The sequence below is a fragment of the Argopecten irradians genome, chromosome 3, assembly GCF_041381155.1.
Source record: "Argopecten irradians isolate NY chromosome 3, Ai_NY, whole genome shotgun sequence".
Taxonomy (NCBI): Eukaryota; Metazoa; Mollusca; class Bivalvia; order Pectinida; family Pectinidae; genus Argopecten; species Argopecten irradians.
The window spans coordinates 56,633,047-56,885,426 of NC_091136.1; the positions used below are offsets into that span (position 1 = coordinate 56,633,047).

At 36.7% G+C, this 252,380-nt stretch overlaps 6 protein-coding genes across 29 annotated transcripts; 4 read left to right on the plus strand and 2 right to left on the minus strand.

The window, feature by feature from the left end:
- Positions 1-334: 334 nt before the first annotated feature.
- LOC138319751 (polysialoglycoprotein-like) lies at positions 335-1,581 on the plus strand. Its single transcript, XM_069262883.1, has 2 exons — positions 335-513; positions 633-1,581. The coding sequence occupies exons 1-2, from the start codon at positions 335-337 to the stop codon at positions 1,579-1,581; spliced, it is 1,128 nt and encodes a 375-aa protein (XP_069118984.1).
- A 21,605-nt stretch (positions 1,582-23,186) lies between these two features.
- LOC138319173 (transcriptional-regulating factor 1-like) lies at positions 23,187-84,501 on the minus strand. Of its 2 annotated transcripts, XM_069262119.1 has the most exons (21): positions 84,378-84,501; positions 81,791-82,670; positions 81,056-81,266; positions 80,341-80,803; positions 79,811-80,175; positions 77,676-77,781; positions 77,220-77,388; positions 73,739-73,851; positions 73,477-73,506; positions 56,747-56,914; positions 49,860-50,093; positions 46,722-48,381; positions 46,297-46,396; positions 45,964-46,013; positions 45,115-45,201; positions 35,730-35,833; positions 34,743-34,818; positions 34,476-34,564; positions 30,719-31,048; positions 28,939-29,135; positions 23,187-28,602 (listed from the first exon to the last, which is right to left on the minus strand). In XM_069262119.1, the coding sequence occupies exons 2-21, from the start codon at positions 82,572-82,574 to the stop codon at positions 28,464-28,466; spliced, it is 5,475 nt and encodes a 1,824-aa protein (XP_069118220.1). In that variant the 5' UTR covers positions 82,575-82,670; positions 84,378-84,501; the 3' UTR covers positions 23,187-28,463. The 2 variants fall into 2 exon arrangements, with proteins under 2 accessions (XP_069118220.1, XP_069118221.1); XM_069262120.1 differs by lacking the exon at positions 73,477-73,506.
- Positions 84,502-84,755: 254 nt separating this feature from the next.
- On the plus strand, positions 84,756-119,091 carry LOC138319174 (atlastin-2-like). The gene is made up of 12 exons (XM_069262121.1): positions 84,756-84,905; positions 101,920-102,134; positions 103,498-103,632; positions 104,497-104,601; positions 105,647-105,697; positions 106,167-106,229; positions 110,634-110,865; positions 111,118-111,245; positions 111,539-111,595; positions 113,879-113,950; positions 114,134-114,565; positions 115,069-119,091. The coding sequence occupies exons 1-12, from the start codon at positions 84,806-84,808 to the stop codon at positions 115,150-115,152; spliced, it is 1,674 nt and encodes a 557-aa protein (XP_069118222.1). The 5' UTR covers positions 84,756-84,805; the 3' UTR covers positions 115,153-119,091.
- A 31,222-nt stretch (positions 119,092-150,313) lies between these two features.
- Positions 150,314-191,246, plus strand: LOC138319177 (serine/threonine-protein phosphatase 2A 56 kDa regulatory subunit delta isoform-like). Of its 14 annotated transcripts, none has more exons than XM_069262129.1 (17): positions 150,314-150,426; positions 150,614-150,682; positions 150,877-151,045; positions 164,210-164,409; positions 164,682-164,792; positions 167,163-167,255; positions 167,771-167,901; positions 168,547-168,606; positions 168,945-169,107; positions 170,924-170,974; positions 171,111-171,230; positions 172,008-172,132; positions 173,983-174,084; positions 174,395-174,467; positions 177,083-177,214; positions 177,848-177,889; positions 187,485-191,246. In XM_069262129.1, the coding sequence occupies exons 1-17, from the start codon at positions 150,400-150,402 to the stop codon at positions 187,623-187,625; spliced, it is 1,809 nt and encodes a 602-aa protein (XP_069118230.1). In that variant the 5' UTR covers positions 150,314-150,399; the 3' UTR covers positions 187,626-191,246. The 14 variants fall into 14 exon arrangements, with proteins under 14 accessions (XP_069118230.1, XP_069118229.1, XP_069118232.1 ...); XM_069262128.1 differs by lacking the exon at positions 172,008-172,132 and adding an exon at positions 172,656-172,780; XM_069262131.1 differs by lacking the exons at positions 172,008-172,132; positions 187,485-191,246 and adding exons at positions 172,656-172,780; positions 182,881-185,247.
- A 277-nt stretch (positions 191,247-191,523) lies between these two features.
- LOC138319175 (uncharacterized) lies at positions 191,524-233,225 on the minus strand. 6 transcript variants are annotated; one of them, XM_069262123.1, is made up of 14 exons: positions 232,812-233,225; positions 232,298-232,421; positions 231,609-231,650; positions 231,131-231,354; positions 230,598-230,681; positions 230,234-230,289; positions 224,593-224,658; positions 221,882-222,071; positions 203,544-203,676; positions 201,831-201,965; positions 201,436-201,560; positions 196,008-196,115; positions 195,063-195,812; positions 191,524-194,017 (listed from the first exon to the last, which is right to left on the minus strand). In XM_069262123.1, exons 1-14 carry the CDS (start codon positions 232,854-232,856, stop codon positions 193,979-193,981), a joined length of 2,121 nt encoding a protein of 706 aa, XP_069118224.1. In that variant the 5' UTR covers positions 232,857-233,225; the 3' UTR covers positions 191,524-193,978. The 6 variants fall into 6 exon arrangements, with proteins under 6 accessions (XP_069118224.1, XP_069118228.1, XP_069118226.1 ...); XM_069262127.1 differs by having other exon boundaries at positions 191,716-192,094; positions 195,566-195,812; XM_069262125.1 differs by having other exon boundaries at positions 191,725-192,094; positions 231,609-231,645; positions 232,300-232,421.
- Positions 233,226-233,280: 55 nt separating this feature from the next.
- Positions 233,281-251,051, plus strand: LOC138319179 (MAP3K12-binding inhibitory protein 1-like). 5 transcript variants are annotated; one of them, XM_069262144.1, is made up of 11 exons: positions 233,295-233,432; positions 234,953-235,053; positions 235,556-235,678; positions 239,698-239,995; positions 240,673-240,746; positions 241,148-241,244; positions 241,486-241,557; positions 246,236-246,391; positions 248,238-248,335; positions 250,593-250,661; positions 250,949-251,051. In XM_069262144.1, the coding sequence occupies exons 2-11, from the start codon at positions 234,979-234,981 to the stop codon at positions 251,033-251,035; spliced, it is 1,149 nt and encodes a 382-aa protein (XP_069118245.1). In that variant the 5' UTR covers positions 233,295-233,432; positions 234,953-234,978; the 3' UTR covers positions 251,036-251,051. The 5 variants fall into 5 exon arrangements, with proteins under 5 accessions (XP_069118246.1, XP_069118248.1, XP_069118245.1 ...); XM_069262146.1 differs by having other exon boundaries at positions 234,953-234,987; XM_069262145.1 differs by lacking the exon at positions 234,953-235,053 and having other exon boundaries at positions 233,281-233,432.
- Positions 251,052-252,380: the final 1,329 nt, after the last annotated feature.

The following is a 252,380-nucleotide window of genomic DNA, read 5'->3' on the forward strand; positions in this document are numbered from 1 at the left end:
TCAAACTGATAAAAACATTATTGTCAGTAGTCAGACTGACTGCTGAAGTCATGAACACAATGTCAATAGTTATACCGATAAGGAACACATTATTGTCAGTAACTGGACTGACTGCTGAAGTCATGAACACAATGTCAATAGTTATACCGATAAGGAACACATTATTGTCAGTAACTGGACTGACTGCTGAAGTCATGAACACAATGTCAAACGTTTTACTGATATGGAACACATTATTGTCAGTAGGTTTTGTCGATGAGTAGAACAGTAATCTCAGTTTTCAAGAAGTTATTGTCAGTGGAAATCCCAGACTGGTGAAGTCAGGAACACTATCATGATCAGTGGTCCGACTGGTGAAGTCAGGAACACTATCATGATCAGTGGTCAGACTGGTGAAGTCAGGAACACTATCATGATCAGTGGTCAGACTGGTGAAGTCAGGAACACTATCATGATCAGTGGTCAGACTGGTGAAGTCAGGAACACTATCATGATCAGTGGTCGACTGGTGAAGTCAGGAACACTATCATGATCAGTGGTGACTGGTGAAGTCAGGAACACTATCATGATCAGTGGTCAGACTGGTGAAGTCAGGAACACTATCATGATCAGTGGTCAGACTGGTGAATCAGGAACACTATCATGATCAGTGGTCAGACTGGTGAAGTCAGGAACACTATCATGATCAGTGGTCCGACTGGTGAAGTCAGGAACACTATCATGATCAGTGGTCAGACTGGTGAAGTCAGGAACACTATCATGATCAGTGGTCAGACTGGTGAAGTCAGGAACACTATCATGATCAGTGGTCAGACTGGTGAAGTCAGGAACACTATCATGATCAGTGGTCAGACTGGTGAAGTCAGGAACACTATCATGATCAGTGGTCAGACTGGTGAAGTCAGGAACACTATCATGATCAGTGGTCAGACTGGTGAAGTCAGGAACACTATCATGATCAGTGGTCAGACTGGTGAAGTCAGGAACACTATCATGATCAGTGGTCAGACTGGTGAAGTCAGGAACACTATCATGATCAGTGGTCAGACTGGTGAAGTCAGGAACACTATCATGATCAGTGGTCAGACTGGTGAAGTCAGGAACACTATCATGATCAGTGGTCAGACTGGTGAAGTCAGGAACACTATCATGATCAGTGGTCAGACTGGTGAAGTCAGGAACACTATCATGATCAGTGGTCAGACTGGTGAAGTCAGGAACACTATCATGATCAGTGGTCAGACTGGTGAAGTCAGGAACACTATCATGATCAGTGGTCAGACTGGTGAAGTCAGGAACACTATCATGATCAGTGGTCAGACTGGTGAAGTCAGGAACACTATCATGATCAGTGGTCAGACTGGTGAAGTCAGGAACACTATCATGATCAGTGGTCAGACTGGTGAAGTCAGGAACACTATCATGATCAGTGGTCAGACTGGTGAAGTCAGGAACACTATCATGATCAGTGGTCAGACTGGTGAAGTCAGGAACACTATCATGATCAGTGGTCAGACTGGTGAAGTCAGGAACACTATCATGATCAGTGGTCAGACTGGTGAAGTCAGGAACGTCTATTAAGAATGTATCCATTTTAGTGAAACAAACTTATGTACTGGCCCATTTAGAGTATTGACTGGTATATGCTGATCACTATGCGCGTTTTAAGACACAGTTCACTATTGTTTGATTGTTGTCCCCGTGTATGTTCAGCCAATGATTATGCTCTATTTGTTTCATTAGAAAAAATCAATTTCCTTGAACGCATAATTTGTATTTAAATATCAATCGTTTAACTAAACAAGTAGAATGAATGGTATCAATGGTGACATAAGCTATCCACAAGTCTGAAGACACTTACATGGTAAGTCAGTTCACTCCTTAATTTTCCTCATTTATCTTCTGTTATCCAGAGTTGACAAATCATTCCAGCGCATATATAAATGTACTTATTAAGATGGGGGCTTAAGCCCTAGGCTTCTATAACTTAAATTACCATATCATCTGTACCTATTTGTCACTGTCTTGTAAATTATTTTGTTTCATCAAAACCTCAAACTTAAGAAACGTCTGCATGGAGAGTATAGAGCAAAATACCATATCTAAATTCTATTTGATTCTTCGGCTTCGTAAATGCTAAACACAATAGCTAGTTCAGTCTAGTATGAAGGTCAAAATTCCAATTTTATCGATCATCTATAGAAATAAGGAGGTAGATCATTTCGTAGTATCCATTCGTATCATACATTTCGTTGTTCTTGATCCCCAATACAACTTTTCCCCGCTACTTGCATTCTCAGCTCTTAAAATTCCATTAAGGTGGTATGGTGTGGGGAGTACTAAAACTAGGTCAGGTTAAAGTGAAGCCCAGATTTATTGAATAATTAGATAAAAGAACAGAAAACTTTCTCATATCTATTTAGTTCTCAAATGGAATATATATGCTCTATATGGTAGCTTTATCATCAAGAGAATTAGAAGTTTGAAGTAAGATTGCCCTCGCGAATTAAAGTTTCTAAATTATCTTGTAGTAATCTAATCAAGAATTAAGTATGATTTACAGCCTGTAAATGTATATTTTTAATTCACATTTTTGGTCTTACCTCCCAGTCTCCAGTCAGCATCGTTTATATAAAATTATGACTGTCCTGTTAAATGAATGTTTCACACTAAACTTGATTGCAATCCATTGAAGAACAAAGAGAGAGAATTATTTCATAACAAATATTCACATGTCCTATACTGACTTATCCATAGTGATATTTTAGATATGGCTTTTTTGTCCCAATGATGTTTCATTTCAAAGGATTCTGGTTGAAAATAACGAAGAAGTAAGATTTTTGATCAACATTCTTAAATGTTTCAGTTTTGGAACCCAGATATCCAACCATTCAAATTGTCCTTTTCCACACGAAATTATGTTGTTATTCTGTAATTGTATGGACTCTAGAACTCCCGCACACTTTTAGTTGTAATCCATGATGAAGCGTTAAGGAGAAGTAGGATATAAGTAAAGCCACATGCTAAGAAACATGTTCAGATGGGAAGGAGGGTGGGTTCATGCAGGTATAGGTATGGTGACCTCGTAAATAGGGGTTTTATCTAAAATCAAAGTACTGAAAGTACTGCTGCGGTAAAACTTCTGGATGATAGGAGTTGATTCGAGTGTTACTAGTAAGACCACCTCGCTATTAAGACCACTTTTACTCAGACCACTGGGAGGTTTTAATGTAAATACTGTAATACATATTCTCAAAACATGTTATATAATGTTTCTGGCGTCCCTTGCTCATACACATTTTTATTTACAGCGGTTCGGAGCGACAGGGAGCTGGGTTTTCGAGAAAAATATTTCAAAGATTATAGGATAGATAACCACGTGAACCCCCATATATACATCTCTTCGTATCTGTAGCAGTGTGCAGCTAAGCATGAAGGTGTGATACATTGATCATGACCACATCAAAACAATAAGCAGATATCTAGAGTTGGCTGTTCTATTGTTTAGAGGATTACGTGTCATTTTATAACGAAATCTCATCGTTTGGTTGTTTATGCAAATTAAATGAAAAAATTCGGAGGTGTTTAAAATATGAATGATATTGTAATACATGTACGTAATATTCTGTACTAGGTAAATGTACATATATAATCTGTAACACATTGTTTTTTTCAAAGTAAATTATCATGTCAAAGTAAAATTGCTGAGTGAATCTGCTATAATATATATTGAAACCACTGAAGCTTACAATTTTCGTTACTGTAAAGGAAATTTTAGAAATATCAACCCATTTCAAATGATTCGACTGAACTAAGTCTTCCCATCTTCTCCTCCCGGTAGGAGTTATGTTATTTTTTCATTACATTGTACAGATCAATATGAAATACTTAATGTTAGTAGGAATAAAATTTGACATATATCAGTGTCAGCTTAATTCAGGTGTTCTCTGATAGCAGATAATAAAACCGTGATGTTTCACAAAATTAGTACTGATCTGAAAGATTTGTATCAATTCTTCAAAACAGTAAAAAGTAAACGTGTCACTATCCTTCATTAAATAATATACTACAATTATGTTTTTCTTGAACCAAGCCTTATAAGAACAGTTTTGCTACAATAGTCATATTTCAAAGTAAATTATCATGTCCAAGTCTTATAAAAACAGTTTTGGCACCAATAGTCAAATTTCAAAGTAAATTATCATGTCAAAGTACAATTTCTGAGTGAATTTGCGATCCGAATTTTGGACCTATCCTTGCTCCAAATTTTGCTGAACAACTTTCCATAATGTTTAACAAGAAGATATTTACAAATTGTAGTTAGAAAAGGACACTGATGACAATACCTGTCATTTAGTTAACTTGTGCCATTACCGTTTGTTAGGATATATGTTGTGATGTACTACAAACTTGATAGACATAGAGAAAAAATATTAACATTTTTTGACAAAAATCATCCTTCGTGCCATTTACATGTCGTTTAGTTAATTAACTCAGATTATTTAGTTTTATAGTTAGAAGATATACATTCATGTACTTGAAACTTGATAAAGCATATACCGGTAATCAGCTGAAAGCTGACACAGATTTTTTTCTCTCTTTCCCCTCTCTCCCCCTTCTCTCTCCCTGAGATGTTGCCAAAGTAGTATTAGTGAAGTTTTAAAGCATGAAGGTCATCCTTTATGACAATATACGTTAGTAATATATGTTACACGGTCTGACAACCATTAATTTGTTTAGTTATAGATAGTATGATGTTCTTAAACTTGCTAGACACATAAGAAACATTAACAAACCTATTTTTGTTAAAAAGGAAATCCTTGATGTCATTCATATTAGTCATTAGAGGTCAAATACGTGTATGGTATTACTTAAACATTATATGAGATTTTATATAATATAACCAGTAAGATTTTTTCTTGATAGATGAAGAATCTCTTATCCTACACTTAACATATATGCTTGTTTAGTTTTTAACAAACAAAAAAAATCAATTTAATTTGACATTACAAGTCACCATAATGCTGAAACTTTTCTTTATATAAACTTGACAACATAAATACTTCCTCTTTGATTGAAGGTTCTGCACTGAAATGCATTATGTGTATATAGAATAACTGGACCAATGTGATAAATTAATACGATCAAATAAAAAACAATTAGTTGTATTAGTTTTTCAGCCTTTGTATAAGTCCTGTCTTCTTTGGAACGTTTTCCAATTTGCAGTTATACTGATGATATAACCATTGACTTATCAATCTTTACTAGTAATTCTGAGGTGGACCAGGTTTCATCTATGATCATGACGATCAAGAACAGTAACTCTGTATCCTAGCTGACCGGTATATAATACATGTACTGTATTTTGGTTTCAAAATTGAAATTTTATGAAAAATGTAATATACATGTATATTTCCATTCTACTTTCAGTTTCCCGTTTAATCTATGTTAAACCAGATGGGCAATATCTGGCTATGAACTCCAATCTGGTCATATGAATATTTGACGTTTCCGCTGCGTCACTGAGAATGTATACACTGTATACTTACGCCTATACATAACGGTCAAATGTTTTTAAAAGCGGTTTTAAAGTTGTGTGGTCTATGAAATCTAATGGTATTATCGTATTGACAAAATAGCATGTATTCAAAAATATTATCGCATAATTTTCATTTGTTAGCTTGTTTCAAACCGTTTTGTGTTGAACTTTATTCAGAATCTGATGCTATGGCTGTTCCGTTTATTGAACTTGGTGACGTCAACACTAGCTCAAGCGGGAAATTCAAAAGATATACATGTATAGTTTTGAATTTGAATGATCGTAATGGAAATATAAGTAATAAACTGTTACCAGATTGGACATACAGTTGATATGAAGCCAATCCGTCCGAAAGATAAATATCCATGGCGCCCGCGCCTAACGGGCGCCATTCTATTTATCTTCCTTCCGGATGGGCTTCATATCAACTGTATGTCCAATCTGGTAACAGTTTATTGCTTAAATATATAAATGTATTTTGTTCCATTTTTTGCATATAACACATTTACAAATACATGGGACATCAACATAAACTTGACATGACATATACATTACATTTCTATAAAAAAAAACATAAGAAATATAACATAGCATGCTGAGTATGTACATGTACGTGTGGGAAAAAACAGTTTGATATATTTTGGTTAAGATAAATTTGCAAATTACTATATTTGATCAAATAGTTTTGTCGGCCATTAGAATCTTAATCATATCATATTTTAATGCATGCTTTCGTGGAAATTCACGTGGAGTAGCTATTCTTTTTAAAAATAATTTTGAGTTTAAAGTTCTTAGGGAAAAGACAGACAATACAGGAAATTTCATAGCTTTAGAATTAGAAATTGAAGGTTCACATATTACACTTGTAAATATTAATGGACCTAACCACGATAGTCCTGACTTTTATGATAATATTTCAGATACGATTGAAGAATTTAATTGTACTCATGTAATTATATGTGGGGATTTTAATCTTGTTTTAAACCCTGATCTTGATTATGACAAATCATATAAGAATGTAAATAATCCTAAGGCTAGAGATAAAGTTCTGGAGATAATTGAAAATTTTGGTCTTGTTGATGTTTTCAGGGAGCAACATGAAAACATTAGGAGATTTACATGGAGAAAAGAGAATCCAATTAAACAGGCACGTTTAGATTATTTTATTATTTCGGAAAGTTTACTACCCAGCATTAATTATTCAGGTATAGAACCCAGTTATAGATCGGATCACTCATTTCCAAAAATACTTATTAAGTTGAATGAATTCAAAAGAGGTAAAGGAACATGGAAATTTAATAATTCACTTCTTAATGATTTTGACAACTTAAAAACAGTAAATGATTGTATTGATGAAGTTAAGAAACAGTATTCTTTATCTGTTTATAATCTGAATAGCATTGAAACTATTTCAAATTCAGAAATTCAATTTACAATATCTGAGCAGCTATTTTTGGAAACACTACTTATGGAAATCAGAGGAAAAACAATATCATTCTCATCTTATAAGAAAAAACAAAAGAACTCTCAAGAAGATTCTCTTAAAAAAGAAATAAAAGAACTCGAGGAACAAGATAGTGTTAACTTGGATGAACTACATGAGAAAAAAAATGAGTTAGAGAAAATAAGATCGCATAAAATCAAGGGAAGTATTATAAGATCAAGGGCAAAATGGGCAGAGGAAGGAGAAAAACCAGGTTAACCTACAAGTTATTTTTTTAATTTAGAAAACCGAAATTACACATTGATAATGGCGACATTATATCTAAACAGGAAGTAATTTTACAAGAAGTGCATTCTTTCTATGAAAAATTATATGAAGTTTCAAACACAATTGATACTCAGAATGTCAACTTAAAACATTATCTCAATAATTATAATATACCAAAACTATCTGAAAATGAGTCTGATAATTTAGAAGGGGAAATTTCACTTAAAGAGGCAGGAAATACTTTGAAATCGATGAAGAATAATAAAAGTCCTGGATCAGATGGGTTCACAACAGAATTTTTTTAATGTTTTTGGGGAAAATTAGGGGAATTTGTAATAAGATCAATCAATTTTGGTTATCAAACAGGACAATTATCTATAACACAGAGACAAGGAATAATAACATGTATTCCTAAAGCAGATAAACCAAGACATTTTATGAAAAACTGGAGACCAATTTCACTTTTGAATATTGTATACAAAATTGCATCTGGATCTATAGCTAATAGGATAAAAACTGTTCTCAATAAATTAATAAGTGGTGATCAAACTGGTTTTATTTCAGGTCGTTATATTGGTGTGAACACACGATTAATATATGATATTATGCAATTTACTGAAGAAAATGAGATACCTGGCATGTTATTAATGATCGATTTCGAAAAAGCGTTTGATTCTGTTTCGTGGATATTTATTGAAAAAGTTCTTCTTCTCTTTGGCTTTGGTAAAAGTATAATAAACTTTTCGATCTCGCCACCAGGGCTTTCGAAAGAACGTTGCAATTCAATTCAATTCTTTTATTACTTTGAGCCTTTCGGCTCATCGGTTTGAAACAAAACATATATACAAACACAATACACAGAATACACACTTGCATCCATGCAACACACACTCACTCTCACCATACATACATGTACACTGACACACAACAACCCTCTTAAGTATACATGAGACTAGTGTAGAGGGATTATGCTAATTGTAGCTTATAACATGTTATTTCTTATTTTATTACATAATTTAATGTATTTTGCTAAATTTGATAACTCTTTTTTGTTCTCTGTTTCTAAAAGTTGAATATTTTTATACATACTCGGTCTAATGAAATAATATTTCTTAATAAAACGCTTTCTTAAAGTTAAATAGCATTCACATTTTAAAATAAAATGAAATTCATCTTCAATGTCCTCACTATTACAATACCTGCATGTTCTTTCATTTCTTTCTAAATTGTTATACCTTCCAGTTTCAATATTTAATTTGTGAGATGACAATCGTATTTTTGTTATTTCTTTTAAATTCATGACACCAATTGGTTTTGTTAAATAAGGTTGTAAGCAGAAATTTTGACCAACAAACTTGTACAATGAACACTTCGAAGATGAATCAATTTTTTCTTTACATTCCTGCTTAAAAACATCACACTATTTATATTTTATAACATTTATTATATAGTCAGTTGTATATAGATCCCCAAACTGCCACAAATACCCTACCCCTATCCTAAATAATTCATTTCTCACTCCATCCAACCATTCACTCCCATTTTCTAACATTTCCTGATAGCAGGCATTCAAAACACAATTGTCAGTCTGTTTTAATTTTATCCAATATTTGAAAATTTTTAATTTTCTCCCTATTTCTAAAGGCATTCTCCCTAATTCTTGATATATCATAAAATTTGCTGTAGATTTTTTAACACCCAATAATCGTTTACAAAACCCTAAATGATTTTTTTCAATGTCAGGAGCCTTATGAAACCCCCAAACTTCAGCTCCATAATTAAAAATACTACTTACATATGTATCAAAAATATTAAGTTGGGTTTCAACATTAAAATAGTTTTTCTTAGACACTCCTGTTATAGAAAACAAAGCTTTTCTTCCCTGTTCAGCAATTTTTTGTTGGGCTTTTCTAAATTTCCCATTGAAGTTAAGTAAAACCCCCAGATAATTAAATTCCTCTACCGTTTCTAAAATATTTCCATCATACAACCATACATCTTCATTTTTTAATTTACCTCCGTTTCGGAAAACCATCACCTTCGTTTTAGAAGTATTAACCGTGAGATTCCATGTATTTGTATATAATAGAAGAGAATCTAGCATTTTTTGTAATCCCTCGGGAGTTTCAGACAATAACACCATGTCATCAGCATACATCATTAAAAATAGGTTAATATTTTGTAACTCTATAGAAGGACATCCTTCTGTTAAAAAATTAATTTCACAATCATTAACATATAAAGAAAAAAGGAGGGGTGACATTATTTCCCCTTGGAATAAACCGTTCTGACACTGGAAGAATTCAGACATATTTTTATCAAATTTCTCACAACATTTTACATCTTTATATAAAGCTCTAATAATATTTAACAATTTTCCTTCGATACCTTCTTTAATAAGTTTGTACCACAAATTTTGTCTATCTACAAAGTCGAAAGTTTTTTTGTAATCAATGAAACAACAATATAATTTTTTCCTTTTTTTTTTAAACATTTTACTTATCAGTGCCTGTAAAACAAAAATTGCGTCAATGGTTGATAAGTTTTTTTTGAAACCAAACTGGGCGTCACTTAATTTAGAATAATCACTATCAAATTTCATTAGACGCTCATTAAGAATTGATGTAAAAATTTTGCCTAAGCAACTTACTAGAGTAATTCCTCTGTAATAATTTATATCATTTTTATCTCCTTTCTTAAAAATAGGAATAATATTACCTAAGGACCAGCTTTTAGGATAAAAACCAGAGTTAAAAATATTATTAAACAAAACAATGAGACATGGCATAAGTACCTCTTTACCCTTTATAAAATACTCATTTATCAGTAAGTCTGGTCCGCATGCCTTAGAGTTGTTTAATTTATTTATGGCTTTTAGAACTTCATTATCAGATATCTGTTCATCTAATTCATGAAACATATTATTAGGTAGTTAACGTCATAGTTATTAAAAAAATCCCTCACCGTGTCATTTTCATTAGCTGCCGTTGAGGACAGATTACTAAAATAATTGAAAAAATCTTCATTAGTAAGGATGCTATTTTCTTTATTCTTTCTTTTTCTAAATCTTCTGTAAAAAACTTTTGGATTACTTTTTCTTAAGAATTCCACCATATCACCTTGTTGATATATATATACAATGTATTCGCGCTTTAACTTAGCTTCTATTTTTTTTATAAATACGTTTTTTGGCAATAAAACTATTATTATTTTCTTCAGATTTAAATGAATTAAATCTAAACAAAGCATTTTTGTAGTCAATATATTTGTTCTTACAAACTTCGTTGAACCATGGTTTATCTTCCACTCGAGATTTTTTTAACCTTCCTTGGTTTATTTGAAATAGAATTTAAAGGCAATAACAGTTCATTCAACATATTAGTAAATCTATTGACACTTTCGTCTATACATTCTTGATTTTCTGTATTTATATCACATGCTTGTAATAACTGCCTGCTGTTTTCCTCTAACCTAGATAAAGAACTCTCTGCATTTTCATCCTTCCATTTAATATTTATACATGTACATACCTTATTTTTATCAGTGTAATCTGTACCCATAACATTTCTCTCCCATGAATCCACTGTGATACAATTAGGGGAATGATCAGAAAAAACATTAAAAATTCCACTTTCAAAAAATGTACACTCATTCTGTTTAGTGAATGCATCTTTTCTTGATCATCAAAGAAGCGTTTCGCTTTGAGCGAAATCGTGTAAAAAACAGGCAATTTGCTTTCGTTTTGAATACCATCTTCTGTATGCATAATGAAAAGTTGCTGGATAAACAGAATACACGGTCACTATCTTCCAATACAAGTTTTATTTGGGTGTCGACAAGGAAAACCGAGATACCGAGATGACTCGGCAAAACCTCCTCATCTCATCTCATCGCACGTCCTTGGCCTATCGCTACCCACGATGCTCTCGATCATGGTCTTATATTATGTAAATTTTCATGGGATATTAAATCTAGATATATTTGTTTTCGACAGTTAAATTTCTATGAACATGTGTAAAACAAGCAGTCTCAACTGCTATTCCGAGACCGTAAAATGCAATCTTGGTCACCTCAGCCAAAACACAGGGGCACGCAAATTATGACAGAAACGTTTACTAGTAATTTGATACATATGTCATTTAAAAGTATAGGAGACCTTTTGACATGCACGTGTATATCATGACGTTTCAAGTGGCTGCTCGTATTATTTTTTGTGAAAATGATTATACATATATGTTATAAAATTTCTGTTAGCTTTTTTTACTGTCATTATTGTTATATACACTGTATGTGGTATTTAAACGAAAACACATATTTCACCTAAGAAGCCAATTATATATATAATGGAAGTATCAGTTAGCTTGTAATAATAATAATAATAAGAAACGGAGCAAAAACAATATGCCCCCCCCCCCCAACTTCGTTTTGGGGGACATAATAAAATATTAAAAACTCTTCTTGATTCTTTTACGTCATTATTTTTATTGCACAACAGGTTGGAATTAAAAACTTACAGATCCTTTACTTTACAGGTTAGTAACCGTCCAAATTCCCAGTCCGTAACTGTAGGTGTTACTATACATATATCCATATCCTTTACTTTACAGGTAAGTAACCACCCAAATTCCCAGTCCGTAACTGCAGGTGTTACTATACATATATACAGATCCTTTACTTTACAGGTAAGTAACCACCCAAATTCCCAGTCCGTAACTGCAGGTGTTACTATACATATATACAGATCCTTTACTTTACAGGTAAGTAACCACCCAAATTCCCAGTCCGTAACTGCAGGTGTTACTATACATATATACAGATCCTTTACTTTACAGGTAAGTAACCACCCAAATTCCAAGTCCGTAACTGCAGGTGTTACTATACATATATACAGATCCTTTACTTTACAGGTAAGTAACCACCCAAATTCCCAGTCCGTAACTGCAGGTGTTACTATACATATATACAGATCCTTTACTTTACAGGTAAGTAACCACCCAAATTCCCAGTCCGTAACTGCAGGTGTTACTATACATATATAAAGATCCTTTACTTTGCAGGTAAGTAACCACCCAAATTCCCAGTCCGTAACTGCAGGTGTTACTATACATATATACAGATCCTTAACTTTACAGGTAAGTAACCACCCAAATTCCCAGTCCGTAACTGCAAGTGTTACTATACATATATACAGATCCTTAACTTTACAGGTAAGTAACCACCCAAATTCCCAGTCCGTAACTGCAGGTGTTACTATACATATATAAAGATCCTTTACTTTACAGGTAAGTAACCACCCAAATTCCCAGACCGTAACTGCAGGTGTTACTATACATATATACAACTTTCAAGTGTATATTATAAGACTCTTTCATATGTGGATATGAATATTCTACACGAGGTTCAAAATCAGAATATCTCTATCCTTCATATCCACATATGAAAGAGTATTAATTACGTTTAATTGCAATTTTACTACTACGACTTTGCGCCATTTTGAAATGAATTCGAAAAAATCATTACTCTATACATGTTAATTGAGTGATATTTTCAACGCAAATTCTGTTGTTTTATTTTTTAAAGTAAATACAGCATAACTTCTGAAAAAATGTTAAAATTGTAGCGAGAATGTAGTAATTTTGTTGAAGCTGTGACGTCAAGGGGCTTTATTGCATGGGTAGCCATGCAAAACAGCTTCAAGCGACATGAGTGTAATGCCCTAGACCAGCCAGTATTACACGTGTAGGTATGACAGAAAAAATACTCTTTCATACGTGAATATGAAGGATAAGGATATTCTACCCCCGGGATCAGAAAATGTCGTAAAACTTTAACAAAATGTCGTAAAACCCGAGGTAAGCACGATACATTATTTCCATCAGTCTTTAGGTGTACAATATTACTTTCACAATGTCCAACCCACTGTCGAATAAGTGTACAATATTAGACTGATACATTGTCCTTCCCATTGCCGAGTAAGTGTACAATATTAGACTATGCATCGTCGATTTCATTATCCAGCCCATTGCCGATTTGTATTTGGTATACAACATCAGATCTATACATTGTCCAACTCATTGACGAGAAGGTGTACAATATTAGACTATGCATTGTCCACAGGCGTTTGTCTTTAGACATTTTTCTCTATATATAAATGTAATACAATTACATATATACATGTATATAGAGAATATGTCTATAGCTCCAAACGCCTGTGCATTGTCCAACACATTGCCTATCACGTGTACTACATTAGACGTATACATTGTCCAACCCATTGCCGAATGTAACATTGTCTAACCCAGTGCCGAAGTGTACAATATTAAGACTTAACATTGTCCATGCTATTGTCAAGTAGGTCTACTATATTACTTATACCTTTTCAAATCCATTGCCGATTAGGTGTACAATATCAGACTTATACATTATCCATCCAATTGTTGTATACGTGTATCATGTTAGACCTAAAAAATGTGACTCTAAATCATCTTTCAAAACTTCCAAATGCAAGTTGTTGATAAGATGGTATTCTGTTTGTATTGAAGGGAATCCCATACAGAAACAACAGTCTGCTATAGGGAGGTGGAGGACGGAGACAGTCAACAGAATCAAATCCCTAGAACGTTTGGATGGTAATTAGACAATTTTATCTTTCAATAATGTGTAGATTCACTATTTCAACAATAACTTACAGATATTAATCATTTAAGAGCAATTCGATTAGTTTAATAATGTTAGCATCAGTAATCTGGTCCAACAATTCTTAATGTTATGACACTGATTTTCAGGTATGCCGGTGTATTTGTCAACTCTAGAGGGTGATGTATCAAACAACCTGGAGATGAACAGTATATGATATTAATTGGGAAATTTATACTACCTGTAAGCCAGCTTTCAATATACATTGTGAACAATAGTTTAACCTTGGAAGATGTTCACGTAGATGTACACCAAAATCAATGTAACACCTCTGTGCATGGGTCTATAATTACAACTAAAACACACAATAAAACGTACTGCTCTTTTGAGCCATTTATTTGGTAAAAATATGTTTGTTAAAGAATTTGGTTCCAATACTGAGATATAATATTAAATGACATCACATTGCAAATGAATAACAGATGAAATGATGAGAGGCAGAGATGAGAAAGCAGGTATGTTTTATGCAGAAATGCCAAGTTGACGCCTTTTTCAGGGCATGTCCTCTAATAAATCTCTAACAATAAAAATGTGTTCAATGATAGAAATGGATGTTGGATTTGGTTTGAAGCATACACAAGAAAATTTATATAATAAATAGTACAACCCATTTCCTACCAGTGGTTCAACAACCAATATATTTTCTGAACTGATCCCTTTAAAATATCACTTTCTGTTATGAACTAGGAATAGGTAAGGTGTGTGTTTTACACATTAATGGCAAAGGAATGTGACCATGAAAAAGACTAACTGATCAATATCTGTATGGCTCAACATTAGTGACGTAAATTTTACCTAGTCTGTCAATGCATCATCAGTCAGTGACCAGAAAAGAGCAAGTCTAATGTCCTAGTGACATCGGTCAGTGACCAGAGCAAGTCTAATATCCTAATGACATCGGTAAGTGACCAGACAAGAGCATAACGTCCTTGTGGCATTGGTCAGTGACCAGACAAGAGCATAACGTCCTTGTGGCATCGGTCAGTGACCAGACAAGAGCATAACATCCTTGTGGCATCGGTCAGTGACCAGACAAGAGCATAACATCCTTGTGACATCGGTCAGTGACCAGACAAGAGCATAACATCCTTGTGACATCGGTCAGTGACCAGACAAGAGCATAACTTCCTTGTGACATCGGTCAATGACCAGACAAGAGCATAACGCCCTTGTGACATCGGTCAGTGACCAGACAAGAGCATAACGTCCTTGTGACATCGGTCAGTGACCAGACAAGAGCATAACTTCCTTGTGACATCGGTCAATGACCAGACAAGAGCATAACGCCCTTGTGACATCGGTCAGTGACCAGACAAGAGCATAACGTCCTTGTGACATCGGTCAGTGACCAGACAAGACGCTCCTTGTGACATCTGACCAGACAACAAAAGCATGCAGCAAGATAACTCCTTGTGACATCGGTCAGTGACAACAAGAGACCAGACACCAGAGTGCATGACAACGCCCTTGTGACACATCGTCATTGACCAGACATAAGCCTGTGACATCGCACGCCCTTGTGACATTCAGTGCAGAGACTAGCCTTGACATCATCATGACAGACAAAAGCATAACGTCCGTGTGACATCAGTCATTGACCAGACAAAAGCATAACGTCCGTGTGACATCAGTCATTGACCAGACAAGAGCATAACGTCCTTGTGACATCGGTCAGTGACCAGACAAGAGTATAACATCCTTCTGACATCGGTCAGTGACCAGACAAGAGCATAACATCCTTGTGACATCGGTCAGTGACCAGACAAGAGCATAACATCCTTTTGACATCGGTCATTGACTAGACGAGAGCATTATATCATTGTGCCATCGGTCAGTGGCCAGACAAAATATAACGTCCTTGTGCCATCGGTCAGTGGCCAGACAAAAGCATAACGTCCTTGTGACATCGGTCAGTGACCAGACAAGAACATAACGCCCTTATGACATCGGTCAGTGACCGGACAAGAGCAAGTCTAACGTTCTTGTGACATCGGTCAGTGACCAGACAAGACCATAACGCCCTTGTGACATCGGTCATCGCATTGACCAGACAAGACTATAACGTCCTTGTGCCATCGGTCAGTGACCAGACAAGAGCATAACGTCCTTGTGACATCGGTCAATGACCAGACAAGAGCAAGTCTAATGTTCTTGTGATATCGGTCAAAGACCAGACAAGACTATAACGTCCTTGTGCCATCGGTCAGTGATCAGACAAGAGCATAACGTCCTTGTGACATCGGTCAGTGACCAGACAAGAGCATAACGCCCTTGTGACATCGGTCAGTGACCAGACAAGAGCATAACATCCTTTTGACATCGGTCAGTGACCAGACAAGAGCATAACGCCCTTGTGACATCGGTCAGTGACCAGACAAGAGCATAACGCCCTTGTGACATCGGTCAGTGACCAGACAAGAGCATTACGCCCTTGTGACATCAGTCATTGACCAGACAAAAGCATAACGTCCGTGTGACATCAGTCATTGACCAGACAAAAGCATAACGTCCGTGTGACATCGGTCAGTGACAAGACAAGAGCATAACGCCCTTGTGACATAGGTCAGTGACCAGACAAGAGCATAACATCCTTTTGACATCGGTCAGTGACCAGACAAGAGCAAGTCTATCATAAAGACTTAACACACTCCAATGTTTCTGTATGCTGCCATTCATTAATTCACCCTATTTTATCTATGAGGATAAAAAGATGTCATGGGTTGACTGGTGATGAAGGGTATGATTGGTGTTAATGGCCATTTTGTAAACTCCGTATACCATCATGAGGAACCTTCAGACATTTTAACTATTCAAATTGTCCCTACAACACATCTGCAAATCTCCAGACAAATCATATACAGACAAGCCAAAAGACAAGCACATGCTCTTCTAAGGAGAGAAAAGAAAATGAAGGACAAGAATATGTACGACAGCACTGGTAACAGGTACCAAAAATAAGTAGGACAAATAATGGCATGATTAAAATTTACATATCAAATGACCATGGTATTTGTTTTAAACAAAAAGCACTTTTTAAAAATCTTTAAATCTATACAAGAATGATCAATATATTTATGATAACACTTTACAACAAACAGTTCTGTAATAAACTATTATAATCGTGATGATGATAAACACAAGTAAATTGATGGTTAATGACACAACCAGATGTTCAATTACCCATCACATTCTCATACCTGCTGTATAATGATGAACAGTTTTATAAGTACACTATTTACAATATAGAGCATAACTTTCGCGCAGCATTTATAAACATTTAACCTATCATACAAAACATGTATCCATATTTTTTAGAAATATTAAAAAAAATGAATAAAATATATAGTAATCCTGTCATAAATTTGACTAATCAAAATACAAATGCTGAAAGATTTCCTTTCTGGAAAATACCCCCTTTGTTTCCCCCCAGATCACACACAGCCTTTCAGTGATAGTTTAAATAAGATATATGGCCAAGTTATAATTTTGAATAAAAGAACTGAGAGGGAAAAAAAAACCCTGCCATTGATTTGTACTTCAGGAGAGAACCGGTTTGCCTTTATTTCCAGAGTACGTGGAGAGTTAGTAATGAGAAATTTCAAAGTAACAATTTAAGAGACATCATTTGGACAATTTAATGCAATATCAGCATTTTGAATTATGGAATAACACCTACATAGATTTAAGAGATATAACAATAAGACATTAAAAATGTTAGTATAGAAACAATTTTGAAAAAGAAATAATTTTTTTTTTTTTATTGATATTAATTGATATAACTACCTGTTGAAGAGGCTACACCGCCGACAAAGCAATACACATAAGTTATTATTTGGACAAAAGTCAGCACCGATTCAGAATATACAGGTCAAATCAACACCTACAAACCAAGAATTGGGTTATACATGATTTGTATTTGGTGCATTTACAATCAGTATCTTATTCAATATAGGTTCTAAGTGTAACAAAATTTTTTCAGGTGAAAGTATGTAACATATTTAAACGGTGAAAAATACAAAATAGCAATTGTATTTAATTGATATAAGTTAGTATAATATGTCGCCGGAGTCTCACCTTCAATGGAGATAATAGTCTTCCATGTTTTTGTATCTAGGTTCACCACTATTTAATGGTTTCTATATTTTTAATGGTTCAGAAATCTTACTGATTTATTTTGTTTCCTTGAGCACAAATTATTTTATGAATCATCATCAAAAGGCGTGTTGAAATTTTCAATTGTTCAGATTTTTAGAAACAATACATTCTGATGTGTTAGAAACTGAATCTGTTCTCAGCACTGATATTGTGTTATAAGTTTCATAAATAGAAGGAAATATGCTTAAGAAAAATAAGACCCTATTAAGATTAAAGAAAATAAGTCTTGATAGCTTAATAAAGAAAAAAAATGCTATTATGCATGCACTAGCTGATGACGATACGAATATTGAGCATAGTAATTGAAAGGCTAAAGAAACCAAGGTATTTATATCAATACCTATGATATTACAATCACAAGGTTAGCACCAACAAGTAATTATCTCATACATTAGGTTACGGCCATACAGAAGAAAGAATCAAGATTGTACAATACATGTACACCAAAGTCCATCTGAAGATGAAACTTACAGTACCAGTAATTACCAGCAGATACTTACAGTAAAAATCTTTGAGGAGTTTTAAAGCAAAACTAATAACTCTGTTGTTGCTGTTTTGAACACTGATCATTTTTAAATTTTCAAAATGTCTTAAATTAAATGTCTTAATCCATTTATTGAGGCACATAGTCGGGTATCATATAAACATCTAATAATTAAAAAGGATAGACCCTTCTCCATCAGAGGTGGCTGCAGTAAGATTAAGTGAAAGTCCACCAATATTGGAATATTTATTTAGAATGTAGATTTGTTCAAATTAACTTATATCAGCAAATATTTTAGAAAACGTTTTACTGGTACTTGAGTATTGGTACAGCAGCAGTTGATATTCACTATTTGTATACATGTACATTGCTATGGATTTTTTTCTTTTTTAATTTCTTCGAAAAACAACTTTACGAGGGATGTCTAGAGAATAACGCACCAAAGTAGTGTGCATTCCTTTGCAATTTTCTTTCTATTGAATGCAATTTTCTTTCTATTGATTCTATATGATTATAAAAGGCCCAAGGGCATTAATGGTCATCTGACAACCTTGGCAACAGTTGTATAATAATTTTAGTAAATTAATTAGATATGGTGTCGTGGTGGCCATCTTTGATTTAGGATCAACTAGAAATGTAACAACAATTTGTTGAGATAATTTCAGGCGAGTTTTAATGAAATTGTACTGGTAGAGCTTGAGAAGAAGTTCAAAATGGCTGCTGTGGTAGCCACCTTGGATTTCGAATCAACCTGAAAAATAACAACACTTGGTAAGACCATGTCAGCATCATTTCAAGCAAATTTCAGCTTAATTGCACTGATAGAACGTGAGAAATTCAAAATAAGACAAGAGGCCCAAGAGGCCTTGACCGTCACCTGAGTGCTGATACAGAAAGAGCATTGCAAAGTTGGTTCAAATCTGTAAAAACTATTTACGAATTAGAATAAACTTTAACAAGAGGCCAATGGCCTCGTAGCACGATGGTCCAGTTAATTAATGTTCAATGATTGGTTTTGACTAATATTCTTGATTATCACTCATATGCACTGTTTAAACTAATAATTAATTAGGACAATTCAAATGACCACTGACATTTAATTGTTATCAATGTTGGTATTAAAACAATCATAAAATTCTTTCAAGACAGATGTCATTCATCAAATGTTAAGTTATATATAGATCAACAGTTTTATAAAAAAAAATTGATTTGTGCAGAATTTTTTTTTTCTGAGCAGGGTTTTAGTGTCAGCATATGCAGAAGCAGCATCTTCTTAGTAAGAATATTGTTGGGACCAATTCAAATAGCATCAACTTAACTTTAATATTAGAAAATTTAATAAAATTCAAAATTTAACAATGCTGTTTATTCAAATTAATCAGAATATTGTTATATGATAACAAGAGATCCCAGAGGGATCTTGGCGCCCACCAAAGAATTATTTATATCCGACAAAGGAAAGATGGATCTTTTCTCTACTTTTTAAACTTTTTCAAACATACTACATATAAAATTTGAGACAGATCGCTTCAGTACCTTTTGAGAAATAGCGGTAACAAACTTCAACTATCAAATCCAAGATGACTCCTTGGCGGCCATCTTGTTGATCAATCGGTCCAAAATCACAATATGCACAACAACTAGGGGCCAAGGGGAACCTACATGTGAAATTTGAGAAAGATCCATTCAATACTTTGTGAGAAATAGCGATAACAAACTTTGAATATAGAAATCCAAGATGGCTGCCTGGCAGCAATTTGTTGACCGATCGGTCCCAAATCACAATATGCACAACTAGGGCCCTAGGGGATCCTACATATGAATTTTGAGACAGATCCCTTCAGTACTTTCTGAGAAATAGCGATAACAAACTTTGAATAACAAAATCCAAGATGGCTGACTGGCGGCCATCTTGTTAACCGATCGGTCTCAAAATGCAATATGCACAACTAGGTCCCTAGGAGAACCTACATATGAAATTTGAGACAGATCCCTTCAGTACTATCTGAGAAATAGCCATAACAAACTTTAACTATCGAAATCCAAGATGGCGGCCTGGCAGCCATCTTGTTCACCGATTGGTCCAAAAATGCAATATGCACAACAAGGGCCCTAGGGGAACCTACATATTAAATTTGAGAAAGATCCCTTCAGCACTTTTTGAGAAATGGGGATATCAAACCTTAACTATCAAAATCCAAGATGGCCGCCTGGCGGCCATCTTGTTTTTCCTATCAGACTCAAAATCTGTATGGCACAAATAGGGACCAAGGGTAACCTCCATGTGAAGTTTGAACAAAATTCCTTCAGTAGTTCTCAAGAAATATCGATAACAAACTTCAACTGCCAAAATCAAAGATGGCTGCCTGGCGGCCATCTTGTTTTTCCGATCAGCCTCAAAATCTGTATGGCACAACTAGGGACCAAGGGTAACCTCCATGTGAAGTTTGAACAAAATCCCTTCAGTAGTTCTCAAGAAATATCGATAACAAACTTCAACTGCCAAAATCAAAGATGGCTGCCTGGCAGCCATCTTGTTTTTCGATCAGCCTCAAAATCTGTATGACACAAATATGAACCAAGGGGACCCTCCATGTGAAGTTTGAACAAAATCCCTGCAGCAGTTTTCAAGAAATATCGATAACAAACTTCATTGCCAAATCAAAGGGCTGCCTGACGGCCATCTTGTTTTTCTGATCAGCCTCAAAATCTGTATGACACAATATGAACCAAGGGGACCCTCCATGTGAAGTTTGAAAAATCCCTGCAGCAGTTTTTAAGAAATAGTGATTTGAATAGCCCACCATCTGATGATGGTGGGCTAAAAAATAATTGGGGAAACTTTTTCCTGTATGATTGCTTAGCGGTATCACACATGTACAACTATGTATAATCAAAGTGTTAAGTTGACTAGACTTTTAAATGATACCTGCTGGATGAGGGCTTAATTCATTATAGGTGACAAAAAGAATCAAAGATGTTTGGCTGTCCTGGTTATAAGAGGTAAACTGAATTTGCTTCAATACGTTGAAATTTATTACATTTGTACTTATCTTTTATCTCATTTTCTTCAACACAATATAAGTTTCACAATTAAGATAACAATGCACAAGTTGTATTGGCTGGGTCTCGGCACAATGGAATGTGTACTACGGGTCAACAAATTGACATTGGCAGCTACAGTCGAACCTTTCCCAGGGCCTTGATAACAAAATACATTAATTAACTCTCAACCATTGTTTTTCCCTTTAACAGTAAATGGTATATGTAACACATTTACACACACATATAGGCCTATAAACAGCATCTAGATGAAACTAGGGCACCCGACTTGTGACACTGTCCAGGGAATATAGATTATCCAACACAGGTAATTATGATGTTATGACACTTTGAATAACATATTTAAGAATAGAAAAATAATGAATATTTCTTAATTGCCTTAATCTTTTCTTAAACTATATTTCTTTTGTATGAAGTGGTACTGTCGGCCATATAATTTCCCATAATGCATTGTTTCTCATTTAAGGTAGGTCCATACTTTTGAAAATCGCGCCAATTCATATGACGCTATACCGAAAGTTGCGGAGGTTATTTTGAATTCCAGAATGGTTTCCGATACGCCACGGCATCACACTTGGATATTTTTTCAATAGGTGAAAATTGTCTACATATAATATTGAATGTTTAAAATCATTAAATAAATCAAATAAAAGCAGTGAAGTGAAAATTATATGCTATCTCTGAGGTTTTTGCGGTCCCTGTCGTAAATGGGAATGGATTTTTAAACACCGGAAGTGACGTTCGTCGCTATAAATCATAAGAAGGGACCCGGCCCGACCGAAATTCCGGAATTCTAAAAAAATCGCATACGGATTTCCTTTAAACACACAATTTGGAGAAAATCATAAAAACAAACAGACATTAACCAGATATAATATCACAAAAACGTATGAACTAATGTGGAATGTTTTTTGGCGGCATGATTTTCAAAAAATAATAAATTATAACCCATCTTAGCACTGGATGAAATGGGGGTAGGGTTGCGAGTTACAAACTTCAAGCTTACAAAATTGTGAAATTTTGATCGAGGACCTCGTGTTTTTATATGATATTTGAAAAACATATTACTTTGGGCATAGCATATACAAATATTGTGAAATTGACATGGATTTTCATTTCCTTTTTGGCCTATTCATTGATTTTTTACTGGCGAAAATATGGCAAAACATGATAATTACGTATAGAAACGGTCCTGGGAAATAACAAAAATTAGTTAGCATTTGTAAAAATAAAATAGTTTTGTATATTGTTCTATCGTAAGAAAATTAGGACAAAAAATCAACAGGATCGAGACTACATTCACCCTAATATTACAGAAAACATAATTTTATGAATTTTTCTATTTTCGGTCAGCAAATTTGCAGGGATGGTATATTTCAAGCTCAAATATCTCAAAAAGTAGTTCGAGAACACCCATTTATCTTTATAGATTTGAAATCTACATGAAAAATGCAAGAAAATAAGACCTGTTAGAAAAAAATGACATGGGTTTTCCCAAAAGTATGGAGCTACCTTAAATATTACTATAGACAAAGAAGGAATGAAATATATTTTAATTCCTCAAAAATACAGTTTATGTCTGTTTGTCGCCAAGTTTTATCAGTTCCGTCCTTATCTATAACTACATGTCTGTGCCAAATTTCATTGCTGTTAATGGTGTATAACTTGAGATATCCTGTTCACAAGGTGATTTTCAAAACTAGGGGGTATGCTATAAGCAACGATGGAGCTAGCTACGCACCATCGTGCTAAAAATGATCCTTCGTATGTGAATGTTTATTTTTTGTAGTTCATTTTGATGGTTAGTGTATTATGTTACCAAACCTTTTGCTTAAAATTCCAATTTGCTTTGCAACGTTAAACAACAAAACCAAACTAAAGTCAGTCAGTGTCAGTGATTTTATAAATTTCACTTTTTAATCTATGAAGATTATTTGGTTCCATGAAACCTGTGAATTCAGAAGAAGATTTTTGACCCATTTTGGCCCTGCCCTTCTGGCCCCTGAGGGTCGACCAGGACCAATATGGATATGATGTTAAAATGCTTTGTTAGGCTAATAATTCTAACCCAGTTTGACTAATTTTCTATGAAAACAAAGCAAATAATGTTCATAAATTTGTTTTTTGCTCCATAAACTATAGTAAATTCGACCCCCTCCCCAGAGGAAAATCTGAGATCCCAGGGCCATGAAATTCACAATTTTTGTAAAGGGCCTTAATTAAGACCTTCAAATCTATGAAGAGTATCTGGTTCCATCAAATCTGTGAATTCAGAAGAAGATTTTTGAAGTTTTAGCCTATTTGACCCCTTTTGGCCCCGCCTCTAAGGCCCCTGGGGGTCGGCCAGGACCAATATGGATATGACGATAAAATGCTATCTCAGGCTAAAAATTCTAACTCAGTTTGACTAATTTCCTTTGAAAAATAAGCAAATAACGTTCATAAATGTGTTTTCCTACATAAACTATAGTAAACTTGACCCCCTTCCCAGGGGGAAACATGAGACCCTAGGGTCTTATAATTCACATTTTTGTAAAGGACCTTAAGACCTTTCCATCTATGAAGAGTATTTGACTCTACCAGTTCCAGAATTTCAGAAGAAGATTTTTGAAGTTTTAGCCTATTTGACCCCTTTTGGCCCCGCCCCTAAGGCCCCTGGGGGTCAGTCATGGAAAATTTGTTAATAGGATTACCGGTAAATGCCCATCTCATAGGGATAATTCTGACAACAATTGACTAATTTTCTATTATAAATGACCAAATAATGCTCCAAAATGTGTTTTCTCTATATCAACTATAGTAAACTTAACCCCCTCCCCAGGGGGAAACCTGAAACCCCAGAGTCATATAATTCACAAGTTTTGTAGAGGGCCTTGAGACCTTTCTATCTATGAAGAGTATTTGATTCTACAACATCTGTGAGTTGGGAAGAAGATTTTCGAAAATTTAGTCAATTTTACCCCTTTTGGCCCCTCCCAAAACCCCCTGGGGGGTCGGGGTCATATAATTCACATTTTGATTGGCCTTATGCCTTAGAAGGTTTGTGCAAAACGCAATTGAAATTGCTTCAGCGGTTTTTGAGAAGAAGTCGAAAATGTAAATTGTTTACGAACACACGATGGACGACGGACGACAAAGGCGATTAGAATAGGTCACTTGAGACTTGGTCTCAGGTGACCTAAAAAGTTTACGAACGGCGGACTGCAGACATTAGATTATCTAACACGTTAGAAATATTTAAAGTTCTGTTTCATTATTAACTTGAAAGATTTGTTTTGAATCATAAAACGTCATTATGATATGTTCATGGACACAAGAGTTTGAAAATTATTTTTGACATTTAAATATTTTTTTTTAAGTCATTTAGGAGCAATGTACACATAAACTGCCATCCCACACAAATAGGTTTAAGTGATTCCTTTTCAATTGAATTAATAAGGTGCCTGGGCCACTTGATTCTTGAGACGATGTAATCTATAGACTTATTTTTGACACATAGCAGTGGTTGAGTGGTTTTACCAGTAAAGGATACCAGGGGATGGCCAGAGATAACACACAGTAAATGGGACTGTCTCTAGCTGTCTTACATCTAGAGACAGTCGTCCCATTTACTGTCTCTAGCTGTTTGGTGCAACAATCGGTTTATCCACCTAAAGTTGGAATCATCTCCGATGTTAATTAAGTACAGAATGTCATAATATTCAATATCATTACCAGTTACAGAAAATATCTTGTTAGACAAGAAATAGCATTATCAGTCTAATTCATGAACTATAAAATCTGCATGTCTAATACTGTACCTATGTTGTAATTCACTGTCAGCTTCTTCTAACAAGTAAGTATTTAACTGATATGATTTTTTCGTAGTATTTTGTTGCCTCAAGCATATTTCATCAACAATATATGAGTACTATTATCACAGAAATCGTGATTGGCCCTATACAACACACAGTTTATCATAATAATCTCTCTCCATTATCAAATTAAGTACAGATTTAACACATAATTTTCTTAAAATTTAACACACAAGTTTGACACTAATATCATTGTCAGTTTAAACAATATGAGGGAAAAATAACAAATGATTTAAAGGAATATAGTATTCTCTAGAGAAATGACATGACATATGAAATGGCAGATGAGTAAAATTTGAGATTAAAAAGTGAGCAAGATATAACCTTGGTATTTATATATAATATATATCAAATATACATTTGAACAATGATTGATACCTATACAAAATCTACTTAATAAAAATGTACATGACATTACTTATGAACATAACTGTTCAAATACATACACACAAATGAATACTAGTGGACAGTGTGGATGGCACCCAGCAGAAAGATAAGGTACAAACATATATTTACCAGGGTCCCGCTGCTTAAAGCCTCACATTCTCAACATTTAAGTGTTCAAAAATTGTAAAGAGTGCATGAGAAAGAGTGACATTTTTTGATGTAGATAATGAGATGAGAATGATGGGCCTATCCCTTTTCCAGTGAGGTTTTCTGCAGCAAGACCCTTGGAATACCACTGTCAATTAGTACAAGACGGATAATGAGATTGCACATGCCTCAAACAGTAAATTGGGACCACAGCATATGCTGATCATGTCCAGAGAATAAAACTAACATACATAATTTTCATTATATATAACATATCTCACAGAAAGGAAACAACAACAATACATTTGTTACATGTCTGATGAACTAATCAAAACAGAAATAGTAGGTCTCCATCGTTACTGTTATATACCATATAAGGAAGTGCACCATATCATTTATTACACCTTATAAGGAAATGTACAATGAAGAGTGACATACCTAATTAGGCTAGATACTATTACACAGCAGTGCTTAATCAGACAATAACCAGAAGCATGAAATTTCAGTTGGAATATTTCTGTACTAACATGATTAACTGCAATCATAAAAATGTCCTAAAGTCTAAAATTGAGCCTTTTATGTTACTGACAGACATACATACATGAGACCATTTTTCCCCAAACAATACATAATTGTTGACAGTTGAATCTCACTTTACACTTCCCTTATGTTCTTTTACTGATAGAACTGATAAGATAGAAATAGCACTATAATGTGACACTCTTAACAATCATAGAAAGAAAGCCTACAATGTAATTTGTTGTAGCATCAACAACATCAACTGTAATATACCTTGACCTTCACTCACCGGATACCAAGGATATAAGTATGACAGTGTTGTGTTACCTCGTCTCTTTAGGTGAGAAAGCTTTCTCTACCACATGCTATTTGTTTAGCTTAGTACCAAAGAAATTTATCAATAACAATAACACTACATATAATTCAAGTTCTCATGTTCTATTTCCATGTCCGAACATAATCTATTTCCAGAAAAACGAGACAGAGATCATTATTGCACTGGTATAACGGCATCTACTTCACAAAATGAACATCTACAAACCACACAAATAGCTGCCACAGGATTTACAAGAAACAGTGATTAAAATTACACTTCAGGAGTAAGATGATTTTAACAGATTTAGGTAAAAGCTTAAAACAAAAGATCATTTGATAAAAGACTGCTTCATATGGTAAAAACAGTCCACTGAGTCCTGCAGACAATGTCTGACCAGTCTCACCATGTCAATCATTAAGCTATACACAATAGACAATCACCCTGTAAGTTATAATAAACATCAGCGGCCACAGGTAATCATTTTCAATCCATCCTCAACATTGGACCTACTTAACCTTACCATCCCAGATCCAGTACAGAACTAGCCGCACTAAAACAGTTCACGAGGGAAGAATAGCCCATAGAAAGTTTTTCATATAGAAACAGTATTGCACTTTGTCATAAGTCACAAAATTATGAGGAAAAATACCAAACAGTGTAACAATATGTATCTGGTAATGCTTAAAGTCTGTCACCAGATCTTCCTGTCTCTGAAAAGTAAACAAAGTGACAACACAAAATGCACTCCATTGTAACCGAAATGGCCATATTTCATAAGATGAAAGAGCATTGAAACCAGAATGCCAGAGCACCTTGAAATACAACCACATGATCGTCAAATGCATAACAAACAGCATCCTAACAATCCTAACAATTTGTTATCCTCCTCCCATAAACTATCCTCTGTCTTTCTAAGCAATTAAACACAGTATTATTGGTCTACAGACATGTGTTGATGATTTCCTACACTTCATGCCTACACCAGTGCAGTAACGAACATTGCCTTTCCAGACATATTTTGGTTTTATACATGGTATTGTTTTCAACTACTTAATGATTTTCTTACTTTATTGTTTAACAAATACAATATCAGATTCTATATATTCATTTCATATACCTGTAAATCTGAAATAAAAATGGCATGCCTTGTAAGCCATTCCAAAATCTTAAATTCCATATTTTTTCCCTTTCTCTGTAACAATCATAAACCTTTCAATTATCTTTTAAAAGTATTATTTTCAACATTTGGTAAAAATCTTACTTTTTAAAAATGAAACAATATACCATACCGTACTATCAACAGACAAAACAACATTTTTGATCAACAGTAAAATACAAATGAGTTAGAGTCAACCCAATCACATAGCCACAGATTATCATCACAGACTTGGATAGCCCCCGAACCAGAATCCTCTTTAGTATCTGGTCGATGGCACATAACGAGTGTGTATTTCCTACATGGGACCTACAGCTTGTGTTGTAGTACGGGTCTCCTAGTGTGTATGAGCTGCCATTATGTGAGTTATGATCCATGGAAAGCCCTACAGCAGAATTGGGTTTATCTGAAGCACCATAAAGGAAGGGCCACACTATCAGCCGTTTGGGGAACCAGTGGGCAGTATTGTTTTGATAGTCAGCTCCACATTGTTTGGCTTTGGTTGTTTTCTATCACCTTCTGCTAGTCTATGGATCTTCATATGAGCACTTCGACTTTTCACCTTTGCGAACACTCTGAAATAGACAAAATACTTTCAAAGCTTTACAATACTAAAGTGAAAATCTATTACTTATTGAAATCCCTATTGATAAAGTTTCTTTACAACCCAAATTGAACATAACATTTTTTTTACAATCCCATTATATAATGATATATGATTCAAAAGGATCTCAAAAAAAGTTACTGATAATGTGAATGGAACCTTTTCAGCTTCATTTCAGCTTCTTTGTTGGCTTTTTGTCTAACATCCTATAAACAGCTGGGGTCCTTTAAGAACATGCAAGGGTTAAAAACACATGTAAGGTAACAAAGTTAATGGTGGAGAGAGGAACGTGTTATTGATGACTGACCTTCCACACAGTTTACATGGGAAAACCTCGGAGCCATCAGCAGGTGTAGGCGCTGACACAGTTTTGTTGGCTGGTGGATTAGACCTTGGTCGGCCTGGAACTCGGTTCTCTACATTGCGACTTGAGGCAGGGGAAGAGTTTTTAGAGCTACCATGTATTCTACCATGAGCATTCAGAGCCTGCTTTGAACCAAATGCCTGAAATATAATAAGTTTATATAATTATACAAGAAACAAAAACTACTGTAAATATACTTATTATTTAGTTTGTTGCAACAACAATATTGAACAGGTAATGATGACTTCGCACAACCATCATAATTGCTATACAGTAAAACCCTGTTATATCCCCACCTTTTGTTTTCATAGATTTTGGCAATATATCGAGTTTGGTGGTATATCAGATTTGTCATTGAAATCTTAATCAGGCCTAAATATAGGTAGTCCTTCGGTGCCGTACTGAAACAGACTTTCTAGTCAGTGTGTGTACTGTACGGCCACTTCGTATTTTGTAATATGAATAGTTCCAAAATCAAAGTAAATTTCGATAGTAGACTTTCAATAAATATGTCAGCTTTATGTGTGTAAAATACGAAAACCGAACTCGTTTGTGTTACCAAGTATCGTGCCGTAAATGCCTGCTAGCTGGAATTTTCTCGATTACAAGATATTTTTATCCAAGGAAATCCCGCCCGGAAACAAAGAATAGTGGGGTCGTGACCTCACTTCTGCGCACATGTCTGCAAATATCAAAACATGTACTCCGGAAATAAACGGCACTCAGACAACGATTTTATCTTACTAGTAAATAGCGGATTCTTCTGCACTTCGTAATATTTATATCGCACTTGAAATTGCTAGTTGCATTTTATGGTCCAATATAAACGGACGGTGATATCGAGAAACAGACTTGTGGGTTTTTTGTCGATAAACAAATAACGTTAATAGTAAGTAGAAAACACATGTACAGAAGCGAGTTTTATTCACCACAACTTGCGACACCTACCTGTAAAACAATAACAAAGGTGTACCAATATTGTTAATTGATTTCATTGTGTACACACGGATGTACACACGGCCATAGTGTGTGTAGCTGATTATCTGTCAGTCGGTAGTTGAGCACCTTACGAAAACATGTGTCCCTATTACATGTAACAGTATTTGGCGATATTAACGAGGTCATTATAGTGTAATATATTTTAATCATTTGTTCCGCGAATGTGATGGCGGATGGCGGTAGACGGGTTTGGCGGTATAACGGGTGTATTTGTATGGAGGGAAATCTGTTCTGAAAAAATTCATGGCGATAAGCGGGTTTGGCGGTAAAACGGGTGGCGATATAACGGGGTTTTACTGTATACAGAACATAAACGTAGCGCAACCACAAGATTATCACTAAAATATGCATGCTAACAGTACTTATACTTAGTTAAGGAAGTTATCAATTTTAGTTTTTTGGTTGAGTTTTTATAGAAATGTTTTGGAGGAGTTTTTATAACAGTGATTAATAAAAATGCATCAGAGAATAAGTTCTGCTCTATTGTTCTGTCCATGAACAATATAAATTTGTACATGTGTACTAACAATATAAACTTGTACACGTGTACTAACAATATAAATTTGTACACGTGTACTAACAATATAAACTTGTACACGTGTACTAACAATATAAATTTGTACACGTGTACTAACAATATAAATTTTACACGTGTACTAACAATATAAATTTGTACACTCTGTTATTTAGACAAATGTCTATCAGATTACAGAAGATGACTTACAGCGGTACAGTCTGGGTATTCACAAGGAAACATAGGGACAGGGGAAGAGCGTACAGATGAGCTGGACAGCTGTTCATCGTCCTTATCCATCGGATCACCAGTGTCCAGTGAAGAACTAGAGTCTGAATCACTTTCGTCCTCGTCTGTCACTTGTGTCAGTCCACTTTGTTGCTGTGGCTGCTCCTGCTGTTGTTGACGAGTCCGCAAGTTGTACAACTGATCCTGTTCACGTTTGCGCCGCACCACCCTCAGACGTTTGTGCTCATCTGGACACACCTTCTTCCATAGATAGTAGAACTGAACACAATCACCAGTGGATTTGGTCTCTACCTGTAAACATATATGATATTTAAAACTCAGTGAACTCAACTGTTTTTTTTGGAGAACAAAATAAGCCAACAAGTATAACTACCAAAGGATATCATACAATAATAACAAGAAATCCCTGAGGGATCTTGGCACCCATCAAAGAATGATCTATGTCTGACAAACGAAAGAGGGATCTTTTCTCTGCTTTTCAAACTTTTACTACATATTACTACATATGAAATTTGAGAAAAATTCTTTGAATACTTTCTGAGATATATAACAGTAACAAACTTCAATTATCAAAATCCAAGATGGCTACCTGTCGACAATCTTGTTCACTGATCGGTCCCAAAATGCAATATGCACAACTAGACCCCTAGGGCAACCTGCACATGCAATTTGAGACAGATCCCTGCAGTACTTTCTTAGACACAGCGGAAACAAACTTCAATTGCCAAAATCCAAAATGCTTGTTCACCAATCGGTCCCAAAATGCAATATGCATACCGTAAAAACTGGTATAATTTGCGCACGAGTGTAATTTGCGCAGGTACTTTTTAGGGCTGAAAATGCTGAAAAAAATCTACTATCAGTATATTTTGCGCATCAAAAAACTTGGAAAAAAACGATGTCCAAGGAGTCCCAAAATAGATGTATGAATGTGACAATTTCAATGTAAAATATTACCCATAAATGCTTGACAACTTGCACAAAGAAGTCTTGTATTTAGAAGAAATAACATATTAAAACCACATTGTGTTTGTTTCTTTTATTAATTGGCCACCGTAACCTGAAACTGAAGTATTTTGCAGATGTCCAAAACATCGGCGGTCTGGTCCGCCGCTTTCCATGCACATGTCAATGTTTTGAGATATTACACATGAATACTAATCAGGAATATTTGAAAAGATTAGAATCTATTTATTTAAAATTGTCACAATAAGTAATTAGTGTGTTTGAGATCATTAACAATCAACAGCAATCAGCTAGCAGATACGTAGTTTAGCTTGCAAAAATCACAATGTGAGGTAACTCGCTACCTGTACGGTACCAGATCCAAGCTGATGGCTAATTATATATAACAATACGGTTGAAAATGTCACTAGCCTTGTAGCTTGTTAATTCTGCAGTTATAAAATTGCAAACCACTTATTGAAAGTCCTAAATATAGGTCAGTTTAGGCATCTTATAAATCCCACGTGTGTTTTGACTTTTTGCACACGGCCTGCAGTCGGGCAGTTCCCTTAACAGGGACCTGGCATAATTTTTTTGAAACTAAAAGTATACATATATATATATTATAGTATCAAGGGTATGAACTCGGCGGTCTAGAAAAACTGACCTATTTTTTTTAAAACCGTGATTATTTTAATAAATGGGTTCTATACAACATTGACGGATATCTTACCTTAAAAAGAAATAATTTATATTTCCATTGAGTGCTTGATGAATAAAATTGGCCAAGTATTGACAAAGTTATGGCTTGATGAATCGGGAAATTTCAAAAAAAATTGCTAGGTAGACATTTCCCTGTCCAGTCGAAATGTCGTCTCGGCTCTAATGGGTACCTCAAAAACCAAGCCAAAATCACAAAATCTACGCTTGTGGTGGTAAACAGTACCCATAACTGTATTCATCCACAATCTCCTTTGGAGGTGTCATGACCCGTACTTTGTAAAATCTCCATTTAAACATCGTGTAGCTCTGTTACTTTAACCGTCACCGCCATGTTCATTTGTTTTTCGGAACGCTTCTCGAGTTTACCCACAAGCACAACACTACATAATTTGCATAATGTAGTCACGATATGTAAAGTCGAGGAGCGTTCCAAGAGAAAAATGAACATGGCGGTGACGGTTAAAGTAAGTGAGCTACACGATGTTTAAATGGAGTTTCTACAAAGTACGGGTCATGACACCTCCAAAGGAGATTGTGGATGAACACAGTTATGGGCATTGTTTACCACCACAAGTGTAGATTTTGGCTTGGTTTTTGAGGTACCCATTAGAGCCGAGACGACATTTCGACCCGACAGGGAAATGTCTACCTAGCATATTTGACGTAAATTTCCTGATTCATTAAGCCATAACTTCGTCAATACTTGGCCAATTTTGTTCATCAAGCACTCAATGGAAAGGGTCCGTTTTTTTCGACCGCCGAGTTCATACCCTTGATACTATAATATATATATATGTATACTATTGGTTAAAAAAATTCGTGCCAGGTCCCTGTGGTTCCCTTACGTAAGGAGCATTGCTAGATTTGCTTTTGGATTTTTATGTGCAAGTTGACTAGAAATGTGAAGATTTAATTATAATATTTAAAATAAAGACGTAATAGGACTTTAATCAAGTGAATGCTTGTGCACTTTGAAGAATAATTTCTTTGATTTTAAGTAGATACAGATGCATTGTTGACGATATATAGATCACTTAAGCTAACTAGCCATTCATTCACAGCTCAGCAAACCCAGTCACTTATGATCATGCACAGGTGGCTGGCTGGCACTAATGTTTGTGTATACACACACACTCTCTCTCTACAGACTTTCTCCCCTAAAAAAATACAGGTAAACTAGATTGACCCGGCCCAAGTCACTGATTGTGGCTGTCCCATTATACTACGAGGTGTGCAGGGTATACATCTATTGCTGTAAGTAGAAGCCATGCTCTCGGTCAGTGGCCATTGAATTCTCGGGGCAAATGGAAACAAGACATCGTTTTCTAACGTAACACTTTAATTAGCCTTAGATAATCCACTTTAATAGGTGAAGCATTGTTTTTACAAACTTTAATAACTTTTATCACATAAATAGGTTACCATAAACAGAGCAGTACCTCGACATTCATGGATCGTCAGCCCCTCAGAATGGACAGATTTTTTTCCCCGTAAAATTTTTAAATCGCCTCTATCAATGTATTTTGCGCACCCCCAACTTCATATTTTATTTTTGCACAGATAAACTGCGCAAATTACACAAGTTTTTACGGTAACCAGGGACCTAGGGGAACCTGCACATGAAATTTGAGACAGATCCCTAGAGTACTTTCTGAGAAATAGCGGCAACAAACTTCAATTGTCAAAATCCAACATGGCGGCCTGTCGGCCATCTTGTTCACCGATTGGTCCCAAAATGCAATATACACAACTAGGGCCCTAGGGGAACCTACATATAAAATTTGAGAAAGATCCCTTCAATACTTTCAGAGAAATAGCGATAACAAGAATTGTTCACGGACGGAAGGATGGACCACGGACGAAAAGCAATTTTAATAGCCCACCATCATCATAAAAATATTCAAATGAAATGTAGTAATACTGAAAACAGTAAGATTACCATAAGCCAGATGAAAAATATTCAATTGAGGAAAGTTTTGTATTTGAAAAGTTTATGACAGTATATATGGCACAAGAGTTTCTGAGTGATATGCTTTGTTATATCTCTTACCTCTTTGGAGATACTCAGGAAGTCTTTGTCACATTTCATCAGTGCCTGTTGATAGCGCTCAACTTCCTCTGTAGACCAAACTGTAGATTCTGAAAAACAAGAGAGTAATATTCTATTCATTTGTTAATTATACTGAGGACTGATTATCTTTAAAATGATATTCTGCAGAAGAAATGAAAGCCTTTATAGCGGCATGAATACAAGTAAGATTCTACACGACTGCTCTGTGGAATTACCGATTCCTAAGAACAAGGAAGTCTAAGCTACCTTGATATGTGTAAGATTGTAGACTGTGACAGCGTGGTACCCTGACAGCGGAACTCATCAACATCAACATAGCCGTCTGGAATTAAAAACAAGAAAGTTATTAGTTCAACATCAATATTATTAGAATTATTTAACTACTTTATCTACATGCTGCTTCTGAATATATAATACAGTCTGACCCGGATATAATGAAATACAGGGGACCCTATGAGTTACTTCCCTTGTTAGACGTAGATCCGACCATCAACAACGACAACAAGAAAATAAAAATAAGATTTTATTTTAGAAAGAAAATTCTGTAATCATTTGTTTTATTTTACATATATATTTTTTTTAAATTGATTTCATTAAACATTAAAGATTTACATTATATCATACTCTCGATACTGCAGTGTGTTCACCGGTAGGCCTTATTGTCATTTATGAAAGAAAACGCTTATGCAAGACTGTCTCTTTACTTTTCAACACATTTGTTATTGACAAATAAAACTATTGTAAGTAAGACTGACAAAATATTATCACTGACGTTTTGTTTTTGCTGAATGTACCTTAAAACTGTTAGTTTAGCGATGCAGTTTCGTGCCTCAGCATTAGTCATGTTTTTCATCATTGTCGTCATCCTCATCAATGGATTCTATAATGTCATGATCTGATATTCCATAGAAATGTAATCCTCTACTGAAATACCTGGGTTCTGTACCAATATTTTCTTAAGTTTTGATAATGAAATCGCGTAATTTTGGTCATCAGACTCGACCTCGATGCTGTCACAGCTTCCATTTCTTTTTTCAGAGTATAATTTCCACTTTCACATGTCTCAAGTATTTTATCTTTTTGTGTTTAAGTTTATAATAAGACGGACAGACGGACGACATGCCATGACATAAGCTCACCGCCCCTTCGGGCCAGGTGAGCTAAAAATCAGCCTGACATTCCTGCCACAAATTATTACACATAATTTAAGAGAGGACCTATTCACAAGCTTACCTGAATATTACCATTTGCCATTCTTAATAAGTGTAAAGCATATTCTACATTGGCACCATTTCCTTTCACAGCTGACGAGCAAGCAAATTCCTGATAATATTGCACTGTCAAAGAAAAAGATAGTATGTATGTTTTAGTAAAACTATAAATCATAAGCTGATATCTTATCTAGGTAATTATATATATATATAAATTTCCACCTGATGTGGCTTTTAGATTAATATATCTTTTGTTGAGAGAATCCATACATAGATCTTTCTGCATTTATATAATATATAAACTGTATTTATTTTTTACATTGATTGTGAAACAAGTAATACGACTTATGCAAATTACTCTCGATGGCCTGGATGTAAACATGCGTGGGGTCTTAGTGTGGAAGAATACTGGAGCGTCCAGATCAAAATCCACATGATCGGGCAGGTGACCCCACACCTTTTCACGTCTGTGCCATGGATCAACCTCAGCCGGCTAAGTGAAAGGTGAGTGGCTTAACCACTACACCATCCGATCACCCTAGTGATAAATTCCATTAATTACCATCGTGGTCACTGTTCTCTATATACTTACCATCATGGTCACTGTTCTCCCCCATGAAGGAAGGATCCCACATTCTATATACTTACCATCATGGTCACTGTTCTCCCCTATGAAGGAAGGTTTCCACATTCTATATACTTACCATCATGGTCACTGTTCTTTATATACTTACCATGTCCTCACTGTTCTCCCCCATGAAGGAAGGATTTCCACATTCTATATACTTATCATCATGGTCACTGTTCTTTATATACTTACCATCATGGTCACTGTTCTCCCCCATAAAGGAAGGATCCCACATTCTATATACTTACCATCATGGTCACTGTTCATTTATATACTTACCATCATGGTCACTGTTCTCCCCCATGAAGGAAGGATCCACATTCTATATACTTACCATCATGGTCACTGTTCTCCCCCATGAAGGAAGGATCCCACATTCTATATACTTACCATCATGGTCACTGTTCTCCCCCATGAAGGAAGGATCCCACATTCTATATACTTACCATCATGGTCACTGTTTCTTTATATACTTACCATCATGGTCACTGTTCTCCCCCATGAAGGAAGGATCCCACATTCTATATACTTACCATCATGGTCACTGTTCTCCCCCATGAAGGAAGGATCCCACATTCTATATACTTACCATCATGGTCACTGTTCTCTATATACTTACCATCATGGTCACTTTCTATATACTTACCATCATGGTCACTGTTCTCCCCCATGAAGGAAGGATCCCACATTCTATATACTTACCATCATGGTCACTGTTCTCTATATACTTACCATCATGGTCACTGTTCTCCCCCATGAAGGAAGGATCCCACATTCTATATACTTACCATCATGGTCACTGTTCTCCCCCATGAAGGAAGGTTTCCACATTCTATATACTTACCATCATGGTCACTGTTCTCCCCCATGAAGGAAGGTTTCCACATTCTATATACTTACCATCATGGTCACTGTTCTTTATATACTTACCATCATGGTCACTGTTCTCCCCCATGAAGGAAGGATCCCACATTCTATATACTTACCATCATGGTCACTGTTCTCCCCCATGAAGGAAGGATCCCACATTCTATATACTTACCATCATGGTCACTGTTCTTTATATATACTTACCATCATCATGGTCACTTATTACTCCCCCACTGTCTCCCCATGAAGGAAGGTTTCCACATTCTATATACTTACCATCATGGTCACTTTCTCACTGTTCTCCCCCATGAAGGAAGGTTCCCACATTCTATATACTTACCATCATGGTCACTGTTCTCCCCCATGAAGGAAGGATCCCACATTCTATATACTTACCATCATGGTCACTGTTCTTTATATACTTACCATCATGGTCACTGTTCTCCCCCATAAAGGAAGGATCCCACATTCTATATACTTACCATCATGGTCACTGTTCTCCCCCATGAAGGAAGGATCCCACATTCTATATACTTACCATCATGGTCACTGTTCTCCCCCATGAAGGAAGGATCCCACATTCTATATACTTACCATCATGGTCACTGTTCTCCCCCATGAAGGAAGGATCCCACATTCTATACACTTACCATCATGGTCACTGTTCTCCCCCATAAAGGAAGGATCCCACATTCTATATACTTACCATCATGGTCACTGTTCTCCCCCATGAAGGAAGGATCCCACATTCTATATACTTACCATCATGGTCACTGTTTCTCCCCATGAAGGAAGGATCCCACATTCTATATACTTACCATCATGGTCACTGTTCTCACCCCATGAAGGAAGGATCCCACATTCTATATACTTACCATCATGGTCACTGCTCTCCCCCATAAAGGAAGGTTTCCACATTCTATATACTTACCATCATGGTCACTGTTCTCCCCCATGAAGGAAGGATCCCACATTCTATATACTTACCATCATGGTCACTGTTCTCCCCCATGAAGGAAGGATCCCACATTCTATACACTTACCATCATGGTCACTGTTCTTTATATACTTACCATCATGGTCACTGTTCTCCCCCATAAAGGAAGGATCCCACATTCTATATACTTACCATCATGGTCACTGTTCTCCCCCATAAAGGAAGGATCCTACATTCTATATATTTACCATCATGGTCACTGTTCTCTATATACTTACCATCATGGTCACTGTTCTCCCCCATAAAGGAAGGATCCCACATTCTATATACTTACCATCATGGTCACTGTTCTCTATATACTTACCATCATGGTCACTGTTCTCCCCCATGAAGGAAGGATCCCACATTCTATATACTTACCATCATGGTCACTGTTCTCCCCCATAAAGGAAGGATCCCACATTCTATATACTTACCATCATGGTCACTGTTCTCCCCCCATGAAAGAAGGATCCCACATTCTATATACTTACCATCATGGTCACTGTTCTTTATATACTTACCATCATGGTCACTGTTCTCCCCCATAAAGGAAGGTTTCCACATTCTATATACTTACCATCATGGTCACTGTTTCTCCCCCATGAAGGAAGGATCCCACATTCTATATACTTACCATCATGGTCACTGTTCTCCCCCATGAAGGAAGGATCCCACATTCTATATACTTACCATCATGGTCACTGTTCTTTATAATACTTACCATCATGGTCACTGTTCTCCCCCATGAAGGAAGGATCCCACATTCTATATACTTACCATCATGGTCACTGTTCTCGCCCCATGAAGGAAGGATCCCACATTCTATATACTTACCATCATGGTCACTGTTCTCTATATACTTACCATCATGGTCACTTTTCTTTATATACTTACCATCATGGTCACTGTTCTCCCCCATGAAGGAAGGATCCCACATTCTATATACTTACCATCATGGTCACTGTTCTCTATATACTTACCATCATGGTCACTGTTCTCCCCCATGAAGGAAGGTTTCCACATTCTATATACTTACCATCATGGTCACTGTTCTCCCCCATGAAGGAAGGTTTCCACATTCTATATACTTACCATCATGGTCACTGTTCTCGGCCCCATGAAGGAAGGTTTCCACATTCTATATACTTACCATCATGGTCACTGTTCTTTATATACTTACCATCATGGTCACTGTTCTCCCCCATGAAGGAAGGATCCCACATTCTATATACTTACCATCATGGTCACTGTTCTCCCCCATGAAGGAAGGATCCCACATTCTATATACTTACCATCATGGTCACTGTTCTTTATATACTTACCATCATGGTCACTGTTTCTCCCCCATAAAGGAAGGTTTCCACATTCTATATACTTACCATCATGGTCACTGTTCTCCCCCATGAAGGAAGGTTTCCACATTCTATATACTTACCATCATGGTCACTGTTCTCCCCCATAAAGGAAGGATCCCACATTCTATATACTTACCATCATGGTCACTGTTCTCTATATACTTACCATCATGGTCACTGTTTCTCCCCCATAAAGGAAGGATCCCACATTCTATATACTTACCATCATGGGTCACTGTTCTCCCCCATAAAGGAAGGATCCCACATTCTATATACTTACCATCATGGTCACTGTTCTCCCCCATGAAGGAAGGATCCCACATTCTATCTATACTTACCATCATGGTCACTGTTCTCCCCCATGAAGGAAGGATCCCACATTCTATATACTTACCATCATGGTCACTGTTCTCCCCCATGAAGGAAGGATCCCACATTCTATATACTTACCATCATGGTCACTGTTCTCCCCCATGAAGGAAGGATCCCACATTCTATATACTTACCATCATGGTCACTGTTCTCCCCCATGAAGGAAGGATCCCACATTTCTATATACTTACCATCATGGTCACTGTTCTCCCCCCATGAAGGAAGGATCCCACATTCTATATACTTACCATCATGGTCACTGTCTCTCCCCATCATGAAGGAAGGATCCCACATTCTATATACTTACCATCATGGTCACTGTTCTCCCCCATGAAGGAAGGTTTCCACATTCTATATACTTACCATCATGGTCACTGTTCTCCCCCATGAAGGAAGGTTTCCACATTCTATATACTTACCATCATGGTCACTGTTCTCTATATACTTACCATGAAGGTCAAGGTTCCCACATTCTATATACTTACCATCATGGTCACTGTTCTCACCCCATGAAGGAAGGATCCCACATTCTATATACTTACCATCATGGTCACTGTTCTCCCCCATGAAGGAAGGATCCCACATTCTATATACTTACCATCATGGTCACTGTTCTCCCCCATGAAGGAAGGATCCCACATTCTTTATATACTTACCATCATGGGTTCTTCCCATCACTCCACATTCTATATACTTACCATCATGGTCACTGTTCTCCCCCATGAAGGAAGGATCCACCCACATTCTTACTTCCATCATGGTCACTTGTTCTCTATATACTTACCATCATGGTCACTGTTCTCCCCCATAAAGGAAGGATCCCACCATTCTATATATCTTACCATCATGGTCACTGTTCTCCCCCATGAAGGAAGGATCCCACATTCTATATACTTACCATCATGGTCACTGTTCTCCCCCCATGAAGGAAGGTATTCCACATTCTATATACTTACCATCATGGTCACTGTACCATCATGGTCACTGATTCTTTATATACTTACCATCATGGTCACTGTTCTGCCCACCATAAAGGAAGGTTTCCACATTCTATATACTTACCATCATGGTCACTGTTCTCTCCCCAATAAAGGAAGGATCCCACATTCTATATACTTACCATCATGGTCACTGTTCTCCCCCATGAAGGAAGGATCCCACATTCTATTATACTTACCATCATGGTCACTGTTCTTTATATACTTACCATCAATGGTCACTGTTAACTCCCCCATGAAGGAAGGATCCCAACATTCTATATACTATTACCATCATGGTCACTGTTCTCCCCATGAAGGAAGGATCCCATTCATTCTATACTTACCATCATGGTCACTGTTCTCCCCATAAAGGAAGGTTTCACATTCTATATTACTTACCATCATGGTCACTGTTCTCCCCATGAAGGAAGGTTCCACATTCTATATACTTTACCATCATTGGTCACTGTTCTTTATATACTTACCCACATGGTCACTGTTCTCTATATACTTACCATCATGGTCACTGTTCTCCCCCATGAAGGAAGGTTTCCACATTCTATATATACTTACCATCATGGTCACTGTTCTCCCCCATTACCAGGATGGTCACTGTTCTATCTATACTTACCATCATGGATCCACTGTTTTCTTATATACTTACCATCAATGGTCACTGTCCCATCTCTCCCCATGAAGGAAGGGATCCCCACATTCTATATACTTACCATCATGGTCACTGTTCTCCCCCATGAAGGAAGGATCCCACATTCTATATACTTACCATCATGGTCACTGTTCTCCCCATAGGAAGGGTTCCACATTTCTATTACTTACCATCATGGTCACTGTTCTCCCCCATGAAGGAAGGATCCCACATTCTATATTACTTACCATCATGGTCACATGTGTTCTTCTATATACTTACCATCATGGTCACTGTTCTCCCCCATGAAGGAAGGATCCCACATTCTATATACTTACCATCATGGGTCACTGTTTCCACATTCTATATACTTACCATCATGGTCACTGTTCTCCCCCATGAAGGAAGGATCCCACATTCTATATACTTACCATCATGGTCACTGTTCTCCCCCATGAAGGAAGGATACCACATTCTATATACTTACCATCATGGTCCACATTCTATATACTTACCCCATCAAGGAAGGTCCACTTGTATCTTACCCATGGTCCATCGAAGGAAGGATCCCACATTCTATATACTTACCATCATGGTCACTGTTCTCCCCCATGAAGGAAGGTTTCCACATTCTATATACTTACCATCATGGTCACTGTTCTCCCCCATGAAGGAAGGTTTCCACATTCTATATACTTACCATCATGGTCACTGTTCTCTATATACTTACCATCATGGTCACTGTTCTCCCCCATGAAGGAAGGATCCCACATTCTATATACTTACCATCATGGTCACTGTTCTCCCCCATGAAGGAAGGATCCCACATTCTATATACTTACCATCATGGTCACTGTTCTCTATATACTTACCATCATGGTCACTGTTCTCTATATACTTACCATCATGGTCACTGTTCTCCCCCATGAAGGAAGGATCCCACATTCTATATACTTACCATCATGGTCACTGTTCTCCCCCATGAAGGAAGGATCCCACATTCTATATACTTACCATCATGGTCACTGTTCTCTATATACTTACCATCATGGTCACTGTTCTCCCCCATGAAGGAAGGATCCCACATTCTATATACTTACCATCATGGTCACTGTTCTCTATATACTTACCATCATGGTCACTGTTCTCCCCCATAAAGGAAGGATCCCACATTCTATATACTTACCATCATGGTCACTGTTTCTTTATATCCACTTCTATATATTACCATCATGGTCACTGTTCTCCCCCATGAAGGAAGGATCCCACATTCTATATACTTACCATCATGGTCACTGTTCTCTATATACTTACCATCATGGTCACTGTTCTTTATATACTTACCATCATGGTCACTGTTCTCCCCCATGAAGGAAGGTTTCCACATTCTATATACTTACCATCATGGTCACTGTTCTCTATATACTTACCATCATGGTCACTGTTCTCCCCCATGAAGGAAGGATCCCACATTCTATATACTTACCAGGTCATGGTCACTGATTCTTTATATACTTACCATCATGGTCACTGTTCTCCCCCATAAGGAAGGATCCCACATTCTATATACTTACCATCATGGTCACTGTTTCTTATATACTTACCATCATGGTCACTGTTCTCCCCCATGAAGGAAGGATCCCACATTCTATATACTTACCATCATGGTCACTGTTCTCCCCCATGAAGGAAGGATCCCACATTCTATATACTTACCATCATGGTCACTGTTCTCTATATACTTACCATCATGGTCACCATTCTATATACTTACCATCATGGTCACTGTTCTCTATATACTTACCATCATGGTCACTGTTCTCCCCCATGAAGGAAGGATCCCACATTCTATATACTTACCATCATGGTCACTGTTCTCCCCCATGAAGGAAGGATCCCACATTCTATATACTTACCATCATGGTCACTGTTCTCCCCCATGAAGGAAGGATCCCACATTCTATATACTTACCATCATGGTCACTGTTCTCCCCCATGAAGGAAGGTTTCCACATTCTATATACTTACCATCATGGTCACTGTTCTCTATATACTTACCATCATGGTCACTGTTCTTCCCCATGAAGGAAGGATCCCACATTCTATATACTTACCTTCATGGTCACTGTTCTTCTATATACTTACCATCATGGTCACTGTTCTCCCCCATGAAGGAAGGATCCCACATTCTATATACTTACCATCATGGTCACTGTTCTCCCCCATGAAGGAAGGATCCCACATTCTATATACTTACCATCATGGTCACTGTTCTCCCCCATGAAGGAAGGTTCCCACATTCTATATACTTACCATCATGGTCACTGTTCTCTATATACTTACCATCATGGTCACTGTTCTCCCCCATGAAGGAAGGATCCCACATTCTATATACTTACCATCATGGTCACTGTTCTCTATATACTTACCATCATGGTCACTGTTCTCCCCCATGAAGGAAGGTTTCCACATTCTATATACTTACCATCATGGTCACTGTTCTCCCCCATGAAGGAAGGTTTCCACATTCTATATACTTACCATCATGGTCACTGTTCTCTATATACTTACCATCATGGTCACTGTTCTCCCCCATGAAGGAAGGTTTCCACATTCTATATACTTACCATCATGGTCACTGTTCTCCCCCATGAAGGAAGGTTTCCACATTCTATATACTTACCATCATGGTCACTGTTCTCTATATACTTACCATCATGGTCACTGTTCTCCCCCATGAAGGAAGGATCCCACATTCTATATACTTACCATCATGGTCACTGTTCTCCCCCATGAAGGAAGGATCCCACATTCTATATACTTACCATCATGGTCACCATCATGGTCACTGTTCTCCCCCATGAAGGAAGGTTTCCACATTCTATATACTTACCATCATGGTCACTGTTCTCCCCCATGAAGGAAGGATCCCACATTCTATATACTTACCATCATGGTCACTGTTCTCTATATACTTACCATCATGGTCACTGTTCTCCCCCATGAAGGAAGGATCCCACATTCTATATACTTACCATCATGGTCACTGTTCTCCCCCATGAAGGAAGGATCCCACATTCTATATACTTACCATCATGGTCACTGTTCTCTATATACTTACCATCATGGTCACTGTTCTCCCCCATGAAGGAAGGATCCCACATTCTATATACTTACCATCATGGTCACTGTTCTCTATATACTTACCATCATGGTCACTGTTCTCCCCCATGAAGGAAGGATCCCACATTCTATATACTTACCATCATGGTCACTGTTCTCTATATACTTACCATCATGGTCACTGTTCTCTATATACTTACCATCATGGTCACTGTTCTCCCCCATGAAGGAAGGATCCCACATTCTATATACTTACCATCATGGTCACTGTTCTCCCCCATGAAGGAAGGTTTCCACATTCTATATACTTACCATCATGGTCACTGTTCTTTATATACTTACCATCATGGTCACTGTTCTCCCCCATGAAGGAAGGATCCCACATTCTATATACTTACCATCATGGTCACTGTTCTCCCCCATGAAGGAAGGATCCCACATTCTATATACTTACCATCATGGTCACTGTTCTCCCCCATGAAGGAAGGATCCCACATTAAATCCTCTTTACATTCTAACGAGTCCAGATCAGCTCTGCTGCCTGTAAACCAAAGCCATTGATATGAGACAACAAACACAACAAGACAGAAATTGATGTAGTTTAAAACTAGAAATTAGTCTGTTAGACATTTAGTGCTTGCCAACTATTACCTCAAACCCTAATTTTCAGTACAATGTGCATCTTTAAGACCCCTGCTCCGAGATATTTTGCACATACAAAAATGTAACAAATAATTAATGAATAAACAAATATATACCCACAAACCTATATGAAATCATCCAACAGGTGTGCGAATCGCTAATTAACCCTTGGGACTATTGCAAGCAGATGGTTTACATCCTTGATGAATTGTAATAAATAATTTCCCTTGCTAAATCAGAACTTTAAATGTGGAATTATTTTGAACTTTGTTGATGGTGTTCTTTGTTACATGTTTAAAAAAAAAAAAAAAGAAAAAATTTCATTGATATTAATACAACAGATTTGTTTTGCTGTTCAAAATAGTTGTCTGCTACAGCTTGAATGCCTTTCTGGGGTACATCAGATCCAAGAGCTCAGGCACCCAGACTGATATTGTATAATGCTTTTTATTTTGTTTCTCTTACACAAGGCTGGATAATTTTATAAATATTTATTTGAACCGCAGCAAATGAGTGATAGTGCAAAGTACACCTAGGATTCCAGACTCCACACCTGACAAGTGACAACGAAAACAAGAGTGCAAGATTACTCTAGCACTAAAAATTGTTGATATTTGTGTTTGCTAAGTTGTAAAAAGGAATAAAGAAAAAATCTACTTACTGTTAAAAGGGGGTATTTCTGCCTGGTACTGAGATCCTATATTTACATGACTGAAAAATAAAACACAGATTACTTAAACAGCATGCTGAATTACCACTTTATTTGGCAGAACATTTCCAAATATTATCTCCTAATGCTATTTTTCCATCCTCATTTGCAGTGTTCATAGAGAAGCTAACAAAATAATAAGAAAGCATACACCATCAAAAAGGATTTCTTTCAAGCCATCTGAAGACAATTTTTTTTATTATTTTTCCTTCACATTTTAGTGTAATGCTTCCATTCTAAAAGGAAAGTTACAATACAGAATTTGAATGTGTAGAGAATACTTACGGTTGTACATCTGTCTCGGGTGCTGGCTCCTCAGGCTCCTGTGGAAGGGGAGCTTCCTCTTCTTCTTCCTCATCCATTTTTAACACTTGATCAAAATTACCTTCACAGTAAATGAAAATATATATATATATACTAAACCAACCGAAGTAGTCAAAATCAAATATAGGATGTTTGGACATTCTGAAATATGTAAAGACTATCCCAGAGAGATTTTAGATTTCATGATCTATCTTGTTGTCAAATAAATCTTTTCTTTACTCCTTTTAATAGTTTGATAACACAAGAATTAATATTTAGTTTGAAAACATGTGAAACGAAGATATGAAGTCAACAATATTTTCCCCCCTAAGTTACAAAACAAACATCCAAAACGAAAATCTAATCTGCGTTTTGAAATACAGTGAACAAATGGTAAACTGACTCACCTATGCTTCCTCTACTGCTGACACTTTGTAGAGACCTGGGTGCGATGGGAGCAGACATGGGTGTAACAGGCTTATACATACTGCAGAACAAACCCGATCCACTGCGAATAGGACTCAGCATGGGAGGAGGTGTGTAGGGTGGAGGGGTATTACCTCTCCCCTCTATATGAGGGTTGATGCGAGGAGACCTAAGCCTGCTCTGAAAACCACAGTTATTCATATGAGGAGGTATAAACAGTGGAGCAGGTCGATGCTTCCTTTTCAATTTAATGGGACTAGATAAAGTATTTGGATTTCTAAACAGTCCTGCACCATCGGATTTTGAAAACGGACTACCCCAGTATTCTTCTGATTTTGATTTCATTCTCCACAGGGAGTCCTCTGTACGGCTTCGTGGCCTCATGAAAGTGTGGTCCTCACTACTGGCTCGCATCAGGTTATAGTCGTCACCAGACTTACTCCGCATGCGAGGCCGTACATGACTGTCTGTTTTCACATGAGTGCCACTGGACGGGTTATGTTTGACATACGTGATTGGTGTGGATGACTTATTATGCTGATTACCTGAAGAAAAAGATTTTTTCAAAAGGTCTACTTCACTACCTACTGAAAGTCTTCGTTTAAGCTCCTGGTGTCGATTTTGAATTGATTTGGTGTCTGATTTTGTATTTAAACTATTTTCTATGCTAAAACTATGTTGCACTGCATCCCCATGAAGGCTTAAAATTCCTTCAAAATGTCCTCCTGGGTTGTGATGATCCTCCATGCTGCCTGGCAAATCTCCTCCTGGGTTATTACCACTAAATGAGTCTATGGTTGGGAATGAAAACGGGTTGTCAGCTGCCTTTGATTCTGAATGCAACGATCCCATAATCTCTTGATTTAGTCGTTCTGTAGCACTATCTAGATCAATGGTGGCACCCTCTTCAATATTGTTCAGATTCCCAGAGGCATTTGACATTACAAATCTGTTGTCCAGTGTGGGTGTCAGACTGTTCTCCTCCTTAAGAGTGGAGGGCAAAGTTGGCATGTTGCCTGTCAGGGGAGATAGACCTGCTATGCCCCCCACCAAACCTGATGTGGTTGTTGCTTGGCTACAGAACACAGAACCCACAGGATCTGGTATGCCATTTATGCCATTGAGTAACTGAGCAACAGATAGTTCTGGATTGTCTGCGCTGGTCGTGACAAGTGTAACCTGACCAGCAGAGAGATGGCTTGGTGACACAAAAGATGTCTGTGAGTTAGACATCACCTCCTGCTGCGGATTGGGAGTCTGAAGGGTGAATTGTGGGATTTGAGCAATAGCGGATTGAAGATTTGACTGGATGGACATGGAGTTGAGACTAATTGGGGGTGGAGAATTTAGCTGCTGCAAGACATGTTGAGGAACTGATTGTTGCTGCGGTTGTTGTGTCGGCTGTTGTTGTTGAGTAGTCATACTAAGCTGCTCTGCAAGCTGTCCAATGTCCATTTGCTGGATTATGTCACGAGGACTGTGTTGTTGTTGCTGCTGTTGCTGCTGACGGGCAAGCTGCTGCAGGTGTAACTGTGCAGACATTCGGGATGGAATGTCCTGGATCTGCTGTGGTGGGGACTGGAACTGATAGTCTAGAGACTCCACTGACACCTGTCTTTGTAGAAGGGGAGACTGTGGCACCTGTAAGGAATAGAAACAAGCTTACAGTAAGTGTTGCAAGCAACACACATCCCCTGATGTCAATTACAGTTTCTAATCAATGGCAGGTACATATGCTTAGTTATGCTATCATTGTATGAAGTTTTAATAAATTCTGTTGATGTGTTCTATGTGTTCTAAAGTTATTTAACCCAGAATTCAATCCCAAGCAGTATTCTCACATGCAACCATTGTGATCAAAATCCATCAATTTGTTCTCAAGTTATCATCTGTAAACTAAATCTCTAGCAATCTAAATTCTGACCTATTTCGCGATCATTTGAGAGATTCTCCAATTGGTTCTTGTGGCCTTGGTAATGAAAAAGCCGAACACTATCTTTTCATATGTCCTTTATTTAATGAACAAAGATCATCACTCAGAACCAAAATACATAACTCTAATATCCCCCACTCGCATTTTAACGCAAAAAACTCTACTGCATGGCTGTGACAATTGTGATGAAGAAAAAAATACATATTTATTGCAATGCATATCAGAATATATATCTGAAACTAAAAGATTTTTTTAGATTTTTCTACTATGATAGGTTGGGGAGATACACTAATAATAATATTCATTCATAATGTAATGTTAAATGTTCAAATATTTTGTTGATAATTGTACTATACCGGATTTGTTTGGAGATGGCTAATATAGGCTTTGCCTGTTGCCAAATCCATTTGCATATTATTTGCAATAAAATTTGTTGAAATGAAACTAAATCTGGACAGACAGACAGACAGACAGACAGACAGACAGACAGACAGACAGACAGACAGACAGACAGACAGACAGGAACAAACACTACAAGGGACCAATAAAAAAGTCATAAGAAAAGTAGAAATGTTTGCAAGACTAATAGAATCTTATTTGGGTCTGTCAAGTGAACAGGGATATCTCAACCCAAGTAAAGACAGGTCAAACTGAGGCTTGCTGGCTGAAATCGTTCATGAGGGTTGAGAAATCCTTGTTAATTTGTCAGACCTATGTTTGATTATTTTTCTCTGATACTTAGACCAAAAATGATAAAATTTCAGTTGCTTTCCAGTTTTTTTATCGCACCATTATCACAGGGTTGTTGATATATGTCAAAATTTATGACATCATTGTCAATACATGCCACAGCTATGCCTCATGTATTGATGACGTCACTTAATAGTCTAGTGCATGTGAGCTGTCTTACACCCTGTAGCAACCACAGGATATCCCTTTGAAGTTGTTTTGGCAGACAAATTAAAACAGAAAACAAGCAACCAAAAAGATGACTGATAAAGAATGTAACCAAAATATTAACTGATAACAAATGTCATGAATGTTTAAACTTAAACTAGAAAGGAAACCATATGTGACAACAAGAAATTCACACCTTGCTTAATGAGTGCTCCACAGAATAACTGTCAAAAATGGTTGTGTACTAGTGATACAGTACCTACAAAGTACCGATGTACAAGAGACTTACCTGAGGAGATTGTGGTACAGAACTAGACTGGTTGTGTTGTTGATGTTGTTGTAAAATGTCCTGGAACTGTTGTTGTTGTTGTTGAAGTTGATTCTGTTGTTGCTGTTTTAGATGTTGGTCTTCCAGCTGTTGTTTAAGCTTGGTCTGTTGTATTTTTTGCTCCAGATGGTGAGTTAACTGTTGTTTCTCTCTTTGCAATTGTTGAATCTGTTTCTGTAACACTAACTGTTGTTTCTGGAGAAAAAACCACAATCTCAATAAGATCATGTTTAGATGACTTTGTCACAAAATAGATTCAGACACTAATTCTCAAAATACATGAAGTACTTCATCTAGTACGTCAGTTAGTGGGTTTTATTAGTTTAACGTTCTATTTACAGCCAGGGTCATGTAAGGATGAGCCAGACATGTTGGTGGAGGAAAGCCGAAAAACCACCTACCGTAAAAACTTGTGTAATTTGCACACTTTTTCAGTGCAAAAATAAAATTGAAGTTTGGGGTGCGCAAATTACATTGATAGAGGAGATTAAAAAATTTTACGGGGAAAAAATCTGTCCATTCTGAGTGGCTGAAGATATATAAATGTTGAGGTACTGCTCTGTGAAAGGTAGCTATTTTATATGATAAAAGGTATTAAAGATTGTAAAAACAATGCCTCACCTATTATAGAGGATTATAAAAGGCTAATTAAGGTCTTAAGTTATGATCACAATGTCTTGTTTCCATTTACCATGAGAATTCAATGGTGACTGACTGAGAGCATGGCTTCTACTGACAGCAAGAGATGTATACCCTGTACACCTCGTAATATAATGGGACAGCCATAATCATTGACTTTGGCCGGGTCAATCTAGTTTACGTGTATTGTTTTAGGGAGAGGCTGTAGAGAAAGTCTGTAGAGAGTGTGTGATACCAAAATGCATTATGCATAACCAGGGACCTAGGAGAACCTGCACATGAAATTTGAGACAGATCCCTTCAGTACTTAATAAGAAATAGTGGTAACAAGCTTCAACTATCAAAATCCAAGATGGCGTCCTGTCGGCCATCTTGCTCACCGATCAGTCCGAAAATGCAATATGCACAACTAGACCCATAGGGGAACCTGCACATGCAATTTGATACAGATCCCTTGAGGACTTTCTGAAAAAGAGCGGTAACAAACTTCAATTGTTAAAATCCAAGATGGCGGCCTGTCGGCCATCTTGTTCACCGATCAGTCCCAAAATGCAATATGCACAACTAAGGCCCTAGGGGAACCTGTACATGAAATTTGAGAAGAATTCTTTCGGTACTTTCTGAGAAATAGCGGTAACAAACTTTAGACTATCAAAATCCAAGATGGCGGACTGTCGGCCATCTTGTTAACCGATTGGTCTCAAAATGCAATATGCACAACTAGGCCCCTAGGGGAACTTACATGTGAAATTTGAGAAAGATCCCTTCACTACATTCTGAGAAATAGCGGTAACAAACTTTATCAAAATCCAAGATGGCTGCCTGGCGGCCATTTTGTTGACCAATTGGTCCCAAAATACAATATGCACAACTAGGGCCCTAGGGCAACCTCCATATAAAATTTGAGAAACATCCCTTCAGTACTTTCTGAGAAATAGCGGTAACAAGAATTGTTAACGGACGGAAGGACGGACGACGGACCACAGACAAAAAGCGATTTGGATAGCCCACCATCTGTTGATGGTGGGCTAACAAACACAATGCGGTTTTAATGTGTTATTTCCTCTTTATACAACATTTCTTTGTGCAAGTTGTCAAGCATTTCAGGGGAATATTTTGCATCGAAATTGTCACCTTCATACATCGATTTTGGGACTCCCTGGACATCGTTTTCCCCCAACTTTTTGATGCGCAAGATATACTGATAGATTTTTTCAGCATTTTCAGCCCTAAAAAGTACCTGCGCAAATACACTGGTGCGCAAATTATAAGTTTTTTACTGAACCAATGCCCCACATGGGATTCGAACTAGCAACCCAGGGGTGGAGGACTTGTGGTAATATGTCGAGACATCTTAACCACTCGGCCACCGCAGCCCTAAGACACATCTAGTACTAGAACCTTACCTTAGTTTAAGTATTCTGATGGGTGCCAAAAAAGAGTATCTGAACCAAATTCCCCTACAATATGAACCGATTTTCACAAATTTTCAAAATCTGATAAATTTTGAAAGTTAATGTGATATCTGCTGTAAACAGTTTTAGTTGTAGCAGTTCAGGTATTATCTGCTAATAGTGTAAATTGAGTTTTTTTTTAGGTAAAACCCCTGTTTACGAGGTCACCATACCTACCTGCATGAGTCAAACATTAGGCAATTCCTCCGGTTTACTAACACTATACGCCCGAAAACAAATCAAATGCATCCGACCGGAAACACATCCGGTACTCGCGCATACGCACAAGTATTCTTTCCAAGCCACATGCTTAGAAACTGGCTCAGAGGGGAAGGAGGGTGGGTTCAAACAGGGGTTTTACCTAGAAAAAAACTCAGTTTACTTCAGTCCCCATACCTACCTGCATGAGTCAAACATTAGGCAAAAACAGAGCCCAACAAAGATGGTGGGTAGAGCCAGACTCACTAGCACACCCAGCAAACAAGAAAAAATATAATTACCAGTTATGAATGAGCGGATCTTCTGCTCTCCACCGACTTCAAGGTCGCAGCCCTGGCAAAACATCCTTCCCCCTTCCAAACATCCTACATGTAGAACGACGTAAAGGTTGTCTCCTGTGCCCAGTGTGCTGCCCTCAAAATCTCAGAAATGGGGACTTTAGCAAAGATTGCTCAAGAGGTGGCTAATCGACGAGTATCGTGTGCTCTAGCCAGCTGTATGTGCTTCTCCTCTGCAGACTCGTATCAAAATTTCACAACTGAAACGATCCAACGAGCAATAGAATCCTTTGATGCCTCCCTGTGGTTACCACATTGGTATGTAAGGAAAAGACGTGTCTTCTCGCCTCTAATAGACTTTAACCTATTGACATAAAGTCTCAATGCTCGATATGGACACAACTTCAGATCTGCCTCCTCTGTCGCATAAGCTGTAAACTTTGGAAGGAAAAATGCCTCCCATGGTTTCCCAAGACGTTGATTCTAAGCGAAAAACTGTAGGTTAGGCAGCAAACGAACACCTCCTTGTTCCCAGCAGATATGATCTCTTTCCACTGATAATTCATGTAACACACTAGATCTAGCTGCAGAAGCCACTGCCAACAGAAAACTGTTTTCAAAGTAAGCCATTTCAATGTGGCTTCTTCAAGAGGTTCAAATGGTGGTTCTGTAAGTTTCAGCAAAACAAGTGGCAAACTCAAGTTTGGAACCAATGATCGAACCTCTGGTCTGCTATTAAAAAGACCCTTCACAAGTCGAGATAAATCTCTATTAGTCCCAATAGCTTCACCCTGCGTGTGAATAACTTCAATCGCTGACCTATAACCAGCTAATGTAGAAACCTTATAACCTTTCGTCTGATGAAGGTGTAACAGAAAATCTGCTATATCACTTATAGTTGCTGTACGTGGATCAATCTGCCGTTCCTCACACCAGCTGTTGTAGCATCTGATTCTGGCATTATAGACTGCCTGTGTAGAAGGTCGTTGAGATGCGGAGATTGCTTGAACAACCTCCTGTGAAAATCCGTTTGTAGCGTAAGCCTGCTGGACACTTTCAATACAGTCAGTCGAAACATTCCTGGATCTGGATGTATGAGTCTGCCCCTTTGTTGTGTCAGTAACAACTCGTGAAGAAGTAACTCCCTTGGGTAATCCACTAAAAATTCGAGAAGCTGTGGATACAATGATTGGCGTGGCCATCTCAGAGCTACTAGAAGGACCACACAATCCTCTTGTGTTACTTTCTGCAGAACCTGAGTAATCAAAACTATTGGGGGGTGGGGGAATGCGTAAGCAAATATTCCTCCCCATGGAACCGACAGTGCATCCACCGCCCATGCTGCCTCCTCTGGAAACGGGCAACAGAAAACTGGTCGCTTCTTGTTCTCCTTTGTCGCAAAGAGATCGATCTGAGGTTGTCCCAAAACATGAAACATGAGATTGCACATGCTAGAAGGATGGTTTTCATTTCTAACCAATTGATGTTATGTTTGGCTTCCAAACTGTTCCATAGACCAAACCTCACTCCTTCCTCTAGATGGGCTCCCCAGCCCTGGTTCGACGCATCCGTGACTAGTGTGGTCTCCATCAGTGTGGTCTGTAGGCTCATGCGCTTCAGAAGATTTACCCGAGACTTCCACCATCTCGAAGCTTCCCGCAATGGCTCCCTCACTGGAATCAAAGTCCGAACCAATGAGAGGAGGGTCTCCACAGGGCTAACAAGTATAGCTGAAATGGACGCATGCGGAGGCGTCCCATAGGAACCAGAAGTATACATGCTGCCATCTGGCCTAGCAAGCGCAGCACTACCTGTGCTGATACTAACCTTGCCTGCTCTATCTGTCTGACCAGAGTCTAAATAGTCTCCACTTTTTTTATAGTTGGTCTGACCACCCCTTCCTTCAAGCAAATGTCTGCTCCTAGATGAGTTATTGTCTGGGTGGGATATAAAACTGACTTCTCCTGATTGATCAGAAGTCCTAGCCTTTTGGCCAATGTCACCGTAGCCTGCAGTGATCTTTTCACTACCTCTGGACTTCGTCCCTTCACCAACCAGTCGTCTAGATATTGAAACAAATAATGCTGATCCTGGCGAAGCCATGCCGCAATAACTCCCATCAACTTGGTGAATACCCGTGGAGCTGAGCTGAGGCTGGACGGCATTGCAACAAACTGTAATAAACGTGTTTATTACTACCTGTCATGTTTCTTTCTTGAAATGAACTTTCTCCAAAAACTGATTTAGGATGCGCAGGTTTAAAATAGGCCGAAACGTTTGGCTTTTGAACCACAAAAATGTACTGTAAAGCCCGGAACCGACCTCGTCCTCGGGAACATATTCTATAGCACCTTTTTCTAAAAGGCTTTCTACTTCCTGTAGAATCACTTGTTGTAGGGCTGCCTTGCCTTGTACCCTTGTCTGCCTGATCCCTTTATCTGAAGGAATCTTGATGAATTGGAGTTTTAATCCTACCTGGATAGTCCTCATCACCCACTCGTTGTCCGTAATCTGCACCCACTCTCGACAAAACTGCTGGATTCTGGCGCCTACTGGCTGGTACAGAATCCTGGAAGCTATGGACGAGACAGAAAGGGGTGTGGACCCTTGCCCTTTCCCGGCCTCCGAAAGGATCCTCTGCCCTTTCCCTGGAAAGGGTTCCTGCTCAGTGTCTTTGGGTCTCTCCTACCATTGCCTATTGAATCCCTGCTGATGCTGTGAACGGGTACTCTGACTCGACTGGCGCTGTCTATGCTCCGACTGTTTACTAACTTTTGTAGGTGGTGCTCCACTCCTAGACTTTTGATCCTCTCTTTGAAGCTTGCCATACTTCAGAGCACTCTGTGTCTCCTTAGCGTCGCGTATGTTCTCTGCGGCCGAGTGCAACACATCAAAATACTTCCCAGCAAATAACTCTGCGTTTGTGGTACGAAGAGACAAAAGACGGCTTTCAGTCGCCTTGTTGACAAAATTTACCTCATTCAGATAAAGTTTACGGCGACCCAGAGTCAAATTCACCATAATGCGAGATGTAACATCAGCCATAGACATAAAGACACTGGCTAGTGCCTGACGGCCAGCTTGCTGTACTGCGACATTACCTGAAGACTTGTCAATGTATGATACAATCATGGTGGCGTATGAAATGGCCCACAGCAGTACTCTGGCTCCAGAATCATTATGAGTTAAGTCTTTATTTACTTCCCTCAAGAGCTTGGACTTGAGGCACATCTGACCCTAGTGACTGGAGGAACCAACCAATCCTTCTTTAATATTAGAATCCAAGCGAGGGGTCTTCCCAAACCTTTCAAAATCTGTATCTGTAATCAGAAAAGCTTTGTCATCACAGTTTCTGAATGCACTGACCTTACCATACTTAGTACCCTGACGATCAATGTCCTGCACAATGTCACTAATTTTCCCCTCTAATGGTAACTTTGTGACCTTCTGTTTTTCTGATCCTCCACTCAAGTGTGAGGGTAAATAGGATGTACCCTTGGGAGTGTCCCCCTCCCTATCCTGAGTTGGGATGTTCAGCTCACAACAAACATTTTGTATTTGCTGATCCCACTTAATTGGATCCAAATTCCCTGGAGCTCCCTGAAACACCTGACCTATATTAATAGAGGAGGCTCCACCTAAAGACACGTGAGATATGCTATCATTGTCTCTTACAGGTCTGTCCTGGACAGACTCTATGTCATTAAATCCAGACCCTGTCGCCATGGACACAGATTCCATATCATCGTCCTCACTGTCCTGACGCTAACATACAAATCTATCAAATCGACCTTCTCTGCTCCGTGACTTATGACTATTATCTACTGAAAACTGATCGTTCTCATTCTCAGACTGCCGAACAGGTGGGGAAGGTCTATGATCTTTAAAAAAGTTTGACATTTGAGCAGAAATGTATCGGTCAATTGCCCCACGTGTTGCCTCATCCAGGGAGAGACACTTACTGTTGATAACGGCGATTCCCGCTCTTTAAGACTGGTACTGGGGGGCCTCACATCCTCCGAAGTCTCATTAGTAGGCTCTAGACCCTTGTTTGGGGGGCTCATCCCACCCTGGGTCCTCGTTATTCCTTTGGGAGGCCGGCCACCACCGGACCCATTTTTCGCTTGTCCATCGGAAGAATTGCCTAATATTTGACTCATGCAGGTAGGTATGGGGACTGAAGTAAACGTGGTGTTGTATCAAATGTATCTACCTTTTACCTATAACTATGACACATTTTTTTTTGTAACTATATTACCTGTACATGTGGCACTTGCTGTAATTGCTCCTGTTGTTGGTGGTTTTGTTGTTCAAGGTGTTGCTGCAACTGCTGTTGTTCCAGCTGTATCTGCTGTATCTGTTGTTGAAGTTGCTGCTGCAACTGCTGTTCCTGCTGTTGTAACTGTTGAAGTTGTATCTGTTGTTCCTATAATAATAATAAAAAAAACCCAATATGTTGAAACAAACAACCAATTTTTATATTATACCAATACACTTTGTATATCTAAATAATGTGACATCCTGGGCGCGGTTGTTCAAAAGGTGATTAGCATAATCACTTGATTAGTTAAAGGTGGGGATGCAAAGTCCACCCACGCGCCGATTTTTTTTCAAATTTTGCAGTGTTAAAAGTCTAGGTACATAACTACTTTTTATGTGCTTTTTATTTATTTTGTATGTTTCAAAAAGGCATAAAGGGCCTGAAATGATGTTTTCTAAAATTACTTTGGGTATGTGGCAATGGGACCCCTTGTGTCCATCTTTTGAACATGTTTTTTGTTTTTTAATTATTTTTGATGATAAAAGATACTTCATTCTTTATTTAATATCCATTTATAATGATATTTACGAATTATTTTTACGACAAATTGATTTTGAAGCAAAAAAAAAATCATTTTTTTTGTCAGGATAAAAATTGAGGATATTGGGTTTGCTTGAAATTTTTGGCATGTTATCTATTTTGTCCACACTTTTAAACCATTTTAAAAACATGTTATAGGTATAATCTTATAACAGATACTTTTTCAAAAAAATTGAAATCCGGGAAAATAGCATTTCATTGGCTGAAATGTAGCGAGGGAAATTTTCTAAAAAATCAATATTTGCCCTAAGTGACCATAAATTTCAAATTGATCATAGACACCATAATAAAACAACAGTTAGTGATAGATTTTTTTGTTAACTAACATATGTACTCTAAAATTATTGCATTTCTATCTTCCCTAACAGTACAAAAAAGCCTAACAACTAGATATGCTCTAAATAGGTTCTCTTTTCATATCAGAAGTAAAATAATTATTGGAAAGAAGTGTATTTTCTTCAGCAACTTAAACGCAAAAGGTACAAATAAGTTTGTCCATCTCTCTTATGTAGATAAAAACTATTTTAAATTGAATTAAAATGATTTAAGAGGGAAACAGAGTTATATTTGATTTTCAAATAAAATGGTTATAATTTAAAAATAATACCAGCACCACAAAGGCTGCAATCTTGATTTTTAGGCAATCAGACGGCTTTTATTTCGAAACAATGGCAACAATGAATTTAAAACTGTTACTATCTCATTCGGCATACCCCATAACCCATATGTACCAATTTTCACTTAAATCTGACTATCTAAATTTCAACCAATCAGAGGCCTCCATTTCGTTTCCATGGCAACCAATCTTTTTGAAAGTGATACCATGTTATTCAGCATACCTTTATACCTATATATCGTCTGGTATATCACCTGGCTAATCTTGTAGTTTGTATTGGTACATTAACTGTGTTCATTATACACAAATTGCAATACAAAGCCGTTACTAGAGTATGAACATTTTGTAGTCTAATTAAGACCTTACTTATATTATTAGGTTTAAGCTTAATGGTCGGCATAGTAACTGTGCTACCCATAATTTATTTTAATACTTAATATGATGTCTTGTGTCCTGCTCTGTTCACCGAGTATGTAAATAGACAACAGACCTATCTGGTTTGATATCACATTTACTATTGTATATGTCAGGTGTAGACTTGTGTTATTACATTCTGCCTACATGATATCCGTGCTAGTCTAGTTAACATCTCATATTGTATATATGATAACTTGTTACATACTCATTAACTGACAGTCACGGAATCTTGCTAGTTGGGAAACCTTACTTTTAACTTCGTTGAATTCAGATCATTTGTCATCTATAATACATAGTTATACGTGAAACCGATCTACTATACTCTATGGTATACAGACCGGCATGGTATCCGTGCTAGTCTTAGTCAAATGGTCACACCTATAGTCCTGATATTACATGACTTAGGACTGTTTTCACGATACTTACATTTGACCGGCATGGAACACGTTGCTAGTCGATTTATGTTTTTCCGGTCTCGGATGTGATATTACCGAATCTGTGCAGTGGTATATAAACTTCATCATTACTTCATCACATGGTCCACCAAGGCTATCCGTGCCATCTTACCTGTTAAAATTACTTACTTTTTTGTCTGGAACAATTAATTCATCCAGTTTGTGTTGTATGTCTATAGATGTTCGTTTATTCTTGACCGAGCATGGAACTCGTTGCTAGTTGAACCCAGTGAACAACATATACAACATACTGTTAATCTCTATAACCTAAACAATCGGACCAATATAAGGAAGAGACCTGCCCTTTCTCCTGGAGAGAGATGAGTGTGCATGGTTGCGTTGGAGAAAACTTTTTAATACCAGATGATTATAGTCCGGTTGTGGTTGCAAAACTTGATAACTTATGTCCTATATGCGGCTATACGTTAAAAGAATGCGTTGTGAACTTAGTCGGGGCGGCATGGAAGAAAATGCCAGGATTTAGGATGCGTCATGCTTGGCATGCACCAACACAATACCAACTCTGTACAACTCAGCTAGGAACTTCTGTCTGAAGTCCATGGATACAATATCTAAGGAACGCTTGTTCACAATTATTTAGAGAGAACCTAAACCGCTTTGATCCAATTCTACCAAAGTACACACAACCTCTAAAATTGGAGCATGACGACAATATATCACAGCTTTCTAAGGCATATAGATTCACCGGTACGGCCTAAACTGCTGTTAATGGAATTATCATCAGATATTGAAATTGTCACATTGATGGCAGAGTTGAACGAAGTTTTTGTTTACATAGGATTGGAGTTGAGATGGATCTACAAATATATTCATACTCTCATCAATCAATGAGGAAAACCAGAGGGAGATGGTCAACAGAGTTAATAATGAAGATGATGATGGTCATTCCGTCTTATGACTTCGAAATTTAGGTTATTGCTGGTTTAGAGTTATAATTACACCACTTTCGTCCTCGGTTAAATTATGTGATTGAATCTAAATAACAGACCATTGAAAATATATCTCTAGGGTAAACATGCAACAAGAGGAAAAAGATTCTAGTAATACGTTTTGAACATCTCTAATGAATCTGGCCTCCTTCACACCTTATATAAAGCTGATATTAAACGAGACCATTAATAGGCAACAACGAGAGGAATTCAAAGAAAAAAAGACTAATGAAGACTCTCACTTCAAATCACTTGTCAAAACAATACACAAAGGTGCCTTCATCACACCCACTTTTAGAATTGGACAGAATGAAAAGCACAACAGACTTGTACCTCAACAAGGCACAGTCTACCGATTTTCAGTCCTATCGGGATAAATCACCATCTTCAGGATAACATATCTATATTCCGAGTCTCACTATTATAATCTTGACACCTGTCATGACATCGACCCTGATCAGACTATCCTTGGGTATGCTCCATCATGCAATTGTTCGCTCATCACAGGCAATCATAGCAGTGCAGAATAGGTGATTTTTTTACCACTGTACATAGTGATTCTTTTTAACGACACTTCTCACTAATTTTTATTCAAATGTAGACATGTTATTCTACTAGCAAGGATGGATGAACTTCAGGAACTTGTAGAAAAAAATCATTACCAAGTATAATCCTACTCACTGAAATCCACCAAATAAAAATAAGATATTACCTCTGGACAACACGTTTTTATAAATTCCTGGATTTAGATGCCTTTCAACCAAACAACAGTGAAGGACGTGGTGTAGCCCATTTATATCTCGGAACAAATTGACTGTTCCAGCAAGTAAAATTTACAACAACCTTTGAAGAGTACCTAGCTGTTGAACTCAAGTTGGAGTAAATGTGACAAGCTACTTATTGTGAATATATCTACCCGTAGCCCCAACAGCACAGCTGAGAATTTCAGCTACCTAACAAACTTAATGAGAGAAATGTCAACTAGAAACGCAAAACACACTTCTGATCACTGGAGATTTCAACTTTCCTGAAAATAAATTGGACTGACTGGACAACATGTACGTCAGAAAACCATATATTTCATAATACTCGTTTCTTGGAGTGTGTTCGAGACACTTTTTTATACCAACATATCCATAAGCACTACCAGATATAGGGAAGGTCAAAATCCATCTATACTGGATCTAGTGTTTTAGCAACGATGAACAGATTGTCAACGATGTTAACTATCTTCCAAGTATCGGAAGGAGTGACCATATTTTATTGTCTTTTAAACTGAGTGTATCACATAGTGATAATCATACTAAACAGGAGAGGAGGAATTATCACAAAGGGCATTACGACGCTATACGCGAAGAACTAACCTCAGTCAACTGGCTAAACATCATTCAAGTTGAGGACATGTCAACGACCCAAGCATGGAATGTTCTTGTTGAAACCATAACTAAACTAATTGAAGATAAAATACCACGTGAACAAGACATCCCCAGTTAGGAAGCGTTGGAAGCCCCCATCTTGACAACAACGAAGCCAAGCAGTCACATCCGACAAAAAAGGCGGAAGTGGGTCCGATACCTTCATTGTAAAACAGAAAGTAACTTTAAAGTGTAGCAGATGAGCCAGGAACACTGCAACACGACAGATCCGACGTTCACACTGATATCATTATTGAAAAGAAACTAGTGCAAGACATCAAAGATAACAGCAAGCTCTTTTGGAAATATGTCGGCAGCGAAAAAACACGAACAGGAATGTCTATAACCAACGTGTGGTAAAAGCGGATGGTACACCATACACACCACTAACCACTATGAAACCGCCAATGAGCTGAATAACTACTTTGGATCAGTCTTTAACCCACCAGAAAGTGAAGATCCACCACACTTCCATATGAAAGGACCATATCAACACAGAACTTCATGATATCGAATTCGACAGGAGTTTTATGAAAAAACTATAAAGAAATTTAAACCCTAATAAATCTCCAGGGCCACCCTGACGTACCTTTCATCCTAAACTTCTTGTTGAAACCTTTCAATGAAATATCACAACCCCTTGGAAATCATATTCAGGAAATTCTTCTTGCAAAAAAACAGACAGGAAAATTCCAGTCAGAATGGCGGAATTGCAAATGTGCGTATCACTCTTTTACAAGAGTGGAAACCACAACAATAGTGGCCAGTGAAATTACCGCTACACATAAGTCATGAATTTCAATACACATCGGCATAGTTTCTCACAAAGCAATCAATTCAGGGACAAAAAAATCGTTAATTTCTTTTGGACGAGAACCACTCTACTTAACAGAACATCACTAATGAGGCTTGCTTTAGAATCTGGTAATTAGTTTTTGTACTACCATCATGTTTGGAGGTCCTTTGAACATTTGGGGACAGATGCCTTAGATTAAGGGTCGTAATTCAAGTCAATGTTAGACGCCTATTTATATCATTGGACCATCAGATAAAGCTTTGTTGATATATAAGTCCCATCACTAAACATTTACCTTAATAAACATAAAGGGTTACGGTATAACTGGAAAAAAGTACTGAAGAGGTTAGAAGTCTTCACTATCCAATATCTTTCAAGAAACGATGTTGTTACTTCATGGTTAGAATGAAAATTCGGGTCTAGTAGAATTTGTGGACCAGTTGTTGTACCTCTAGGTAGTGTCTCTAGGTTCCTGTTCATATTTGCTGTTAGATATCATATGACCTGACACGTAGTTGTCCAACCACAATTAGCCACCCATTAAATTTTATTTGACTGAAGTCTCTTCAAATATTTTGTAGAAAACAATATCAAACCCCACCGAGTCTCATGAAATTCATGCAGAAATTGATCTCGTGTATTGTCATTTGGGAACGAGAGACGTGGATAATGGCTCCCCCCTCTTGAAACAATTAAAAATGCAATATACACCTCTTTATAGGCATTCTAGAACAAGACTCGCAATTATTCCTTCCAACAAAGTGGACACAAATAGAGGGATGTGAGCGTTACAGTAGCGGTAGAGAAGAGAGTTTTTAGTGTACTTTTCGACAAACACCAAACATTTAAATTTAGTCTGCATCGTTACGTCATAGCAGGTTTACTAAATGGAAAATAGCCAATTGGCGTCTAATATTTAGGATCATTTGTCTTTATTAGAGATTATATCATATGTTCTTAACCTTGTTACCAAAAAGTCTTATAGGAGATCCTTACTTAGAATTAATGCAATACTGGTTTGGTCGCTACCAACTGGTAAAAAAAATTAAGATCTGTTCGCTCTCGAAAACGGGTCATCCTCCAACTTAGAGCAACCTTAAAGAGGTTCCACTCTATTGAAAATTTTCAATTCCATTCAAGTACTTATTATGTTGGGACTTACCACCATTAGTAGTATAGACGTAATAGTAGGAAACGATGTGATCGACTAAAGCATAGTCTATCTAAAAATCTGAATGTTATAGATATAAAATAAGATTTAGATTAGCTTTTTACAAATGTCTTTCAATTTTCACTTAATTCTGACATCATTTAAATTTCGGCCAATCAGAGGCCTCCGTTTTGTTACTTACGGTGTCTAAGATGAGGTAACAGGTAACAGGTTATTCATTTATCATCCTTAATTCTGACAATCATTTAAATTTCGGCCAATCATTGTAACCAATATTTTAAAAGGTGTTACCATGATATTAAGCATCTAAAATTATTATTGTACTCTCATTTTCACTTATATCCAACTCTGAAATCATAAACTGGAAATGTATAACTAGGTATACTAACAAAGAAGTGGTCCATTGCTACAGGCACTCTCTTTTTTTAAGTCACTCAAAAACTGTTTTCCCGGATTTTAATTTTGAAACTCATTTACACATAGACAGAAAATGTCATGTCAGTATTTTTAATTGGAGGTAGAATTGTGGACAAAACCAGTAACAGGGTGATATGAGATGACAAAGAGCAATGTTTCGTTTTCGTTTTTTTCCAAAATTTTTTACTTTTTCGTGAAAAATATAATTTCAAACAAAATTTTCCGTTAAAATATAAAAGAAATGACTTAAATATAAAGTATACGATTTGCTCAAATGATTTATGAATACAAGAGGCCCAGAGGGCCTGTATCGCTCACCTGGCTTTTTGTTAGTAATTATCACAAGAATCTGACAATTAGAAAAATAAGCAAAATTGACTCCCAAAGTTTAATTTTCAATCACAACCATACAATGATGCTATTGATACCATACAAATATGCTATCCAATACATAGGTTCAGAGACAAAGTAATTTATATGAAAATAGTAGCCTAATTGACCTTTTTGACCTCGCATCTATTGCCGTTTAAGGCCCCGGGGGTCAGCCCTATCATTTGCACAATTTTGAATCCCCACACTATAAGGATGCTACCATTGCATAATGGGTGCTATACCATGCTTAGTTGCAGAGAAGAAGTCATTTATATGGAAATAGCCAAATTGGCCCCTTTTGACCCCGCCCCTCAGGCCCCGGGAGGTCAGCCCTATCATTTGCACAATTTTGAATCCCCACCCTATAAGGATGCTACCATTGCATTATGGGTGCTATACCATACTTAGTTTCAGAGAAGAAGTCGTTTATATGGAAATAGCCAAATTGGCCCCTTTTGACCCCGCCCCTCAGGCCCCCGGGGAGTCAGCCCCATTATTTGTACAATTTTGAATCCCCACACTATAAGGATGATATCATTGCATTATGGGAGCTATCCCATGCTTGGTTTCAGAGAAGAAGTCGTTTATATGGAAATAGCCAAATTCACCCCTTTGACCCCGCCCCTCAGCCCCCCCGGGGTCAGCCCCATCATTTGTACAATTTGAATCCCACCCTATAACGATACTACAATTGCATATGAGTGCTATCTCATGCTTAGTTTCAGAGAAGAAGTCGTTTATATGGAAATAGCCAAATTGACCCCATTTGACCCCGCCCCTCAGGCCCCCGGGGGATCAGCCCCATCATTTGTACAATTTTGAATCCCCACCCTATAAGGATGCTACCATTGCATTATGGGTGCTATCCCATGCTTGGTTTCAGAGAAGAAGTCGTTTATATGGAAATAGCCAAATTGACCCCTTTTGGCCCCGCCCCTCAGGCCCCCGGGGGTTCAGCCCCATCATCTGTACAATTTTCAGTTAGTAGCCCATGAGGATGCTACCAGTCAAATTTTATTGAAATCCGACCAGTGGTTATGGAGAAGAAGTCGATTGTTGACGGACGACGGACGCTGCGGTATCCCATAAGCTCACCTCGGTCCTTTGGACCAGGTGAGCTAAAAATATGTAGAATATTTATCAAAGGCTAAACTTTTTTAGCATGTTCGTGCAGGTAGTTTTAATGAACATGACTACAAAGAATTCAGGCCCTTTGGGCCTTTTTGAAATCACAAAAGGAAAAAAGAAGTGTCATTTTTAAGGGACAACTAATAGTACTTTCAATATGCAAAGTTTCAAGAAAATTGGGCTGTGGGCAGTTTCTATGGGATTTTTAACATTAGCTTGAACACCACCTTTTCATTTCTCATTTGCAGCGAAGTGATTATATATTCACTTAAATCAGCAAAAAGGCAAAGAATAGAGTTCTTAAGAATAGCGTTAATTTTTGTAAGTTGTTCTTACAAGAAATTATTTTAACTTCATTTTAAAATTGTCATTAACTGTAATTAGCCTTATCACCCTTTGAACAACTCGGCCCAGGCCTCGATAGTTTTACTGTATGTTAATTTAACTTATTGCTCGGTCTTAATCATAGGTCTCATTATAGGACCTCTCATGACTTAGGTACAAATCTCTTTGGTAAACTTAAGTAATCCTGTTACCTTAGTTTCCATTTAGAGATTCTTAGTACCATGTTTTAGTCAATCACTGTTAGCAGCTTATTAGTACTAGCATATAATAATAGCTAATCACAGCTCATTGAGAAAATAAAGAAAACTTTGATCCAATATGAGCTGGTATACAACCATGAAAAATGTACCTGGAAACAATTTACACAATTTTTAAAAATTTAAAAAGCAATTCACAGAAGATATTTAATTTATATAACAGTGAAACCTTTCTTATATGACACCTGACTTTTCCAAAATCCTGTTAAATCTGATACTGTACTGTATTCCTGTGAAAATCAAGTCAATAATAATACCCGACTTTTCTGATACCCTGTCTTGTACAACCAAAAGAGTTGTCCATCATGGTGTCGTATTAGACAGATTTTACAGAATAAAAAAAAAAAATGTGTTGATAATACAAGAGGTCCAGAGGGCCTTTATCGCTCAACTGGTTTGTAATGCATAGGAATGTTCTGAATACAGGTTCATTGTTTCTTTTCTGAAGGAATTTGAATATTTACCTCTAATTCCCCTATTGGGCCCCACTCTTTCTGTTCCAGGGGGTCAAAGCCAAAATATATACGAATTCTGTTAACCCCAAGGATGTTTCTGGGCAAAATTTGGTTAAAATCCAAGCAGAACTATATGACTATTAGCGATTTATAGGATTTACCGCTATTTCCCATATTGGGCCCTGCCCCTCCTGCCGCAGGGTGTAAGAGTCAAAATTTATACAAACTCTATTCCCCTTCCCCAAGGATGTTTGGTCAAATTTGGTCAATCCATGCCGGACTCTAGGACAAGTAGCGATTTATAGGACTTATCTCTATTTCCCCTATTAGGCCCCGACCCTCCTTCCCCTGGGGGGGCCAGAGCCAAAATTTATACAAGTTTTGTTCCCCTTCTCCCAAGGATATTTCTGGCCAAATTGTTACAATCCAGTCAGAACTCTAGGACACTTAGCGATTTATAGGATGTACCTTTATTTCCTCTACTGGGCCCTGCCCCACCTGCCTTTGGGGGGTCAGAGCCAAAATTTATACAAGTTCTGTTCCCCTTCCCCCAAGGATGTTTCTGGCCAAATTTGGTTACAATTTATGCAGAACTCTAGGACAAGTAGCGATTTATAGGATTTATCTCTATTTCCCCTATTGGGCCCTGCCCCTCCTGCCCCCGGGGGGTCAGAGTCAAAATTTATTTAAGTTCTGTTCCCCTTCCCCCATCGATGTTTCTGGCCAAATTTGGTTACAATCCATACAGAACTCTAGGACAAGTAGCGATTTATAGGATTTACATTTATTTCCCCTATTGGGCCCCGCCCCTCCTGCCCCCGGGGGGCCAGAGCCAAAATTCATACAAGTTCTGTTTCCCTTCCCCTAAGGATGTAGCGATTTAAAGGAAATGTTGACGGACGGACGACAGACGCCACGCCATGACATAAGCTCACCAGCCCTTCGGTCCAGGTGAGCTAATAAATGCTACTGAGTACTGAATGTTGTTTGTAAAGCAGTATCTGATAATACATATGCTTCAGGAAGAAATAATAAAACAATATTAACGCTGCTCCAACGGTGACAAATGGTATTTTTTCTCTATCAAAAACAGAAGCAGACTAATAAGTATTTTTCTTCAGTTACAAAAGTAAAAGCATCCAGAAAAAAATCTGTGACACTTAAGTACTGAATGTGCATGCACTAAAAGCAAAATAAATGATTTTATACTATTTTTTGTGTTAAAAAGTAATTATTAATCAAATGATGACTATTGTTTATGCTATGTCAACAGTGGAACATCTTTAAGGATAAAATCCTGAATTAATTACACAGGTAGTAACTGCAACCTTCATACATGATAACATTCCAAACATGAATCCAATACTTACCTTTCACACAGACATACATGTTAAATCTTTGAGAGCAAGTAAATAACATACATTCTCACAAAGTACACTATTGTAAGAAGTGCACAGTTATGATTTCCAGTTTCAGTTTCATTTTAAGGAATTATTTTTTGAAGGATGTATGGTCTCAAAAATGTTTTAAAAGTCCTTCTGTTTTTCTTATGGTTTAATTACTAAAATGAACAGGCTAGGTGAATTGGACATCTTGAATTGATAGGCTGTTTACATTGAGAGTAAAAATGGGATACCATCCATAAATGTTCATTCAGACTATATCTATCTAACCAGGATAATTAAAGTACTCAGTACTTGTACACAGCTCAATGTATCTATCTAACCAGGATAATTAAAGTACTCAGTACTTGTACACAGCTCAATGTATCTATCTAACCAGGATAATTAAAGTACTCAGTACTTGTACACAGCTCAATGTATCTATCTAACCAGGATAATTAAAGTACTCAGTACTTGTACACAGCTCAATGTATCTATCTAACCAGGATAATTAAAGTACTCAGTACTTGTACACAGCTCAGTGTATCTATCTAACCAGGATAATTAAAGTACTCAGTACTTGTACACAGCTCAATGTATCTATCTAACCAGGATAATTAAAGTACTCAGTACTTGTACACAGCTCAATGTATCTATCTAACCAGGATAAATAAAAGTACTCAGTACCTGCACACAGCTCAATGTTTCTATCTAACCAGGATAATTAAAGTACTCATTACTTGTACACAGCTCAATGTATCTATCTAACCAGGATAATTAAAGTACTCAGTACTTGTACACAGCTCAATGTATCTATCTAACCAGGATAATTTAAGTACTCAGTACCTGCACACAGCTCAATGTATCTATCTAAACCAGGATAATTAAAGTACTCAGTACTTGTACACAGCTCAATGTATCTATCTAACCAGGATAATTAAAGTACTCAGTACGTGTACACAGCTCAATGTATATATCTAACCAGGATAATTAAAGTACTCAGTACTTGTACCCAGCTCAATGTATCTATCTAACCAGGATAATTAAAGTACTCAGTACTTGTACCCAGCTCAATGTATCTATCTAACCAGGATAATTAAAGTACTCAGTACTTGTACACAGCTCAATGTATCTATCTAACCAGGATAATTAAAGTACTCAGTACTTGTACACAGCTCAATGTATCTATCTAACCAGGATAATTAAAGTACTCAGTACTTGTACACAGCTCAATGTATCTATCTAACCAGGATAATTAAAGTACTCAGTACTTGTACACAGCTCAATGTATCTATCTAACCAGGATAATTAAAGTACTCAGTACTTGTACACAGCTCAATGTATCTATCTAACCAGGATAATTAAAGAACTCAGTACTTGTACCCAGCTCAATGTATCTATCTAACCAGGATAATTAAAGTACTCAGTACTTTACATAGCTCAATGTATCTATCTAACCAGGATAATTAAAGTTCTCAGTACTTGTACACAGCTCAATGTATCTATCTAACCAGGATAATTAAAGTACTCAGTACTTGCACAGTACTTGTACACAGCTCAATGTATCTATCTAACCAGGATAATTAAAGTACTCAGTACTTGTACACAGCTCAATGTATCTATCTAACCAGGATAATTAAAGTACTCAGTACTTGTACACAGCTCAATGTATCTATCTAACCAGGATAATTAAAGTTCTCAGTACTTGCACACAGCTCAATGTATCTATCTAACCAGGATAACTAAAGTACTCAGTACTTGTACACAGCTCAATGTATCTATCTAACCAGGATAATTAAAGTACTCAGTACTTGTACACAGCTCAATGTATCTATCTAACCAGGATAATTAAAGTACTCAGTACTTGTACACAGCTCAATGTATCTATCTAACCAGGATAATTAAAGTACTCAGTACTTGTACACAGCTCAATGTATCTATCTAACCAGGATAATTAAAGTACTCAGTACTTGCACACAGCTCAATGTATCTATCTAACCAGGATAATTAAAGTACTCAGTACTTGTACCCAGCTCAATGTATCTATCTAACCAGGATAATTAAAGTACTCAGTACTTGTACCCAGCTCAATGTATCTATCTAACCAGGATAATTAAAGTACTCAGTACTTGTACACAGCTCAATGTATCTATCTAACCAGGATAATTAAAGTACTCAGTACTTGCACACAGCTCAATGTATCTATCTAACCAGGATAATTAAAGTTCTCAGTACTTGCACACAGCTCAATGTATCTGTCTAACCAGGATAATTAAAGTACTCAGTACTTGTACCCAGCTCAATGTATCTATCTAACCAGGATAATTAAAGTATTCAGTACTTGTACACAACTCAATGTATCTATCTAACCAGGATAATTAAAGTTCTCAGTACTTGCACACAGCTCAATGTATCTGTCTAACCAGGATAATTAAAGTACTCAGTACTTGTACACAGCTCAATGTATCTATCTAACCAGGATAATTAAAGTACTCAGTACTTGTTTACAGCTCAATGTATCTATCTAACCAGGATAATTAAAGTTCTCAGTACTTTACATAGCTCAATGTATCTATCTAACCAGGATTACTAAAGTACTGAGTACTTGTACACAGCTCAATGTATCTGTCTAACCAGGATAATTAAAGTACTCAGTACTTGTACCCAGCTCAATGTATCTATCTAACCAGGATAATTAAAGTACTCAGTACTTGTTTACAGCTCAATGTATCTATCTAACCAGGATAATTAAAGTTCTCAGTACTTTACATAGCTCAATGTATCTATCTAAACAGGATAATTAAAGTTCTCAGTACTTTACATAGCTCAATGTATCTATCTAACCAGGATGATTAAAGTACTCAGTACTTGTGCAGACTTGTATAGAGTGTGTACCTCTTTTATTAACTTCTAAAATGACAAGAAAGTGCACTATAGGATTTAAGGTCTGTGCAATATGGCCTATACTAAAGCAGAAGGAAGGCGCATGAAAGCAATGTTTGTTCTTTCAATTCTTAAAAAGAAGGAAAACATTTGTCATACAGCATATAAGGTGTTATTTTATTTTAGTTTTGTTTCCAGCTATCATTACTATTACACATAATTAAGTGAATATATTGGACAAGGTCAATGGAACAATACAATTTTTATTTCGTTTAGTAAAGCAGCAACAAACTTCAGTCATAATATGTAGCCATAGCTCTGTTTTTGTCCATGTTAACATGAGAAAGCTCTGCTTAAAATGTTCTTAGCGAGTAATCCAGATAATTTTATAGGCTACTGCCTACTGATTATGTAGAACAAGAGGCACAGAGGACTTGTATTGCTCAACTCGATGTTAGCTAAGTCATGTTCTGAATACAGATTCAACAGTTATATCCTCAAGGATTTTAAAGATATACCTCAAATTGTTTTGCATAATTATAACTTGACAACAAGTAACGATAAAAAGAAATTACCTCCATTGCACCCCAGGGCAATCAGAGATAAGATTTATACCTCTATATATCAATTCTCCTTTCCCATGGATGTTGTGTGGCCAAATTTGGTTATAATCCATGCAGAACTCTACGACAAGCAGCAATTTAAAGAAACAGATATGGAAATCTGTATGGTTTGGGCTTGGGACACAATAGTTAAAATTATCAAAGATCCAGTGTAGTTAAATTTATCTGTTTTATACAAGAAAGTCACTTTCACTATATCTCTTCAAAACATATAATCCTAAGTCAAATGTATGCAGTTCATATAAAGGTAAAACTATTGCTGCTGTGCTACAGGAAGTGAGGAAATTGGGCCAAGTAATTCAGCAAATATTTATCTTGTGATCTTGTGTTTAAAAATACACTGGATAGCCTTACCTTGGTATGACAAAATTTCAATTAACTCCCCCCCCACCTCCATCTATGCAAATAATAAAAAAAAACTATCAAATTAATCCCAAAACATAAAACTACAAACAAGAGGAAGGAATTTGAATATTTACCTCTTATTTCCCTATTGGGCCCCACCCCTCCTGCCCCCAGGGGGTCAAAGCCAAAATTTATACAAGTTCTGCACCCCTTCCCCGTAGGATGGTTGTGGCCAAATTTGGTTACAATCCATGCAGAACTCTAGGACAAGTAGCGATTTATAGGATTTACCTCTATTTCCCCTATTGGGCCCCGCCTCTCCTGCCCCAAGGGGGGTCAGAGCCAAAATTTATACAAGTTCTTTCCCCTTTCCCCCAAGGATGTTTGTGGTCAAATTTGGTTACAGTCCATGCAGAACTCTAGGACAAGTAGCGATTTATAGGATTTACCTCTATTTCCCCTATTGGGCCCCGCCTCTCCTGCCCCAAGGGGGGTCAGAGCCAAAATTTATACAAGTTCTTTCCCCTTTCCCCCAAGGATGTTTGTGGTCAAATTTGGTTACAGTCCATGCAGAACTCTAGGACAAGTAGCGATTTATAGGATTTACCTCCATTTCCCCTATTGGGCCCCGCCTCTCCTGCCCCAAGGGGGGTCAGAGCCAAAATTTATACAAGTTCTTTCCCCCAAGGATGTTTGTGGTCAAATTTGGTTACAGTCCATGCAGAACTCTAGGACAAGTAGCGATTTATAGGATTTACCTCTATTTCCCCTATTGGGCCCCGCCCCTCCTGCCCCAAGGGGGTCAGAGCCAAAATTTATACAAATTCTTTCCCCCTTCCCCCAAGGATGTTTGTGGCCAAGTTTGGTTACAATCCATGCAGAACTCTAGGACAAGTAGGGATTTATAGGATTTACCTCTATTTCCCCTATTGGGCCCCGCCCCTCCTGCCCCAAGGGGGTCAGAGCCAAAATTTATACAAGTTCTGTTCTTCTTCCCCCAAGGATGTTTGTGGCCAAATTTGGTTACAATCCATGCAGAACTCTAGGACAAGTAGCGATTTATAGGATTTACCTCTATTTCCCCTATTGGGCCCTACCCCCTCCTGCCCCCGGGGGGTCAGAGACAAAATTTATACAAGTTCTGATTCCCTTCCCCCAAGAATGTTTGTGGCTAAATTTGGTTACATTCCATGCAGAACTCAAGGACAAGTAGCGATTTAAAAGATTTACCTCTATTTCCCCTATTGGGCCCCGCCCCTCCTGCCCTCGAGGGGTCAGAGCCAAAATTTATACAAGTTCTGTTCCCCTTCCCCCAAGGATGTTTCTGGCCAAATTTGGTTACAATCCACGCAGAACTCTAGGACAAGTAGCGATTTATATGTTTTACCTCTATTACCCATATTGGGCCCCGCCCCTCCTGGCCCCCCGAGGGGTGAGAGCCAAAATTTATTCAAGTTCTGTTCCCCTTCCCCCAAGGATGTTTCTGGCCAAATTTGGTTACAATCCACGCAGAACTCTAGGACAAGTAGCGATTTATATGTTTTACCTCTATTACCTCTATTGGGCCCCGCCCCTCCTGCCCCCAGGGGGTCAGAGCCAAAATTTATACAAGTTCCCTTCCCCTTCCCCCAAGGATGTTTCTGGCCAATATTGGTTAAAATCCATCCAGAACTCTATGACTAGTAGCGATTTAAAGGAAATGTTGACGGACGGACGACGGACGCCGCGCCATGACATAAGCTCACCGGCCCTTCGGGGCAGGTGAGCTAAAAATGGATGTCAAGCGCATCCATCAAATACATTTTCAAATACATTTGTGAGACAAAATTTTCTTTCTACCATTTTTTTTTTTTTTTTTTTTTTTTTAAACAAAGGCTTTTTTGACTTTATAAGCTGAAAATTACGACTAATGAAATGCAAACCACTAAATATAGCACTTGCATTATTAGATATGAAACTATTCCAATAATACTGCCTGTTATTTGAGAGCTAAAATGCTTTGATGAAGTGTTAGTGTAATTGGATAAGCCATCAATGCCAGGAGGAGTGTTGATACATGCAAAATGCTTGCTTTTTAACTCAATGTTTGACAATACTCACACATGCAGGCTTAGCATCAGGCTTAGTTTTCTGTTCAGGTAGGGAAAACAAACTATCTAAACAGGGTTTAACATTAACACTCATGCAAGGCATTAATGCATCAGGTAATTACAATTATATTAACTATGCCTATGGCAATGGACAGTTTACAATTTCATACAGAATTGTGTATCAAAATCCAGTTTTCTTTGCTTTGTTTCCAAATTGTGTATCACTTCCTCTGTATTTGTAACCTTGTTACAGTACATGTTTTAGAACTGACCTGTATCTGCTGCTGTTGTTGATGCTGCTGGAGCTGCTGTATCACAGAGTGTGCAATGTCAAGAGGAGTTTCTGGTGTAGCAACAGGGGACTGAAGGTTAGGGAACACTGGACCTGTCATATAAAAATTGTCATTAGTTAACCCTGCAGAGAAAACTTAAAATAAGTTGAGTGTGGTATACACATAATACCCCCATGAAGACAAAAATTTTGTAGATTTATGACGTTTATAAAGTATTATTATACATAAATTGTCAAAATCCAAGATGGCTTTTGGTTGGCCATCTTGAGTCTAGAACAGTCTCAAAATGCAATGTGCATAATTAGGCACCAAGAGGAACCTACATATGAAATATTAAAGAGAAATTCCTTTAATAATTTCTGACAAAAAGCTATAACAAACTTCAATTATCAAAATCCAAGATGGCTTCCTGTTGGCCAACTTGTTATCTGATCAGTCCCAAAATACGTCCCAAAATACAGCATGCATAACTATAGGCATATAAGGGAACCTATATATGAAATATTATAGGCATATAAGGGAACCTTTATATGAAATATTTGAGAAAAATCCCTTCAATACTTTCAGAGAAATTTCATTTGTCAAAATGCGAAATGGCTACAAATCTGCCATCTTGTGGTACGATCGGTTCCAAAATACAATATGCATATCTATAGGCATCCCGTCAGTACTTTCTGAGAAATAGCGATGATAAGCTTAAATCATCAAAATCATACATGGCTGCATGTCAGCCATCTTGTTTTCAGATTGGCCCCAAAATGCAATAACCATGTACATAGGAAGGGTTCTAAAAGAACCTATATTTAAAATTTGAGAAAGATTTCTTCTGTACTTTCTGACAAATAGCGGTATCAAGAATCAAGAAATTTGAGAAAGAATCATTCCACTAATTTCTCCGACAAAGGATGATTATTCATTTTAAACTATAAATCTGATGTAACCGTTGGAAAAAACAACAGCTGTTGGAGAACAGCAAAGCTCGCCTATTCAGAAGAAGTTGATGTTGAAGTATATTTACTATTTAAACATGGAAATATGACAAATTAACAGACTCAAAAAAAAACCTAATTGCCCCCGAGTCAGAGCCAAAATTTTTAACAAGTTCTGTTCACCCTTTCCCCATGACTATACTAATAATGGGACGCCCCCAATGAAAGAAAAAACTCATAGAACATTCTATTGAAGTAAGATTGATGAAATAGGCCGCTAATTCGACTGCCGGGGGTGAAGCTCTACAATTAAAAAAATAATCAAATTACAACATTCTGACCTTTTGGCAAATGCCGTCTAAGGCCCGGTCACCCGATCTCTTACCCCCTATTAGCTTACGAATAGATACTACCATTTATTATGTTCTAAACCTTCTTAGTTCAGAGGCGAGCTTAATTAGAACCAATTGGGCATCCCATTCCTTGGTTTAAAAATATATGGTAAGCCAAATTTGACCACCCCTTTCATTGCACTCATTGCATTATGTGCTAAACCATGCATGGAATGAAAATAGCCAAATTGACCCCTTTAGGCCACCCATGTATTAACCCCTTTACCCCCGCCCCTCATACCCCCGGGGGTCACATTGTTTCATAGAAGAAGTCGATTATATGTAAATACCAAATAGACCCCTTTTGGGCCCATCCCCCAGCCCCAAACTACCCATAAGATGCAACCATCAAAGTAGACTGCATCACCAGGCTCCTGTCCATGAGGAAAGTATACATATTGTTCAAACACGAACATTGTTGCAACATCTGTGGCCAACAAGTGTATCCCCGAGCACCTTTTTCTCCAATGATGTTTGTGGCCAAAATTATTTAACACTCCTGATCAAGCCAAAATTTATACAAGTTCTGTTTCCCCTTCCCCCAAGATGTAGTTGTGGCCAAATATTGTTACATCCATTCATAACTCTATGACAAGTAGCGATTTAAAGATTTACTATATTTCCCTATTGGCCCCGCCCCTCCTTGCCCTCCGGGAGTCAAGCAAATATTAATACAAGTTTCTTTCCCCTTCCCCCAAGGATTTTGTGCCAAATTTGGTTACAATCATGTATAACTCTATGGCACAAGTCAAACTGACAAATAGCGATTTAAAGAATTACCTCTATTTCCCCTAAAGGGCCCCTGCACCCTCCCTTCCCCCGGGGACAGAGCCAAGTTCTGTTCCCCTTACCCCCTGAACAAAATTTTTACAAGTTCTGTTCCCCCTCCCCCTATGGCCAAATTTGGTTACAACCAGAACTCTAGACTAGTAGCTATTTAAAATATTTACCTAAAAATTGGACCCCGCCCCTCCTAGCCCGCGTGGGGTCAGAGTATTGTAAATGTTTTGGTAATAAAGTTGCTTCAAAATGAATCAAACTACACGAGTGATGCTATCATTTCCAATTATCATTCGATATGAGGACTTCAAAAATTATTATAAACATTTACAGGTCAGAAAATGGTTGATTTTCTCTGTCGGAAATACTCAAAATATTGCTGATTTTTTTATAACTTTTAGAAAAAAATTAGCACAAATTACTTGAAATATCGTAAACAAACTAATTTATATCTGAATCATGGCTCAGTCAATATATTTGCCCTGAAAAACACTGTTATTTCTGCTTTGTCCCTGCCGGTTCACGACCTGTTCACCGCTACTTTCACTTTCTATCGTTCCGAGTAGTATGTTTGTTGTGGGATGTTTGTACATTATTTGCCGTTGAAAAATGCACGAAAATAATCTATAAACTTTAAATGAAGTATATTAAAGGTTTATTGAAGATTTGACAACAAGTTTCTAACAAAATTATCAACACTCACGGCTGTAAACTTGTCAGTCCATTCCAACACGACGTCAGGTAATGGCGATAGTACGGGACCTCACCGTTCTTCATGACAGTCAGATTTTCGATCGGTCAAATTGAATAAAACATCGTCTAAATCATTGTCAGATTATTTGCTTTTGGGTCTATGATATTTAAATATGATGACATTGTACTTATAATTACAAATATCTGACGTAATATCAACAACAGAAGCCATGATGGCGTCCCCGGTAACATGAGTGAAGCGTTGAGCACATGTGTGATTTTCTCGTTTAATTTATTCAGAGTTTAATATAGTAACACTGTGCCGATTTTTTATTGGTTAGAAATTTGGTCACATCTATAATTAGATTGTAAAGTCTGAACACAGGTGGCGCTTTTATCACGCGATACAAAGCTAGCAAAACATTGATAGTCAAAATGGCGTCCAGAGTCGCTTGCATTGAGATCGTGTACAGGCGTCCAGAGGCGCTTACATTGAGATGGTGCGGGGGAGTCCAAAGTCACTTACATGGGGCAAAGGATAAAGGCATCCAAAGGCGCTTACATGTGGTAAAGGGTTAAAACAAAATGCACTACAAAATAGTCCCAGAATGAAAAAATAAACATGTGGTATTGAATGACAAAGACAAGAGATACACGAGATGTTACCTGTAGCGTGGGCAGTGACTGGGGGTGTGATAGTCTCTAACGACTTCTGGAATGACTGTGATATGGTCGGCAGGTTAATATCTAATGGCTCTGAAGAAACCTTAGAAACCTTTGATCCCATCGAGGTACTTTGTGCCTTTTTACTTTTCTTCTCTTCTTTGTTGATATCCTTCAATAAAATAGCGAACAGTACAATAATTTTAATACTCCTTGCATCTAAAACAATATATTAAAATCTGGTTTTAATGAGTTTTGTTAACAATCATTCATATCTTCATGATACTTCATAAGCTATCATGTCTCTAAACATAGCTAACAACAGTCAATGATTTACTCATGGTTGTAAAGATTATCAAATATTTCCAATCATTGAAGTACATATCTGTAAAGTTAAACATTTCATATTCATTCATTTTCATACATATTTTATACCAGTGTATTAAAGAGTTTTGATACCTTCTTGAAATAGCCTCCATGAAGTCTCATGTGACCATTTAGGGCGGGAATATTCTTAAAACGTCGTTCACAAATACTGCAAACCACTGGCTTGGCAGATTCATCACTAAACAAACAGATGAGTTCAGATATTAAGTAATTGACAGAAAAGAAAAAATGAAATTTTGAAAGGTAAAGGTATTAATGATATTCCAACTTTTAGTAATCAACTTTTTCTCATTTATTATTGTAAACAAAGATATATAAATATCAATAATATGCAAAATAATTAACAAAAACATATTTTGTTAAATTATGATTTAACATTATCTATCACCATAGGGAGGGGTAATTAAGGCGTTTACATTACATTTAGAAGGAAAAATGCAATAAATACATTGTATACTTTTATTTCATTGCTATTTATCACATTTTTTTTATTATACATTTTGTCTATCGCTTGTTTTTTTTCTTCACTTTTTTTTTTTTTTTTTTTTTTGTAATACATACTGGAGTCATTTTCTTTTGATTTATGCAAGAAAAACTACAAATATTTGTTTCTAAAATTTACACCAATATTCTAGAGAAATAATCACCCTTAAAAACAAAAAAAATTTTTTTTAGTGATATCCTGAAAAAAATATACCAAAATCCGGCTCCTTTATTAGAATCACCCCATTCCAAAATGGCGGCCATTACGATTGCAAAGTTTATGACTTTCACTTTGGGCCGTTTTACAGCCACTCAGTGAAAAGCAAAATATTTCACATGAAGATACCTTAGAGTCAGCTGCATATTGCTTGCTATTCAGAATATCCAATTTTTTCTTTGCTCATGGTAATTTCGGAGGTCAAAGGGTGAATTCCCCTTTCATTGTTCAAGTCCTAATTAATTAAATATTAGAAAAGATATAATATTTTTTGCAGTTTTTGCATGTAAATATTGGGTTTGTGAAGATCACTTCAGAAAACTAATGAAAAATTCAAAAAGTAGGTCACAGTGACCTAGTTAAGTGTTTGTTCTATTTTAGAATTAAAAATTTAAAATTTTTGCTATAAATTAGTATTTTTTAACAATATTGTGTCTTGAAATTGATGTTTAGTACTACATTTGGATCTTGACATGACCTGCTTAAGATGATTACATGCTAGGGTCACATTGGCTAGGTCATGTTCATAAATTAGGTCATATTTAATGAATGATATCATCTGTCCACTAAACATTCGCTGTTTTCCCATGTTTAAACAAGGACCCCAACCATGGCATTATCCTGCGTGCTCTGCAGTTGGAATAAAACCCAAATACATCAAGGTCAAAGTTACAAAGATATATTATTCAAGTATAACTTTAAATGTATGCAAGTATTGTAAAACTACAAAAAGAATGTATGCAGGCAACAAAAAGAAACTGTAATTTGGTATTTTTGACTGAGTTTCCATGGTAAAAGAATTCTTTTTAAAAATTAAAGGTCCGCAACAGCACAAGGCACAACTAAAGCACTTGTTTGATATATATAGAAAGTTTCAAGGAGCTGCATTGAACGGTTTAGGAGTTATAGTCTATACACAAAAATAAAGAGTAATTTGGTATTCTTTTACTAAGTTTCCATGATAACAGAAAAAGCATCAAACATGGAAGGTCTGCAATAGCAAAAGGCACAACTAGGGCACTAGTCCAATATATTCAGAAATTTTCTTCGAGCTGTGCTGATTGGTTTTGGAGTTATAGCCCAGAAACAAAAGGAAACAGTAATTTGATATTTTGACTAAGTTTCCATGGTAACATAAAAATTTCCCAAAATGGAAGGTCTGCAATAGCAAAAGGCACAACTAGGACACTTGTCCGATATATACAGAAAGTTTCAATGAGTCACTTTGAATGATTTTTGAGTTATAGCCCAGAAAAGAATCTCTGACAGACTGAAGGAGGGAAGGACTGATGGACGGAGCCCAAAACAAACGTGTTTCACGGGGAGATAATTAAGCAGGTTTTAAAATTATTTCAACTTGTTTTATGACCTAATTTCAAGCAACACCTTCACTGAAAATAGGGTGTAAAATTTGTGTCTGCTGTCCCACTCCATGATTGTAAAAGGCGACTAATTGAAGTTAGTTGACAGCAACATTGAGGCAAATAATGTAGCCTGATAAACTCACCCATTGAGTTTGTCATTGATGATGGTGTTGGGGGTGAGGGGGTTGTTCGACCAGATGCGCTGTGGACTGGAGGACCCTGGGTGGTTCATCACAGGGCTGATGGGGCTGACCTGCTGTAGGTAGCTCGGCGATTGGTCCCCTACAGTACCAGGCGGACTGTGCGAGTTGGATTGGTGCCCTGTTCCAGCTTGGTTAGCTGCAGCAGTAAGTATATGCTGCACGCGCTCTTCCCAGTTTTGCACCTGCTGGGAATCAACTGGAATCCCCTCTGGGAGCTGTCCAAATGGTAAAGTTTGTTGAGGTGTCACAACCTGGGGCTGAATAGTGATCTGCTGTTGGCGCTGGGAATCATCCGTAAGGTGGGGCTTTATTGAGTGACAAATATTTCATGCATTAATATTAACTTCAACATATTGGACAAGACCGAAATATATATCAACATTTCAGATGTTAGAGAGAAAGAAAAGCATTTTTCAGGCCAATATGATGATAAGTTCACAAAACACAGATCTCACAATCCTATAACTTACCTGCTGCAGTGTAACATCATGAGAACTAGGAGCAGAAGATGGCACTTGGTCAAACTGGAAGAATGTTGTCTGCTGCTGTGGGTTACCATTGTTGCTGTATGTAGGGCTGGTGATAGGGGTAGAGTTATTACTGTACTGAGGTGTAGAGTACTGACTACCATTACCATCCTGTGAAGAATGGCTGTTACTTGCTCCAGATATCACCGATAAGGTGGAGGGCATGCTCTGTGTCTCTGCAGGGGTGGCTCTCAGCGAGGCTGTGTTGGAGGCAGCTGCTGCAGCTATGATGGCTGTAGCATTGGATGCCACCGCTGCAATGGCGGTCTGAATCTGCTCAGGTGTCTGGTTGTGGTGATTTTCCAGATGGCGCCGTAGTGAGCGAGCGTCACAATAACTCTTCTGACAGTTGTCAACATTACATTCGTATGGTTTCTTGTCACGATGTGTCATCAGGTGACCATTTCTGCATGAAAAGTAATATTGAACTCTGATTATATGCATGTTATTGGTGAAGGTCTCTGTTTTCAGAAACCCAATCATTTATGACAATGTAGATCATTATCATCTTTACGCAATAGTGATGGTCTTGAATTATAGATTCCAAGGGGATTCAGAACCATGCCATGGTAAACTTTAATTGGTTAAATAGTGTAATTCAATTTGAACAGCATAAAAGATTGAAAGTAAATTACAAATGACCATATGTTATACTTACAAGTGGTCCTGCCTTTTGAAGGCTTTCTGGCACAAATTGCACACATATTTACGTTCATCACTGTGAGTGAGTCTGTGTTTAGCCAGAGCGCTTGAATTGTTGAAGGTTTTATTGCACGACGGACACTGCATGGTCTGGCGGCCTGGGGAACCTTGACTTTTTGGTTGTTTGTTCTTAGATTTCTTCTTTGCACTGTCTGATTTGTTGGAGTCTATATAAAATGAAATTAAAATTAATTTATGTCTTACATTTATAAAAATGAGGAAATCTCAGGGAAATTGAATTAATAGAATGAACAAATTAAGTGATTAACTTAGCTTGCACCTTTTAATAATATTCTTGCGAACGTCGAGAGTCTCCAAGTGTCGATCATTTTGCTACTTTAGTACAAAAGTTATCAATTACTGGCAAGCTCTACTGGCAAGGATTAAAAACTTATCAGTAAGGAGTGCGAGACCATATAATTTATTTTCCTTTCTTTGTAGAGTTTGAAAAGTGATTTTGAATATTATACTTGCGTATACTATTGTATCAAACAATAATCTACAAAACAGAAAGCTAAAATTTCATATCTCAAATACATGTACAACTTCAAGGTAAATTGTGCAGCCAGCAAGTTATTGGCCGAGTTTAATGTTAAATGAATTCATAACAATTTAAGCACATTAAATGTCTTTAATATACCTTTAACACCACAAAACTCTGCCTGCAAAAAATATAGGTATCGTAACTCACCTGGATTCTGAATGCCATCAGGGTCAATAACTGATCCCAGGTTACCATCTCCAACAAATCCTGAGGCAGAGTCAGTAAAGGGCTGAGGGGACAGGCCTTCCATACTATAGGAATCATTCACATTGCCCTCCCCATCAAACAGGTCTGGCAGGTTCTCTGACATTCGTATGTTCCCTGGTGTTCCCATGTTTGACAAAATGCCATCATCCAGGTTTGGCAAACAACTGTCAAAGGCACCATCTGGTAACATATCACTGTCATTATAGTTAATAGCACTCAGCATAGCATCCCCCGACTTGGCCGAGGGACGGTAGTGTAAAATCTGCGAGGTGCTCGTTTGACTTGGTGTCCCTGGGCTTGTCTGCTCACCTCCATCCTGAAATTGGATACCTGCAAGCCCAGGGACTCCTTTGTCATCGGTCACAGAATAAATGTCCACTTTGGAATCATTTTTATCCATACTTGATGAATGATCATCAGAAGTATCCTTGATGCCAACTCCAATGGGTAACCTGATGCCTATCTGTTGGTCAGTTAAGGCATATACTGTTCCCCCTGAACTCTGATGAAGATTATGCAAGGAGTTGGATAATGTTACAGGCAAACTATCCACAATATTCTGATGAAGATTACCACTTTGATGAAACAGGGAAGGGTTTATCATAAGAAAATTGGTTGCACCTGATGCAACATTGGATTGGGGCGACTTAATGGCATTGTGTTGGTCATGACCCGACATGACGAGGCCTGCTGTTGGCTGGTTGGCAGTATTGTGGCCAAACATTCCAAGAAAAGCAGGCTAAACAAGTCTGTGAGAGTTGTCCCCCTTGTTAAGGCAGACCCATCTCACTCTGTGGCTACATTTTGGCACAAGCAACATCTGAAATATTAAAAAGAAAATTCTGTTTACCTTGAAAAAAAATATCATAATTACTTTGATAATCATAAATTATTTCAAATTTTGCTTTGTATCAACAATCTATCAAATTCACATTGGTAGGCCAGGACAATATTTTACATTGAAGTCATTTTAAAATATTATCAAAATGTCATGGCATTGTATGTCAATTCATTTTCCCAATTTTTATATTACAACCCATCTAATTATCAGTAATGACAGTATGGGTAAAAATGAAGTCCTATATGACTAAATAAAGTCCTGATACATCTGAAATGTTAAGAAAAACCAGTGATCATCAATCATATTTAAAGAGAAATATATATGAAAGCTAAACAACATGTGCGATTTCCCCATAGTAGTCATTTGGACCAGTACAGCCAAATTTCAGCAGTCTTGCAGTTGATTCATAATCAAAACCTCCTTTTCCATATACAGTTATATTAGTCTTCTATATTTTGGCCTTTGTTTGTATGCCTAGGACCCAAATATGTTATTTGTGTCGATTTATTCTGAGGATTGGTGAAGTTTAATTGGATTTTTAATAAAACTCTGTGCTCACAAGTAAAAAGTACACTGCTTTTACAATTGAATTTGTGGTCGTCAGGTCATATTTCTCTTCTCTCTCTCTTTATTGTAGTCTTTGGCCAAGTGGTATGTATTGGGATGCTTGTTAGGAAGGTGTAGGTATTAGTATACGTACCGGATGGGAGCTGGTCTGAAAGGTATGTTTTTGTGGCAAGTTTGTTATAGTTACCTATGTAGTGTTGCGGTATTGTAATATTTTTTCATGTCTTGTTTTATGTAATAAATATTCATTAACTGTTTGCCTGTTGTTATCATCCTATTTCCACTCAAAATGTTGGTGCCCTCCTCCTGTTACACAAATGATATAAATAGCTTATTACCAATGACATTTAAAGAGTTTGTTAGTTACTATTTAGATAAAATTGCACACTTTTATTATGGCAAGCACTATTGCATCACACATTGGCAACCAAAATATTAGTATGTGATAACGTTAGTTTTGCTTCAATTATGATAACATTATTACCGTATTTCCCCCCTAATTGCTAAAACTGGATTATGTTTAATACTTCATTGTTTTCTTGTTATTCATACACTTTACAGTATCATTCAAGTCAATTCAGTTTACAGGTAATGTGTCCATGTTCTACAAATATACGGTAGATGTGTTGTTGTCTTGCAATTGATAAACAATAAGCATGTGTTAAAGGGGTATCTTGCAAACGACACAGTTTAATCATAAAGGAAAAATATCTGCATCGTTTAATCAATTTACATAGAAGTTGTATTAACAAACAACCGCGTGGGTGGACGCTAAGTGATTTTTAAAACACCATTCAAGGAAAAACCTTCGTTGACATATATCATATTTTCCAACCATCTGCACACCGATTCCCGGAAGTACTCCAAGAATCAGAGGCAGCTGCAAACCTGCAAAACGTACATGTTCCTTTAAAATTCAAAAACAGTCCGGTTGGTTTGTTTATGCGATGTATACTTAGTAAACGTGTGTCATTTTTGTGCATGTAATGAACACATGTGAAAGTTTTCTTTTTGGGGTTGCCTAGTTTCTACTTGTGAGTTCATGACAATATACAGCGCAACTGCAAAAATTATCATTGCCGTGGGCAAAAGGAATGCACACAGACGACAAGAGCTCACCTCCCTGTTCGAATAAACCTCACAGAGGACGATCAGCATTTGACAAAATTCACAAACGTCATGGTAGTTACAGCTGAATTTCCGAAGTTGCTGTACGTATTTACTTGTGCCTCATTGCTTATTTATAAGCGGAAGGACATGCACTATTTTAAAACAAATTAGTTCTTCTTGAAGTTTATGAAGTTTAACATGATTTTTACTACAAAGACATTACTATCAAACACTGGGTGCTTACATTAAATAAGCAATGGTCATTTATTTTTATTCTGTTTGCAATTTTTTAACTGTACGTTTTAAAAATGTAGGCTCAATGATACCGACAAATGCCGGATGGTAAACAGGTCTCAAAATAGTTCGTGACGTCACGTAGTGCGCGAGAATGGTGGGAAGTTCATTCGAGTGGTCTTTTGACTTTTCATTCGTATTATATGTATTTTGACGTTCGAGAGGAAACGTATCATTTCATGGCGGATTTCGCCAAGACTGAAAGACAACTAAGACAGATGGAAGGAGAACAAACAGTCCCAGGTATTACGTTTACACTCTATCTTCATACGCACTGTCTTCCACTCGAAAAAAAATTTAATGTAATCGTGAATACCGTTGTCTATCAAATTAAAGAAAATGCTCACAGATTGCGAATGCTTCCGTTTGCCACTGTTTGAACTGAAAAGATAAAATAGAGAATCATGTTTGATAACAGAATTTATCACGTTTACACGATGTGTATTAATTTCAACTTGACATTATATTTCATTATTATGTTCAGTGGTTATTATCTTGTAAGTTGTTAATATTAGAAACGTTAAGAAGAGCTAACCTCATAACTGACCAAACAGAAGTTTAAAGGGACAAGTAAACCCTTGTGCAAATATATCGAATGAAATGATGAAAATGGAAAATCCATCTTTCTGTATTATGAGCCGGTCTGTCAAGATTTGTAAAAGTCAAATGCAATAAAAATAGAAGAACAGAAACACAAAGCGCTGCACCAAGGATTTATAAGTGAGAAAGACTTGTGACTGTCTCTTTACATTACTAAACAAAACGACTACTACTCGTCAAACGAAGCACCAATGAAAAGTTTATCAAATTTCACAACGTTTATTACTTGCTTTAAGAACGGCATATTTAGAGGATATGTCTTAAATTTGCGTTAAAAAAATATGACAGCTCATAAAATGACGGCCCGCTTCAGAAAGTAAGACGGTGACCCGCGCACCCGCAAGCTACATCAAAGGCTGCGCCGGCGGATATCAAAGGAAAATTTGTCGTCGCCCAACATCACGGTCAGTGCCCAAACACAAAAGCTCCTGCCTTGTATTTCCCCAAAACCCAGTGTGACTTATCCTTCTCATATACGTCCTTGGCTGCACAAATTAAAGATGCTCCACCGCTGACAAATGGTATTTTTTCACTATTAAAAACAGGAGCAGACGATTTAGTATTTTTCTTCAGTTACAAAAGTTACTTACTTTACACCATAACCACCATTGAAAAGTTCGAGCTTCTAATTTTACTTAAAATTAAAAATATGAAAAATAATTAATTGCATCGAGAAAAAATTCTGTAACACTATATCCTATATGGAATGAAGTACTGAATATGCATGCACCAAAGGCAAAATAATTTATTTTATATTATTTTTTGTGTTAATTAGACTATTATATACACGATTAAACACCAATTATTGTTCAAATGATGAATATCATTTATGCTCTGTCGGCGGTGGAGCATCTTTAAGTAAATACAGACAAAATAGTGGGTTGAAAATGTAGATGAAGCAAACACAAACAATTCTGATAGAAAACACAGTACGGCAAGGGTCAGTAACGCATGCGATTTGGAAAGTAGGTATTAAATATAAATGGATTGCTGCAATGCCAGAGATGGAGCAACTTTCCACTCTATACTTGCGTGTCAATGTACCCCCATTATCTCTGAACAGTAGTCGACACTACCCGTAAATCACGACCAAAACCATCCGATAGCGCTAAACGCTAGGCGATTCATTTGCTGGGACCTAATTTTTCATTCATCCAAAGCAATATGCTGACGCATTATAAGAAAAGAAAAAAAAAAAAAAAATGGCTGCACAAAAGTGAATAGTCGGGCAAAGAAAACCAGTCTAAATGCGTTCATTGGCCTTCCAAAAGTTCTCGCATATTAATACGACAGTCGAGTTCAGCTTACGTTTCCCAGTTCTGACCATTGAAATAAAGAAAGTTGAAAGCATTGAAAGCGGGGCTGCGTGGAAATGTAACCACAGACATAGTCAGCCGGGAGGACGTTTTAGGATTGCTATAGTTTAAATAAATTTCTTTGTACGCAGACAGATTTTGACGAGAGATTTTATTTTTTTATTTCAGAAGAAATTATGCTGGATACATTCACACCATTTTTACTGACTTTAGCCATCCTTGCCCGACTGTTCACTTTAATACTAAAAGCATTATAAAATAATTTGTTTTGCTTTTGTTCATGCACAATCACTACTTCATTCCATGAAGAACATAGTGCTACAGAATTATTTTTTGGGCCTTTTCATGTATACAAAACACTTATGTAATTGTCGGTTTTGCGATGGCGACTGTTTCAAGATGGCAGGTATGTTTTCACAAGACGATTTTTGACCTTTTGATATCATAGATTTATCTGCATGGAATAATGTCATAATACACGTCTTTCATGTTTCAATGGTCAATCATTGTAAATATTTGTGATTACAAAAAAGAGTGAAATGTTATGTATATTGGGCCTTCAAAAATGACAACATAGTATTAGTTCCCCCAACATAGTGGGGAACTTATTGTGTTTACTCTATTTCTTCTTCTTCTTTTGTCACAACTTTGTCCAACCATAAGTCAAATTGCCATGAAATTTTGTGAGGTAATTTGGGTGACCTGCAGATGTGTTGACCGATTTCATTTTTGGGTGACCTGCAGATGTGTTGACCAATTTCATTTTTTCCGACCAGCATCCAAGATGGCCGCCACAGTCTTTCATTGTTCAAAATTGAACTGTTTATAGATATCTAACTACTGGTCTGATTTGCCTGGAATCGATTTCAATATGTAGTTTAAATCAGATTCTAACTTTTTAATGTGAAAAATATCACAATTTTGTAAAGAAAACTAATTTTGTGACTGTTTCAAATTCCCTAAAACCAGAAAGATTTATCTCCCTTTATTCATTGGTCAGCAGGGATCAGTTTAGGTCTAATTTCATCTTTGTTGTATTTTTAGGTCACCTGAAACGAAGTCTCAATTTCCTTTTGTCCATCGTCATACGTTGTATGTCCGTAAACAATTTACATTTTCAACTTTCTTCTCTAAAACTGCTGAAGTAATTTCAATGAAATTTTGCACAAACCTTCTAAGGCATAAGGCCATTCAAAATGGTGAATTATATGGTCCCCACCCCCCAGGGGGCTGTGGGAGGGGCCAAAAGGGATGAAATTTCAAGAATCTTCTTCTCTACTCACAGATGTGGTAGAATCAAATAGTATTTCCCACAGCCCTGATTAGCATGGTGCTGTACGCGTGTCATGCCCTTTTTACCAGACGCCATGCCCCTATAACCTAACGCCCTGCCCTTGTCCCCAGTACATGTTTACCAGGCAGTGGCTTGATAATTAAGTAAACAAAAGAGGCGTGACCACTTCCTGACCCCATGACCAACACCCCAGTGGCCCTAATTAGCAGCCTTGGGCTATTTCCACCTTGGCTTGTGGTGTCACTTTCACGTCTATGTATTACGTAACCTGAAGTCAAGCAGCCAATCGGCAGCCTAGAAAACAATCAGCTGGCCTTTCATTAAGTTTGTTGACTAAAGCTAGTGAGCACTACTACAAAAACAAATACTGCTTACAACTGTAACGCGTGCCCCAAAACGTTATATATAGCGTGATTGCACGTAAAACTCTTCACTCTTCAATCGTAATGGCCGCCATTTTGGGTATATTGTAATAGTCGGCCTGGATTGCTACACAATATTTCAGGATTTTACTAAAAATGAAAATGGTATTAATAAGTTTTTAGAATTTTGTGTGAATCAATTTTTTAGACAAAATGAATAATAATATTAATAGCAAATTAATTAAAACATATGAAATTAAAAAGAAATCTATAGTTACTTGTTTCTCTCTCAGATTAAATTATATTTTGAATACTACTGTAACAATTATCTGTATTATCTGAATTTAGTGCTAATAAATTTAAGAATATTATTTTAATTAATTATCCATGATTGTGAAACATGTTAAACTTCTTTAATTTAATACAGTATTTTTTATATTTCAATATTAAAAGATATATTAAAATAAAAGTAATAGGATTGAAATAAAGGCATTTTTCCCATTCTTTTAATAATATAAATGAAATTGAGATCTTTCTCATGAATCAATTATAGTCATGATCATATGATCGGCAGATTGCAATTTCCCAGATCATTTTTTTACCAAGAATAATTAAATAGATAACCTTTGTGCCCCTCTAATGGTTATTTATCGCCGTCAAGGTGCCCTTTTGAAAATCTAGCACCATGCCCTTTTTTTTCCTGTGGGAAACACTATCAAATACTCTTCATAGATAGAAAGGTCTTAATTATAAGGTCCTTTACCCTGGGGTCTCGTTTCCCCCGGGGAGGGGGTTAAGTTTATATAGGGGAAATACATTTTTGAGCATTATTTGGTCATTTGTAATAGGAAATGAGTCAAATGTTGTCAGAATTATCAGTATCAGATGACCATTAAATCCTATTAACAAATTTTCTATGACTGACCCCCGGGGGCCTTAGGGGCGGGGTCAAATAGGCTAAAACTTCAAAAATCTTTTTATGAAATGGTAGAATCAAATACACTTTATAGATAAGAAGGTTTTAAGGTGTTTTATGAAAATTGTGAATTATATGACCCTGGGGTCTCACGTTTCCCCTTGGGGAGGGGGTCAAGTTTACTATAGTTTATATAGGAAAAACACATTTATGAGCATTTTTTGCTCAATTTTCATAGGAAACGAGTCAAACTTGCTTAGAATTATTAGCCTGAGATAGCATTTTGGTATCGATATCATATCCATAGTGGTCCTGGCCGACCCCCTTGGGGCAGAGGGGTGGGGCTAAAAAGGGTCAAATAGGCTAAAACTTCAAAAATCTTCTTTAGATTCTGGAAATGGTAGAATCAAATAATTACCCGGTATAGATGGAAAGGTCTTAAGGTGTTTTACAAAAATTGTGAATTATATGACCCTGGGGTCTCAAGTTATCCTATGGGAAGGGGGTCAATTTTCTTTAGTTTATATAGGAAAAACATATTTATGAACATTGTTTGCTCAATTTTCATAAGAAATGAGTCAAACTTGATTAGAATTATTAGCCTGAGATATAGCATTTTAACATCCATATCAGTCCTCGATGACCCCCCTTCCAAAAATACTTCTAAGTTCACAGGTTTGATGGAAGTAAATACTCTTCATAGACTAAAAAGTCAAATTTATTAATCACTGACCAACTTCAAGGCCCAGTATATAGCGTTTATATGTCTTTAATTTGTTTCATTATATATTCAAACTCAGGTGACCGATAAGGCCCATGGGCCTCTTGTTAAGTTATCGATCTTACTGTTACTAGTAACACAAAACTATTTTGAGGTCAACTTTTGCAGACCAGGAATCAACATGACTGCCACGGCATGCAATTGGTCAAAATTGAACAAAAGGAAACCTGGTTGAGAACACAAATCTAATACAATTACCGGTAAAGGCATTGCTGTGTCTAATATATTAACTTTAAATGATTTGACTTTTCAAAGAGCATTTTTCTTCTGCGAAATAAAATTTATTTACCGGTAAAACAGTTTCACATCAGCATTCAGGGGAGGTCACTCTTGTCAAATAAGGCTCTGTGGAGATTGGGGGAACTTTAAGTGACCGCACTCGTCACAATTAGATCTTGTTTCATTTTGAATTCAAAAAATTTTGTATATCATTTCTGTATATAAATTTCTGAAAATACAACCAGGAATATGGGAAAGAAAGAAATTGTTTCATCAGAGGAAGGGGCTGATTTTCATCCCCAAATGCACCAAAAATAAATCACTGACAATATATGAGCCATATTCATTGGATTTTTTTCAGGATGCAATTGATAATTTTAAGCTCACCTGGCCTGAAGGGTCGGTGAGCTTATGTCATGGCACGGCGTCCATCGTCCGTCCGTCCGTCAACATTTCCTTTACAGCGCCGTTACAACAAGTGTTCCTGTTTACATTCATTCATTCGATAGACACGTTGGCTGGTAACTGATCTAGTAGGCTGGTAACTGATGCAGTAGATTAGATTTTAGGTGGCATGTAACGAAGGCACTGATTGGCTGAAGCATCGGCAGCCCGACTGATTGCCCCCTGACTGACAAGATCGCTGACAACATTGAGAAGTAGGCGGAGCCAGCGGATCTTTGATGTTCATACCCGACTCTGTTGTACAATGTGTTTGATCACGTTGTGTACTATTTATTTTTTTACAATGTATACATTCAATCACTGTATTAAAAATTTGTAATTGTTTTGTTTCACTTATTAAGCGAATGTTTTGAGGATGTTCCAATGGATCAAACTTTTCATCGTGTTTATTAATGTGTTGGGTTTAGATCTATTGTATCCATTCTAATGTTACATGTAATGTCACAGCCGAATCTAACGTTAGCTACAGTTGTACCTTCTGACTGACTTTTCCCTTGCAAGGTCCGTTTGGTGTGGAAAAACAATGGCTGACAAGAGATGACAGTATGTCTTATCAGAATATATTCCGATCAAACACGGTTTTGATACATACCTGGATGTAACATGTAGTAAGGGATGTTATTTTGGTTGTAGACTCTGAGTTTGAATGCATTGCCTAAATATTTATAATTCAATTTGATTCATATTCGAGGTAATGTACTCGGACGTTGGCGCATGGGCGGCGGTAGTTTACAAAATGTAGGTTAATTTTAGCCGAGAAATTGTCAACACTATATTCAAATGCATCTCTCTGATTAAATACTGGTGACAAAGTTAAAAAAATCTACGCATACAGCATTCTGGAATAGCATCCCCTACTAACATCCAGGTATGTGTCAAAGCCGTGTTTTATCAGCCAATTTTATAGTTTAGTTTGTTATCGGCTAATTCTCAGAAAGTACTGAAGGGATCTTTCTCAAATTTCATATGTAGGTTCCCCTAGGACCCTAGAAGTGCATATTGCATTTTGGGACTGATCGGTCAACAAGATGGCCGCCAGGTAGCCATCTTGGATTTTGATAGTTAAAGTTTGTTACCGCTATTTCTCAGAAAGCACTGAAGGGATCTTTCTCAAAATTTCATATGTAGGTTCCCCTAGGACCCTAGTTGTGCATATTGCATTTTTTGGGACTGATCGGTCAACAAGATGGCCGCCAGGTAGCCATCTTGGATTTTGATAGTTAAAGTTTGTTACCGCTATATTTCTCAGAAAGCACTGAAGGGATCTTTCTCAAATTTCATATGTAGGTTCCCCTAGGGCCCTAGTTGTGCATATTGTATTTTGGGACTGATCGGTCAACAAGATGGCCACCAGGCAGCCATCTTGGATTTTGATAGTTAAAGTTTGTTACCGCTATTTCTCAGAAAGTATTGAAGGGATCTTTCTCAAATTTCATATGTAGGTTCCCGTAGGACCCTAGTTGTTGCATATTGCATTTTGGGACTGATCGGTCAACAAGATGGGCCGACCAGCCGCCATCTTGGATTTTGATAGTTAAAGTTTGTTACCGCTATTTCTCAGAAAGTATTGAAGGGATTGTTCTCAAATTTCATATGTAGGTTCCTCTTGGACCCTAGTTCTGCATATTTACATTTTGGGACTGATCGGTCAACAAGATGGCCGACAAGCAGCCATCTTGGATTTTGATAGTTAAAGTTTGTTACGGCTATTTTCTCAGAAAGCACTGAAGGGATTGTTCTCAAATTTCATATGTAGGTTCCCCTAGGACCCTAGTTGTGCATATTGCATTTTGGGACTGATCGGTCAACAAGATGGCCGCCAGGTAGCCATCTTGGATTTTGATAGTTAAAGTTTGTTACCGCTATTTCTCAGAAAGCACTGAAGGGATCTTTCTCAAATTTCATATGTAGGTTCCCCTAGGGCCCTAGTTGTGCATATTGTATTTTGGGACTGATCGGTCAACAAGATGGCCACCAGGCAGCCATCTTGGATTTTGATAGTTAAAGTTTGTTTACCGCTATTTCTCAGAAAGTATTGAAGGGATCTTTCTCAAATTTCATATGTAGGTTCCCGTAGGACCCTAGTTGTGCATATTGCATTTTGGGACTGATGATCGGTCAACAAGATGGCCGACCAGCCGCCATCTTGGATTTTGATAGTTAAAGTTTGTTACGGCTATTTCTCAGAAAGTATTGAAGGGATTGTTCTCAAATTTCATATGTAGGTTCCCCTAGGACCCTAGTAGTGCATATTGCATTTTGGGACTGATCAGTCAACAAGATGGCCGACCAGCCGCCATCTTGGATTTTGATAGTTAAAGTTTGTTACGGCTAAAATCTCAGAAAGTACTGAAGGGATCTTTCTCAAATTTCATATGTAGGTTCCCCTAGGACCCTAGTAGTGCATATTGCATTTTGGGACTGATCGGTCAACAAGATGGCCGCCAGGTAGCCATCTTGGATTTTGATAGTTTAAAGTTTGTTACCGCTATTTCTCAGAAAGCACACTGAAGGGATCTTTCTCAAAATTTCATATGTAGGTTCCCCTAGGGCCCTAGTTGTGCATATTGTATTTTGGGGACTGATCGGTCAACAAGATGGCCACCAGGCAGCCATCTTGGATTTTGATAGTTAAAGTTTGTTACCGCTATTTCTCAGAAAGTATTGAAGGGATCTTTCTCAAATTTCATATGTAGGTTCCCGTAGGACCCTAGTTGTGCATATTGCATTTTGGGACTGATCGGTCAACAAGATGGCCGACCAGCCGCCATCTTGGATTTTGATAGTTAAAGTTTGTTACCGCTATTTCTCAGAAAGTATTGAAGGGATTGTTCTCAAATTTCATATGTAGGTTCCTCTTGGACCCTAGTTCTGCATATTACATTTTGGGACTGATCGGTCAACAAGATGGCCGACAAGCAGCCATCTTGGATTTTGATAGTTAAAGTTTGTTACGGCTATTTCTCAGAAAGTATTGAAGGGATTGTTCTCAAATTTCATATGTTAGGTTCCCCTAGGACCCTAGTAGTGCATATTGCATTTTGGGACTGATCAGTCAACAAGATGGCCGCCAGGTAGCCATCTTGGATTTTGATAGTTAAAGTTTGTTACCGCTATTTCTCAAAAAGCACTAAAGGGATCTTTCTCAAATTTCATATGTAGGTTCCCCTAGGACCCCAGTTGTGCATATTGCATTTTGGGATCTGATCGGTCAACAAGATGGCCGACCGGTGGCCATCTTGGATTTTGATAGTTAAAGTTTGTTACCGCTATTTCTCAGAAAAAGTATTGAAGGGATTGTTCTCAAATATCATATGTATGTTTTCAGGATGCAATTGAATAATTTTAAGCTCACCTGGCCTGAAGGGTCGGTGAGCTTATGTCATGGCACGGCGTCCATCGTCCGTCCGTCCGTCAACATTTCCTTTACAGCGCCGTTACAACAAGTGTTCCTGTTTACATTCATTCATTCGATAGACACGTTGGCTGGTAACTGATCTAGTAGGCTGGTAACTGATGCAGTAGATTAGATTTTAGGTGGCATGTAACGAAGGCACTGATTGGCTGAAGCATCGGCAGCCCGACTGATTGCCCCCTGACTGACAAGATCGCTGACAACATTGAGAAGTAGGCGGAGCCAGCGGATCTTTGATGTTCATACCCGACTCTGTTGTACAATGTGTTTGATCACGTTGTGTACTATTTATTTTTTTACAATGTATACATTCAATCACTGTATTAGAAATTTGTAATTGTTTTGTTTCACTTATTAAGCGAATGTTTTGAGGATGTTCCAATGGATCAAACTTTTCATCGTGTTTATTAATGTGTTGGGTTTAGATCTATTGTATCCATTCTAATGTTACATGTAATGTCACAGCCGAATCTAACGTTAGCTACAGTTGTACCTTCTGACTGACTTTTCCCTTGCAAGGTCCGTTTGGTGTGGAAAAACAATGGCTGACAAGAGATTACAGTATGTCTTATCAGAATATATTCCGATCAAACACGGTTTTGATACATACCTGGATGTAACATGTAGTAAGGGATGTTATTTTGGTTGTAGACTCTGAGTTTGAATGCATTGCCTAAATATTTATAATTCAAATTGATTCATATTCGAGGTAATGTACTCGGACATTGGCGCATGGGCGGCGGTAGTTTACAAAATGTAGGTTAATTTTAGCCGAGAAATTGTCAACACTATATTCAAATGCATCTCTCTGATTAAATACTGGTGACAAAGTTAAAAAAATCTACGCATACAGCTGGAATAGCATCCCCTACTAACATCCAGGTATGTGTCAAAGCCGTGTTTTATCAGAATATATTATGGTCGGTTGTACATTGTACCCGATTTGGTTTCACACACCTTGCGGTAAAGTTATAATTAGTCAGAAGCAGGTGATTTCTTTTCTGTACAATTTCTGACTGACTTTTCTGCTACAACAGTAGCTCTTTCCATACGTACTTCACTGATTAGTGCTGATTTAGAGTTTATTCATGAGGTAATTAAAATGTATTTGTGTAACCTTTTTACATTATGAAGCTTACGATGCCGATTATTTTATGTAATAATCGACGACAGACATTTCCAACTGTTTTAGCTCCGCCCCTACATTGAAGCGACAGCCAATGAGAGCCGTGCTTACACAGCTCATTGAATGTCGTTGGCAAACTGAATAGTTACAATGCAACCTGACTAGCTACCAATCAAGCGAACCACCTACTAGACTGGCCGTCACACGTACGCTTATTGTAACAGCGCTGTAAATCCCTACTAGTCATAGAGTTCTGCATGGAATGTAACCAAATTTGGCCAGAAACATCCTTAGGGGAAGGGGAACAGAGCTTGTATAATTTTTGACTCTGACCCCCAGGAGGGGCCGGGCCCAATACGGGAAATAGAGGTAAATCCTTTAAATCTCTACTAGTCATAGAGTTCTGCATGGAATGTGACCAAATTTGGCCAGAAACATTGTTGGAGGAAGGGGAACAGAGTTTGTATAAATTTTGCCTCTCACCCCCTGGGGGCAGGAGGGGCGGGGCCCAATAGGGAAAATAGATGTAAATCCTTTAAATCTCTACTAGTCATAGAATTCTGCATGGAATGTAACCAAATTTGACCAGAAACATTCTTGAAGGAAGGGAAACAGAGCTTGTATAATTTTTGGCTCTGACCCCTGGGGCAGGAGGGAGGGGCCAAATAGGGGAAAAAGAGGTAAATTCTTTAAATCGCTACTTGTCATAGAGTTCTGCATGGAAATTTGTAACCAAATTTGGCCAGAAACATCCTTGGGGGAAGGGGAACAGAGTTTGTATAAATTTTGGCTCTGACCCCCTGTGGGCAGGAGGGGCGGGGCCCAATAGGGGAAATAGAGGTAAATCCTATAAATTGCTACTTGTCATAGAGGTCTGCATGGAATGTAACCAATTTTGGCCAGAAACATCCTTGGGGGAAGGAACAGAGTTTGTATAGATTTTGGCTCTGACCCCCCGGGGGCAGGAGGGGCGGGGCCCAAAGGAAAATAGAGGTAAATCCTATAAATTGCTACTTGTCATAGAGTTCTGCATGGAATGTAACCAATTTTGGTCAGAAACATCCTGGGGGGAAGGAAAACTCTCTGCATGGAATGTAACCAATTTTGGCCAGAAACATCCTGGGGGGAAGGAGAACAGAGTTTGTATAAATATTGGCTGTGTCCAACTGGGGGCAGGAGGGGCGGGGCCCAATAGGGGAAATAGATGTAAATCCTTTAAATCGCTACTTGTCATAGAGTTCTGCATGGAATGTAACCAAATTTGGCCAGAAACATCCTGGGGGGAAGGAGAACAGAGTTTGTATAAATTTTGGCTCTGTCCCCCCAGGGACAGGAGGGGCAGGGCAAAATAGGGGAAATATAGGTAATAAAGGTAAAGCCTTTAAATTGCTACTTATATTAGAATTCTGTCTGGAATTTAACCAGAGTTTGTACAAATTTTAGCTCTGACCCCCTGGAGCAGAAAGAATGGGTCGCAATAGGGAAATAAGAGGTAAATCATTAAATTCCTTCAGAAAAGAAACAATGATACTATATTCAGAACATTACTTGTCATTTCAATAACCAGGTGAGCGATACAGGCCCTCTGGGCTTATTGTTTGTATTGTCATCTTGCAGTAAAATGAAAAAGATCAAACTTTTCAATGGTGGTAATGTTGTAAAGTAATTAATTAATGACTTTTGTAACTGAAGAAAAATACTAATTCATCTCCTGTTTTTAATAGAGAAATTGAATACCATTCTTCAGTGGTAGAGTATTGTTAATATTTTTATCATGATTTGATTCAGTTTTTAATTTAACCAAGCCTAATTACTGATTCTAATTTTAATCTATTGTATGAGAATGTTCCTGAGGAGCCAGCAGTTATTGGAAGAAACCAAAATTAATATCCTCTATTTCATTATAAGGACCGTCATGGTATCAATTAAATGGGGCTGTTAGAAGGGAGATAAATCCATCTTTTAGTAGGTAACACCAAATAGCCTTTCTCGATATTTGAGGGGTATTTCCCCATCTTCATGACTATCCTGATTTTATTAACAACTGTATTTTCCATTTCTTGTAACTATATAAATATCATCTTCTCAGTAGATAAAAATTGGTATTTCATAAAGATAAAATATAATAATTACAAAACCTTTATGTCTAGTAAACATTGAGTAATGTTTATTAAAGTTTGTATATACATTGTACCTGTACATGTCTGATTAGATGGAAAATGTACTGAAGTATACCGAGGTATCCTGGTAATCAATGGTAGTTGATAAATGATAATATTTAGTGATAATGCTATAGTTATTTTGATAATTAGCTGAAATAATATGCCTGCCATACACATTCTAAAGTTATCTTTAGCAATATAGACATGTACCATTAGCTCAGTTCATCAATAAATGATAGGCTAATGTGCTCCTTTGCTCCTATAAACAGATAATAACCCTTTGACCTACATTGTGTGTGCCTACATCGATTTTGTACTTTGAGCTATGATTGGAGCAGCTTAACAAAGAAAAAAGAGGGAGTAAAATTCATCATTAGCAGTATATATACACGTTAACACAAGAAAACATCCCCTTTGATCGAGTCTGTATTCTGTTGTGCATTCATACTTTGCTTATAACGGTACAGTTGTTGGTTTGGGATGAACTGCTGGTGGGATGACTAAACTCTCCAATAAACATATCAATAAGTATCATTAATACACATCCATAGTCAGTCAGTCTTTCTATGCAAGTAACTTGCTACTATACATAAATATTACTATATTATTAATCTGCATCTTTATAGATCCCCATCAGTGATATACCATGTATAGAACGTTTGTAATAAAACGCTGATTTTGGTTGACTCAATTGATTTTCATTACCTTGGTACATTACTTTAAACACTTTCCAACTCGCACATGGTGGTCAGAGTGAAATTGGTAATCTATTAAAGCTATGTTAGAGGCAGCTAATAACATGTATAGCAAACATAAAATAGCCCCCCCAAAAAAACCAAACAAAAAAAATGATGTGTGTACAAAGTGAAAAAGAGCAGTAATTGACTAATTAGTTAATATGTCATCACTGTCAATGGGAATATGCCTAATTAACTAATTAGTTAATATGTCATCACTGTCAATGGGAATATGCCTAATTAACTAATTAGTTAATATGTCATCACTGTCAATGGGAATATGCCTAATTAACTAATTAGTTAATATGTCATCACTGTCAATGGGAATATGCCTAATTAACTAATTAGTTAATATGTCATCACTGTCAATGGGAATATGCCTAATTAACTAATTAGTTAATATGTCATCACTGTCAATGGGAATATGCCTAATTAACTAATTAGTTAATATGTCATCACTGTCAATGGGAATATGCCTAATTAACTAATTAGTTAATATGTCATCACTGTCAATGGGAATATGCCTAATTAACTAATTAGTTAATATGTCATCACTGTCAATGGGAATATGCCTAATTAACTAATTAGTTAATATGTCATCACTGTCAATGGGAATATGCCTACAACCTTTATAACATTATTGAAATAAAAAATATAGACATAAGATAAATATGTCTCCAAGATATCACAGAACCATATCGTAAAGATGACACTGTTCTGGTGAGTTACATCACGTTTGGTGGGGCTGAGTGATGTTTCAATCACTGGAAGAGTCAAGTTAGAAAAAATTCTGTCAGATCTAGAACAAATTATGAATATATTATGAATGGATAAAGCACAATTTTAATCAGCAGAAGTCATCGTTCAGTATGTGCAGCAGTTGCAGTAGATATATATACACATGTGTGTAGTGTTACTGTTCTTATTTTGTCCGTCCCTCTTATAATCCTGCTCCGGGGACAAATTTTACAATTTTTGTAACTTGTTGAAAACAGCAAGTGCCCTAAATTTGTACGTGCTAAAATATATTTTTACTTACAATCAAATATCTGTATTCAGATTACAGTTTTTTTATATTTAAAATCATTTATTTTTGCATGATGACGTGCAGTGTATATCAACAATATTATAGTAAGAACTGTGTCCCCATATTTTCTATTAGAACAATTTTTCACAATCATTATGTCATTTTTACAGTTGTCTCTGATAAAAACCACTTGCTAAAATAAGCAAATGCATATTTTTTATCCCCCGTTTTCTCCAAAACGAGAGATATTAATTTTTGTTTGTCCGTCTGTCTGTCTGTCTGTCGCACTTTGTTTCCGTGCAGTAACTGTAACAAATGTAAACCGATTTTCTTCAAACTTGGTGACAAGGTTAAATGCCTTAAGGGCTTGGCCAAGTTCAATCACGACTGTTGATGGACCTTATATAGCGGATTTATGGCCCTTTGAATGACTAAAAACGTCATTTTCTTCAAACTTAGTAACAAGCTTAAATGCTTTTAGGACTCAGCCAAGTTCGATTGCAACTTTCAAAGGACCTTATTTAGCGGAGTTATTGCCCTTTGAATTACTAAAAACATCATTTTCTGCAATTTCCGTGCAATAAGTGCCTGGCCAGGTTAGATCAACACTTTCAGCAGATGTTATTTATCAGAGTTATGGCCCTTTAATTTACTACAAATGTCATTTTTTTGCAGTTTCTGTGTAATTACTAACAAATGTTAAAACTTGGTAACAAAGTTAAATGCTTTAAGGGCTTAGCCAAGTTCGATTGCCACATTTGGCAGATCTTAATTGGCAGAGTTATGGCCCTTTGATTTAATGGAAAAAAAGTCATTTTCTGCCACTTCATTACAATAACTGTATTAAATATTAATCCATTTTCAAACTTGGTAACAAGGTTAAATGTCTTAAGGGCTCGGCCAAGTTCGATCGCCACTTGCGACGGACCTTATTTAGCAGAGTTATGGCCCTTTGATTCAATAAAAAGGAAAAAAAAGTCATTTTCTGCCATTTCCCTGCAATAACTCTAATAAATATTAACCGATTTTCTTCAATCTTGGTAACAAGGTCAAATGCCTTAAGGGCTTGGCCAAGTTCGATTTCAAATTTTGGCCGACATTTTGTTGTGGAGTTAGGGCACTTTGATGTACTAAAAACATCATTTTCTGCCATTCCCTTTGCAATAATTGTAACAAATGTAAACCAATTTTCTAAAAAGTTAGTATCAAAGTTAAATGCCTTAAGAGCTCAGCCAAGTTTAATGGTCACTTTCAGCGAACATTATTTTACACACCTTACAGTAAAAATTAAAAAATGAACTGAAGTCTGATTCGGAAGTAAGTTACTTCCGAATAAGTTACTTCCGAATAAGACTTCAGTTCATTTTTTCATGTTTCAACCAAGGTTAAAAACATAACTTCAGTAATGTTTACCTACAGTATGTCCTGAAAGCGGGGGATGAAAATTCCACGAATTTGCTTGTTTCTCTTGCGATTCTGGTAAATATACTTAGAAAAAGCAAGCAAAACAGCCTAAAGTTTGAGCACTGCAGCTATCATTCAATGATAAGGAATCATTTGAGAGTGTTTGAATTTTAATAGGCTAATATAGGCCTGAATGGATTTAATTGGGTAATAAGTTTATGTACTGTTAGCTATATAGGTTGTGTAACAGCTATATGGTCAATACACATCACATGTATAGAGTACCTCCACTATCAATGTCAATAATGTCATACACATGAACAACGACTTGTACTATACCTATAATTATCTATGATAACTGAAGTGTGTCATGAATAACCTGTTATTATGAAATCATCATTTGTTCTCTATATTGAGATCAGGTTAAGCTATTCATTTATACTTTATACCTTATTTACTACAAAAGAAGAGGATAGTGACACCGCCGTGACAATGATTCCATGATTTCTATGAATGTCTTTCTTACAGCTATACATTTTGCGATCTGTGATCACCAAGGAATAGAAGCATTTGTTTGGTAGCAAACACTATTACCAGTTGCTTATAGCTCCTACCTACTGTACATAGCCTAAAAAGGAGATGGAGGGTAGATATTTTATCTTTGTAACTGAGTTAACATATAAGGCTTGCCATGTAGAAACTACATTTATTTTTAGGTCATCTGACCCGAAGGGTCAGGATGACCTATAGTCGTCATGTTTCGTCCGTCGTCGTCCGCCGTCTGCCGTGCGTTAACTTTTAACATTTTTAACTTCTTCTCAAGTTCTACCAGTGCGATTTGGCTGAAACTTGCATGAAATGATCCTGGCAAGGTCCCGACAAAGTGTTGTTATTTTTTGGGTCGATCCAAAATCCAAGATGGCCGCCACAGCCGCCATCTTGAAAACACATTTTGAACTTCTTCTCAAGTTCTACCAGTGCGATTTGGCTGAAACTTGCATGAAATGATCCTGACATGGTCCCGACAAAGTGTTGTTACTTTTCGGGTCGATCCGAAATCCAAGATGGCCACCACAGCCGCCATCTTGAAAACATATTTTGAACTTCTTCTCAAGTTCTACCTATGTGATTTGGCTGCAACTTCATCTGCATGAGATGATCCTGACATGGTTCGACAAAGTATTGTTACATCTCTGGTTGATCCCAAATAGAAGAAGGCTACCATGACACTATATCTGATTAATTTCCTACATGTTAAGGCCCTTGGGCCTCTTGTTTGAAATAAAATTTGTTGGGGGAAATGGAAAATGATCCTGACATGGTCCTGACAAAGTGACACCATATGAAATTAATTTTACTATTGCCAAGGTAGTCAGATGACCGTTAAGGCCCTTTGGGCCTCTTGTTTATATTCTTTGTTTCTTTCGTCACAGTGTCGGCGTCTGGGTCACCACTGCATGGCCACCCGGTCCAGATAGTGATCACTGGGGAGGATCACCAGTTTGAACTGGATGAGAGTAGGCTGGAGGAGATCTTGTTAAACCCACGAATACAGGACAAAAAGGTTGTGGTAATCTCCGTAGCTGGGGCATTCAGGAAGGGCAAGTCCTTCCTCCTCAATTTCTTCCTCCGCTACATGAATGCAAAGGTATGATGTCACAGTCTTATAATAGGAAATGTTCAAAATCAAACTTTTTTTCAAGAGATATTTTATAATCATAGTGATGCTACAGTACACTTTGTTTCTAGCCCAATACACTCTAGGCTCGCACTAACTTTCTGTTTGCTTAGCAAAAGTTGCGAAAGTGATTTTTTTTCTCTTTAGTAAATAAGAATTTCATTTAGCAAATTGTGCATTCACAGCATTTCATAATGAAAGACATTCAATTAATAAGAAGCATCTAATAATGTATTTTATGCATCAATTGAAAAGTACACACAAACCATACTTGCGCTAATATTGTTACTTTACATCCGGATCCCTTCAACATTAAAATATATATGGTACAGTAACTGATTAATTTATCAACTGTTTTAGATTTTCTATGAAAGTAATCCAATTGAAAAAAAACAATGTTTGAAGCTTGTGTCGCGTGATTCAATATCAGGTGTGTGAAGAAAAACTTAAGAATTTTTTAGCAATTAGCCAGATCGATTCATTAATAACGAAAATGTGAATGGGTAGCGTGAGCCCAGATTCCAAGAGTTACTTATTATATATACTCTGGTATATATTATTTTATTAGTTACTTATTCTATCCTTTCAAGTTCTGTTCTGTCATTTCTTGTTTCAATTTCATATGGAGAAGGAGATGCTTATGTCTTACAAACAAATATTAAAACTGGCTCTTATAAAATTACTATTTCCATTACAAATTAATAGTACATTTGTTATTGAATTCAGTTCCAATCATATGTAGGAAAAAGATGTTAATTGCACTCTTACAGTACACCTTTTAATTTAAACCACATGTTGGCTAATCTCTGAAAAAAGTTTTCTTTGGAGGACTAATAATCTTGTCCATTAAGAAGACAGGTATATCTCAACCTGAGTGAGAGGTTTTTGCTATTCCGTCTTTGTATATTACAGAGTTACCTCCCTTGCAGGTAGGTATCAATTGTTTAGTGAGCGAAACTGACATTATTTTCTCTGAAAAGTATGATGATAAACTCACAAACATGTGACATCTTAATCAATACCTACCAGCAAGATCAGATAACTCTGTAATATGCAAAGATGGAAAAGTCAACCTGAGACTTGCAGATGGCTGATGGTCAAATCCTTCATGCCACATGTATCAATGACATCATGTCATTTTCTAGCAGATATGAGCTGTCTTTTTCCCTTCACAATACCCTGGTCAATTATGGGAGAAAGAATTATCTTGAAAATTAGTCATAGAAATTAATGTCATAGAAAAAAATCCAACATTTGGTAAAATAGATGTATAAGTGTGTGTGCTTCCTTGCTTTAATGCCAAATTATCAATAATATGTTTGTTCTTATGTAGGGTCATCCGGAATGGTTAGGAGGAGAGGATGCACCTTTAACGGGGTTCTCATGGCGGGGCGGCTCGGAAAGGGAGACCACCGGTATCCTCATGTGGAATGAACCCTTCATACGTAAAATACCATCAGGAGAAGAGGTAAAACTATGTCAAAGTCTGTGATGTACATATATATCATGGACAATAAACTCTTCATAAATATGTACAATACCATCAAGAGAGACATAACACTACTCTTATTGTCTTTTGTCTGTCATTGTCGGTTATGTGTCCAGGAACAAATTACATTTTCAACTTCTTCTACAAAACTGCTCAAACGAATTCAATGAAATTTTGCATAAACCTTCTATGACAAAAACCAAACAAAATTGTAAATTATATGGCCCCCATCCCCATGGACTAAAATTTCAAACATCTTTTTCCCATCTTGCAGATGTGATAGAATCAAATACACTCAATCAAATGTACTCTACATAGATAGAATAGTCTTAAGACTCTTTTACAAAAATTTTGAAGTTCATGGTTTGGGATCTCGGATTTTTCCCTGGGGAGGGAGTCAAATGTACTATAGTTTATATAAAGAAAACTTATTTTGGAGCATTGTTTGTTCAACTTCAATAGAAAATGAGTCAAATTGGTTAGAATTATTAGTCTGAGTTAGCATTTTAACATCATATCCAGTTTGGTCCTGGCTGACCCCTAGTAGCCTGAGGGGCAGTTCAAAATAACTAAAATTTCAAAAATCTTCTTCTGAATTCACAGATTTGGTAGCCTAAAATATTCTTCATAGATTAAAAGGTCAAATTGATCAATTCATTGTATGACTTCAAGAGCCTGGTCGGTGTAATTGACCAATATATATATAGTGTTTATATGTATTCATTTTGTAAGGGAATTCAGATGACCGTTAAAGCACATAGGCCTCTTGTGTTAACTTACAGCTGTTTTATAAAATAACTGAAAAATCATTGATTTAACTGGTTTACCTTTATTTGTGGCTAGGTGGCCGTGCTGTTGATGGATACACAAGGTGCTTTTGACAGTGAGTCTACAGTGAGGGACTGTGCTACAGTGTTTGCTCTGAGTACTATGCTCAGCTCTGTACAGGTAATGTATCTCTTTCATTGTATTACCTACAAAATTGCCTATGTATCATTGTTGGTTTTATCATCAGAGAGGTTCCTGGTAATACTGAAGTTTCATGGTGCTGGTCATTCTCTAACTTCATGCAGCTTTGCAGATCTTCCTTACCAAAAGCGCTTACTTGGGATTGCTTTTGGTGTTTGAAGGTCAAAATTCAGCCTTGCTTACTACTTGTACATGCTTAATGCTGCTTTTGAGGTCCAAGTCAAAAGACTCTTTGTGCTGAACTTCAGTTTTCTTGAGCTAACATTTTATGTAAAACATTTATCAAAAGTCGTTACTCTGTATTGCTTAATTTCAATCATACTTGAGAGAGGCAGGTCTTACTTGTGGAAATAAAATTGGGGGGTTGGCAAGCTACACATCCTCTTCCATTACATTTTTTTGTTGGTTTGCTTTTTTTGTTGTATGTATTATTATGAGAAATACAATTGTTTTAGATATCGTTGATTTTAAAGGCAATAAATAGGCTATCCTGTGGTTGTAAGTGTGTAAGAAAGCTCACACAGTTTGATGACATCAGCAGCACTTGTGGTATAACTAAGGTATACATTGTTGATGATATCGTAATGCTACTTTTAACAAGGCTTTCACATCCAATTGAAATGAAACTTGATCAAGTTGCATCAGTCAAAAAACATGGATAAAGGTTGAGGAAAATTTTACTCAATTTCATTTTTGGGTTTTGGGTTTTTGGGATTAAAACTTTGGTTAGTGGATTCTGAAAATTACAGTAAAGCCTCCTTTAAGACTAGTTTATCTTAATCTAATCTTTTTGTGACTTGTAGGGTTCTTACTTCATGTACTACATTTGTATCATATCATTGAGAAATTTAATCTTGAGGGAGAAATATTTGACCTATTTGTCGAATGGTCTTAACAAAGTCAGATAGGGGGACATAATTATATGTCATCATTGTTTTGGAGACAAATAATCAGCCCTGATTTGGAATGTTTTACTTCAATGCTTTTGACTAATGTATGATTATTGCCAACTTTAATTTTCCAGGTGTTTAACTTAACACAGAATATCCAAGAAGATGACCTCCAACATTTACAGGTAGGGCATTATGTCTGTCTTTTTAGCTTATTTTGCATCAATCGGTGACATTAATCTTATGAATTTATTTTTCCATTGGGTTGCCTCCAGCTCATGTATTATTTAGTAAGTAAAAACTTCCTATCAAAATTTAGTGAGGACATTGTCTTTTTAAGCCAAAAAAAAAGAAAAAAAAAAAAAAACTTTTTGATTATAGTATTTATTAGTTGATACCTGGTAGACACTTTTTCAAGCCAACAGAATAAACAACAGTCTTTCAATGGATGTAATTGAATATTTATTCTTTGTTATTTTTAATATAAACATGTTTTTGAGGAAATTTAGAAGATACATTTGTCGCAATAAAAGGCATCTGTTTTTATGACTTAGTGATCAAACAAAAGTTACAGTTTTCTGATATTTGTCAACAGTTTTAGTTTTCAGTATTTATATTATACCAATGTTCAGCTAAACTAAATTGTCTTTTCAGCTATTTACAGAGTATGGAAGACTAGCCTTGGAAGCCAACGATAATGTCTCCAAACCATTCCAGGTAATTCACCCAGAGCATATCACTGAACTAATTGAGTTCAAACTATAGATGGTAAATCTAAAAAAAAATGACAAATTGTGATAAAACATTTGGTGGTCAACAGGCGTTAAAGTTGTATATTAAGTTTCATATTTGAAAAGTTATAAAATAATTACAATAAAATATTGATTTTCCACGTGTACACTAAAAAAGCTAGGAAATATCCAAACTGTTCTGGTCTATTCCGATCTATATGGATATTGCCGATGTTGGTCACGTGATACGACTTGGGAGGTTCAGATCTATACTAGTATTGTTAATGTTGGTCACATGATGCAACTTGGTTTTCTGATATTACCCGAAAGTTTAAAACATACTGTTGACTGTGGTAGTTCTTTAAAAACGTGTGATATTTCATGCAACATATACCACTATGTCAATAGTATATTGGTGCTTTTGTGGATCTGAACCATCATATACGCATCCATATTCACACATTGACTGTATGTTTGGTGACAGTTTCTGATGGTGAAAATTACAAGAAATGCAACTTTAACTCATGCTTGTAGGAAAAGGTATGGTAGTCAGTAGGCTTTTAGTTAATCACTTAGGGGCCTGTTTCCATTCAATATATCATGGCATTTAGGTGTGTAACACATGTTGCTTTTTAGGTCACCTGAGACGAAGTCTCATGGTGACCTATTCTAATCGCCTTTTGTCCGTCGTCGTGCGACGATAAACTTTTTACATTTTCGACTTCTTCTCCAAAAGCACTGAAGCAATTTCAATGAAATTTTGCACAAACCTTCTAAGGCATAAGGCCAATCAAAATTGTGCATTATATGACCCCCATCCCCCAGGGGGCTATAGGAGGGGCCAAACGGGATATGGTAGAATCAAATACTCTTCATGGTAAGATAGGTCTTAAGGCCCTCTACAAAAATTGTGAATTATATGACCCTAGTTTACTATAGTTTATGTAGGGAAAACACATTTTTGAGCATTATTTGGTCATTTGTAATAGAAAATTAGTCAAACATCGTCAGAATTATCCCTATTAAATGGCCATTGAATCCTATTAACAAATTTTTAGGTCATCGTGTTTCGTCCGTCGTCGTGCGCCGTGCGTCATGCATAAGACTATTTATACAAAAGCCTACTCCTCCTTAACCCTTGAGCGGATTACATCCATATTTGGTGTGAAACAACATTGGGGAAGGACAATCATGTTTTATATAAATGAGCCTGGTTCGACCCCTAGGGGCTGAGGGGTCGACCCCTAGGGGCTGAGGGGTGGGGCCCAAAAAGGGCAAATTTAAATAATTTAAGCTTTAAAATCCTACTCCTCTTTCATCCTTGAATGGATTTCATCCATATTTGGTGTGAAACATCATTGGGGAAGGACAATCATATTTTATATAAATGAGCATGGTTCGACCCCTAGGGGCTGTGGGGTGGGGCCCCAAAAGGGCAAATTTTAATAATTTAAGCTTTAAAATCCTACTCCTCTTTCATCCTTGAATGGATTTCATCCATATTTGGTGTGAAACATCACTGGGGAACGACAATCAAATTTCATATAAATGAGCCTGGTCTAACCCCTAGGAGCTGAGGGATGGGGCCCAAAAAAAGGGGAAATTTTCTTAATTTTAGCTTTTAAATCCTACTCCTCCTTCATCCTTCGATGGATTTCATCCATATTTGGTGTGAAATATCATTGGGGATGGAAAATCAAATTTTATATAAATGAGCCTGGTCCGACCCCTAGGGGCAGAGGGGCAGGGCTCCAAAAGGGCAAATTTTTAGCTCACCTGGCCCAAAGGGCCGGTGAGCTTATGTCATGGCGCGGCGTCCGTCGTCCTTCCGTCCGTCCGTCCGTCAACATTTCATTTAAATCGCTACTAGTCATAGAGTTCTGGATGGATTGTAACCAAATTTGGCCACAAACATCCTTGGGGAAGGGGAACAGAACTTTTATAAATTTTGGCTCTGACCCCCCGGGGGCAGGAGGGGTGGGGCCCAATAGTGGAAATAGAGGTAAATTCTATAAATCGCTACTTGTCCTAGAGTTTTGCATGGATTGTAACCAAATTTGGCCAGAAACATCCTTGGGGGAAGGGGAACAGAACCTGTATAAATTTTGGCTCTGACCCCAAGGGGGCAGGAGGGGCAGGGCCCAATAGGGGAAATAGAGGTAAATCCTTAAATCGCTACTAGTCATAGAGTTCTGGATGGATTGTAACCAAATTTGGCCAGAAACATCCTTGGGGGAAGGGGAACAGAACTTGTATAAATTTTGGCTCTGACCCCCCGGGGGCAGGAGGGGCGGGGCCCAATAGGAAAAATGGAGGTAAATTCTATAAATCGCTACTTGTCCTAGAGTTCTGCATGGATTGTAACCAAATTTGGCCAGACACATCCTTGGGGAAAGGGGAACAGAACTTGTACAAATTTTGGCTCTGACCCCAAGGGGGCAGGAGGGGCGGGGTCCAATAGGGGAAATAGAGGTAAATCCTATAAATCGCTACTTGTCATAGAGTTCTGCATGGATTGTAACCAAATTTGGCCAGAAACATCCTTGGGGGAAGGGGAACAGAACTTGTATAAATTTTGGCTCTGACCCCCGGGGGGCAAGAGGGGCGGGGCCCGATAAGGGAAATAGAGGTAAATCCTAAAAATCGCTACTTGTCCTAGAGTTCTGCATGGATTGTACCACCCAAATTTGGCCAGAAACATCCTTGGGGTTAACAGAATTCGTATAAATTTTGGCTTTGACCCCTGGAGCAGAAAAAGTGGGGCCCAATAGGGGAATTAGAGGTTAATATTCAAATTCCTTCAGAAAATAAACAATGATCTTGTATTCAGAACATTACTTGACATTACAAACCAAGTGAGCGATACAGGCCCTCTGGGCCTCTTGTCTTAATTTTAGGTTTAAAATCCTACTCCTCCTTCATCCTTCGATGGATTTCATCCATATTTGGTGTGAAACATCATTGGGGAAGGACAATCATATGTTATATAAATGAGCCTGGTCCGACCCCTAGGGGCTCAGGGTTGGGGCCCCAAAAGGGCAAATTTTCTTAATTTTAAGCTTTAAAATCCTACTCCTCCTTCATCCTTGGATGGATTTCATCCATATTTGGTGTGAAACATCATTGGGGATGGACAATCAAATTTTATATAAATGAGTCTGGTCTGACCCCTAGGGGCTGAGGGGTGGGGCCCCAAAAGGGCAAATTTTCTTTATTTTAGCTTTAAAATCCTACTCCTCCTTCATCCTTGAATGGATTTCATCTATATTTAGTGTAAAATATCATTGGGGAAGGACAATCATATTTTATATAAATGAGATAGGTCCGACCCCTAGGGGCAGAGGGGCGGGGCCCAAAAAGGGGAAATTTTCTTAATTTAAGATTTTAAATCCTACTCCTCCTTCATCCTTAGATGAAGTCATCCATATTTGGTGTGAAACATTATTGGGGAAGGACAATCATATTTTATATACCGTCTTTGCATATTGCTATTGTTGCGTCATTATTTTGTGAGCGCAATTCATGTTGTTTTCTCCGAAACGTATGACGTTATGCTACTAAACACATGACGTCACAATCAATACCTATATATACCCACAAGTGCAGATAACTCTGTAATATGCAAATTCGGAATAAATGAGTCTGGTCTGACCCCTAGGGGCTGAGGGGTGGGGCCCCAAGGAACTTTAGGTGAGGACAATCATATTTTATAAAGGACCGAGCTAAGACCCATGGGGATAGTACGGCGGATGTCCAAAATACTGAAATTTGCTGAAATTTGCTTTGCTGAAATTTAGCTTTAAAATCTGACTCCTCCTTATATTAATCCATGAATGGGTTACAACCATATATGGATGAAGGGCTACCAAGTTTGTTCAACATATGACATTTACCTATTTCAGAAACTTACATATTCAACTAAGGATTTCCTTGTATTGTTTATATTAATCATTAACCAATACTTTATACTGTGACTTTGGTGTTTTGTGCAATGAGTCAGATGACCGTTAGGCCCATGGGCCTCTTGTTATGACTGACCCCCAGGGGCCTTAGGGGCGGGGCCAAAAGGGGTCAAAATAGCTAAAACTTCAAAAATCTTCGACTGACTGACTTCAAGGGCCTGGTGGGCCAATATATAGTGTTTATATGTCTTTCCTTCATTCTTTATCGAACTCAGATGACCGTTAAGGCCCATGGGCCTCTTGTCTTAATTAATGACTAGGGTGACAAGAAAGTTTAGATTGACAATAAGATTGTGTGTACATTGTACATATTAATTTATGGGTGAAAATGGCATTTGACAAATCTCTGAAGATAATGGTAGCTAGAGTATGTATATAAATCTATGAATGAGGATACATATACATTCAATGTCAATATTAATCTGCAGAATTTAGAATTTCTGGTGCGAGACTGGAGTTTCCCCTATGAGGCCCCCTATGGAGCAGCAGGAGGAAGGAAGATCCTAGAGCGCCGCCTCCAGGTATCTGACCGACAACATCCAGAGCTCCAACAGCTGCGACTCCATATCAAGTCCTGCTTCTCCAGCATTGGCAGCTTCCTAATGCCCCACCCAGGACTAGGAGTCGCAACCAATCCAATGTTTGATGGAAAGATCAAAGGTTTGTGTAAAGCTAAATTATGGCAGAGACTATAACAGAGTTTGTTTTACTGTGTACCGTTTTCTCTTCTGATATATCAAAGAAACTGATTATTTTATAGGTTTTCTTGTTTAACAGTTTTACAGGAAATCTAATGTTCTAGGCATTTCATTTGTTGATTCATGTTAAGAAATAAATTCATGGAAAGTGCAAATACATGAACAAGTTTTAAGTAGTAAAATAAAGTTGTTTTATTGCTTATCCATTTTGTAGATATAGAAAAGGATTTTAAGGAACAGTTGAACATTTTAGTACCGTTACTTCTTGATGATGCCAACCTTGTTGTGAAGGAGATAAATGGATGTAAAATCACTTGTAGAGAACTTGTGGAATACTTCAAGGTAATGTTATTTGTTGTCATTGTTAATTCCGTAGAACTTGTGAATTTATTGCATTTGTTTTATTATTACTTCTCAATAAATTGTGGAATACTCCATGGTAATTATTCATTTATTTATGCTTTTGTTAAAACACAAGCTAAATATTAAATAAAAAATTGTGAATGAAAATATAATTATATAGTACTACACGTATTTTGAAGCATCACTAATCCCATTGATAATACAGACTTATGATAAGATGAACTGAAGAAATATTGTTTAATACTATGCTACATATATTCATTCGCATTTAGGCATACATCAAGATTTACCAGGGAGAAGAACTACCAGAACCTAAGTCCATGTTACAGGTAAATACATACTGTAGTGCCAGCTTTGTTCATACGTTAATTATTGAGTATGGGAGTACACTTTAACCACTCTTTGTTTAATATTAACATTGCCACTGCACATACCTATATGTTGCTACTAAACCCAATGTATGTTAATTTCCAATATTAACATTGTCAGTTAGGCTTTGGTATACTAAAACCTTCATCAAGAGGTCATGAAAATACTGAGTTTAAGTCAGTGTGAAAATTCACTGAAAGAAGGTTATTGGTTAGTTGGTTGTCCATGACAACACACCGGAAGCCAATAGCAGCCACTATTTCCCTCAAATTATAGGCTGTTCCGTCAGCTGATATTTTTCTTAATTCAGGTGTATAAGTTTTATTTTCATGCTTTATTTTTTTATCTATTTTATTTTTAAAGCAAGAATGACTACCAGGGTAGTTAAATGCAAATATAAGCATTGGTTGTCATATTTTTGACATGCATTGGTATGTAACACAAAATATGTCAAAAATATGACAACCAAAGCTAAATTATCCCCCACGAAACGTAGCTCCTTGAAACTTTCTGTATACATCAAACAAAAGCCCTTGTTTTGCCTTTTGCTATTGCGGAACTTCCATTTTTGGAATGATTTCTGTTTCCATGGAAACTCAGTCAAAAATCCTGCACCGTGCGTAAACTTTTCATTAAAACGACTTCCCAATAACCATAAGGCCTAGAGCACTCATATTTGGCCTGTAGCATGCTGGGATGAAGGGCTACCAAAGTTGTGAAAATTAATGACCTTGACCTACTTTCAAGGTCACAGGGGTCAAATAGGCTGAAATCTTTGAACGACTTCTTCTCAATAACCATAAAGCCCAGAGTACTCATATTTAGCCTGTAGTATTCTGGGATGAAGGGCTACCAAAGTTATGAAAAATAATGACCTTGACCTACTTTCAAGGTCACAGTGGTCAAATAAGCTGAAATCTTTGAACGTCTTCTTTTCAATAACCTGAAATCTTTGAATGACTTCTTCTCAATAACCATAAGGCCCAGAGTACTCATATTTGGCCTGTAGTATGCGGGGATGAAGGGCTACCAAAGTTATGAAAATTAATGACCTTGACCTGCTGTCAAGGTCACAAGGGTCAAATAGGCTAAAATCTTTGAATGACTTCTTCTCAATAACCATAAGGCCCAGAGTACTCATATTTGGCCTGTAGCATGCGGGGATAAAGGGCTACCAAAGGTATGAAAATGAATGACCTTGACCTGCTGTCAAGGTCACAAGGGTCAAATAGGCTAAAATCTTTGAATGACTTCTTCTCAATAACCATAAGGCCCAGAGTACTCATATTTGGCCTGTGCCATGCTGGGATGAAGGGTTACCAAAGTTATTGAAATGAATGACCTTGACCAACTATCAAGGTCAGGGGGTCAAATATTCAAAAATATTGAATTTTGAACTTCTTCTCAAATTCTGCCAGTGTGATACTTGCATGAAATAATCCTTGTCGTGGTCATGACCAACTGTTTTTATATCTTATGTTTATCTGAAATCCAAGATGGACACCACTCCGTCCATCTTGAAAATGTAGTTTGAACTTATGCTCGAACTTGTCTGAATAATTTTAAGGATACTGACATTGTCCCAACAAAGTGTTGTTATTTGTCGGGTTGACCCGAAAACCAAGATGCCATCTTGAAAACACATTTTGAACTTCTTGAAGTTCTACCCATGCAGTTTGACTGAAACTTGCATTAAATGATCCTTACATGGTCATGACCAAGTGTTTTTATTTTTTAACCATGACACCATATCTAATTAATTTCCTATACAGCTATTGCCAAGGTAGTCAGATGGCCGTTAAGGCCCTTGGGCCTCTTGTTATACCAACTGCAGGGGGGGGGGAATGCTACACTTTGCGGCTCCTTGTTGTTGATTGGGTTTGGGAGTACAATTTTACCGCTGTGGGTTAATAATTTTCTGCTTACTATCCTATCACGGTCACATTCAATGAACCCTTATGCAATAAAGCTCTTTATAATATCAGCTTACCAAGAGTCATGCTTTCTGAGGAGTTCTGTGTTGTATTCTCAAAAAAATGTAAACTGTAAAACAAAACATGTACATGTGTATATAATTTGTAAATTGAATAAAGGAAATACTTTATCCACTCCTAGAAAAGAAAGACTGTATACTGTTTTTCTCAACTCGGTTTAGACATACAAACAAACAAGGCAAGTGAACAGTTAATGTTATTCATATTGGTTTGTTCTGAGTGTGTAATTGGATATTTTGTTCATTTTAGGCTACAGCAGAAGCTAACAATTTAGCAGCAGTGTCTAGTGCTAAGAGCCTCTACCAAAAGGAAATGGAAAACGTAAGTGTTAATGCTATCTAAAGTTTCCTAACTCTAATTGTAGTTTTTTCTGTAAGTCTAAGAAAGATGGATAAGAGATGCAAGTGAATGACCTAGATTACAAGTGAAATAAATAATGTAAATTTTTCTCAAACATTTGATGAAGTAGAGCTATTCTCCTATATTGTCATTATCCTTGTTTAGATTTGTGGTGGAGACAAGCCATTTCTACATCCTGATGCGCTAGATAGAGACCACCAACGCTGCCTCGAGAAAGCATTGTCAACATTCTCATCAACACGAAAAATGGGTGGGCCCGAGTTCAGCAAGTCTTATGGAGATCAGTTGGAGAAGGAGTTATTAGAAATGTATGACAATTACAAGAAACATAACGATGGTAAAAACATTTTCAGTTCAGCCCGAACCCCTGCTGTACTGTTCACAGTGATGGCTATGGCATATGTGTTTTCTGGAGTGTTTGCCCTGATTGGACTAGACTACTTTGCCAATCTTATGAACTTAGTGCTGTTTGTGTTCCTCATGTTATTGTGTACTTGGGTGTATGTGAGATACAGCGGTGAGCAGAGGATGGTGGGGGAACATATAGACCATATTGCAGAGGTCATCTGGGATAAGGTAGGTCATCAGGTTACTTAAATTGTCATTTATATATAGCATGTTATTTTGTGCTGTCTTCATTAAGTACATGATTCTAGCATAAAATTTATTTAACCAGATTAATCTGACAACATGTGCACTGTATCAGTTACTTTGTTGAGTCTGTGAATGTGGTATCAGTCTGGACAGTGATTGAAGCATGCCACCATTCTTGTACAGCAAAACATGTTAATAACAAACATGGTTACAACAATTTTATGGCTTTAACTTAACAGTTTTTGTTCCTGTCAAAGTTTCTATAATATGAAATATGTATATAACAAATTATGCTTATATTAATATAACAAAGAAATTTTGTTGATTCCCAGAGGTTTATTACTATGTTTAAATGTAGATGTGGTAAAATGTTATTGGATTTTGTTTAAAGTTGGTGGTTGATAAGTCAACTTTAACTTTCCATTAAAGGAAAACAATTACTGTATAATATCAGACTAGAAGTCAATGGTTGTTGTCTATTTCAGGCTCTTGCACAAGTCTACACAAAAGTTTTGGAGCAGGGAGCGAAACAAGTAGCAAGACAGAACTCAAGACCAAAACGAGAATAGCACTGTCCTACTTTTGTTTACTTCAGCTGTGTTACATCACATAGCTAGGAGAAGTGTTACATTTCCAGAAACAGTTCTATAGTCAGAAGATAGTGAGGATAATGATAGAGAATTCAGGATGATGCAGTAAAATCATCGATATTTAATAAATTATAATGTACCACCTGTCCTGTAACAGTTAATTTATATCAAATATATTTCAATTTGGACAGTGACTGATTCTAAAGTCTCATCTATTTAACTCCCTGACAAGTTGTAAACTTGTGCAGTGTTTGCAGTCCTTAACACTTTGTATTTGATATTGTGTTTTGTATCAGAAACCTAGCAAATATTTTAACTGATCAGAATATGACCCAGTGTAAACATGTATGTTATTTGGATGTTATTTGATTGTAGTGGATTTTTTTTCACTGAGTAAATCTCAATAAAAACATAATGTATTAACATTCAGGGTAAGTCAAAAATTGAAGAAGAAAAAACAACATGCTAGCACATGATGTATATTAAAATATATTTTTCGGATGAATTTCTGTGAAGTGTATGGATGCTTTCTATTTATTCATCCATTACTTTTTCAGGAATTTAATTAGGGTGCAATACCGTGACGGCCAACTCAGATGTAGGATGACAGTTTGACTGTTGGTGTCATGTCAAACCTCCCAAATGTCTTATAAAACAATGATGATTCATACCATTATCCTGTGTGAATAAGAAGGGAAAGAACTACACAAAACGACCTCATTTTGTTATGCTCAGTCTTGGAGCACCCATTACAGATATATTTGATGTACAGTGTATGTGTAAGATCATATTTCATATGCAAGTGCTCAGTGATCTTGAGATGTTTCTTTATGTTAATTGTATTGATTTTATGGTGTTTTCTTTTTGAAGATTTAGAATTTTCAACTATTACCATTCCAAGACTAAATATGTCTAATAAACCAGTGTTCTGAATGTTTGTTTCTTTTTCTAACCAAATTCAACCACCTTTATCTGACCTGGTTTTGATGAGGTTTTTGTGTTAAGTTTGACACCATTTTATTTATTTTCTTTTTGTAAGAAAGTATTTTTCAATTGCAATATCTTATCACAACCTTTTGATATTATTCCATTTTCATCAATGGTGAGTTTTGAATTGAATTGAAGGAAATAGCATTTGTTTTAAATATTAGTGCAGCAATTTGTAATATCATGAGATGATTTAGGTTAAGACTTCTTTAAATCAGTAGGATAAAAGATCAACATGATTAATTTTAGTTCAATTTACCCACTTTCATGACTTCAATGAATGACATATATATTCTAGGCACAGCAGAATATACTAAACTATGACTAAGATTTGACATTCAAAGTGCACTGTTGAAAGCATGTTCTATAACATTGTACTTGTAATCATATTACTGTAAAAGTGGAAATTTACCATCGGGAAAATCACCCCCATGCGTAAAATTTTGTAAACTTCATGATAAAATTAAATCATGACGAGGAATTAGTAACATCTTCCGATTTATTTCACTTCTCAATCAAGCACTTGATTAATGGAACGAAATTCAACTTTATCAATATGGCCTGTAAATGTTTCAATTTATAAAACAATTGATTTTTGTAATCTAGACTTTATCTCGACCGACATACATTGATTTCTTCTAGACATCCATTCAAAAATATAATATTAACAGATTGTAGGAAAACACTTTGCATTAGCAAACAAACCATGATATAAACAGATAATATCTTGAACGTTTTTAACAAAAGACTGATAATTACACCTTCCCAGTCAAACGTAAATCTTATACATGTAATCAGAAAACAAAGGAGCGATAGCCTGTCCCGCATCCAGTTGTTCACAGGTCACTGCACGGCAGGTATGTATAAAAGCACGGGCCGCATTGGTCAGACTAAAGGGACAATTAACGTTATGAACTTTATTATATGATAATATGTATTCAGATTTTATATTCATGCAGTACATTGACCGTAAGAGTCAAACAAGAATCAAGGGACACAACTAAAGATTTTTATGATTCATGCGAATGTCACTAGATCGAGTAAATAACCCCCACGTGTATATTTACTGAAGGATGTTGCAAAATTAACCACCCGCGAAAATTTTCACGTTTACAGTATGCTTACTAGAAATTTCCTCGTAAACCCATGACATCAATTGGTGGAACCAATTTTGTCTGATAATTAAGATTATTAAATATTCGAATTTTATTTAATACTGGAAGAATATATATAGCTAGAAAATATGCTAGTTTTAACAGTATTACTACGGTTTGTTTCTCTTATTGTTATTCATGTTAGAAGAAAAGTTTTATAATAAAGTAAAGTGTGTATGTTGATTAAATTATCTTTTGTCAAAACAATTAAGAATAATTACTTAATTATGTATATTTAGTGCATTGAAAAGAAATGTCATGTAGAAAAGTTTCCATGAATAACAAAATTAAGTAAGCTATAGGTGTTTACTCCATTTCCATGGCAATCATATAGTGGTCATTGTCATCATAAGTATGGAATAAAGCTTTGTATCAAGACCAAATGTCAGAAGCATTACAACTAGCTGAAGAGGTTTACACCTATTCACTGTTTCAATAATAACCCTGTACAATCTTTTTTCCAGAAACTTTTCACAGATTCATGCATACTAAAATTTAAGTATTAATTATTGAGAGAATTTGTTAACTGGTAATCAATGATAATTTTTCACACAAGCTAACAAATATGAACATTAACTGCACATTTTAACTAAAACTCCCAGTAAAAACCAAACCATTACATTGGTCCAAGGTTCATCTCGCACAAGACTTGTAAACAAGAAAACAAAAAAGCACAGTTTTGCTTTGGATTACGATCAATCTAATTAAAATGAGACTTGTAATTCCACTCCACTATGATGATCTACATTACGCTGTTCAGGGTCATCTCAGCATGACCCCTGGCCTAGAATGGGAACATCTCGGGACATACTGTTAGCAGTTAATTCTTCCGAGAGAATCAACCACACTGAAGATTTTGTAGGCTAGACGCTGATTGGCTTACCACAAAGGTCATGCTGAGGTGACCCCTAACGGGAAGTTGTTAGATTTTGTATTGGAGCATAACGTAGAGCATCATAGTGGAACGGAATTACAAGTCTAATTTTAATTAGAATGGATTCAGATTTGCTTGTATTGCACTGCTTTGACATTGAATTATCTGTATCAACAAGGTTAGTTTTACAGGGTGTTTTTCTTTGAAACAAACATGTATTAAGAAACACTATAACAGGTTACAGTAAAACCACCTTAGACTTTCATTCATATTGAATGTGGTATGTTTTGCCTTAGGTGTTTTCCATCAATGTGATTGTTTTGTAGCCTTAAAAGCCTGGCTAACTTCAGTTTCCACCTTACATTAGTGTGTTAATTCGCTACAGCAGGCAAATCTCCTATTTTTTGTGAAGTATTAAATTGTAAATGCTTTGTGCAGACAGTAGTGAGCAGGGATACACCATAAAGAGCAGTGCCTTAACATCAAAACTATTACCATGTTCACCCTGATATTATCAGATTTGTTTCAATCATATCATTGTATACATTGTATGTTGTCTTTTTTAAAGTTGTGTAGACTGAATGTGTTTTGTAAAGATAACGTGTATAAATATTTAACTTTTGTATGTTAATGTTAAAATATTTATACATTTTGTCAATGTACAGTTAAATAAGGTAGACAATTTCCTTCTGGGTCCTACATAGAGCTATTTTATATTAGAGTTAGCTCCTCTGACATTGCCCCAGTAAATGGATGAGGACAAGTTCCCCGAGAGCAAAGGGTAGACTTAGAATTTTGAAATTTCAGATTTCTTAAAATAGCATATCTGGCCGTTTTCTATGTTTCAATGATTATATTGCTTTTTTATTTTTCATTTAGTTAATCAGAAAATACTGTTTTTTAGCTCACCTGGTCCGAAGGACCAAGGTGAGCTTATGCCATACCGTGGCGTCCGGCGTCCGTCGTCCGTCGTCCGTCGTCCGTCGTCCGTCGTCCGTCGTCCGCGTCGTCCGTCCGTCCGTCCGTCAACAATCGACTTCTTCTCCATAACCGCTGGTCGGATTTCAACAAAATTTGGCTAGTAGCATCCTTATGGGCTACTAACTGAAAATTGTACAAATGATGGGGCTGACCCCCCAGGGGCCTGAGGGGCGGGGCCAAAAGGGGTCAATTTGGCTATTTCCATATAAACGACTTCTTCTCTGAAACCAAGCATGGGATAGCACCCATAATGCAATGGTAGCATCCTTATAGGGTGGGGATTCAAAATTGTACAAATGATGGGGCTGACCCCCCGGGGGCCTGAGGGGCGGGGTCAAATGGGGTCCATTTGGCTATTTCCATATAAACGACTTCTTCTCTGAAACCAAGCATGGGATAGCACCAATAATGCAATGGTAGCATCCTTATAGGGTGGGGATTCAAAATTGTACAAATGATGGGGCTGACCCCACGGGGGCCTGAGGGGCGGGGTCAAATGGGGTCCATTTGGCTATTTCCATATAAACGACTTCTTCTCTGAAACCAAGCATGGGATAGCACCCATAATGCAATGGTAGCATCCTTATAGGGTGGGGATTCAAAATTGTACCAATGATGGGGCTGACCCCCCGGGGGCCTGAGGGGTGGGGTCAAATGGGGTCAATTTGGCTATTTCCATATAAACGACTTCTTCTCTGAAACTAAGCATGAGATAGCACTCATAATGCAATGGTAGTATCGTTATAGGGTAGGGATTAAAAATTGTACAAATGATGTGGCTGACCCCCCGGGGGCCTGAGGGGCGGGGTCAAAAGGGTCAATTTGGCTATTTCCATATAAACGACTTCTTCTCTGAAACTAAGCATGAGATAGCACTCATAATGCAATGGTAGTATCTTTATAGGATGGGGATTCAAAATTGTACAAATGATATGGCTGACCCCCGGGGGGCCTGAGGGGCGGGGTCAAAAGGGGCCAATTTGGCTATTTCCATATAAACGACTTCTTCTCTGAAACTAAGCATGGTATAGCACTCATAATGCAATGGTAGTATCTTTATAGGATGGGGATTCAAAATTGTACAAATGATGTGGCTGACCCCCGGGGGGCCTGAGGGGCGGGGTCAAAAGGGTTCAATTTGGCTATTTCCATATAAACGACTTCTTCTCTGAAACCAAGCATGGGATAGCACCCATAATGCAATGGTAGCATCCTTATAGGATGGGGATTCAAAATTGTACAAATGATGGGGCTGACCCCCAGGGGGCCTGAGGGGCGGGGTCAAAAGGGGCCAATTTGGCTATTTCCATATAAACGACTTCTTCTCTGAAACTAAGCATGGTATAGCACCCATAATGCAATGGTAGCATCTTTATAGGGTGGGGATTCAAAATTGTGGAAATGATGGGGCTGACCCCCAGGGGGCCTGAGGGGCGGGGTCGAAAGTGGCCAATTTGGCTATTTCCATATAAACGACTTCTTCTCTGAAACTAAGCACGGTATAGCAGCCATTATACAATGGTAGTATCCTTATAGTGTGGGAATTCAAAATTGTGCAAATGATAGGGCTGAACCCCCGGGGGCCTGAGGGGCGGGGTCAAAAGTGGTCAATTTCCATATAAATGACTTTTTCTCTGCAACTTAACATGGGATTACGCTCATAATGCAATGGTTACATCCTTATAGGGTTTGGATTCAAAATTTTGCAAATGATGGGGCTGACCCCCCGGGGGCCTGAAGGGTGGGGTCAAAAGGGGTCAATTTAGCTATTTCCATATAATCGACTTCTTCTCTGCAACTAAGAATGGAAGAGCACTTATAATGCAATGGTAGCATCCTTATAGGGTTGGGATTTGAAATTGTACAAATGATAGGGCTGACCCCCGGGGCCTTAGACGGCAATAGATGCGAGGTCAAAAGGTCAATTAGGCTACTATTTTCATATAAATTACTTTGTCTCTGAACCTATGTATTGGATAGCATATTTGTATGGTATCAATAGCATCATTGTATGGTTGTGATTCAAAATTAAACTTTGGGAGTCAATTTTGCTTATTTTTCTAATTGTCTGAGTTTTGTGATAATTACTAACAAAAAACCAGGTGAGCGATACAGGCCCTCTGGGCCTCTTGTTTAAGAAGAAACAACTTTATTCGGGTGAAGTTAGGAAAATTACCGCTAGACTAATTGTTTCAAGATTAAGAAATACATTCCAACAACTAAGATTAAGTTTCAAATTAAAAAGGAATCAGTGTTAATATGCAGATAATTTAGACAACCAAATATGGATTTTTGTTGATCACTGTTTCGTGACAGTAAAACAAAGTCAGTAGGATTGTTCAGTGTGCCTGTTAATACTGCTTTATTACATTTCAATATTGTGGTATACATGGAAATACTCATGAGTGACAGCAATTACAACCATTTCATATGACATTAACATATACATGTGTTGCTATTTTCATGTTTAATTTTGGAGAACTCTCTGTGCCTAGTATCAAATGATGATTTGGAGAACACAAAAGGAAGTATTTTCAAAATTCAATTTTATACATTGAAATAATGATTGGAGCATGAAATACAGTACCACTTGTTATGATTACATGAGAACAGCGGTCAGATATTGACCGGTCTAGTACGCTTTTATATGGAAAACATAAGTATTCAAAATTTTAAGTATTCTGTAATTAAACGTCATTGCCACGAGGTGTTCATCGATGGTGCAAATAGAAAGTGCTAATTTAGTTGTTAAAATACAAAAGTATACATTCATTTTGTTTGATGAAATTTTGTTTTCTGCCATTTGACAGTCGACCAGCTAGATGTAAATATGAGCTATTGAAATTGAATTTCAAAATTCTCTCTAATTATTAATCATAGGATTTTTTTGAAGGTATAATTGCATTTGTACTCTTTGCTATGTAACTTATGAAATTAGTAGTCTACACTGTTCTTACTGACCTTTTTATGATAAAGATAAAATATGATGGTTATTGTTCTTGTTTACGACAGTAGGCAGGTATATGTATATAGGCTGTATGAGCTTACAGAAAGGATATAGGGCAACCATAGGAAGAGATTTGTCTTAGGAGTGGTCACCTTGTCCACTGATATTCCTGTTTGTTTTCTCTGTGGCAGATGTAAATACTGTATAAAAATGTGCCAAACTGACTTGTGAAGCACCTTGTGTCAGACCGTGTAATATACACACAGATATAGAGAGGGGGTCTACTATATTTCATGATATATCACAGCAAATTCCTTCTCATTGGGTGGAAATATTTTTATGTTTCACTTGTGTGAACGACTGTATTTTACCTGTGACGAGACATCTTTGAGACATCTGAACAGATTTTAATAGCCAGTCTTACAAGTTCCTGGAGCTTATAGTGGTAGTGAAGACTCACCACACAACTCAACTTTGTGGCTGTTAGATCTGGCCAACTTTACTCAAGTGTAGGTGACATATACCTGGTTGGTAATAATAGATATGTTTTTCTGACTATGTATATCTAACACATCTATATAACTAAGGAGCCTTTCAGTCTCTGTTTACGAGCCCCTACATTGTATATAACGGTATAGAGGACTGTCCCTTTACCTGTAACACTATAAAATTATACAGTATAAGATATATCAATATGATAAATGACATTTCTTTGTACATATCGTACTGACTATATCATATACTGCATTATGATACTTTATCAAGCATGCACATGAGAATTAACAAACCAGTGTTGCATAGATTTAAGAAGAACATGTTTTTGGCTGAAAACTTTCGTATTACAGGTGGAAAACAGATGGTTCACACAGAATGTAGTTATATATATTTCATCTTCATATTTTCTGAAGTTAACTTGCTCTTCAAATGATTTATAACCACCACTTGGAAACATTTAGTTTTAATCAATGATGGAATACTCTTTATTCCCATGCATGATTTACCCCTATCTTTTTGATTTTTCACATGAATATATGAAGTCAGAACATATCCCAATCCTGAATATTGAATATTGTGGATATATTTGACTTTAGAAATTAAGTTACTTTTAAATTCTTTAAAAGTACTTCAAATGTCAATGCATGGACTGCATATGCAGTGTAAATTAACACAATATCATTCTTCGTATATCTTCATTGTCTGGTATTTGGGATTTGTTGATGATTTATATTACTGTTTGTACTAGATGTCTTTGGAATAAGGATCATCATTAACATGTTGCTTTTACATGTCATTTACAGAACATTAAAATCATTTGTTGCATGATTTGGTTTGTGTGCTGTTCTCATTTCAAACAGATCCCTTGATTTTTTTCGCAATTAAAAAACAGCTGGCTTATTTTGTGACTAATACATGATGATTGGACATACGGTAATACTCCCTTCCCCTTAGATATTAGATACTACTAGTATATTAAGTTGATAGACTGAAAAGAAAAGTAAGTCTAAAGGGCAATTTGAAAAGTCCTTTTGTCCTAAGCAAACAAGTCTTTAAAGATCAAACCTTCCTTTGAGGAGCATGAACGTTGGTAGGTTTGTAACCCGAAGTTATGTATATATTGTGTAGTTATTTTGACTGAAATTCAGAACAAATTTCACAAGACTAAAACACGTACAAAAATGAGTTTCTTTATCTCTAAGTCCCTGTGAGAATGGAATAAGGAGAACAAAATTTCCTGCATCAACCACAGGCTGTTAAGTATTTTCTCTCTATAAATATGTACATATATAGAGATAAATATCTAGAGCCAAATGCCTGTGTATCAACCTATACAATGGATAATCTAATCAATACAAAATACTTATAATTACTAACTTAAATGCGTCTCTGCCACTCTGGTATTTCAGACATCATCTGTAAGCTTTTTAGGTCATCTGATGGTTGGTTTTAGATGGTGGGCTATTCAAATCGCCTTTCGTCCGTGGTCCGTCGTCGTCCGTCCGTCCGTTAACAATTCTTGTTACCGCTATTTCTCAGAAAGTACAGAAGGGAGCTTTCTCAAATTTCACATGTAGGTTCCCCTAGGGCCCTAGTTGTGCATATTGCATTTTGGGACCAATCGGTCAACAAGATGGCCGACTGGCGGCCATCTTGGATTTTGATAGTTAAAGTTTGTTACCGCTATTTCTCAGAAAGTTTTTGAAGGGATCTTTCTCAAATTTCACATGTAGGTTCCCCTAGGGCCCTAGTTGTGCATATTGCATTTTGGGACCAATCGGTCAACAAGATGGCCGACTGGCGGCCATCTTGGATTTTGATAGTTAAAGTTTGTTACCGCTATTTCTCAGAAAGTACTTAAGGGATCTGTCTCAAATTTCACATGTAGGTTCCCCTAGGGCCCTAGTTGTGCATATTGCATTTTGGGACCAATCGGTCAACAAGATGGCCGACTGGCGGCCATCTTGGATTTTGATAGTTAAAGTTTGTTACCGCTATTTCTCAGAAAGTTATGAAGGGATCTTTCTCAAATTTCATATGTTGGTTCTCCTAGGGCCCTAGTTGTTCATATTGCATTTTGGGACAGATCGGTCAAACAAAATGGTCGACTGGCGGCCATCTTGGATTTTGATAGTTAAAGTTTGTTACCGCTATTTCTCAGAAAGTTTTGAAGGGATCTTTCTCAAATTTCATATGTTGGTTCTCCTAGGGCCCTAGTTGTGCATATTGCATTTTGGGACAGATCGGTCAGCAAGATGGCCGACTGGCGGCCATCTTGGATTTTGATAGTTAAAGTTTGTTACCGCTATTTCTCAGAAATTACTTAAGGGATCTTTCTCAAATATCATATGTTGGTTCTCCTAGGGCCCTAGTTGTGCATATTGCATTTTGGGACCAATCGGTCAACAATGATGGCCGACCGGCGGCCATCTTGGATTTTGATAGTTAAAGTTTGTTACCGCTATTTCCCAGAAAGTACTGAAGGGATCTTTCTCAAATTTCATATATAGGTTCCCCTAGGGCCCTAGTTGTGCATATTGCATTTTGGGACCAATCAGTCAACAAGATGGCCGACCGACTGACGGCCATCTTGGATTTTGATAGTTAAAGTTTGTTACCGCTATTTCTCAGAAAGTACTGAAGGGATCTCTCTCAAATTTCATATGCTTGTTCCCCTTGAACCCTAGTTGTGCATATTATTGCATTTTGTGGGAGTGATCGGTCAACAAGATAGCCGTCTGGCGGCCATCTTGGATTTTGATAGTTAAAGTTTGTTAACATATTTCCCAGAAAGTTACTGAAGAGAATCTTTCTCAAATTTTTTAGTAGGTCCCCTACGACCCTAGTTATGCATATTGCATTTTGGACAGATCGACGAGCAGAGCAAGATGATCGACAGGTAAGCCATCTTGAATTTTGATTAATTGAAGTTGGTTACTGCTACATATCTCTGGGAAAAGTACTGAAAAGATCTTTCTCAAGGTTCATATAATATAGTATGTAGTAAAAGTATGAAAATCAGGGAAAAGATCCTCTTTCTATTGCCAAGGTAGTCAGATGACCGTTAAGGCCCTTTGGGCCTCTTGTTGATTGATCTAGTCAATGGTTGGTTTTTAGCTCACCTGCCCGAAGATGACATGTGACATTATGGGGTGAAGTTCTACAAAGTTTGTTCAAATGAATGACCTTGACCTTCATTCAAGTCACATTAATGACCTTGACCTTCATTCAAGGTCATAGGAGTTAAATAGGCTAAAATCTTTAAACGACTTCTTATCAAGAACCAAGAGGCATAGACACCTGGTATTATCTGGGTTATGCATAGATTTTTTTATTGGCCTCTTATGTCATGCATGATAACCAAATAGTAGGTGAGCTATTGGGGTCCATGGGGTCCTTTGTCATATTGTCGGGCCGCGATGGCAAAATGTTTACATGCTAATTCTATTCTTTTTAGAATTTAAAACAAATGTTTCTTAAATTCGCTGACAAAAACGGAACGGCCATTACATTTATATTTTAAGCTAAATTATTAGCGTGTCCGACCTTTTCACGTTTGAAAGTTTGTCTTTTTCGTCATGTAAACCATATGACGTAACGAAATGGCACAAAATCGAAGTAACCCGTTGTTACTAAAATAAGTCAGATAATAAAAACTTTTTTGTATAGTAAATTTAAACAAAACTGTAAGGAAGAAACATATCTTTCTATTAAGGATTTTGTATAAAGAAAATTACTCGCAAAACTGCGAATTAGCAACCACAGTTTAGAAATCGAGGCGGGTAGGGTAAAAAATATTCCCCATCCTCTGCGGTTTTGCAAATTTTGTAATGAAATTGAGGATGAAACCACAGGGACCTGGCACGAACATTTTTAACCAACAGTATACATATATGTATACTGTTGGTTAAAAATGTTCGTGCCAGGTCCCTGTTGGTGAAACCCACTTCATTTTTAAGTGCTCTGTTAACTCTACATTGAGCACAATTTTCTTCAATAGTCATACAGATTTTGAAAATTTGATACGACTCTTGTCTTCTAATGATCTAAAACTTCTGCAGGATTTAGGCCTCTTTGTTAAAAAGTCATTTGAACATAGGAAAGCTGGCTTGATAAATGTTGATAAGTTATTGTTTTGATCTACTATGTGCAATGTACATTATGTTTTGCTATCGATCCCTTTTGTATGGATGTAAGGAAGCAATAAAGTTGAATTGAATTGAATTGTAATAGAGTGTGACAGTGTAGGTGTTCCATGTGCAACTGATCATGCAATATATGAAATCTAGATGCAATCAATGTGAACAATCTCTTGAACTTACAAATTTACCATTATTGTAAATATCACTATATATCTCTACAAGCCTTTTTTGGCTTCCCAATGATGTTGGACTGATGAGAAAATGGTTATAAAGTTTAATCCTTTCGGGACTGCAGCTGTTTCGGTTGACGCCACTTTATACCTAGTCATTATCAGATTCCGATGGAGACCACGGTCCGGTATACAACAATTACAGTATACAACAATGTACATATATGTTTGGGGACTGGGTGAAGATATCCAGGTCCGTGTGATGGAACAGATCATTATTGTTCAGAAAAACGCCTCTCATACATTGTGATGGAGAAACGATATACAAACCTATTGGTGTTGGTTACTTTTGTATGTAATGGATGATATTTTCTCGACCAATTGAATTGAATTCCCTTTTTAACTAATAAATGTTCTTTGTTTTCTACTTTTGTTTTATTATCAATGGGCTGATCATCAACTTTTTATCAATTTGAAGCTTTTCAGTCTCGAAGTAAACAGTCTTGAAATAGACTATTGAAGTGATTTCTTAGGATATTACCTCGTATACTCTAAACCTGTGGACTAGAGACAAGATTAGGATAAAAAAAAATCCGGGAATATAACTGAGTGTTTGGAATGCAAGTTTTGTCACATGTGGCATTTTCATTTGTGACCGTTTTCAAGTGTGACCTATGGCGCATTGCGCATGCGCAAGGCAAAAATAATGGAATAGTTTAATACATGGATTAGCAAAGCTCTAGCAGACGAAATTGTGTATTACTACAACGTAAATATGGGAAATATGGACATTCTAGTCAATATATGTAATAATACATGGTGTTTACTTAATGTAAGACTTATATTTCCTTATAAAATGTAAGTGATAGCATATAAAACTTTAATACTATAGGCCAACTCTCATGTAAATAATAGAATGTGATAATGATACCACATCAGAGAGCCGTTTATGCTACAAATTTGAGGATCATATTTGAAAATACCCAGAAAAAAATATTGAATTAGGTGTTTGATATGTATACACATATCCCATCTAAGTTATCTTTATAACAACAAACATTACAGTGTAAAAATATGTCTTTTGTGTGACCAATTTGTTAACAAATGTATATGCTTTGAAACTGTGACATAAAGAATTTGCCCTTCCATATTCATGTGTCAACCTGACAATATACAGACTCCATCCGTTTTCAAATGTGACCTCCACAATATACAGACTCCTCCTGTTTTCAAGTCTCACCCTAGCAATGCATATAATCCTCTCATTTTCAAATGTGACCTCCGCAATATACAGATTCCACCCGTTTTCAAATGTGACCCTCACAATATACAGATTCCATCCGTTTTCAAATGCGACCCTCACAATATCCAGCAACCCCCGTTTTCAAATGTGACTCTCACAATATCCAAGACTCTTTCCGTAGTGTGACCCTCACAATATACAGACTCCTTCCGTTTTCAAGTGTGACCTCCACATTGTACAGACTCCTCCCGTTTTCAAGTGTAACCCTCACAATATCCAGCCTACCCCCGTTTTCAAATGTGACCCTCACAATATACAGACTCTTCACGTTTTCAAATGTGACCCTCACAATATACAGACTTCTCCCGTTTTCAAATGTGACCCTCACAATATACAGACTCCTCCTGTTTTCAAGTGTGACCCTCACAATATACAGAATCCATCCGTTATGAAATGTGACCCTAAGATTATATACATGTAGACTCCTCCCATTTTGACCTCCATGTGACCTCCACAATATCCAGACTGACCCCGTTTTCAAATGTGACCCTCACAATATACATACTCTTTCCGTTTTCAAATGTGACCCTCACAATATACAGACTTCTCCCGTTTTCAAGTGTAACCCTCACAATATACAGAATCCACCCGTTATGAAATGTGACCTTAAAAATATATAGACTCCTCCCATTTTCAAGTGTGACTTCCACAATATACAGACTCCACCCGTTTTCAAATGTGACCGTCACAATATCCAGACTCCTCCCGTTTTCCAATGTGACCCTCACAATATACAGACTCCTCCCGTTATGAAATGTAACCCTAACAATATATAGACTCCTCCCATTTTCAAGTGTGACCCTCACAATAAAAAGACTGCTCCTCTTTCCAAATGTGACACTAACATTTAACAGACTCTACCCATTTTCAAATGTGACCTCCACAATATCAAGACTCTTCCCGTTTTCATGTGTGACCCTCACAATATACAGACTCCTCCCGTTTTCAAGTGTGACCTCCACAATATACAGATTCCTCCCGTTTTCAAGTGTGACCTCCACAATATACAGACTCCACCCGTTTTGAAATGTGACCCTCACAATATAGACTCCTCCCGTTTTCAAATGGGACCCTCACAATATACATGCTCCTCCCGTTTTTAAGTGTGAGCCTCACAATATACAGAATCCACCCGTTATGAAATGTGACCCGCACAATATCCAGACTCCTCCCGTTTTTCAAGTGTGACCTCCACATTATACAGATTCCTCCCGTTTTCAAGTGTGACCTCCACAATATACAGACTCCATCCGTTTTAAAGTACGACCCTCACAATATATAGACTCCTCCCATTTTCAAGTGTGACCTCCACAATATACAGACTCCACCCGTTTTCAAGTGTGACCTCCACAATATACAGACTCTTCCCGTTTTCAAGTGTGACCTCCACAATATACAGACTCCACCCGTTTTCAAGTGTGACCCTAATAATATACAGACTCTTCCCGTTTTCAAGTGTGACCTGCACAATATACAGATTCCTCCCATTTTCAAGTATGACCCCCACAATATACAGATTCGTCCCGTTTTCAAATGGGACCTTCACAATACACATGCTCCTCCCGTTTTTAAGTGTGAGCCTCACAATATACAGAATCCACCCGTTATGAAATGTGACCCTTACAATTTGTAGACTCCTCCCATTTTCAAGGGTGACCTCCACAAAATACAGACTCTCCCCGTTATGAAATGTGACCCTCACAATTTGTAGACTCCTCCCATTTTCAAGGGTGACCTCCACAAAATACAGACTCCATCCGTTATGAAATGTAACCCTCACAATACATCGACTCCTCCCGTTTTCAAGTGTGACCTCCACAATATACAGACTCATCTCGTTTTCAAATGTGACCCTTACAATATCCAGACTCTTCCCGTTTTCAAGTGTGACCTTCACAATATCAAGCCTACCTCCGTTTTTAAATGACACTAACATTTAACAGACTCTACCCGTTTTCAAATGTGACCTCCCCAAAATACAGACTCCTCCCGTTTTCAAGCGTGACCTCCACAACATACAGATTCCTCCCGTTTTCAAGTGTGACCTCCACAATATACAGACCCCATCCGTTTTAAAATGTGACCCTCACAATATAGACTCCTCCCGTTATCAAATGTGACCCTCACAATATACAGTCTCCTCCCGTTTTCAAGTGTGAGCCTCACAATATACAGAATCAACCTGTTATGAAATGTGACCGTCACAATATACAGACTCTCCCCGTTTTCAAGTGTGACCTCCACAATATACAGATTCCTCCCGTTTTCAAGTGTGACCTCCACAATATACAGACTCCACCCGTTTTAAAATGTGACCCTCACAATATAGACTCCTCCCGTTATCAAATGTGACCCTCACAATATACAGGCTCCTCCCGTTTTCAAGTGTGAGCCTCACAATATACAGAATCCACCTGTTATGAAATGTGACCGTCACAATATCCAGACTTTTCCTGTTTTCAAGTGTGACCCTTCACAATATACAGACTCCTCACGTTTCTAAATGTGACCTCCACAATATACAGACTCCAACCATTTTGAAATGTGACCCTTACAATATACAGACTCCACCCGTTTTCAAGTGTGACCTCCACAATATACAGACTCCCTTCGTTATGAAATGTGACCCTTACAATATACAGAATATAGCCGTTATGAAATGTGACCCCCACAATATATAGACTCCACCCGTTTTGAAATGTGACCCTTACAATATATAGACTCCTCCTGTTTTCAAGTGTGACCCTCACAATATACAGACTCCTCCTGTTTTCAAATGTGACCCCCACAATATAAGATTCCTTTCATTTTAAATTGTTTTGCGTTCTGTTTCCTGATTCCTAGGTACCGATTGACATTATTTATGGTTTCAAATGCATTATTATATATCGCAATGATCTAGTTAAGCCTTCAATTCCTTATTAAGGGCCTATTACTTATTCGATTCTCTGATGACTTATTCGATTTCCTGATTACTTATTGGATTCCTAGGTATAAATTTACATAATAAATGGTTCAAAATGCATTATAAGCATCACAATAAGCTACATATGTACCTACATCCAATTTCTAGTCCCTACAATCATTCGATGTAAGAATCCTATATCCCGTACCGTATCCCATCTCTTGCTCGACAAGAGTAACATAGAGTGGTATTCCTTCTTCCTTTATGGGGCCACAAAGGCACAATGTCTGGGGAGGAAAGGGAGAACAGAAGCGTTGGACTCCATAAAGTTATGGTAAATATTACATCATGAAAATTGGTTTTACATTGAAAAACATTCATTTCTTTTCAGTATTTTGTTACCATAAGTTTATTATGCGAATTTTTATTATAGTGGAGAGTCCTAATCCAAGCAGCTTAGTCAAACGGCAAAACCTAGAGACAAGTCCCAGGTAGGGAAAATAAAAAAGATTAAATGAACGCACAAAGAAAGGGGTAGGAAAATGGATATACCTTCACGTGGAAAGAAGTGTATCATAGTGATAGTTAAAGACCATAAATAATGTTTACTGAGGAGAAACAGTCACAGACTTTGCCACCATAACCAGACCGAAGGAAATCAGACCATCAAATAGACTGACCACGCCAGGAAGAATAAACAGCAGGATGTCCTGGAATGAAGAGTCATTGAGGAGTGCCAAAGAAGCCGCAAGGGATCTAACTTCATGAGCCCTCGCCTTGCATTTCGCCCAAGACTGATCGTTTGACTGCTCATAAGCAATCTTGATCACCTGATATATCCATCTGGAGATGGACTGGGAGGATATATCCTGCTGACCCTGTTTAATGAGTGCAAGAATAGACGAGATCGAGACCTGCAGGATCACAGAGAATGGTAACAACACAAAAGGTATCTCTGACCCAACTGAGACACTAGGAGTGAATAGACAATGCATCACCCCTGTGGAGCTTACTGCCGTATTCTAGGCCTGTCCAGACTGAACCCCCTAATCAAGGCAGACAAAGAGATGGAATAACTTAACTCCGGTTTACAGTACACTGGCAATAATACAACTGCGATAACCTACAATAGTACCAGAGGTCAGATTGCGTTCCCTATACAAAAACAGAAAGGAACCCGCAATCAGCTGGACAGAGGCCTTGACCGGATCGATCTTCCTGTCGATGACTGGTAGATGACAGAAGAGGAAGACCTAATTGGTCAGGCGATGCAAGCTGACACAACAGGGGTAAAGCCTGTCTAAGCAGGGCCTCCTGAGTTAGCTTCCACGCGTGAAGGTGGAGGTTCTTGGGACGTGAATGCATCGACAACAGCACCAAGCCTGGCACATGATATTGGTTCTTGGTCGGAGAACCAGAGGAACATGCATCAGAAACGACAATTAGCTCCGGAAATCAGGATTGTTTCGACCACATGGTCGCAATCAGAAGGAGGGAGCAATAATACCTCCGAAACGTCCGTAGAACCCTGACCAACAGGTTGAATCGAGGGAATCCAGAGATAGTATGTCCATAGCCAAAGCGATTTGGTCTGGAATCTAAGAGAAAAGGGTCGACAACTCTTTAGGGAAGTCGCGAAAATGTCTATGTAAGGCATACACCTGACAAACGTCCTCGAAGAACGAAGGATATATAGCTGCCATGCTGTCAGAACCGGATGGCGGCGACTGGGGAGAGTATCCGCCAGAACATTCAACCTGCCTGGAAAAAGCTTGACTAAAATAATAAACTGCATTATTACGGTTATCGAGGACACAAAAACATGAAACCTTAACCCCCTGTCTCTCCAGATACACGACACAATTGTAGAGTTTGTCCGTAGCAACACAAACTATATAAGAATGCAGAATCTTTCGAAAAGTCTGACTTGGAGAGTCTTTAAGAGAGCGCCATCGAGCAATTTAAAGCCAGGCATCCCATTTCTGCTGGCAGGGACCCAGTTTGCGAGGAGGAACAGAAAGGTCTGAAGTTAAGTCTTCCCAGGGGGACCACATCTGCCAGCGCGTTGAGGTAACGTAGAAAACTGAGAAACCTACGGAACCTATACGTGGAATCAGCCGATTTTCTAACGTATCCAACGGTGGAAATGCATAACCGTGTTCAAACGGTTTCCTATGAAAGACATCAAAGTCCTGAGAATGGTGCAACCTCACCTTAAGACTTCTCACTGGAAGGAATGAAGCCGACTTTGAGTAAAACACTGGTCTTCTGCTCAACAGATTCCCGCTTAAAGTGGAAGCATGAGATTATTATCTATTCAATGGGAAAATCCCACTACAGCCTGCAGTAGTTTTGGTAAAAGGAGCAGTGTCGTGAGTCCGAAACATGGTCAGGAACTGGAAAACCTTCCCGATGAAGAAAACAAGGAATTTTCCGTGCAGACTTCATTATGGATAGTGTAAGTAGGCATCTTCATCCCCACCCTCTCAACCGATGCTCATGATGCCCAATGCAGTCTCTATCGTGAGTGAGGAAAATCCACGTGCCTGTTAAAGGGCACTAGGAATCTTCTTAGGCCGGGATCTAGGGGGGGGGGGGGGGGGGGGGGGGGGGGGGGGGGGGTGCACCCCCCCCCCACACACACTTAACGAACCAATGTTTTTCTGAAGGCCTTATGACCCACTGATAACGAAATCGAGAGGTAACATTGTATATAAAATGGGACCCATGAACTTCCGGTTATGACGTCATCAAGATGCCCGCCGGCCATATCGAATTTCACTAAAAATTGAAAAAATAGTCATTATAACATTGACATTTTTCAACAGAAGGACAAACGAGTCATCAAAATGACCACTTTAATGGACGGAACCTTCTATTCCCATATATGTAGTTATTTCTGCACAGGAAATGAAAAATCCGGATTTTTAGGCAAAAATGTTTGCCAACATCAAGCAAATATTTCTGATAAATTTTTGACCCTCTTATCATAACGTTAAACCACACAACCAAAAAAAACAAAGGGTGTTATGCAGTCTACCATACGTACTTCCTCGGAATTCAAAACAACCTCGGGGGGGGCAGCATCCCGGTTATAGCGATATATTAGAAGGTCTACTGGTCCTTTTCTCTATCCTGATTTTTTTTTTTCTCCTGTAAAAATAACTACAAAATATTTTGGATTAGGGTGGTCCTTAGGATAGTGTGGTCATTTTGGATCCGCTGAGAAAAATGTTCAAGGACTAAAGGAGATATGGCGGCCGTTTATCGCCAACCTGTACCCTAATCTGCAATGCGATTTAGTGGGACCAGAAAAACATCGTTGAGATTGGAGGAGCGGATAGGATCCCGCCAATCTATGGGGGGTATGGGACATCGTACCCTACATCTTGCGGAAGCATCTGAAAGAGTCCCAGAACAGACACTTTGTCTGCAACGACCAAGACAGAGTCAGGGGATCTTCTTCTTGCCTACAGGAGGCTTTTTACCCTTCCTTCCTCAGTTGCCTTTGAAGTAAGGATTCAGCTGCACACCAGACTGGCTGAGCTGAAGTTTATAGCCTTCTTCTCAGGTGGCCCTGACCCCTGCGAAGTACTGACCATCACGGTCTCCATTCTTGTCAAAAGAAGGGCAGAAGCGACAGAGTACTCATTCAAATCCTTCTGAACAAAGGAAAGAGTTCCTCCAAAAGGAGTAGAGCCAGAGAAGGGGGCAGTTAACTCGTTTAGGCAGTTTTTCAAAACAGAAAAACCGCCCTGCTAACAAGACATTAACGAGCAATGACACCTGTAACGAAGCCAAAGCTCTTAATACCCTGTATAGGACAGAGATAACTATGTCCTGAATATCGGCCTGCTCTGTCTCGGATATATATCTGCGTTTGGGCACAAGATTATAGTTGTTTAAATGTTGAATGTTTAATGTGTGGGTTGGGCAATACATGTAGATGTAAAATATGTAAAGAAATTTTATAATTTTGTGAAGTCAGTTTCTGACAAGGGGAGGTAATCAAGATGGTAATTTTATGAAATTTTGTGTCAGTTTGTGGTGCGGAATGCAACACAAGATGGAACCTCCACCCAAGAGTTTAGCAAGATGATAGATCTTAAAAAGTTATTTACATGTATGTGAGATGACCTTCTTCAAAATTAGTGATGGGTGATCAGACTTGACAACTTCATTTAAACTAGACATTGGCAAACGTTAATATTGTCGCCTTTGGGAAATCATTTGATTCTGCAGTCTCTATATAGACAAACCGTCAGCAGGTCTACATACGGCAGAATCTGTATGGAGAGACAGCGGTATGGAAAGACGGAGCAGTATGGAGAGACGGATCAGTATTTCGTGTGATGCCCCTTGGAGCTAAACACCATCATATCCACTTAGTAGGAAATCTAAATATCAAGTAGTTCATCAAATAGCTAATAACACATTTTGAACCATTTTTATTCCAATAAGCAATTGGAAATCGAAGAAGTAATCAAAAAATCGAATACGTTATGGAATAAGGAACTTCGAGAAAGTATTAAACATTCTTGAAAACAGCAGGAATCAGTATACTATGGGGTTTACACTTGAAAACGGGTGAAGTCTTTATATTGCTAGGGTCACACTTGAAAACGGGTGAAGTCAGTACATTGTTGGGGTCCGCTTGAAAACGGGTGGAGTCTGTATATTATGGAGGTCACACTTGAAAATGGGAGAATGGGAGGGGTCTATATAATTGTAGGGTCACATTCTGTATATTGTGATGGTCACACTTGAAAACGGGAGGAGCCTGTATATTGTGAGGGTCAAATTTGAAAACGGGATGAGTCTGTATATTGTGGAAGTCACACTTGAAAATGGGAGGAGTCTATATAATTTTAGGGTCACATTTCATAACGGGTGGATTCTGTATATTGTGGAGGTCACATTTGAAAACGGGAGGAGTTTGTATATTGTGGGGGTCATATTTGAAAACGGGTCGAGTCTGTATAATGTGAGGGTCACATTTGAAAACGGATGTAGTCTGGATATTGTAAGGGTCACATTTGAAAACGGGGGGAGTCTGTATATATTGTGGAGGTTACACTTGAAAACGGGAGGAGTCTATATATTGTAAGGGTCACATTTCATAACGGGGGGAGTCTGTATATTTGTGGAGGTCACACTTAGAAACGGGAGGAGTGTGTATATTGTGAAGGGTTACACTTGAAAACGGGAAGAGTCTGGATATTGTGGAGGTCACACTTGAAAACGGGAGGAGTCTATATATTGTAATTGTCATATTTTCACAACGGTGGAAGTCTGTAAATTATAGAGATCTTACTTGAAAATGGGAGGCGTCTATATATTGTAATGGTCACATTTCATAACGGGGGGAATCTGTATATTGTGGAGGGTCACACTTGAAAACGGGGGAGGTCTGTATATTGTAAGGGTCACACTTGAACACGGGAAGCTAGAGTCTGGATATTGTGGAGGTCACATTTGAAAACGGGTGGATTCTGTATATTGGGAGGGTCACACTTTAAAACGGGAAGAATCTGGATATTGTGAGGGTCACATTTGAAAACGGGAAGAGTCTGGATATATTGGGGGTCACATTTGAAAACGGGAAGAGTCTGTATATTGGGGAGGGGGGGTCACACTTGAAAACGGGAGGAGTCTGTATATTGTGAAGGGTCACACTTGAAAACGGGAAGAGTCTGAATATTGTGGAGGTCACATTTGAAAAAGGGAGGAGTTTTTATATTGTGAGGGTCACATTTCATAACGGGGGAGTCTGTATATTGTGTGGAGGTTACACTTGAAAACGGGAGGAGTCTATATATTGTAAGGGTCACATTTCAGTAAGGGTCCGCTTGAAAACGGATGGAGTCTGAGTGAAGGGTCACACTTGAAAATGGGAAGAGTGTAATTGGTGGGGGTCACACTTGAAAACGAGAAAAGTCTGTATATTGTGAGGGTCACATTTGAAAACGGGAAGAGTCTGTATATTGTGAGGGTCACATTTGAAAACGGGTAGATTCTGTATATTGTCGGGCTCACACTTGAAAACTGGAGGAGTCTATATATTGTAAGGGTCCACATTTCATAACGGGTGGAGTGTGTATATTGTAAGGTCACATTTCATAACGGGGGGAGTCTGTATATTTTGGAGGTCACACTTGAAAACGGGCGGAGTCTGTATATTGTGAAGGGTCACACTTGAAACACGGGAAGAGTGTGGAAATTGTGGAGGTCACATTTGAAAACGGGAAGAGTTTGTATAATGTGAGGGTCACATTTGAAAACGGTTGGAGTCTGGATATTGTGGGGTCACACTTGAAAATGGGAAAAGTCTATATATTGTAAGGGTCACATTTCATAACGGGGGGAGTCTGTATAATTGTAAGGGTCAATTGGGGAGGATGGGGAGTCTGTATATTGTGGAGGTCACACTTAAAAACGGGAAGAGTCTGGATATTGTGGAGGTCACATTTAAAACGGAAGGAGTACATGTGTATTACTTGTTGTGGGGGTCAGACTTAACAACTGGTGGGTCTGTATATTGTTTGTGAATTGTACAGGTTTATTGTTAAAGCCATACTTTTCAACGGTAATAGGTTTTTTTCTGGATATGTTCTTTTTATATTCTGATATTAAAAAAAAAAATACGACATTTAACAAATTATTATGGTGAGTTATCCCAAGTAGATTTTAATTACTTGTATTACCTAATGTAAGAAACTTTAAAAAGTCCTCGCAGTACATATTAAATGTTCATATGTACGCTTAATTATTTATTGTATTCTACATCCGTGTTTTATTTTATTTTTTATTTTTCTCCTAATCACATTCAATAAAGCTTCTTGTTTATTTAGAGATACTAAATTACCATTTCCCCTCCAAAAACTATACATTTGAAATGTATTTCTGTCATATATCCATAAGTGTTACATAGTATTGCGGTACGGATCGATAAAAGTCTTAGTCCAGTCCATGTATTACATAGTGCCCCAGGTCACACTTGAAAACGGGTCACAAATTGGTTTGTTTAGTTTTACGTCCTATTAACAGCCAGGGTCATGTAAGGACGTGCCAGGTTTGTTGGTGGAGGAAAGCCGGAGTACCCGGAGAAAAACCACCAGCCAGCGGTCAGTACCTGGCAACTGCCCCACATGGGATTCGAACCCGCATCCCAGAGGTGGAGGGCTTGTGGTAATATGTCGGGACATCTTAACCACTCGGCCACCGCGGCCCCGGGTCACAAATGAAAATGACACAAGTAATAACCTCGTCGATACTGCATGGGTTGGTATGATGTAATAACACCAGTGACTGTAATCCCAGAGGCGTGTTCAGGAATGCAGAGACATTATGCTCAGTTTTTGATACATACGTGGCTAGTATTTTAGGCTATGCTAGTGAAATATGGGGATTTCACAAGGCCCAAGATGTCGAGAGGGCACACTCGAACTATTGCAAAAATAGTTTAAGGGTAGGTAAAAAGACTTGTCATGATATGGTGTATTGTGAACTAGGAAGATTATCATTACAAAATAAAAGAAAACTAAAAATTTTGAAATATTGGGTTAAAGTCAAAAACACTGAAAACTGCATTCTGAAAGCCTGTTACGAAAATAGACAGTCTAGCAACGACAATTGGATTGTAAATATAAAATCAGAATTAGATAGGTTAGGCTTAGGATACCTCTATAATAGTTATTTAGATGGGAAAACAATATACAAGATAATTGAAAACAAATTTTATCTTATATATTTTCAAGACCTGACAAGTGATATCAGTAATTCCTCTAGGGGCTTTTTATATCAGCATTTAGTAGATAATTTTGATCTACAGTATTATCTTAAGAAACCTATTGAACAACGATATAAGAAGTGTATTTCTAGAATAAGAATGTCATCACATAATCTCAAAATTGAAAGCGGAAGATATATCAACACTCCGAGAGAAAATAGAACATGTACTTTTTGTAACAAAAACGAAGTGGAAGACGAGTTTCATTTTATATTAAACCATGCTACTTGCGTAAATCTAGTGTTTTTAAACTTGTTCAATTATTATCCGTGAATAATGTCAAAGAACTTCATAATCTTGGCAAATATTTACACTTAGCATTTAAGCGCCGGAAAAATGTTTTATGAAATTGTGAATATTACAATATTGATAGTTAGATTAAATACTATCTTATAGTTTGTAACTTTAATTTGTCATTGCTGATATAATTGTTTAAGTGAACAGTCCTTTTCACTCTCCTACCAATTAAATGATTTTCGTAGTAGACAATTCATTCAGACATGTACATTGATAATTATTAATTAAGAATAAGAAACTAGAGAGAGTATGCCATGATGTACAATGTATATGGATGAGTGAGAGAGTGTGTGACTGTATATGTATATGAAGGCGTGTAAGGGTGCGCGTGTGTGCGTGCGTGTGTGTGAGGGCGCGTGTGTGCGTGCGTACGTCCGTCCGTGTTAAAATGGGTGTGTGTTTGTGTGTGTGAATGTGCAATGTAGTATTAGTGTATGAGCGTTTACATGTTACACTATTACATAATATGATAACTGATTTGTGTTCTTAGATACCAATAATAAGATGTAAAGCTTAAACTAATAAAGAAATAAAGAGTGCGTGAACGGACATAACGAAGCCTTGTATAGGGATTTCTAAATACATACATACATTTATTCTGAGAAAATTGCTCCCCATTTTTGTTTACATTGTATCTTAACGACATGGAAGAATTTTTAGCGTCGAAAAACGTTGACTGTTTATTAAAACTAAACGAGCTGTGCTGGGATACAAATTGGAATTTATGTAAAAATGTTTGTTATCTTATGTGCTGACGATACAGTCCTAATGTCGGAAACTCCTGAAGGTTTGCAGCTTGTGCTTGATAAGTTCCAAGAGTATTGTGAAAATTGGATATTAACAGTGAATACACAAAAAACAAAATTAGTAATTTTTTCAAAGAAAAAACATACTGAAAATATGTTCACATTATATAATAAGGAGCTTGAGATACAAGACACATTTTCCTATTAAGGTATTATTTTCTAATTACAAGGGCAACTTTACTGCAGCTAAAAATAGACTGTCTGAACAGGTCCAAAAGGCACTTTATGTTTACTCGCTAGATGTTGACATTAGATTAGGAATGGTCAACTTTTGGTATAGGTTGCTTTGTAATGAAAATAAATTATCAAGCCGTATGTATAGATTGATGTGTTCACTTCATGAAACAGAACAAATGCAATTTCAAATGGATCACGTTTATCAAAAATGCTTTTAAAAATATCGGTTTAATCACTAAAGATGTATACCAAATATTACTTTTTAAAGGGCCACTACCTTTCCGAAACGGCTTTTAATTTTTAAAATAGGAATGTAAAACGAGAGCAATAATTTTGGAGAGTCGCAGAAGTTATTAACTATACGTTTACTAGCACACTTATCATCGCCTTCAGAGCTGTTTAATTAGAATAAATAAAATGTTAATTTTCATAACGCGGGTCGTTTTATGTTTCCCGCCGTCGTCCTAAATGCCGCGCGGTAGTTGACTATCACTGCACCAGACGACAAAACAGCGAAATGAATCTCCACTGTTATCGTACATTAGACAGGAAATCTTGCATATTTTTTGTGTTGTAACCTCATCTTATGCCATCGATATATATTTTCATTTGTTATAAATGTTTTTAAGAAACCTTTAAATTTTGTTCCGGAAAGGTAGTGGGCTTTTAAAGGATTTGTGCAGCCAAATTTTTTTTTGTTTTTGATAATACGTCAGAATATTGCTTTGGATGAATGAAAAATTAAGTCTCATCCAACGAATCACCTAGCTTTTAGCGCTATCGGTTGGTTTTGGTCGTGATTTACGGGTAGTGTCGACTACGGTTCAGAGATAATGAGCTAGGCGGTCACGTGGTCTTGTGATGTCACAGTAGTCCGCGGCTACACAAGGTAAGCCTAGTACTATACATATATACAGCACATATACGTATAAGTTAGATCTAAAATTTGAGTTTTTCAAGTAAATGGTTATTCTAGTTTTATGATGTAGATATTTTAAGCTTCAAAACATTCCATTTACACTATTTCAAACATTCAAACAAGCATATATCTAACTTTAGATTAGATAGACAGTCCAATTTGATAGCGATATCAAAATGATGCTCGGATCTGTCTGGGATTTAGATAGCATATCATGTAAATTTCTGTGTAATAAAAAGCAGTATATTGTAACACTATCTTTTTACGAGTAAAATCACTAAAATAAGCATGAATATATCTAGAATGTCTGTTTTTATTTCAAACTTCTGCCATAACGATGCAAACACGCCACAGTTTTTCAGTAAAAATAAAATGTGGACGATTGTCAGTTATGTACGGTGGCTGATTTATGCCATTTCGTCTTTTCGTCTTTTCGCCCCGAAAAGACGAAAATTAACAAATTTAAATTTCGTCTTTTCGCGGCGAAAAGACGAAAAGACGAAAAGTCAAACACGAAAAGACGAAAGTGAAGCACGCTAATTAGCGCCTTTAATTTTCGTCTTTTCGCCTTCAAAAATCTCGTCTTTTCGTCTTTTCGTCTTTTCGCCCGAAAAGACGAAAATTACAAACCTTAAATTTCGTCTTTTCGTCTTTTCGCCCCGATAAGACGAAAATTAACAAACCTTAATTTTCGTCTTTTCGTCTTTTCGCCCCGAAAAGACGAAAATTAACAAACCTTAAATTTCGTCTTTTCGTCTTTTCGGGGCGAAAAGACGAAAATTAACAAACCTTAATTTTCGTCTTTTCGTCTTTTCGCCTTTTCACCCCGAAAAAATACAAATTACAGATATACTTTGTCATCTATCATATACGACGGAGATTATAATGTAATTTCTAATGTACAATTATGATGAAGACCATGTCATGTATGTAGTCAAAATGTCTTTTCAAATAATACACAGTACATTGTACCTACTGATTGACTGTTATAATTAACTGTATTTGAGCAATTTCTTGGTACAAGTCCTTCCTTTAAACTCAAAGTCTTCACGAGTTCTCTTTCATAAATTATTTTGTTAACAAGTTTATCCGTGGTTCAAACGCTTTCAAATAATACCCGCCGACAACCTTTTTTTCAAGTTGTGTAGGGGAGGCAACTCCTGTAAGTGCTATGTTTAGCATCTTAAGATCATTATGGTCCTTACATATAGGCGGCAATGTTTTGATAAGCGTAATTGCTAAAGAGGGCGATTAGAACACAAAAAATAAGATATTAATGAATTTAAAAAAAAATGTATCAATCACGCTAAAGGATTTGCGGAAATGAATCTGTTAGTGGCACGTGGCATATGCCACGTGTGAGAAATCTACGTAACTGCTGTAAACAAACATGTTGACTTCTGTTTTAAAACTTCTAATCTTAGTTATTGATGAAGATACTTGTAATACTATCAATTTAATAAATCGATTATTATCATAAACTACTTTGATGCTTCTATATTGAACAATTAAGTCAATATTAAGATAAAAAGATTTCAAAATGACTTCCACACCAGACCGGAAGGCGAAAAGACGAAAATTAAGGTTTGTTAATTTTCGTCTTTTCGGGGCGAAAAAACGAAAAGACGAAAATTAAGGTTAGTTAAATTTCGTCTTTTCGGGGCGAAAAGACGAAAAGACGAAAAGACGAGAATTTTGAAGGCGAAAAGACGAGAATCAAAGTCGCTAATTAGCGAGTATCACTTTCGTCTTTTCGTGTTTGACTTTTCGTCTTTTCGTCTTTTCGCGGCGAAAAGACGAAATTTAAAGTTGTTAAATTTCGTCTTTTCGGGGGCGAAAAGACGAAAAGACGAAATGGCACAAATCAGCCACCGTAGTTATGTGATATTGGAGTAACAGTACGGAACTTACACCGAAAATAATATGTATATCTATATTGTTGCATTGGAAACTTTATCCATAACGTTTACTTAAAAGCAGAAATACATCAATGATATTTCTGATGTATGTTTTTAAATTATAGTATAAGTGTAGATTTTTTTTTAAATCATTATATCAAAATTATACTAAATCCTTAAAATAGCAAAGGATTTATTAGTAGGATACGTCCTTGAAATAGCATATTCATTGTCGATCCTTTTGTATATCATACCGAGAGTTAAATAGTGTTGATATATGAACATACTTAGTGATATCTAAATAAGTAGATTTAGTGTGGTAATGCTGTAACCCTTAGAAATTACAGATGATTGCTATATATGCCACGATTCCGTTATTACAGTACTTAACTGGAATAATTTTTAAGGTTAAACTAGAACTATTTTTGTTTCTGAATAAGTCAACTTCCATTATTGTTTTACCTGTGTACGATATATATATATATGTAATATATATTCCTAGGTATGATCAGGGATATTTTATTTCCATTTGCTTTTACATCTTCATTTTAAAAATGGTGGTGTCAATAAAAAAAAACTAGAGTATAGATGTACGGGGTTTCATAATTCAAATCACAATCCAATTAACGGATGTCCTAACCTGATTGACAGTAACACAATACCAAATACCCGATAAAGTCCACCGAATAGCAAATTGCCCGCGGCCAGGTAATTACGGGTGAGTTCGATGAATGGCGTTGTGTACAGGTAAACAACATCCTGGTCCAGGTATTACATAACAATCAAACCAAAAGGCATGGCTAATTATATATCTATATCGGTGTATCTATTTATATATCAATTAAAAAATTGAAAGCGACCGCACTGTCTAAAAATAGTTTGTTTTGCTTAATATATCAATATTTTGATCTTTTATAATATTAAAAATAAATTATTTCTACCACATGTTGAAACGTATCACGGTATTGTAATAAATGTATCTCAATTTATTCGGTTAGCAACACACAACGCTATGTTTGTAATGATCATCGGTGTGTACGTACAATGTACGTACGTCAAGCATCATATCATCGATGCTTTAATGAATGATTTCTTTACTTGTTACGTAAAATTTCATTTTACTGTCACAAACTTTGTAATTCACAATGTATCAAAGATACAGACTACAGGAAAATATTATCTAATTAAAGCATATTCTTTGACGAACTCCTTGACAAAAAACAAATCCGAAACTTTTATTTCTGTGCGGATTTTCTTTCATAATTACACGAAGATACCTGCTATTAGAGCATAAATTAGAGTATTTGAAACATCGAATTTCACTCTTTTAGTTATTTACATTCGAACCTAAGTTATTGTACGATTAACTTCATTCAAAAGTAGTTATAAAAAATCGTTGGTCGGCTTTTTCTGTGACCGTCGATATAAGTGATAGCACATCAGTTATAGTTCAGATTCAGATTTTATTTCACTCTCAGACATACAAGTATGTAATAGGAGGTCACTATACATAATATAAACATACAAGTATATTGGGCTCATAGCGCGACAGTGCATTACAATATGTATTAGTGATGTACATGCTCAATCAATATTTTTTTTATTTTTTTTTTTCAAAACTTACATATATTTGTCAGAACAGTAATGTTACATATAGTAAACATGCCTTTCATTTTGATAACACTATGGTTTCTATAATAGTAACTTGGTATATACATTTCTCGTAAACGTTTCACCATTTCATTACTGTATTGAAACAAATAATGATATTCGTTTCCAATATCAGTAAAACATAGATTACAAGTTCTATTTACTTCAGGGGTCCCGGTCCATCTTCCAGTTTCTATAGGTAAGTGCATGTTCGAGGTTCTGAATTTTATGATGATTTGTCTATCTATTGGCTTTAGTTTCACAAGATACTTTTCAAATTCAAAATTGCTTTTAAAAATAGAATAAGTACGACCTCTTGATGAATTCTCTATATCATTAAACCATTTTTGTACAAATTGATCTTGTAATCTTTGTTTTACGATATATTTCAAATATTCTCTATTATATGTACATACATTCTGGAAGTCCCATATATAATTCAAACCAGTTTCTTCAAAAATATTTTTAACATTTTGCATCCATTTGAATTCCATGATATTATTTGTTTGCAAGTTTAACATCAACTTATATATATTACTTGAAAGATTATCAGTAGTAATCAATTTATGCCAGAACATAATAATTCTGTTTTTAACCTCTATATAGTGAGGGAATCTCCCTAATTCACCATATACCATGTAATTACACGTACTTTTCCTAACGCCGAGTATACGTTTACAAAACTGTAAATGAAGCTTTTCTATAGCTGTAATATTTTCGTGACCCCATACTTCTACTGAGTACATCAATATTGGTAAAACAAGGGAATCATAAACTTTTAACTGGAGATCAATAGGAAGAGGGATGTTTCTTATTTTCTTGTAAACAGCAAACATAGCTTTTCTTGACTGTTCCAACAGTTTCAATTTCGTTTTATGAAAACTCCCATTGTAATTCATCAATATTCCTAGATAAGAAAACGAATCTACAATTTCAATCTCTTTGTTAAATAATGTGAAATGAGGACGGGTTCGAGACTTCCTCTTTGAAAAAATAACAATTTTTGTCTTATTTGTGTTTACTTCAAGTTTCCAATTTTCACAATAAATTTCAAATTTATTTAAGGCTGACTGTAGATCGTTAGCCGATTCAGCCATTATAACTGTATCATCTGCATAAAGAATTACAAATAGTTTAATATACATTCCAATAGTATTACCTAAATCTTTTACATTCTTCAAACAGTTGACACCATGCTCTTCAAAAAAAGTTTCAATATCATTAAGAAAAATAGCAAATAAGAAGGGTGACAAATTTTCTCCTTGCTTTACACCGACGTTGCAAGTAAACATATCAGATACATCATTTCCATTTTTGACACAGGATTTTGTATTTTCATATAGATTAATAATTGCTTTAAACATTTTCCCTGTTATATTGCTTCTTTGAACTTTTTGCCATAAACCGAGTCTCCAAACTGAATCAAAAGCTTTTCTAAAATCAACAAACGAACAGAACAGTTTTTTACCAAGTGAGAAATAGATAGAAGTTAGAACATGTAGAATAAAAATATTATCAGTTGTAGAATGGTTTTTCCTGAATCCTGCCTGGGCAGAAGTTATCAAGTTTATTTCATCAGCCATTTTGTTTAGTCTACAATTTAATATGGATGTAAAAACTTTACCGAGACAAGAAACAAGACTTATTGCTCCATAATTATCTAAATTGTTAGGATCCCCTTTACGCTTATATATTGGTTTTATAACCCCTATTTTCCATGAGCTTGGAATGAAGCCCGTATCAAATATGATATTAAATATCTTACAATATAATGGCATAAGAATTTCTGCGGTGGATTTTAAGTATTCATTTAGAATTCCATCATGACCTAGAGCCTCATTATTACTTAAAACGGCAATAGAACAAGTTATTTCGTCCTCAGTAATTTCGTTATTTAATAAATCATCAAATATCCCATCAACAATTTCGCCATCAAAGCTATTATTAGAGTTATCTCCCTTGTTTAAATTTTTGAAATAATCATACAAATCTTCTATGGATTTATCAATAATATTTTGTTTACTAGTTCCGTCAATTTTATTGAGGATATTCCAAAATGTTCTGGGCTCTGATTTGGATACGTTTCGTAATTCCCTTTCCATTTTCTCTATATAGTACAGCTATAAGCCACGGACTATTGTGACGACACACGGTTTAGAGCTAGAAAATATGCATAATCGGGTATTCAGAAAATTTGACCTCTATATCGACGGCTTACAGGTTATTCTGGTCGCGCGCGACACGGAGAGGTTTCTACGGAGAGGTTTCTACACGTGCTAATAAAGCCATTTCCAGCAAAAACTGAAATTATCATTTTTGACTGCACAAATCCTTTAAAGAACGAAGTTAAACAAAAACTGAAAGACCAGTTTACACAGCACTGGTTAAGTAATAATATAGATAATGCATCTAGAGCACAGGGACCTGGCACGAACATCTTTAACCAAAAGTATACATATATATGTATGTATACTGTTAGTTTTAAAAAGTCGTGCCAGGTCCTGTGATCTAGAGGAAATGTTTTATACTACTTATAAACACAATTTTGGTTTAGAAGATTACTTGATACGACTGAAAAATAAAGATTCAAAAATTTTATGTTAATTTAGTAAACTTCCAATAATTATATGAAACTATCGATAGAAACCGGAAGATGTAGAGGGTTGCAAAGGAATGATGGAATATGTACATTGTGTAATATGGGTATAGGACCATTATTTGTTTTTATGTAATAATACTTATGATTAAAGTTTATTCCATCCTATAATCACAAAAACCCAAACAAAGTTAAAATGAAGGAATGTTCAGAACTTTCAATAAGAAGTTTTTAATTAATATTTGTTCATTTATTCAAAAATTGTCATTACTCTTATAAAAAACCGCTTGTTACATTGTACGTTTTTTCTCTAATACTCATCCTCGATATTCCAGGGGTTCCGATCACTTACGATATCTACACCCCTGGACTATCTCATCGTAAAACTGGAGGCAACAGAACAGAACAGGTAATTTAGTCCTTTGATGTACATCAAAAGAACCGTATAACGGTACACTGTGGTTGACTATGTGGCTTTGAAGTTGGGCGTCGCTCTCTCTGTAGTCTTCGAAGGAATTTTTTGCTGGTCTGTGATTGGTCAAATATTTTCAGCTGAGCTGCCTTCAATTTCACTATGAGATAGTCCAGGGGTGTAGAGATCGTAAGTGATCGGAACCCCTGGAGTATCGAGGATGCTAATACTAAACATGTATAATAATTGAAAACAAATACCATGTTCTATATCGTATATGTGTGTGTCTCAGTAATGTTTATATACATGCGCCTGTAATGCACTAAAACTGTATTATAAATTGGACCTCTTGTCACACAGTTACTGTGTCTGGGTGAATAAATAAATCTTGAAATCTTGATATGAATACAACCACAATATCGAGTGCGTGCCCGAGCACCGAGTGCTCGCCATCCTGAACATATGCTCGAGTTACCTCCCTTGGGTCGCCTAGAGACAAGTAAACATAACGCCTGGTACTCTTGTTTAGTACCTATTGATAATTGACCAGTGGTTTTACATCACTTACATCATAGGTTAGTCCGCTTAACCTGCCTTTACTGTTGGACCTTTTTTTAATTTGCCTAATATATATTAGACAATGAAAAAAAATGGCCAATAATAGATCTATAGGCAGGTTTAGCGGACTAAACATAGGTAGCCAAATAGCCATCCATTATATTGAACACATGAATAGAAAAAAAAAGTTTCATTTAATTTGATATGCTAACCATAAACAAATGTAGCACAAAATTATAGAAAAATGTTACTAGTGTACCATGATCAAAATAACTTACTCTAAATTACTTATTTAGGTTAAATGTCTTCAAATTGTGTAATATCATTCCATTTTTGTGTATTACATAATATGTAGCCTAAATTATTTTTGAAATGAAGGCTGTAATTACACTCTTCACTTTATGAACCCTATAATTTTCCTAGCTGTAAGTTCAGCTGTACAAGTCCAGCCTATACTAGCTAAATAGGTATATCCGAAGATACATGCCTATACATTACTGTACCTTACCACTGGCGAGGTAACAAATCTATGTAATTTTAAAAGAAAACAGATTCATTTCTCACCGTTATGTTGAAATGAATTTAGATAAAAATGTATTATCTCATTACATCGCTTTATGTACAGTATTTATATCAATCAATATCTATAAGTATATATGTATGTAGTCTAGCTATGTCTTAAAGAATCCAGTACATGTACTTAGTGACATATACCGTCGCTATTTCTAGATGTCCACCGCTGACAAATGGTATTTTTTCACTATAAAAAACAGGAGCAGACGATTTAGTATTTTTCCTCAGTTACAAATGTTACTTACTTTACACCATTACCAACATTGAAAAGTTTGAGCTTCTAATTTTACTTCAAGTTAAAAATATGAAAAATAATTAATTGCATCCCGAAAAAATTCCGTGACACTATATCCTATATGGAATGAAGTGCTGATTGCGCATGCACCAAACGCGAAATAAATTATTTTATATTATTTTTTTTTTTGTGTTAATTAGGCATATATATACACGATTAAACACCAATTATTGTTCAAATTATTAATATCATTTATGCTCTGTCGGCGGTGGAGCATCTTTAACTAATAATTTATATATTCAACTAGTAATAGCGACGATTTATGCTAAATATATAATAAGGTAAACGATATTTTACAAATATGCTGCAAGTATATAACAAAAAGATATGAAAAGGGAAATTTACTATAGCAACAAATACGTAGAAATAGCCTCCGAAGTACTTATCACACCCGTAAACACTTACCGTCGACTTGAACAGGCGTGTACTACGGTAGCTCCAAGTCAAACAAATTGAAAAAATCTAGTTTGCAATGTATAATAAACTAGGCATGCAAAATTATGTAAATTACGGTACAGAGATCTATAATTAATTTTAGTTTTATCACAGACATAGATAATTCAATTAAATCTCTTAAAGGTAGGTTTCATATAAAAATAAATAAAGGTACAATTTTAAAAGACCAACTTTTTATTTTGAGCTCTGAAAAAGAATAGACGTCTATTTAATCTAACTGTATCAATATTTAACGGAAATAGAAATCGTAAGACAGCAGAACTGGCAGTTCTAAGCCTAAACTTTTTATATTTAGTGCAATGATATTTCAAGTGAAAAAAAATATCTACACGAACAGATTAATGTTTATAAAAAGTTTTCATAAATCAAACTACCCCTGTAGCATTGATAAAGTTACAGTACACGTGTACGTAATTAGCCTACGTAGTACACCTTAAGCCATTTTAATAATAATATAACGTTACAGTAGGCCTAACTTACATACATGTTAATTTGCATAAAACATGGACTTAATATTTAACTTGACATATTATAAAAATGAGAACAAGTATAAGTGTTATATAGTATATATATATGATTAAAATATACATAAAATGTAATATTATTAGCTAGCTATCTTTCCACAACACCTTGTCGCACGAGTACCTGCGATTCTATTTATATACATCCCTGCTAAATGTATGGTAACCACTTGTAAACTTTACAGTCACATGACCACAGGTAAACCTTACAATTCCATGTGACTTGCATCAGCCAATCAAATAGCTTGTTTGGTGTTGAAGCGATCTGTACATTGTTGGAAGGGAAAACGTTCTTCCTGGGGGGGAATTTTCCTTTTCGACATGCCAAATAAACCAAAGAAGGAGAAGGTAGGTGTTTCGGTTGTGGCAATTATATTTATGATTACGATCCTTCAGTTTCTGTGTCTTGAACCCATGAATTATCCATGGATTTCCTGACTGACATGTCAAAATTCCGACTGACAGACACGCCGATTGACGAATAAACACTGTACATTTTCACAATTAAGGATTGTTTGGCTTGTTTAATTGACAGACAGTTACAAAGACTACTGGTGGAACGAAAGCAAACGCAAAAGAAAGTACTGAAAATGCAGAAAATGAGGTATGTTATTATAATTTGTCTCTTTATACGAAACATTCCCTTCCAAAGATGGCAGCCATATTGACATGGTATCAAATATGGCGGCTTGCCTGAAATGCAAATTTCTCTTTAATTTTCAAAGTGTTCTTTGCGATAACGTTTTACCAACACAGGAAATAAGCTGGTATCATAAACTCGTGTCCGTATGTTTTCAGGCAAAGAAAAAGGCGACGAATCAAAATGCTGAACAGCATCCACCTCCAGCACAGATTTCCAAAATGAAATTTTCAGGCCCCCCTCATGTCAAGAAAGACAAAAGACAAAATTCATCAAGATTCAACGTGTCCAAAAACAGGGAACTTGTGAAGTTGCCACTTCTGAAAGGTACATATAAAATATGTCAGCAAAATATATTTTGAACAGCAAATGCAATAAGTCCATGTTGTGTTACATCTATAAGACAGTCACAGCAGATGAAATCAAGGACGTATATGAGAAGGATAAGTCACACTGGGTTTTGGGGAAGTCCAAGGCAGGCGCTTTTGTGTTTGGAGGGTTACCATCTTACTTTCTGAAGCGGTGCTGTCATTTCATGAGCTGTCGAGTTTTTTTTTAACGAAAATTTAAGACATATCCCCTAGACATTCCGTCTTTAAAACAAGTTATAAACGTCGTGAAATTTAATAAACTTTACAATGGTGTTTCGTTTGACTCGATAAGACAAGTATTTGTTGAGAAAAACGGTTTTTATTCCCAGTTCATTGGCGTCTCGCGTGGTGTTTAGTAATGTAAAGAGACAGACACGAATCCTTCTCACATATAAATCCTTGATGAAATTGACCCCTGTGGGATATCGAGGGCAACACACAAGATCAGATATTATAAAAAAAAGTTACATTTACATATATTAAGAAACATGACCGCCATGCGTTTTTTTATGTACATGGCCAAAATTTGATATGTTTCCGCAAAGTGTCATAAACAACTGTGACCATTATAATGACTGAAGCATGTCATAGGCAATGGAAATTCTTAAAAAAGTTGTATGAAAGTTGGCGGTACTAATAACAAATGTAATGGAATATTGGACGGGGTTGAACATCAGTATCCAGGTATACGTAGCTCAATGAAACTACTCCATGCACCATGTTATACCCGATCATGTTTGTGCGGGACTAGTATCTATAGTAGTGATAGAACGTTACTCGTAATCTTTTAGCTGAAATGATGTTAGTGCGGGATATCATCCTTTAACGTCATTCCGTCACCAATACTATAGAACAAATAGTCCTGCACAAAGGTTATCAGGTGTCGCATGGTACATGATTTAGTCCCATTAGAGCATCCAGGTATAGTGTTCGGAAGTCTTAGTTTCAAACTGTAGTCTGGCCGCTAACTTTCTTCCTTCTGTTTTTTGATCTGTTAAAAAAATAATGAAGCTGCCTGAAAATTTCCCTCATATTTCTTGCTTCAAACAATTTTATGGGAAGCACATTAAGTGAAATCTCCGCAAATGTAAGGCACCAGTCAGTGGCAATTTTGGTTCTGGATATTAGAAATGGATCAACCAGACACCCCAAAAGGTAGAACACAAGACTTGGTCTGGGAGGTCCCAGTTTCATGCCCTGTTCTGGTCATATGTCTTCCATTTGTAATATATCTTGAGTGTTATGAATATGACCATTTAACCAAATCTTGTTTCTAGTGAAGTAAATGCATGACACAAGTATATTTTAACATTGGCAGATAAATTTACAGGACAAAGATTACAGCGGAGGGAAAGTAACATGCAGAGGTTGTAAATGGGAGTTATCACAGATTTAGCTCCATGGATAGAATATCCAGTTAGTAGGGTTGAGCATCAGGAAAGCTAAAATGATACAACATATAAAGTTACTAGAATTACATGGTATTTTAATGTACAGTGGGGGCTATAGTCCAGGGGTGGATATACTGAGTGATCGTAACCCCTGGAATGTCAAGGATGTTAGTGTAGTGGACAAATAAGCAGGAATTACGGTATGTGTTTGATCATGGCTGGCTACACATTCTCAGTTGTTAAATTTGGTGCCATAGACAGGGCTCTACAGTATAATTTTTTTCATACTTGTTCATTGGGGCAAGTAATTTTAAAATCCACTTGTCCGACAGCCACATCCACTTGTCCAAACTTTAACCACTAACTTGCAGAAAAAAAAAAAAAAAAATTGCATAATGTCATATTACTATTGAAATAAAATGTGTCAGTTACCTTTATTTTTATGTTTTTTTCATTGATTATTGAACTTCAGTTGTGACTTATAACTCAAGTTAAAAAAGTAAATGCTCCTTTCTCATCAGATACATCAGGTATTTTTCTTTTCCCTTCGACGCTGAAGCCAAATTTTGTTAAATTCGTTCTCCAATATAAACAGAATATGTCATTTCAGCGCTTAAAATGAAGTGACCCTTACATACAAACGCAACAGCGATCCAGATTTTCTTGATCGGAACACATCAGCTTTTACCTAAAGTACCAGTAACGTACCTCCGGGTACCATTTGAGTTCAATCAATCTTTTTGAAGTCATATTTTATTGAAAAAATGGCATGAACAACTATTGATTTCTGCAAGAGAGGCGTTTTAAATATTTTTTGGCATTTCTGAGAATTAAGTTTCAGCTAAAATTCACTTGTCCGAGTGGGCAAGTGTGTATCATTATGTACTTGTCCAACAGAGATTTCTACTGGTACGGACAAGTCGGACAAACATAATTGTCGAGCCCTAATAGACCATTTCAAGTGTAAGTAACAAGATGCTTCCGTTTTGGAATCTGTGTTGTATATATGTATTTGCCCAAAACCCATTGGCAAGGGGGTCGTGGCATGCAGTGTTTGGTACTAAAAGTAAGTTCTTTTGCTCTAGGTAACCAGCAGGACCAACATAGTTATGTTATTTTGTTAAACTGTTAATGTAGTAGGTTGTTATCGTAAATGGCTGTACAGAGGGATTGTTGCCTTCTAGTTTTGTGCTAGAAGTAATTTCCCTTTATCTCTGTCAAGTAGTAAGTTAGCGTAAGTCACCGACAGACCAAGAAGTAAAGGGTGGTCATGGTTAAACTGAGCTGCTTCAAGTTCATGCTGTAAAGTTTATTGTGTAATTCAGACAGTATTTTTCTGATGGGTTGTCAGGTGTGATCATCTTTCTAGGCATACAATTTACAGTTTTCTGCTAGACTCCTCACTATTATTAATTTGTATTTATGTTAAGTACAGAAGTAAAGACTAATTGTACAGTTTTTCATCAATAGTTGTGACTGATGGACCATTTCATGGTATTTATAACTTATAAATTTTAAGCTTTACATCCAAACATTCACCTGCTACAGGTGGATTATATAGAGGCTATATATTTGTTTGTTGTCAGTTCATGCACATTAATCAATAATAGAATTTTTTTTTTGGAAAAGCCTATGATGGCATGACTAAAGGGATTGATGGTGGCATGCTTTCTCTATGTTCAGGATTTAGTGAGGGAAAAATAGTATGCATTACCATTGTTATTTGCATTGTCAGTATGTTATCTTGTAGCTCCAAACATGTACAACTGATTAAATTGGCTCGATTAACAAATATTAGTTTGAATATAATTAGCAGTACTTCACCTAAGTTTTTCGTCAACTACAAGATTTTGAATCAAGAAAATCATCATATTACTACAATTATGTTACCGACAGAGGTGTAACGATTCACCCAATCATTGATATATTTCATTGCTTGGTGGAGCATCAATGCATCGTGTGCAATTTATTAGTATCGCAATACCTAAATGTAAAAAAATTGAACACTGGATTATCTCCCTGGGTCGATGTCAGCCGAATGTTTGTGAGTAACAAAATGGCGGAATCCCACACGGAGCAAAACACTAAACTTGTGTCAGTGCCTGTGGCTTATAAGGCCGCTTGCTGGTCTTATTTCAAGTTTCTGCCAACTAAATCTAGTAATGGATTCACACAGTTTGGAAACAATTTTTTTTTCATACCCCAATAAAATTGAAAAATAGTGACATCAATGCTTAAATAAAAATCAAATAAGTATTAAAAATTGACCCCTTTTAAAACTTTGCAGTGGAAATTTGTACTCAATAGCAATATCATCGCAATATTTTTCACAATTTATGATTTTATTTTAATAAAAATATGCTTCAAACTTGTTTTTGTAGCATGTTTAGGAATGTGAATCGATTTTAAGAAATAATAACAAAGGAAAATATTTGTGCTGTTTTGTTGACTATAATGACAAATTGAGTAGATTTATGTGTAGCTTTCTGGTGTTCCTAGCTCTCTATCATTTGGATTTGTTGGGATGCTGATTTTACTACTTAGTATTAAAGAGATATTGATGAGACAGTGAGTCACAGATAGAGGCAGGAAAGGACTAAAACACCCCCTAAAACGGACTAAAACACCCCCTAAAACGGACTAAAACACCCCTAAAACATAACTGAATACTCCCTCATTTCTGAAATTGGAAGTACCAAATAATCCCTTGATATTATGAATACAATTATGTTAATGTTACTATCATTGAAAGGGTTTTCCTTGAAATTCATGGATCATCTTTGTAAGCTATCTGAATTATTGAAAGATGATGCTTAAAATATTAATGGCATTAAACAATTTTGTATAAGATTTCTCTAAAAAGTCTATTTCATCATTTATATTTGTGCAAATTTGATGTTTACTGCAATCATACAAATTGAACTGCACATACTTTCACTGTGAGCCTTTGTAATTTAATTTGTTGTACTACTTTATCTCGTATTTACTCCCACATGAAAAAATGGAAAAATATAATAAACTAATGTTGATGTAAAGATCCTTTTATATATATTGTACACAATGATTTCTTGTTCAGGCCATAACAATGCAAGATATGGTGATCAAACTTGCATTTTTTACAATAATATCTTAAAAATTCATTATGTTATTGTCTCTGCTATAGCAAAGGTCAGGTCAGAAATACACATATAGACTGGAAAAGAAATTATTATAAAGAAAAGTGTATTTTCTTTAAAACAAGTTGAGAGATGCAACCTTTTTTCATTTTCTACAATAATATTGTTGTAGTGCATTCAACTTTGAGGAAGAATTTTTCATGTATTAAATTTACAGGGGTTGGCTGTCGATTCCAAATGGACTCATGTAACAGTTGTAGGTCAGCATTATTAGGTATATCTTGATAAACAACAGCTCATTGAGCTCAAGTAATAATAGTCACCATCAAGTACATGGTGGTTTACAACAGCTCAAGTATTAATAGTCACCATCAAGTACATGGTGGTAAACAACAGTTCAAGTTATAATTGCAGTGATTTTTCTCCTTATATAACTGGGGTAGGTAAACGACCCCATTCCTAATGACAAACCCCTCTATTTTTTCCCAATTACAATGAAAAATTCCCAAATCAAATTGCTGAAAAACAAATAAAACCTTGAGATCTCCCCCCTCGTTGTTTAATCTAAAAACAAACTACTCAGAAACTGTTGTAATTGTCGTCACCTTTTGATATTTAACATAAAACAGTTTACAGTTTTACAATATCTAATCACTTGTAATACTATGTTCAGTAATGGGTAACTTTTTCCCAAGACTGCTCTTGTTGCGAATAAAAATTCCTATTTTGTTACCAAAATTTTTTCCCAAAATACCCTGAAAAATCACTGAATAGTCACCATCAAGTACACGGTGGTAAACAACAGCTCAAGTAATATAATAAAAGACTCACCATCAATTGCAAGTACATGGTGGTAAACAACAGCTCTCATGTAATAATAGTCATTATTCTTAATTGATGATCAGTTTTAAATTTTTAGACTAATTTTCAATTTTTTTCTCATTTTTTTGCTTGCCTATTCGAAGAATAGGGGGGGCTAATGTTGTCGCGTCGGCGTCAGCGTTAGCGTCCCATTTCACGTTTAAGTTTTTGAGCAAGTTTCTGTTTCATCAATTGTTTAAGCTTAAGTCATCATAAATGTTTATGATTTTATTTTCCTAATGTGTATGGATGCTGAACGTGATAATACAACCAATTTGGGGCCCTTTAGGTTTTTTTTTGAGTCTGTTAATTTGTCATATTTCCATGTTAAAGTTTTTGAGCAAGTTTCTGTTTCGTCAATTGTTTAAGCATAATTCATCATAAATGTTTATGATTTTATTTTCCTAATGTGTATGGATGCTGAACGTGATAATACAACCAATTTGGGGCCCTTTAGAGGGTTTTTGAGTCTGTTAATTTGTCATATTTCCATGTTTAAATGTAAATACTTGAACATCAACTTCTTCCAGCTTTGCTGTTCTCCAACAGCTCTTGTTTTTGAGCACTAGTCACCATTACTGATCAGTTCAGACACATTGTGATCAAGTTTAATCTCTAGTTATTCACCATCAGGCACAATCTTCGTCATTAATATCATTACAAAAATTATCTTTGTTAATGTTTAGATACAAAGATTAAATTTTCATTAATTTCTTTTTACTTTTTCAAAAAAATAAAGAAGAATTGCTGAAGCTCAGTTTTGTGATATTAGGGCTGCAAATAGCGTAACCAATATTGGATTCACCACCTTTATTGGGATATTTTGCAATAGTCTGACCTTAACAATTTGTCATATTTTCCATGTATTCCAAATAAAAATACTTACAAACATCAACTTCTATGAATACATCGATTTGAACAGTGTTTTGCAAAAATGTTCTCCAACAGCTCTTGTTCTATCATCTGCCCATCACTAGTCACCACTTTTGAACCTGATCAAATTTCAGACACATTGTGATCAAGTTTAATGTCTCAAGTTCTAAAAGTCACCATCAGGCACAATCTTCGTCATTAATATCATTACAAAAATTATCTTTGTTAATTGTGTGTTTAGATACAAAGATTAAATTTTCATTAATTTCTTTTTATTTTTTCAAAAAAATAAAGAAGAATTGCTAAAGCTCAGTTTTGTAAGATATAGCAGTAAATATTGCATGAATTTTTCACTGTTGAATAATTCTAGTGAACAAATTATCAACGGTAATTTCACCAATTCACTGCAAATCGTTTATCAGTGGTGTTTTCGTTTATCAGTGGTGTTTTTATTTTTAAGGAAATTCTTATCATATGATTTTCATCTGGCAGCTGAACTATACTCTGACATTTAGAGATGAGATGTCTAATATTTGTTAGAGAATGTTTTATGTTTACAAGAACATGCATGTATACTGTAGAGTAAGCTATAATTAATGAGTTAAGTACTCTAAAAGGAGCCTGAGGAATCTAGGAAATGATGTCACTTGTCAGAGGAAGGCTTTAATCAGGACTAAACATTTCTCAGGAGTAATGGGTATACCATAATCATCCTATACCTAACATGGTCGGTGTAGACTAAACTAGTATCACCTGTCCTGTGGCTTATTGTTTATATGTAGGAATGACAGCACTTCATTAAGTGTACTGAAGGGAACGTTACATATTAATTTGGAATCTAATTGAGTAGCAGCTATGTATTATACAGATGTTTGCATGACTCAGCTGATTTCTGTGACAATCTGTTGATTAACATTTACATTCTTTAGCATAGTACAGCTGGAAGATGGAAGTTTGGTCACTATAATTGGCTAGTGCTGCAGGTGACCAACACAACAAGAATAAAATGTGATTCAAATAGGAAAATGTTCATGAAATTATATATCAATTATATAAATACCATGCACAATAAAGAAACAGTACCAAACCATTTCAGAAAAAATTAATGCTGCAGATTGTTTAGGGAAGTTGTGGTGTTTAACTGTTTGATTGTTCTGTTTTACCTGTTCTAACAACACTTACAATTTATATGTGTCATTTCAACAACATTTCACATAATCAATTCCAATATTAGCCTTTCAAAACACCATTTTCTGACTGTGCTAGTATAAACTTAATCATAGGACAGGATCAAGCTGACATTAGTGGCTCAGCACCCTTTAGTGAAGACATGTCTACTAAAACTGGTTTAGACTATTTCTGATCCCTGTCCCAAGGTTAGTGGTGACCGTTGTTTGAGTAGGTGAGGACCAGTGTGCTTGATATTAACAATGCTATTTCTACACAGATGTTTATTGGTGTGTATTCCACTCTGCCCAGATCTTATGTAACATCGTGTTTCCTTGATGCCATAAACCTCCTTGTAATCTCAACCCTGGTGATAAAATTCCAACCATCTTGGCTCTGTATACAGTAATACCATATACAGTTAGACGGTGGTGGTCACCACACTTTAGGATGGGACTGGACAGACGGTGGTGGTCACACACTTTAGGATGGGACTGGACATATAATTGGTTTATGATTTGTTATTGACCTATAATCATGAACACAGGTATATGTAGTACAGTAAACTATATGACCCCACTGTTCAGTGTCTATAAAAAGAAGGGACCATTTTGTACAGACTAGCTATCTTAAGTGGGTATCTTTTGATTGATTGGCTGATCTGCTGTATATATGTGTAACACATATCCTTAGCCATGATACCATTCATACTTTGATACCTGTGTGTATAATTCCTCACGCCCCATTGAATGTATAGGGGCCTTGTATGTCTTTGTTATTTTATGTACCATTGATTTTCCTAAAAATAACTCCAATTCATCCACTTTCCTTTACAAGGTATACATACCATTTAGGAAATCAATAAAATGTACTATTCACACTGCTAATGAGTAAATGTTTTGGTGCATATGAGACTGTGTTTTAAGTACATTTTGGACAAGATTGTAGTTAAAATAATTTCTATTATGTCTGATTGCCAGTACAAACTCTACAAATTGCATTTATAGGTTATTTTAGAAAGAGTGGTTAATGTGTCCAAACATTATGCCACCAGCCCCTATTACGGACTGCAGTTCAATGGGGGTCAGCAGCCTTTTACTAATCAGTGGTTTTCATGAACACTCTTCTATCTTCTAAAAAGTGGAGATTTACTGACACATGCAAATTTTCTAATAAAATACAGCAAATATAATGATTGTATTGGATTAGGGATTTGTGTTTAGTAGAGCATGTTGAGAAATTGTAAGTAAGTATAGATAATAGCTGTAGGTAAAGGAGCAGTAAAGTGTACTGTGTTGATCCACAGGCGTTTGACTCTATAGACATTTTTCTCTCTATATATATGTAATACTGTGTCAAGGTCTATAACGTTAACTCAGTCGGCCATATAACACTACCCAATTTCTGAAAAAGCATGGTTTTAACAAACCGTATAAGATGTGGCAATGGGAATGATCTCAATCAATAGCCAGATATTTTTCTTTAATTTGGTATATGATACAATATATATCATGCCATATAAATGTCACTAGGTATCCAGAAACATCGGGAAACAGCCAGATTTCAACTGGTCGGACACTGTGGTGTCCTCCGATAAACATGCCAAGGCTCTAAAGGGTAGGTCATTGGGTAATGTTATATGGCTGGTCGAGTTATAGACCTTGACACAGTATTACATATAGAGAGAAAAAAATATCTGTAGAGTCAAACGCCTGTGGTTGATCCTGTAGGTGGACCAATATATGATGAACACCCATTTCATGTATTGCATGAGGGAATATGTGTAAATCAAACAGGAATGGTTTGAATTCAAAATTAACTTGTAATGGTTTCAGTGGTGCTTCGATTCTGTATTGAGTCATGGAATTAAGATTGTTTGTGTGCTGTTAGGGTATGTTTGTGTAGCTAGTATAAATTACACTATTGATCTTCAGTATTTGCAATTAAAATCATTAATATAGTCTTCCAGCTATACAAAGTATTGAAAGAACTGAAATACATATAAATAATATGATCAATATCTCCTTCAGATGTAAGAGGACAGCTTCCTGTAAATATTCGGTACTTTATTGTATGACAAAGTATTTACATGTCAGAGACTTAGGGTGTGGATAATTTGTTCAATGGTCAATAGCTATCAAAGCTAGTGCATTTCACAGAACGTCAGACAGTGCCAGCTATGCCTGTATATGTGACAGAACCCTCAGACAGTGCCAGCTATGCCTGTATATGTGACAGAACCCTTAGACATTGCCATCAAAGCTTGTATATGTGACAGAACCCTTAGACATTGCCAACAAAGCTTGTATATGTGACAGAACCCTTAGACATTGCCAACAAAGCTTGTATATGTGACAGAACCCTTAGACATTGCCAACAAAGCTTGTATATGTGACAGAACCCTTAGACATTGCCAACAAATTCTGTATATGTGACAGAACCATTAGACATTGCCATCAAAGCCTGTATATGTGACAGAACCCTTAGACATTGCCAACAAATTCTGTATATGTGACAGAACCATTAGACATTGCCATCAAAGCTTGTATATATATGTGACAGAACCCTTAGACATTGCCATCAAAGCTTTGCATATATATGTGACAGAACCCCTAGACATTGCCATCAAAGCCTGTATATGTGACAGAACCATTAGACATTGCCAACAAATTCTGTATATGTGACAGAACCATTAGACATTGCCATCAAAGCTTGTATATATATGTGACAGAACCCTTAGACATTGCCATCAAAGCTTGTATATATATGTGACAGAACCCCCTAGACATTGCCATCAAAGCTTGTATGTATATGTGACAGAACCCTTAGACATTGCCATCAAAGCCTGTATATGTGACAGAACCCTTAGACATTGCCATCAAAGCCTGTATAGTTGACAGAACCCTTAGACATTGCCATCAAAGCCTGTATATGTGACAGAATCCTTAGACATTGCCATCAAAGCTTGTATATATATGTGACAGAACCCTTAGACAGTGCCAGCTATGCCTGTATATGTGACAGAACCCTGAGACAGTGCCAGCTATGCCTGTATATGTGACAGAACCCTTAGACATTGCCATCAAAGTCTGTATATGTGACAGAACCCTTAGACATTGCCATCAAAGCTTGTATAAGTGACAGAACCCTTAGACATTGCCATCAAAGCCTGTATAAGTGACAGAACCCTTAGACATTGCCATCAAAGCCTGTATAAGTGACAGAACCATCAGACAGTGCCATCAAAGCCTGTATATGTGACAGAACCCTTAGACATTGCCATCAAAGCCTGTATATGTGACAGAACCGTCAGACAGTGCCATCAAAGCTTGTATATGTAACAGAACCCTCAGATAATGCTATCAAAGCCTGTTTTTGTGACAGAACTCTCAGACAGTGCCATCAAAGTGTGTACATTTGACAAAACCCTCAGACAGTGCCATCAAAGCCTGTATTTGTGACAGAACTCTCAGACAGTGCCATCAAAGTGTGTACATTTGACAAAACCCTCAGACAGTGCCATCAAAGCCTGTATTTGTGACAGAACTCTCAGACAGTGCCATCAAAGTGTGTACATTTGACAAAACCCTCAGACAGTGCCATCAAAGCCTGTATTTGTGACAGAACTCTCAGACAGTGCCATCAAAGTGTGTACATTAGACAAAAATTAGACAAAACCTTCAGACAGTGCCATCAAAGCCTGTATTTTTTGACAGAACTCTCAGACAGTGCCATCAAAGTGTGTACATTTGACAAAACCCTCAGACAGTGCCATCAAAGCCTGTATATGTGACAGAACCCTCAGACAGTGCCATCAAAGCCTGTATATGTGACAGAACTCTCAGACAGTGCTATCAAAGCCTGTATATGTGACAGAACTCTCAGACAGTGCCATCAAAGCCTGTATATGTGACAGAACCCTCAGACAGTGCCATCAAAGCCTGTATATGTGACAGAACCCTCAGATAATGCCATCAAAGTGTCACTGTGTACATATGACTTGTGACCTTTTTAACAGGGTTTGTGTTTACGTCGTCCAATATATTATATCATTTCTAAGCATTGAAAATCAAAAGTACAAAATGTACACCTTTTTTTTTTGGAACTCCATTCCAGTTACATTAGGGGGCGGTCCGACCTCATTTTATCTGAGGAGGACCTCATTTATGGAAAACCACGTTCAAACCCTGATTATACACTATAATAACACTATATATGTGACAGAGCCTTAAAATCAGTGTTATGATAGAAACCATATAATTATGCATCACAAGGTTAGAAACTAGTCATTATGGTACAAGTGGTGATCAATTATTCATGTTACATTAACCATTAGACGAGGGTCATTAGACCATAAACGTACCATATATAGCACAGACTACCTGACACTGTTGGTCAGTGTGATAAAGACATGTCACAGGCTATTCCAACCAATGTCATTGCTTCAACACCTAAACACCTTAAGCTTACACCTGTTGATATTTCAAGTAGCATTACGATTAAGTGGTATTTAATTTTAATACTCTTGGAATTAATGCTAATGGAACTGTAGTAATTACACCATGCCAGGTTATATGTACCAATGAATATAGAGTATAGATAGGAAAGGTTTGTGTTATCCCAGCAAACAGGTGACATATATAAGGAATTCATTATGTCTGCCTAAGATGTTATTTGTAGAAATTTCCACACAATGAATTCAGATCCCTTTATCTAATACACACCTTTCTAAACAATATAAAAACTTGCTGGGGATGGAATCTGAAAGGTCTGGTATTCTTTTAGCATAGCTTAATTTAAACGACATTTGTACATCAAATGTCACCAATGGAAAATTAGTCTCTTCCTATATTCTACAAACTGTAAGTATACACCTTTGTATTTATACGAGTATATTAATGTTAAACATGTATACAAGGCTAGGCTGACATGTCAAACATCAGACGGATACCAAATGTTGACAGCTTATTCCTAGATAAGCTGCTTCTATGACAGGTGACAGAGTCTGCTGGCCTACTTATGTAATTATATATGGAAACATTTGAATACTGAATTTTACCTGTGCTGCACAAACGAAGGCTTGGTGTCAAATATTTGCATAGCTTTACATATTATAAATAGGTTTATCACAGAATTAACACTTCATACTATAAAGGAAGTTGTGTAATGTCCTATAACAATGGCAGGTATCAACCCTGTATCTTTACAACTGAATGCAATCTTCTTTCATCACTCCTCAACTCATTCAACCTTGAATGTACATTTAAACTCCTCTAGCTATAGGTGTAGAAGACAGACCATACATTAGTTAAATGACCTAACTATTGATGTGGAGCAAAATGAAACTCTGTCAACAAGCATTACATTATCAATTCCTTCAAGACCTCTTTGATAAATAAGACCCAGATCTCAGACTCCTAGTTATCCATGTGTTCTATATGTGGTAACTAATGAATTGTCATAAATTGATGTATTTTGTTAAACAAAGCCTATTAAGGAATGTGATTCTCTTGATTAGTGCAATACCAAATTCATTAACTGACAGTAAAAAGGCACATCATGATTTACTTGTTCTGAAAAGAGAGATTTTTTTAGATGTTTACTGAAATAAAACTACTTTTTTGACTTCTGGAATTAAATATAGGTGACATATCTGTCAGTTGTTGAACATTGAAATTTGGATGACCCAAAAAATCTTTTTATGTGTTATAGATGCAACGCCGGCAGAGCGGGAGGACCTATTCATACAGAAGATCCGACAATGTTGTGTGCTATTTGACTTTGTACAGGATCCTCTAAGTGACCTCAAATGGAAGGAGGTGAAGAGGGCAGCCCTAAACGAGATGGTGGAATTTGTCACCCAGAACAGGGGTGTCATTACAGAGGCTATATACCCAGAAGCCATAGTAATGGTAAGAACCTCCATACAGCCAACATAGGTATCTCTTTGAATTATTTTACAAATTTGCCAAGGGTTTCCTCAGGAATATCAGAGGCAGATACATAAATAATTCCTGTTTTTCATTAGAATTTATAGTACCTCTGTACGGCTCATCTCCATCTTATTGGAGTAGACAGCTGGCTTGTACTATTGCCATGTATTACAAAGCAACTATGGTTTGAGGAAGTTGTTGTTATGGCCTATTACACGATACCATTATTGATAGATCTATCTTTTTTGCAGTTTTCAGTCAATTTCTTCAGGACATTACCCCCATCATCGAATCCTAACGGGGCTGAGTTTGACCCTGAGGAGGATGAGCCGACACTAGAGGCATCATGGCCACACCTACAGGTAAGACATTGTGATGTCATGGTCAAGTTTGTTATTTATCAGGATTTTTTATGGACATGTTTCCCTTCTTGTAGAACCTTTTATCTAAAGGTGAAATTTCTCTATTAAGATCACCCAGAGGGGGGGATGAAAATGATCTTCAGAATAGCCAAGCTATCTTTTTACACACATGAAAAATTGTATTGGAATTGGCCATTTTGAACAAAACTCCTCCCCTCCCTCCCACTTCCTCCTAAAAATGTTCTGATTAAAGAGGTGGTCTTCGTGAATCACGTACAATCTGTTTTATTGCACGCGTATATTTGACAACCTGTACGTGCATGCACGCTTAAATATTTTCCATTATTTGGTGATAATTGTTTCTATTATCTCTGATTTTGATTGAAGAAATTGTAAGTGTGTCATAACGTATTTTACGATATCGGAAGTAATCCTTTTAGTAAACATTAACTGCAGCGCACCATGCGGCAGATGTGTTAACTACTTATCTGTGTTGTCCTATGATAAAATCCGAGACCATACCCATGACCATCGGTAGTCTCGAAACTGATCCTTACATCGCTCAAAATACATGTGTTACGGGAAGCAATTTACGATGCAAATTTTAATCGTGCGATAACAACTAGAGTTGTGTATGTCCAGCATTATCATAGAGTATGAAAACGAACTTCAAATCCACATGGTTCTTTGAACAAGAAAATTGTTTGTGACAGAAATCGGCTATAAGACAGCGATACATTTTACCAGAGACATGTTTTATCTAAGTCATGCCTTTTAGAATCGGCACATTCACGGACTGGTAGGGTGACAAATCTGTAGATCTATACAAAATATTTTGAAAATTGCTTTTCAAAAAGAATTTATAAATTAATTGCAATGTAAGATGGACTTTATGCATACGGAGAACATGATTTTTAAATGAAAAAAATTGACACAACACGGCAGACACAGGGCTAGCTCTGGGTCAAAAATTGGATTCGCCAAATAAAATTTGCGGGTCGTGTGTCGATCTACCTGGGTATTCTTCACGGAGACAAATTTTTTATATCTTTTATATTGATTAAAAGAAGGGGAAACAATGCCAATTAAACATGTATTTCAATCCTAATACATTTATATCTTTTATTGAAATATATATATAAAAAATACTGGGCTTAATTGAATGGAAATATTTACTTAATTTTCATCACAACAGAAGTACTAAATTATAAAAAAAACTGTGTCAAACCTGTTACAGTCTCAGTTGAAATTATGAAAAATAGATCTAATTTGAGAGAGAGAAAAAGTGAAAATTTCTTTGAAATGTAATTTATTAAAATGTCTTTATATTTACTGTTTTTTTCATAATGTAATTTTATTTTTTGTACACAAAAATTCTGGAAAAAAATTCCCTTCCTAATTTTTTAAGCATGATTTTTAATGAAATCCTGAAGTTGTACCGATCTGGGCCGATTATTACAATTATCCAAAATGGCGGCCATTACGATTGCAAACTTTGTGACTTGGGGGACAGTTAGGCCTATTTAACATTAAAAAGGTGAGTAAATCATTTACAGTTGTAAGCTGTGTTTGTTTTTGATGTAATGCTCACTAGCTGTAATCACAAAATGTATTGAAAGGCCAGGTTATTGTTTTCTAATGGTGGCCAATCGGCCGATCAACTTCAGCTGTTATACACACGTGTGACACTACCAAGCCCAGGTGGAAACAGCCCCAGGCAGCTAATCAGGAACTGGGATCTGGGTGGTGGTCAGGGAGTGTTCACACCTCTTTTGTTTACCTAATTATCAAGCCAGTGCCCCATTGTCTGGTGTATGGCTAGAATTGGCGAATTTCAACGTATGGAAACGTCTGTAGTGGGAGGAAAACTTTGGGTTGATGAAAAATTCTTCTTTCGCCAATGCTGTTTTTAAATCGCCAAATGCATTTCAAATTCGCCATTTGCGACTGACAGCGCGAGCCCTGCAGACATGTCCCATACGTCGTCTGTTAATATTTTATCTGATTGAATAACTTACAGACAAATTTAAGAAGCAGCAATATTGTTCAAAATAAATCAAACAAAGAGATATATATCTAACGCTGTTTTTAATTGTTTTTTTCCTTTGGCGAAATCTACGTTACTTTGTCTTTATTTTCTATCAAAGAATACACATGGGGAAAATATGCAAATATAGTGTACCCTTTAAATATGGCACTGTACTCCCATTTTGCAAGCTATGGGGGTACAAAAACCCCCATTTGAAAAAATGACCGGGAACACTGTATTCCTTTGAATCCGTATAGTATGATCACAGATTGTTTATATAGAAGTGCCTCAATATGTTGAATGTATTCTACAACTATAACTCATATTCTTTCTTCTTTCAGTTGGTTTATGAATTTTTTCTACGCTTTTTGGAGTCTCCAGACTTTCAACCAAATACAGCCAAGCGTTATATAGATCAAAAATTTGTATTACAAGTAAGTACACAATGAAGACAATTAAATTTATCTGAAGAACATGTTGCAGACTTCACTTTTCTCGTGTTAACCTAAGTACAGTAAAACTCGCTTTTCAATCACACACATCATTTTGTTTCATCCATGTTTGTATAATAATTTTTGATTGCAAAGCTCACAAAAATTAAAAAAAACCTTTTGGTTTATAAAAGATTATATGAAAATAACACTCATTTAAGACCCTGTATATTATCAAGCAAAAACCTTCATGACAAAAGTATTTCGTCCGCTAACATTTCAGCCCTCCTGGGTTTTTTCTTTCTTAATAAAATATAATGGATGTATTCCTGAAGAGCCATTTTTTTTTGTAGCATTCCTTAATTCCCGAAGAGCCATCATGAAATGGCGAAAGTACTAGAGGAAGGTCGTTGAGTTTTATTTTTTATGTACATATATATATTATAGTAGTATATGGTATCTTTGCTCAGAATTTTCATTTGCACATTCATCAGAGACCTTTCTCTTTAACTTTTCAGCAATTAGAATTATTTGACAGTGAAGACCCTAGGGAAAGAGATTTCTTGAAAACAATATTACACAGAATATATGGCAAATTCCTCGGACTTCGGGCATACATCAGGAAACAAATTAACAATATATTTTATAGGTTAGTATGTATACAGATTACTTTATACAATGTTTGTACGCCTTAATCTGATTCTGCCTTGTTAAGTTCTTAATTGTTCATGTGTAACTTTATATCATACCTAATTATCTATTATCATCTAACGGTTGCTTTATTGTTAAAAAATACAGAATTTTGATGGAAGTTAAAGTTTTATGAATTGAATACATATGAGCTCTGTGGTTATAAATGGGCTGTCGTGTACCCCGCTACACCATGAAATATTAGTTCTATGAAATGGGAATATTATAGATTGATTTGAGATATAAGCGGAGTTACCCTGATTTATTATTGGTTCACCTATATAACACCATGAATTGTGAGGTATTAGGTAGGACACCAGTATACAACCTGTTTATTATTTAGTAGGGACTCTTATTGATTTCTGATACCAATATGTAAGGAGAACAAGTTTGGTAGTTTGTTGTGTTAACTGCTTTATGATCAGGTACATATTGGGACTAGTATTGGTAGAAAAATCTGATCATGTTAATAGTTTTCACTAGCTGTTTCACAGTGTATTCTAAATTCTTCATTTCTTTTTAATACAAAAACCTTTGTTTTGTAGTTTACAATACCATGTTGGTATTTGATTCACTAAATAAATTGATTGCTTTTCATTTCCAGTTTTATTTATGAAACAGAACATCATAATGGGATAGCAGAATTATTAGAAATATTGGGAAGGTAAGATTCAAATCTATTTTAAAATTATTAAAGGAAAGGAATATTAAATGAATTTGATCTTAAATGATAGAAATTATATTCAAGTTTTAAAAGATGAATGATATTAAAGTTTTAAAAGATGAATGGTATTCAAGAGAACATCAATTATCATCCATGTAATGATCTCTCAATATTTACTATGAAAAAGACTAACAAATTATAAAGTTGGATTTTAACATGGACCCTGGGAAAGCTGCTCAAGTATTTTATTTCTGTTGTTTTTTTACCCGGAATAATTTTATCTATTTGAATTTATTTCCTGTCATTAATTGAATGGATTTCATTTCTTTTTTTTCCAGTATTATAAATGGTTTTGCATTACCACTAAAAGAAGAGCACAAAGTGTTCCTACTAAAGGTGTTGTTACCCCTCCACAAGGTGAAGTCTTTGAGCGTGTACCACCCACAGCTGGCCTACTGTGTGGTACAGTTCCTTGAAAAGGACCCCAGCCTAACAGAACCTGTGAGTGCTCTATTACTACTCTAATACACCTTAGTGTCTGTTTTAATCCTGGTTTTTGTATGTTAGGAGTCACTAAATGATCAGTGATCTAATACACTTTAGTGTCTGTTTTTATCCCCCGCTCAACGAAGTTGGCGGGGGATATACAAGTGGGTTCCGTCCGTCCGTCCATCCGTCCGTCCGTCCGTCCGTCCGTCCGTCTGTCCGTCCGTCCGTACGAATGGTTTCCGGAGCATAACTCTAAAACCAGTAGAGATATTTCCATGAAACTTCATACACACATTGGTCTTATGGTCTAGTAGTGCCTTTTGCTATTTTTAGGTTTTCATTTTTTGCATTTTTTCCGTAACCATGGAAATATTGCTGAAAATATCATACTTTTGTACCAGGTTCGTTTCCGGAGCATAACTCTAAAACCAGAAGAGATATTTCCACGAAACTTCATAGACACATTGGCCTTATGGTCTAGTAGTGCCTTTTGCTATTTTAAGGTTTACACTTTTTGTACTTTTTCTGTAACCATGGAAACATTGCTGAAAATGGCAGATTTTTGTGTAAGAATCGTCTCCGGGGCACAACTCTAAAACCAGCAGAGATATTTCCATGAAACTTCATAGACACATTTTTCTTATTGTCTAGTAGTGCCTTTTGCTATTTTTAGGTTTTCATTTTTTGTACCTTTTCCGTAACCATGGAAACATTGCTGAAAATATCATATTTTTGTACCAGGTTCGTTTCCGCAGCATAACTGGAAAACTGGTTGAGATATATGCATGGAATTCCATAGGCACATTAGTGTATGGTCTAGTAGTGCCTTTTGCTATTTTAAGGTTTTCACTTTTTGTACTGTTTTCTGTAACCATGGAAACATTGCTGAAAATGGCAGATTTTTGTGTAAGAATCGTTTCCGGAGCACAACTCTAAAACCAGCAGAGATATTTCCACGAAACTTCATAGACACATTCTTTTTATGGTCTAGTAGTACCTTTTGCTATTTTTAGGTTTTCATTTTTTGCACTTTTTTCCGTTACCATTGAAACATTGCTGAAAATATCATGGTAAATGGTAAATGTTACTTTGCAAAACTCCACCCATCTTTGTGTATATAGTCTAATATGAATGTCAAGGCTGTATACCTGATTCAACAATTGCAGCCCCGCTCTACTTGAATTATACTCCATCTTTCTTTAGCTCAACTTCCTTTTTCCTGTTTTTTTTTCATACACATAAGTCTCCACAATCAAACTTACTTCAGCTTTGATATCTCCATTGGCGGGGGATCTGAATGACTATGTCCTTGTAATCCTGGTTTTTGTATGTTAGGAGTCACTAAGTGATAAGTGATATGCCCTCTGTTACATTTAATCATATGGTAAGTAAGTAGCAGAAAGTTCAGGAACCAATTTCTTTAAGACAAAGTGTTAACATAAAGACTTAAGTCATTCCATTCGGTAACTCTTAAAAGTCTATTTTAAAAAAATTGAGCAAACAAATGCTGTGTCTAGGGAGTGAAAATCAAATGTTAGTCATTGTACATTAAGTAAGTTTCTCATACAAAGTACAAAGGCTTCAGTAACCTAATTTAGGGTTGATATTTTATTATAACATCTGTTTACTGTATTACTCAAAGGATTTGTATGTTTTAGGCTAAAACTTTTAACATTTAGATTTTGAAAATTTAAGTTGGTGTTTTACTTTGTCAGATATTTGTGTGCTATGTCAAAATGAAATACCAAATTCATACTGATTAAGTAGGAAAGGCAACCCATATAATTGACTTAAATTCTTGTTATTATATTATTTTGTATTTGTCCAGGTCATAATGGGATTATTGAAGTTTTGGCCGAAGGTCCATAGCCCAAAAGAGGTAAGCATGAATATCTGACCTCATAGAGATTTGTATATTTACTGTGTTTAATCTTACATCCTTTATTTGGAGTAGTTAATTACAAAACTGAGTTGTAAGTTGATTCAATATTAAGAAAGTATAAATTATGTTCCAGGTTATGTTTTTGAATGAATTGGAAGAGATTTTAGATGTGATAGAACCTGCAGAGTTCACCAAAGTGATGAACCCACTTTTCAAACAGCTAGCCAAATGTGTGTCCAGTCCCCACTTTCAGGTAGGTATCTTTACCATGATATAGACAGAATCTAACATGATGGATGGTAATTGTTTATACCATTTCTTGTTTAAAACAGACCAGAGTTATGTGGATCAAAGCACCAGACAGATGTACATAAAACAGGGCCACTACTACACCCATCACAGAATAATGTGGATCAAAGCCACAGACAGATGTTATGTACAACAGGGCCACTACTACATCCATCAGCCATCATTGACTAAAATCAGTCATATGTTTGTGCTGCACATCAATATATGTAATTGTTGTAAGAGTAATAACATTTCTGTTATCTCTCTTCAACATAACTGTTACCTCTCTCTGACATGACAGCTAAGGCTGATAAACATATGTTTCTGATGCTTCTCTCTGGCACAACAGCTAGGGGAGATAATCATATGTTTCTGTAACCTCTCTCCGGCATAACAGCTAGGGGAGATATGTTTCTGATACTTCTCTCTGACACAACAGCTAGGGGAGATAATTTTATGATTCAGTTATGGGTCTCTGGCACAACAGCTAGGGGAGATTATCTAGCTAAGAGAGATAAGGATGTTAGATATGGTCACAGTGGTATTTATGGCATTGTTTTATTACAAGTTTTTCCATATGTCTGAAATTGTCCATTGCTTTTGAATGATGTTAGATGTTGTTTAACATTATTGTTTAACATTATTTTAGCTTATATGGTGGAAGACACAAGCCATTTATTTTTTTACCAATAAAAAGGGTAAGATATGCTCTTCTCTTCTAATTAGAAAGATTTGTTTTCAGGTAGCAGAACGAGCCTTGTACTACTGGAACAACGAGTATATCCTCAGTATGATCTGCGATAATGTAATCATCATTCTGCCCCTCATGTTTCCTGCCCTTTATCGCACCAAGCAGCACTGGAACAAGTAAGCTGCCGGCACCTGAGTGACAGCCGATGTGGTGCTCTGAACATTCAAACCATGGGGCCATGCCATGGCTGTTTTACTTTTTAACAATATGATTTTTATTTTACATTAGCAGATGTCTTCTGGCTTTTTGATTTTGTGTGATAACAGTTTTGTGATACAGACTAAGAATACATTACATTTTATTAAGGATATATTTGGATTGATGATAAGATTTTATGGGGAAAAAAACCATTTAACTGATTGTTCAGAAAATAACATTCATATATGTCAATATACAACATATATTCTTGATGTCTGTAGTGTATTCAAGGTCACAGTGAATGGTTGTGTTAATGATTTCTTGAAATAATACTGTGGCTTGCTAAATATTCTTAATTTCTTACCTTTTTTATCCTAGCGACTTTTCATTTTGTTAGCTTTCCATCATAATATCTGTAATATGTGTTGTCACTTTCATTTACAATTTTAATGATCATGATATTTATGTGAGAAGTTATGCGCCCTTTGTTGTGATCTACAGGTGGCAGAGAGAGCTTTGTACTTTTGGAATAATGAGTACATCTTGAGTTTGATCACAGACAATGCCTCTACCATCCTGCCTATCATGTTCCCAGCTTTGTATAGGAGCAAGGAGCACTGGAACAAGTAAGGCCACAGGACGACACAGCTCTGATCATGACTTCCCCTGTGTCACCAATATTGCGCCAGTCATTCACTCCCCTATTGATCTCTAATTATTTGATCATTTTATTGAGTATAACCATTTTAGATGTTCTCCAGGAAAGTTTGTCAGCAATAGGAGATAAGTGTTCAGTCTTCTGGTCAAGCAAAGCTATAGCAAATCAGGCCTTATAATATAAAGTAGCTATTGTAGATTTCCACCATGTTTCTCTTGATTTCTGCTGCAATATTTGTCTTCTTCAAACTAAAAGCCTGTAGAATTATCTTATCATAATTAATAAGTGTTAGTTTTCATCCAAGAATTAAAACTCTAGAATGAATTCAGTCTGTGGTGTATGTAGCATGTAGAAAGAAAACTTCATGCTAGAACTTCTACAATGACCAAACATTCGTCTATCTGGTAGATGTTTACCCAATCCTAGATTGTCTATAATGTTGATATTTTGTGAGGTCTCCATGTTCTGTATATGTCAACACAGACATATTTAATCATGAGGTGGTTATTATTAATTTAGAGCCTGAGATATAATTGTATATTCTGCTATTAAATGTTAATATTTTTGCATGCACATTTTTTTCCTGGAATATAACTTGTATTTTAAAAAACTATTAAAGGTTATTTATCATTTTGCATGTTGGAAGTAATTTTCTTTGGCATAAAGCTTTTTTCTTAAGCATGAACATTTTTTTTTCTATTTCTATATGTTGTCAGTAAAGATTTCATTGAATTATTTTTTCATATGATTTCAACATTTATTATTGAAATTCAAGCTACATCTTGTAGAAGAGAGATAAAGGTTGTTAACTAAAACCAGAGTTTACCGGTTGAGGTGTGTTGCTGAAAGGTTTGGAGAAGTGGTTTGGTTGGTGTGGTTAACAAACTATTAACTGATCAGATGGCTCATCTAACGGAGTGAAATATCAAACCACAAACTAACTAACCCATCATTCATAACAAAACAAAAATCCATTAAAGTATAAGTATTTGATTACAAATTTTGAGTTATAAAATAAATTAATGATTTTCTAAATAAATCTTTGGAATAAAAATTCAAACTTCTCAGAAAGAGGAAGATAATTTTGGCATAAACCATGGAAAATTGAATGTATAATGAACTTAATCTTGTGTTATAACATAAGTATGCATAATGTGTGTTATTTTGCAGGACGATACATGGACTTATATACAATGCTCTGAAGCTATTCATGGAAATGAACCAGAAATTATTTGATGACTGTACGCAACAGTACAAAGCTGAGCGACAAAAGTAAGATACAGATGGCTCTCCTATCCTAGACCATTGTTAGAAAATAAACTTTTAGTTCTTTATACAAAATAAGTTCTTATTTTCCTTGTCTGACTCCAGAAATCTTGTGTTTAGTACTTCATACATTAATAAGATATTATTGCTTCAAAATATGTTTCTCTATTCTTGGATTATTGAAATTATGTATTGAAAATGTATTATTTTCAAAGTGAATTTAATTTAGTGTTTCTGTTCGTTTTCTTGATGTCATTGTACTTACATGAAATATTTTTTTTTTTGCTTGTAAAATATGATATATGTTTCTGTACAGAGAAAAAGAAAAGAATAAGCACAGAGATGATGCATGGACAAAAGTTCACAACCTAGCGTTAGGAAATCCTCAAGTATGTACAATCTCATTATATCATTTCTGACTAGAACATAAGGTTTTTAGGTCATCTGACCCGAAGGGTCAGGATGACCTATTGTCATCATGCACCGTCCGTCGTCGTGCGCCGTCCGCTGTGCGCCGTGCGCCGTCCGCCGTGGGCCGTGCACATGCATAAACTTTTCATTCAAACGACTTCTTCTCAATAACCGGAAGGCCCAGGGTACTCATATTTGGCCTGTAGGTTGCTGGGATGGAGGGCTACCAAGTTTGTTCAAATGAATGACCTTGACCTTCATTCAAGGTCACAGGGGTCAAAAAGGCTAAAATCTTTAAATGACTTCTTCTCAAGAACCAGAAGGCCCAGGGTACTGATATTTGGCCTGTAGGATGCTGGGATGAAGGGCTTCCAAGTTTGTTCAAATAAATGACCTTGACCTTCATTCAAGGTCACGGGTCAAATAGGCTAAAATCTTTAAATGACTTCTTCTCAAGAACCAGAAGGCCCAGGGTACTGATATTGGGCTGGTGACATGCTTGGATGAAGGGCTACCAAGTTTGTTCAAATGAATGACCTTGATTTTCATTTAAGGTCACGGGGCTCAAATAGGCTAAAATCTTTAAATGACTTCTTCTGAAGAACCAGAAGGCCCAGGGTACTGATATTGGGCATGTAGCATGCTGGGATGAAGGGCTACCAAGTTTGTTCAAATGAATGACCTTAACCTTCATTCAAGGTCACAGGGCTCAAAAAGGCTAAAATCTTTAAACGACTTCTTCTCAGAATGACCAGGGTACTGATATTTGGCCTGTAGGATGCTGGGAAGAAGGGCTACCAATTTTGTTCAAATAAATCACCTTGACCTTCATTCAAGGTCACAGGGGTCAAATAGGCTAAAATCCTTTAAACAACTTCTCGTGAATAACTAAGAGGCCTAGAGACCTGATATTAGACCTGTGGCATGCTGGGATGATGGGCTACCAAGTTTGTTCCAATGAATGACCTTGATCTTCATTCAAGGTCACAGGGGTCAAATAGTCTTAAATATTTAAATGACTTCTTCTCAAGAACCAGAAGGCCCAGGATACTCATATTGGGCCTACAGCATGCTTGGATGAAGGGCTATCAAGTTTATTCAAATGAATGACCTTGATCTTCATTTAAGGTCATGGGTGGCAAATAGACTAAAATCTTTAAATGACTTCTTCTCAAGGACCAGAAGGCCCAGGGTACTGATATTGAGCATGTAGCATGCTGGGATGAAGGGCTACCAAGTTTGTTCAAATGAATTACCTTGACCTTCAATCAAGGTCACAGAGGTCAAATAGGCAAAAATCTTTAAACGACTGTTGTATTGTACTAATAGTCAGATGACCGTAAAGGCCCATGGGTCTCTTGTTTAAGGAACCACTCTTGTTAGGTACTACATTTAAAGGAAGATTTACGAGCTTCTGCTAGTTACTATTGCTACTTAGATGTTGCTCCCAATTTTTTTCATTTTGTTGATCTCTTGATCATGAAAGCATTAGTATGTTTAAAAGTTTTCATGATACAACGGTTCAACAACTCTTTATTTAAAGTCAATTAAATCTATATGAAGTTGATAACTGTGATAATTATTATCAAACAAAGAATTTTAAATTTAGCCATGTCGATTTAACTTGCATGTAAGTTGTAACCTCTATCTTCTAACTGTTTTCAGTGAAATGTAATTATTGTAAGCCATGTTCTAGTACAGGTTTCTTTCAAAAGAGACAAACAAAATGAAATATTGTTAAAAGAGTTGTCCAAATGTAACTGTTTAGAGGCTGGTCCAAATGTAACTGTTTAGAGGCTGGGTTTTGACATTGTGTGTAGCTATTTTAGAGATATTATTTAAATGTGGCTACTGGCTAGAACTTGGCTCCATTTTGTCATTTTGAAAGTTGCATGATGGATGATTGTAACAGCTATGCTGAAGAAATGCATAAAATCTGAACTGCTTAAAAAATTGGAATGGTGATTCTGGTCTAATTTCCTTCTCCCTTATTGAAACATTAATATTTTAATTGTGTGATCAATGTAGAGTGTGATTATGTTTCGTTACTATTTTTCATTTTTTTTTTCTTAACAGAAAATGCACTTAAACATTTTTCAAATTTATGTTGCGAGTTTCATAAAAATTTATTTGTCCACATGTTTTACCACGTTATATGTTTTATGACAACTGAACACAACACCCTGAACATCCATACAGAATTGTCTACAGTGTATTGCTCATTATTTCTCCGACCTGCTCATCATAGGAGGCTCAACTATTTTCTTTCCTTTCCTAAAAAGACTTTCAAATTTGAATTAATTAACTTAAGTTAATAACCTAGTAAAACAATAAAACATTCATCTATGAGTTCAAGCTTATTTAGAAAAAATCTTTTGAAAAAAACTTGTAAAAACCTAAAATTATTGGAAGTTGATCTGGGATATTGATTTTTGATACGGATTACCATTACACCATAGGAAAATATAGTTTATAGAATATTTTGTGAAACAAACAGGGTATGGGAATTAAAATATAGGTGAAGAATATCACCACATAGTCTGAAGGATAAGCTAGCACCACTGTGTACACGGTTTACTTATGTTTTCAACAGTTCAGAGAGTATGCAATTTTTTTAACTAATGGTGAGAAGCCAGGAAATCCAGGAACGCCTAACAGTATGGGGACGGAGGAGGATGGGGAGGTGGTCGTCAACATGGAAAAATTACAAAGGGAGGCAAATGAGGTATGTTGTGTGGTGTGGACAGTCTTAACACATTATCACTTGTGCTGGTGTTGGACGCAGCCTCCCCATGTAACAGGTGTTAGGATTAGCTGATAAGTTAACCAATGACATGTTAGGTTAGAAGATATACTGTTTGTAGATAGGAGATAGTGAAGGAAGAGTCGGGATTATGTAAACATGTTGGTGAAGGGCTTAATGTATACACACACAACATCATAGGCAGACAAAAGAATCCAGAGAGGGGATAAATTCACAAGGGGTGTATGGTAAAATAAAATGGAGATAATCAAAACCAGAACTGTTGAAACCAGAGCTGTTATAAAATGTTAAGGATGCTACGATGTATAAGTCTATTTTTCTTTGAAATAAACAATTATATCATTCAGCGTGTTAATCTCGGACAACGCAGAATTTTCTTATTTGTATATAAGATATTTGTGTGTTGATTGTGAGGTGGTGGGCTATGGAGCATCCGTGTCAGGGAGCTTTATGTTTTCATGTTTTTTTTCTCATTATACAGCTAAACATCACACTTCATCATTTTCCTCTGTTTGCTTTGTTTTACACACTCCCGTTAACTGGAACCTGAATCGTAAACAAACTGAACTTATTTCATTTTAATGATTTTAATAGATACAAGCAAGTAATGCTAAAAAAATTAGCAAGAAAACAGAGGTAATATGAATTTGATTATAATACTGAACATCTTTTTTTTGTCATGCTCTGTGGTTTCAGAAATAGCCCACTTCTGTAGAAAGTGTGTGGTGATGGTTCAGGAATATCTCTACTTCGGCAGTGCTTTGTATGCCAGTGGGCATTTCTGTCTCCAATTCTCAGAATTTTCAATCTTTTTGGTCTCTTGTTTGCTGCCATCTTTCTCTCCGCCTGAAATGCAAGTCTGTCTGAACTGTTTATTCCATATAAAGTGGGATTGGCTCAATCCCAAGGTGGGGATCCACATTGGGACTGTATCCTAATGTTCTCCATCATTTCATGCAGAACTACAATGGTGCCACCTCCTCTACCACTCCCTTTTATGTTGTTTATATCAGTACATCAAGTGTAACTCAATGGAGAAAGAACATTGTGATTAGGAAAAATACTTCATCAAAATGCAAAAATATTGACCCATCCCCACTGATTACATTAGAGACTTTCACCTGGCTTTTAAAAAATGCTTGTAGAATGAATGCAAGCTTTTTCATACAGCACTGCGGTTATTCATCCTGACAACTTCACAAAATTTAATGAAATATTCAATTCATTTTCAGTATGACCATGGAAAACTGATGGTTGAATTCATGTGTTTAAAATTTCTTCTATTTTGTTTTGTCCTATAGGCTCAAGAATGTATAAGTCAGTATTTTTATCTGTAATATATTTCTTCTCTTATTTTCATTCATACTTAAATTTCATAAAAAAATAACTTGTGCTTTAGATTTTGTGGTATTTTTTCTCCCAACACATTTTAGTCAGTGCAGTTTTCAATTTTGTGGTTAGCTCAGTGTTTCTATTTAGTTGTTAGTTGCTTTGTTTTTTCTCTTCCCCAAAATTTGATTATAGTGCTGGGTGTTGTAGTTTAATTCTGTCCATTCCCAGATAGAGGTTTTAGATTGTTCTTAGTTAAGTAAATACCTTTATCTGGTATTTACAGTTGGTTTTTGTCCATCATTTTGATTTGATTTTGGAAGCTGATTTTTTTTTTTTTTTTTTACTACATATACATGTATTTACTATTGTTTATCATTTTAGTCCTGGCAGCATTAAGGATACAATTTTAAATGTAGAACCAGATAGTGCATCTTTAATGTAGCAAAGATGCATCAGTGTAGTTAAGTGTTTCAGGTGTACACAATTCCTGTTGGTATACAGAACGTTAGGTAGAAACCCAATAATAGAGCTGCTACCTTAGGAGGGTTGAATGATCCTGTTGCTGCTACCTCCAACTTCACCTCCCAATGTCTAACTTGAATCTGAACATACTTATTTTTTGTCTTGACAGAATATGACAGTTTTTAGTAATATTTTTCAAAAGGGTAGGTAAGAAGAAAACCTTGTGCATGGAGTTTATACTGACATGTACGACAGGCCCAAAGCATGTCCACTGTTTGACTCTGTGGCCCCGGGACCAGTGATAGCAAGGCATTCATTTGCATTTCACTAACCTTTATCCAAGATTGGTGTTGTCCTTAAACAACCATTCTTTATAAATATAACAGCTTAATCCCTATTCTTATCACACAGTGTATTCTATACGTAAAAGTTTCTGTTCTGTTGTGTATCCATGTCTAAAACTTTTGACTTTGATTTTATGCAAGAAAACAACCTAACTCTGTAAATGCTGAATGATGCCCATGATGTTTCAAATTACAAAACTTGTTAAATGAATTTCAGTTCGATTTGGAGAAAAGACAACAATTCAGCCTGAAAGGTTAATGTCACTTATTTGTTATATCTAATAAACTAATTCTAGTTGTTGGAATTATTTTGGAGATGGTTCACTCTCATATCAGAATTTTTTTCTTCCATTTGTCACTTTTGAAGTTAATTATTATTCTGTGCACAGCCTTTCCATGGTTCGACTCTCTCCACAGTGATATCACTTTGTGAACAGCAGTGTTGTTTTTATGTTGATACTGGCATATATATACACTAACATAATTAACTGCCTGTCTGAATACTGGGGTTACCGAAATGTTCTATTGTATTACCTGATAGGTGTGCAGCATTTGATCCAATATGTTTATCAGTGTGTATTAAGCTAATCAGTAGCATTCCTTCAGATAATTGTTATGACATTGTATTTGTTAATGTGATATTGACAGCGATATAATCAGTCTATATTGCCCTGATTCTGATTCCTATCAAACTGCCTTCCTGATTCTGATTCCTATCAAACTGCCTTCCTGATTCTGATTCCTATCAAACTGCCTTCCTGATTCTGATTCCTATCAAACTTCCTTCCTGATTCTGATTCCTATCAAACTGCCTTCCTGATTCTGATTCCTATCAAACTGCCTTCCTGATTCTGATTCCTATCAAACTGCCTTCCTGATTCTGATTCCTATCAAACTCCCTTCCTGATTCTGATTCCTATCAAACTCCCTTCCTGATTCTGATTCCTATCAAACTGCCTTCCTCATTCTGATTCCTATCAAACTGCCTTCCTGATTCTGATTCCTATCAAACTGCCTTCCTGATTTTGATTCCTATCAAACTGCCTTCCTGATTCTGATTCCTATCAAACTGCCTTCCTCATTCTGATTCCTATCAAACTGCCTTCCTGATTCTGATTCCTATCAAACTGCCTTCCTGATTCTGATTCCTATCAAACTTCCTTCCTGATTCTGATTCCTATCAAACTGCCTTCCTGATTCTGATTCCTATCAAACTGCCTTCCTGATTCTGATTCCTATCAAACTGCCTTCCTCATTCTGATTCCTATCAAACTGCCTTCCTCATTCTGATTCCTATGAAACTGCCTTCCTGATTCTGATTCCTATCAAACTGCCTTCCTGATTTTGATTCCTATCAAACTGCCTTCCTGATTCTGATTCCTATCAAACTGCCTTCCTGATTCTGATTCCTATCAAACTCCCTTCCTGATTCTGATTCCTATCAAACTCCCTTCCTGATTCTGATTCCTATCAAACTTCCTTCCTGATTCTGATTCCTATCAAACTTCCTTCCTGATTCTGATTCCTATCAAACTGCCTTCCTGATTCTGATTCCTATCAAACTGCCTTCCTCATTCTGATTCCTATGAAACTGCCTTCCTGATTCTGATTCCTATCAAACTGCCTTCCTGATTCTGATTCCTGTCAAACTGCCTTCCTGATTCTGATTCCTGTCAAACTGCCTTCCTGATTCTGATTCCTATCAAACTGCCTTCCTGATTCTGATTCCTGTCAAACTCCCTTCCTGATTCTGATTCCTATCAAACTGCCTTCCTGATTCTGATTCCTATCAAACTGCCTTCCTGATTCTGATTCCTATCAAACTGCCTTCCTGATTCTGATTCCTATCAAACTGCCATCCTGATTCTGATTCCTGTCAAACTGCCTTCCTGATTCTGATTCCTATCAAACTGCCTTCCTGATTCTGATTCCTATCAAACTGCCATCCTGATTCTGATTCCTATCAAACTGCCTTCCTCATTCTGATCCCTATGAAACTGCCTTCCTCATTCTGATTCCTATCAAACTGCCTTCCTCATTCTGAGTCCTATCAAACTGCCTTCCTCATTCTGATTCCTATCAAACTGCCTTCCTGATTCTGATTCCTGTCAAACTGCCTTCCTGATTCTGATTCCTATCAAACTGCCTTCCTGATTCTGATTCCTGTCAAACTCCCTTCCTGATTCTGATTCCTGTCAAACTGCCTTCCTGATTCTGATTCCTATCAAACTGCCTTCCTGATTCTGATTCCTATCAAACTGCCTTCCTGATTCTGATTCCTATCAAACTGCCTTCCTGATTCTGATTCCTATCAAACTGCCTTCCTGATTCTTATCAAACTGCCTTCCTGATTCTGATTCCTATCAAACTGCCTTCCTGATTCTGATTCCTATCAAACTGCCTTCCTGATTCTGATTCCTATCAAACTGCCATCCTGATTCTGATTCCTATCAAACTGCCTTCCTGATTCTGATTCCTATCAAACTGCCTTCCTGATTCTGAGTTAATGTCGCCAGCTCACCAGCTTATACTACATTTATAAACCAATGAAGTTGTGTTTGAAAGAGAAAAATGTGACATTTTGTACTGGTTATAAGTTAACATTCCATTTAATATTGTTTTCATCCATGGAATTTTTGAAACTATTACTTTTAACATTGGGGCCCTTTGTATCATCATTATCATTATGGGCAGTTGAACACATAGCAGTTGAAATTTTTCAGTGTTTTATGTCTTATCAACATCTAGTCATGAATATAGGCTGTGCCTAAAATTAGTTAATGGCCAAATAAAGGAGAATATCAAGGTAGAACCCATCAATCTGTCATTAAATCACAGCTTCTATGGCCCTTTGTTAATCATGTGCTGTAGAGGGATGGTGGGCAGTGTTGCCCTGTGATACTGCATGCTCTTTATATTTTTGGAAATATTCATTTTAAGGCTATTTTAGATTTAGAATAAAAAATGTTAATTACCTAGTAGATATTTTTTCAGTTGATAAATTTATTATATTGATGGAAATTGTGTAATTTTTCTTTTCTTTTTAAGAGTATTTGTGTGTAAATTATTTTATGTTGCATTTTAAAGCTGGCATTGAATCATGGGCACTGATCATGATAGAGATGCTTGTTTAAGTACTTACACACAGAAACACCAATTCCTACTGGGTTACATTCCAGATGAGGTTTCATGGTGTATCACCTTTGAGGATTGTAACTAGAAATATTACAATTTGAAAGTGAAAATTCAAGTTATACCAGTTAAATTTCCATCCTGTTCTCAATAATCCTGTTTGTTAGCTTTCACTTTCACATTTTATAACCTTTTTATAAACTTCTGACGCATTGAAGCATAATATTACAACATCTCCTTTCTTGTAGTAAAGTAATTCTATAAAAAATGATGAGTGTATTACCTGACAGTTCTGCTTCAAACAGATTAGAGAAAACCTTATGTATGTTTTGTTTTTGTTTCATTTTCCACATGCAGCTCATGGTAAGAAACATTAATTCCTTACTTGATTTTCCCTCTGACATGGTTGTGTTGTTCCAAGACAAAGATCATGTTGTGCTTTCACTATTTCCCTAGTAATATATTTTTTTTCTGTTAAACAACATTAACTTATTAAAGGCAATGATTGCCAAAGTAGCTTTCAGTTAACAGTTTATATTTTATATTTAACATTTATTCACTAACAAAATTTTATCTCTATTGACTGACTGTAATTGTTTGGTTAAAGTCGCACAGTCATCATTGTGATCTTGTAATGCTGCATGAGTAGAAATCACATAGAGGTCACAAAACTATTCCCAGTAATATCAAGATAAGCTTTCACTTTGACATGTTGGCCGGAATTGCATGATATTCAAAAAAGTTTTTAAAAAAAATTGTCAATTATGAGGGGGGCGGGTACAAGTATTTATAATTTACTGATCTGGTCAGAAGGAAATCCAAAATGATACGACCAGAAAGACCTATGGTCAGTGCGACTTTATTAAAGAGAAGAATTTTGTTCCGAAACTAAAATGAATATCAGTTATTGTTAAGTGATATTGTGACTGATAACGAAATACAAAGACTGTGAAAGTGTTTACAATTTATTGTTAACTTTTGTCGTATTAGCTGAAACATCCAGGTGAGCAATACATGACCTGTGAGCCTCTTGGTATGGAATTTTTTAGAAAGCTAAAATATTACTTTTGATAGCTAAATTTTCATGTAGTAATAAGTCAACATCATTGGGTTTCCAGCCTTTAAAGATTACTAATTCAGGTCTAGTTACTTTATGAAAAGAAAACCATTTTAAGACAAAGTTAACTATATAATAGGTGCCCTTAACCATTACACTAAACATATACTGATCATGCAGCTAATATGGAAAGCTTAGTATCTTTCGCCTTTGAATCCTGCTTCAAATAACCATATGGTTGGATGTGCTTTTTAGCCTACCATCATCAGATGGTGGGCTATTCAAATCGCCTTTCGTCCGTGGTCAGTCTTCTGTCGTCGTTGTCTGTCTGTAAATAATGCTTGTTACCGCTATTTCTCAGAAAGTATTGAAGGGATCTGTCTCAAATTTCATATCTATGTACCCCTAAGGCCCTTGGAATGTCATGCTGATTTTGGGACAGATCAGGAAAAAAACAAGATGTCCGCTAGGCAGTCATCTTGGATTTTGATAGTTGAGGTTTGCTACCACTATTTCTCGAAAGTACTGAAGGGATCATTCTCAAACTTCATATCTAAGTTTTCCTAGGTTCCTAGTTGTGCACATTGCACTTTAGGAATGATCGATTAACAAGATGGCTGCTATATGGCCATCTTGGATTTTGATACTCTAAGTTTGTTACAGCTTTTTCTCAGAAAGTACAGAAGTGATCGTTCTCAAATTTGTATGTAGGTTCTACTAGGGCCCTAGTTCTGCCTATTACATTTTGGGACCAATCAGTCAACAAGATGGCTGACCACCATCTTGGATTTTGATAGTTTAAAGTTTGAAAAGCAGAAAAAAGAAGTTTAAGTTTGAAAAGCAGAAAAAAGAAGTTTAAATTTGAAAAGCAGAGAAAAGATCTCTCTTTCTTTTGTCAGACATAGATCAATCTTTTGTGGGCGCCAAGATCCCTTTGGTTAGCTCACCTGGCCAGAAGGGGAAATAGAGGTAAATCCTTTAAATTGCTACTAGTCATAGAGTTCTGCATGGGTTGTAACCAAATTTTGCCAGAAACATCCTCTGGGGAAGGGGAACAAAATTTGTATACATTTTGGCTCTGACCCCCTAGAGCAGAAACAGAGTGAAGCCCAATAGGCAAATTGGAGATAAATCTTTAAATTCCTTCAGAGATCCTGTATTCAAGACATTAATTGGCATTACAAATCAGACGAGCGATACAGGCCCTCTGGGCCTCTTGTTTCTCCCTGTAACTACAATTATCAACAATCCTAGTTGATGTTTAACAATTGCCTAACAAGGGCCCACCAATGTGTTTGCCTAACAAGGGCCCACCAATATTCATACCGGTGTGTCTTAATGAGTCATTAGTAATAGACAATCTAACATATATATATATTGATGTGCATATAGATTCAGGCAAGTTAATTCTTTTAAAATGCTTATGTGTTAGACAACTGTTTATAATTTACAACTACATGAGTGGTGTGCACGATGTTGAGATACAAGCTAGTTTAAGCCATGATATATGGCACTGATTTCATGTTCTAGAACCTGGTGTCTTGTGCTGTATATATACAAGCCTCACATAGTAAAACTGTATAACATATGGATAAATGTAGGCATTTGTGGATTGTATGTTGGCTTATCTCCCTTAGTTCCACGCTGATGCTAAAGGATTGGACATGCTCACCTCCGACTTTGGAAAAGTTCGTAATCACGCTGGGTCCATCCCTCTCACCATGCCCTGTTTGATTTGTGTCACTTGCTAACACGCTGAAGATTGTTATGTGTTTTCATATTCTTGTCATTTTTATTGCAGTGAAAGTTTTCTTTTCTTTATTGAAGATCTGGTTTTCTCACATAGCTAGCCATGTAAGATAGAATTGTCCCATGAAAGACAGCTATGTTAGATAAATCTATCTTACATAGCTGTGACGTCACAATTGAAAAATAATGAGATGACGTCATATCAGGCGAAGTTGACGTCATTCTTCTGCCATTTCGATTGTTTTGCCTGATTTCTTTACCATTTCATTTGTTTAATTTGCATTTCAAGCCGTTTTACCTAAGATTTCTTGTTTAAATTTTTAATATAAACCAAACTTTGATGAGCTCTTTCGAATGGTGTTCTTATTTTTAAAATCGATCAATTATTTAAGAAGTTAAGATTTTGTCACAAAATGGCTGCCTCACTTTTCGTATAAGTAATTCCACAAGCAATGTGAGAAAATAACTCTTTCATATGTAAATTATGTAGGATAGAACTATTCCACCCTCTGGTACAGAATTTTGGGTCAGAAACCTCGGCAAGCCTCGGTTCTGACCCAAAATTCTGTACCCTCGGGTGGAATAGTTCTATCCTACATATGTACATATGAAAGAGTCATATATTCCTCTTAGTCAAGGATTCTAAAAAGTGTCTTTATTTTATACAATTACAGTACTATAAACAATTGAAATTTTTTAGTATGAGATTTCTGAACAGAAAAAAATGTATAAGCATTCACTCGCCTATTCTGACAGTCTTAGAATCTTACATGGGTCTGTGAAGTGGACATGGATATCTCAACTCTAGTGAAAGATTTTGGCCGGGCTTGCCGAGGGTTGACAGCCAAAATTTTTCACAAGGGTTGAGATATCCATGTCCACTTCACAGACCCATGTTTGATTCTTTTTCTCCCATACTTAGTAGAAAAAATGATGAAATTCTACTTGGTTTCCAGCTTTTTCGCGCCATGATTGCAGGAACGTCGTTATGCGTCAAAATTGATGACGTCATCTACAATGCGGGTCGCAATTACGCCGTATGTATTGATGACGTCACGTTATTGAGTAGCGTGTGTGAGCTGTCTTACACACCCCTGTATAAAATAGATTTATCTTTACCCTAGCAACCACAAGATATCCCTATGAAGTATGGGAGAAATAATCATGTTAGGTTCCTTTTGCTTGTACAATATGCTTAAAGTATTATTAATGAAAGTTTCTTTAGTAAGTATTTAATGAGAGTTTTAGCATTGATTGAGTGAATTAAGAGATCTGTAGTGAAAATAAGATTCCTCAAAGAATGTTGTCCATTATAGGTAATCTACATAGAAAAACAAAATCAACGATTCAGCTTCTGTATAATATTTCTCCTTCGTTTTGCTGCCTTTAACTAACAGCCTTGCCTAACCGTCAATTTCTACATTTCTGATTTCCTCCTCTTACATAATAGAATTTTATAGCAAAGGAAAAAGAAAGAGGAACACTTCAAAACAAACACTTTCATACCAATAGATGCAAGTCTTCACAATTAATATGGAGCAGATATATTTAAATATCAATTTAGTGCATGTTTTAAATGATTTGTTTGGATAAAAATATGATTTGTTTTCAGTTAGCATTCATATATATTATATCCTGTTTACACATATCTGGTTGACAGGGAACACACCTGTAAAATTACAGCACTTTGATTTTAGATTTTGTCCTTGCACATATAGGTGGTTCTACTTGCAATAACTCTATAAGATTTGATAGGTATGCAGCCTATTGTGATAGATTTTCTGCTTTAAACAAAATGAATGTGGGTGTCTTGAGAGAGCATTTGTTTTCAACCCCCATAATATCTTGAAGTCAAATTCATAATAATATTAATCATAAAACAGTAATATCTCATTTAAAGATAGGGCACATATGATGAAGGATAAATATTTGTATTTGGTAGCTTGCCTGTCAATCTTGATTATCCTACTATATGTATACGTATAAATCTATATAAAGTGACTCATGAATCAGTCAAACAGCTCCTCACTTGTACAAGAAATTAATCTTTTCCTATTTTTGGTGTGAACATATCCCTTGTTTAATCAGGACTATGATAAAGAAATAAGAGAACATATTTTTGTTAACCATGACAATTAATTTTTTTCCTTTTTAGCTACAGAAGAAAAAAGCGAAAGAAAAACCACTGTTGCGTCGAAAGTCCGAATTACCACATGACATGACTATGATAAAAGCTCTGGATTCTCATAAGCGATCGGATGATTTCCTTTCTACCTCATCAGAGGGAAACAACTGATACGTTGGACACAAACCTGGCAGAAAGTACATCAGAGATGGTCGACATTATTACTTGCTTTCACTGGACAATCATGCTAACAAACACGGATGTGGGGCCCTGGTCTGACCTATAGGGAGGGTTCAGAGGAGCTCTGGGACACTGCGAGGACCAGGAACGTGACGTGATGTGATGCGAGTCAGAACTCAGTTAAATGGGGCTGTGTGCTGCATCTGGTAGTGTGTAGATAATTATTATACATAGATATGAATATTATATAAACAAATCTTTAATCTATTCATTTTATTATTGTACATAGTGTAAGATTTATAATTTTTATTTTTTTTTGTTTGGTTGCATGTACAGAACTGGTATAAAAGCCTGGCTGTGGAAAAGGTGAAGGGGAAATATATGTATTAAATATAAATGTACTTTATAATATCAAATACATGTTGATATGTTCAACTGACAGGTTTCAGTAACATATCAGACGGAGTTGTTCCCTCTTCACTGCCGAACCAATCAGGATTTTATACAATATGTGTGTGCGTGTGTATATGTGTCTGATAGAATGTTTTTATATTGATATGGACCAATGATTTTTTTTATTGGAGAGCGACCACCCGATAAGGAGATAAATAATAGGTCAGATTGTCACAAAGAAAATTTCATAGTAACAAAAAACAATAATCAGTTTTTACTATTATTGTCATTTGAATAACTCGGCTTGAAAGTGATAACAGAATGTGACTTCTTTGTTATGTGAGTGAGAGTGGACATGAGCTATTGGCCAACCTTTAGGCCTTGCGCAACATTGTTGTTGTAAGTTGTGAAAGTGATGCATGTTAAATTTGTTAGTAACATGTGTGACTTGCCAAAATATGGCTGTTTCGTTATGCTTAAGGATAAGATAAACATAAAACTTTCAAATATCTTCACTCCAATTGACAGGAGTATTAATAACTTGGGAGAACGCCGACTGTAACTGCATTTAGTTAGTGGCAGGAACTTGTGAGATTCAAGGCTGAAGATCTGGAAACTTAGCGGATGGTTGTGCTTGCCCTGTATCCAGACATATTATACAGCCTGTCGTTCTCACAGATGTCAAGAAGTGTCTCAATTGAATTGTTCAACCTCTGGTTTACGATATTGTGGTATTTACCTGGTGTGATGTCTCGACTGGCTTCAGGACGACAGGTTCATCTGGATTTCAGTCATGTGCCAAGTGTTTTGTAGAAAAGTAATATGTTAGCGTCTGTGATTCTTTAAGGGAACAATTGTTAGGATATTTCTAGTCCTAATATTTTTAGCGTTTAACCTTCTTTTTGGCTATCCAATCTACTGGTTCAGATCTGAAGATTTCATAGCCATTGTATACACCAACTGCCCAGTCTTATGGTTGATGTACACTAGATGGGGTTGATGTTTAGGTCTAAATTTGATGTGTGAAATCCCTGACAAGTGTCTTGACAATGTCAAACATTCCCCTCTGACCTTTGGATGACTGGTCTGTAGATGAGTGACCTCCCTCCCTCCCTGGCTCCTGTTAGTACCAGATGTATGATTCAGAGAGGAAAATGTGACCGACTTATGTTGTATCCTTTCCATACTGTTGTCCACTATGCAAATCTTCGAAGGTTCAGGCCGAGTGTCAGCACTTTATTCCACCCAGGGTATATGTGATTTGGAGTGGCGGCGAGACTGTATCAAGTTCCTGATTTCTTTTAGATAAGTTCTGTATGTACTAGCGGCTCCTCTCTCTGTTACAGTATCATGAGACACCTCACTGGTAGTTTATAGAGAATCACAAAGTGCTCTAGTTGTTCTGACATATTCACTAACAGTCATGACACACGACATCCCATACTTTCAATAATAACATATATTTAACCGAATTAACATTGCATTTCTGATCATACATAACGAATCCTGCGTGACTTGTAACACACTATCTTATTAGTTCTATTCCTTATCAATTTATGCAATCTACTTCACCTGTGTGAACAAATCATCTGGTATTTTTATGTTTAATTTTTATGTAAGAGTTGATCGATAACATATGATATATACCATGCAAATCTGTTGTCTGAGATTACATTTCTAATCCTACGGATTAGTACCAAGGCAGTTTTTACATGTTGTCAAACTTTTTTTGTCAGTTCATCACTTAAATTGTAGCATTATCGGAAAAAACACATTTATATTGATTATTCAGAAAGCATGCGACTTAATCAAGGGATGTTTTGGTCATATATTAAGTATAACAGGATAGGCTCATTTCGTGTTAAAAGATAATTCTAATTTTTGCATGTCATTTGTACTGAAATTCTTGTGATATAGCAATGAAATACTCACTGCAAATACCAGTGTTAATATAACCAAATCCATAGCGATAAGAATAAGTGGCTCTATTAGATTACACGTTTGATGGTCACATAGTTACGATATACAGGAGGGTTCCACCTGCCTGCACCATTGAGTGTGACATTGTCTGGCCACCTTGCCAATGATAAGTTGACTAGTCCTGCATATCTGTGATGTTCGGAGTATTGATAACAATAAGTGTGGCAATGCGAACTTGTGGGCTTTCATCCTGGGTTAGCACTTACATTTGTAATCTAGACTACAAATGGATCTACTACAGGTGGTTCTTGGTAAGTTTTTGATGCCCTACACCAAACTGGCGTAATCCAAGAGTGCAGGCAGGGTATGTGGTATCAAAAGATTGTTTAATTACTTGACACTGAAAACTTCTTCTAAAAGTATTCTAAACTTTCATTTGTTTATTAGTTTAGCTGTATTTATTTATTACTGACAAGGACATATTTACCAGTAGGGACCACATAATCAAAAGATTACTATTTGTTTGATTAGACCACATTATGTCCACTCTGGTATACTTCTATCTAGATGAGATTTTCCCGTGTTTGTATTCATGTACATGATTTATGGACATACTTTATCTCAATGCAAGCTATGGAAACCTACAGTCATGAATAAGGCAATCTTTTATATGCTATGAAATAATTTCATTTTAAATAGTCATTCCTAATAGATAAATCATTATGAAAAGGGTCAAAGTATTTTTAATGCTTTCAGTATAATTACTACCTGTTTTGGTTGTGCTGATCTCATAGCTTTGTATTTTTCTTATTTTTATTTTGGTTTTTGTCTCTAAAATGAAAGTTAAGAGTTCAATTTGTCTTTTGAGAATTACTTGATCACTCCATATCAGCTTAAACTGTTAAGACTTAATTGCCGGTGTATTTTCTTACTTTAAAGTCCTCATTTTGTTGGCGGAACACAAATGTATTATTACAATCGATGTATTTCATTTTAGTGTGTATTTTAAGGAAATGCAATGAGCATTTTAGTATTGATGAGTTGTTAATGTGTGTCCTTCTGTTCCACGCCTGAAAAAGCGAGATAATGAATGGATGTATTCAGTCAACTGTGATTATTTGTAGTATAATTTTATCAGGAACAAAACATTGTAGGGGAGATGTAAGGAATGTATGTCTACCCTAGAAACTGTTAATGCAGATCCTTGGTGGATGTAATGAACTGTTGTCAATCTACAGAAACAAAAACAAAAAAACACTTGTCTGTACAATAAAACAAGTAGTAACTTGTGAGAATGGATACACTGTTTTGTCTCTTTCCTGCCTGAAACGCTGAAATGCGATTCATAATCGAGATATGGATGATAAAATAAAAATTTATTATGGCACACTTGGCAATTTAGAAAAAACAATATGAAGTTTGTTTGGTCATCTTGATTTTGAATGAAGCCGCTACCCAGGGAACATGGTGGACACAGGCCTTGAAAAGACCTTGAAAGTCCTTGAAATTCACCCAACGGTCTTGAAAAATCCATTTGTTCTAAAATGACATTTGATTCCTCATGCAAAATCAGTATTATTGTGTAAAATGAGCATAAAATTTGATCAAACTTGCCGCGGAAGTATTATGGGCGAATCGACCTGAAATCCAGATTTTTAATTCTGGACTTAGGACCGTTTTTTGTCCTGATTTACACACACCCAAGAAATCAAATAGAAGCAGATAAAAATCTCTTGCCAAAGTGAACCTGTAATCCGACAAACATTGTAGGAGGTAAAGAACCTTTAAAATGTATGTTGAAGGACTATCAAGTGGATACGTACAAAACAAATTTCTTGTCTGGATGACCAATAACCAGATTTACTGTAAATATCGCATAATTTACCATCTCTACTGAAGAACAAATAACAGTAAATCTGTTATAATTTATTATCATTTAGAACAAATAACAGTAAATATATCACAGATAACCATCATCATTAAACAATCTATCGCAGATAATCTATTAAAACTACCGAACAACAGGTCGTACTAGGAACATGGGGCCTGTCCTGTCTCTAAAATTCGTCCAGCCAGTGTTGTACATTCTCCATGACAGCATCAAATGAATCCTCAGCCTCCACACCTTGTCCATTACATGCATCTCCCTGTTATACAGAAGACGATAGTAAATACACTTTATAGTAAGGATTATTACTAAATGACCTAAACATTCTACTGGAAGAAAAGGCATAAAACTGATAATGTAAATTTCTAGAAGGAAATTTCATGACGCATAAAGGAGAGCTGTTGGTACATTGCAAATTTGCAGCTGGAGTGGTAGATGGAAGAAATATACCCGAAAGCAAAAATACTTGAAAAGAATATCGAATTCCATCTGGGTGAGAAAAGGTCTGTGGTTTCTCAAGACTCTGATGTTGTACAATATCACTATAGTAAGCAGTGGTCCATGCACTTTTGAACATTTTGGAGTCGTTTCTAGTTTTGTTTACAATGTATACAGGATTGCTGCTATCAACAGCAGGCCCAATGGAGTCACCAATACAAATGTCTGCAGCATGACTTGATGAGTCAAGCCGTTGATATCGAGCTGTTGATGAAAAAAAATCATTTACAGCGCCGTTACAATAAGCGTACGTGTGACGGCCAGTCTAGTAGGTGGTTCGCTTGATTGGTACATTTGTAGCTAGTCAGGTTGCATGGTAGCTAGTCAGTTTGCCAACGACATTCAATTAGCTGTGTAAGCACGGCTCTCATTGGCTGTCGCTTCAATGTAGGGGCGGAGTTAAAACAGTTGGAAATGTCCTTCGTCGATTACTACATAAAATTATCGGCATCGTAAGCTTCATAATGTAAAAAGAAATGAAAAAAATACATTTTAATTACCTCATGTATAGACTCTAAATCAGCGCTAATCAGTGAAGTACGTATGGAAAGAGCTACTGTTGTAGCGGAAGAGTCAGTCAGAAATTGTACAGAAGAAATTACCTGCTTCTGACTAATTATAACTTTACCACAAGGTGTGTGAAACCAAATCGGGTACAATGTACAACCGACCATCATGTCTTGTCAAAATATATTCCGATAAAACACGGCTTTGACACATACCTGGATGTTAGTGGGGGATGCTATTCCAGCTGTAGACGTAGATTTTTTTTAACTTTGTCGCCAGTATTTAATCAGAGAGATGCATTTGAATCTAGTGTTGACAATTTCTCGGCTAAAATCAACTTACATTTTGTAAACTGCCACCGCGCATGCGCCAACGTCCGAGAACATTACCTCGAATATGAATCAAATTAAATTATAAATATTTAGGCAATGCATTCAAACTCAAAGTCTACAACCAGAATAACATCCCCTACTACATGTAACATCCAGGTATGTATCAAAACCGTGTTTGATCGGAATATATTCTGGTAAGACATAATCTATTGTCAGCCGTACCTGATTTGTTTTCCACACCAAACGGACCTTGCAGCGGAAAAGTCAGTCTGAAGGTACAACTGTAGCTAACGTCAGAGATTTAAATATAATTAATATAATATTTAAATCTCTGCTAACGTTAGATTCGGCTGTGACATTACATGTTACATTAGAATGGATACAATAGATCTAAACCCAACACATGAAAGTTTGATCTATTGGAACGTTGGTAGATGCATAACGTTACGCTACAGTATGACTACTCCCCGAAGTCGAGAGAAATGGCCAATAATTTATGAACAAAACATCCTCAAAACATTCGCTTAATAAGTGAAACAAAACAATTACGAATTTTTAATACAGTGATTGAATGTATACATTGTAAAAAATTAAATAGTACACAACGTGATCAAACACATTGTACAACAGAATCGGGTATGAACATCAAAGATCCACTAATGTTGTCGGCGATCTTGTCGGTCAGGGGACAATTAGTCGGGCTGCCGATGCTTCAGCCAATCAGTGCCTTCGTTACTTGCCACCTAAATTCTAATCTACTGCATCTGTTTCCAGCCTATTAGATTAGCTACCAGCCAACGTGTCTATCAAGTGAATGAATGTAAATAGGAGCACTTGTAACGGCGCTGTAATGATATAGAAAAAATTTAAACAATAATGACCTTGCAATCTTTCAGAAAAAAAGTCTTGGTAAATAGTACTTACTGACAAAATACAACAAGTGTTGGTATCGGCTGTGGCCTATCACCTAACATCGCGGCTCAGTAGCTGATTGGTGAGAGAGCCGATACAGCAATTAGACAATTGAAGTATTTAATCTAGGCTATGATTGGTTGGGATAGCTCAGTGGGTGTGGCTACAATATGAAGAACAATCTTTCACGAGAGTAACATTCAGAAACTAGCAACAACATACAACACTCGGCATATTTCTTATTTGAAAATATATTTGTTAGTATATTACATTTACATTTATCCGAGAAATGTATTTGTATCAGCCTGAATGTGGATCACATCGCACGGATCGGGGCTTGTAACACTATCGGACTAAGGTAAACTGAAGAGCAAGGTAACATATGCCCCACCTTTCAGTCGCCGCGATAGTCAATGACAGACCCTGTTATTTATGGCGCTGGGTACTTCACAGCATCATACACCTGCTGTGATTCAGTGAGCGAGCTATTACATCAGTGACATACCCAACACCTGTTGTATTTTGACAGTTATTAGTAAATTACTTTCATTTAAGGTTGCATTAACAAGTAAGACACCCAATGTTAAATACAAGTATAAAGCTTGGTGGTTGAAAATATGTTAAGCTTCTGATGTATAACTCCAGTTTTATAATATAAGACTCGTTCATAGGTGGATATGAAGGATACCCGATTGTCACACAATGCTGTAGACCCTAGGGTTTACAACATTTCATAATCCCAATGGTAGAATTTTGTGATCCCGAAGGCACCATTTTGGAATAAATTAGAAACAAATGTGACTGTAAGTCAATTCTCCATTCATGGAAATCGCGTGATATTTTCAACGCAAATATTTTTAAAGTAAACCCAAGTCTAGTTTCTGATTTTTTAAAAAATTGTAATGAAAAAAATTGAAATTTTTGTAGATACTGTGACGTCACGAGGTTGTATTGCAAGGGTAAATATGTAATACACACCAATTTGCTCTTGTGCATCAAAAGTCCACTCTCTCTGGGTAATTGTTTTCCCTCATAGTTGACATCACATTCTTGACCTAGGTCTGTAAAGTCACATTCTGTCGATGTTTCTTGGACAAGATTTCCCAAATAATTCCCTTTGTAATGTTGCTGTCCAAACTCTGGTTCACAATATCCTGCACATGCCTCTTGCCCAAGATCTGCATAATCACAGTTGATTGCACTTGTATTACTTTTGGCTTTTTGGCTAAATCTCCACTGGTCTGAACAATTATGTTCTCTCCAATCGCTGACCTGCATATGTCCTGGGGAGGTTTCGTGTGCCCTGTTTGTCATCATCATGTCCTCTACTTGATTTCCTAGGTAACAAATGACTTTTAAGGTGTCTTGTCTGCTACCTGTAGATGTTTTCGGTCTTTGACCAATATGATTTACAGCTGTATGACTATCTTGTTCTTGTTCTAAAAGTAAATGTGTATGTGCATTGGTATCCAGTTCTTTACCTTCAGTGATTTCCGGCGTACTGTTCTCTGTTAATTCACATTCTGAAGAGTTGTCTAAGACTGTCTTCAATGAACCTACTATTGTTTCAGTGCTTTTGCCTGTCGGGGATTGCTCTCCTCTTCCATTCTGACCTACGTTTCCAGACGAGGGTTCTCTTCTAACCTGACCTATGATCCCACACCATATTCCAGCAATGTTCCATAATCTGTTTGTAACCTCTGACTCGGCATCTCTACTGTTGTTGATCTGAGAAAAACAAAACAAGACGTTACTACTAAAGTACTTCCATAAACAAAAACTATACATAAAATGTATTTATTAACTTTTGGCATACACAATAAAATCCCTGGGTTTAATTTCAATGTTTCAAATAAGTCGACGCCATGCCAAAATTATATATATATGTTTATATTTATGGAAAGAAATGTTAAATGAGATTACCGAGAGAAGACTGAAGCTGTTTCTACGGAACTCCTCGTCAGTGCTGTGAGACAGGATATAGGCTATCGATCTGGCCATGTTTGGGATTGCCTTGGAGTAGCTTTCTGTCTAAAACAAAACGAAAAAAGATACATGATATATACATGTACCATTCGATATAAATCCATTTTTATCATTTTGTACCCATAATGTAAATACTTGACTATGAGCTCATCAAAAATTTAAATTGCAGTTTAACTACGTTATAACTATATAAAAATGAATAAACACTATAGGTATGTTGCATGTAGGTTTCATTTTTCTCTTTTACTGACTAAAAAGTGAGGTCATCTTGGATGAGTTGACACAGCTCTGATAAGGATATGGGATGAACATGAGAAGAATGTTGTAACCAAGTAACGAGAACTATTGTATTTAAGAGCGTGACGATTTGACGTACTTGGATAACTTAAGGTTTGCAAACTCATTCCGAAGGTGACGAACGGAAGTACTTCGTTATCCCGGCAGTTTCGTTTGCTACTCCGTACATTACAGACGTCACTCTGACGGATTATTACCGAACTCCTTCGCCGAACGGCATATCATATTCATCACATTATTAGAGCAGTCTAGAGGAAAGGGATGTAACACTTGAGTGTTCCTGCTAAAGGATGGTGCCAGAGGGCTTCTCTTCAAGTCAGCCTGGCTTTGCGATTGTTCCAGAATGTCGGGACTGCTAGACAGCAAAATAGCTGTAACGACCTTTAATTAAGGATTAAAGTCTCTTTCTGGTGGTTCTTTCGAAGGATAAAGTTGAGTAGGGTATCGATATTTGGAATGGACCGCGAAGCGGTCCATGAAACATCGATATTTGGAATGGACCTCGAAGCGGTCCATGAAACAAATATCGATACACTACTCAACTTTATCCTTCGATAGAACCACCAGAAAGAGACTTTAATCCTTATATTTACAGTCTTAACTATTATTTTCATAGCTCAAAATTTACCCTTTATAGTGTTTATGGCATTTATAAGACTAAAATTGAATTATATCGTTTGGTTCCGACAGGCATTTGGAACAGCCACTCGAAGTGACGGAAATTCCCGCCAATTTATCAATGAACATACAAATAAAATGAGTTACGTCTGATGAAGCATATATCTGTGGTTTTACCGGTATGAAACTATAAATCGTTTTATTTATCTGTTGTTAAAAACACCATGGTGCAAAGCACTTAGGTTTAATCTTTTACTTCGTATGATTACACACGCTTACACAATTCATAACGTGGCAGGATATTTAACGTAGTTGTGACGCGGCTTCCGATTCAAACCGCCTGTGTCAAGGAGGTGTGACAAACAGAGAGTTTGTTCAATTTTGTGATCACTTGAGTTCTACTGAATCAGTTCACGTTTGGAATTACTTGAATATACGAGTGTTTACACAGTTCCATGTCATTATTTCCGGAATTTGGAGATTTTCAAATGTATCGGACGTCGTTTCGAGGAATATGTACAAACACAGGTAGGCCCACTAAGTGCTGTACTGTAAACGTTTACCGCTCTCAAAATGTTAGTCTTATATTTATATTGTTGTTTCAAACACTTCAATAAATATTAGAGATATCTATTACAAGTATTGTAAAGCTACAATTGTAGGATTCCGTTTCATTGATATTTCGAAACACCCAAACGTACATTGTGTATGTAAGGCCTACTCTCGCCGATTCACAGTAGATAACGTACAGGACTTGTCTGTCCCCCGAGGTGAACAAAAATGCATTGTCGTGCTAGGTCGTTTTGGTTAAACTTATGCAACTCAAAGACTGATGTTGTCCTGACATATCTTCTCCATTTGCGTACAACCAAAGATGATAAAAATACAAATAGGATGTAGATCTACATGTTGTAGCGAACAACAGACTCACCGACACACAATATGTAAACATTGCGACGTCATTGGAATGTGCAAATTTATCATACGCACGGAAGCATTGCATAAAGAGGTACGGTAGTAACATAAACAATGTAGCTTTTCTACATTTTGTATTTACACACGTACATGTATATATGTGTTCAAACCTACTTGATACATGTACATGTTCATCGAACGTACGTTCGGTACTGAAAACACCAAAAGTTTCTGATTTGGACCATCATAAATTCATCCGCGCGGCTCCAAATTGCGCGTGATATACTCAATTTATCGAGAAATAAAGTTGAGTAGCCTTTGGTTGAAATCAACGGGGTTTATACTATCAATTCACCACTGACTGTAAATATTAGAAGATAAGGCAAAGAGCTTCATTGCCGTCATGCTGGCTATATTATGCAGACGAAATGAGCGGAACTGGGGACCAAACAACAGCGAGCATTGATTACTCAGCACTACTGAACCGCCAACCAGGAGACGTCGTATGAAATGGGTCTGTCGATGATGCTGTCAACACAAGTTCCCATATTGCCATCGCCATGTACAAAGCAGTTTCCTAACTAAATAGTATTAAAGAAAGACAGATTGTTATCATGACAAGGTAAGACCATGTGAAAATGGGCAATTCAAGTGGAACCACCAAGTAAAGTCATTTAAATAGAGATAATCCCCGTAGAAGGAAGTGAAAGAAGTGATCAGAAGAGCAAGATCAAAACAAGAGGCCCATGGGCCTTAACGGTCATCTGAAAATCATTTCAACAAACTATAAAAAGAGGAAGGGAAACAGAAACAGAAACCAAAGCAACGGTGTTTGGCAGAGTCACTATACAGGACCTTTTCTCATTCCCAAAAGGTTGTTTGATAAAATTTGGCCAAAATTTTATGATTTGTTTATGACTACTAGCTTGTTCAAAACAAATTCCTCATCTTCTCCTATTGGGGCACCGCCCCACCTGCCCCAAGGAGGAGTCAGAGCCATCATTTATACAAAATTTCTTCACATTCCCCTAAAGATGTTTCTGACCAAATTTGGTCAAAATCCAATGAGAACTTTATGACTAGTAGCGTTTTGAAGGAATTTCCCTCTATTTCCCCTACCTGGCCCCTCCCCTCCTGCCCTGGAGGGTCAGAGTAACCATTTATACAAAATCTCCCTTTCTCATAAAGATATTTCAGACCAAATCTGGTTGAAATTCTTTCGAAACTTTATGACGACGGACGGTGCAAGATGACAATAGGTCATCTTGACCGGGTCAGATGACCTAACAAAATCAAATTCAGCTGTGGTTTGCTATATTGAGTGTACAGGAATTGTCCAAGAGTCATCGCTTTGGTTGTACTTGCTTCTGTAGAGGCTATGATACAAAGGAACAACAGCATGAAGAAGACTGAAGGTATTTTGTTTCAAAGGAGGATTGCACCATTCTCTCCGAAAGTTCATTGCGGTCCCGTGCATTAAATGTAGGACCGCAGTGAACCCTAGGAGAGATTGGGACTCTACATTGGTAGAGAACATGCATGATCTAAGCCACCTGGTTTGCGAGGTCAAGGCTGATATAGGTGGTTTGAAAGTGGTTTGGTTTGAAGCCGGAAGGTACACTTAGGTTTATTATGGATGACATGCACATCACAACAACTATTCTTGTTCAGGCACGATGGTAGCCCGAGATACTCTGGCCCTGACACCAGACTTAGACATTATGACAGATAATTGTCTGGTGTAGGGCCTGAGCGCAGTGCTATATCAAAAGGTGGAACTCGCCGACACCGTTTGGTATCGGGCCAGGTCATATCCCATTCAAATTGACATCCGAGAAGCCCCACTTACCAAGGTCTTTTAAACAAATGAATAATTTATCTACCCAGATATAGCAATCCGTCGAGATCAGAGGCGATTTACATACTATGAGAAAATGGCGACAACGAGAATGAAGATTTAAAGTTGCGTAAAGGAAATTACTGTATTGACATAATATAACGTATATGCCTGATAAAATCGATTGCTATGAGTAGATAAATTATTCATTTGTTGAAAAGACCAAGTGAAGCGACACTCCTTGGTGGTAAAGTTTTGTAAGCAGCTCAATCGAAGATGACCTTGTCCGATACGAAACGGTGTCGGCATCTTCCACCTTTTGATATAGCACTGCGCTCTGACCCTACATCAGACATCTATCTGTCATAATGTCTAAGTCTGGTGTAAGGGCCATAGTATCTCCGGCTAGCATGATGGATGCTTTATCTGCATTCAGTGAAGTTGTGGACTAGAATGAAAGACGGGATGCTTGTCCCCATAGGAAGATCCCATCTATTCGACATTCCATAGACTCCTGGGATGGTATGATGACACCCTATCGGACAGGAAAGTGAGACACAGTTGCAGATCAAGCCAACGACTAAAAGAAACGGATTGCCGAGTCAGGATTAGGTTTACATTGAAAAACTCAGATTCTGATTGTAACAGTATGGTGTTCTTACTAGATTCCCATGCTCTACGAACTTCCTTTAACAGCTATAGACATCTGGACAGTAATGTCAGTAGGAAGCTGCTTTCATGGCTGAGCGCCCTTCTAAACTTAACAGCAGTAGACAAGACAGTTGCAGTTGAAGTAGAGAAATTCAAGGTGTCCAAGTATATATATATAGACTGATCGTGACTTGAAGGAATCCAGATGTGGAAAGGTACGAGAGGCCATAGTGGTCACTAGTACAGGCGAGAACATCTGTGTTGGAACATGAGGACTGGAAATCGAGCTTTTCTAGCAGTGAAGAAAAGCCGAAAGCAAGGAAAGAAGGGATAGTATAGAAGATGAACATTAGCGCAAAAGTAGAGCAGTAGAGTTTGGCTACGTGCTATGATCTATAAAAGGTACCTGTAGGATATCCGTCATACTCAGATCAGTGTATGAAATCTCCAGCCAACTTGTGTCAATATGGTTTTGTGGAACATACAGCCTGTATCTTGTGTAGCGGGAGAGGGACGCTAGCACATATCCTATCTAACAACATAGTTGCTCTCCAGCACAGAAAATACCATTCACAACACTACCAGGCTTGGGCTGCCTTAGTTGACATCTTGGAAAAAGAGCAACGGCAGAAGAGCCCAGCACAAATCCAGGACCAGAACAGCAGAAACCAAACCACATGCAGTTTGTGAAAGCTGAAGTTAAAAGACAACCAAATGATTCCAGTTGTCACTCAAACATTCGAAGAAAAGTAGCTGATAAAGACTATAGAAGAGAAAGCAAGGAAGGTATCGTGCTGGTATCAGGTTCAAAGGAGTTGAGTAGAACTGAGGATCAAATATGTTGATCCTTCAACCAGAAAATGCACTTGAAATGGGAAGTTGGAGTCAACCTAGCGATGCTGCTCACAGCCGTTCCCAGATCTCCGTGTCATGATTGCCTAACCAAAACAGTGATAGGTTTTATCACGAGCAGGAGTAATCTGTAAGCTTAACAAATTATTAATTCTATATAGGACTACTTGATCAGCAAAACATTTGATGTATTACCTTTTTGTCTGTTTTTGTGTGAGGTCTTAGTAGGCAGTTCACTACTTTTGCTATATTTGGCTCTATGTCCTTCTGATGGTCGTCCAGAATTCTGGGGTAGTTCTTACGCAGCCATGTGTGGAATTCTGTAATTTAACATGGAATTCAATTAGAGGCAACTTACAGGTGAATACACGATTTATTGCTGATTTTAATCAATGCTATTATTACTTGGCCATCCGCAAATAAAGCAAGCGGGTCAAAAATTACCTTAAACATACAACTATTGAAATTCTTTATAAACATTCATAACTTTCATAGCAAGTTTCCTTTATAAAAAATATACAATTATTTTAGTTAAGGAAACCTATTTTTAAAAGGAGCACGTTGTATAAATTACAAGCCTATAGTCTTACCTAATTTTTTCTGGGCAGTCCTTTGTTTGATATTAAAATGTAGATGGATGAAGAGAATAAACCTGCTGTCCTCCATTCTGTATGTTTGTGGTACAGCCGACTCTAATAGTGCAGCATAATTACTGGAAAACCTGTCTGGTATCAATCACATATTTATCAGTATCAGCTGTTATATTTCAAGGAAAATGTTCTTTCCATACCGACATGGCACTAAAATTGATACCATCATTAGGTCACATGTGACAAAGACCAAAAGGGTAGCAGCACCAAAAGGGGAGAGTGTGGGAGAGGCCTCCTACATGTGGGGGTCTGGGCCTCCCCAGAGGTTTTTTTTCAAGATACTTTCGTTAATTCTGGTGCAATTGGAAGGTTGAGTTTAATACGTGAAACTTTTTAAGTTTAATACATGAAACTTTTTAAGCTTTAATGTGGCATAATTTGGCGTAATGTGCCATAAATGGGCGGTAATTTTGACATGTTATTTTTTTCCAGTAATCTATTGAACACACATCACATTTGATGAAATCCTTCAAATGGACAGACAAACATGTATGATTCCTTATAAGCATTAGTTACAAAACAGAAGTTATGCACTGTCAAATTCTTTGTTTTCATGCCTTATGTATGTTTAGATGGAAGCATACCTGCAGAAATCACAAATCACTTATACTTACAAATACACTAATCAATTGCGAAATGACATTGTAGACCACCACTTGTACTCAAAATGATTTTTAGCAGTACTGTCACGTATCATTTTCAGCCCTTCTTTGTACTTATCAAATTAAAACCTATGCATTTTAAGTAATTCAATTCTCAAAATGTTGGTAGTTTTTGGTGGTAAATAAAATATTAAACGCTCTTCTTGAGTATTCGTGAGAATGAAAATTAGAGCACAATATAACTTTAAATATTTTCAATATTGACGTTGAATTTTAATTTCTTTTTATGACTGTTATCAAATACCATTGATATATTGTTACATCAGAGACTTAGATTGTATACTATCTAAACTTCTGGGTACATTAACAATAAAGTTTGTTGAACAAAAAGTATGTATTTTATCAGGGTATGTTTCCTAAAACACATTGGATCCCAATAGCTAACATTTATTGCACAAATCTAAATTGCGGCATTTGGAAGAGTTCACAAAAATCAGGACTAATTCTGTGGTTTTTCATCATAAAGAATATTTTTATTGCATGGAAGTAAATAATATAGCTGGATTTAAAATTATTAATGAATCACATCGTGACTTGTTCAAAACATTATGAATTCATGCATGTGCCTGATAAAGACATTCATGTCGTGTCATTTGGAAAAAAAATTATCCAATCAATGAGATCTTATTGTTATCTAAGTAAAGTACTCTGAACAGCCATTTATAATCATTGCTAATGTTATTTTTAAATACAACATGTTTATATAAAACTGGTATGCAAACATTTATGAGAATTTTATGTACATTACAGTGTAATACATACCGGTATATCTAATTTGCAAACTTTTTTTTCCATAACCAATGACCACATGAAGTGTTACTTTATAACTGAAAATTGAGTTGAGCATGTCAGTCTGTATTATAGATAGACTGTTTTACTTGTTTATAGTCTATCTATATATTTGTGAAAACTATGCTTTAATCTTAATGATCTTAATGTAAACCTTTCTGTAACTAGTTTATTCCATCTACTAGTAAATGCTCCTACTTACCATTTCTAGAAACACTTGTAGGATAAAAGTTAAGACCGTATACACTCCAGGGCACCTGTTCCAGAGGTTGGTACTCTGTACCGTCTTCTACCACAGGCAATACAGGGGCAGCATCAGAACCAAAAATATACAGCTGGAAAGAAACTGGACCTCTCATGAATAATCAAGAGGCCAAGAGACATAATGTCCCAAGGGTATAGGACATCCTTTTTTGATAACTTTAACTTCACTTTAGATTACAGAGGTCGAAAATCATTAACTCATCTAGGAACTTTTACTTAGTGATTGAAAGGCGCATAATACACGGCCTTGGTGATCCATTGGACATTAGGCAATATTTGTGATATATATGTGTTTATGTGTATAAACGAAAACGGTTGACTGATTGGACCGTTTGTAAAAGTAATTATTTCAAGTACAAATCCTGGAAAGCCTGCAGATTTTAATAAAGGCCTATGAGGGCTTTGTCAAGGCTCATCTGAAAACAATGTAAAATCATCAGACCTGTCATTAAATCGAAAACAAAAAACGAGGTTCAATCAGTCAAACTGTATAAACAAACAAGAGATCCCAGAGGGATCTTGGCGCCCACCCAAAAATGATCTATGTCTGACAATGGAAAGAGGGATCTTTTCCCTGCTTTTCAAATTTTTTTAAACACACTACATATAAAATTTGAGACAGATCGCTATAGTACTTTCTAAGAAATAGTGGTAACAAACTTCAACAATGAAATCTAAGATGGCGGCCAGTTGGCCATCTTGTTTACCGATCAGTCCGAAAGGCATTATGCATCAGTCCTAAAAGGTACTATGCACAACTAGGGTACAAGGGGAACCTATGCATGAAATTTGAGAAAGATCCCTTCAGCACTTTTTGAGAAATAGGGGTAACCAACTTTAACTATCAAAATCCACGATGGCCGCCTTGCGGCCATCTCGTTCACCGATCGGTCCCAAAATGCAATTTGCACAACTAGGGTCCTAGGGGAATCTATATATGAAATTTGAGAAAGATCCCTTCAGTACTTTTTGAGAAATAGCGGTACCAAACTTTAACTATCAAAATCCAAGATGGCCGCCTGTCGGCCATCTTGTTCATCGATCGGTCCCAAAATGCAATATGCACAACTAGGGTCCTAGGGGAATCTATATATGAAATTTGAGAAAGATTCCTTCAGTACTTTTTGAGAAATAGCGGTAACAAACTTTAACTATCAAAATCCAAGATGGCCGCCTGTCATTCATCTTGTTCACCGATTGGTCCCAAAATGCAATATGTACAACTAGGGTCCTAGGGGAACCTTTATATGAAAATTGAGAAAGATCCCTTCAGTACTTTTTGAGAAATAGCGGTACCAAACTTTAACTATCAAAATCCAAGATGGCCGCCTGTCGGCCACCTTGTTCATCGATCGGTCCCAAAATGCAATATGCACAACTAGGGTCCTAGGGGAATCTATATATGAAATTTGAGAAAGATCCCTTCAGTACTTTTTGAGAAATAGCGGTAACAAACTTTAACTATCAAAATCCAAGATGGCCGCCTGTCAGCCATCTTGTTGACCGATCGGTCCCAAAATGCAATATGCACAACTAGGGTCCTAGGGAAACCTGTATATGAAATTTGAGAAAGATCCCTTCAGCACTTTTTGAGAAATAGCGGTAACAAACTTTAACTATCAAAATCCAAGATGGCCGCCTATCAGCCATCTTGTTGACCGATCGGTCCCAAAATGCAATATGCACAACTAGGGTCCTTTCTGGTAACCAATTTTACGGTAGGAAAAGCCATCGCAGATCTAGGGGAACCTACATATGAAATTTGAGAAAGATCCCTTGAGTACTCTTAGGACTATCTGAGAGTCCAGTAATTGGGGTTCCAGCTGCTACCGGTTACACACACCACGCTACTAATTTACATGAAGTTTGTTTATGTTACCCGACTCGCGTTCTTGTGAATATAAAATAAATTTTAGTTTTTTTACGTAACGAAATAATGCTTATACCTTTATTTTGCAAAAGTATCTGGCCGTGATTAATTAGTCAAAAGGTCGTCAAAGCAACCCATGTCATTTTCGAAAAAGGAAACCAAAATATGCAATGTATCCGGCAAATCTTAATATTTCTAATGTTATATTTTCCTGAAGATATTCTTCAATGTAAAGTGGATATGAAGATACGGACTATGCTGACTTATTGATTTTTTGTCTTTGAAGAGATGATGAAATTGATAATTTTAGTATTTAATAAAGAATGATAAAAAATGAAACTCAGATTCTGACCGGTTTTATTGGTGTTGAAATCGTTATTTTAAGAAATAATTTTAATATTAAAAATTTATTTCAGGAAAATGAGTTTATTCCAACTTATTGTTCTTGACTTTCAACTTTAAATATCATGAAATAATACAGTTTACTGTAAATATATTTTGTTTGACCCCAAAACTCAACAATGCACACTAAATTCTTTATGTTCCTTTGTTTGAGATCCTTCATTCACAGCATCTATGAGTGGCCTTGGCACTTTGATTCTTTTAGATACAATTTTACTGCTACAGGTATACTGGCCGATTGCCCGATTGCGATAACCTAAATATTTTCCAAAATATATTGGAGAAAACTATTTTAAATAAATGTCTGATCTGTTATTAGTAGTGTAGACGATCACTCTGAACTTGATTGTACACCAGGGTCCACGTTTCATGATCATTCCTTAACGTTAAGGGATCCTTTATCTGTGATTTACAGATGACACACGGCTTCGGCTCATTTTGAAAGGGAGAGTAATCGCTTGTTCCGCGTGGTAGAAACACGGTTTTTGTAAGACTCACTAGAAATGTGATATTTTTTTGGCAGCTAAAGCTGTTTGGGTTAAAAGTTTTGTCTCGGGAAACTTCCCACTCTTTACGTGTACATATATAGTACATTGTAGAATATGATTTTTACTTGACCCATAAAACAGCTAAAAATTGCCGTATGATACTCTGGTGGGTCCATAATTATATAAACTATAACTAAGTCTCAGATTTAGCCACAATTCTAGTTACATTACACATGTGTATACCCGTATGCATGTGCAATATGAATGCAATTTCCATAAATTATGCACTTAACGCCTAAAACAAAATATTTGCATTTGCAATGTAGGGACGTAGAGTACCAGAACGATAGAAAATCAATTTGTGTTCAATTTTTTTCATGTGCTGACTTAGTAAAAGCATGTGTTGTCCAGTTAAAATGTCTATCCCACGGCATTGAAATATATACCATTGTGACATCATTTATACATGTATCTATAGGCAACTGCTTGTTTTCGTCAGTTGGTTGATTCATATAGTGACGGAAAACCACTCGGAATGTAAATTAGAATGTAGAAAAATTTCAAAGATTGATGGAGTTAACACTGAGCGGATCCTACAATGGCTGACATGTCTTATATATCTGGGATGATATCATTGTTTTTTGGATCTACATTTGAAGAACAACATGAACCGGGTTGAAGAAGTTTTAAAGAGAATTAAAGCAGCCGGATTGAAATTACGGTCAGAGAAATGTCAACTATTACAGACAGAAGTTACCTTTATAGGACACGTGGTAAATGCTGAAGGTGTAAAACCTAATCCAGACAATGTCATGAAATTAAACCAATGGCCTGTACCAACTAATACAAAACAAAGTCAGACAGTTCCTGGGAATGGCAAGTTATTATAGAAGATTTATACAGAATTTTTGCTGATTTAGCTAAACCTATGGGTGGATCTAACTAAGAAAGATACCAAGTTTATTTGGACAGACGAGTGCCAGAAACGGTTTGAATAAATGAAAACAGAAGCTGACCAGTTCAGAGATAATGGCATATCCTAAAGATAAGGGAGGGAATATACTGTTGATACAGATGCCAGTGATTATGGTATTGGCGCTGTCCTTAGTCAAGTCAAAGATGATGGAGTCTCTAGAGTCATCGCATATGGCAGTCGAACTTTAAACAAAGCTGAACGTTTGTTTGTTTGTTTGATTAATTAACGTCCTATTAACAGCTTTGGTCATTGTAAGGACGGCCTCCCATGTATGCGGTGTGTTGCGTGTATGTTGTGCGAGGTGCGTGTTTTGGGAGACTGCGGTATATTCATGTTGTGTCTTCTTGTATAGTGGAACTGTTGCCCTTTTTATAGTGCTATATCACTGAAGCATGCCGCCGAAGACACCAAGCAACATACCCCACCCGGTCACATTATACTGACAACGGGCAAAACCAGTCGTCCCACTCCCGTTATGCTGAGCGCTAAGCAGGAGCAGAAACTACCACTTTTATAGACTTTGGTGTGTCTCGGCCAGGGGACAGAACCCAGAGCCTTCCTCACAGGGGCGAGCGCTCAACTAAAGGCCAAAAGTGAGGTGGTGTCAAGGGAGACGTTAGGAAGAATAAAGTAATTTAGGAAGAAAGAAAAAATAAGATCCTAAATTTAGTCGCCTCTTACGATCATGCAATAGGGGCAGCAGGTACAATTCTTACGCCCCTACCTGCAAGCTGAACGTAACTACTGTGTTTACCGACAAAGAACGGTCAGCTGTGAGATATTTTGTCGACTACTACCGACAATATCTTTTAGGAAGAAAATTTGTTGTCAGAACAGAATCACCAAGTCTTTAGTATGGTTAGTTATACAGCATGAAAGAACCCAAGGGTAGAATTGCTAGTGGCTAGAGATATTGTCCTCATTTGGATTTTTCTATAGAATACAGAGCAGGGCTAAAACATGGGAATGCAGACGGTATGTCCAGATGCGAGAATTTATATGATTGTGACTGTCCAGAGAAATGGAACCTTGTGCCAAGTGTACCAAAGAGGCAGAGATATGATGACTCATTAGTCCAAGATGTAACAGATGACGTCAGAGCTGTCAAGACCAGATTCAAACTAAGCCAGAGGTACCAGAGGAAGATATTTACATGGACACCTTGGAAAGATTCCTGTACTACCAAGAATATTAAGAAGCACTCCAGTTAGAAGATCCTACTTTGAGAGATGTAGACAACCACACTCTGAAGTAATCAGGTCCAGTTTAGCAGTTCGCCATTATTTGCACATATTTAAGTCTTTGCTTATAAAGGATGACGTCCTTTGCAGAACTTTTCATCGTAAAAACGGAACCAATCATCCATATACAGTTACTGGTACCGAAGATCCTCAGAACTGAAGTATTACATCATATGCATAACAATCTCCTTGGAGGCCACTTAGGAAAGAAGAAGACCCATTGAGAAAACTATACAAAGATACTACTGGTATGAAGTCAGAGAAAGACGTTTAACCTATGGGTACTGAGATGTATGTACACATATGCTCAAATGAAACAACCTGAAAAGAAGCCGAAAGCTGGGATTAGGCGATATGCTTGTGGGAGCTCCGTTAGACCGTCTCGCCACAGATGTCCTAGGACCTTTACCTCTTACTCCGAGACGAAACCGATACATACCACTTGTCACAGATTATTTTTTCAGTGGGATGACATACTTCCAATTCCAGATCAGACTGCGAAGACATGTGCAGATGTTATATTGGATAAAGTCATCAGTCGTTTTGGATGTCCTCTATCTATAACACTCAGACCAAGGAAGAAACTACGAGAGTACCATTTTTTAGAGAACTATGTTCTATATTAGACATAAAGAAGACTAGAGCTTCACCTCGTCACCCCCAGTGCAACGGCCAAGTGGAACGATTTAATCGCACTCTACTCCGTATGATTAAAGCCTACCTTAAAGGACAGCAGACAGATTGGGACAAGAACTTGGGATGTTCAGTTGGTGCGTATACAGAGCAACACCACAAGAGTCAACAGGACTTACACCTAACATGCTGATGATGGCATGAGAGGTACGGCTACCAGTTGAGATACTTTTGGGCAGGAGAACTCCGGATTCTTGATTCCATAACCAGTTACGTTACCATTCTTCGCGAGAGGATGAACCATGTACATGATTTCGCTCGTAAGCACCTTCACGATAATTGCTCGCCGAAGAAAAGACCACTATGATGTAAACTTGCCCTGAAATCAATATAACGTAGGAGATTTAGTATGCTATCTAGATGAAGAAAGGAAAATTGGAGATGCACCAAAACTACAACCCACGTATTTAGGGCCATGTATTATTACAGAGAAGCCGACAGAATTCAACTACTTGATTCAGTTAGATGATAGAGGGAAAACTCGTCTTCTTCACCACGACAAGCTTAAACCATTCACGGGGGAGAACAACATCAGCTGGATATCACGTCTACAAAAGAAGATACAGAAACTTTAAAAATGTTCAACTATATAATATAATACATAGTATACAGTATGGAATGGTGTGCAGAGGTGATGAGACTCTATATTCAAAGCAGAATAAGTCATACTATTAAGGGGAGACAATCTAACAATTCCCTATGAAGACCATAATTCATGTTTTACAGTAGACATGGAGAACTCTAGAGGACGAACTTTACAAGAGCGGCCAATGCGATTTCACAGAGGAAAAAGAGACGAGTCGTTTGTCATTTTCATAAATACCACGCTGCCTTTGAGGATACAACGTTTTTTATTGTTCCCTTTGTTGTTCCGATGTCTCCCGGGAACATGAGTTGGCCCGTCACGTGGACCATTTTCCGATCATCGGCAAAAACTTCTACAGCGGGAGAGCCAGGGTTTAGAGATTGCCTCCAGTTATCTTATTAGGAGGAATGCGAAACCCCAGAACCTTGGTCCTTGATAAGGATCTTATTCAGCTTAGCAGAGAGGATTCAGAGGTGGTGTGGGAAGAAGACCAGATCTAGAAAGACCGTTGAGGATGTCCCTGTGACACACCTACCTATGGCGGAGGCCTTAACAGAACCAGAGCCAACTATACCCGCTCCATCCCTACCAGACATTCCACTTCCGGTACCTGAAGTACCAGAAGTGGATGTCTTGGAGGTGTTGACTGGATTAGACGAAGCTTTAGAAGATATCCAGACCCAGCACCAGACAACTAGCGAGGACAGAACACCCAAACCGGCGTGGATGGGCCCGATTGTAACGCTCCTGGAGCAGCAGTAGAAGATCGTAGCAGCCCAGGAGGAGACCATCTTGGATATGTCCCAATCACGTACGGAATAATACTACAGCAGTTACAAATTGTCTGGAGAAGGAGAGTAAAGGAGAAGAGAGAGCTCGAACGTAAGTTGCGAGATAAGGAGAATAGGTGTGTGTATTGTGTGTGTGAGTGTGTGTGTGTGTGTGTGTGTGTGTGTGTGTGTGTGTGTGTGTGTGTGTGTGTGTGTGTGTGTGTGTGTGTGTGTGTGTGTGTGTGTGTGTGTGTGTGTGTGTGTGTGTGTGTGTGTGTGCGAGTAAGGAAGAGAAAGGTTGTGTTGAAGGAGAAACAGTAGGAATGTATATTGTTATATATAGTTACCGGTGTTCTCTTTCATTTGTCTAGAATTATTTTATTCATGGGAAAGGATTTCTTGGGGTTAAATTAGGGTTGATGACATAACGTGTTTTACAGAAACAGGATACGATCATCTGGCACACTGTAAAAAGTAGTAAGATCGTAAGTCACTGGCGGTAGTCTGATCACTCGTAAACTTGGCCTGCTGTACATCAGAGTTTGTCATCTCTTTATTGTCAGGGGAAAGTTTTCGGGAAAAGTTATATTCAGACATATGAACTAGATCATAAACGGACTATATTTTTTATATTTTGTGATTGTTAAATAGAGTATTAAAGTTTGAAAAGAAGAGTGAATGTAAGTTGTAAGCTGTCATATAGGATATCATTAGAGTTTATTATAATTGTTACTGGTGCTGAGTCTGAGTAATATAATTTAACCATAAATAATATATATATCATATCAGGTAAAAATAGTTAGCTAAGTCTGGTATATCATAATTTGTAAAGTTTTTCTGTCAAACATATTATTAGCTGAATCTTTGAGTAGTCGTGTTGTATAAATACTTTCAAAGTATTATAGTAATAGTGAGCAGTGTGAAAACTGTTATATTGTATTTTTAAAATAACGCGTTAACTTATAAAAGCTTTATAGCTAGGAACGGGTGGATATAAAGAAAGTCTGTGTATATTATAACACACTTGTACTTTTTGTGTGTATCTAAAGTTGAGAAACAATCATTCTTATGTAAAGTGGCTCATACTCGCGTATACTGTGCTAGAACATGCATGTAACTTTTGTGTGTATCTAGGTTAGAGAAATATTGCTCTTATGTATCATAACTTATTCAAGTAAAATAATAGCACAAAGTATTGTAACTTTGCGTGATCTCATCTGATTATATACATTTTTATATAAGCTCACTGAAAGTAAAATAGAACACACTTGTACTTTTGTGTGTATCTTTATCAGGAAGTGTGGGAGTGTAAACTGGAACACACCTGTAATTTTGTGTGTATCTAGTTTGTTGTGAAATACAATGGTATTGTGTCAGTATATTGTGATGATAGTAAAATAGCAGGGTACACTTGTACATTTTGTGGATCCCTGTAAACATTCAAAAGCGTGAACAAAACCAAAAAGTTATTCAGAGTCTTATTTTTTTTAAATATTGTTTCGTGTTCATGGGGACATTGAACACGTTAAGTGGGGGGTAATGTGACAACACTACGTTTTGTCATAGTTTTGGTACGAATCTTCTTCTATGTATATCACACGTTTTAAACAAGCAATCGGATAATTCATGCATCTATTATTAGAACTACTTACAAAGTTATTACATGTTTAAGTTGTCAAGTAATCGGTAAACCGAAACACATGTTCTCGATACTGGACGCAGCCACGATGTTGGTATGAACAGCGGCGGAGCTGGCATATTTACGGTAGTTTCGTATTTTTCCTGATGATTCGTAGTTTACATCGGAAACACATTCCGGCGTCTTAATAGTTGCAGACGATAGTTTAATAAAGATAATATAATATAACACATTTATGCTCTGTAATGTTTGAAGGGTTTATCATTATCAAATAATATTTCACTTTGGTTAGAGATTTTCCAGCAAGCGATCCAGCATTTTCCAGCGAATCCAGCAATCGCTGCACGCGCTCAGATTCTAAACAATGCGTCATAACGAGTTTCAGTCAGTCTGCGTTCTGTCTCTGTCTGGGTCGGTCGTGTATTGTTTAGGTGGGTGTCTAGCGATGGACAAAGAGGTGTTTCCTCAGTTCCAAAAGGTGTCTTGTATTTATTGTATTAGGTTAGGTGTAGTTTATATGTGTGGGATGGGATTCTGTATTTAAATATAATATTTCTGGGAATTTATTGTAAATATGTGATTTATTAAGGGGTCAGGTTTTTACCGTTATTTTGTAACGGGATTTCTTACATTTCTGTTAGCTTATGCTGGAATTCTACAGTTGCATTATACAGAGATTATTGAATCAGAGGGTTATTTCAAGGAACCTTTAGGAATTACTATAATAGAAGGGATTTATCTAATATTTGGGTATTTTTATTAGTACAGTTACTTTGGAAAATATATCTAGTTGGAAGTATCTTGATACTTGGATTTATTCTGCTGAGAATATAGGAGTTTATTATTTCAAGTTGAGAGTGGTTCTTTATTATTCTGTAAAAGAATGTTTTACCATTTGTACTTGTAGTGCAAATGTAAAGTAATAGTAGTATAACACTGAGATAGTGATTATTTTTCCTCGTTGGATCAGATCTGAAACTATTTGCAACTTTGTTACTATTTATTATCAAAGAATAAACTCAATATTTATTATCCAAATTATATAACTAAATAACAGATGAGACAGGTATGGAAGAATGAGAGCTATATTATCTTTATGTCAAACTATTTATTTATATGTCTCCTAAATAAATGGCTAAGTTTGTACCTGTATATTGAAAATCCTGGTTGTTTCTTAGATTATTTTAGAATTATTCAGGTGAATCCATGGTGTAACTAAGTCGTCAATGGTTAGGGTAGTTAGGCAAGAGTCTTCAACCCGTAAAAATACTTATGTGGCGGTTAGCCGCGCTACCATGTTTATTTTCAAGTTGGTTCAGGATATAGAGTCCTGACCACTTGACCGTCACAATATATAAATACTTTTTTGCATGTCTAGGGTATCCATACAGACCACGTGTCTACATAACGAAAAGTAGTTTAATTTTGTTCTTATATGAGTATGTAAATAATCTAAAACCATGAATGTGTACTCTAAATAAAAGTTTATATGCCACCGACAAAATGTGCGCAGTATATAACATGATACGTACGGAGTATAGAGGCTTTATTACTTAATGGTTAGACCGACTACTTGTATGATATTGTTAAAGATAGAAAACATTAAAGATAGAAAACATCTGTATTTTGGAGAAGTCATGGCTTAAACGACAAATAATGATAATATAAAAAATATTTTTGCATTTAAGCATTGATGTCACTATTTTTTTTAATTTCATCGGGGTATGGAAAAAATGTTTGAAACTGTGAATCCGAATCAATACGCAACGCCAATGTCTCTATTGTGATGACGTCTGAGTTTACGCCATTCTCTGATTTTTTTTTTTTTTTTTTTTTTTGATTTTTTTTCATAGTGGTATGAAAACAAAAAAAAATATTGGCGAATCAAAAAGCCAGATTTAATATATAAAAAAAGAACATTTAAATTATATGTCAGTAGTGCAATATAAACTGGAGCGGTTTCCAGTAGATGTGCCGGGCAGGAAACCCATTTCTGAATTCATGACAGAAACAATAAAGACATCAGGAAAATTGAGGTGACGTCAAGATTTCGATGACGGCGGGACAAATTGGTGATATCCACTTGTTTAGTTTCGCAATACGTTTTCTTAAGAAAAAGGCTATTAATCTTTAAATGACTTCTTCTCAAGAACCAGAAGGCCCACCTGGTTCTCATATTTGACCTGTAAGTTGCTGGGCATGAAGGGCTACCAAGTTTGTTCGAATGAATGACCTTGACCTCAATCAAGGTGAAGGGGTCAAATAGGCTATAATATTTAAACGAATTCTTCTCAAAGAACCAGAAGGCCCATGGTACTCATATTTGGCCTGCATCAGGCTGAGATGTAGGGCTATCAAGTTTATTCAAATTAATGACCCTGACCTTCATTCAAGGTCACGGGGTCAAAATAGTCTATCATCTTTAAACGACTTCTTCTCAAGAACCAGAAGGCCCAGGGTACTCATATTTGGCCTGTAGGTTTCTGGAATGAAGGGCCTGTTTTATGACAAATGAATGACCTGACCTTCATTTAAGGTCACAGGGGTCAAATAAGCTAACATCCTTTAAACAATTTGAAAATAACTAGGAGGCCTAAGACCTGTTTTTGGGCCTGTGACATGATGGGATAAACGGCTATCATATTGCTTTAAAAAAGTTTTTACCTAGATCTTGATTCACAAAAGTCAAACAGGATAAAATCTATAAACGACTATGTTGTATTGTGCCAATAGTCAGATGACCGTCAATGCCATTGGGCCTCTTGTTATTATTACTATTATTATTTCAAAATTGGTATCAGGATTTAAAAAATTTGTCGTCAAAACGGGTTTAAAAATTATTATATCGCTCTATGAGCAACTGGTTCTATAGGTTCTTAAAGGTGTTATGTATGACACTAAATACATGTAGTTATGAGATAAGGGAGATAACTCCTATAGCTTTTTTTTATCAATACATCCTATGAAGGTCATATCATTGATTTAGGTTATAGAACTTTCTAGAATATAATCATGTATAAACAAATATGTTTGTAAACATGTTGATTTTAAGTAGAGATCTAGAATGATCTATTTCCAGAAAGTTATGTGTGTTTACTTGTTTACTGTTTTTAGTTAGATATTTCTAGAAGTAGAAGGTTCTCCAATATTCTTGAATTAGGGTTTAGCTATATATACTCCAGCTGTCCAAGGCTAATCAGAACTGTAATGAGACCTGTAATAAGACATATCAAGAATTGTACAGCGCCATATAAGATTCTATTGGGAGAGCTATTGTGACTTTATCTGTGGATTATTACAACACTTTGTGTGGATTTATTCATATTGCCTGGAACTTTACAAATCATCTGTGGACATTCAATTTTCCTTGTGGATTTGTGATTATTGTTAATTTGAAACCTGGAAGGATCAAGGATTGTACCAGGACATTCGCATACAGATAAGTAACACTTTAAATCATCGTACTAGTCTTGTACCACCACCAATTACTTTAGATATCGTAAACCATCTCTGTATAATATTGTATATATAATTAAATTGTGTTTTGAATTTAGCTGCTGGTTTCTCCTTTCTGTTATTCGTTCATGTAACAGAAATTGGGGGCTCGTGTCCGAGATCGATATTCAATTTGTGAAATCTAACTTTGAAAAATTAATTAAGAAATTTTCAAAATTTGTGTACAAACTTTGAGTTTACATTTGAAACCAACAGCTAGATAAATATGACTACTATGCAGGTAGAACAGTTTGTTAAAGCGCCATCCCTGGAAGTTCTTTTGCAAGTTAGTAAGAAGGATTTACTATTATTGGGTAAACATTTAGGCCTTACTATCAAAACTAATTTGAGGAAAGCTGAAATTAGGAATGTAATTATATAAGATATTTTGTTGACAATGGCAAATTTGACTCTAGTGCATTAGATAGTATAGAGGAAACAGTCACTTCAGAAATCCAAATTAGACAAATGGAACTTGAACATGAAATGAAAATGAAACAAATAGAGAATGAAATGAAAATGAAACAAATAGAGAAAGAAATGAGAGAAAGAGAAATAGAAAAGGAGTTAAGAGAAAAAGAAATAGACAAAGAAAGAGAGTTAAGAGAAAAAGAAATGGAAAGAAAATTAAAAGAAAAAAGAGATCGAGAGAGATCAGATGTTAGAACTAGAGAAGCAGAAAATTCAAGCTGAAACAGAACTTAGAATTAAAGAATTAGAGCTAGCTACTCTCAAGACGGTTCAAGTAATCCAACTTTTAGGGGTTTACAAGGAAACAGAGGTTTTGATGTCAGTAGAAATATTAGGTTAGTTCCTCCTTTTCAAGAGAAAGAAGTTGACAAGTATTTTCTACATTTTGAGAAAATAGCTGATAGTATGAAATGGCCTGAAGATAAGCTTACAATGCTTCTTCAGAGTGTCTTGATTGGTAAAGCTAGAGACATTTATTCTTCTTTATCTGATGATGACATTTCAAATTACCAAGTAGTCAAGAAAGCTATTTTGAAAGCTTATGAGTTAGTTCCTGAGGCTTACCGCCAGAAATTTCGAAACTCGAGAAAGAGAGATGAACAAACTCATGTAGAATTTGCCAGAGAAAAGGAACAATTATTTAATAGGTGGTGTGATTCTAAAGAAATTGATGAGGATTTCGGTAAATTGAGGCAATTATTGTTGATAGAGGAGTTTAAACGTTGTGTCCACTCAAACATAAAAACTCATTTAGATGAGAGAAAAGTTGAAACACTTAGTGAAGCAGCTACAATGGCTGATGATTACGCTCTCACCCACAAAGGCTCATTTGTTAAAAACAGTTCTCAAGACAAAAACAGTACCACAGGTACTAGTAAATTTGGTCAGCCTAGGAACCCAACCTTTAGTGGCCCTTCTAACGACAAACCTAAATTAGGTGATAAGACTAAGTCTGATTCTAAAACAGATCATAGGGCAGGTGTGGGGTCTCCTTCTGGTCCTGTTTGTAATTACTGCAAGAAAGTAGGGCATACTATGTCTGAATGTTATTCTCTCCAGCGTAAGGAGCAAAGGCGTAAACAGTCAGTTCCTTCTGTGTTAGCTATGTCAAAGCCTAGTCAGAAACTTAGTGATATTGTGGAAGATTCTAAAGTGTCTGTTGAGATTAAGAGCTCAGAGTCTGATAGCGTCTTGGAGAAGTACTCTCCCTTCATTTCTGAAGGTTTTGTTTCACTTACTAGTGATATTACCAACTTGAAACCTGTGAAGATTTTGCGAGATACTGGGGCTTCTCATTCTTTGATATTAGATGGCGTAGTGCCTTTGTCTGAGGAGACCTCATCTGGTAGTAGTGTTTTGCTTCAAGGTGTAGAGTTAGGTTTTGTTAATGTGCCTCTCCATTGTGTTTATTTAAAGTCAGACTTGGTTACTGGGCCTGTCACCATTGGTGTTAGACCGGAACTTCCGATAGAGGGCGTGTCGCTCATTTTAGGCAATGACTTGGCTGGAGAGAAAGTTAGGGTAGATCCCTTAGTGTCCAGTATTCCAGATAAAACAGATGATGCTGAGACTATTCAACAGGAATTTCCTGGTATTTTCCCTTCTTGTGCTGTAACTCGTTCAATGAGTAAGAAGGTTTCTGATGTTGCAGTAGTTGAGGATCATTATAGTCCAGGGTTAGGTGACACTTTCTTGGCTCATGATATAGAGGATGTCGGGAGCAAGTGTGATCTTTTGAGCAATCCTGTAGACTTTGATAGTGATAGAGTTGTTCCTAACAAGGGTACTTCTTTGTCTGACATGATGAGTAAATCATCTTTGTCTAGAGAGGAGCTTATAGTAGAACAGGAGAAAGATCCTGAAATCTCCTTATTGTGTAATCGGGCTTTGAGTGAGGAAGAGGCTGAGAAAGTCCCGGTTTGTTACTTCCGTCAGTCAGATGTGTCTCCCGAGGAAGTGGCGCCCCCCTGATGTGTCTCCCGAGGAAGACTGGAAGGTTGTCAATCAAATAGTTGTCCCACCGAGGTATAGGCAAGATATTCTGAGTTTGTCTCATGATACGTACCTATGGCAGGGCATTTAGGTGTGACCAAGACTTATAACAGGATCTTAGATCACTTCTTTTGGCCCAAGTTGAAACGGGATGTGGCTGATTTTTGTAGGTCTTGTCATACTTGTCAGGTGGTAGGGAAACCTAATCAGAAAATCCCTGTTGCACCTTTGCACCCCCATTCCAGCATTTGAGGAAACATTTAGTAGAGTCATTATAGACTGTGTAGGTCCTCTACCCAAAACTAAGTCTGGGAATGAGTATCTTTTAACTATTATGTGTGCTTCCACACGCTTTCCTGAAGCCATTCCACTCAGGAATATTAAAGCCCCTAACATAGTCAAGGCTTTGGTTAAATTCTTTACATTGGTTGGTCTTCCAAAAGCTGTCCAATCGGACCAAGGTTCGAATTTCATGTCTGGTATTTTTCAACAAGTCATGTACCAGCTCCAGATCAAGCAGTATAAGTCTAGTGCTTATCATCCAGAGTCTCAGGGTGCTTTAGAACGTTTTCATCAGACATTGAAGAATATGATGAGATCTTATTGTTTTGAAAACAAAAGAGATTGGGACGAAGGTATACACATGTTGTTGTTTGGCGTTAGAGAATCTGTACAAGAATCTCTTGGCTTCAGTCCCTTTGAACTTGTGTTTGGACACACTGTACGTGGTCCTTTGAAAATTTTGAAAGACAAAATTTTGGACGAAGATTCTAAAGTGAATCTCTTAGATTATGTGTGTAACTTTAAGCAAAGGTTGACAAGGGCATGTGAACTGGCAAAAGAAAATTTAGCCGTTACTCAAACCAAAATGAAAACATGGTATGATAAAGATGCCCGTGCAAGAAGTTTTGATCCAGGTGACAAAATTTTGGCTCTATTACCAATACCGGGTCAGCCTTTGCAAGCTAGATATTTTGGACCTTATATTGTTGAGAAAAAGGTTGATGATGTTAACTACATTGTACAAACTCCAGGGAGGCGCAAGAAAACTCAATTATGTCATGTTAATATGCTTAAGAAATATGTAGATAGAGAAGAGAGCAAGACCTCTCAACCTATTGCTACTTTGGCCTCTGTACCATCACAAAGTGAAAGTACAGCTGATATTTGTAAATTAGACTTAGATGGTGGTGTACAAGATGTAGGTTTAGACTGTGGTGTTAAGTTACGGAATTCAGATGTGCTCGCGAACTTGGACAAGAAACTGTGTCATCTATCAGAAAAGGAACGCAATGAACTGAAAGATTTGATACTTGAGTTTAATCATTTGTTTCCGGATACACCAGGCAAAACAGATGCTATCTATCACGACGTGGATGTAGGCGATGCGCCACCTGTCAAGCAACATCCTTACCGTGTCAATCCTTTGAAAGAAGAACACTTAAAGAAAGAAATTCAATACATGTTGGACAATGATATTATTGAACCAAGCAAAAGTGAATGGAGCTCTCCATGTGTTCTGGTGCCAAAGCCAGACAAGACATACCGGTTCTGTACTGACTTCAGAAAAGTAAACTCTGTCAGTAAAACAGACTCTTATCCAATTCCAAGGATTGACTCGTGTATTGACAAAGTTGGCAAAGCCAAGTACGTAAGCAAGTTTGACCTGTTGAAAGGATATTGGCAGGTGCCATTAACAGAAAGAGCTAAAGAAGTGTCGGCATTTGTAACCTCGCAAGGTTTGTACCAGTACAAAGTTATGCCATTTGGTATGAAGAATGCCCCGGCAACATTTCAACGTCTTCTTAACAGCGTGATATCAGACCTGGAAGGCTGTGATGGATACATTGATGACGTCATCAACTACCACGACACGTGGGAAGACCATCTACGCGGGATTCGTGAATTCTTCGAAAGACTCGCTACCATGAAATTGACTGTAAACTTATTGAAATGTGAGTTTTGTCATGCAACTGTTGAATTTTTAGGCCATGTTGTAGGACAGGGGCAGGTTAAACCTGTTCAGGCCAAAGTAGAATCAATTATAGATTTTCCATCTCCTGGAAGCAAGAGAGAGCTGATGAGGTTTCTTGGTATGGCTGGATACTACAGAAAATTTTGTCAAAATTTCTCTGTTATAGCAGCTCCACTTACTGCTTTGTTAAAGAAAAATGTCAAATTTGTTTGGTCAGACGAATGTAAGTCTGCATTTGAGAAATTGAAAGCCATACTATCAAACTCACCAGTTCTGACTGCTCCAGATTTTAATAAACAGTTTAAACTGTTTGTTGACGCCAGTGATGTAGGTGTTGGTGCTGTTTTGATGCAAGAAAGTACTGAACAAATTGACCATCCAATTTGTTACTTCTCGAAAAAATTTGACAAACACCAGAGAAATTATTCCACCATTGAGAAAGAATGTTTAGCGTTGATTTTGGCCTTGAACCAATTTGAATGTGTATCTCTGCACTACAGTTGTGCCTGTGTTGGTCTTTACCGACCACAACCCTTTGACATTCATTGGGAAAATGAAAAACAAAAACCAAAGAATTCTCAGGTGGAGTTTGACTTTGCAAGAATACAATCTTGACATCAAACATATCAAAGGGGAAAGACAATATTCTAGCAGATGCTTTATCAAGGATTTAAATATGACTTAATATGTCAAGAAAGTTTCCTTTTCAAGAAAACTTTCTTTTCTTTAAGGAGGGGTGTGTTATGTATGACACTAAATACATGTAGTTATGAGATAAGGGAGATAACTCCTATAGTTTTTTTTATCAATACATCCTATGAAGGTCATATCATTGATTTAGGTTATAGAACTTTCTAGAATATAATCATGTATAAACAAATATGTTTGTAAACATGTTGATTTTAAGTAGAGATCTAGAATGATCTATTTCCAGAAAGTTATGTGTGTTTACTTGTTTACTGTTTTTAGTTAGATATTTCTAGAAGTAGAAGGTTCTCCAATATTCTTGAATTACGGTTTAGCTATATATACTCCAGCTGTCCAAGGCTAATCAGAACTGTAATGAGAGACCTGTAATAAGACATATCAAGAATTGTACAGCGCCATATAAGATTCTATTGGGAGAGCTATTGTGACTTTATCTGTGGATTATTACAACACTTTGTGTGGATTTATTCATATTGCCTGGAACTTTACAAATCATCTGTGGACATTCAATTTTCCTTGTGGATTTGTGATTATTGTTAATTTGAAACCTGGAAGGATCAAGGATTATACCAGGACATTCGCATACAGATAAGTAACACTTTAAATCATCGTACTAGTCTTGTACCACCACCAATTACTTTAGATATCGTAAACCATCTCTGTATAATATTGTATATATAATTAAATTGTGTTTTGAATTTAGCTGCTGGTTTCTCCTTTCTGTTATTCGTTCATGTAACACTAGGGAAACCTGTACATGAAATTTGAGAAAAATCCCTTGAGTACTTCCTGAGAAATAGCGGTAACAAGAATTGTTAACGGACGGACGGACGGACGGACAGACGGACGGACGGCGGACCACGGACGAAAGGCGATTTGAATGGCCCACCATCTAATGATGGTGGGCTAAAAAGATTCAGGTAGTAGGTCAGTGATATCAGCCCATTGATTCCTTGTTTAATGAACTTACTTTGATCAGTCCCTTCTTTGTACCATTTCTCTGTCGGCTTTCTCCACTGGACTGTATGAAGTCCATATGAGCTACAACCTGTAATGAGGCAGTATCTTGGAGGGATGATCCCTCGGTTCTCAAACACAGCGGGATTATCTCACTACAGACAGGCTTCAAACAGGGAGCAGAGCAACTGTATGATGTGTTCCTGGAATATATATAATATAGATTTAAAATAAAGCAATGAGCAACTGTTTGATGTGTTCCTGGAATACATATATAGTATAGATTTAAAATACAGAAATGAGCAACTGTATGATGTGTTCCTTGAATATATATATAATAGATATAAAACAATGCAATGAGCAACTGTATGATGTGTTCCTGGAATATATATAATATAGATTTAAAATACAGCAATGAGCAATTGTATGATGTGTTCATGGAATATATAATATAGATTTAAAACAAAGCAATGAGCAACTGTATGATGTGTTCATGGAATATATATATTATAGATTTAAAATAAAGCAATGAACAATTGTATGATGTGTTCATGGAATATATATATAATATAGATTTAAAACAACGCAATGAGCAACTGTATGATGTGTTCATGGAATAAATATATATTATATATTTAAAATACAGCAATGAGCAACTGTATGATGTGTTCATGGAATAAATATATATTATATATTTAAAATACAGCAATGAGCAACTGTATGATGTGTTCATGGAATATATATATAATATAGATTTAAAATAAAGCAATGAGCAACTGTGTGTGTATTCCTGGAATATATATATATATAATATACATTTAAAATACAGCAATGAGTATCTGTATGATGTGTTTATGGAATATATATATAATATAGATTTAAAATAAAGCAATGAGCAACTGTTTGATGTGTTCCTGGAATATATATAATATAGATTTAAAATAAAGCAATGAGCAACTGTATGATGTGTTCCTGGAATACATGTAAAGTATAGATTTAAAATACAGCAATGAGCAACTGTATGATGTGTTCATGGAATATACAATGTATGTATTTAAATATAGATTTAAAATAAAGCAATGAGCAACTGTATGAATTTCCTGGAATATATATAATATAGATTTAAAACAAAGCAATGAGCAACTGTATGATGTGTTCCTGGAATATATATAAAAAAGATTTAAAACAATGCAATGAGCAACTGTATGATGTGTTCATGGAATATATATATATAAAAAAGATTTAAAACAATGCAATGAGCAACTGTTTGATGTGTTCCTGGAATATATATAATATAGATTTAAAATACAGCAATGAGCAATTGTATAATGTGTTCATGGAATATATAATATAGATTTAAAACAAAGGAATGAGCAACTGTATGATGTGTTCATGGAATATATATATATAATACCGGTTTAAAAAAAAGCAATGAGCAACTGTATGATGTGTTCCTGGAATATATATAATATAGATTTAAAATACAGCAATGAGCAACTGTATGATGTGTTCATGGAATATATAAATAATATGGATTTAAAATAAAGAAATGAGCAACTGTATGATGTGTTCATGGAATATATAATATAGATTTAAAACAAAGCAATGAGCAACTGTATGATGTGGTACTGGAATATATGTAATATAGATTTAAAATACAGCAATGAGTAACTGTATGATGTGTTCCTGGAATATATGTAATATAGATTTAAAATACAGCAATGAGCAACTGTATGATGTGTTCATGGAATATATATATAATATAGATTTAAAATAAAGCAATGAGCAACTGTATGATGTGTTCATGGAATATATATAATATAGATTTAAAACAAAGCAATGAGCAACTGTATGATGTGTTCATGGAATATATATATAATATAGATTTAAAACAAAGCAATGAGCAACTGTATGATGTGTTCATGGAATATATATATAATATAGATTTAAAACAAAGCAATGAGCAACTATATGATGTTCCTGGAACATATGTAATATAGATTTAAAACAAAGCAATGAGCAACTGTTTGATGTGTTCCTGGAATATTATATAATATAGATTTAAAACAAAGCAATGAGCAACTGTATGATATTCATGGAATATATATAAAACAGATTTAAAACAATACAATGAGCAATTTCCTGGAATATATATAATATAGATTTAAAATACAGCAATGAGCAACTGTATGATGTGTTCATGGAATATATATATTATAGATTTAAAATACAGCAATGAGCAACTGTATGATGTATTCCTGGAATATATATATAATATAGATATAAAACAATGCAATGAGCAACAGTATGATGTGGTCCTGGAATACAGTATTTACACATGGTATCTAAAAAGGCATATGGCACCATAGAAGATATTTTCACAGCAACAGGGTATTTCGTGAATATAATTATAGCTACATAAGGAATTGACCAATCGTATCAGATTTGTTTTATTATCTACACACAGAGAAGTCAATCATGTAGTATTTCTGGAATATATTCACATAACCTAACCAGAGTAATTTTCATATCTGACACATGTATTCATGCAGATTAAGGAAAATGACTGGCCATTGGCAACATTTGAAATATAAATCAACATAAATGAGTTATAATAATTTATATTATATGCATCATTTATATGGTAAAATGATTTTGTGTTGTTTACAAAGTCAACATTGGGAGAGAAAATCATTTTATACACATGTACAATAATTAATTTACCTTAAAAAATAGGATGGATTCCCACATATTTCTAATGGACTCTCCGATAATTTCACAGATGTACAACTGGAAATGAAACAGTAATTTGCATTACTGATACAAGGAATCATGATAAACATGTAAATGGGTCCACATATTATACAGCTGTATTAGCATTTATCTGTTGATTATTAGTAATGCTAATTACTATTACATCTAACAAGAAGCCCATGGGCGTTAACGGTCACATGAATTCAGATATAGAATGAAACAAAGACATATAAACACTGTTGACTCATTTCCCAAGAAAATTGAGCAAAAAAATGCTCATAAATGCTTTTTCCCTATATAAACTATAGTAAACTTGACCCCCTCCCCAGGGGGAAACGTGAGACCCCAGGGTCACATAATTCACAATTTTATGAAAAATATTTGATTCTACCATTTCCAGAATTTCAGAATATTTAAAAAAATATTAGCCTATTTGACCCCGCCCCTAAGGCCCCTGGGGGTCAGTCATGGAAAATTTGTAAATAGGATTCAATGGCCATCTCATACTTATAATTCTGACAATTTGACTCATTTCCTATTACAAATGACCAAATCTTACTTGTTTTCCTATATAAACTTTAAGTAAACTTAACCCCTGTCTCCAGAGGGAAACGAGAGACCATAGGGTCATATCATTCACAATGTTTCTAAAGGAATTTTATTTAGTCAATTTGACCCCTTTTGACCCCTCCCACAGCCCCCTGTTGGGTGGGGACCATATAATTCAATTCACAATTTTGATTGGCCTTGTGCATTAGAAGATTTGTGCAAATTTTTCATTGAAATTGCTTCAGCAGTTTTGGAGAAGAAGTCAAAAATGTTAAATGTTTACGGACATACGACACACGGCGCACAACGACGGACAAAAGGTTCGTTTCTGGTGACAAAAAATTATCCCAAATTATTTGAAACATTTCATTTCTGTGATATTTGTTGCAAAGGGTTCTGTAGTATATATATCATATATAATGTATCAATACACACATGTGGTGCCATAGCCTTCTTGGTTGGCTAATGGTAACAAGTACATTGTATAATACTCTCCCTCATACTGAATACCCTTGGTTAGCCAATAGTAACAAGTACAATACTCTCCCTCATACTGAATACCCTTGGTTAGCCAGTGGTAACAAGTACAATACTCTACCTCATACTGAATACCCTTGGTTGGCCAGTGGTAACAAGCATACTGAATACCCTTGGTTAGCCAATGTACAAGTACAATACCCTCCCTCATACTGAATACCCTTGGTTAGCCAATGGTAACAAGTACAATACTCTACCTCATACTGAATACCCTTGGTTAGCCAGTGGTAACAAGTACAATACTCTCCCTCATACTGAATACCCTTGGTTAGCCAATGGTAACAAGTACAATACTCTCCCTCATACTGAAAACCCTTGGTTAGCCAGTGGTAACAAGTACAATACCAGGGGCGTAGCTTGCTCTATAAAAAAAGCCCGGGCTTGCACATAAAAAATCCTAGTATGAGTTATTCATTGTCTTGTAAAATTAAAACATCTATGTAGATCCGTCAAAGTCTTGAATGTAATTCAAAATCAGTTAAAATATACCCGTGCAGTTTTGGAAGTCCGGAAATGGAAAACTGAAGTCGTATCCGTTTATTACGATCAACCAACGGGTTCTCGGTGTTTAGTGCTTGTGTTGTTTGGTGCCTTAATATGAATCTTCTAAGACACAAGATGGCTTTTACAAGCTTAATACGAAAGACACGCAAAGTCAAAGGACGACAGATGAAATATCGAAAAGTGACACCTCGCAAATTATAGTGACACAGAGTAGATTATACTTAGACAGTCCGCTAAAACGTGCCTATATTATTAGGCTTTTTTTTTTTTTTTTTTTTAACAAATATAAAGTCTATATATTAGGCGAAAAACCTCGAAAAACTTATAATATAGGCAGGTTTAGCGGACTAGAGTCTATTCAGTAATCTAAATAGGAAAAAGCCACCTTATCTAGATATGGTATTATTGTTCCAAAATCCCAACCCAGAGTAAATGTACAATCTACTGATCTGACATACTCTTGTTTGAACGATATAGAGATATAAAACTTCCCGTCAAGATAGACTTTAAGAAGACAAAATACTTTTTCTATCAGTGCGACTTTTATGCCGTATATATGAGGCGCTGTTTTTATATTTATTCATTTTTTTTACATATATGTATAATTCGATTTTTACACATGAATAAATTCCGTAACGTAAGAAAGTTCCGTCAATCTATCCTCAAATCAACTTATCGTCACTCAAGATAAATATAGAACTTGTCATGAGATTTTCATACACTTTGTACTAAACATTAACACATTATTATTAGGTACATGTACAGGTAGAAAACAGGCCTATGCATTTGATTTTAATAAATCTAGTTAATCAGTGCAATACCAAACATTATCAAACATCATTTTCGGGGCTAAACAATTCCTTAAAGCCATTTTCCGTCGAGGGGCTCTGCCCCCCCTGAACCACCTAGGCGGCCCCCAGACCCCTCGCCTGGGCTTGCACATGTAAAAGACTCTAGCTATGCCCCTGAATACTCTCCCTCATACTGAATACCCTTGGTAAGGCAATGGTAACAAGTACACTACTCTCCCTCATACTGAATACCCTTGGTTAGACAATGGTAACAAGTACAATACTCTCCCTCATACTGAATACCCTTGGTTAGCCAATGGTAACAAGTACAATACTCTCCCTCATACTGAATACCCTTGGTTAGCCAATGGTAACAAGTACAATACTCTCCCTCATACTGAATACCCTTGGTTAGCCAATAGTAACAAGAACAATACTCTCCCTCATACTGAATACCCTTGGTTAGTCAATGGTAACAAGTACAATACTCTCCCTCATACTGAATACCCTTGGTTAGTCAATGGTAACAAGTACAATACTCTCCCTCATACTGAATACCCTTGGTTAGCCAATGGTAACAAGAACAATACTCTCCCTCATACTGAATACCCTTGGTTAGCCAATAGTAACAAGTACAATACTCTCCCTCATACTGAATACCCTTGGTTAGTCAATGGTAACAAGTACAATACTCTCCCTCATACTGAATACCCTTGGTTAGCCAATGGTAACAAGTACAATACTCTCCCTCATACTGAATACCCTTGGTTAGCCAATAGTAACAAGAACAATACTCTCCCTCATACTGAATACCCTTGGTTAGCCAATGGTAACAAGTACAATACTCTCCCTCATACTGAATACCCTTGGTTAGCCAATAGTAACAAGAACAATACTCTCCCTCATACTGAATACCCTTGGTTAGCCAATGGTAACAAGTACAATACTCTCCCTCATACTGAATACCCTTGGTTAGCCAATGGTAACAAGTACAATACTCTCCCTCATACTGAATACCCTTGGTTAGTCAATGGTAACAAGTACAATACTCTCCCTCATACTGAATACCCTTGGTTAGCCAATAGTAACAAGTACAATACTCTCCCTCATACTGAATACCCTTGGTTAGCCAATGGTAACAAGTACAATACTCTCCCTCATACTGAATACCCTTGGTTAGCCAATAGTAACAAGTACAATACTCTCCCTCATACTGAATACCCTTGGTTAGCCAATGTAACAAGTACAATACTCTCCCTCATACTGAATACCCTTGGTTAGCCAATGGTAACAAGTACAATACTCTCCCTCATACTGAATACCCTTGGTTAGTCAATGGTAACAAGTACAATACTCTCCCTCATACTGAATACCCTTGGTTAGTCAATGGTAACAAGTACAATACTCTCCCTCATACTGAATACCCTTGGTTAGTCAATGGTAACAAGTACAATACTCTCCCTCATACTGAATACCCTTGGTTAGCCAATGGTAACAAGTACAATACTCTCCCTCATACTGAATACCCTTGGTTAGCCAATGTAACAAGTACAATACTCTCCCTCATACTGAATACCCTTGGTTAGCCAATGGTAACAAGTACAATACTCTCCCTCATACTGAATACCCTTGGTTAGCCAATAGTAACAAGTACAATACTCTCCCTCATACTGAATACCCTTGGTTAGTCAATGGTAACAAGTACAATACTCTCCCTCATACTGAATACCCTTGGTTAGCCAATGGTAACAAGTACAATACTCTCCCTCATACTGAATACCCTTGGTTAGCAATGGTAACAAGTACAATACTCTCCCTCATACTGAATACCCTTGGTTAGTCAATGGTAACAAGTACAATACTCTCCCTCATACTGAATACCCTTGGTTAGTCAATGGTAACAAGTACAATACTCTCCCTCATACTGAATACCCTTGGTTAGCCAATGGTAACAAGTACAATACCTCCCTCATACTGAATACCCTTGGTTAGCAATGGTAACAAGTACAATACCTCCCTCATACTGAATACCCTTGGTTAGCCAATGGTAACAAGTACAATACTCTCCCTCATACTGAATACCCTTGGTTAGCCAATGGTAACAAGTACAATACCCTCCCTCATACTGAATACCCTTGGTTAGCCAATGGTAACAAGTACAATACTCTCCCTCATACTGAATACCCTTGGTTAGCCAATGGTAACAAGTACAATACTCTCCCTCATACTGAATACCCTTGGTTAGTCAATGGTAACAAGTACAATACTCTCCCTCATACTGAATACCCTTGGTTAGTCAATGGTAACAAGTACAATACTCTCCCTCATACTGAATACCCTTGGTTAGCCAATGGTAACAAGTACAATACTCTCCCTCATACTGAATACCCTTGGTTAGCCAATGGTAACAAGTACAATACTCTCCCTCATACTGAATACCCTTGGTTAGCCAATGGTAACAAGTACAATACTCTCCCTCATACTGAATACCCTTGGTTAGCCAATGGTAACAAGTACAATACTCTCCCTCATACTGAATACCCTTGGTTAGCCAATGGTAACAAGTACAATACTCTCCCTCATACTGAATACCCTTGGTTAGCCAATGGTAACAAGTACAATACTCTCCCTCATACTGAATACCCTTGATTAGCCAATGGTAACAAGTACAATACTCTCCCTCATACTGAATACCCTTGATTAGCCAATGGTAACAAGTACAATACTCTCCCTCATACTGAATACCCTTGGTTAGCCAATGGTAACAAGTACAATACTCTCCCTCATACTGAATACCCTTGGTTAGCCAATGGTAACAAGTACAATACTCTCCCTCATACTGAATACCCTTGGTTAGTCAATGGTAACAAGTACAATACTCTCCCTCATACTGAATACCCTTGGTTAGTCAATGGTAACAAGTACAATACTCTCCCTCATACTGAATACCCTTGGTTAGCCAATGGTAACAAGTACAATACTCTCCCTCATACTGAATACCCTTGGTTAGTCAATGGTAACAAGTACAATACTCTCCCTCATACTGAATACCCTTGATTAGCCAATAGTAACAAGTACAATACTCTCCCTCATACTGAATACCCTTGGTTAGTCAATGGTAACAAGTACAATACTCTCCCTCATACTGAATACCCTTGATTAGCCAATAGTAACAAGTACACTACTCTCCTTCATACTGAAAACCCTTGCTTAGCTCAGTTGTATCATACCTAAAGTCAGACTCACACAAATTCTCAAAGATTGTCATATTAAACTCCAAGTGTGTCTGAAATCAGAAAAGGAAAGTAATAAAACAATTTTAATGATAGATTATATTAAAAGCAATGATTTTTTTCAACATCATATCAATTCATGTCATTTTGATCACCTTAATCCAGTGAAGTGTATTTATCATTTTTTTCTTGCAACAGTTTTATTTTTCCGAAGATTCAATTCATATAAGTAATTCAGTTTGTACATGTATAAAAACCACACACACAGACATTTACTCCAAAAGTGATTTATTTCAGAAGAATGGAGGAATATAAGCCGTAGAAAAGTTATTCCTTTATAGTTCATCCTAAGTTTATTTACCTGTGGGTTGAACATTTTGAACAACCAAAGATATTTGTATATCTTCTGACATTCCAGCATCATTACATTTTTGGAGATAAGGATCTTAAATAAAACAAATATAAACAAATCATTCACATATTTGCAAGCTGTCAACAAGTAGTAAATTCATACCGTTTTAATTATGACCCGAAAGGAAACAACCAACTGATTTTATATACTGTGCATACTAGAGTTACAGGCACTGTGAGTATGTATTGTAACATCATGTGATTTTGAGCATAATTTCACTATGATGTATTTGTGACATTTGAGAAAACAACAATTATAAAATCAAAAAATCAACTTTTGTTTCATGTCTTACATGCATCAATGTCTTTTATCAGAGATCAGAAATAAGACTGGCATCTCATGGATATAACGTAAGTTGGCATCACTGAACCATTTACCATTGCACTCCATTTTTTGTTATCCTAATCTTAATGACACACACAAAACAAACTCCATTATCATAGCCCTCATGAGATAACATCCTGGGGTAGATGATGACTTACTCGCAGATGTAGAGTGATCCCCCCTGTTTTCTTGGAAGACTTTGTTGAGGTTTTAATGCATTGAAGGCCAAATGTAGATTGGTCTTCATGATGTTGAACCTGAAAACTTTTCTGTGTGACTAAGCCAGCAGACTGGAAGTACTGTACACACAAGTGACTCTCATCCTCTGTCAACTGCATGGCATTCAGAACAGAAAGCAGCTCACTATCCCTGGTCTGTGTCACTAATATCAGGAAAATAAAACACTTCAGCAAAGTATTGTAAAACAAGACTTACTGCAACTCTCAAACAATAACATATGTTAATGAATGATTTTCTTTGTGTAATTCTCCAAAATCTTCATCTGTATGCAAGAAAATACCACCTTAATAGCAATAATTTCGGTGCTATAAATTTGTATTCTCCAACAAGACTAATAGTAATGTTATATAAATATGATAACCTGATGAATGTTGACATAAGGTAATAGATACATACAGTTAGATAGAAATTCTTCTGGATCGGCTGAGCTGGACTGTACTGAAATTAATATCAATACATTATAAGTGTGTACAATGTTGTATGTTATTTATTCTTATTTCATAGCGATCATGTACAGAGAAAAAAATAATACAATAGACACAATATACATAATAGAAAATATTAAAGGCCCACTTCCTAACAAACAATGAAAGTTTCTTAAATGGCATTAACAACTTAAGTAACTTTTATTGATGACCAGTGGAGTTATGATACCAAACAAGTTTCGTTGAGTTAACAGTGAAGATAGTCGACTAACAATCTAACATAGTGGAAAATAATACAAGTAACAACACACTTCAAATCAATATTTAATTTAATTTAATTAAACTGTTATGAAGGTGATAAAGTTACCTTTAGATAATGACTTCAAAATTATCAATCTGGTTTTACATTCCAATTTTAAAAATAACACAAATGTTTTAGAAAGGTAGTATGCCTTTAAACCATTCATGTGACTTTATAATACTCTAATGTTAGTTTAGACATAATGCCAGAGGGTTTCTGCAATGATGACCATATGCTTGCCTTCACAATACCAAACAAAAAATCAATATCTCACTATGAAAAACATTGCCTGTCAGAAACAATACAAAATTCTTCTTTTTTAGCTAAAAGTGATAGATTCTAAATAATCTAATACCAACACCTTAAATGAAATAAACATGATTCAAGGTCCTCTTCTATTCCAGCTGTTTTGATGTTTAGTTTAAGACTTTTGAAGGTAGTGTGTGCTGTTCTATCTGTAGCAAAATGCAACATTTCAGTTATCTGAAATATAAGAAAAAGATGTTTTGATTTGGTTTACTCTGTGTCACTGAAGAAAATATTCATTTTGGACAGAAAGGGATACACTTTAAGACAACTGAAATACAACTAGTAATGCCAGAATCCTTAAAAGTTCTGACAATTTAAACTGCTTAATATGTTTTGGTTGCAGAATCATCTGTCACAAAGACCAAATAAAAAGCCCTAAAGAGTCAAAAATACAATTATGTTAGTGTGATGAAAACCTACCCAGGTTTTTGAAATTGTGAATGTATTACCTACGTATGGGACAAGGAAGTAATTCCAACATACGTATATATACTTTTAATATACAATCATTGAGCATACACAAACATACTAGGCCTACTTCAGTAGTCAAATTTACAATTGTACCTCTTGCAAAGCTCTGTGAATCGCTGGTTCTTCCTTACTGGTCATTGTCTACAATATTAAGATCCAGGCCCTAGGTATGTTTTGTATCCTGTATATCCAACCAGACCCAAACTTACAGTGTAACCTAGGCTACCGGACAGTACACGTTAGAAATAGGCATACACTAGCCCAAGAACTTGAGGTAACGTTAGGCCTATTGCAGTAAGTTAGTAGGCTAACGCTAAAACTTCTTATTGTTTTTACATTAAAAAGTAACATGCTTATACATCTAGCTAATGATTAAATATTGTGGACTTCTAGGAGAACAACAACAATTTCTTCTTTGCTGTGTATGGAAGTTGTCTATCTTATAAATCGCTTTCTAATATCTTCAAACTTTTATCCCAGACAACTTCAGATAACTGCACAGTTGCCAACATCGCGTAAGCGTTTGAGAGCAGAGTAGAACCAAGCATCTTGATGACCACGATTAACACACTGCAATGGCTGCCCCCATATGATTGCTGTGGATTTATGTCAATGATTTACCTAGTTGTCATTGAAGCATTGGATTAGTCGTTGTCCACCAAAATGGCACAGGTAGAACCCTTCGTACCATGGCTTAATAGGACGTTGTCAAAGGTAAAAATCATTTTGGGAGACTCAATAAAGAGGGTTTTTTTTCTGTCTAGCCATAGGTGGTTGTAACGTTACTGTACAGTACATGAAAATAGCAATAATCAGGTCCGATAGCACCGCTAAATCTAGCTATGTAGCTTGATTTTACATGTATAGTAAAACCGGACCCATAAGTGAAGGAGAATAGTTATGATTGATGATAGCTACTGATGTAGCGGAAAAGATATCACCTTCCGGCAGACTCAAAGTCAGTCAGACAGGTTTGGCACATGTAAATTTATTGCTATTATAGCAATTAATAGCTATAATAGCTATTTATAGCTATATAAAACTGACGATAAACAACATTTTTGAAGATAAAAATGCTTCCGCTCAAAACCGACTCCTGAAACTTGCCGGGAATATCTTTTCCGCTTCAACAGTAGCTAGGTTGATGAGAGTACTAGTATTCATTGTTTTTATACAGTTGTCCAGGAAGTAACAATACAGACATGTCAATTTAATCAGTATGATGTTTGTTTGATTAAATAATGTCTTATTAAAATGCACCCCGGCTACTTAAAATGCACTCGGATAAATGTAAACATATGAGATTAAGTAATGGGACAGCCCATTGTCAGGAACCAACCGAACCAACATACCACTTCCAGGGGAAAAGCCTACAGACAATAACACAAGAAAAGGATATTGGAGTCACCATAGACTCAAAATTAACATTCAATAATCACATTAGTGAAAAGGTAAATAAAAGCAAACTCTATGTTTTCACTTATTAGAAGAACATTCCAATTCATGGACCAAAAGTCTTTTATCCCCTTGTATAAATGCCTTGTTCACTCTCATCTGGATTACGCCAGTCCCGTGTGGGCTCCATACCAGAAAAAAACATTTAGACCAAATAGAGAGCGTACAAAGGAGGGCAACTATTAAATGTCTCCCCGGCATGCATAACCTGGATTACAGCCAGAGGTTAGAAAAGCTATGTTTACCAACGCTAGCCTTCAGAAGAGTAAGGGGAGACATGATAGAACTTTACAAAATTATAAGTGAAATATATGACAAGGATTGCAGCAGTTCAGTTGTATTATGGGATTATATCACTCAACGCCACAGTCGTCGTTTCAACACAAAAACTATTTTTCCAAAACGAGCCTCAACAAGGTTCCGTAATTTTTTTTTAAAAATTAGATCAGCAACAATTTGGAACAAATTAACAGAACAAGGTATTTTGGCAACAAATATCAATATGTTAAAAAATGAGTTGGATACTCGAGAAACCAAGAACTATTCTCTACAGAGCCGAAATCACATAAGTGTTGTTTTTATTAAACTGACAATGTAAATGTATTATATTATAATATAAAAAATTATTGATAATTTATATATATGCAACATGAATTATTCTATCCATGATATGATTTGTAATTTGTATAACTGAGTCCGGTATAGAGGACATACCGGTACACAAGTCCTGATCCAGAAATAAACTTATCTTATTTTAACTTATCTTTTCTTATTAACAGGCAGGGTCATGTAAGGACAGCCTTCCATGCATGCGGTATGTAGCGTGTGTGAAGTGCAAGGCTTTTACTATCATGCACGTTCGTGTTTTTTGGAGACTGCGGTATGTTTGTGTTGTGTCTTCTTGTATAGTGGAGCTCTTTTGCTATGTCACTGAAGCAAGGGAGACATTAGGAAGAATAAAGTCAGTTGGGAAGAAGAAAAAAGATAAGATCCTAAATTTTGTTGCCTTTTACTATCATGCAATAGGGGCAGCCGGTACAATTCTAACTCCAATCTAGTCCCAATGTAGCAGATTTTGATAGTGAAAACTTACTTGTGTTGTTTACGGTCAACTTTTTATATACACACTACTACAGTGAAACTCTAATCCGACACCATGGGAAGAGACATTTGTTCTGGAGAAAGTCTGAAAATTCAGGTGTCAAATTAGACAGTTTTCACCGTGTTAAGTGTAATCAAACACAGGTGGAATACAATATTATGGTATGTATTTAACTTAAATGTTGACCCTAATTTATGTTAGAACAGATGAAAAGTTAGTGATATACTTACCAGATCTTTGATAATATTATTTGATATATTTTTATTTTTTATTTTTTAAGGCTTTTAGGAAAAGTGCCGGCATGCAAGCTGATAATGTTTTGACCAAAGAAATACTAAACATGAGTGATGTGGAGGTGCCACAGATACTTGAATTGCTTGGATTTCTCATTAATGAACTACAGGTACTATGCTGGAGTATAAACAATGTATATATATAAATGCTTCAGTTTGTCTATCACTTTCATTCAAAATGTTGTGCATAGTTAGCTGTTAGATCAGTAACATTGAAGATACCAGTATCATACTCTGATATTTCATCTACATTGCATTTTTCTCTGTTTTTAGGTCATCTGACCTGAAGGGTCATGATGACCTATTGTCATCATGTATCGTCCGTTGTGTGCCGTGAGTAAACTTTTCATTCAAACGATTTCATATCAATAACCCAAAGGCCTAGGGTACTGATATTTAGCCTGTAGCATGCTGGGAAGAAGAGCTACCAAGTTTGTTCAAATGAATGACCTTGACTTTCATTCAAGGCCACAGGGGTCAAATAGGCTAAATCTTTAAACGACAGCTTGTGAATAACTAAGTGGCATAGAGACCTGATATTGGGCTTGTGCCATGCTGGGATGAATGGCTACCAAGCTTGTTCAAATGAATGACCTTGACCTTCATTCAAGGTCACAGGGGTCAAATAGGCTAAACCTTAAAAGAGGCTAGAGACTGGATATTGGATATTGGATATTAATGTTGGGGATCAAGGGACCTTTATTCATGGTCTTATATATCAGACACCGAACTTCTTCAATTAAAGGATTTTTCTTGTATTGCCTTAATTGTTTATAACTACTATATTCTTTGAGGTGTTATATTATGCCAATAGTCAGATGACTGTTAATGCCTATGGGCCTCTAATTGATTAATAGAATATATAAACAGGGCCCAACTATATCTATTACATTAATATAATTTTAGACAAAGCCTATCTGAGAGCGCAGCATTTTATCCATTGTTTTGTGTGTTTGGTTGCTGTTTAGGTCACCCGAGAAGTCTCAAGTGACCTATTGTTATCGCCATTTGTTCATCATGGTGCGTTGAGTATTCGTAAACAATATACATTTTCGACTTCTTCTCCAAAACCGCTGAAGCAAATTTAATGAAATTTTTCACAAACCTTTGAAGGCATGAGGCCAATCAAAATTGTGAATTATATGGTCCCCACCCCCTAAGGGGCTGTGGGAGGGGCCAAAAGGGGTCAAAATGGCTAAAATTTCAAAAAGCTGCTTCTCCACTCGCAGATGTGGTAGAATCAAATACTCTTTATAGATTGAAAGGTCTCAAGGCCCTCTACAGAAATTGTGAATTTCATGGTCCTAGGGTCTCAGATTTTCCCCTGAGGAGGTGGTCAAATTTACTATAGTTTATATAGGAAAAACACATTTATGAGTTTTATTTGTTCAATTTTCATAAGAAATGAGTCAAACTTGGTTGAAATTATCAGCCTGAGATAGCATCTTAACATCACATCCATATAGGTTCTGGCTGACCCCCTGGGGCCAGAGGTGTGGGGCCAAAAGGGGTCAAAATGGCTAAAATTTCAAAAAATCTTCTTATCCACTTGCAGATGTGGTAGAATCAAATACTCTTCTTAAGGCCCGGTCCCACTGGCGTTTAGGAAGATTTGCGAATGTATTGCGCACAAAATTGGCTGATATTTGCTGAACATACGCAGTATTCGTTAATCGTACTTGTATCTGTCGCCCAACATCTGCACACGTCCGCAATTATCCGCAATGACATGTTTTTCCTTTCCCAGGATTTTTGAACTGCACAAAATTTTGATTGCGGAAATCATTCGCATTAGATACGCTATTCTTACGCAATACATACTCAATACATGCTTACTATATATGCGCTGTATATCCGTTGTTATTCGTTGTTATCCGCAACCGACTGGGTTGTGGCTTTATAGCGAATTGGGACAGTGTGTAAAACGAATGTATAGCGTATCTATCACGTTGACATCACAAATTAAAATAATTTGTAGCGAATGCATATTGAGTTCAGCGTTTGTATTGCGTCTGTTTTACATTTGATTTGAGGATAATTTGCGATTGTATAACAAACGTGTTGCGTAAACCAAAACTACTGTATAAATATGGCAAAAATCAACATACATTGTATTTGTCTATTATTTCCTGTCAGTCGAGAAGTACAGGTGTAATAATGGGTCATCGGCAATAATACCAATGCAGCGTAACAATGGTATCCAACAACATATTAATCTACTTGTTCATGTCATGAAATTGTTTCAAAAACAGAAAAGAAAAAGTTGTCTGCTTTGATTTGAATTTGAAACACACTGGACCTTCTTTGTATCTGGAGAAGGTAGGATGAAAGTTGCAGCTTGCTTATCTTTGTTGCAGTCATGTTGTTGTGAAAAGCGATACAGAAAGGCCCGAGCGCGCTTCTTTTACCTCCGTAATTCAGATGCCTTACATGGGCAATACAACCGTTCTTTCCGCTACATCTGCGCAATGCATTATAATAGATTCGTAATATCTCCGTAACAATCGCAATAATTCCGATCTGTTTCCTCAATATATGCGTAATATATTCGTAATTGTTTGTTACCTATCCGCATTGTTGGATAATCTTACCGATTGTACACCTCATGGGAGAGCATCCGTTATCGTATTCTCTTGTATTCGTGAAATATCCGCATTTGTTCGTAATAATTTTGCAGAACGTTATTATTATTTCCGTAATTTATACTTGAAAATTTGTTATTTTAAGCCAATTTTGTTGAGGATGACAACTAAATTCCTGCGTAATTAATCCGCTCTTCAGTGAGACCGCTCCTTTAGATTGAATGGTCTGAAGGCTCTCTACCAAGACTGTGAATTTCATGGCCTGAGGTCTCAGATGTTTCATTCTGTATCCAAACTCGGATGACCGGTAAGGCCCATTGGCCTATTGTTTATAAATTGTTACTAAATAAAAAGTTTCCAGCGATGAAAGTTAATATCCCTTGATCCATCAGACGATTGATCTCTTATCGATGTCTAGTTTGTTTTGTTGTTATTGCATATTATGTGTATTTACTTACTGTTCTGCTAGAAACCATTTGTATGTTAGAATCTTAGCTTTGTTGAATTCTTTACATTGAGTTTGTAACAATAATAACAATGTTTAGCATAGAAAACTTCTACTTTCACTTAAAGATGCTCCACCGCCGACAGAGCATAAATGATATTCATTATTTGAACAATAATTGGTGTTTAATCGTGTATATATATGCCTAATTAACACAAAAAATAACATAAAATAATTTATTTCGCCTTTGGTGCATGCGCAATCATTACTTCATTCCATATAAGATATAGTGCCACGGAATTTTTTCGGGATGCAATTAATTATTTTTCGTATATTTAACTTTAAGTAAAATTAGAAGCTCAAACTTTTCAATGGTGGTAATAGTGTAAAGTAAGTAACTTTTGTAACTGAAGAAAAATACTAAATCGTCTGCTCCTGTTTTTGATAGTGAAAAAATACCATTTGTCGGCGGTGGAGCATCTTTAATGCAAAAATATGTGACTGCAGCTACAAAATTCTTTGTTGCTAGGCTGAAAATTCCGAAGCGATTGTGTCTCATAAAACTGATTTTAAGTTAAGATTTAGGACCAAATGTAAATTTAAGATTCTGTTAACAGTTAAATTGGAAGGTTTATCTTTCACTGATGTTTCCATTATGAATTTTTCAATGTCTAATCGCTCGAGAGTGTGACTTTGAATACGGTTTTGCGCAACACTGGATCTTGTTGTGATTTCCATTTCCTGTTCATGAGAAAGTTTTCCAACTCTACATATATATGGTTATTTACAGTAGATTAATGTTACCGAGACACCTCTACCACAAGAGTTCGCTCTGCCAACTGTGCTCTCTATTACTATTACAATAACACATAAAGCTCAAAAGTACCTTATAAATAACGTCTTTTCTATTGGAATAATTTTTCGTTAAATTTTATTACATCTATCCATACAAGTTTCTTTCCTGTAAACTTTTTCATTGATGGCTTTCAGATATGTACTGTACATGCAATTCATGTGTCTTCTATTCCAAAATAGACACAGGGTAACTTTAAGATCCTCAGTAATTTTCATACAGTAGTAATATGTTTTTCATGCCTTTCAGATATACCAAGAAAAGTTAAAAGAACCACAGGAAGAAAGTCTAATTGATGTTGAGACAGTTGATGGTAACAGTAATGACATTGAAATGGCAGACAAATCTTGTGAGGAGGAAAGCATTAGTATTAAGGAAGAACTTACTGGTGAAAAGATGAAGACTGAACCATCCAAGATTTTTCATAATGCTGGTGTTCAGACTGAGGACGTTCAAGATTGTAACACGTCTGGAAGTAAAAAAGAGAAACCTGAAAACACTGGAATTTTACCAGGATGTAGCAGTAATGGTGGTCCTGTATCAGAAGGTATTAACAATTAATGTCCGGCAACATTTCCTTTAAATCGCTACTAGTCGTAGAGTTCTACATGGATTGTAACCAAATATGGCCACAAACATGTTTAGGGGAAAGGGAACAGAGTTTGTATTTAAATTTTGGCTCTGATCCCTCGGGGCAGGAGGGGCGGGGCCCAATAGGGAAATAGAAGTTATTTTTTTAAAATTGCTACTAGTCATAGAGTTCTAAATGGATTGTAACCAAATTTAGCCACAAACATCCTTGGGGAAAGAGAAGGGGGTTTGTATAAATTTTGGTTGTGACCCCCTGGGGCAGGAGGGCCCAATAAAAAGAGGTAAATTCTTTAAATCACTACTAGTCATAGACTTCTGCATGGATTGTAACCAAATTTGGCCAGAAACATCCTTGGGGGAAGGGGAATAGAGTTTGTAAAAATATTGGCTCTGACCCCCCTGGAGCAGAAAGAGCCCAATAGGGAAACTGGAGTTAAATCTTTAAATTCCTTCAGAAAATAAAACAATTATCCTGTATTCAAAACATTAATTGGCATTACAAAGCAGGTGAGCAATACAGGCCCTCTGGGCCCCGTGTTATCTGCATTTTGATGATACTGGTGATATGATTATAACTGAAATTTGAAATTAATGTGACTATGAAATTGTTTTCCTGATATTTCTGTTTTTAAGATGATTCCAACAAAGACGATAACTCAAGAAATATAAATGAAAATCTGATACAAATACGAGCCTCTAAGTCTGAGGTAAGGCAATAGGAAATCTTAGTTCTATAAATGAAAGTTTTAACATTTCAGTTACAGAACAAATAGACTTTAACTTCATAATCAGGAGAAGAGAATGGTTTTTTAAAGTCTTTAATACAGGGGTTTTGAGATCAATTTACAATTTACCTTCAATTAGTCCCACCATCCAGTGATTATGATGTCATGATTTGATGTGATTTTTATGACGTCGAAACCCCTGTATTGAGAATCTTTCATGTAAGTAGTACAAAAACTTAACCTTTTACATAAGTCACAGTATTTTCTAAATTAACACTTCAGGGCAATTTCAAATTCAAATATCATGAAAGAAAAAAATGTCAAACTTTCCATCCATATGTAAGATTTCAGTTGTAAAAAGAAAGCATTTTCTGGTTCTTCAGATAGATAGAAGAATTGCAGCGTTTGTGGAGAAAAAGAAGTATGAGGTTAATGAACTGAACCGGCGTGAGTTCTGCAGTGTACAGGGTCCTGAGGAAGGTTAGCTTACCAAGAGACAGACCTGATAAAACAATTTGCAGATCTGTGTTAAGTTGTGAACTTCGTTGTTATGTTCAACCCATTTGTATTTCAATAACTGTCAAAATACTGAGGAATGTGTATCCAGTTTTATAATCTAAAAAACAATCTGTGGCAAATTGAGCTTAACATTTCTGCTAGAAAATTATCAAGGTGTTCATATCTTTAAATCACAATTTTACATTTTTTTCTGCAATGATAGAAGCAGAAAATAGCTGTGCCCGTGTTGACTCCTTGTTTTTCACCAGAGCAGATGGAAAGAGTCACATTAAAGGTAATCTTTAATTCAAGTAAAAGTTTAAGCTTTCAGTGAAGGTCAAGGTGAAGTTAGCCTTTACTACAGATAAAATTTAGAGAAATTCTCTTTATTTCAATCTTAACAGTGCTAAAGCTTTTTGAGCTGGTCTAGGGACATTTATTCCGCATAGGTAGTTGTTTTAGCAACATAATTAGTTCAGTACCTTGTGTTCTAACTATTCTTGACTGGTTCAGTACCTTGTGTTCTAACTATTCCTGACTGGTTCAGTACCTTGTGTTCTAACTATTCTTGACTGGTTCAGTACCTTGTGTTCTAACTATTCTTGACTGGTTCAGTACCTTGTGTTCTAACTATTCCTGACTGGTTCAGTACCTTGTGTCTCCTAACTATTCCTGACTGGTTCAGTACCTTGTGTCTCCTAACTATTCCTGACTGGTTCAGTACCTTGTGTCTCCTAACTATTCCTGACTGGTTCAGTACCTTGTGTCTCCTAACTATTCCTGACTGGTTCAGTACCTTGTGTCTCCTAACTATTCCTGACTGGTTCAGTACTTTGTATTTCCTAACTATTCCTGACTGGTTCAGTACCTTGTGTCCTCCTAACTATTCCTGACTGGTTCAGTACCTTGTGTCTCCTAACTTTTCCTGACTGGTTCAGTACCTTGTGTCCTCCTAACTATTCCTGACTGGTTCAGTACCTTTTGTCTCCTAACTATTCCTGACTGGTTCAGTACCTTATGTCTCCTAACTATTCCTGACTGGTTCAGTACCTTGTGTCTCCTAACTATTCCTGACTGGTTCAGTACCTTGTGTCCTCCTAACTATTCCTGACTGGTTCAGTACCTTGTGTCCTAACTATTCCTGACTGGTTCAGTACCTTGTGTCCTAACTATTCCTGACTGGTTCAGTACCTTGTGACCTAACTATTCCTGACTGGTTCAGTACCTTGTGTCTCCTAACTATTCCTGACTGGTTCAATACCTTGTGCCCTAACTATTCCTGACTGGTTCAAGACCTTGTGTCTCCTAACTATTCCTGACTGGTTCAGTACCTTGTGTTCTAACTATTCCTGACTGGTTCAGTACCTTGTGTCTCCTAACTATTCCTGACTGGTTCAGTACCTTGTGTTCTAACTATTCCTGACTGGTTCAGTACCTTGTGTCTCCTAACTATTCCTGACTGGTTCAGTACCTTGTGTCTCCTAACTATTCCTGACTGGTTCAGTACCTTGTGTCCTCCTAACTATTCCTGACTGGTTCAGTACCTTGTGTCTCCTAACTATTCCTGACTGGTTCAGTACCTTGTGTCTCCTTACTATTCCTGACTGGTTCAGTACCTTGTGTCCTCCTAACTATTCCTGACTGGTTCAGTACCTTATGTCTCCTAACTATTCCTGACTGGTTCAGTACCTTGTGTCCTCCTAACTATTCCTGACTGGTTCGGTACCTTATGTCTCCTAACTATTCCTGACTGGTTCAGTACCTTGTGTCTCCTAACTATTCCTGACTGGTTCAGTACCTTGTGTCTCCTAACTATTCCCGACTGGTTCAGTACCTTGTGTCTCCTTACTATTCCCGACTGGTTCAGTACCTTGTGTCTCCTTACTATTCCTGACTGGTTCAGTACCTTGTGTCCTCCTTACTATTCCTGACTGGTTCAGTACCTTGTGTCCTCCTAACTATTCCTGACTGGTTCAGTACCTTGTGTCTCCTAACTACTCCCAACTGGTTCGGTACCTTGTGTCTCCTTACTGTTCTACTCCCATAATATGAGAGTCGACTGGTCAGCCGTTTTTTTATCGGACGTTTTTTTGCTGACTGTCGATTCTCATTTCCGAAGGCCTATTTCTTTGATGCAGCTTCCGACGTCAGATGAAAGCGGAAGGAAAAGTGCAATAATATCAATATTTCTTGCTCTAACAGTGATAACATTGATGTGTACTTACAGTTTAGGTATTAATTATCCCATTTATTTAGGAAAACCATAACTTGAGTCCTCATAAAATAGTATTTTAGCGGATTAGATATGATATTCCCTTACGTAACATTTTGACCTAGTTTTAAATATGGCGGCTGGTTACTACAAAAAACGGAATGTGAATTCAAGCGGGCAGAATGCAAGTAAAAGTAAAGGCAGATCAAGCATTTTGGGGACTTTGCAATTCGTTTTTTCTATTTATCGGCCGGATCGCTTTCATCATGAAGTTTTGTCTGGGTCATGAAAGTTTACGTTAGGAGACGTAAATATTTGTTTTAGATGGATTTTACGGCTGATTTTGTCAAAATACTTGTTAGGGCCCCGCATCGAGATGCGGGTGCCCTATAGTAATCAGGTTGTCCGTCCGTCTGTCCGTCTGTCTGTCCCTCCGTCCATCTGTCCGTTTTTTTTCTTTTGCACATTAATGATGGAAGGGAGTGGAGTATTTTCCCCATATTTTACATGATGATTCCCCATCCATCCTAGATCTGCTTGGTAATTTTTCAGGCTGAAATTAAATTAAAAAATCGGCCATCTTGGATTTTAACATTTAAAAAAATCACAATGTTGTTGCTCTTAACTGATAAACATTTTGTTATAACATTATGATGCAAAGTTGTTCAGAATTAAACAAGGAGTTGACTGTCCAAAGGTAAGGTCATTGGACAAGGTTACTTAGTCAAAGGTCAAGGTCAAATTTATTTGAGTTAATTGTATGCTCTTAATGTAATGTTAGCTTGGAATCAGGATTCAAGTTAAATACTTGGAAGACTTTTTCCAAAGAATTATAATAATGTACCATCATCGGTTTCCCAATTAATGTTGACATTAATTATTTATTAGCAACATATAGCTAACACGGAAGAATTTGTTGTCAAAATACTACTTTTCCACTTAAGCACGTCAGACACATAACGGGGCCCTTTCTGACGTGTCAGTGTTCTAGTTGATTTATGAAAAAGAGGTAGATATTTGACATTGATGACGATTTAGATATGATTTAAACGTTTTATATTGTCACAATCCAAACTTTGAAAATGTCACCCTCAGCATCGGGTAAATGGCCTATCGGAAGTTAGAGGTTAGACACGGCGTAATGTTCCAAAAGTGTCTCGTCGTGCTAAACCTCTAACATTGTTGGAGTACTTACTGTTCATGACTTGTTCAGTACCTTGTGTCCTCCTCACTATTCAAGACTGATTCAGTGCCTTGTGTCTCTTAACTGTTCCTGACTGGTTCAGTACCTTGTGTCCTAACTATTCCAGTACCTTGTGTCTCCTAACTATTCTTGGCTGGTTCAGTACCTTGTGTCTCCTAACTATTCCAGACTGGTTCAGTATCTTTTGTCCTAACTATTCCTGACTGGTTCAGTACCTTGTGTCTCCTAACTATTCCTGACGGGTTCAGTACCTTGTGTCTCCTAACTATTCCTGACTGGTTCAGTACCTTGTGTCTCCTAACTTTTCCTGACTGGTTCAGTACCTTGTGTCTCCTAACTATTCCTGACGGGTTCAGTACCTTTTGTCTCCTAACGTACCTTGTGTCCTCCTAACTATTCCTGACTGTTCAGTACCTTGTGTCTCCTAACTATTCCTGACTGGTTCAGTACCTTGTGACCTCCTAACTATTCCTGACTGGTTCAGTACCTTTTGTCTCCTAACTATTCCTGACTGGTTCAGTACCTTGTGTCCTCCTAACTATTCCTGATGGGTTCAGTACCTTCTGTCTCCTAACTATTCCTGACTGGTTCAGTACCTTGTGTCTCCTAACTATTCCTGACTGGTTCAGTACTTTGTATTTCCTAACTATTCCTGACTGGTTCAGTACCTTGTGTCCTCCTAACTTTTCCTGACTGGTTCAGTACCTTGGGTCTCCTAACTATTCCTGACTGGTTCAGTACTTTGTATTTCCTAACTATTCCTGACTGGTTCAGTACCTTGTGTCTCCTTACTATTCGTGACTGATTTAGTACCTTGTGTCCTCCTAACTATTCTTGACTGGTTCAGTACCTTGTGTCTCCTAGCTATTCCTGACTGGTTCAGTACCTTGTGTCTCCTAACTATTCCTGACTGGTTCAGTACTTTGTATTTCCTAACTATTCCTGACTGGTTCAGTACCTTGTGTCCTCCTAACTATTCTTGACTGGTTCAGTACCTTGTGTCTCCTAACTATTCTTGACTGGTTCAGTACCTTGTGTCTCCTAACTATTCCTGACTGGTTCAGTACCTTGTGTCTCCTAACTATTCCTGACTGGTTCAGTACCTTGTGTCTCCTAACTATTCCTGATTGGTTCAGTACCTTGTGACTCCTAACTATTCCTGACTGGTTCAGTACCTTGTGTCCTCCTAACTATTCTTGACTGGTTCAGTACCTTGTGTCCTCCTAACTATTCCTGACTGGTTCAGTACCTTGTGTCTCCTAACTATTCCTGACTGGTTCAGTACCTTGTGTCTCCTAACTATTCCTGACTGGTTCAGTACCTTGTGTCTCCTAACTATTCCTGACTGGTTCAGTACCTTGTGTCCTCCTAACTATTCCTGACTGGTTCAGTACCTTGTGTCTCCTAACTATTCCTGTCTGGTTCAGTACCTTGTGTCCTAAATATTCCTGACGGGTTCAGTACCTTGTGTCTCCTGACTGTTCCTGACTGATTTACTGGTCCAGCATCTTGTGTTCTCCTTTCTATTCCCGACTCGTACTGTATCTTTCATTGTAGTGAGCCGTGTTGTGAATCTACAAGGACCTCAGACCCAGATTCCTGTTCATACAGAGCGTACTGTTCAGAAGAAAGAAGTCATACAGAAAAACAACCTTTCTGGGGGGATAGAGGAACGACTGACCAACATGGAGAAACACCTGAGGATCGACAAAGGTACAAGACATGTGACAACCAATGAGTGATAAAGGGGAATCATCACAGGGAATAGAAAAATATACTCTCTTGTCAAGAAAAATCACATAAAAATTCACATATTGTCAGATATTTACTTTAAATTTCTCTGAGCTCTATTGTAAGTGATACAGCTTTTTTTGGTGTAGAATCCAGAAAAGAAACAAAGAACAGGAAAAGTTAATTATTCAGATCAGCTGTTCAGTAGTGATGTGCCACTTTTGTTATTCAGATCAGCTGTTCAGTAGTGATGTGTCACTTTTGTTATTCAGATCAGCTGTTCAGTAGTGATGTGCCACTTTTGTTATTCAGATCAGCTGTTCAGTAGTGATGTGCCACTTTTGTTATTCAGATCAGCTGTTCAGTAGTGATGTGTCACTGTTGTTATTCAGATCAGCTGTTCAGTAGTGATGTGTCACTGTTGTTATTCAGATCAGCTGTTCATTAGTGATGTGTCTCTGTTGTTATTCAGATCAGCTGTTCAGTAGTGATGTGTCACTGTTGTTATTCAGATCAGCTGTTCAGTAGTGATGTGTCACTGTTGTTATTCAGATCAGCTGTTCAGTAGTGATGTGTCACTGTTGTTATTCAGATCAGCTGTTCAGTAGTGATGTGCCACTTTTGTTATTCAGATCAGCTGTTCAGTAGTGATGTGTCACTGTTGTTATTCAGATCAGCTGTTCAGTAGTGATGTGTCACTGTTGTTATTCAGATCAGCTGTTCAGTAGTGATGTGTCACTGTTGTTATTCAGATCAGCTGTTCAGTAGTGATGTGTCACTGTTGTTATTCAGATCAGCTGTTCAGTAGTGATGTGTCACTTGTTATTCAGATCAGCTGTTCAGTAGTGATGTGTCACTGTTGTTATTCAGATCAGCTGTTCAGTAGTGATGTGTCACTGTTGTTATTCAGATCAGCTGTTCAGTAGTGATGTGTCACTGTTGTTATTCAGATCAGCTGTTCAGTAGTGATGTGTCACTGTTGTTATTCAGATCAGTTGTTCAGTAGTGATGTATCACTTTTGTTATTCAGATCAGCTGTTCAGTAGTGATGTGTCACTGTTGTTATTCAGATCAGCTGTTCAGTAGTGATGTGTCACTTTTGTTATTCAGATCAGCTGTTCAGTAGAGATGTCACTGTTGTAATTCAGATCAGCTGTTCAGTAGTGATGTGTCACTTTTGTTATTCAGATCAGCTGTTCAGTAGTGATGTGTCTCTGTTGTTATTCAGATCAGCTGTTCAGTAGTGATGTGTCACTGTTGTTATTCAGATCAGCTGTTCAGTAGTGATGTGTCACTGTTGTTATTCAGATCAGCTGTTCAGTAGTGATGTGTCACTGTTGTTATTCAGATCAGCTGTTCAGTAGTGATGTGTCACTTTTGTTATTCAGATCAGCTGTTCAGTAGTGATGTGTCACTTTTGTTATTCAGATCAGCTGTTCAGTAGTGATGTGTCACTTTTGTTATTCAGATCAGCTGTTCAGTAGTGATGTGTCACTGTTGTTATTCAGATCAGCTGTTCAGTAGTGATGTGTCACTTTTGTTATTCAGATCAGCTGTTCAGTAGTGATGTAACACTGTTGTTATTCAGATCAGCTGTTCAGTAGTGATGTGTCACTTTTGTTATTCAGATCAGCTGTTCAGTAGTGATGTGCCACTTTTGTTATTCAGATCAGCTGTTCAGTAGTGATGTGTCACTGTTGTTATTCAGATCAGCTGTTCAGTAGTGATGTGCCACTTTTGTTATTCAGATCAGCTGTTCAGTAGTGATGTGTCACTTTTGTTATTCAGATCAGCTGTTCAGTAGTGATGTGTCACTTTTGTTATTCAGATCAGCTGTTCAGTAGTGATGTGTTTGCCCGACTGAAGTTCCTGGAGGAACGTATTCTTTACTTGGAGAGCTTGTCTCCAGAATATTTTCGAATTCAGGTCAGTATATCATTGCTCAGATTCAAACTGAAATGCATCATGCAGTATTGAATTTTCGTTCATAGTGGCCTAACCGTTGACAAAAAAAATGATGTAATACCTTGGTATGTTGATCGACAGATATTATGAACTGGTCGAGTGGTTCTGTCAATTGTCTGGAGGGGCGGAGTTTACATAGCTTACCCAACGTCAGGCGATAGAATGAGTGAGCTGAGTTTATCTGACAATGTTCTAGAGTTTGATGGACAATATGGCTGCGCCCGATAAGAAAAACGTGTTTGGAAGATCTTATGCTAATTGGGTAAAGACAGATGATCAACTTCGTCATGAAATACTTGATCTTCATTACAAAGGATTATCTTTTCACAAGATTAGTAAAAAAAAAACCTAGTGTGATGAGAGGAGGTTGTCACAAGATTATAAACTATGTGACTGCACGGGGGACATTTGACTCCCTGTCACCTGTTCATTTGGATCCACGCAGAATACCAACAAAGTCTTACAGTTTATAGAATATGAGAAAGTTAAGCAACCTTCAATTAACAGTCATGAAATAATGACCCATTTATTGGAGAGGAATGTTCATATGGCGCAAACAGTTCCATGGGCCAGTAGAGACACATAAATTAGCGATGACGCAAAAAGTTATCCAATCTTTCCGGCTGAAACACGGACAGCAGCTCATGAAAACAGCATGACTGCATTTATTGCCAGAGCTATGGACTTCATTCCACAATAATTGCACTTCTTTGAAAAAGCTTCTATTGTAAAAACTGGAGGTAATAGAAAGTATGGACACACCCTGCAGTTCTATGAATACAATAATACCCGATGAGTTCAGGATAGATCTATTATACGTGGTTCACACATATCACACGATATAAGCCACGCCCACCAACCACTCAACTAGCGTCTAGTATTATATTGTAACCCAGTATGCAATAGGTATTGCGCAAGTTGAGTGGCCAGTACGTCACCGTCAACGGTTAGGCCGTCACGACAGTAAGATAAAAGAGGATCTTGATGTCCACCATCTTTGTCAGTCAAGTTAAAGAAGGATCTTTCCACTATTTTTCAGTTATATTTCCCCCATTTTTTTGGTGAGGGGGGGGGGTTGTCATCTGACCCATAGTCATCATGTTTCGCCTGTCACTGTGCCTAAACTTTTCACATTTTGAACTTCTTCTCCAGTTCAACCTGTGCAATGTAGCAGAAAATTACCTGATATGATCCTGACATGGTCCTGACAATGTGTTGTTATTTTTCGGGTTGATCTGATATCCTAGATGGCCACCACATGCTGCCATCTTGAAAACACATTTTGAACTTCTTTTCAAGTTCTACTGGTGCCATTTGACTGAAACTAGCCTGAAATAATCCTGACATGGTAATTACAAAGTGTTGTTAATTTTGGCTTAAATTTGCCTGAAGTGATTCTTACATGGCCCGGACAAGGTGTATTATTTTTGGGTCGATCTGAAATCCAAGATGGCTATCATCTTGAAAACACATCTTGAACTTTCTTCTCAAGTTCTACTACTGCCATTTGGCTGAAACTTGCCTTAAATGATCCTGACAAGGTCCCAACAGTGTTTAATTTTTCAAGGGGATACAAAATTCAAGATGATCACCACAATCACCATCTTCAAAACACACATTGAACTTCTTCTCAAGTTCTACCAGTGAAATTTGGCTGAAACTTGGCCTAAAATGATCCTGACATGGTCTAGATCTCAACAAAGTGTTTCGGGTTGATCCCAAATTGAAGATGGTCCCCATGACACCTTATTTGAAAAATGTGATTAAATACAGCTAGACTGCAAAATATTTATACAGCAAGTAACAAGATTCATTTATCAAAATCTAACCTGGCTGCTTGCTCCTAAAAAGGAAAATGCACAAAGGAGAATTTAAAGGAACCTACAATTGATAAAGTATTTCCTGAGAAATGATCAGGTAGGCAACAAGTTTCAGTTGTCAAAATCCAATATGGTACTGCCACATCAGCCATGAATGTTTTGACCAATGAGGACCTATAGACCCCTCCACAGAAAGAGATGTTTTAAATTTTTTTTTAGGACATATTTATATTCATGGTTACATAACAGTTATGAAAACAACTTAAGAATCATACAGCTGTCCAAATGAGCATATACATTGTAAAGCTTCGGATACAAAACATTTTACTAATCAGAGTAACCTTGACATATTACTTGAAGGGACTTTTACAAACATATTTTCTATTCTTGTGTTTTAGCCACCACATCAAAAGAAACCAAGAAAGGAAACACGAGGAGAAAGTGTGTACAGAGCACCAGAGGAGGAGGTATGTAAATGAGGAATGCCTGAATACTATTCATTAATAGTATTCCATACACTGTGAATGTCATATACAGTACGACTTCTTGATGAATTGCATCAAAGTGTTTTGAAGATGACAATGTTATATTTTGGATAACAGCATTTTAAACAATGTTTATTTTATTATAACTTATTATTTTTAGGATTTATAACTAGGTTAGCACTTGCCTCATACAGCTATTAATTGTTGAGGAGATATCTTATTTTGGTCCAAGTAAATTGGATGTTAATGTTTTTTCATTTGTTTTATAGGGAATGAGCCTATCAGATATTGATATGAGGATCAAACAACTCAAGGAATCCCTGTCAAAGAAAGCAGCCTCAAATGTATCATCGTAATAAACCTTTAATCAGACTTGTCTTGTTGATGTTTATTGCTGCAAGTTTGTCAGCTGTAGGAAACTATATTTATATTATTCTCCAGAGTTAAGAAATCTTCTCAATCTCATTTCAATTCTCATTAAAGAGGGATATAGTTTGATATTTCATACAAAAGACTAAGTAAAGTATTGTGTTCAGATTCGTCAAAATATTTTGGAGAGGCCAGTAACAGAAAATGTGTATGATGCATATAGAGAACTAGAACATGTCTATGAATGTGACAAGTGAGCCTAGAATTTGACCAATTACAACTGGAATGTGATCAGTCATTGCTCAGCGATGTCATACACAAGTATAGATGGGGTCTGCAGCTTGGTCTGTTAAGTTTGCGGGTGTAGCAATACATCAGCACAAAGTAATGATAAACATGTACATACCCGGTAAGGTAATTAGATAAAGGTCTCATCTTAACCCATTAAGTACGTCTTTAGGAGCTAGAACCCAACTCCAATTTTTCATGGTACCAAGAATGATACCATCATATCCATCCTCGATACTCCAGAGGTTACTATCACTGTCATTATTACCACCCCTGGACTATGACATAGTTAAATTGAAGGCAGCATAAGACAGGTAATTTCAGCTGAATTTGGTCCTATAAAGTACATCAAAAAAATCGGATAACGGTACACCGTTGACTGTGTGGCTTTGAAGTTTGTGTCGCTCTCTCCTTGATCTTCAAATGAGGTCTTTGCAAGTCTGTGATTGGTCCTTTTTCCCCCTGATCTGCCTTCAGTATCATTATGAGATAGTCCAGGAGTGGATATAACGTCAGTCTTAGTAATCCCTGGAGTATCGAGGAGGCATCATATCTAAGTAATTTTTTTCGTAATTTTTTTATTATTTTTTCAAATTTTGTAACACATTTGACATGACAAACGAGGACACTTTCATTCTTCACATACACACACATACACCTTATACTATCAAATATACACAGAGAGAGACGAAAAACAAAAAACAACAGAAAAGAAAAACAAAGAGAAAGGAAAGAAATAAAGAGAGAGAGAGAGAGAGACAAAAAAAAGGATAGATAAAGGGGAGGGGTAGACAGAGTGATGGTATTTAGAGTGGCACGTACAGTAAGCGAAGATCGAAGAAATAAGAAGTTATATCGGCAAAAACAAAACAAGGGCCCAATGGGGCCCGAATCGCTCACCTGCAATTTGGTAATCATGTGTGGTTCATCCTTAACAATTAGAGTAAATAAGAATTTATATCATCCCTAAGCACATTAGAGGCCCCTTTACATCTTGGTTATTAAAAAGAGGTCGTTTAAAGATTTTAGCCTATTTGACCCCTG

Bases quoted from the DNA above. Each gene is read 5' to 3' on its own strand.
- LOC138319751 (XM_069262883.1), top strand. From the start codon at position 335: ATGATCAGTGGTCCGACTGGTGAAGTCAGGAACACTATCATGATCAGT. The intron at 514-632 runs GTCAGGAACACT...CTGGTGAATCAG, and splicing joins ATCAGTGGTCGACTGGTGAA to GAACACTATCATGATCAGTG.
- LOC138319173 (XM_069262119.1), bottom strand. From the start codon at position 82,574: ATGTTTGGCCACAATACTGCCAACCAGCCAACAGCAGGCCTCGTCATG. The intron at 73,507-73,738 runs GTCAGTTCTAAA...CTACCTGAACAG, and splicing joins AACAACAGCAGCAGATACAG to AAAACTAAGCCTGATGCTAA. The intron at 46,014-46,296 runs GTAAGTATTCTC...TTTATTTTTCAG, and splicing joins CCCGAGACAGATGTACAACC to TCATGTAAATATAGGATCTC.
- LOC138319174 (XM_069262121.1), top strand. From the start codon at position 84,806: ATGTATTTTGACGTTCGAGAGGAAACGTATCATTTCATGGCGGATTTC. The intron at 104,602-105,646 runs GTAATGTATCTC...TTAATTTTCCAG, and splicing joins CTATGCTCAGCTCTGTACAG to GTGTTTAACTTAACACAGAA. The intron at 106,230-110,633 runs GTAATTCACCCA...ATTAATCTGCAG, and splicing joins ATGTCTCCAAACCATTCCAG to AATTTAGAATTTCTGGTGCG.
- LOC138319177 (XM_069262129.1), top strand. From the start codon at position 150,400: ATGCCAAATAAACCAAAGAAGGAGAAG. The intron at 169,108-170,923 runs GTGAGTGCTCTA...GTATTTGTCCAG, and splicing joins ACCCCAGCCTAACAGAACCT to GTCATAATGGGATTATTGAA. The intron at 174,468-177,082 runs GTATGTACAATC...TGTTTTCAACAG, and splicing joins TAGCGTTAGGAAATCCTCAA to TTCAGAGAGTATGCAATTTT.
- LOC138319175 (XM_069262122.1), bottom strand. From the start codon at position 232,856: ATGACCAGTAAGGAAGAACCAGCGATTCACAGAGCTTTGCAAGAG. The intron at 231,651-232,297 runs GTTGGTATTAGA...TATTAATTTCAG, and splicing joins ATGTTTATTTCATTTAAGGT to TACAGTCCAGCTCAGCCGAT. The intron at 195,813-196,007 runs GTAATCTCATTT...TGTTTTTCTCAG, and splicing joins ACAGCTTCAGTCTTCTCTCG to ATCAACAACAGTAGAGATGC.
- LOC138319179 (XM_069262144.1), top strand. From the start codon at position 234,979: ATGCATGCGGTATGTAGCGTGTGTGAAGTGCAAGGCTTTTACTATCAT. The intron at 241,558-246,235 runs GTAATCTTTAAT...CTTTCATTGTAG, and splicing joins TGGAAAGAGTCACATTAAAG to TGAGCCGTGTTGTGAATCTA. The intron at 248,336-250,592 runs GTCAGTATATCA...CTTGTGTTTTAG, and splicing joins CAGAATATTTTCGAATTCAG to CCACCACATCAAAAGAAACC.